At 40.5% G+C, this 285,846-nt stretch overlaps 2 protein-coding genes across 2 annotated transcripts; one reads left to right on the forward strand and one right to left on the reverse strand.

The window, feature by feature from the left end:
• The first annotated feature begins 38,068 nt into the window (after positions 1 to 38,068).
• Positions 38,069 to 116,407, forward strand: LOC126260522 (uncharacterized). Its single transcript, XM_049957854.1, has 3 exons — positions 38,069 to 38,294; positions 41,372 to 41,520; positions 115,829 to 116,407. The coding sequence occupies exons 1-3, from the start codon at positions 38,069 to 38,071 to the stop codon at positions 116,405 to 116,407; spliced, it is 954 nt and encodes a 317-aa protein (XP_049813811.1).
• LOC126259289 (gamma-soluble NSF attachment protein-like) lies at positions 70,467 to 235,976 on the reverse strand. Its single transcript, XM_049955937.1, has 10 exons — positions 235,738 to 235,976; positions 233,538 to 233,605; positions 233,366 to 233,450; positions 232,333 to 232,350; positions 222,561 to 222,768; positions 211,057 to 211,127; positions 181,937 to 182,114; positions 166,617 to 166,853; positions 125,331 to 125,455; positions 70,467 to 72,127 (listed from the first exon to the last, which is right to left on the reverse strand). Exons 1-9 carry the CDS (start codon positions 235,794 to 235,796, stop codon positions 125,375 to 125,377), a joined length of 1,005 nt encoding a protein of 334 aa, XP_049811894.1. The 5' UTR covers positions 235,797 to 235,976; the 3' UTR covers positions 70,467 to 72,127; positions 125,331 to 125,374.
• Positions 235,977 to 285,846: the final 49,870 nt, after the last annotated feature.

Here is a 285,846-nt window from a genome sequence, read left to right on the forward strand (position 1 = left end):
TTAAGTCTTGAAAATCCCCTACTGGGGCATGTATATGGTGAGAAATCCTGCTGGATTGGCTTTGTGAACATGCACAAGCTCAGGTTTGACAATCTTTTTGTATTCCTGACCATACAAGATGGCTAGTTATTATCTTTTCTGTTGCCTCGATGCCGGGATGACATAGGTTGTGTAAGCTTTTGAAAGCATGAAGATACGAAAGAGCAAATTGTACCATTCAGAACCTCACTGTATAGTTTGACATTCATGCCTGGAACATCAGTAATTCTCAGTTCAAGACCAGATGCTGTGTCTTTTAAACATTCCTGTAGCTCCTGATCAGATTACTGCGACTTGGCTAGCTGCGTAAAGTCTACCATCTCCGTGATATCGCTCACTTGGGGAGGGCAGTGTGCCACTACGTAATCCATTCCTGACATGTATTGCACATCTGTGGTAAATTGTGCGACAAACTCCATTTGATTATATTATCTTAGCCAGCTTTTGTCAGTATTTTGCCAAAAGGCATAGATGAGGGGTTCATGGTATGTATAAATTGCACATTCCCTCACTTCCAAATACATACAAAAACATCTTATGGACTCGTAAACAGTGAGTAATTCGCGGTTGTACACACTCCATTTGTGTTGTGCTGGAGAGAGTTTATGTGAGCAAAACTCAAGGGGCTGCCAGACATTGTGTACTTATTGATGTAGCAGAGCACTGATTGTGATTTGGCTGGTATCAACCGCAAGTGTGATAGTTGCTTCTAATTCTGAATGTGCAAGAAGTGCTGCATTTGCTATGCTTTGTTTAGCTAGAGTGAAAGCTGTGTTCATTGTGTATGTCCACTTTATCGGTGTTCTTCCTTTAACTTTAGGACCAGGCAATGCCATGGTAAGCAGCTCTTGAAGTTCTGCTAAATGAAGTAGATGACACCAATAAAGACTGAGAATTCCTAGGAATCTGGACAGTTTTTAGTAGTCTGTGGCAATGGAATATGTAATATGGCTTCAACTTTTCTGGTAATCTCAAAGATCCCACTGGTTATATAAGGTGGGCCTGAAAATACACTTCACAGAGTTCAACATGATGCTGTATTTGTAAACCTCGAGTAAGTCCTGCTAGTGTTTCTCTGCTGTTGCTGAAAAATGAGAAAATCATCAAGATATGCAAAACAATATGACAGCTGTGTAGCACTGATTCTATGAATCTTTGCCGTATCCGGGCAGCATTTCTTAATCCAAATATCATGAACAGGCTTTCGAAGAGGCCAAACAGCATGATGATAGTTACCTTTGAAATATGTTTCTCAGCTACAGGAATTTGAGTATAGGCTTTCGCACACTCTATTGCACTAAATACTGTTGCGCCAAATGCTTAGTTATAGTCTCTCAATAGCGATATGGGGTAATGATCTGGCATTGTCCTAGTATTAAGGGCATGCTAATTCCCGCATGGGCACCATGCGCCACTCTTCTTTGGGACCAGGTGAAGAGGCAATAACCATAAGCTGCTATATGGACGAATGGTGCCTTCTTTCAGCATGGAATTAAATTTGGCTTTTGCAGTGGCATAACAGTTTGGAGCTAAGCATCTGGGTCTGCATGAAATCGGTGGGCTTGCGTTAATATAATATATGGTGCTGTGATATACCTCTTTTGGGGAACATGGAGGATGCATGATACTTGGGAACAGCTCCAGTAGCTCAGCGTATCTACTGACTTTCAGCCAGTTCAGCTTGGCATTGTGCTGCATCAAAACCCATTGGCAGAAAGGCTGTTGATGCTGTCGATGAGGCATGTGTTGGCAGTAGGTGATAGTGCATTAAAAAGTCAGCCCCTGTGATTGGCTCCTTCACATCTGCCACAGTAGAATTCCTCATAAACTCATGATGTAGTTGCAGACATAATGCCATGTGTTTCGTTCCGTAAGTCATGATGGTGGAGTTGTTAGCTGCAGAGAAGTGTAACAAGGTCGGTGGTCGATACTTGTGTAGCAGCCTTTGCTGCAAAATACATAGATCAGAACCAGAGTCCACTAAAATTCATCCTGATTTGCAGTCTGTTATGAAGAGTGGCAGAGATGGCGACAAAGTCAGGTGCGCGCTACTTCAAGCTTGTTTCCAATTAAGGAAAGAGCATGGTGAATTGCACTTGTGCACTTGGTCTCCAAACTTTTGATGATACCAGCAAGTGTCTGGTTGGGTGGTGTCATGTGCTGCTGAGAAGTTTGTGGGGGAACAGCTGCTTGATCATTTCTGAAAATGCCCCCTAGCGTGCTCATGAGGGAGTAGTTCACTGATTTGTTTATACAGTGCATCGACCTGGTTTGTGAGGCTGTTGTAATCTGCATGAATCACTAGCGATATGCTGTACCATGTCATTGTAATGTAGTTACAATGCAGGAGGTCGGCACAGTTACATGCTGAATGCTGTCTGCCACGATGTCTAGTGGCGTTTCCATTTTGGAAGCTATAATGGCTGTGCTGGCTGGTGACTACTACATAATGTGCAAAACAATGTATCTGGCACTGTGCACATGCCCACTTTGCTTCGTAAATGGCAGAGGTACTCAGATGGTTTTCTATCTCCAATGTCCTCCTGCATCAGTACCTGTCTCCCTGATTCTTCTTGTGAAGCTGATTCTCTACAAATTAACTCAACCTTTAGCTTTGTGTATGCTTCTGGTGTTGAGGTTATTACATCTTGCACATCTGCTATGTAATGATGATCTAATTGGCTGACCATCAGTATGAATTTGGTGGAGTCTGTAGTCACTCCAGCACAGAGAAAACTTGCCTCTACCTGTGTGAACCATAATGCTGGGTTGTGTAGCCAAAATGACGGTAGCCACACACTGCAAGTCTGGATACTGCAGGGTCACCAGTGTCGCAGTCTGTTGCTAGTCTTATGAGCTTAGTACTTATACTGCAGCGAGAACAGATACGAAACATGATGGAGTATTCTGAGACAGAGTGATCTGCTGCATATTGCTACATTATTATTTCTTTTTTTTTACACCCTGCCATCCTTTCACTGTCCTTCATATGTTACTGCATTTGTGTCTGTAGAGGTTTCAACACAGCTGAGCTCTCAGGAACAAAGTGATCTTCCTAAATAATGTATACAATAAAGTATGTGAAAACAATAAATTATGAGATGAAATGTGTAAAGAAGAATAAGCTACCATCACTGACATTGAAAGGAATATGTCATTGTACGATACTAATTTATTCTCAATTAATCCCATTGTTATATAGTAACTGGCATTTTTTTTATCTTTGTAGGAATGTGGTACTGTTAAGATTGTGCATGCAGAGGAACTGCCTTAGACTGTGTGTTGGCTAAGTAATTCAAGTAAAAAGAAAGGAGCTATATGAAATCAACAACACAACCCTAAGATGAGATGATGATTGAGCATGTACAGAAGTCTACAATCTAGTCATTGTGAATCCTATGTTACGTATACATGTATAAATGTAATTTTTTACTAGACTGAGTATGGAATTGTAGTATGTAGAAAATACATGATGGTTAGAGGTAACGGGACAGATGGAAAGAAAAATTTAGGGATACTTTTCACAGCAGAAAGCAGAAGTGTTATTTGTGCAGCTTGTTTCTTAATGTATACCTTGACTTGTTCCAAATCCCTGAGCATACTATATTTTTAGATGAATAAATAATTAAACTTGAAACAGACATTTACCAAGAAATTAGGCATTCAGAATACATTGATATCTTTAATTGATTTGTATGATTTACTGGATGCATATATTCTTAAATTATTCTGAGTAGAGTTACATTCTCATTCAGTTGACTTCGTTGCAGTGTTCCATGGTTATATATTCGATGCAATAAAGCTCACCGTATCCGGAGCATTCCTTAACTACACATGACCACTGGGTAAAGCCAAATCAGACCTGTCTTTTCCAGACATGGGCTGGTTGGTGCTACCAGTCTTCAATTAACACATGCTCTGTGCACTTTTAAGCAACCCCCATCGAGCACAGTGACAAAACACTGTGTGTTACAGGAAATGGAGGTCTGTCTTAACTGGCAGGATTACAAGGAAAGAAATGTCTATGAAAAATTGGGTGGGCAAAAAATTGCAGTGGCTCTCACCTTTCTAAGCCACATGTGACCCCGAGCGTGGCTGCTGAGCACTTTACGGAGCTCTTCCAGCAGTGGTTGAATTCAGTTTTGGGTACCCACGGTTCTTGTCCTAGTGATTGTTCAGTTTCAGTAGTTTCCTGCTGTTATAAATTCTGCATGTGTTTGCGTGACCACTCTTGGCTGTTGCAGCAGAATGTTGTGTTTCAGAAACTACAGATATATCATTAACTAAATCGTTCACAAGAGTTGGAGGTCCCTCTTTATGGGAAAAAAACCTTGACCTAAAATTGAGATATTTGTCAGCTATACGGACAGCTTTTGAGGCAATTAGTAGTCAGCAATCTGTGGCTCCTGCCACATCATATTTGTATTAATCCTACCAAGGCCTTTGGGATGTGTTCCTGTGCACTTTATAGTTACTTAGCTTTTTTGATGGAGACTCCTTCAGATTATTCTTCTAAAACTCCTAGTGGGATGGGGGGAATATGTGGAAAAACATACTGAAAACCGACAAGAAAACACAAGTGGTAAGTTCTCCCTATGAAGTCCCATCTGAACAGAAAGTCTGAGAATATTCAAGTTGAACATAGTGAAACCAGTAACCTAAATTTAATGATCTTAATAATGTCCTCAGCATAGATGAAGAGAGGGAAAAAAAATCAGAATCATGGTTTCTCCATCATGCAACACCAACAACTTCAGTGTGTGTAACTCTTATATGGAATTTGTTATATATTCCCAAAACAAACTTTCAGTCCTCCCATGGCTGAAAGTCCCTCTCCATTGATTACAAAGGAGGAATGGAGAACCAAGGCAGTAAATGACTCCCATACCCCAATGGAATCATGTGGAGGACTTCAAGCTTCTGGCACAGAGAAACATTTATGTGTATTTGCAAGAAACACATTTCAAAGAAACTGACATTCCTTTACTAGAAGACCCCAGTATCCAATGGTAGAATGGCCTTGGTGGTAGCAGCAGTGAGATTGGAATGGGACATCTTTTCAGAGACAGGAACCTCAAGCAATTGCTTTAGCAATCCATGTCCTCCTTATGACTATTATGTATTCCATTTATCTCCCTGTCAAGTGTTGAAAGAAAGCTTCTTGTGGACATGATAGAAGGATGAATTTATGCAGTGGTTGTGAATACGTTGTCTTTCCCTGAGTTTCCTTGCAATGTGTCCCACATTCTAGTAAGAACAAATCAATTCATGAGAATAGAGAACTCTTTTTCAAGGTTGGCTCTATCTCTCTCTAATGGTGCGTTCAGTTTTGGCATCACAGCACATAAAGCCCCCAGAGCTGCCCAGATAGCCAAACATGTTGAAGTGCTGCCTCTAGAGTGGGGAGGTGCACCAGCCCTGGTTCGAATCTGCCTTGTGCATTGATGATGGGAGTCATTGTACCAGCCAGCTTGAATGTGTTTTTTAGGCAGTTTCTCATGTCCCATTAGGTGAATACTGGAATGGTACCCAAGTCCCACCTCAGCTACACCTCCATCATCTTTATTTGAACTTACACTATTTTGTTGGAAGAATGATAAAAGATTCTCTTGAAAACTGTACAGGACCTGTATTTATCCATTCTGAGTTGACTGGAAGCTGTATTGAATACCAACAAGGTATTTACATTGTATTGAGCAGTGTACTGTGTTGTGTTTTTTGGTGTTTCCAAATTTTTGCCCTCCTCCTGTACCTGCAGATGCAGCTTCCCTCATTTTCTATTCTGATTGCTTGGTTCAACAAAGGGAAATTTGCTTTTTCATTATTTTCTCCTTGAAAATAGCATGAACAAAGGGGAAATTATGTACAGGCAGTCAGCAGTATAGTGTTCACTGTCAAAAAGGCAATAAGTTACTGCTTCTTTGTGCATCATTTTTCTGTATACTCTTCATCTTCTAGTACTATCACAGTTTTACATGAATTGTAGGTAGCAGTCTGTATGAGATATATGGGTTTAAATTTTCTAATTAGTAATATTGTGTTTATTTTTATTGTCCATTTCACCTTTCATCTTAAAACTGCAAACAGGAGAGATTATTCGTAACTTAAAAATATTTTATGGTTTTTGAGCTCTGATTTTGACAGTAAATTGACCTGGATGCAACACCTCCATAGCTGCTTCAGCAGATGGGGCATAGGGAACTGACAGTGCTTTACATGGCCTTCATGTGGAGCTGACCAGACTAACTGTGCCGTTTGTGGCTCAACAAGGAAACTCTATGTAATATATTTTATGCTGTCCATTGTAAGGGATCATGGCTGGCCACAAGTACTAAACACTGCAAATTGCAGGCAGTTCTCAGTAGCACATAACTGTCTATTGAACAGTTCCAAAGTCTACAGTTTGTAACAAGAACAATCCAAACATGTCTGGCAGTATTAATCTGCACCATGCATTTGTAAAAGAAATATTTAATACTTTCCATTCTTATAAATATATTGGTTACAGTGAACCCAGTAGTAAAATTAAGTGTTTTTTTTTTATCTGAGCTTTGTAATATATTCTATTACTTACAGTGAAATGGGTTTCAACATAAAATGAGCTGTATGTAAAAAGGTGGTAGTGTGTGTTTGTGTGTGTGTGTGTGTGTGTGTGTGTGTGTGTGTGTGGGTGTGGGTGGGGGGGGGGGGGCAGGGGGGATCGACTGTGTGCTGGACTGGGACTTAAATCCAGAACTTTGTCTTACCAGTGGAGATACTGGAATCTGGGCATGACTGACATCTTGCCCTCACAGATTCAATTTTGCCAGTACCTCTACTGTCCAAACTTCACACAGCTCTCTTGCACACCTTGCTGGAGTGGCAGTCCCAGATGAAGGTGTGTCATGGAGAAATGGTTTAGTCACAGCCTTGGGGTGGAACTCAGAGCACTGAACCTTGTCTTTGTGGGCACTGTTCTTACTCAGCAAGATTGATTAATTGTGTGCTTCCAGGTGTTCCGCTAAGTTCTTTCTTGTCACATCATAACCACAAGTTCAAAAGCAGGGTCACGAGCGAAGTATAACGCACAACACTGAAAGCACATTTACTACAGACACAAACATACAAACAGAACAGGAACTGCCTCCTGGAAGGAGACCACTGTTATGTTTTGAATCATTAAATATTTCAGAATAGGCAAACGTAAGAAATTTCAAGAAACTTCCAGAAATAATAAATACTAAATAACAAATATTTGTTGGTGATTGGATTTGAGGTGGCAGCATGCTAAGCTAGTACACTAACCAGTACGCCACACTGCATGTGACATTGCTCCTTCTTCTGGAGAAACAGCTACTCACTGTTCCAGAAGTCCTCATTGAAGCCGATTACAGCTTCCTAAATCTAGATCTCTGTAGTGTTCCTCTGTATGGCAACATTGGAGGGTCTTCTTATTTGCATTGTGTTATCACAGCCTCCTCACTATATCACTGCACTTTTGTCTTCTTGGTGAAGGGTCATAATCCTTGTCGGCATATGTGGTCTCTGGCAAGTGATGTAGGGTATTATACAGCCCAAAGCAATTTTCTTGTATCTTTACCGATTGCTCCACTTTCCATACAGGCATAAAAGTCCATACTAAGTCTTTCAGGCTGTATCTCACTGGCTGGTACTTGGCATTATAGTGCTCAGTCCTTCTCCCGGCCGTCCAAGGACCTTACGCAAGCCAGCTGTCTTCCTTCTTCAGTCCTGGTGATGAGGTATTTCATGCAATCATCCAGAGTATCTCCTGGCTCAAACAGGACCAGTGTATCCATTGTTGTTTCGGCATTGTGACTGTAATGGGAAAAGAACAGCGTGTATTTTCAGCAGGTCCACCAAGACCTTTCATCTATACATGTATTTTTTCATCATTACTAAGTTTTCTACAAGAGCATGTATACAATGTAAATGGCATATTACTATGTACATAACTAGTTCTACTTTGGGTCTCGGGATCTATTCCACAATGCCAGGTCTTGTAGGCGATGACATCTCGATAAGCGAAAGATTCAAGTCCAGGAAGGGAGGCGTGTCTTTCTTCCTTATGCTACAAGCGAGGGTTATGACATGCAGTACTGTATCCCAATCTTTCTGTTTGACATCTGTGTAGATTGGCAACATCTCTCATAATGTATCTTTAAAGTATTTTGTGAAGCCATTCATATGTGGTTGTTATGCAGCTGTCATCCTATGGGTGATGTCACAATGTGAGATTATCTGTGATACTAGTTTCAACTGGAAAACTTCACCACAATCAGGGTTCATCACACAAGGTGCTCCATGCTTCAAATTGACAGCTTCTACTAGGAACCTTGCAGATTCTGGGACTTCAGCAGTCAGTGCAGTTAAAATGACAGCAAGCAGGTGAAGTAGTAAATGTAAACTATTATCCGTTGGATCCCGTTTGTCGACTTTAGGGACCTCCGCGAGAGGTCGATTCCAATTCAGCAGTATGGCACTGCTGCAACTGGAATTGTTATCAGATGTACTAGAGACACTTGCGGCATGTGATTCAATCACTTGGCATTCTTTACAGAGGCTCACACAATGTCAAACAAATCAGCAGAGACTTGGCCTGTGGTACATGCATCATCCTGAATCACAAGTGAGCAGATATTGGAGCACCTCGGGAATAGGTGAGCTGGGATGATGGGCAACCATTTCTACCTCACTGCATCTTAGTTCCTCTTATACAATATTCCATTTAATTGGAATTCTCCTTTGTTGGTTCCTCCTCCTTCAAGGCTTTATGGTTTTTAGCACTGCTGGGTGTTCCCTCTATTCAGCAGCAGTGTCATTTAATACTGTGATAAAAAGAGGTGTGCCGCAGGGCTCCATACTTGGGCCCTTCCTGTTTGTAGTGTATGTTAATGATATGCCACAGTATTTACCCTGTAAAACAGTCCTCTATGTGGATGATACAACTTTTATCAATTCAGGACAGACTCTTGAATCTGTACGAGAAAAAAATAATACAATATTTGAAAAATCGGTTCATTGGTTATTGCAAACTCCCTATACATAAATGAAACAAAAACTGAGGAAATGTTCTTTAATTTGAAGGTATCAAACAAAGAAAATAAGTCTGTTAAACTGTTAGGAATGATGATTGACCAGAAACTTAGCTGGGATAAACATATCACATACGTCTGTTTTAAACTTGCACGTGCTATGTTCCTATTTTATAAGCTTAGGAATAATGTCAGCCAAAACTTCCTGCTGCATTCATATTTTGCTTATATCCACCTCCATCTTTCATATGGTATTCTGCTCTGGGGAAATTCTCTCAATTCAGTATCAATTTTTTAGATGGCAAAAAAAAGCTCTTCGATGCATAGTGGGTTTATCTCCTAGGGATACATGCAGGGAACATTTCAAAAAACTTAACATCATGACAGTTCCTTGTTTGTACATCTATTATTGCTTATTAAACGTAAAAGAAAACATAGCTCAATATCTCCTTAGGTCATTTGTCCACACCCATAATACAAGACAAAACCACACAATTGATCTGCCATACTCTAGATTGTCCAAGATACATAATAGTTATAAATATGTAGGCCTCGAACTGTTTAATATGCTCCCTAAAATTGTACAAACAGAATCTAAAAATAAATTTAAGACAACATTGGGCCAATGGCTCAAAGGTAAAGCATTTTACTCAGTTGATGAATATAAAGATTGTAATATAGCAGATTTGCTGTTTTAACATAGAGAAAGGCACCTCTGCCTGTAGTAGGACCTAAATTTGGAAAAACAATATCTAACATATAGGCATAGACCTATTTTGAGTGCTCTATATTTGTAGCAATATCTTAGGATAATGACATAGTGTTATCAACATGTATGTGATAATGACATAGTGTCAACCTGAATACTCCCCACTTAATATAAATTTGTATAATGTTTTTTTTTATTGTGAAATTAACACTATATAAAATTCCAAATGTTTGCTATTGTACTACGCTAACATTCATATGATTTATATATACATTGTTATGAGAATATAACCATCTTTATACTGTAATTGAAGTTATTGACGAAGCCCATTGTATAAGAAAATACTGAACGGCTAATAAAGATTCTTATTCTTATTCTTATGCTTATTCTTCAAACTTAGCTGGTGTCCTTGTGTTTGTGTTCCCTTTTGTTCCTCACAACGACACTGTACTCCTGAAGTCTCAGTGCCCATCTCACCATTTAGATTACGTTAGATTAGATTCAATACTTGTTCCATGGACCAAAAATGAGATGATTCTCATGGGTATGGAGCATGTCAGTAAGTATAGCATAAAAAACATAGAACATTTCAAAATAATACTCACTTCCCTGATCATTTGTCAGGATATTGTCAAAATTTGTGAATACATTACAGTAAACTGGAACTGCTAATATTTACAGAATTAATACACTGTCAGAATGAAACACAGTTATGCACTTTTAATAAATTTATCACACACAAAATACCTAAGCTTTTGACCAAGTGATGTCAAAACTAAAATGTAACAGATATTCTTACTTAAGTTGGTGTAACAGTCTCTGTTAATACATTCATCTATAGAGTAGAAGGCACTGGCTATCAGAAAGTCTTTCAAACTCTCTGTGCTTTATCTGAAACCAAGTTTTTAATGGTTGCTGGCAATTTGTTGAAAACGTGTTTTCCTGAATATTTGATACCTTTTTGGACCAAGGAAAGTGATTTTAGGTCTTTAGTACTGGTTGGAAATACAGACATATTATTGCAACAAATTTCATTAAGGAATAAATATACTGAGAAGCAGTGGTTAGAATATCGCATTCCTTGAACAGATTTCTATATGATGTTCTTGAATGTACATCACAAATGACTCTTATTGCACTCTTTTGCAGTCTAAAAACTTTTGCTCGGCTGTGTGAGTTACCTCAGAATACGATTCCATACAACATAATAGAATGAAAGTAAGCAAAGTATTAAGTTTTGTTATATTTATTTCTCCTACATATGACATAATTCACATTGCAAATACAGACTTGTTTAGGCACTTCAGCCTATAATTAGCTTATAATCGAGCTGTAATCCCAGAAATGTAACACTATTAACCTCTTCTATATACATGTCTTCATATGTTGTGAACATCCTAGAAGGAAATCTTTTACAGGTTCTGAACTGCATATAGCAGGTCTTTTCAAAGTTTAATGACAATGAATTAGCTTTAAACCATTTGTTGATGCCAGTAAGAATATGTCAAAAATTTATAAAACAGTTGCAATGAGTTTTACATTAATAAATAACAGCACTATAATAAATAATAACACTATAAGGAGATTTCTTGAAATGTGTAACACACTGTATCCAGCTCAAATTTCCAGTTTGTCCTGAATGAATTCATGCACTGAGTAATAACACTTCAGTGTCAGTACCTCTTACAGCTTTCTTTTAAGTGAACCTAAATTCATCTGCATCAGCTTGTTCCCTTTTAATCTATTACAAATTTTCATTCCGTTACCCAAACTGGAGGAAGAAGAAACTTTCATTAAAGAAAAATTTAACTTCGCACCACAAAATAAAGTAGGTCCATTAATAAGAACAAATTGAGTAGTTTTACCAACTCCTCTTACTTCGTTCTTTTTACCCTTCGCAGAAGATGTCGAAGCACCAAGAGTGCCGTCCACATTGACAAGTGATTTGTAAATCAGCATTCGCCGGCGACGACGAAAACAACGTTTATGCATCATTGTAAGAAGCAGTGCCTCAGTGGCTATTCACTCAAACCGAGCGAATGCGCTAGACATGACAGTGTGCTATTTATAGCATCAGTCCTGGTGCACGCAGCGGATGTGGACTCTTATCAGCGCGATAGCGCAACCGGAAGTGATAACAACTTGATTTTCAAGCAACACGATCCTAGTAATACTAGGGACCGTCAACCAATAAGAGATTGTGCTCGACACCTATAGAGCATCCCAGAGCCCCAGAGAGCATCCCAGAGTGCCCCAGGGAGCTACAACACAAAGAAGAATCGCTTCTCGGCTTTTGGCAAGATCAAAGTTTGTAGTAATTGTGGCCCTTAAAAGGGCCGTTTAATGACAACTGCTTTCAATGATTATATAGAGTACAGTCACCCACAATGCGACAATCTTCCAAAGAAGAAGGACCACTCGCCTTCACCCATAAGTGAACGCTACAATCAGAATTTATCTTACAATGTCTTCGACAAGACAAAGACAAACTACCGTGCGGAAGTAGATATGAACCCTCACTAGCAATAATAATCTCAGAAACCAGTATAGTACGGTAAGCTAAGATTTCTCGAGTTTCAAAGGATTCCAAACCGGCTCTTCCTGCATTGTTACAAGCAACGAAAGCTACAGTTAGCCCTGGGCATACAGTCTGAGGTGGTGTGTAGGGAGCATAAAATTTTCTTTGTTTCTAGTATCATGTGAATGGACAAAATGGTTTCCCTCAAATAATCCATGTCTGCTGTACAAAAATATAATAATCTCATTTATATATAAGGTATATCTTAGTTGTTGTGTACAATCTTAATCTGCTCACATTCTGACTGTTTGGTTTTGAAATGCATCACGTGAGTCTTAGATATGTTTAGATTCAACCCATTTAGCTGAAACCAAGTTTCTAAGGTAATGAGGGTACTGATCACAGATTGTGAATTTTTTCCAAATCCTTATCTTCAACTAAGACACAAGTATCATCTGCAAACAAAACTGATGAGGAGCTGACATTTAATGATAAGTCATTAACATAAAAGAGAAATATGACTAGGCCTAATATGGAGCCTGAGCTATTTTTTTCCCCCAGTCAGAAAAATAATATGCACCATTTGAAGAAATGCTAGCTCTTTGCTTTCTGTTGGATAAGTAGGATTTAAGCCCCTAATGCCAAACTTCTCAATTTCGTAAACAAGCAATGCATGGTTTACAGAATCAAACGCCTTTGTGAGGTCGCAGAAAATTCCTGCCACTTTATTTCTCATGTCTAGTGGTGTCGTTATTTTCTCAATGAATCTGTTTACTGCATCTATGGTGAGGACTGGGAGAATCAAGATAGGATGATAGTTTCCCATGATCTCTCTTGATCCCTTCTTGAAGAGTTGTTTGACTTCAGCGTATTTCAGTACCTCTGGGAAACAGCCCTCTTCAGAACATTGATTTATTATTTGAGCTAGTGGGTTTGCAATTCTGTTGTGTACCACTTTAATAACTTTGGTGGGTATTCCATCCCAACCTGCAGATTTTTTAGTTTCTTAAAGTTAGAATAGCATTTTCTACATCCTCCACAGAAACTTTTAAGAATTTTGTAAAGTTTTCAGAGTTTTCACCTAGCCAAAGGGATTTACTTTGTTGTGATAATCTGTTACATCTACATCAGACTTTGCTACATTTATAAAGAATTCATTGAAGTACTCTGGTATTTGAGTTGGATTTACAATAGTATTTCCTTCAATGTCAATTTTTGGAATTTCTTGGATACAGGCTATAACACCTGACTCAGATTTAATGACTGACCACACAGCTTTTGTCTTACTTTTATGATTTAAAATTATCCTGTTATTTGCCAGTTGTTTTGCTGCCCTGACAACTCATTTAAATGTGGTTTTATAGAGGATAATATATTACATGAAATCAATACCTTTATTCTATTTTAGTCGTCTGGGCAGTTGCCTTTTCCTTACACTGGAAATTTTTATGCCCTGGATAATCCACTTTATCTGTTATTTTATTGCTGCAGAGTCTAGGTGCAAACGTTTTATTAAAGACACCAAGAAAACTATTTAGGAATTTCTCAAAGTTTTCGTCACTTGAGTTACAATGATCAAAAGGCCATGTTTTCTCTTTTAGCTTCTCACTAAATGTTAGCAAGTTTCCTTTGCTAAAGTTCTTGTTGATATGGGTTCTCATACGTGAAATGTTCCTGTCTCTGGCAGCTCAATGAACAATGCACAATGATCTGAAATACCTAGATCTAGACAAAATTTATACATATCTTCATGTACATAATTAGTTAGAACATTGTCAATACATGCTGCTGATTGCCCAAGGTCTCTGGTAGATTCAAAGAAATTTTCTGTTAATTAAATAAGAGTCAAACCATATTGCAGCATTGCCAGTGACACCCTAAATTTCTAATTTGCTTAAGAGAACGCTGTGATTCACACAATCAAAGACTTTTGACAGGTCACAGAAATTGCCAGTAGTCTCTAATTTGTTATCTGTAGTGTACACTGTAAGCGTATATAACCTTTTCTATATCAGAACTTGCTGATGGTGGGGAGGCTTGCGTGCCTCAATGATACAGATAGCCGTACCGAAGGTGCAACCACAACGGAGGGGTATCTGTTGAGAGGCCAGACAAATGAGTGGTTCCTGAAGAGGGGCGGCAGCGTTTTCAGTAGTTGCAGGGGCAACAGTCTGGATGATTGACTGATCTGGCCCTGTAACACTAACCAAAACGGCCTTGCTGTTTTGGTACTGCGAACGGCTGAAAGCAAGGGGAAACTACAGCCGTAATTTTTCCCAAGGGCCTGCAGCTTTACTGTATGATTAAATGATGATGGCGTCCTCTTGGGTAAAATATTCCAGAGGTAAAATAGTCCCCCATTCGGATCTCCGGTTGGGGACTACTCAAGAGGACATCGTTATCAGGAGAAAGAAAACTGGCGTTCTATGGATCGGAGTGTGGAATGTCAGATCCCTTAATCGGGCAGGTAGGTTAGAAAATTTAAAAAGGGAAATGGATAGGTTGAAGTTAGATATAGTGGGAATTAGTGAAGTTCGGTGGCAGGAGGAACAAGACTTTTGGTCAGGTGAATACAGGGTTATAAATACAAAATCAAATAGGGGTAATGCAGGAGTAGGTTTAATAATGAATAAAAAAATAGGAGAGTGGGTAAGCTACTACAAACAGCATAGTGAATGCCTTATTGTGGCCAAGATAGACACGAAGTCCATGCCTACTACAGTATAACAACTAGCTCTGCAGATGATGAAGAAGTTGATGAAATGTATGATGAGATAAAACAAATTATTCAGGTAGTGAAGGGAGATGAACATTTAATAGTCATGGGTGACTGGAATTCGACAGTAGGAAAAGGAAGAGAAGGAAACGTAGTAGGTGAATATGGATTGGGGCTAAGAAATGAAAGATGAAGCCGCCTGGTAGAGTTTTGCACAGAGCATAACTTAATCATAGCTAACACTGGGTTCAAGAATCATAAAAGAAGGTTGTATACATGGAAGAAGCCTGGAGATACTGACAGGTTTCAGATAGATTATATAATGGTAAGACAGAGATTTAGGAAACAGATTTTAAATTGTAAGACATTTCCAGGGGCAGATGTGGACTCTGACCACAATCTACTGGTTTTGAACTGTAGATTAAAACTGAAGAAACTGCAAAAAGGTGGGAATTTAAGGAGATGGGACCTGGATAAACTAAAAGAACCAGAGGTTGTACAGAGTTTCAGGGACAGCATAAAGGAACAATTGACAGGAATGGGGGAAAGAAATACAGTAGAAGAAGAATGGGTAGCTTTGAGGAATGAAATAGTGAAGGCAGCAGAGGATCAAGTAGGTAAAAAGACGAGGGCTAGTAGAAATCCTTGGGTAACAGAAGAGATACTGAATTTAATTGATGAAAGGAGAAAATATAAATATACAGTGAATGAAGCAGGCAAAAAGGAATACAAACGTCTCAAAACTGAGATCGACAGGAAGTGCAAAATGGCTAAGCAGAGATGGCTAGAGGACAAATGTAAGGATGTGGAGGCTTATCTCATGAGGGGTAAGATAGATACTGCCTACAGGAAAATTAAAGAGACCTTTGGAGAAAAGAGAACCACTTGCATGAATATCAAGAGACAGATGGAAACCCAGTTCTAAGCAAAGAAGGGAAAGCAGAAAGGTGGAAGGAATATAGAGGGTCTATACAAGGGCGATGTACTTGACGACAATATTATGGAAATGGAAGAGGATGTAGATGAAGATGAAATGGGAGATACGATACTGCTTGAAGAGTTTGACAGAGCACTGAAAGACCTGAGTCGAAACAAGGCCTCGGGAGTAGACAGCATTCCATTAGAACTACTGACAGCCTTGGGAGAGCCAGTCCTGATAAAACTCTACCATCTGGTGAGCAAGATGTATGAGACAGGCGAAATTCCCTCAGACTTCAAGAAGAATATAATAATTACGATCCCAAAGAAAGCAGGTGTCGACAGATGTGAAAGTTACCATACTATCAGTTTAATAAGCCACAGCTGCAAAATACTAACGCAAATTCTTTACAGACGAATGGAAAAACTAGTAGAAGCTGACCTCGGGGAAGATCAGTTTGCATTCCATAGAAATATTGGAACACGTGAGGCAATACTGACCTTACGACTTATCTTAGAAGAAAGATTAAGGAAAGGCAAACCTATGTTTCTAGCATTTGTAGACTTAGAGAAAGCTTTTGACAATGTTGACTGGAATACTCTCTTTCAAATTCTGAAGGTAGCAGGGGTAAAATACAGGGGGCGAAACGCTGTTTACAATTTGTACAGAAAGCAGATGGCAGTTATAAGATTCGAGGGACATGAAAGGGAAGCAGTGGTTGGGAAGGGAATGAGACAGGGTTGTAGCCTCTCCCCGATGCTATTCAATCTGTATATTGAGTAAACAGTAAAGGAAACGAACGAAAAGTTTGGAGTAGGTATTAAAATCCATGGAGAAGAAATAAAAACTTTGAGGTTCGCCGAAGACATTGTAATTCTGTCAGAGACAGCAAAGGACTTGGAAGAGCAGTTGAACGGAATGGACAGTGTCTTGAAAGGAGGGTATAAGATGAACATCAACAAAAGCAAAACGAGGATAATGGAATGTAGTCGAATTAAGTCGGGCGATGCTGAGGGAATTAAATTAGGAAATGAGACACTTAAAGTAGTAAATGAGTTTTGCTGTTTGGGGAGCAAAATAACTGATGATGGTTGAAGTAGAGAGGATATAAAATGTAGACTGGTAATGGCAAGGAAAGCATTTCTGAAGAAGAGAAATTTGTTAACATCAAGCGTAGATTTAAGTGTTAAGAAGTTGTTTCTGAAAGTATTTGTATGGAGTGTAGCCATGTAAGGAAGTGAAACATGGACGATAAATTGTTTAGACAAGAAGAGAATAGAAGCTTTCGAAATGTGGTGCTACAGAAGAATGCTGAAGATTAGATGGGTAGATCACATAACTAATGAGGAGGTAGTGAATAGAATTGGGGAGAAGAGGAGTTTGTGGCACAACTTGACAAGAAGAAGGGATCGGTTGGTACAACATGTTCTGAGGCATCATGGGATCACCAATTTAGTACTGGAGGGCAGCGTGGAGGGTAAAAATCGCAGAGGGAGACCACGAGATGAATACACTAAGCAGATTCAGAAGGATGTAGGCTGCAGTAGGTACTGGGAGATGAAGAGGCTTGCACAGGATAGAGTAGCATGGAGAGCTGCATCAAACCAGTCTCAGGACTGAAGACCACAACAACAACAACAACAAATCAGAACTCTTGGAACCCAAACTGTGACTTGGACAATATACTATCTGCAGTTAGATGCTTAAGAAGATACTTGAACTCAACTCTTTCAAATATTTTTGAAAAATTCGTGGAGGTGTGCTCTGTCTGCAACTAAATGAAAGGCAGTTTACTTTTTATTCCATTTTTATTTTGTTGTGTGATGTAATTATTTTTTTCTGGATTACTTCCTTCAATATTTTGCGGTACTCTTTGTAACACATTACATTGCTAATATTAGAGATGTTTGTTACACATGATATCTTTATTCCTTGTATAATCTATGGTTTATTTTTAGACTTCTGTTTGGTTTGAAGTATCTTTAAAGGAAAATAATTTTCAAACAAGGAGATAACTTTATTAATAAATGCTTTGTATTTTCCATTTGAGTCAGAAGTATTGTAATCATGTTTTGAGCAATCTCCTAAAATTCTCAACTTTGACTTACCTATTAAACTCCTCTACTCTGATTTAATAAATTTTATATCCTGACAAATTTCAACATTTAACATAAGATAGTGCATGTCATGATCAGATAGCCCATTTACTGTAGGTCTTGTGATACGACTTTTTCCCCTAGATTTTCTGACGAAGATATTATTTATTGCAGTCTCACACCATTTACATAAACTATTTGCAAAGTTCACAGTAGGAATTAAATTGAATGACAGTGTTAGTGATTGCAATAATTGTTCACTGACAGAGCTTTTCAATAAATCCACATTAAAACACCAGCAACTATTATTTCCTTGTTTTTTACTGAGAGATGGCACAACAGAGCTTTCCAGTTTTTTATGAAGAGGTTAAATTTTTCTGAAGGTGTTCTGTATATACTTACTAATATAAAGGACTTATTATGAAATACTGCTTCTGTTGCACAAGCTTCTAAGTGCTGCTCTGAGCAAAATTTATTAATATCAGTATTCTTGAAATTAAAACAGTTTCTGACATATGTGGCAACTCTCCTTTCTTCATATTTTCTCTGCAGAAATAAGAGGCTAACTTGAATCCTGAAACATTTAACATATCTGTACCAGTGGTCACATGACATTCGGAGAGGCAGATTATAACAACTGGTTTGCTCAACTGTAATTCTTCACCACAAGTAAGCAACACATTAAGCTGACCCCTCAGTTCTCAGATATTCTGATACAATAAGGATAATTGATTTTGTGCAGTGACTGAATTATAGTTGATGAACCTAATTTTTCTGTCAATTTTTTTAATATTCCAGTTTTAATCAGGGGCTGTTTAGATGAACTGTGTACATTAAAATTTGCTTTCTGACTGCCAGTCACATCAACGTGAATGTCATTTTCAACCTGTCTTTGAACATCTTTTGCTTCTGCCCTCCCTACCCTAAAAAACTGCTGTTCTATAACTTGTATTCACCGGTACTTTACCACATGTGATATTTCCTCCTACCCCACCCCCTTAAGTTATTTGCTATTAGCCCAGACAGTTTTCTCTTCCCTTTCCTGTAGAGATCAAGGCCACACCAAGTATAGTCCTCCTACTGATAGAGTCAGAAGGAACCACACTGACATAAGACTGCATATGTGATTCAAGTGGCCATTTCACCTCTAAATTAACTCTCCTAACAGAAGAGTTTAGAGATGAGGCCTGTCATGACACCTCAGAGCAGACACAAACCCAACACCAGTATGTCTCATTGCTGAAGCTATTTTTACCAGGTCACCCTCAACTGAATAATTAGGGTCCCTGTCTGTGCTGTTGCCTGCCCCACCCACTATTACTATGGTGTTTTCCTTCGTATTGCAAAGTGAACCTACATCCTCTATCACCTGACCCAGATTTACACCAGATTTAAAAAAAAAACTTGTGACTTGATAACCTGAACTTCCCCCTTAATCTTCCCAGATCTTCTTTTGCCTTATCTAGCTCCTCAAAGGGCAGCAGTCTTCTCCTCCTGCTCCACTGTCTTCCTATCTCTACAGCAAATACTACAAACCAATGAACCTTGTTTATTTCCCCAAGCCCCACGTCACTACAGTCACCCACATGAAAGAAACTGCAACAACCCTCTCACCACACCCCGGATGTAACAGTCCTATGACAAGTCATATACTCCTCACTCATGGGAAACAGATTTTAGCTTTAGCCTAAATTAAACAAGAATAACTTTCTAGATGACTCGATTAATATATTAAATTTCTTAGAAAGTTTAGGCCTACAGTTTGGATACTAATCAAAACTTCCAGAGAAATGGAAATGATTAACTCTGCATTGTTTAAATGACAAAACAGAAGTTAGCAAAGAACTGAACCTACAATATACAAACTTTTCACTTATTTCTGAACTTTTTCACTTTGACTACTTACTAGAAGCTTAAGTGGATATTGTGTAAGAATATACCAACAACACAAACTGTGCTATATTCAAATAGTCACATAACTTACAGTATACAATAATTTAAACAAAACCTAGGCCAAAATTCGTGCTTATGAAACGTTTTCTTTTTCAGAGAAATGTACAAATAAAAGTGAAAGCCTCAATAGATGGCTCACACTAGGTACTTATTTATGATATAATATTGCTGTAATTGTTATTACACAATTAAACAATTATCTTTACAAGAGCTCTGAATGTACACAGCTCATCACCAAAGACACTATTACCGGATGACCCTCCAGATGCTCCAGGCAAGTCATCCAACACAGAGAATGGTGGTCTGTCATAATGGTGAATGGTTTGCCAAAAAAAAAAAAAAAACAGCCAGAACTTGATAACACAAACAACTGCAAGGCACTCTTTCTCAGTTGTAAAATACTTCACCTCAGAGTACTCTGGAAGAAACAGCTACCTCCTTTTCAACACCTTGCTGGATTTGCACTAGAACCACACCTATCCCATAACCATTAGTGTCAGTGTGTTCTCTCTTGACTTATAACTGTGCAATGTTAGGACTGGAGTTGATGTTAGCACTTCCTTAAGCACAAGGAAAGGACTTTCTTTGACCTCACTGCAGAAAAATTTGATGTCCTCCTGTTCTTGCATGGGACATACCTTTATACAGAAATCCTTTGTAAATTCATGGTAGTATGGTCATGAATATGGCAGAGACAAAAAATTTGCAACTTCTCTTATTTTCTCTGGATTGGAACAGATTCCACAATTAACTAGGTGCCCCAAGAGCTTTATTTTTTGGGCAATGAAGAAGTGCCTTCTCATAAAGGCTGAGGTCTGCAGTCTGTACACGATTCAACACCATTGTCAAATATCTTTGAAAAAATGACAGTATCATCAGTATAGTAAAATCATGTTATCCATTTATGGTATCAAAGCAGGTTGTTTTGTCATATGTTCAAAGCCAGCTGGAGCATTATGCAGTCCAAAAGGCATAACTTTAAACTCTTAGAGGCCATCAGAAGTTGTGGAGGCAGTCTTTTCCCAATCAGCTTCATCAACTTTCATTTGCCTGTAGCTTTTCTTCATCCTCCTCCTTCTTAAGGACCACAGAAGAGGACTGAAGGTTCAATGATGTCACTCTGCAGCATCGTCTCTCAAATTATCCTGCATTCAGCTGGTGACTCATTATACAAGCACTGCCTAATTGGTGGATGATACCCATTGTTTATTCGGTGTTTTACCATGGGCTCAGTGATCTGCCTTTTCTCTAGTCCAGATCTGAAAGCATCTGAAAATTGGCACAGTTAGGTTAACACTCGCTGACATTGTTCCTCTTTTGGCAAGTCAGTAGTGGTTTCCTCCCCTGCATTGTCTTTAGTGGTAGCGTAGCACAATTCCTCATTGCTGACACTAATCTGCCCTTCCTGGACTGGTTCAGCTGTCCCTATGCATGTTCCTTCAGGGATGACTCATGGCTGCTCATGACAGTTAATGATCCAAAGTTCTCCTTTACCACTTACGGTCCTTACCATCATTGCTGCCATTTAGATTATTTTGTGCATCTAAGTAGCTTTTTACAATTGGCAAAAGCTCCACAGTTTAATTTATCATCTTGATAGACAACTAGAACTCAGCTCATTGAAGAAGGTGGGATAACAATGTCTTCAGTGGTAAACAACCACCTAGAGCAATTTTTATTACGTATTCTTGTTAGAATAGCTGTGTAAATCTGGAGCTCTGATCTTCCACAGTTTGTGACTGCTTGTGATGCTTTCAAGAAGTGCCATCCAAGAATAACATTAAGACTGCATTCTGCTAAAACATCAAATCCTGTGTTCTATCATTCATAGTTAACCTTGAAGTGCATGTTCATGTCAGTTGGATGTATTTCCCACGTGTAACTTTCAGCTGAATTGGACTTGTATCACAGAACATAGGCTTCTTTAGCTGGTGACGATATGCATTCAACAATATAGAAAAAGAAGTCCCAGAATTGACTAGTGCCTGGACAGGTTGGCTGGTGGCCATCAGTTATGACATGAGATTTCCTGACGTCTTGGTAACTGTACTCCATAGAGGAATTTCATCTTTGGTGCCCTGACCTCAACAGATGATTGTGTTGCTTAGTTTTCCTGAATCCAGGGATGGATGAGTGGTCCTTAGCTCGGTACAGTGGTGGGGAATGGCTACAGCTTGTTGGGGAATGACCTCATCCAGGGTACAGTGATTAGCTTAATACTACAGGTCGACTATAAACGTCTGCAGTTGACTGGAATGAATAGGAGTGTTGTGATGATTGACATATTTCAGTGTAGTAGTTGTCAGTCATCTTCTTTCTCTGCAGTGGTGCACAACAGGTCCAGGGTGCCCATAATGGAAACATACCAGTGTATTGTCCTCTTCCCTCCAAATGTCTGTTCTTCTGCAGAGTGGTACACTTGGTGAAGGAGTTGTTCCTACCTGCACTGGTCAGGCGCTGTGCTGTCATTTGATGGCTGTGACGTAAGTCCAAGTCAGTCAAGTCCATTCTTTTCTTGCATTCGATTGCTGGCAGAGACTGATACCAAAGATCTACACCTCTTCCTTAACACTCTCTATTACCCCCAAACATAAGGGGTCAACCTTCATGGCTGCCATCTCTTGTGGGCTCGATCCAACATTTCTGAGAGCTACAAATTTCTGTATCTCTTCTCTTACTACTTGGCGTATGAAAGAGGTGAGGTCATGGCGGTCTTCTACAACTGACATAGGGATCACATTCAGAAGTCTGTTGTATCTCTCTCATCCAGCTCTTTCTTTTTTCTGTTGCATTTCCTCAGTGCCCTGGCACCAACTGATGAATATCTCAATTCTTGTGACATTCTTTACCAGAATAGCTTGGTAGATTTTGTTGGCTTCTGTCATATTCATATTCACGATATAGCCCAGAATTTATCCAAGCTATTGGCCTTCCTTTCATTGTCCTCAAATCACTACTGAGCTTTGCTGTCCAAATCATTCCACCTGTTCTATTTAGTGACTCAGTCAAATCCTTTCAGGCATTTTGTCAGTTACTGCCCAGCGTCTTCAGAAACACTGATGGATGCCTACAACTGACTTACGGCTGTTTTGACATCTGTTGGTCTCCTGAAGTGATGTATTGCTTGTATTCTGGTTCCTGTCCATGTAGGCTTGCCTAATTAGAGCCATTGTGGTGCAGATATTTTGAATACCCTGTTCCTCCACCAAACAATGTCACATAGTAACCACAATAAAGTCCAACTCCAAAAGTAGGGTCAGCAATGAACACTTACACTGATAAGCCAAAATATTACAACTACTGCCCAGCGCAACATTGGTTGCTGCCTGATGGTGTTGTGGGCACATGAAGTGTAACAAAAGTATGTAAGAAGAGCAGACACCAATGGGGGATCACATTAGCGGAGGTGTGGTCTGCAAGTGGGGAAATCCATTGAGATAAGTGACTTTGACAAAGGGCAGAGTATTAGTACACAGTGCCTGTGAATGAATATCTTGAAAATGATGAAGCTGGTTGAATGTTCCATGCTACTGTCATGAGCATCTACGGAAAGAGGTAGAAGGACAGTGAAACTACCACTAGGTGCTAAGTGGTTGGACATCCATTAATCCTTACAGGATGTGGGATTCGGAGGCTTGTCTGCTCTCTAAGATAGATTGTGATCTACAGCATCTCTACCTAAAGAGCGCAATACTGGTGCACTCACAAGTGTTTTAGAGCAGGCCATTCATTTTGCTTTGTTGAACGTGGAGCACTGCAGCAGACCACCCCTACATGTTCACATGTTGACACAATGAGATCTTCACTTACAATTGCAATGGGTATGGGACCATCGGGATTCAGCTGTTGACCAATATAAACGTGTTGGCTCTTCAGGTGAATCACATTTTTGCTACACTAGGTCAATGGACACAGGTTGGTGGAAGCAGTATTATGCTATGGGAGACATTTACTGCACTTACATGGGACCTGTGACAGTAATCAAAGATGCACTGACAGCTGCAAACCACCTGCATCCCTTCATGCTTGATGTCTTCCCCAATGGTGATGTCATCTTTCAGTGGTATAACTGTCTATGTCTCAGAGCTGGAAGCATGCTACAGTGATTTGAGGACCATTATAGTGAACTCACATTGATGCCTCAGTGACCAAATTTATGAATTACATGATGTGTGGATAGACATCTAATGCCACATATCTCCACAAACCTACTGGCAACTGTCAGATCGACTGATGACCACAGATGTTAAGTCCCATAGTGCTCAAAGCCAAACTGTCAGATCCCTGATATGCACAATCAGTGATGTATTTTGTTCCTAAAATGGACAGACAAGCTATTAAGCAAGTGGCTATAATGTTTTTGCTCATCAGTGTCTCACTGAAAGCATGTTTGTTACAGACACTAGCATATAGACAGAAAGAACTGCCTCCTGAATGTAAAGTGCTCCTGTTTATACCAGAACTGAATATTCCAGAATATGTAAACATTACAAACATAAGAATTTTTTAGAACCTTCCAGAAATGATAAATGCTAAATAACAAATATTAGCTGGTGATCGAATGTGAACAGGCGGCCCATGGCACACTAGTTAGCAACACTAACTGCTACTCCACACTGCGTGCTACATGGCTCAGGGCAATATTTCAATGACCAAGGTGAAGAATAGCACTAGGTACACCATCAAAGCATGTGAAGTGGAAACTACAACTCAGCTGAACACTTGTGGGCAAACCATTAAAGGGTAATGCCACTGGAATGGCCTAAAAAAAGTGCTTTCTTGTTCATTTTTTGGGAAGAAGGAAAAGTTACAGAGATATAATACTTGGCATAGTACCTATAATTAAGTATATTACAAAAAATTTAGTTGGAAAATATTACAAAATGGTGACACTGAGCAATTCTCCTGGGGTATGTTGAATTTGAGGCAAACTGTGGTAAACACTATAATTGGTGCCAATTTGAATCTGAAAAAAAAATCTATGTAATCTACATGATTGTAGCTGGTGAACTACATAGGTGATTTGAAAACTACTGATTTTTGTGTAATTGTCAAATGTTTGAATATAGTTGTTTGATTTTCATTTAAAAAAGGACACTCATTTGTTAGTAAATATTGCTTAAATTAACTAACTGAAAATCCCTTATGTGGTTTACTGGTTGTGACCAAATTTTTGAATAAAAATATTGAAAATTGTTGGAGTTATGCTGTGTGCCATTTTGAAAAATCATATTCTGAGGAAAACACATTTGCAGTTATGAACTGTGTTATAGACATGAACAAATGAAAAACTTCTACTTTTAGAAAATTCTTACCATTAATTTGCTATCCCATGACTGTCCTGTCATACTGTTGCCATTGCACTCAAAATCATATCCACTAGTTTATCATAGAACAATTAAAATATTGGTCATGGCAGTTCCATGAATGCACAAAACTTTACAATTACATTTAGTCCCACTCCAATCAGGCACATTGCTAGGAAGATCCAACAGTTGATTTCTTAAGCATTCTGTATAAACTTATTACCTTATATAACAATTTGTGGGCAGTTTGGACAAGCAACGATTATTGTGAAGCCTAAGCCGCAAAGACTTCGCTCTTGCAGTGTGATGTCTGCATGGTGTATTTTACTTTTCAGCTGTTGAGAAATACCAGAGAAAACAGTAAAAAAACGTATAATAGCTCAATGAGTAATTCACATCAAAATCCTGGACATCATCTCTCCATTTATTAGCAGAGATGCTGACTCCTTCCAAATTTCTCTCAGACTCATTTCTGTGTTTGGGCACTTTGATGACAAACTGCATTGCCTCCACATTGGATATGATATTACCACACCTTTTCTGCCTGAATACAGTTTCTTACCACTCATCCCCACTTGAAAGACAAAACTGTATACTTTTTTGGGGGGTCATAAGTCTTCTGACTGGTTTGATGCGGCCTACTACGAATTCCTCTCCTGTGCCAACCTCTTCGACTCAGAGTGCACTTGCAACTTATGCCCTCAATTATTTGCTGGATGTATTCCAGTCTCTATCTTCCTCTGCAGTTTTGATCTCTACAGCTCCCTCTAGCACCATGGAACAGATGTCCTCTCATCCTGTCCCTTCTCCTTGTCAGTGTTTTCCACATATTTCTTTCCTCTCCAATTCTGTGCAGAACCTCCTCATTCCTTACCTTATCAGTCCACCTAATTTTCAATATTCACCTGTAGCACCACATCTCAAATGCTTTGATCATCCTATGTTCTGGTTTTCCCACAGTTCATGTTTCACTACCATACAATGCTGTGCTCCAGATATACATTCTCAGAAATTTCTTCCTCAAATTAAGGTCTATTTTTGATAATAGTAGACTTCTCTTGGCCAGGAATGCCCTTTTTGCCAGGGCTAGTCTGCTTTTGATGTCCTTCTTGCTCAATCTGTCATTTGTTATTTTGCTGCATAGGTAGCAGAATTCCTTAACATCATCTACTCTGTGACCAACAACCCTGATTTTAGATTTCTCGCTTTTCTCATTTCTGCTATTTCTCGTTACTCTCAATCCATATTCTTTACTTATTAGATTGTTCATTCCATTCAGCGTATTGTGTATTTCTTCTTCACTTTCACCCAGGATAGCAATGACATCAGTAAATCGTATCATTGATATCCTTTCACATTGAATTTTAACTCTACTCCTGAACCTTTCTTTTATTTCCATCATTGCTTCTTTGATGTACAGATTGAAGAGTAGGGGGGAAGACTACATCCTTGTCTTACACCCTTTTTAATCTGAGTGTTTCTTTCTTGGCCATCCACTCTTATTATTCCCTCTTGGCTCTTGTACATATTGTATATTACCCATCTCTCCCTATAGGTCACCCTATTTTTCTCAGAATTTCAAACATCTCGCACCATTTTATATTGTTGAACACTTTTTCCAGGTCAACAAAACCTATGAAAGTGTCTTAATTTTTCTTTAGTCTTGCTTCCATTATCAACCGCAATGTCAGAATTGCCTCCTTGATGCCTTTACCTATCCTGAAGCCATATTGATTATCAGCCAACATATCCTCAATTTTCTGTTCCATTCTTCTGTATATCATTCTTGTCAGCATCTCAGATGCATGAGCTGTCAAGCTGATTGTGTGATAACTCTCGCACTTGTCAACCCTTGCAGTCTTTGGAATTGTGTGGATGATATTTTTCTGAAAATCAGATGGTATGTCATCAGACTTATACATTCTACACACCAATGTGAGTAGTCATTTTGTTGCCACTTCCCCCAACGATTTTAGAAATTCTGATGGACAGTTATCTATCCCTTCTCCCTTATTTGATATTAAGTCCTCCAAAGCTCTCTTAAATTCTAATTCTCATACTGGACACCTGTTTCTTCTAAATTGACTCATATTTCTGCTTCTATTACATCACATAAATATTCCCACTCATAGAGGCATTCAATGTACTCTTTCCACCTACCTACTCTCTCTTCTGCATTTAACAGTGGAATTCTCATTGCACTCTTAATGTTACCGCCCTTGGTCCGTCCTTCTGACAACCATTTTTTTTTTATTTCTTCACATTTTTCATGCTGACATTTCATTTTAGCTCCCCTGCATTTCCTATTTATTTCATTCCACAGCGACTTGTTTTTCTATATTCCTGAATTTTTGTGAACATTTTTGTACTTCCTTCTTTCATCAATCAACTGAAGTATTTCTTTAGTTACCTTCTTTGCACATATGTTTTTCTTTCCAGCATCTATGATTGCCATTTTTAAAGATGTCCATCCCTCTTCAACTGTACTGCCTTCTGAGCTATTCCTTATTGCTGCACCTACAGCCTTAGAGAACTTAAATCATGTCTCATCATTCATTAGTTATTCTGTATCCCACTTTTTTGTGTATTGATTCTTCCTGGCTAATGTCTTGAACTTCAGCCCAGTCTTCATCACTTCTAAATTGTGATCTGAGTCTATATCTGCTCCTGGATATGCCTTACAATCCAGTACCTGATTTCTGAATTGCTGTCTGACCATGATATAATCTATCTGAGATCTCCCCATATCACCCAGTCTTTTCCAAGTATAACTCCTCCTCTTGTGATTCTTGAACAGAGTATTCACTGTTAGTAGCTGAAATTTATTACAGAACTCAATTAGTCTTTCTCTTCTCTCATTCCTTGTCCCCAGCCTGTATTCTCCTGTAACCTACCTTCTACTCCTTCCCCTACAACTGCATTCCAGTCCCCCATGATTATTACAAGGGTAAGTCAATTATTATCCACAATGTAGTTATATTTTTGTTTATTTTGAAGTACTGTCACTTTTCATTGATGACACATGCTTTGTTTATTTGTTGTTATATTTTTGCAACTTTCAAGCTGCTAGGTTGATTCGTTATCGCTGCCATGCTGTTAATCATGGCTGCTCTGCTGTCTATTTGCACCAAAGAAGAGCGACGTTCAGTGATCTGTTTTTTGTGGTCGGAAGGCATATCAGGGGCCAAAATTCATCGAAGACTTTCTTTTACAGTATGGGAACAGTGTTTTGCCACAACATCGAAGACTTTCTTTTACAGTATGGGAACAGTGTTTTGCCACAACAGAGTGTCTATGAATGGATTGAAAAATTCAGAAATGGTTGCACAAATGTTAAGCATGATGAAGGAGCCGGATAACCATTTACCACCACAAATGAAGAAATCCTTGAGCATTCATGTGAAATGATTCTCTTAGACAGACAATTAACTATTGACAAAGTGGCACATCATCTGCATAAACAAACACCTTGGACATCTGCAAAAAACATTTGGATCACTATGGTAATGAAGGGGACAACTTCTTAGACAGGATCATTATTGGTGATGAAACATGGATCCATTATAATGAGCAAGAGAGTAAACAGCAGAGTATGGAATGGAAACATCCAAATTCAACATGCAAGAAAAAGTTCAAGACCTAACCATCCACAGCAAAACTGATGCTTATGGTTTTTTGGGATGCACAAGGTCCAGTACTGGAACATTGTGGGGAAAGGGGCACAACAATAAACAGTGTATGTTACAGTGAGATGCTTACTGCCAGGCTAAAGCCTGCAATTCAAAGCAAACGCTGAGGATTACTGTCAAAAGGTGTTGTGCTTTTGCACAACAATGCCTGTCAGATATTGCTGAGCATACTGCTGAAACGTTCCAGAAACTCAAATTTGAAGTACTGGATCATCCTCCATATAGTCCTGATCTTGCCCCTTCTGACTATCACTTTTTTGGTCCACTCAAACAGGCATTAAGGGGCCATTGATTTGCCTCGGATGAAGCAGTGAAAGAAGTGGTGCATTCCTGGCTCGCAGCTCAACTGAGAACTTTCTTTTATGAGGGCATCATGAAGCTTGTACAATTATGGACCAAGTGCATTGAAACGTAAGGAGACTAGAAACTTCCTGACAGATTAAAACTGTGTGCCAGACCGAGACTTGAACTCGGGACCTTTGTCTTTCACGGGCAAGTGCTCTACCAACTGAGCTACCCAAGCACGACTCACGACCTATCCTCACAGCTTCAGTTCTGCCAGTACCTTGCCTCCTACCTTCCATTCTGGCAAGGAGACTATGTCGAAAAACGATGTTCTTGTAAGTTTCCTATTTGATTACAATAAAATTTTATAACAACTTTGTGGATAATAATGACTTACCCTCACGGATTTTCATCTCCCTTTATGTACTGTATTACACTTTCAGTATCCTCATAGATTTTGTCTATCTCTTCGTCTTAAGCAAGCGATGTCAGTGTGTATACCTGAACTATTTGCTGGTGTTGGTTTGCTGTCAGTTCTTACAAGAACAACCCTATCACAGAACTGTTCACTGTAACATATTCTTTGACCTACCTTTCTATTCATAATGAGTCCTTCTCCCATTATACCATTTTCTGCTGTTGTTGATATTACCCTGTACCCATCTGACCCAAAATTCCTGTCCTCTTTCCATTTTGCTTCACTGACCCCTACCATTTCTAGATTGAGCCTTTGCAATTCCCTTTCAGATTTTTCAGCTTCCCTATCACATTCAGGCTTCTGACATTCCATGCCCCAACTCACAGAACATTATGCTGTTGTTGGTTATTCAATCTTTTTCTGATGGTCACCTCCCCCTTTGCAGCCCTGCACAGTGATCCAAAGGGGGGACTATTCTGGAATGGAGAGATCATCATGACACTTTTTCAATTATGGTGCAAGGCTCATGTCCTGTGGATACACATTATGTGTGTTTAATGCAGTGGTTTCCATTGTCTTCTGCATCTTCATGCTATCGATCATTGCTGATTCTTCCACCTTTAGGGGCAGTTTCCCACCCCAAGGACAAGAGAGTGCCCTGAACCTCTGTCTGCTCCTCTGCCCTCTTTGACGAGGCCATTGGCAGAATGAGGGTGACTTCTTATGCTGGAAGTCTTCAGCTACCAATATTGATTATTAATCAAAACTTAAGCTGAAGGGGGTTTTGAACCTGGGACCGAGGATGTTTTGATTACAAATCAGAGATGCTACACGTAGACCACTGGCCATACTATAAGATCACAAACTATCTGAAGTCAATACTGCACACAAAAATCAAGATTCAAAGCAGAAGAAATGTCTTTTTCTTGCTTGTACTGACACTTGCTGATGCCAAGGTAATGTAAAATTATTTTGAAATGCTTATAACTATACTCAGGCACTGCAGGCAGTATCAGATTGGCACAGGTAGACCATTTGGATCATCTGAGGCACTAGAGGAATAACTCGGAATTCCATAACACAATTTTTTTTTCAGGGTTTATGGACTTTTTTGCCTCATATTTTAGAAGGTTCAAGGCATCTTTCAAGACAATCTAAAAACCTGATTTTCTAAAAATTCTACAATGGTGTTACCCTTGAAACTAATTGAACTATCCAAGCATGCTAGTGACCCAGTAATATGGCCTCAGCTCTTCTAATACAGGCTGTGATGGCATATCTTAGTAATTCAGTTAGTAAGAGCATTTTCCTTGAAAGGAAGGTTCTGTGCAAGAGTCCTAATCTAGCACTGTTTTAATCTGTCAGGAAGTTTCTAAACATTGCACACTCCTCTGCAGAATGAAAGATTAATTTTGGAAGCAAGGAATATTTCACACCAAAAATTCTTAAAATGAACAGATACTTCTGTATCACTATTCTTAAAATCCAAAGCCAGCAACCAGTTATTTGGAAAAGTAATATTGTGTTGCACACTTTGTGTGTCCCAATACCCAGTTATAAACATGATCTTAAAAACACTGAAAAGTGGGGTGTAAGCAAATCAAAGTCAAGTGGAAATTTCTATATGAGTCTTCAGCATTGGCTGGTGATGTAATGTTAATGGCTACTGTCACATCACCTTTGGTATATATTGTCACAGTTTTGTTGTTAGTTGGTGAAGCCAACAAACGCGAAAGAAAAAAATTGGTTGTGTTGACAGATCAATCTGTAGCTTTGTCTGAGGTATAGTTTGGATTGGAAGGTGACAGTTTGGTTGTGAGTTGGTGAAACAAATGAATGTGAAACTAAGTAAATATAATTATGGTGACACACTAATCTGTAGCTTTGCCCAAATTTGTTTGTGCATTGCTGAAACCAACATACGTGATACTAAAAAACCTGACTGTGGTGACAGACTGATCTGTAGCTTAGCCTCTTTGAAGAAATAGCCAATAACATCATGTTAAAGAGGCCATATTGTTTATTGCATTTGTCACGGGTTTCCTATGTCACTGGACAAAGCTGATGACTCATATTGAACATTCCTCTATATCAGCAGATTGTTGTAACCTATTACAAAGATTCAGATTGTTATATTGCAAGAATTATTGGTCTTTGTGAGTCTGTGTCTTGGAAAACCTGTATCCAGTCTGCCACTAGTGCTGTAATTGTTGATTTTCTCTCAGATGTCAAAAATTAATATGTTTAGTTTGACAAAGGAGGTAATTAGTAATTAACATTATTTCAATGTCTCCTTTTTCTTTATGACACTTACGTGGTAAGAATTGAATTGAATTGAACTGAATTTTATTTGATCCTGTAAGATTACATTGTATACAGTAAATGTACATGTAATATAGGACATGTCAAAGTAGTAACATTCATTATCACTTATTTTTCTACCCCTTTAGCTTACATTAACATAATTAATAATGAATAACAATATATACAAATTTAATGGCATAAGTATTCTGCCACACTGTAAAACTCTTTTTCAATGACATAGTCTTTAAGTTTCTTTGTAGAGTCATTGTCAAGTACACTATCTTGCAGGTTTTTAGGCAGACTTCTTAGAAGTCTAATACCAGAGTACCGGGGTCCTTTTTCTAGTATTGCCAGTCAGTGCGGTATGCTCCATACTTCATTCTTTCTTCTTGTATTGTGGGTGTGTACACTAGCATTTGTAATCCAGTCCTCACTACCTTTTGTGATGTACATTATTGTTTTGTATGTATACAGTGATGAAAAAGTTAAGATACCTAACTTCTTGGAACAGTTTCTGCATGTTTCAGAGGTCTTTCTTCTTAAAATGGTCCTTATTGCTTTTTTTTTTTGTCATGTGAACACTCGTTTTGTCTCTTGTTTGTTTGAGTTTCCCCACACAGTCACTCCATAGTGTAAGTATGGTTCGAAAAGTCCATGATACACTGTACACAGAAGATTCTTGTCTGAATACTGTGATAGCTGCATCATTAAGAATATGACAGTGCTCTGTTTCTTACAGACATTATTAATATGTTTTTTTCCATTTTAGTTCATTATCCACAAGAATACCTAAGAATCTAGCAGATTCTTCTTCTTCCAGCCTTGTTCCATCAACTTCTAAATCCATGTCTACAGCTGTCTTCTTGTTTTTAAACACTGCATACATAGTCTTTTTTAGATTTATAACCAGTTCATTTTCCAACTGCCACTGAGCTGTGACATTTGCAGATATGTATGCTCTTCTCTCAAGCTGTTCCATATTTTGGTCATTATTTAGTATTACCATGTCATCAGCATACAATATTTTCTTTTCTTCCTCCTCAACATCTATATCATTAACAAACACATTAAATAACAATGGCCCCATTACTGAACCCTGCAGCACTCCATATTTGATGGGTTTGGTTTCTGATTAATATGAGTACATACTGCTTGTGGTTGCACAAGTATGATTTTATCCATTCACCTGGTTGCCCTCGAATGCAATAGTTGACTAATTTTTGTATCAGCATTTTATGGTCAATAGTGTCAAATGCCTTTGAAAGATCCAGAAACATTGCAGAGACAAATTGTTTTTCATCTAAGGACTGTAAAATGTATTCTGTTAGACTGGCAATTGCTGATTCTGTAGATTTACCCTTTCTGAAACCATGTTGTGAGGTCATGAGAATGTTATGTTTGTCCAAATAATTAACTAATCTGGTAGAAATAAGCATTTCTAGGATTTTTGAGAAACCTGAGTGAAACTGGTCTGTAGTTGTTGGAATCGCCCTTATCCCCTTTCTTGTACACTGTGACCACCTTCGTTATCATCAGTTTTTCTGGAAAGTTTCTATCTCTGAAAGAACAGTTTGCTGTGTTCAGCAGTGGTGTTATTATCTGCTCACTTACCAGCTTCATTACATGATCTGATATTTCATCACCACCAGCTGATTCCTTGGACTTCAGTTTCTGTATAGTTTTCCATAGTTCATCTTCCGTGACTGGTCTTAAGAACATAGTACTTCATGATCTTTTTGGTACCTTATGCTCTTCTGTTTTTGACTATTTCTTTCCAATTTTAAGTTTTCTACTACACTGATATAGTTATTATGCAGTGTGTTTGCTATTTCCATACCATCTGTGACCACTGTGTTGTCTATTTTAATTGACCTAATACCTTCTTCTTTGTTTGAGCCATCTTTTTCCTTTCTTTCAGCATTAATTGCATTCCAAGCTGCCTTTGCCTTGTTTTTTGAGTTCATTATGGTGTTGTCAATTGCTCTTGCTTTTGCTTTTCTTATTGTTTTTCTATACTTCTTTTTCAACATTTTATAGTTTTCAGCTTCGCCCATCTGTCTCAGATCCTGCAGCTTCCTTTGCTGTTCTAGTATTTCACTGGTAATCCACTGTGTTTGATCTTGCAGCCTTTCTTGACTCTTTACTTTGGGAAATGCTACATTAAAATGGTATTTAATTGTTGAAATAAATGCATCATATTTTTCATTTACACTCTGGGCCTGTACGGTTTCATTCTAGGTTTCCTTATTTAACATTGTTCTAAAGATGTAGATATTTTGTTCACTGATGATCCTAATTTCTTTGGTTGTTCGTTTTGGTTCTGATACTGTGTCATTACTTCTGCAAAAGCTGATTAGTTGTCGATGATGATCAGATACTTCTGTCTGAACTACATGTGACTCATAGTTACACATATTAGTAATTATGTTGTCAATAACTGTCTCACTTCATGAAGTCACTCTTGTTGGTGCAGTTATTGTATTTTCATGTTATGCTGTATTAACAATTCTTCAAAATCCTGTCTTATTTTTGTGTCTTTTCCCATGTCAATGTTGAAGTCTCCATATATAATAATACTTCTCTTCATATTCATTCTCAATAAGCTAGCAGTTTTTTTCAGAAAGATGCTAATATTGCCACATGGTGATCTGTACACACAAAACACTCTAAAATCCTCTGTCACTACACCAGTAACTTCAAAGTCTTGTTCTCTAGCTATGAAGGCACGTGAAGACAGAGTGTTGAGTACTGCTTGCTTCTGGGCTGGGTGGTGGTGCGAAGTGGCATCTAAATACCCGTTTGTGTTAGTCGGCTTTCTGTACACTCTGTGACCTAGAGAGGTATCAGATCTTCTGTATACCAACACATCTAGGAACAGGAGACCGACCTCACCCTTCTCCAGCAGAAGTGTGGAACAGTGCCTTTCTATCCAATGATGATGACCGCCAATGGTATCCACAGGAGATGAGCCACCAACACTGCAACTTCTGTATTAGCCTATGACTATGACCCACTAATGGTAGTCACATGTATTTTAATCAATACTATCACTCCTCCAGCACGAACGCGTGAAAACTCCCCCTTTATAAGTGGATGCGACACTCATCCTTGACAGTGTTCTGCCAGTAGTGAACACCAAAAGATCCTGAGGAAGATCCCAGCAGAGGGGTCGAAACATCGAACATTTTAGAAGAAACATGACGCGGCCTAATAACCCAGAAGATTTTAACTTCAAGAAGACCGTAGACATGGTGGTCGAATGGCACCAACAAGTGTTTGCCAGTCACGCCATGCAAGCCATAGTGAAAGAACAAGGAGTGTTTATGTATTCTGTGCTATTTTATAACTTTGACCATTGTAGTGGGAAAAAACGAACAGTTGAAATATTGTTAATTATTGTTTGTTGGAACATGGAGAGGATAAGAAGTCTATTGAAGTTCATAGTGAGAAGAGAAATGGTTATTAAACCAACTCTCTCATAAATGTTATTTAGTTAGTTTCTGGCAGTCATATATCTATGTTCTGCAGAAAATTCTGTTTGGTTTTGAGTCAAATACATCATTAATTGATGAGTCCGGTGACACTAAAGTTTGTATGTGAGATCATCAGACTACAAAGACAAGATTTTTTTTTCCCCGCCTCACACTTCGAAAAACATTGGAACTTGGCCACCTGTGTGAAAGGATAGAAGAAAACAGGAATTTTGAGACGAAAAGGAGATAAGAAGATATTAGGTGTTGTCATAGCAACCGAGCATAACAATTCACGGAATTGATTTCTGCCTAAAAATTCAAATGGTGAAAATTAGTAAATGCAAAAAAAGGAAGACATAAGAAAGTAATAACATTAAAAGAATGGAGAGAAGATCTTGATGTATTAGACTCAGAAGAGATACGCTGAGAACAATTCAACTGAGAAGATCTGGTGTAGGGAGTATACAGCTCTCATACATCATGGGTAAGCAGTTGCTGTCCACTGGTGCTGGCTTGCTTCCACATCCAATCACCAATAGCTATGTGGAAACCAACAACTGATGCCACCAGCACCAGTTGCTGTTCACCGGTGGTGGTTACACATCTGCTCGCTGATGCAGCCTCAACTCTTCACTGGGTGAGCGTAAAACAGAACTTTATTGTTTTAGTACAATTTAGTAAGAACTGTTAAGTGAACAATATTACTGTATTTATTATACTCAGGGTTGATTTTTTTTAAAATGATTACTAGGTCTAAAGCTAGTAAGAATATGGATAACTTAAAACAAATGGAAAAAAAAACTAAAGAACCAGCTATGGCCATCAAAGTTAGTAAAGAGAAGCCAGACTGGTCTGAATTGGTAAATTTAATTAAAGCCCAGAGGGCAGATTCAGCGACTTTAAGAAAGGAACTAAATGTAGCTTCTAATGCTCAGAATGAAACTCTAAAGAAAGAACTAGACTCAGTAAATTCTCAATTAAATTTTCTAAATGCAAAGCAAAGAATTTGGTAGTTTATGCAAAAGCGTTGGGGTTTTAAATACTGAATTTGATGATTTAAATAATAAGGTAGAGGGTTTGAAATTAGAATTAAAGAATGAAGTAACTAACTCCATAAACCCCCATGTAAATCAACTGTTCACTGACTTTAGTCAGAAACAGAATGATCATATCCAGGGTTTGACAAAGAAATTAGAATTTGATATTGAGGAAAGATGTAATATGATTGAATCTGAAATTAATGAAAAGTTAGGATCATTTGAAAATGTATGTATTTTTAAGTTTTATGCTGTAAAGCAGGGATTGCATACTTTAAAAGAATGCATTGATAAGCTAGATAAGTTAATGTCGATTAGTCAATTGCAAATTACAGGTGTCAGTACACAAGTTGTCAGTTCACGAGTAGATAATGTAGCACGAAATTTCAAAGAGAATATATCCAACTTTGATATTATAAATGTATGTAGTTTGGAGCAACCATTTGAACAAATTATAGATCGAAAATTACCAGAGAGTAACCTCCAGAAACGTTTCAACTATTGCTTCTTCCAAACTTAATAATATCAGCAAGGTTATAGATGACTTGTGGAAAGGATTTAAACTTATCCAGGATAGAGAAGAACATAGAACAACTTCACCTAATGTGGTTGTGGGAACACACAGATGAATTGTTGCGTGTGCACAGTACAGGGGCAGCGGCAAAGACTCTAGTGTGCACATAATCATTTACTCTTTGCTTTTTGTTTGTTTTGTCTTAGATGTTCCATGTTAATGTCTGGCTTATTGCTTCAGAATAAAGTTGAACATTAAGAATAGAAATGAGTCTATCATTAATAGGATGGAGCTACATAGTGGCTACAAAGTAGTGACCCCAAAGTCAAAAGAACACGTACGGCAAGAGGCAGAGGAGAAGGACAACGAAGGTACACTACAACATACGCCAAATGCCAGAAGCTCTACAGCATGACCAGTACACCGGCAGGGTACGCTGTGCGGTCAGGTTCGGGAGTTATGGAATGACGTTCGACACCACGGAAAGGATTCAGCGGAGTGGGACAATGATATTACCAGGACAAAATCTGCGGCCGGAACACATATACAAGAGGAGGATTTGCTTGGACAATGCATGAAAGTACGCCCACCACCGTTCCTGGCCGATAAACCGGAACTTTGGTTCTCCATGTTAGAACTGGCATTCATACATAATCGGGTAACTGATGACCGGGAAAAGTTCATGATAACAGCAAACAGTCTGGATGCCATGGCAGTGAAATTGGTTGAAGAGATAATTAGACGGCCACCGGAAACGCAGCAATATACAACATTGAAGGGCTTTTTAATAAGCCGGCTTACTGAACCGCTAGATCAAAGAATCTGCCATGTGTTGTAAGGTGACAGAACTCCCTCTGTATATTGGAGTCATTTGCATGGAATCGTGACGGAAAATGAATTTTCGAACACTACGCTTCATTCCGTTTGGGCAGCACAGCTTCCATCTGCAGTAAGAGCAGCTGTGGCAGCGAATGACGGATACGATATACAAGCACTACTCCAACTCGCCGACAGGGTTCATGCGATGGTTGAACGAACAAATTCTCTCAGTATAGCAAAGATGGAGGCGACGACGGAAGAATACGAAGCAGCGGCGATTAATAAGCAGCGGCACGCTGCTACTGGTACACAACTTCAAAAACTCAAGGAGCTGCTAGAGGGGCTGCAGATGCAGATGGAGGCATTGAGAGCTACCATTTCGGAGGTCCTGCTGACACATAAGGAGGAGATGACGGGAAGGAGCAGTTGTGTTGGTATCATCAATGATTCGGGGAGCAAGCCTCAAAGTGCTTTCTACCACTGGCCGGAGTGGCCAAGCGGTTCTAGGCGCTACAGTTTGGAACCATGCGACCGCTACGGTCGCAGGTTCGTATCCTGCCTCAGGCATGGATGTGTGTGATGTCCTTAGGTTAGTTAGGTTTTGCATTCTACCGTGCAGTCACACTCGCCACGTAAATAACATGGAGACTGTAAGTACAGATGTTTCTTTATTAACGGTATCTCGGTGACTTTATGTTCAGGATGTGACGGCTTCATGTTATTATTTGATAGACACGGGGTCTGATGTCAGCACGTGGCCAAAGGGGAAATGTACTTCCCTCAGTGACAGCACATCGTTTTGCCTCAAGGCTGCAAATAAACAGCCCATAATGACGTATGGCAGTTGTGTCAAAGAAGTGAATTTAGGACCTAGTATTATTTGTCATTGGACTTTTGTCATTGCAGATGTGGCAGAGTGCATATTAGGAGCAGATTTTCTATATGCATTTGGCATTGCGGTGGACATTCGGTTATCGCAACTTAGAAGACGCAAAGAAGTGGCGCATGGTCATGTAGGAATAATCACAGAGAATGTACACGGTTCGGTTGGAGTGACAGAAGTATGCTGACTTAGAGAACCGTCAGCGCAGCCGATAGTCAGGGTGGCCCATCATACAGTTCGCCACATAAACACCGTGCCCGGGCCTCCTGTCTCCCTCAGACCGAGAAGGTTGGCCCCAGACATATTTGCAGACACAAAAGCTGAGTTCAAAGAGATGTTGGAAATGGGAGTGATACGAGGGTCTGATAATGCATGGGCCTTGCCTTTACATTTAGTGCGGAAGAAAGATGGAAGTTGGAGACCTTGTGGTGATTATAGGTTGTTGAATGCCCATACGATACCTGATTGTTATCTGGTTCCTAGCATTCGCGACTTTACAAATAAATTGGCTGGAGCTGAATGTTTCAGTGTAGTTGACTGTAAAAAAGCATACCACCAAATACCAGTGGCTGACAGTGACATACCAAAGACAGCAGTCACTACACCTTTCGGTCTTTTTGAGTTTTTACGCATGCCATTTGGTTTAAAAAATGCTGCACAGACATGGCAACGTTTCATCGATGAGGTGCTGCGAGGGCTATATTTCACTTTCGCCTATTTAGACAATATACTGGTGTTCTCAGCGACAGCAGCCCTCCACGAAGAGCACCTCAGGACAGTTTTCGAGAGTCTACGTACTTATGGTGTAGTGGTAAATGACACCAAATGCAGTTTGCGTAAAGATCAGGTGACTTACCTGGGTCACACAGTCTCAGCAGCTGGCATCCGTCGTTTGGAGGAGAAGGTCAAGGTTATACAGCAGATGCCTCGCCCATTAGATTTGCAACAGTTGCGGAGGTTCCTAGTGTTTTAAATTTTTACCACAGACATCTGCCAGGAGCTGCGGCTTTACAAGCACCACCCACGGAGGCTTTGGCGGGCACGAACACCGGGAAAAATCAGAAGCTACAATGGACAGCAAGCATGCAGTGCACATTCGAGTGGATCAAGGAAAGCCTAAAGCAAGGCGTTTTACTAGCTCACCCAGAGGATGATGCGAAGCTAGCTATTGTTGTTGACGCAAGTCAGGTGGTGATTGGGGCAGCGTTGCATCAGTGGACTGCTGGTCACTGGCAGCCTTTAGGATTCTTCTCCAAGAAACTCACAGATCCACAGTGGAATTGGCGTGTGTATGATTGAGAGCTGCTGGCTGCTTACGAAGCCATAAGGTATTTCCGGCCTTACGTGGAAGCCAGACCATTTACATTGTTTACAGATCACAAACCACTCACTTTTGCATTCTGCAAATGTATGGATACTTTGTCACCTAAACAATTCAGGCAACTGGAATATATAAGCCAGTTCACTACTGATTTATGACATATTAACGGGGCAGAGAATATGGTGGCAGATTACTAGTTGCGGCAATGAAATATTCAGTGAACTATGCTACAATGGCGAGAGAGCAGAAGGATGATGCACAACTGCACGTTTTTCGGCAGAGCACTCCCACCGGTTTGAAGTTAAAAACACTGCATCCAGAAGGTGAGACAATACAGTTATGGTGCAATACCTCACAGGGATGGCCTAGACCTTTTGTGCCGGAGAGTTTGCGCTGGGAAGTATTCGACGGGTTACATGGTTTGGCTCACCCGGGACCCCGATTGAGTGTATAATTAATGACAGAGCATTTTGTGTGGCCAGGAATTGAGAGAGACTGTTGGAAGTGGGCGCAGATGTATCTGGATTGTCAGCAATGTAAAGTGGGACGCCATGTGAAGAAGCCAGTGGGTAAAGTTTACGGGCCAACTGGTCATTTCGAACATGTGCATCTGGATATTGTTGGACCATTGCCAATGTCCGAAGGCTATCGGTATCTATTGACAGCAATTGACAGATTTACGAGGTGGGCAGAAGCAATCCCCATTTCAGACATATCAGCAGAGACAGTCAGTCGGGTGTTCTTGACAACGTGGATAGCACGGTTTGGATGTCCGGTACATTTCACGATGGACCAAGGACGTCAGTTCAAATCCTCCTTGTTCCTGGAGCTGGCAAACATGTGTGAGTTCCGCCGTCACCATACCACAGGTTATCATCTGGAAAGCAACGGCATGGTAGAGCGGTGGCACTGAACACTTAAGGCTGCGTTAATGTGCCATGGCAAGAATTGGTCAGCAGCTTTGCCACTAGTGTTACTAGGCTTACACACTGTTTTCAAACCCAACCTCGGAGCATCTACAGCAGAATTAGTATACGGGGAAACCTTACGCCTACCTGGAGAGTTTTTTCAGAAGAGTACAGGCGAGATGGACCTACCGTACTTGTTAACGAGAGCAAGGGCTCAACTGGTCAAGCTTAAGCCACAACCAGTCACACGGCATGGCGTTAGGCCATTGTTCGTACATCGAGAATTGAGCAACTGCTCGCATGTAATGTTGCAAACCGACGCAGTCAGAACTCCATTGCAGCTACCATATACGGGACCTTTTAAAGTACTACACCGTACGGACCAGGCCATGACTATCCTAGTTTGCGATAAGAGTGTTACTGTGTCAATAGACCAGGTGAAGCCGGTTCACTCACTGTTAGAAGATGTAAGACAAGAAGAGGAGGCGGGCCTGCAGCAAGACGAGGGGCCCCTGCAGGATGCAACGGATAGTAGGACAGCGAGCCAGATGAAGCCACGAGAGGATACGACGATGGAGGAAGTACAGCCGGAAATTTGCACAAGAGCCGGCCAAAGGGTACAAGTTTCTGCACATTCCTGGAGCTCCGCTCTTCAGGGAGGGGGCTGTGTGCAAACACACAGACGAATAGTTGGGTGTGCACAGTACAGGGGCAGCAGCAAAGACTCTAGTGTGCACATAATCATTTACTCTTTGCTTTTTGTTTTTTGTTTTTTTTTGTTATGTGTTCCATGTTAATGTCTGGCTCATTGCTTCAGAATAGAGCTGAACATTAAGAATAGGAATGAGTCTATCATTAATAGAATGGAGCTACGTAGTGGCTACATGGTGTTACCTAGTGATGTGGTGATTGTTTGCAATGGGAAAAATGTCCAAAGAAATGTAAAAAGAAGTATTGGTCTGCACTTGCTCAAGTGAAGTTAATATTAGATCCATTGGATCCGGGTGGAGTCCTCTGTCCCCAGGGACATTAACATTCTTAGTTAACAGGCGGAGTGATGACCGTCAGGTCCCGAGTTGTTTTCAGTGTTTCTTCTGTAATAATTTTCCTAAACCTCTTAAACTATTCTATCATCCAACTCTTAGAGGTACTGGAAAAATCCATACCAGTGAGAATTTGTGATTACATCATCTAAAATTGCTCCTGGTAAGAGATTTTCTTGTTCCAGTCAGTTAGACATCCTGAATTTGCTCGGTTGAAGCACGAGGCAGAAATTTGTACACATGTTGTCTCCAATCTCAGTCATTTGGCACAGCCTTGGGACAGGGTAGATTAGGTGCCTGGTCAGTTCTTATCTCCTTCAGTCATGGGAATACTATTCTCAGACTGAGTGTAATATAGTCAAACCAGCATCTGCCTTTTTTGCTCTACACAAGGTTTCCATCCTCTCTGAGCTGGCCTTAGGACAACTGCATTAATCTTTGACAGATCTACTGCCATAGTTGGGCCAGAGTTCAAATTTATATTTCCTAACTCATATTTGTCTTAATGAATGTAAAGTGCCCTCCGCCACACACCGTTGGGTGGCTTGCAGAGTATAAATGTAGATGTAGTGAAGTGAATATTACGTTAGCAGAACATACAATATAATTAAATAATGATGGTACTATAGCATATGATTTTCTACTTTGTACAATCTATTTTATACCTTTTATGAGATGTGATGCAGATGGGAGAGTTTGTATCAGTTTGAAAGGGGTGGGTATTGTGGATAACAGCATGGTTTATGAGAATACATAAATCATGACTAACACAATACACACACGACACCTTTCAAACAACCGTCACAAACAAGTGTGACTGATTCTTCATCACTTGCCATTTCCATAGGGTTACTAAGATTTCCTTCAGGGACCTCATGGCTGAAGATGGGAATGTCCATTCCTCCGGCGAGGTAGGGCTCCTGGGGAAGGGGAATGGGAATGATTTCCTGTCTTTGGGGCTATCTTCTTTTTCTTCTTCTATCTTAACAACCATTTCTATTTATTTCCTTTCTTACTTCTCATTTGAGGATCTATCTATTTTTTCCCTCTTTTCTGTATTCACATACTTCTATTGCAGAAGTCCTTCCTACGTTCCATGGTTTCTAATAACCTACATCTTATCTTTCGATAAGAAGGCAGAAGAATGAGACTACATGAACACATGTCCACATACGTGCAAAAAGAGATGGATATACAAACAATGAAGTAACAGATTAGAAAGATGTGAGAACTGCCAACTGCCAAGTGTTGTAGGGGGAAAGATATGTGTACATCAGGAAACATGCACACATTGTTTTTATTATTATGACGGTTCTACATTGCTTATTAATATAAAAAGATCTATGAGCTATGATAATTATACATCAGGCATACATAAGAATGAAGTATGAGTAATGAAAGAGAACATAAACCAAAGAAGTGTAAGATAGTGGGACTCATATAGCCTAAGTAAACATGTTACCTACTGAATAGTATATAGACATGGAATCTATTAAGAGTACAGAAGTTGAAAAGTAGAGGAGGACTCCAGGGATTATATGAAGTATTAAGAAGCAAATGCAAAGTGTAGAATAGATTTTCTATTTTTACCAGAAAATATTTAATTATAGTTTACATAGGAATGTATACTGGGGGTAATGAACCATGAGGCCTACTCAGAAAGAACAAGGGGGGTGTACCTGGCATTTCCTTAGGGACTCACATCTAGTGAGTACGTGGCTGGTGACCATAGGGCTGCGAGCTGAGTCCTGGCATTGCTTCAACTTACTTATGCAAGGCTCCTCACTTTTAAATTTCCTACCTGGCCACCCTCGGCCAACTCTTGTTCTTTTCTGACCCTGATGCTATTAGGTTTTGAGGGCTAGGGATCTTTCATTTTCCCACCTATACTTCTCATGCAGTTTCTGACCTGGAGTGGGTGGCTGTGAAAGGCACCTGTATCCCATGTTAGGGGTGGCCTCCAGAACTGCAGAAGGCAATGGAATACCACCACAGATTATCTTCCCTGCATACATCAGTCTCCATTTTATGCACAATACTGGCTTCCTCTAATGTTAAATCAGTATCCGGAGGTGAAATAGTCTCCCATTCAGATCTCTGGCGGGGGGGGGGGGGGGGGGGGGGGGGGGGGGACTTGAAAGGAGGCAAAAAATCAAAATGAGAATTGGTACCTGGAATGTTAGAACGCTGCTACAAGCAGGAAAACTAGAAAACCTTAAAAGAGAGATGGAAAAGAATCATATGGACCTCGTAGGAGTTGCTGAGGTAAGATGGTATGGATGTGGAGAGTTACAGTCAGGTGAATATGTATTGTACTACTCAGGAGGAGAAGTAAAATGAATGAATGGAGTAGGAACGATTATGACAAAAGAATTGGGTAAATGTTTGGAATATGTGGACTATGCAAATGACTGGGTTATTGCTGTAAGGCTGAAAGTAGCACAAAAAGATTAACTGATTGTCCAGGTGCATATGCCAACTTCAGAGCAAGATGACCACATTGTAGAGGAAACATACAATGTAATAGAGAGAATAATGGATGAAAACAAAAAAGCTGCAAAATAGTAATGGGAGACTGGAACATCATTGTGGGAAAAGGGAAAGAGGGAAACATGGTAGGCAGTCATGGTCTTGGAAATAGAAGTGATAGAGGTGAATAGCTAATTGACTTCTGCAGGGAAAGGCAGCTGATAGTGACAAATACAGGATTCAAGAACCACAAGAGGGGGCTCTACACTTGGAAATACCAGGGGATAAATACAGAAACCAAATTGATTTTATACTGGTAGAAGAAAGATACAGCAATGGAATCAAGCAGGTGCACACATTACTAGGTGCAGATAATAACAGTAACCACAACTTACTTATGGCAGAAATAGAAATAAGAATGAAAAAACTGAAGAAGGCAACCATGGTGAAGAAGTGGTATCTAGAGAAGATAAGATACAACAAAGAACAAATTACAGAAATGCTGTCATGTGAGTTTCTAAGCACATTATGAGACAAAGAGCCTCCTGATAATGCCAGCGAGTACTGGAATATGCTGAAAGAAGGGATCATTAAAGCAGGACAGCAAAATATAGGATATGTAAAAGGGAAAAGGGCAAAAAAACCGTGGGTCACACAAGAAATGATTTCCAAGATGGAGGAGAGAAGAAAATTTAAAAACAAGAACACTGAAGATGCAAGAAAGATGTACCGAAGGTTAAATAATGAACTGCAAAGAGAAACAGAGCAGGCTAGGAAAAAATGGCTAAAAGAGGAATGTGATGTAATTGAAGAACTGGACAGGAAGGGAAGATGTGACTTACAATACAACAGAGTAGGAAGTGCTGCTATGGAAATTTTGAGTAAAGATGAAGAGGTAGTGTTCAAAGATCATGACGATGTTCTCCAGAGATGGGAAGAATATCTAAAAGATCTATATGACACAGATCACAAACCAGAAACTCTGGAACCTGAATCACTCAACAGTGTAATCTTGGTGAGGAGTAGTTTGGATTTAGATGGAATATGGGCACCAGAGACGCAATAGGGCTCCTACGAATCTTGGGAGAAAGGTTTATTGAGAAAGGAAGAGACCTATATATGTGCTTCATCAATCTAGAAAAGGCATTTGACAATGCAGCTTGGGACACGCTGGCGACTATAATGAGGGAAAAGAGAGTGGACTGGAAAACCAGAAGACTTGTTAACTCATTATATCTTAATCAGAAAGCCTCAGTTAAAGTGAGAGGAGAAAGTACAAACTGGATTGGACTAGGAAAAGGAGTAAGACAGGGATGCTGTCTATCACCTACCCTTCTCAACCTCTACGTGGAAAATATGATTGACCAATGCTCATTAGATGACAAAGGACTAGAAATTGGAGGAAGAAGAGTAGGGTGTTTGAGGTTTGCTGATGACATGGTTCTTCTTGCCACAGGGGAAAAAGAATTACAGGATTTAGTGAACACCATTGAAGCTAAGGGAAAAATTATGGAATGAAAATTAACACAAAGAAGACAAAAGTATTGACACTAGGAGGAAATAAAGAAATAAAAATTATGCTGAATGGAGAAATATTAGAATAAGTGCAAAATTTTAAGTATCTTGGAAGCAGGATAGACACCAACTGGAAGTGCAGCACAGAAATTAAAACAAGGATAGCAATGGCAAAAGAGGCATTTTATAAGAAAAGGAGAATTTTCTGCAGCAGTCTGGACAGAGAACTCAAGAAAATACTCATAAAATGTCTTGTATGGGGTGTTCTTCTGTACGGCACTGAATCATGGTCTTTGAGGAATAAAGACAGAAAAGCTGGAGGCTTTTGAGATGTGGACATGGCGGAGGATGGAAAGAATAAGTTGGATGGACACAGTAAAAAATGAAGAGGTACTGAGAAGAGTGGGAGAGAAAAGACAGTTACTAGATGTAATAAAAAGAAGAAAAATAAATTGGATTGGGCATATATTAAGAAAGAATGATGGTCTGATAAAAACAGTTTTAGAAGGGAAAAGGAAGTGAGGAAGGAAGAGATTTCAGATACTGGATGACGTAATGGACAGTACAACGTAAAGCAGCCCTAAGAAGGAAGCAATGGATTTGCAGAAAATGGAGAGGCAAAGGACCTGCTAACTGATGATGATGGCCCGCTATCTGCTAAATATATAGGGCAGGTATACCTACATGCAGATAGGACAACCTGTGGCCTGAAAAATAGGAATGTTTTATAAAGGGGTGTATCTACCAGAATGTAAAGAGAAAGTGCAGAGATACGGTCTACCCACAAGTAAGGTATAGGTACTGATCCTAGAAGGAGGGGACAGTATCATGACAGAAGTCACACATTTTATAGGGATTATTCTGGTAAGTTTGAATTATATACACAACGAGCATTATTACGTGCTATGACAGTTTACAAGTGGCAAAAGGAACACTTTCATGGTACCCAGAGTTCCTCCGAAGTACATAAAATATTATAAAGAATACATACTTAGGAAAGGGAGTATTAAAGATGAAAACAGAAAATAGATTTCTCAAGTGTCACAAACACCTGTAGTTTACAATTGAAAAAAAAAAAAAAATACTAGTCATAATACTACATAAAAATACGTAAAAATACTAGTCAGGCTTACTGGATCACTAATGAGTACTCAAGTTTAGTTATTAAAGAATCATTCAGCTGAAGAATGTGCTTAAAAAAAGAAGAAAAAGAAAAGAAAGAAAGAAAGAAGAAGAATACTGTTGGTGTGAAAAAGGTATATGGAAACCCATGAAATAAAGAAGGTATAATGTTAAAATGTGAATTGTTGTTATGTATGATATTAATGTACAAGATGATTATGTATATAAATATCGCGTGTCCAATCGGAGGGGGGGGGGGGGGGGGCGATATGTAGTGCTTCGAAAATTAAAGCGTAAATTCTAGAATCACTCAGCCTTCTACCAATATTTTAAATAAAAGTGTGAGAGAGCCTATCTATTATGAGTTGCCTGTCAGTGTGTGCAGGTCTGAAGTGTGTAATAAGAAGACTGTAGACATTGCGGTCGAACGGCACTGACAAGTGTTTTTTAGTTGCGCCATGGAAGCCGTAGTGAAAGAACAAGGAGTGTTTATATATTCTGTACTGTTTTATAACATTGACTATTGCAGTGGAAAAAAAGAACAGTTGAAATATTGTTAATTAATGTTTGATTTGGACATAGAGAGGATAAGATGTGTGTTCAGATTCAGAATGAGAATGGACTTGGGTCTTAAGCCAACCTTTTCTTATGTGTAAATGAACTCTGTTTTTAACCTTTGGACATGCGAAGAGACTTACTTGATAGTGTTTGTTTATGTGGAGAATGAATTTCATAAAAGTTTGATGTTCAAATATACATTGTGAAATGAACCAAAAGAAACTGCATATGTCTCCTTATTTTTATAAGTATAAAGAGTCTTGAGAAATTCCTATTCCTAGCAGATATACTTCAGAGAAGAAGAGAAAAGGAGTTTGCAGCAGCAAGCTAACCAGCACTTCACCACTTAAGTCATCCAAAGCGTTAGAGAACTCCTCGACAGAATAGAAGGAGTGAACCATGAGGAAACTCTTCGGTTTTGATTTGAAAGTGCATGGATTACTGCTAAGAGATTTGAATTATAGTGGTAGCTTATTGAAAATGGATGCAGCAGTATACTGCACACCTTTCTGCACAAGAGTTAAGGAAGTCTGATCCAAATACAGGTTTGATTTCTGCCAAGTATTAACTGAGTGAAAGCTGGTTATTCTTGGGAATAAGCTAATATTGTTAACAATAAATAACAGTAAGCAATATATAAAACAAAGATGCTGTGACTTACCCAACGGGAAAGCGCTGGTAGATAGACACAATAAAAAACACACAAACAAAGACTGAAATTTGTGTGTGTGTTTGTGTGTTTTTTATTGTGTTGATCTAACAATACTTTCCCTTTTGGTATGTCACAGCATCTTTGTTTTTTATATATATATATTATTATTATTATTCTGGATTTACAATGTGAGTACATTTTTCCAGCACCTATTCTAGATTACAGTAAGTCACTAATTATTGTTCTCCACTCTTCTCTATTTGTCCATAAATCTTCAGGAATGTTGTTCTTCCTCATTGCTGACTGAACTCCCTGTATCAGGTGGTCATCCCCTTTTTCTTCTTCCAATTGGTACCCAGTCGATTATGCATTTTGGTAGCCTTTCCTGTTCCATTCGTCTGATGTGTCCATACCATTTAAGTTGTTTGTGCTTGATGAAATCAATAATTGAATTTTTACATTTCATCTTGTCTCTGATTACTTCATTTCTTATTCTTTCTCGTCTTGATATTCTTGCTGAACGTCTCCAGAAATCCATTTCTGTGGCTAATAATTTTGATTTCAGTTGCCATTTTGTTGTCCACACTTCTGAACCATATGTAATAATGCTCCTAACTATTGTTTTAAAAATCCTTATTTTGTTATCAGTTGTTATGTGTTTGTCCCAGAGAATTCCATTCAATAAAGAGATTGTCGTCTTTCCAGAATTTATTCTTGATCTAATTTCTTTGTCCTGTTTCCCATCATTTGTAATTTTCACACCTAAATATTTATATTCCTCAGTAGCTGTTATTGTTCCCATCCCTTCTTCTAATATTAAGTCTCCATTCACTCCACCAATTACCATGTACTTTGTTTTATTCATGTTTAACCTCCTCAGATCCTCTACCCTCTAAATTTAATTTTGCTAAAAAAAATTGCGTTTTATTTGATGTTATGGTTGATATTAGCAAGGAAACATGTTCTTTAAAAAATTTTTTGATTGGTTTTTTGAGAATCTGATGTGTCATATACGACACACTGGTACTGAAGGCAGACAATTATGGAATGAATGTATGTGACTCCGTATATTATAATATAGATTTATTTGGCAAATTTAATAAAGGATCAAATTTCATTGTACAATATCAAAGTGTTAATATTTTTAAATTACATTATTTTAACATCCGCTGATTTTTCTTGGCGAGTTCAGACCGTGTGAAAATATCGAAAACAATTTCTGCCCTTCATGAGGCACAAATGAATCTTGCATTCTGTGCAGAAAACTCGTGCTCTTACACTTTTACATCCTGGTCGTCTACAACGATGAGTCTTTTCATCGTTCGTGACCTCTGGCATGTGAATAGCACTGCTCTTTCGTTTAGCATCACTCTGAATTGGTGCTGGAAGACTTTTTCTTTTCAAGGAGCTGGAAGCAGTATCCACTTCTTTATCTCCATCTGTAGATTCGTCATTAATATCAGGTATATAATTTCCTGAATGGATAAGCCACTCTGATACCTCAATTTTAAATTGTAGGTAGTCCATCATATTTTTCCTCCTTTTCTTCAGTGCATTACAGTCTCTCCTGTACTCTATCCATGCTGCAGCACAAGCAAAATCAAAGAGATGCAGGATAATTCGCACTGTTCACTTTCTTGTTCTTGTACTTTGTCTGTAAACAGCAATGATACGATCCAGCATGTCAACCCCACCCATATTTTCATAATATTTTTCGATAGCAAGAGGCCTGCTGATATTTACGTATTGTTTGTCTTGCTTTGACCAACGCCTGCACCGTCCTAGAGGCAATTTTCCTTCTGCAGATGAGGCAACAATTACAGATTTGTTGTCATACCATTTAATAATGGCAATTTATCCATCACCACGAACAGACTGATCAACTGCACCCCGACCTGCCTTTTTCATTTCTGCATCCGACTGAAGATCGTTCGCTCTTGGAACTTTACAAGACTGTATTGTACCTGTAGCCTGACAGCCTCTGTCTGAGTGTAGACAGTCTAGGAGCTCAACTGACGTAAAGTATCGGTCCATATAAATTATAGACCCTTCAGGTAGCGTAGTTGCCAGTCTCATTACTACCTTTCCGCCAATGTTCAAGTAATCATAGCCTTCCAGTATACTGTCACCTTTCCCTTCATACATGAAAAAGTCAAGTGGTAATCCATCTGGAGATGTGGAAACGAAATTCTTGAGGCCACACGGATTAGGCTTTCCACAACTGTATTGCCGCATCGTTGTCTTGCCCCAGAAAGGAATCATCTGTTCATCAATGGACACCTCCTGTGTCCTAGGATTTTGTAAACAGCCTGCTCTGACGGTGTTTAGCAAAGGACAAATTTTCCGATAATTATCTTTTGCTCTCACATCACTAGCCACATCATTGTCTGTAACTAGTTTCAGTGCACTTCTGATTGCAAAAAGCCGCTTCCTTGACATTTTCCCTGCTACATCAGTCATTCTCGTCCCGAAAGCCCAATACATATTTAATCTGGGGTAGCCAAGGCGTGACATCTTGATTGAGATGCCAAAAAACGTCATAATCTCTTGAGGAGTTGTATTTAGTGATTTCCCTGTGCGTGAAAAAGATGACTGATTGCTACAGGATGACAACAGCTCAAAAACACAATAAGGAATATATTTAAGAAAATATTCTCTTGTCTCACAGTGTTTCCCCTGCCAAACAGTTTCTACAAATGCTGGTGCAGGTGGTAATGGCTCAAAGACGTCTGTATGGCGCCAAGGGGGGACATTTCTGGATTTCTGTCTGCAAAACTGATCAGTCACAGTATCTGAGACAACTTCACACGAATCGTCATCACTTTCCACTTCTGGTGCTAAAACAGTATCTTCATTGCAGTCTTCATCACTGGATAAACATTCAAGTTCTGAGATGTCTCCATCGAACTCCAGAGGTCTCTCCAACTCTTCAAGGATCTGTGCATCTGACACTGAAGAAGTCAAGAAAGTTTTAATTACTTTAAATGAAACAAAAACCCGTAATTATAATTACAGCGACATGTATTCTAGTGTACACAGAAATACACATCCAGTTCCAATGTGTCCTATCCGACACACGTGTACAAAGCCTTTTGTAGTACAGTGAAAAATATTATTTCGTGGTTTTAAAATGCTCACATACCGAGCATTAGTATTTGCGTCAAACATTATGCACGTTAAGGTAACACAAAATGTAAATAACTTTACAAAGATGGGTACTTACAATATCTCGACATCATTTTGTCCGCCTTTTCACGCATGCACTCAGGAAACAAAGCTCACACTCGTCACTTTACGCTCCAGACCGCTAAAACTCACAGGAATCCATGCTGAAATCTCGCAGACGTCTGGGAAACTACTTAGACATGTGTCTCTGGCGTTACATCGGAGCTGTGGCTATAAAAAGTTCACCAATTTGGTGTGTCGTATACGACACGTGGGATCTGAGGAGGTTACATTTAGACCTGATTTTTTATATTCTTGAATCAATTTTCTGGTCATATACTCTATGTCCTCATAGTCTTGGGCTATAATCAGTTGGTCATCTGCAAATTGTAACGAGTATATTGTTCTATCATTTATTGGTATTTCCATAGCGTGACATTTTTTCTTCCAATTCTGTAAAGTTACTTCTGTATATATTTTATACAATGTAGGTGAGATGCTACATCCTTGACGTAATCCTTTTGTGACTTGGAATCCATGTGATAGATATTTATCAATTTTTATTTTTGAAATAGAATTTTTATATAAATTTTGAATTGCTTTAATTATTCTTGGATTTATTCCTATTGATATTAAAGCTTTCCATAAACTGGATAAAGGCACACTATCATAGGCTTTTTCTATATCTATGAATACTAAATGTATAGGTTGTGCCCGAACCATTTTTTTTTTCAATAATTTGTTGTAGGCAAAAGATATGATCAATTGTTGATCTTCCAGCTCTAAAACCTGCTTGTTCTTCAGCCTCCTTTTCTTTGTATTCTTGTTCTAACAAATATTTAATATAATCTACTGAAGGTATTGGTCACTGTTATTCCCCTATAATTTTTACACTCATCTTTCGCCCCTTTTTTATGTATCACTGAAATATATCCTACTTTCAAATCATTTGGGACATCTTCCCCATTTAAACATCTTTCAAAAAGGTTTCTTAACAATTCCATTGATTTCTTTGTTCCTAATTTTAATAATTCTGCAGGAATACCTCCAATGCCTGTAGCCCTTCCATTCTTTAAAGATTTTATTGCAGCTTTTACTGTCTCTATTTCCATATATTTTATATATATATATATTTTTCCCATGTGGAATGTTTCTATATATATATCACTTTCGTTTGGTAAGTCACATCATCTTTTTATATAAACATTCCACGTAGGAAAAATATATCTAAAAACAAAGTGATGTGACTTACCAAATGAAAGTGCTGGCAGGTCGACAGACACACAAACAAACACAAACATACACACAAAATTCAAGCTTTCGCAACAAACTGTTGCCTCATCAAGAAAGAGGGAAGGAGAGGGAAAGACGAAAAGATGTGGGTTTTAAGGGAGAGGGTAAGGAGTCATTCCAATCCCGGGAGCGGAAAGACTTACCTTAGGGGGAAAAAAGGACGGGTATACACTCGCACACACACACATATCCATCCACACATATACAGACACAAGCAGACATATTTAAAGACAAAGAGTTTGGGCAGAGATGTCAATCGAGGCAGAAGTGCAGAGGCAAAGATGTTGTTGAATGACAGGTGAGGTGTGAGTGGCGGCAACTTGAAATTAGCGGAGATTGAGGCCTGGTGGATAACGGGAAGAGAGGATATATTGAAGAGCAAGTTCCCATCTCCGGAGTTCGGATAGGTTGGTGTTAGTGGGAAGTATCCAGATAACCCGGACGGTGTAACACTGTGCCAAGATGTGCTGGCCGTGCACCAAGGCATGTTTAGCCACAGGGTGATCCTCATTACCAACAAACACTGTCTGCCTGTGTCCATTCATGCGAATGGACAGTTTGTTGCTGGTCATTCCCACATAGAATGCGTCACAGTGTAGGCAGGTCAGTTGGTAGATCACGTGGGTGCTTTCACACGTGGCTCTGCCTTTGATCGTGTACACCTTCCGAGTTACAGGACTGGAGTAGGTGGTGGTGGGAGGGTGCATGGGACAGGTTTTACACCGGGGGCAGTTACAAGGGTAGGAGCCAGAGGGTAGGGAAGGTGGTTTGGGGATTTCATAGGGATGAACTAAGAGGTTACGAAGGTTAGGTGGACGGCGGAAAGACACTCTTGGTGGAGTGGGGAGGATTTCATGAAGGATGGATCTCATTTCAGGGCAGGATTTGAGGAAGTCGTATCCCTGCTGGAGAGCCACATTCAGAATCTGATCCAGTCCCGGAAAGTATCCTGTCACAAGTGGGGCACTTTTGTGGTTCTTCTGTAGGAGGTTCTGGGTTTGAGAGGATGAGGAAGTGGCTATGGTTATTTGTTTCTCTACCAGGTCGGGAGGGTAGTTGCGGGATGCGAAAGCTGTTGTCAGGTTGTTGGTGTAATGCTTCAGGGATTCCGGACTGGAGCAGATTCATTTGCCACGAAGACCTAGGCTGTAGGGAAGGGACCGTTTGATGTGGAATGGGTGGCAGCTGTCGTAATGGAGGTACTGTTGCTTGTTGGTGGGTTTGATGTGGACGGACGTGTGAAGCTGGCCATTGGACAGGTGGAGGTCAACATCAAGGAAAGTGGCATGGGATTTGGAGTAGGATCAGGACCAGGACCTCAACTCCTTTGGTTCCATCAGATTCACCTGGTCAGACATATTGAAAATATATTGAAAATATGTCTGCTTGTGTCTGTATATGTGTGGATGGATATGTGTGTGTGTGCGAGTGTATACCCGTCCTTTTTTCCCCCTAAGGTAAGTCTTTCCGCTCCCGGGATTGGAATGACTCCTTACCCTCTCCCTTAAAACCCACATCCTTTCGTCTTTCCCTCTCCTTCCCTCTTTCCTGGTGAGGCAACAGTTTGTTGCGAAAGCTTGAATTTTGTGTGTATGTTTGTGTGTCTATCGACGTGCCAGCGCTTTCGTTTGGTAAGTCACATCATCTTTGTTTTTAGATATATTTTTCCCACGTGGAATGTTTCCCTCTCTCTCTCTCTCTCTCTCTCTCTCTCTCTCTATATATATATATATATATATATATATATATATATATTTTTTTTTTTTTTTTTTTTTTTTGAGAGGCCAGTGTCAAAATACCCATACTCATCAACAGGCAGGGGTCAACAAGAGTTTCAAGAAATTACACCACTTATTGCCCGAACCCCGTGTTTATGAGCCAAAAATATCCTTTCAGAATGGGAAGAGTTACTCCAAAATATAATAACATATGTCATAAGTGAATGAAAATAAGCAAAGTAGACTAATTTTTGTGTTCAATGATCATTCACTTCAGATACCATTCAAATAGTAAAAATGGCAGTATTAAGTCTTTGAACAAGATCCTGAACGTGGGCTTTCCATGACAGTTTACTATCTTTCCAAACACACAGAAATTTGAACTGTTAAGTTTCACTAATCATATGCCCATTCTGCAAAATTAAAACGTCAGGTTTTGTTGAATAGTGTGTTAGAAACTGTAAAAACTGAGTCTTATTGTGACTTAGCGTTAGTTTATTTTCTGCAAGCCATGAACTTGTGTCATGAACTGCACTATTTGAAACTGAGTCAATGTTTCACACAGCATCCTTTACTACCAAGCTAGTGTCATCAGCAAAAAGAAATATTTTAGAGTTACCTTTACCTGTAATACTAGAGGGCATATCCCTGGGGCAGCCCCCACTTGGCCATACCCCATTCAGACCCCACATCACAGCCATTCTGAACACTGTGAATAATAATCTTTTGCTGTCTGTTGCTAAAGTAAGAGGTGAACCAATTGTCAACTACTCCCCCTATTCCATAATGGTCCAACTTCTGGAGCAATGTTTTGTGATCAACACAATCAAATGCCTTAGTTCAATCAAAAAATATGCCTCGCATTCGAAACCTGTTGTTTAACCCATCCAGTACATCACAGAGAAAAGAGAATATAGCATTTTCAGTTGTTAAACGACTTCTAAAGCCGAACTGTACATTTGATATAAGATAGTCTGATATAAAATGATCAATTGTCCTTACATACACAGCCTTTTCAATTACTTTAGCAAACACTGATGGCATAGAAATAGGTCTAAAATTCTCTCTTTTTATAAAGCTGCTTTACTACTGAGTACTTTAATCGTTCAGGAAACTGACTATTTCTGAAGGAAAAATTACAAATATGGCTAAATACAGGGCTAACATGTGCAACAAAGTACTTTAATATTATGCTAGGCACTCCATCATATCCATGAGAGTCCTTAGTCTTCAGTTATTTAATTATTGACTCAATCTCCCCCTTGTCTGTATCACAGAGGAGCATTTCAGACATCAATCACAGAAATGCATCTGCCAAGAGTGTTATATTATTCCCTATAGAAACTAAATTTTCGTTTAATTCACCAGCAATGCTCAGAAAATGATTGTTAAATACTGTACATATATCTGATTTATCAATAACAGAAATATTTTTACTACAAACTGACTTTACATCATTGACCTTGTGCTGATGACCTGACACTTCCTTCACAACTGACCATATGGTTTTAATTTTATCCTGTGAATTAGCTATTATATTTGCATACCACATACTCTTTGCCTTCCTAATAACATTTTTAAGCACCTTACAGCACTGTTTGTAATGGGCTACTGTAGCTTGATTGTGACTACTTCTAACATTTTGATATAATTCCAGCTTTGTTCTACATGACATCCTTATCCCACTAGTCAGCCACCCAGGTTGCCTTTTACTGCTAGTATCCCATTTAGAAGATTCTAATGGAAAGCAACTCTCAAGGAGCATGAGAGATGTGTTAATGAAAGCATTATATTTGGCATCTATGTTATCGGTACTGTAAACATCCTGCCACTCCTTTTTCTTGTACCGTTATAGACAAAATTTGTATCGAAGTCACCACATGTAACTAATTCTGGTAATTCCTATAAATTGAATCAAGAACCCTTTCTAGCTTGAGCAGAAATGCTCTCAAGTCCAGCGAGTGGCAGAGGGGGAGGGGGAGGGGGAGGGGGAGGGGGGGGGGGAGGGTTTTCACTAGTTTACTGTTTTATTTTATAAGAAATGCTGCATGTTTTCTCGGATTGTACAAGTGCATTCTTGTATTTAACATGTTTATTAAAAGCAGTTTTTCACTGGTTTACTGTTTTATTTAATAAGAAGTGCTTTATGTTGTCTCGAGTCCTTGTTTCCTGAGACTAGTATGACTTCCCCCCCCCCCCCCCCCCCCCAGTTCAGATCCTGGTTACACCCTTGGTTAAGGGACCTATAAACAACAACAATTAGAAGTTTAGTTTCACTAAATTCAACTGCCCCTGAGCAACATTCAAATATCTGTTCAGTGCAGTGCCGTGATATGTCTACGGACTCAAATGGAATACTGTTTTTATATACATGGCCACTCCCCCACCCTGCAAGGAACTCCTTGAAAAACAGCCAGATAATCTGTATCCTGGTAAAGGAAGCCTCTGAATTGTCAAATTATTGAAGCGCTGCTCCGATATATACCTCTACCGTGCGAACCATGTGAGGTATTCAGAGAGTTATACTTTGTGTATATGCAGTAAGTTTGACCAACTGTCAGAGTTGAGTGCAGAGGAGCCACTTGTAGCTTTAGATGTAGGAAACATGCAGTAGTCTTCACAGAAGTTAGAAAGCCTAGGTCAGTTGCGAAGTCTAACAGAAAGAAGAGGGTTCTGCTGCTAGGGAGTAGTGACCTCTTCTCCAGCAGGTTGTAGTGGATCAGTTGGCCAATAAACTGACACCACACCTTATAGTAACTCTAAACTACATTTTTCACATGGTAAATACACTTAGCAACCCAGAAAACATACTGCCCTGTTGGTATGGAGAACAGCAAAGACAGACAGGCCTAATCTGTGTAACAGAAAAATCTGAAGGTGTTTTTTTGCATGCTTTCCGCAAAGAGAGCCTTGTTAGTATTTATAGGCACACATTCACATGTACCTTTATCTGTTTCGCTGTATTTGCACTGAAGCAATCTTATTGTGAAAAAGGAAAAATAAATAATATTTTTAAAAATGTTATATTTTCCTGCTCCCTATTTATTTGTGTACTATGAGGGTTGTACCAAAAGTAAGGTTCCCATATTTTTTACAAATAGAAAACATTGTTTATTGTTACTAATTTATACATCGTGGAAAAGCTTACACTTTTGTCTATTTTTCAACATAGTCTCCATTTTTTTTGACACACTTTTGAAGACGGTGCTCCACCTTTTGTATTCCTAAGTCGAAGAAGTCTCATGCCAACCCGTTGACGAAGCATGTGACCACTGCTCGGACCTCATCATCATTCTTGAAGCATTTGCCATGTAAATGTTCCTTTAGCTTGGGGAAGAGGTGATAATTGCTGGGGGCTAAGTTCAGGCTGTACGGGGGATGGGGCATAATAGTCCACCAAAATTTTTTCAAAAGCTCCTGTGTTTGACAAGTGACATGGGGTCCAGCATTGTTGTGAAAAGCACTACTCCCTCCATCGTCATCCTTTCTGGTGATTCTGGATTGCTCGCCGAGGTTGGGCCAATGTTTCACAATATCTGTCTGAATTTATTTTCGTCCCAGGTTGCATGAAATTGATGAGGAATACCCTGTTCCAATCCCAAAACACAATTGCTGTAACCTTTCCTGCTGACTGCGTTTGTTTGAATTTCTTTGGTTGTGGTGAACCGTAGTGATGCCACTGACAAGATTGTTGTTTTGTTTCAGGGATGTAATAAAACACCCACATTTCGTCTCCCGTGATGATAGAGTCCAACAACTTCTCCTTGTTGCTCCTTGTGTCTGTCAGTCATCATCTGGGGGACCCAGTGAGCACACACTTTGTGATAGCCCTACGTTTCTGTTAAAGTCCTTCCAATTGTGCTGTGGGAAGCTTCAGGAATGCATTTAACAAGTTCACAGACAGTGACCCTCTGATCTTTGAGCAGCTTACTGTTGATCTTCTGGATAATCGCATCTGAAACCAGTGGTCTTCCACTCTGTTCCTCAAATACCCTGCACCATTTGCGGATGTGCTGAATGGACATGCAATCTTCACCATAAACCTCAGTCAGCTGCCGATGAATCTCCATGGGCAGTAACTTCCTTGCATGGAGAAACCGGATTATTGTTCGAACCTCACACTTGGTGGGAGTGGTGATCAACACTTCCATTTCTGACAGCTGCCAAGCAAATACTGAGTGATGTAGCAAATCATGGATGGGTGGGATCGAGAGTGGGGGAACCACTGCGCACAGCACTGTTGTCAGATTTAGCCTATCACCTTCCCTCAAGGCTGTAGCTCATTAGGAACCTTACTTTTGGTACAACCCTTGTACATTTGCTCCCACTAATTGCTGGAAATACGAATTTCCTAATGAATAGTTACAGCAGTCAGTAGTCTAATATCATTTCACCTTCCATATTCTGTGAGGCAAATGATAAATACATTTTCCCTTATTACACACACTCTGTGCAGTGTTGCACTGTGTTTAGCAACTTTAAATCTTCATTGATTTATGTGTACTTTTACATTCCATGAGGAGCGAGGTATAAGTGTTAGTTACATTAATTCTTACAAACTCACATTCATGTCTTTGCTGAATTAACCTCACAGGATATAAGTGTGGCAATCAATAATTATACATATTCATTCTGCTCAATACTGCAACTGTTTTGCATGTAAGGCTTCAGGTCTGAGTCAAGTGGGAGGTACAAACAAAACACAAAGGTATTATAAATCATTTTTAAATAGGGAAAATTTAATTATACATACCATTACAAGTCTTACAGCTAGCTTTCTGATAGCAAAATTGTCTTTATTTGTTCTTTTGTTTTTATACAAGATTAATGGGTGATACCAAGGTCTCTCATTGTCTCTTTTATTTATTTGTCCCAAACAGCAACCCATCTGTGCATGAAGGTAGGTGCAGTTACTGGATGCAGTAGGAGACCGATACTATCATTTGGGGTTGTAATCTCTCCCTCTTAAAATTGTTGTTGTCGCTACTATTTTAGATGGTAACGTCTTTTCCAAAAACATGAGAGAAGTATGATTTACAATCAACTTTTTACTTATCTTGTTTTCTCATGTCTAGGGGTCTGATTCTTGAAGCTGAAATTTTCACATTTTAGGTTCCCATGTTCCAATTGATGTAAATAATTTTGATGAATGCCTGTTCAGATTTTTTAAATATTTATTTACTTCTAATTTTACTATATCACACTGTCTTTTGAATTTTCACTTTAACAAAGCCAAAATTACATTGTTCTTCCAAAATACAAAAACACATCCGATCACATTAGGGGCTTGCCCATTACTACCTCCTCACTCTGTGGTAATAACAACAAGAACAACCCTGCGACTGCAGCATCCACAAACACACAAGCAGCTACACAGAACCCAAACAATACCGTGACTGGCTTCTACCAGTAATACACAACTACAGAGACCTTAGTCTTCTAGACAAAGAATTTAATAAGAAACACAACCCCACAACATACTACTCAAAACTCACTGGGGAACACGCCGAACTGTACGTGGCAAACATTTCGTAGCAGAGTATTGACTGTATTAATCTTGTAATATTTTGGGTTGGTCTTAGCACATTTCTGGATGTCTAGCATGTGGTATAAACTGCATGAACTAGAAGTGGATCTGCTATCGATGTAAATGTGGGCTTGTTGACAACATAACTAAAAGACAATAAAAACATTAGTATCGATAAGTGCACATTTAAAATGAAGGAATGAAGCATCCATTTTTGCCCATTAGTACTAGAGATTTACAGGTTTATTTTGTTACCTGAGTTACGTGGACTTTGCAATCGTAAGTATGGATGATGGTTTTCTTCAACGCTGCTTTTAACATCATCTACATAGTACCATTGACTGCAGAGCAATGGGTGGTGAACGAATGCTACACTGAGGTAGATGGGCATTATTTTTGCAGCTTGCTTCACTGAGAGTTAGCGAATAATTTTTTACCACTCTGCCACACTACTACTACATGAACAGAATTCCAGAGAGTGTATTCCAACAGGATAACACTTGCCTGCAAACCGTTTTGTAATACAAGAAGCTCTAGAGAAAGTCGACGTATTGTCTTGGCTTGCAGCTTCACCAGACCTGTTCCAGTCTAGCACGTGTGGAACATAATCAGGCAACCATTCCAGCATCATCCACAGATAGCATTCACCATTCCTCTATTGACTCACCAAGTCCAATAGGCTGGAATTCCATCCAACAAACTGACATTTGGCATCTGTACAATGCGATGCATGCACGTTTGCATGCTTGCATTCAGCATTCTGGTGGTTACACTGGTTGTTAATATAACAGCATTTCACATTTGTAGTGATTATCTTGAGTTTACATTAATCTGTGATCTTGCAATTTTGATCACTTAAATATTTTACCTAGACAAATGTATTAGCGAAATATGATTATCCTACATTAATTATTTTTTTGGTGTTATGATTTTTCCCATTGGTGTATTTATGGACAATGCTGGGTCTAGTTACACCCTAGATTGCTTCGCCTGTCAGTATTATGCTTCTTTACTTTACAATATTTTCTTTCGTTGGGGGGAATTGTGCTAGATAATGATTCCCTTCATTGTTATCTGTTTGATGATTTTCTCTTCATGTATAATCCTCACATTTCTTGTCTGACATACACAAACCTTCGATAAATGTCATCAAGTCATTAACAATTAATCATATTCTACAGCAAATCTTTTACCTTGCATAAAAAAGTAATCCAATTTATTGGATCATCTAAATATTTAGACCTTGTTAAGTGCCACACTAAGTATTTCTTATAAGTTCCCCAACTATTTCTATCATTCTGTGAATCAAGAAGGTCAAGTGGCAATTTTTCTTTAGTACTAGGAGACCGAACTTCTTTTTAAATTTTTCCTGAAAATTTTTATTATGACATGAATTCTTCAGCATGAGCTGTTCTCCATCTTGCAGCATCACTGTCTAAATAACTTAATGTGACATCAATCATCCCATCTCTTGGGTACAGATTTAGTAAAATTACATGGATATCAATAGTCAGGGAAATTTTTTCCAATAGTGGGCACACAAGGGCACTGAAATTAATCAATGATGCAAACTGAAAATTTGTGTCAGACCGGGACTTGAACCTGGATGCTCTAAATTTGTAGAACAGTTGCCTTAACCACTTTGGCCATCCAGATACACTTCTTGGCTGTCACAAATTCCCAACTTGTCATACATCAATGTGGTGCCCCTGTTCATGTAGAAGTAACTTTTCTATAGGCTTGAACAGCCAAACATGATTCCTCTAGTGCGGATGCACACCAAGTTTAGTTTCCTCTTGAGAGAATACAGCTTGCACTGTGAGTGAGTACATGGACAGGGACACTGTGTTGGTGTATGAAAGTTGGGAATTTGGGTTAGCTGACAAGTGTGTCTCGATGGCCATGGTAGTTAAGGCAACGGTTCTAGAGAAGCGGAACATTCAGGTTTGAGTCCTGGTCTGGTACAAATTTTCAACTTGCATCATTGATTAATTTCAATGCCCTAATGTGGCTGTCATTGAAAAAAATTCCTTGAATATTTAGTAAATACTCTTAAGAAATACATGGGATAAAACTCCCCGTCTGGCTTAAATCTTGGGAACTGTCTGGATAGACTAATTCCACTTCCCAGGTGTAATTCCTTAATCAGCTTGGAGTTCACACTCTATTCTACCTGTTTCCACATTGTAATGACATGTATCTAGAGACAGTTCAGTTTTTTCTTGTACTTTATTATCGACGGGGTCAACTACATGCTCCTCCAAACTAGCAAGTGCAGAGCCTGCAATAGTGGCTAGATCTGAATCTTTGCTTTGTTACAAAGCTTGAGAGCATGCAGTTTCATTATGTATTATATTAAATTCCTGCTCAGTTAATTCTTTCAACTGTTTGTGGTACTCGTTCACAACTTTAAATTGATCTTTAACTTCATTTCACACTAAATTGCAGTTTAAATATTTATTTATTTATCTCCTCTGGAATTGTCAAAAGTTTTACCTGTAACTGTGGTATGCTATTTTGTATTTCTTGCTTTCCCCATGTGCCTCATTGATATGCTATTATAGTGTGGTGTTTGATATTTTATTTAATTCTTTAATACAGTTTCAGTATTCTCTAGTGATGTATTTGTTTGTCCAAGTTTCATGTTTGTTGTTTATATACTATCAGTTATCTGCTTTAGGTCAATACTTAATGTGTGCTAAATGTCCTAAACAGTGCTGGGGCACCCTTGCCCATTTTTCTTGTCTCCACGGGCATACACTGTCTACAATAATGTGTGTTTAACAGTTCTCAGCTTAATACTGTAACAAGGCTAGATAAGCTGCTATAGTACACCAACAAGCTCTGGTTGCAAAATCATTTGCAATCTCCCCACATCATAAACACGAGCAGCAAAAGAAAGAAACTATTAGCAACTAATTAACTCAGCTTTTATACAGCTCACCAGAATCTTGCCGCATGTAGATGCTGACAGGAAACTTGATAAATGTACAGATCATAGGACATCATCGAAAATGGGTGTGTCGTTAATGCTTGTCACCACTGTAGGTTGTCAAACTGCAACTGTGACCTGTGACTGCTGTTATGGTTTGGTTGTGGAATTATTACAGTCAAAGCCCCTGATGTTGTAGTCAATCTTATGACTTGTGGACTAGTTAATTTCTTCTCCATCTTAACCATAGTCTAAGTTTTTAATAACTGTTCATCAGCTACCCAAACGTTTTCAGAATTTTTGATTCACAGTGCGTGAAATTGATTTTGCATTGCATTATAATATTGGCTGTTGATCTTTGCAACTACTGACTACAGATATGAACTCCTGAAAATCTGTGTGTACTCAAAATTCACCAACTCTCCTGAAAATTTCAAATTTTTGTTTACTATTCTTGCTCTTTGTAAATTTTACTCACTACCAGCTTTATTTTTTCTGGGTTCTTTCACAATCACCTTATGTGATGGTCCACTGGTTCTTTACCGTCACATCAGGTGGAAAATTAAAGTCTGATCAGGAGCTAAGACTTCCTATTAATCAATCTAGATTATGTTACTACTTCAGCATACTCACCAACCTCTTCTGATCAAACTTCGTTTCTCAAAGTGCTGCTTAAAGTTAAGAGTACAATTTCAACATTTTTTAAAATAATTAATTGTACCGTATATTGTACTCAAGCTTACAACAACCACTAAATACAAAAGTACTTCTTCATTCAGAACATCACAATTATAATTATGTAACTAAGCCCAAAAACAGTCAATTTTATTTAACACATTCCAATTTAGTAAATGTATAACAAGTTTTCTCCTGTCCCTGTGTCATCACAGTCATTGCCACAGCCGCTCTTCCTCTATGTGAGTATTATTCAAATGTTTTATGTTTTTTGTGTTATACTTTGACATGTTCCACACCCACGAGAACCATCTCATTTTTTGGGTCTATTGAATGAAAACTGAATCTAATCTAATCTATGGCTCACATTGTGTCTCCACCCGACAACATGGAGTAAACCACCTGAAAAGCTTGAACAGTGTACATGGGACAAAGTCCAGGCTTGCAGAAATGCTGCATCCATCCATTTCATAGTACAAGCGCATTAATAAAATGTACATACAAACAGTGGATATCTAATTCATTATAAAAATAACCTTTCTATAGTGGCTATATCATTTCTCAGTTCAAAATATCCTTGTGCAACACATCACCCACCAAAGTGATAAGTTCATCTGCTCCGGTATTAGTGTATCACACACCTGCCCGGGCAGCTGCTACTCATCCCTCCCACATTCCTAGCCAGCATACCTGCTGCCTGCCTCTTAAGCCACTAGCTATCCATCCCCAGTCCCTTTTCCTGCTTGCCAACATGTGTGTGAGTGGTCCCCTGTTTTGAGCAGTTGGAACTTTCTTTCAAAATTTCATTCCGTAGACTACAACAGAACTTTTGTTAGGATAGTAAAAAATTAACAATATCATGACTGCACGTACTATAACTTACATGAATGAGAATTATGTTGTTTACTGCGAATATCACTTAGTGAGCATATGTAGTGACAAAAATGTCTATACATCAAGTATCTTAACAGACCTTCCATGATAGTTGATTACTAAGACTAGTTGAGCATACTTGGAGGTCCAAGGCATTGTGGTTAAGTGGTCACAGTGTTGGACTGTAAAGCAGATGAACAATGTTCAAATTCCTTGTGCCAATTTTTTTATTTATTTTTTCAAACAAAAGTATCAACTGTCCTTCCGGTCATTGAAATGTTTGTTCTCTTTCTGCAGTCTTTGCAACTGTCATACTATATATTGGTTATAGAATATGAGTCATGTGGTAAGAATACATTACTTTGCAAGTAAATGTGATGAACAGTGAGAACTGGTGAGATACCATACAGGCATCTCACAGAAATGAAAACAACAAATAAATGGGTGTGAACTATGTTACAACAAAGGGATTCAACAGTCAAAGCTATCAAAACACAATGCCACTCCAAAAACATTAAAAACATTTTTTTTGATAGAGCACAGGGAAAACTGTGTGATTGTGAAACTGTTATGTTGATTTGTTGCAGTTTATGTGACAGACTATTATATTTTCATCATTTCTTTGAGACTGATCACAATTACATTCATATGAACACCTACACCGGGCAAGGAGGCGTATCTCACTCACTCATCAGGCATACAAGTTCGGTGTGTTGATAAGAGATTCCTATCATGTGACACGCATACTGTCACTAATGCCATACCAGATGTGTTTTCTGGTGGAGGATTCGGTTGACTTGTCTCCTTGTCATCAAACATTGGCAGTTTTTCTTCCTTATATCTCCCCGTTGCAAATGGACATTACACCACAACACAGACACAAATTAGAATACAAAGAACAGACCCATCAGTGACTGGACAGACAGTTCATAATTCTGCAACAAAAAAAAAAGACATGATGCAACTTTGATTCAGGCTCATTTGCTCTGTGGTCCATCTCCGTCACCCCTTAACCATGACGCTGTGGCTCTTCATCGGTTCTCGGTGTTGTACTTCTTGAGCGTGGACTGTTCACTGTTTCTATTTTGCTTTTTTTTGTTTCAGAGTTGAGTACATCATCTTCCTGTTTTCATGCCTGATCAGTGCTCAGTTTTTGATGGGCTGTCCACTGGGTGCTCTTACTGCTAAATCTGAGGAGGATGCAGTAGGGAGTTTCCCTCATGAGAATGATAAGGGCCTAAAGCACATAACGGTCAATTGCAAGATTGTAACATTTATTCATGCTCCTGAAATCTGTTGATCTTACGGTGAGTCAGGTGTATCTGTGCTGTAGGTCCACATTGTATATACAAAAATTCATGAAATGCTGTATCACTGGTTTCTCTGATATTCACTTAAATGTGGGATCGACGGTGCTGTGCTTTAGGCCATTATGGATCGCAGTGCCCCATTTGTACTCTACTCAAGTGAGCATGTTGCTAGACATTACTACTAGAGTTTAATAATTTCCACAAATGCCACTTTACGTTTGGAGTTGGTTTTTACTGTGTGCCAACCGGCTTTCACGTACAGCGTAAACATGAACTATGTTGAATCTATTTTAAATGCTAACTGAAAAGTAAAGCTGTGAGGATGGGTTATGAGTCGTGCTTGGCTAGTACAGTTTGTGGTGCACTTGCCCATGAAAGGCGAAGGTTCCAAGTTTGAGTCTCTGTGCGACACACAGTTTTAATCTGCCAGGAAGTTTCATATCAGTGCACACTCCACTGCAGAGTGAAAATCTCACTCCGGGAACAGGAAAGTAAATTAGCAGGAAAAGTTAGCTGCAAAGAAACTAGCGCCTCCCTTTGACTGAGCAAGTGACAAAATCAAATAAGCGTGACTATAAGCGAACATTTAACAAGTAAGTGTACAGTTAGCACAAGTTATTGCATTGATGCAGCGTAAGAACATCTGGGAGTAAATTTGTGAACTAATACATCCGTAAGGGATCTTGTGCTATATGTTTGGATGTAGCTGTATTGCGTTGATGTACTGGTGGATATTGTGTGGTATGACTCCTGTGGTAGTATAATTGGTATAATGTCAACTTTATCCTGATGCCACATGTCCTTGACTTCCTCAGCCAGTTGGATGTATTTTTCAATTTTTTCTCCTGTTTTCTTCTGTATATTTGTTGTATTGGGTATGGATATTTCGATTAGTTGTGTTAATTTCTTCTTTTTATTGGTGAGTATGATGTCAGGTTTGTTATGTGGTGTTGTTTTATGTGTTATAATGGATCTGTTCCAGTATAATTTGTATTCATCATTCTCCAGTACATTTTGTGGTGCATACTTGTATGTGGGAACGTGTTGTTTTATTAGTTTATGTTGTATGGCACGTTGTTGATGTATCATTTTTGCTACATTGTCATGTCTTCTGGGGTATTCTGTATTTGCTAGTATTGTACATCCACTTGTGATGTGATCTACTGTTTCTATTTGTTGTTTACAAAGTCGGCATTTATCCGTTGTGGTATTGGGATCTTTAATACTATGCTTGCTGTAATATCTGGTGTTTATTGTTTGATCCTGTATTGCAATCATGAATCCTTCCGTCTCACTGTATATATTGCCTTTTCTTAGCCATGTGTTGGATGCGTCTTGATCGATGTGTGGCTGTGTTAGATGATACGGGTGCTTGCCATGTAGTGTTTTCTTTTTCCAATTTACTTTCTTCGTATCTGTTGATGTTATGTTATCTATAGGGTTGTAGAAGTGGTTATGAAATTGCAATGGTGCAGCCGATGCATTTATATGAGTGATTGCTTTGTGTATTTTGCTAGTTTCTGCCGATTCTATAAAGAATTTTCGTAAATTGTCTACCTGTCCATAATGTAGGTTTTTTATGTCGATAAATCCCCTTCCTCTTTCCTTTCTGCTTAATGTGAATCTTTCTGTTGCTGAATGTATGTGATGTATTCTATATTTGTGGCATTGTGATCGTGTAAGTGTATTGAGTGCTTCTAGGTCTGTGTTACTCCATTTCACTACTCCAAATGAGTAGGTCAATATTGGTATAGCATAAGTATTTGTAGCTTTTGTCTTGTTTCTTGCTGTCGATTCTGTTTTCGGTATTTTTGTTGGTCTTTGTCTATATTTTTCTTTTAGTTCTTCTTTAATATTTGTATATCTATTCCTATTTTTTGTCTGTATCCTAGATATTTATAGGCATCTGTTTTTTCCATCGCTTCTATGCAGTCGCTGTGGTTATCCAATATGTAATCTTCTTGTTTAGTGTGTTTTCCCTTGACTATGCTATTTTTCTTACATTTGTCTGTTCCAAAAGCCATATTTATATCATTGCTGAATACTTCTGTTATCTTTAGTAATTGGCTGAGTTGTTGATTTGTTGCTGGCAGTAGTTTTAGATCATCCATGTATAGCAAATGTGTGATTTTGTGTGGGTACGTTCCAGTAATATTGTATCCATAATTTGTATTATTTAGCATGTTGGATAGTGGGTTCAGAGCAAGGCAGAACCAGAAAGGACTTATGAGTCTCCTTGGTATATTCCACGCTTAATCTGTATTGGCTGTGATGTGATATTATTTGAATTTGTTTGGATATTAAGTGTGGTTTTACAATTTTTCATTACTATGTTTAGGAACTGTATTAATTTAGGATCTACTTTGTATATTTCCAATATTTGTAGTAACCATGAGTGGGGTACACTATCAAAAGCTTTTTGGTAATCAATGTATGCGTAGTGCAGCGACCTTTGTTTAGTTTTAGCTTGATATGTCACCTCTGTATCTATTATCACTTGCTCTCTACAGCCTCGTGCTCCTTTGCAGCAGCCTATTTGTTCTTCATTTATAATTTTGTTCTGTGTTGTATGTGTCATTAATTTCTGTGTAATGACTGAAGTTAATATTTTGTATATTGTTGGTAGGCATGTTATGGGGCAATATTTTGCTGGGTTTGCTGTGTCTGCTTGATCTTTAGGTTTCAGATAAGTTATTCCTTGTGTAAGTGTATCAGGGACTGTGTATGGGTCTGCAATGTAATTGTTAAATAATTTACTTAGATGTGAATGTGTTGAGGTGAACTTCTTTAGCCAGAAATTTGCTATTTTATCATTTCCATGGGCTTTCCAATTGTGCGTAGAATTAATTGCTTGGGTGACTTCATGTTGCAAAATTATCACTTCAGGCATTTGTGGTATCATCTTGTATGTGTCTGTTTCTGCTTGTATCCACCGTGCATGCCTGTTATGTTGTACTGGGTTTGACCATATGTTGCTCCGGAAGTGTTCCATGTCTGTTATGTTTGGTGGATTGTCTATTTTAATGTGTGAGTTATCTATTGTCTGGTAAAATTTCTTTTGGTTTGTGTTGAATGTTTGATTTTGTTTCCTTCTATTTTCACTTTTTTTGTGTTTGGCCAATGCTTGTAATTTCTGCTTCTTTTCATCTAATTGCTCTATCACTTCTTGTTGTGAGATTTTACCTAACCTTTTTCGTTTTTTTTTTTTTTTTCGTCATCTCATTTCTTATAAATTGTGTTAGCTGTCCGATGTCTTTTCTCAGTTTTTCTATTCTGATCTGTAGCCTGTGTTGCCATGCTGGTTTTGTGGGTTTCTTCTGTGTGTTGGTTGGTTCTGATCTCTGCCTAGTGTGTATACTTAGTGTAGTGAGTGCTCCTATATAAACCAGTAGTTGTAACTCTTCTTCCATAGTTGTGTTTTCATTTATTTTGTTGTGTATGATTGTGTAGATAGTTTTTATTGTTGTTTCGACTTGTGGGTTATTTGGCGGTCTATGCAAGAATGGTCTAATGTCTGTATTTGTGTCTCTGTATTCTATATATATCAGCTGAAATTCTTCTTCTATATCTAACATGTGTGTCACTTCATGTTCTATTTGTGCTTGTTCTGGGGCTGTCTTAAGATTTCGTTTTCCTGTGATTGTTTAATTGATGCATGTTGTTCTTTGTTTGTTTGCTCTGGGATGTTTGAGTCCATTACTGTATTTTCTTCTTCTTCTGATTGCACATTATTTTGTTCCAGTATTTGTTGTACTTGTTTGATGTTTTCTAATTCTGACTGGGGTATCCTATTATTTTTGATTATTACACGGATCTGATCAGCTAGTTGTTGTTCTGTTAAAAATTTTAATTCTGGGTATCTGGTAATAAATGTTGTGTATACTTGTGATCTGTATCCAGTTGTGTTGGTTCCTAGGTTTGTTGCTTGGTAATAAGAGAACATGAGGTGTCGGTTAACTTCATCTGACCATCTCATCCTCTGTCTTTGTTTTCCTTCTAGAGTGGTTGCAAGGAGCATGTTCTGCAAAATACCTCTATTTGGATTTAAATCATTTTCCGTGTGGCTAGCAGTGTCGTTACCATTGTGGACGGACATAGGGTTCAAGCGTCGTCCCCGACCATGACAGCGCTTGTCCGAGGCTTCATTAGTTCTGTCCTGAACCAACTAATCACATTAAAAGGGGGGTTAGCCCTATTAGTGGTTTGTTCTTTTCGTCGCCTTTTACGACTGGCAGAACATACCGAAGGCCTATTCTTTTCCCGAGCCTCCACGGGGTTTATTATTATTATTATTATTATTATTATTATTATTATTATTGTTATTATTCCTGTTGTAGTTGTTATTGGCAGTGACTGTAGTTGTATAAACTATTACACAGCAGAAAATATTTCACTCTCTCATATTTTACTGAATCTAAAAATTTGGGAACACCCAGAATGTATACTCACGAGCCACAACTCTCTCTGGAACATATGTAATCTTCTTCTAGCAAACCTTAAAATTTCCCTGTATCAAAACAGGCCAATAGTTACAAAAAACAAAAATAATTTCTATTTTTAAGTGTAATATAATTGATATGGTAAAGCTCAAGAGATATGTATTGTACAATACAGATTTGTGCAAATGTGAAATGTTTTCATGGGATTACAGGAACTCAAATGAAAATGCCACATATTATTTTATAATGCATGTAATAATGTACATATAAGTTTTCCACTGTTACAATAAGTAAATAGCAACAATTTACAACATATAACAATGTATTATAATAATTAACATGGGCCTCTTTCAAATTTAGCATCTGTAAAATGCTCCATTTCTCACAATCAGAAATCATACAAACAAGCATCAGTAATGCACTGCCGAGCTGAAGGGATCTGATTACCCTTCCTTATTTACAAGAGAAAAAGAAAAGATGCAACAGCAAATAATACATAAACCAAGTTTTCTTGGTGACTGCCTTTCAAAATGTCTGCCTTATCACTATTCCAAAATGTGCTGACGCTGTATTTTGGACATAGCATACATATTAGTATACTGAAGGTTGACAAAACACTTAGCTATTATAATGATGCTCTAGTTAAGAGCTAAAAGTTTTACATAAGCAACATTTTATTTTGCTGAAGTAAAGTTGCAGTTAACTGTGCTTTTGAGTAAATTTATGAGATACTCAGAGAGTGTATTTCCACTGCAGGTTTACTTTCTCTTTGTAGACCAAAGATATGGACAAGAGAATATTTATCATTTAAAAGTCTAAATTTAAAGGGTGATAAAATGGAACTGCACTGTTCAAAGAAAATTAGCCATTAAGGCATTAATAGATAATGTGGAATGCTTTTGAACAGGTAATAAATAGCTTCAGTAATTTTTTAATGTGCAAGCAAACTTCTCATAACTTCCAGTCACAGAGAAAAAAGTCTAACAAAAACACTCATGCTTCCTTAACACCTAATAGGAAAGTTTTTTCCCATAAGACTGTTAAAATAGGAGAACAAGAAGCTTTTTGTGAGGACAGAGATGTCAAAACTTATTGCTACAGACAATCTAAAACCATTAATTAACTACTCTTTTCACACAAAGAGTCAAGTGAAGTTTTTGAGTATTGCCTATATGTTCAGTTACACATTTGAGTAAATGATTTCCACATACAGAGAAGGAAGGTAAAAAATGTGACCAATACATCTGAGATTATATATATCTGATAGAATCATTACTGAAGCTCACAACTCCTTGATGTGGACTGCTGAAGAAATTTAACTCAATCCCAACTCACAGATAAAAAATTGACCTTATCAAATAATCTGCTACTATCTTTGGCATGTCAGCACTTCTTGGAAAATTTGAGTAGAAAAAATATTACTTCTAAAAAATGAACAATTCATAAGAACAAACTGAAGCACCATAGCAATATTGTTATTATGTCAGTTTTTTAAAATTTCCTCTGAATTCTATTAAACCTAAAATTTATTTGCTAATAATAGCAACCTGCATTTAAAATAATGTAAGAATTATTTACAAAGTAAATCATTCTATAATTAAAAATGCACTGATTAACACTTCAGCAGTCCTTCACTTTATTCAATCAGCAAATATAATTGAAAACAATTTATATATTACTTTAACATTATTTTCAGTCATTGCACATTTTAAGACCATTTACACTATGTTCTTAAACACCAGGAAGATTCTGGTATCATAAGTCACTGTTACTATTTTATCCTCTTTTTTTCCTTAACTCATCTCTTCCACTTTCTGCACAATATGAATAAATGCAAATATGTTCTCTCTGCCAAACAGCAGTATTCTGCATGGACTTGTTAGTCTTGCATCTGAAACTGAACAAAGAAAGCTGCAATTAATAATTTCACAAATTACCTATGTTACATTCACAGATGAACACAGTGCTGGTATCAGGATTAGGATCTCAATATGTTTGTAATTTATTAACTGATAAATTACAAGATAAAATAGTGTTAGAGCTATGGAACATTCATTACTCAGATACTAGAAATCTTTTATTACACTAAAATTACTTTTTATTGCTTCTGTATGATAACATTAAGTAATGTTACATTTTAAACTTCAGCAGGCTTGACAAGTCTCTTAGTCTTTGCATAGCTTCTGCAATACACATGCATTTGAGGTTTCTTATTGTAGTCAGGTGTTGGTCTCCCTCTACAATTTTTACCCCTCACACTTACTTCCGTAACAAAATTGATTATTCTTTCATGATCACAATGTGTTCTACGAACCAATCCCTCCTTTTACCCAAGTTATGCCATTCATTTCTCTTCTCTTTAATTTAATTTGGAACCGCATTAGTTGACTCTTCCATCTTCAGAATTCTCCTATAGCACCACATTACAAAAGCTTCTATTCTCTTTTTCTCTGAACTATTAAACATCCATGCTTCACTTCCACATAAGGCTACACTCCAGAAAAATACCTTCAGGAAAGAAAATACTTCCTAGTACTTAAATCCATAGTAAATAACAACTTTTTTTAGAAATGCTTTCCTTGATATTGCTAGTCTGCATTTAATACCCTCAACTTTAGGCACTGTGAGTTATTTTACTGCCCAAATAACAAAACTCCTTTATTTTCAGTGTCTCATTTCCTATTCAGCTGATTTAATTTGATTACATGCCATTATCCTTGTTTTACTTTTGTTGTTGTTCATCTTATAACCTCTTTTCAAGACACTATTTACTGCCTTCAATTGCTCTTCCAAATTCTCCACTTTCTGGCAGAATTACTAGGTCACTGAGAGACCTCAAAGTTTTAATTTCTTGTCCATAAACTTCAATTCCCTTTCCAAATTTCTCCTCTTTTTTCCTTCATAGCTAGCTCAGTGCACAGATTAAACAACATCTGGGATAGGCTACAACACTGTGTTATTCTTTCCAACTATGGCTTATCTTTCATCTTTTTCATCTCCCATTATTGCAGTCTGGTTTCTGTACAAGTCATGGAAACCTTATGCTTCCCATGTTTTATTCCTGCTATCTTCGTACTTTCACAGAGAATATTCCAGTCAACATTGTCAAAAGCTCTCTCTGAATCTACAAATGCAATAAACATATGGTTGTCTTTGGTCAACCGATCTTCCATGGTAAATTGTAGGGGCAGTATTGTCTTGTGTGTTGCTACATTTTTTCAGAACCCAGAACTCTAGTGTTAGTCAATGATTTCTATTGGAACCCTGTCTGCTTATTTGAAACTCAGGTCCCTTCGCTACTTTGTCTTTCTAAAGTTATGAATTTGTTTTCTACCATATTCCTTTCCCCCATTGCAGTCAACTAGTTTCTAACGCTTTGAAACTTTCAACACACTCTGGTCCTTTTAATTTATCCAGTCTCCATCTCCTTAATTTCCTACCTCTCTGCAGTTTCTTCTGTTTTAATCTGTGGATTCATATCTACTCATAGAAACATTTTGCAGTTTAAAATCTGGTTTCAAAATCTAATCAATGTAGTCTATCTGAAAACTTTCGGTGTCTCCAGGTCTCTGGCACATACACAGCTTTCTTGCATGACTCAAACCAAGTGTTAGCAATGATTAAATTTTACTTTTAAATTTCTACCAGACCCCTCCCCCTTTCATTTCTTTACCTGAGTCCATGTTCTAGTATTTTTTCTTCTCTTTCTATGGCCTACTGTCTAATTCCAGTCTCTCAATCACAGTTAAATTTTTGACTCATATAACTGTATGAATAATTTACTTCATTTCATCATACTTACTTTCAGAATCTGGACAAGCTGGCATACAAAGAAGTATACTGCAGTGGGTGTCGACTTTGTAGCTATATTGACTATGATAATGCGTTCAGTATTCTCGGAAGTTTATTGACATTACTATACTCATATTCACTGTTAGATCTAGTACTGCCTTACTCCTATTTGATTTTTTGATTTTGTATTGATAACCTATACTCACCTGTCCAGATATATAGTTCTCTCTGCCACCATACTTCACTAACTCCGACTATATCTAACTTCAGCCTAAATAAACTACGCTTGGGTCAAAAGTACGCATCAAGCCTTCTAATACCTACAGTAGAATTTTACCATTTTCCCAGTGCATAGGTCATCATATCCTCAGTTCTATTCTGGAACCTCCTGGCAGTCAGGTGCTTACAGCTGGAGAAAATGTGGCACATCACTTTTGTACATTTTTGATGTATAATTTTGACTGAGTATTACATGAAAGTAAATCTATTTAAAAGTTAGGTCCTGGAACTGGCAGCTATAAGCTTCCAATATATTCCTTTATTTCCATGACTTCAGTTGTGTGTTATCTCTAGATTGTCGAAAAAGATAGTAGAGGAAAGCAGTAAAGGTACACAGGTCAAATGGAGTAGAAGTTTGTATTGGGTGCTTTTATTCCATCAAGGAACTATTTGCAAACTTTTACCATACTACCTGTACTTTGTCTTCTGTATTCCCTTCTAGTGTATTCAAGCATTTTTATTGGTGTTTAGATGTCATGTTACTCACCTTAGATAACTTGGATTAGTTTTTATTTTCTGTAGTTTTTCTTTAATTGGGTAGTGTTTTTTCAAACCTATCTACCTGTCAAACACTCTTCCAATATAATTATGACTTCCTTAGTGCCATCCCCCCCCCCCCCCCCCTGTAAACTGATTGAGAACATCAACACAGCTGCTCTACCATCAGATCTTGGCCTTATCAAAAATGGGTACTCAATAGGCAAGTATTCAGAGCTATCTGATTTCAGAGGCTGGCTTATGAAAATGTCTTAAAATCAGTAAAGGTAGTGACCACCTTGGCCGATTCACAGAAACTTGTTCATTAGTAAAATGACAAGCAATAGAGCAGCACTGCTTTTCCCTTGATAAACATTTTTTCAGAATTACTCTCAGATCATTACAGTATTTACTTTTCGAATTTGTTGAAAAATAAACAAGTCCTAATTTAATGTAATTGGCAAAAATTATACTGTCAAAAATTGATTATTTCAGTATTCCTAATTAGTTGTTCCATCTCATAATTTGTAATCCTTCCTACTTTCTTCAGTACGCACTCTGTACTCTTACCCCAAGCCCATGTACCCTTACCCCACACCATGGCATAAGACTATGCAAAATTATTTTTTAGCAAAATGTTTATTACTCCTCTAATAATAATTGGATGACAATGATACTTTTACACAATGTTGCCAAGATGTCAAACTTGATGCTGCATGTCTAACTGATCTGATATTGCTGCAAAGATTTGAAAAAAAATTATCAAAACAAAAAATGCGTTCTTTTACCCCACATGCCCTATTACTCTTCTGAAATTATCCATCCTACCTCCTGAATTAAGGAATTTAACATTCCACACTATTGCCCGTAGAAAGCCAGATGTGCTTTTCCTTCCAAGTTTGTCCCTGCCCAAAGATCTGAATTAGGAACTATTTTACTTCATCGAAGAGGAAGCAACCACCAACACCACCATCATAATCAAAAATCCATACAGTTAGTTTTACATCCTCAGGAAATATAATGGCTGTACTTTCCTCTTGCTTTCAGCCAATTTCAATACCAACATGCAAGGCCATGTTAACTAATGTTATAAGGCCAGATCAGGTCATCATCCAGACTGTTGCTCCTGAAACTACCAGAAGGATTGCTGCTCCTTTTCAAAACACATCTGTTACAGTGACTTCTCCTCAGAGAGCCCTTTGATGTGGTTGGACCTACAATATGGCTATTTACATCAGATGATGCACTCAAGCAAGCCTACTATGAGGGTGGTTTGAAAAGTTCTCAGAACAGAATAGTAAAAAAGTACTTACGTCACTGAAACTTTTTTATTTTTCAATGTAGTCTCCTTGTCAGTTAATGCACTTGGTCCAACGATGTTCCGTGCCTTGATCCCATCTCAAAAATGGCTTTCCTCCAGGCCTGCAAAATAGTTGTCAACTCTGGCTATGAATTCTTCGTTTGAAGTGAATCTTCGTTCACCAAGAAAATTTTTTAGTTTTGGGAAGAGATGGAAGTCTGATGGAACCATATCAGGTGAATAAGGTGGGTACGGCAACAATTCATTAGTTTGCGTAATTAATAATGTCCATTCTCTTGTGTTTTTGATCTAGCGTCAAGTCACAGCACCCATCTTGCAGAAATTTTTTCCATTTTTAATTCTTCTGTTAAAATGTGATATACCCTTTCAGACGACATCTGGCAAGCGTGAGCAATTTCACACTTTCAATCGGTAATCCTCCATGACCATTTTGTGCACTTTTGCAATTATTTCTGGCTGACCAGTGCGTGGGTCATCATCTAAGCTCTCCTGACCAAATTTAAATTCATTTGTCCACTTGGCAACAGTTGAATATGAAGGAGCAAGTCCCCCAGTGCATTCTGGAAATCAGCTAGAATGTCCTTTACTTTCATAACTTTCTTTATGAAGTACTTAATCAGTGCTTGAATCTCAATTTTTTCCATCTCCCAAATCACTACGCGGGAACAACAACAGAGCCACGTCACTGCCACAGCTCTCTTCCAAGAGCACTGATGTGGCATGCGTTTAGAGGCAATAGTCCAATGAATATCACATGAGCAACTCATTTTGCTGACCTCTCGTGGCAATTCCGAGAACTTTTCAAACTACCCTCGTACTTCAAGTACCACAGTTTGTTGAAAGGACGTAAGAACAATCATGCAAATATTTTCCCCCACCAGATACTACATCACCTGTGAATTGACTTCATAAGTGGACCTAGGATGGTTACTGGCAATTATTATTTACGGCCACCAAAATTTAAAATTATCTATGGACTTACAACAATTTTTACTGCAAGATGACAAGATGCTTAATGTCTGCTGCAATATGAGTTCAGGAACACCTGTGTAAATTATTTAGATCTAACCATAGATCAGTGACCATGTCATACTTTCATGATTTATAGCAAACCTACCACCACAGGTATGGTAATACTAGCTAATTCTCAACATCCAGTGTCCCATAAACATGCTGCTTTTCGTTCAATCACAAATTGCCTCATATCCATCTCCATGATAGAAGACAACTTCCTAATGGAATTAAATGCAATCAAACAAAGAGCATCAAACAATCACTATCCTCCTACCTTAGTGGACTCCATAATGTACAAAAAGCAGAAACAACAGATGTATTCTTTTCTTTACCCTGTCCTTGGACCACCACCTCAAAAATGCAATAAATGGCGCACAATCCATACTTCGGAAAAGTCTCAATGGAAAGCTTAAATCTAGGAACATAAAACCATAATTTTATGTGCACCACACTGCTGGACGCGGCAAATTCTATGTGGGTCAGTCTGGCGGGACAAAATGTACCTGCTTGAAGAACACCACAGAACTTGGAAACTTAGAAAAGGAGACACTACTTTTCCAAATACCTGGTTACAGGAGGCCATAGTTACACTGCGAAACGTGAAGCATTACATCACATCCATAAGGGAAAAAAGATGAATGATCTTGAAATAATGAAAATTAATCAACACATTTCCATTAACCCAAGCTTAGCACTGAATGACCAGACACAGTTCCCTTACTCGCCGCTTCTAACTGCAGATACTACTCATAATTCCATTCCGGCCATGTTGTAAAATGCATTTCCTTTATTTCAGTTAATATAATTTCTCTCCTAACTTTGCATAATCACAGCTGCTTCACTCACAAGCTTAATATCACTATTATATTTTGTCTGTTTCTAGTTTAGGACCTATTAAGGACAGGATTATTTTGTTCAGCCACATCTTTGGACTATGTCACCCAAGTTTATTGTTCAATTATTTCCTTCTATGTACAATTGTTGTTCATTAGTTAATGTCATCATCATCATCATCATCATCATCATCATCATCATAATTTAAGACTGATTATGCCTTTCAGAGTCCAGTCTGGAGCAAAGCCCACTTACAAAATTCCTCCATGGTCCCCTATTCAGTGCTAACATTGGTGCCTCTTCTGATGTTAAGCCTATTACTTCAAAATCATTCTTAACCGAATCCAGGTACCTTCTCCTTTGTCTACCCCGACTCCTCCTACCCTCTACTGCTGAACCCATGAGTCTCTTGGGTAACCTTGCTTCTCCCATGCGTGTATCATGATCCCACCATCTAAGCCTGTTCGCCCTGCCTGCTACGTCTATAGAGTTCATTCCCAGTTTTTCTTTGATTTCCTCATTGTGCACATCCTCCTGCCATTGTTCCCATCTACTAGTACCTGCAATCATCCCAGATACTTTCATATCCGTAACCTCAACCTTATTGATAAGGTAACCTGAATCCACCCAGCTTTCGCTCCCATACAACAAAGTTGGTCGAAAGATTGAACAGTGCACAGATAACTTAGTCTTGGTACTGACTTCATTCTTGCAGAAAAGAGTAGATCGTAGCTGAGCGCTCACTGCATTAGCTTTTCTATACCTCGCTTCCAGTTCTTTCACTATGTTGCCATCCTAAGTACTTGAAACTGTCTACCTGTTCTAACTTTGTTCCTCCTATTTGGCACTCAATCCGTTTATATTTCTTTCCCACTGACATTACTTTCGTTTTGGAGATGATAATCTTCATACCATAGTCCTTACATTTCTGATCTAGCTATGAAATATTACTTTGCAAACTTTCAATCAAATCTGCCATCACAACTAAGTCATCCGCATATGCGAGACTGCTTATTTTGTGTTCACATATCTTAATCTCACCCAGCCAGTCTATTGTTTTCAACATATGATCCATAAATAATATGAACAAAAGTGGAGAATGGTTGCAGCCTTGTCTTACCCCTGAAACTACTCTGAACTATGAACTCAATTTACTGTCAACTCTAACTGCTGCCTGACTATCTACGTAAAGACCTTTAATTAATTGCAAAAGTTTGCCTCCTATTCCATAATCTCATAGAACAGCAATAACTTCCTCCTAGGAACCCGGTCATATGCCTTTTCTAGATCTATAAAGCATAGATACAATTCCCTGTTCCACTTGTAACACTTCTCCATTATTTGCCGTAAGCTAAAGATCTGGTCCTGGCAACCTCTAAGAGGCCTAAACCCACTCTGATTTTCATCCAATTTGTCCTCAACTAATACTCGCACTTTCCTTTCAACAATACCTGAGAAGATTTTACTCATAACGCAGATTAAAGAGATACCTCTGTAGTTGTTACAATCTTTTCTGTTTCCATATTTAAAGATTGGTGTGATTACTGCTTTCGTCCAGTCTGATGGAACCTGTCCCGACTCCCACGCCATTTCAATTATCCTGTGTAGCCATTTCAGACCTGATATCCCACTGTATTTGATGAGTTCCGACTTAATTTCATTCACCCCAGCCGCTTTATTGCACTGCAATCTATTGACCATTTTCTCCACTTTCTCAAATGTGATCCTATTTGCATCATCATTCCTATACCATTGTACATCAAAATCTAAAACATTACTGATCATATTTTCACCTACATTGAGCAACTCTTCAAAATATTCCCTCCATCTGCCCAAGGAATCCACAGGATTCACCAGCAGTTTTCCTGACCTGTCCAAAACACTTGTCATTTCCTTCTTACCTCCCTTTTGAAGACTGCTAATTACACTCCAGAATGGTTTTCCAGTAGCTTGACCCAAAGTCTCCAACCTGTTTCCAAAGTCTTCCCAAGATTTCTTCTTGGATGCTGCAATTATCTGTTTGGCTTTGTTTCTTTCTTCACCATAACTTTCTCTGTCTACCTGAGTTCTAGTATGTAGCCATTTTTGATACACCTTCTTTTTCCTTTTACAGGCTGCCTTGACTGTGTCATTCCACCCAGCTGTTTGCCTCATCCTACCTTTACACACTACTGATCCAAGACATTCTTTAGCCACTTCTAGTACTGTGTCCCTGTACCTTGTCCATTCCTTTTCCAATGACTGTAATTGACTACATTCAACTAACTGGTACCTTTCTGAGATCACTGTTATGTACCTGTGCCTGATTTCCTTATCCTGAAGTTTCTCCACTCTTATCCTCCTACATATGGACCTGACCTCCTGCACTTTTGACCTCACAATACCAATTTCACTGCAGATTAAGTAGTGATCAGTGTCATCATAGAATCCCCTGAATACACGTGTGTCCATCACAGCCTTCCTGAATTCCTGATCTGTTATTATATAATGACAGATCTGGTTCCCCTGCCTTCCCAAGTACACCGGTAAATGTTCTTATGTTTCAAAAAGAAGTTTGTGATTACTAAGCCCATACTGGCACAGAAATCCAAGAGATGCTTCCCGTTCCTGTTGGCCTCCATATCCTCTCCAAATTTACCCATAACCTTTTCATACCCTTCTGTTCAATTTCCAAACCTGGCATTAAAATCACCCATGAGCAGAACACTGTTCTTGTCCTTTACTCTAACATCTACATCACTGAGTGCATCATAAAAACTATCCATCTTATCTTGATCTGTCCCTTCACAATGCGAATATACTGACACAACCCTAATTTTCTTGCTAGACACTGTCAAATCTATCCAGATCAGTCGTTCGTTTACATACCTTATTGCAACTACGCTGGGTTCCATTTCTTTCCTGATGTAAAGCCCTACACCCCATTGTGCTATTCCTGCTTTGACTCTTGACAGGTAGACCTTGTATTCTCCCACTTCTTCTTCTTTCTCACCCCTTACCCGAATGTCACTAACAGCTAAAACGTCCAACCCCATCTTACTTGCAACCTCTGCCAGCTCTAACTTCTTCCCAGAGTAGCCCCCATTGATATTAATAGCTTCCCATCTCGTTACCATTCGTTTGCCGAGTCATATCTTAGGAGTCCCTGGTTTGTCAATTAGAGGTGGGACTCCGTCACCTCCAAAGGTTCGAGGCATTTTGCTCTGATTGTTGCCAGCATCATATTTAAAGTACCAGGGAAGCAGGTTGCTAGCCTTACTTGCCCCAGGTCCCACTAAGTTTTATCCCTAACGGTTGAGGGACTAACCGATGGATTTGGTAGTCTTTGCCTTCTGAGCACAAAGGTGACCATGACTCAGAATATGTCCGAGATGCCCAGCCTTATTCCAAAGTAACTGGTATCCCGACTGTCAGGACCACTTACTTGGCCACTCATAAGTTGCCCGTGGTTCATGAACTAGGACATGACAACAGCAACCCACACCATAAACATTAGTTGATGTGTCAAAGTTAAATAATCTTACATCACAGTTACATTGAAATAATCCCTTTGTTTTAGTTCTAATTATAGCATTAATACTTTTCTACTCTGTAGATGCACTAGTTTAAAATCTTTCGATCCAATGAAACTTCACTACACCACCTATCTTTGTATCTGATGATGGTGTAACAGCTGAAAATCGATTTGGGTAACAAAAAATAAATATTGAACAATATTACACCAGTGTTGTGTGTGTTTCATTCATATGACACTCAGTTTGGTAATAATGTAAACAGGGCAGATTAGTTTGTGGTTTCTTGTTGGCAACAAAGAAATAAAGTTTTCCTCAGCCTTTGTTACGCTATTTGTATATGACCATCACAGCAAATAAGCAATGGACAAAATCAGAGGCTGCCAATGATGTAGGCCACAGCAATGATTTAAAATTTGTACCAGCACTAAGACTCAAACCCAGGTCATCTGCTTACTAGGTGTATCTGTTATCCAATATACTATACAGGCATTACAGATACCACAGCTGCACAGAATACCCTGTTTCAAATCCTGGTGCTTGTACAAATTTTAAATCAATGCTTTGGCTTGCAACATTATCACAGATAAAGGTGAACAATGTAGGAAAAGACAGACTGCTACGTACCATAAGAAGACACATCAAGTTGCAGACAGGCACGATTAAAAGACACTCACATATAGCTTTCGGCCACAACCTTCAACAGTAAAGAGAGATACACACACAGCATTCACAAGCACACACAGAAGCAAGCACACCTCATGCACACACGAACACCAACTCCAGTACCTTGGGCCGAAATGCAGTATCAGGTGGAATGCAAGCAGCAAACTGGAGAGGGTGGGTAATAGTAAAAAGGGTAAAAAGGGGTGCAAGGGTAAAAAGGGGTGCAAGGGTAAAAAAGGGGTGCAAGGGTAAAAAAGGGGTGCAAGGGTAAAAAAGGGGTGCAAGGGTAAAAAAGGGGTGCAAGGGTAAAAAAGGGGTGCAAGGGTAAAAAAGGGGTGCAAGGGTAAAAAAGGGGTGCAAGGGTAAAAAAGGGGTGCAAGGGTAAAAAAGGGGTGCAAGGGTAAAAAGGGGTGTAAGGGTAAAAAGGGGTGTAAGGTCAGGGTAAGTGTAAGGGTAAGGAGGATAGTAATGTATAGATGGGGAGAGAGATGAATGCTGTCTGGCAGAGTGTGCAGGTACTAGACTGCCAACAGATGCAGCGTCATGAGGTTTTCGGACAGGGATGTGGGAAAAAAAGGAACAAAAAAGGAGAGAAGCTGGGAAAGATGGGCAGATGCATAAGCAAAGACCTACTCTCCTTTTCCCGATCCTTGTAATGGAAGCACTTCTTTGCTGCCAAACTCTCCAACCAAAACCACCATAATTCCAACATTGACACTGAACCTTACCTCTTCCAGTTTGTACCACCATCCAACCGTGATCCTCCCCCTCTCCCACCTAACCACCTGCTGGTCACCTTCCAGAAATTCCTTACCTCCAACTTAGCCTCACCATCATTCCCCAGGTCTCTTCCTCAGAACACACACGTTTCAGGAGAAGAAAGAACAGCCATACACAACCTCAAAATAAATCCTGACCTAATTACCCATCTGCAGACAAAGGTTCCACCACTGTTGTTATCAATCACAATGACCACTTGGCAAAAGGCCTCCGCAAATTGTCTGATTACTTCACCTATAAACTTTGCCAGGGTGATCCCATCACAGAAGTCCAACACAAACTCCAACCCTGCTTAAAGCCTCAGGCCACTGCCAGAACAACACTCTTGAATCCATTTCCCTCCTCACCCCTATGACATCCCAGACATCCAACTTCTACTTTCTCCTCAAAATCCACAAATCCAACAATCCTGGACACCCTATTGTGGTGATTACTGTGCCACCACTGAAAGAATTCGGCACTCATTGACCAACACCTCCAACTAGTTATCCGTAATCTAGTCTCCCACGTCAAAGACATTAACCTCTTCCTTCACCGACTCTCCACCATCCCCATTCCTTTACCCCTGGATCCCTACTCGTCACTGTTGATGCCATTTCCTGAAACAACAATATCCCTCATGCCCATGGTCTTACCGCTATTGAACACTACCTTTTCCAATGTCCTTCAGACTCCAAACCCACTACCTCATTCCTCATACATCTTACTAAATATATTCTAACCCACAACTACTTCTCATGTGAAGGGATGATATATAAGCAAATCTGTGGCACCCTCCTATGCCAATTTATTTATGGGTCACCTAGAGGAGACCTTCCTAGCCTCCCAAAACACCAAACACCTAGTCAGATTCAGATTCATTGATTATATCTTCATGATCTGGACCCAAGGCCAAGACGGCCTATCTTCATTCCTTCACTACCTCAACAACATCTCTCCAATCTGTTTCATGTGGTCCTCCTCAACCCAGCATGCCACCTTCCTAGATGTTGACGCCCACTTTGATGGCTCCATCCGCATCTCTGTCCACATTAAACCCACCAACAGTACCTGTCATCCCTTTCACACAAAAAAATTCCTCCCATATAACTTGGCTACCCAGGAATGACGTATCTGCAGTAACAAATCTCCTTGCTCACTATGCTGAGGGTTTCACCAAGGCCTTCATAAACAGGCACTATCCCCCAGACCTAGACTGCAAACAGATCTCTGGCACCATTCCCCTCACAACCCCAATCCTCCCACCATCTGCAAAAACCAACCAGACAGGACTGTCCCCTTCATCACCCAGAACCACTCTGGAGTGGAACAACTGAGCCACATCCTTTGCCAGGGCTTTGATAATGTATCATCATGCCCTGCAATGAGGGACATCTTATCCAAGATACTTCCCACCACTCCTAAAGTGGTGTTCCTCCACAACATCCTAGTCCACCCCTACGCCACTCCTAATTCCATCCCCTTGCCACAAGGATCATATCCCTGTGGAAGACCCAGGTTCAAAACCTGCTCAATCCACCCACCCAGCACTTTCACTCCTGTCACAGGGAAGAGCAAAGTAGACTGCCCTGTGGCACAACATGGAGCTGAACACAACACACTTTATTTCAACAGCTGCTTCACTACCCTTGCCATCTGGATCCTTTCCTTACAACACATTCTCCACTCCCATAACTATCCTGGGCTCAACCTATGGTAACATACTGTCCCCACAACCTCCATCCAGCAGTTTCCAACCCACTCCATCCTATCATATCATATCTTCCCCCAATCTCATCTGCTACTCTGTTTATTTGCTGTCCTCTGACAATGCATCCGCCCATCTTTCTCCACTCCTATCCTTTTTTGTTCCCTTTTTCCCCACCTCCCTGCCCCAAAATCTCATGACGCTGTGCCTGTTGGCACTCTAGTTCCTGCATACTCCACCAGACAGCTTTCGTCTCTCTCCTCTCTCCACATGTACACTACTATTCCTATTCCTTTCCCTTCCCCTCCCCCTCCAAATTGCTGCTTGCATCCCACATGATGCTGCATTATGGCCCGAGATGCTGGAGTTGGCACTCATGTTGTGCATGAGGTGTCGTGGCTTGTGTGTGTGCACGTGTGAAAATTGTTTGTGTGTCTCTCTTTACTGGCGAAGGCTGTGGCCGAAAGCTCTATCTGAGTGTCTTTTAATCATGTGTCTGCAACTTAACATGTCTTCTTTATGGTAAGTAGCAGTCTATGTTTTCCTACATTGTTGATATTCCTACCTGGAGTTGCCATTGTTTGACAGTTTAAGGTGAAACTCAATATGTCTCAGAAATACCAACTATATATGATTAATATATCAGCGAAAGAGTTTATGTAACAAGTCATCCTGATGTAGTAGTCTGAACATAAATTTTGGCTTCAGTTGCATCTACTACAATACAGGAGATATGTATGTACATATACCCATTAATACTTTAAAGCAAAATTAACACATATGGTAATAAATGTGAAAGGAATTTCTAGGATTTAAACTGAATCATTAATTTGTAGTAGTAGATAGAGTTTTAGCCTAGTTGCTTTCTGTGTCTATGCATTTAATGAAATATCTGTAATTACTGATTTGAGTTACTGAAACAAATCTGCTCAAAGCAGCATATGAACGGGCCAACAGAAGAAAGTGCTAGCCCACAATTTAGCAAGAATTTGTTTGATCACCTTATCTGTTGTATATTCAAATGTTCCACATGTCGGTAACTAATAATTACACATTTTTCTCTTATAGCATTTATGTTTATTTCTTTGTATTTACTCAAACACATAACACACAATATGTCAAAATCCCCTCTTGCAGGTTAGCAATTTCTTATGCTGAATTCTCTTCATATGATATAAAACTCACTACAATATACAACGAGAAACTGCAATGGGCTGTCTTTGCTTCTGCAAAGCCTTTTGCACTATTGATTCAATAATATGTTTCAGTTCCAAAATGGTTTGAATCATACGTTGTGGGTCGTCACATCTCTAATGACTAAAACATGTGTGATTTAAGAAAGACAGAAAACATCATCATATGTCTTTCACATGTTATTACAAAAGCATATGTTATTCTTCACTGTAAATAAGTGATAATATTATTCCCTCTAATTTCAAAGTCTGCATAGATAAGACATTTATGATGTTCAACTACACCCAAATTCAACTGCAGAATGAAGGAAATCATAAATTTATTATTGATCACCAAGCTACCTTTGAATGGCCTTAGAGGCAAAACTGTGTAAATCTTCTGCAAATGATAGTAACACAGAAGCCTCTCTGGACTGAAAATTCGATGTCACACACTGTATATTTGTCATTTTAGAAAAGGGGGGGGGGGGTGAAACTTTATATCTTCTGGAGATATGAAGAAGAAAACTGTGTGTGGGTTTAGTATTACTTACCACTGAGTACTGAAATGATTCTATGCAAATCAGGAACTGTACACTAAAATTTCTTCCACCATGTTCTCCAATAATGTCGTTAGGTGGATTCAGGTAAAATAACTGACTGAGTGAAGAATATGATTAGCAACACATATAATAGGACTGGGTAACACAAAGAGGCAAAACAATGGAAGTATTTGGGAAAAGACTAAGATGTGTAGAGGTCACTGGCCATAGGGTACATACTTTGAATAGCCAGTGATGGATCAGGAAATCAGTCATTACCCTTTCCAAATAATCCGGTTAGTATTGGCATATAGTGAATTATGGAAACAGTGGTTAATAATTCTGATACTGGATGATCTCATAGGACAAGGTGGTGCTGAAGTTCATGATCATCTCCAGACTTTGAAAGGTCTAGTCTGACAGCATGGTATATGTACATTTCCTTTCTCAAACACGCCATGTTTGTAATGAATGAATAGATCCTCTTGTAACAACCTCAGGCAGTGAACTTTCACAATTACACAGTAATACTAAGTGAAGAGAAGCAGTCTTCAGCTATAATATTAATAATTTTCAGTGGTGTTTAAACATTTCGAGCTTAGGTTTTTGAGAACAAATGAAGGTTTTTAGAAACTAATAATCACTCTCTAGCATTCTAGTTATAACAGATGGACACAACTGTGTGTTTTAGCACCAGCTAACATCATATTACTGTGAAAAAGCACTTATTGTGCTTCAAATAAAAATGATGATTTTATAAAAGTATTATTTATTAAATGCAAATCTATGAGTCACAACCTTAATGAAATTCTGTATTCACCAAATTTTAGCATCAGCAAAGAAAAGAGTCTCACTAAATGTTTCCTGCCAAGAAGAAACTGACAATGAGATAAGAGATACAACTTAAATTAATTTCACAGAAGTCTGATTGCTTTCGTGCAGAATAATAATTCAGAGCCCCCAACAATGAGGGACATGATGATTTGACCACTGTGCTCTAGGATGTAGTGTCTTGGCTGCAATCTTCAGACTCGTGAGACGAGATCTCACTATCATGAGGAAAGTATAAATGAATTTCCAATTGTATCTTACAACTAAGCACTGATTTTTCTCATTGTTGCCACCCCGCTAACACCACCGCCACTGCCACCATCACTGCCTCCACATCCCAGCTCTATTTTCCCTGGAGCTGGTGATGAGTCTCTTCCAACTTATTCTATCCTTTTACATCTCTTTCTCATGGATCCAAAGGATGCTGAGCCACCTCCTCTTCCCTGTCCAATATTCTTTTCCTATTTATAGTCATTTCAAGACATTTCTTAGCTATCCTGGTTTCTTCCATTGTTTCACACGACCATATCATCTTAATCTAAATTGTTGTTGTTGTTGTTGTTGGTGGTGGTGGTGGTGGTGGGGGGGGGGGGGGGGGGGGGGGGGAGCGGAGCGGAGTGGAGACTTCCAATACATTGAATTTCATACCTGCATCCATTCTGTTCCTTTCATACATTATCTTATCCTTTTTAAATTCATCTAGCAATTTTCAAAATTTCAACAATCTGGATTTGATTATTCTCTCTGTCAGAGCACAGACCTCTAGTGAGTAAGTCGAAATGAGAAAAGAGTAGGATCCAAATATGATTAATTTTTCCTTATGTGGCATCTGGTTGTCCAAAAGGGGACAGCTTACTTGGTAGTAAAACTGGGCAGCTTTATGCATTCAGTTTAGAACTTCACCCAAGTTTTCACAATCTTTCACACTGCCCAAATATAGTAAACACTGTATATTCTCCTAAGGTCTTCCAATTAGCTGTAGCTCAGGCTGTCCTTATTTACTTACCTTCATGACTCCAGTCTTTAATTCACTGACTGAGACCCAACTTCCCAAAGTCATTGTTCCGCATATGCAGTTTTTCCTGGACTTCATTTGTATCTTCCCATATCATATCAGCAAGCATCAGATCCCTATTGCTTTTTTATCCATTCCATGATATCACCTTTCAAAGTGATGATAATCAGTGGAGACAAAGCGTTCCTCTGCTGGACTCTACACTTGGTCTTAAACCGTATGCTCTCTCTCCGTTTTCTAATCAAACACAGCTAACATCATCTGTTGAGCATCTTCACCTTCTCAGTCAGTGTCTTGGGTACACTTCTCTCTAGGTGTTGCAAATTTGGACATTCATACACTGTCATATGTTTCTTCTATGTCTAGGAAGTCAAGTGTGATGCTTTTATCCTTTTCGATACATTTTCCAAGTAGTATTCATCTTGTGAAGATCAGATCAGTTGTACCCTGTTTTTCCTAAACTCATACATTTCTTCTTCCAGGAGCAGTTGAATTATACCTTGAATCCCCTTTTCTATGTTCTCCGAAAATATTAATCCATGTGAAAGCAATGTTACATCTCTGCAAGTTACCTATTACCTTTTTTGAATAGTGGTATAAATACATGTTTCATCCCGTCATCAGGAATCTTGTTCTCTCTCCCAATTACAAGTAACGTACGGTACAGCCAATGGATTGCATATGTTCAAGCCAACTTGATATATCTGTAGTTGATTCAGCAGCACAGTCATCAACAGTAACTGTTCTTTCGAGAACTAGTTACTGTCTTCGTATATTTAGTTAAAGGCTACCCAGCCATTGACCTTCGTCTGTGCGAATGCGCACAGGTTGCCTAAACTCTTACGGGAATCGCCAAAGCGTGTGCGAGTAATGAGTGGGTGGGCAAATGTCTATAAGGTACAATACATATGTAGAATTGTGTGGACTGTTGGGAATGTGAGTCTCACGGGAAGCGTGCAAAAGATAAGTCCCTGCAGTCGCGCTATTCATCTGTGTCCTCAGTGGCTCAGATGGATAGAGCGTCTTCCATGTTAGCAGGAGATCCCGGGTTCGAGTCCCGGTCGGGGCACACTTTTTCAGCTGTCCACATCAAGGTATAACAACAACACCTATCGGCAGCTGAGGTTGTCAGTCATCATTTATTCCAGGGAAAAGCTGCACGGTCATCAACAGTAACTGTTCTTTCGAGAACTAGTTACTGTCTTTGTATATATACTATAGGGTACTACTTCCAATCGGAATTTCCCTCAGTTTTTGCTGTACCTTCATGCAGAGGCATTGCATAGCTAAGTGTTGCTCTGTAGAGGAGCCTTTCAGTGCTGTTCGCATGACATTTTGTGATTTTTTTCCTCAAAGCTATAGTATAAGGTAAATACTTTTGATTTACCCAAATTTATGAAGGAAAACTTAAAATTGGAATGAGGAAAATTCCAGTTTGAAACAAAAGGAGCCATTTCTGCAGTAAAATGGATTGATAACTGTCCAGTCACTTTCTTGTCCTCAATTCATGACCCATGAGAAACAGCCACAGTGAAAAGGAAAAACAAGGATGGTACTAGTACAGAGATTTCTTGTCTTGAAGTTGTGGCAGAATACAACAAAATAATGGGTGGTGTCGATAAGTTTGATCAATTACGAAGAAAGGTATGCTATTGGCAGACGTTCTGTAAAATGGTGGCACAGAATATTTTATTTCCTGGTGGACGTTGCTGCAGTGAACAGTTTTATCTTGTGGAAAATAAGTAAAAGAGAAAGTGGACAGCACGATCAACTCACATACAGGATCCATCTAGCCAGATAATTGAGCGCTGGCTTCTCATCCCAAAAAAGGCTTGGACAAAAACCTGTCTTTCTGGCAAAAAGGGGTAAAGTACCTGAAGATTTTCGTCATGTGGCTGTAGGGGAGCATCAACCCATTTTAGGAGAAACCTACTGGACGTGCCGTCATTGTAGTATCAAAGCTGCGGAAAAGAGCACTCGCTGTGTTTGTACATATTGTCAAATATCATTTTGAATAGATCCATGTTTCAGAAAATTTCACAGCAAGTAATTGTGAACAATCATTGTAACAAGAGAAGTAAATTTATCAAATAAATATGACACATATTGAAAAAGTTGTTTTTGTCATTTAACTCCAAGGAAGGGCAGTGGGAAGAATAATTCCCACCTTGTTGTGTGACCTCACTTTCACAGTTGGAGCAAATTTGATATTCTGTACGATAAATATACATATCTGTTAACTACTATCTGCTCTCCATTCATTAAAAAAATCTGCTCAATAATTTTGCCCACGAAAGGGTTAAATGGTGTAAAAGTATCACCAGATCAAAAATCAGCAGAAAATGCTATTGAAAAATTCAAAATTGAATCAGAAGCTAATGACCTTGAATTTTTATTAAATGCAGATAAGATGGGCCTTATTTGGAAGACTGCCTGAAACAACTTTAGTGTTTAAAATTGAAACTAGTGCTCCTGGCCATATGGTTGGTTACAGCCATGTTACCATGCTAACTTTACGGGAAACCACAAAATACCCCTTCTGTTGATATCAAACTCTGAAAGCCCTGGTTTTTCAAAAATGTGAAACTTCCCATCTTTTACAAGAATCAGCCAAAGACCTGGATGACTGCTACTTTATTTTGTGAATGTTAGGAGTAAATTTTTATAATTGAAGTAAAAAATACCAAAAGGCAACAGGGAAAGAAGGCAGTAAAGTGATGTTAATTCTGGGCAGTTTACCTGCAGAAAGCCGCCTTCCTGGTAGAAAAGATGGACACTTTAAAACACACTCCCTGCCAAAGAATGTAACGAGTTTGCAGCAGCCAATGGACCAGACGGTTATCGAAGCTATGAAGAAACATTACAGAAGACAACTTTTTGAAAGCTTCTGACAGAACATGAAAATGATGAAGGTTTTGTAGCTCATCACCAAAAACTGAATTTAAAAGACTGCTCTTACATGGTGATAGAAACATGAAATTTGGTGAAGACAACTACATTAAAAAGAGATTGGAATAAATTGAAAGGGATTTCAATCAAAGATGAGGTATGGAAAGACAAAGATGAGAAGAAGTAGTGTGAAAAGGAAGAGGAAGAAATAATCACTTGAGGACATACGAAAATCCTTCTGAAAATTTCTGGACATTCCGACTGCAGAGCAGAAGATATAGGCAAGTGGCTTGTTCACAATTCTTTGGACCCTGGATTCCATATTCTCAGCGATAATGAAATCATTCAAAGTGTAGGGGAAGAAACTTATAGCCAGGAGGATGACATTGTCATTGCACCAGATGCAGGACTGCCACCTGGTGGGGAATTTGCATATCTTGATACTGTGTTAACATGGATGGAGCTGCAGCTTGAGTTTCACAATACACAGCTGCTCACTGTAAGCATATGCGAGACCTGGCTGCAAGAAAAAGATTGAAGACAACAAAACAACTGAATCTGACTGATACGTTCAAGACCTAATACTGTTTATAAGTACAGTACTGCACAAAATTTGAAAGACATTGTTTTGCAGTCTTAAAATTAATATTACAGTAGTATGTATCCACAAATTTAGTTTTTAAATAAATGATCCATTTTAATGATTCTTCCAGTTACCCAGATACTAGAGTGTCCATACTGGGTCCAGTTCCAAGTCATCCAAATAACTGGAGTTCAGAGTTAGGTGTAGACTTATTACAGGGATGCTTTTCCGATGTTTTGAAATACGCCAAAGTGAGACCTCCATCCAAGAATGGGTCAAGGGAATACAATGGAAACTATCACCCTATTTCTATTCTTCCAGTCCTATCAAAAGCGTTACAGAAAGTAGAACGACATTACTATATGTAACCAATTTGAATTTCAACCAGGAAAAAAACATTCTGGATGAAGTGAATAACTTTCTTGGAAAGATAAGCAAATCATTGGATCAAAGAAGTAAAGTTGCATGTATCTTGATTGGCAACACTGCACCGACGCGGACTCTGAGTATTTGCTGCAATAAATAATTATGAAAAGCGTTGTTATTAAGCTATTTTTAAACATTTACAGTTGTTATAAATATAATCTAAGTGTTGATAAATTAGTGAAAGTGTTAGTGAAGTATAAAAGAAGGTTAAACGGGGTAAGAAGCGTATTTTTCTTCTCGCGCCTGTAGCACGAATCCTAGGCCTAATTTCACGCATGCGAATCATAAGTAAGCAATGAATTAAACTTATAGGCAAACGTTTCCAGTTAGTATAAATATAATATAAGTGTTGTTACATTAGTGGAAGTTAGTGAAGTGTTAAAGAAGATTAAACAGGGAAGAAGTTTATTTTCCTTCTCGCATCTATAGCACGGATTTTAGGCTTAATTTCACGCGCGCATATTGGAAGTAAACAGTGACTTAAACTTATATACAATCGCCAGTTTTTTTTATTCAGTACTCTTTCAATTTATTTATATCTGCCTGAATAGTTTCTAGGACCCTTTGTTTATGTTCTAGTCAGTACTTAAATCAGTTTATACGATTTCTGTTTTTACCATGAGTGAGAAGTGTGTGACATGCCATAGGATCGTTAGTTCCGGGGTGTGGTGTGATGGGTGCTGTAGTTTCATCCATTGGGGCGAATGTAGTGGAGTGGGAAATGGGGACATAAATGAGGGTCGCCAGTGGTATTGTAGGATCTGCAGTAGAGATAGGAAAATACAGCAACAGGAAGGGAAAATTGCAGCTCTTCAAGCTGACTTAAACAAGGCAAGGGAGGATCTGGACAGGTTAAAGAGGGAGAAGGGTGAACAGAGGTGGGAAGTGGCAACAGGTAATAGGGGGAACACGCAAAGGAGAGCATCAGACAGCTTTGTCATAAATCTTGAAAAGAGATTTGACCCGTTGCCTCAGACTTGAAAAAGGCAGGGAAATTTGTGAGGAGAAAGAAAGTTCAGTTGTTAGGTAGCTCCCACAGTAGAGGTGTTGGCCAACTACTGCAGGAAAATCTAGGTCCAGAGTATCAGGTCACAAACTTTTTCAAGCCTAGTGCAGATCTGGGTCAGGTAACAGAGGATGTAGGTTCTTTATGCAAGGATTTCACAACGGAGGATGCCGTGGTTATAGTGGGTGGTCCCATCAGCAACGAAGCATACGAGTGTGGAATTTGTGACTGTGTTGAGACAACATGATTGGCCTCATTTGAACTCTTCTGTAGGGAGGGTGAACTTGGAGTTGGAGTGGCTACTTAGGACGGATATAGGGTCCCATATTGGTTTGATTCCTGTGAATGCTATCGATAGGAGGGGCTACACTAGGCATGGCCTTCACCTCAATAAGAAAGGGAAGAGAAAACTGTCTGGGTTGATTATAGAAAACTTAAGGGGGGACACCGCCACAAGTAGTAAAATACCAGTGGTCACAGGTGTCAGAGGGATGCCTTTTTTTAGGATAGGGATAGGGAAAGGGGAAAGAAAACGAGTTTTAAGAGAGATTGGAAGACACACTCAGTTTGAGAAAACAGATGAACAGGAGTCAGATTTTAGCATACAGCCTCCATTTAAACAATGTTTAACAGAAAGTAATCAGAAACTGCCAGTTCATCTTCGCCAAAGTAGTTATAATCCCATTAGTATGCAGTATCAGTTATCTTTAATAAATCACCAGAACATTCCGGGACTCAGAAATAAAGTTGATGAACTACTCATTTGTATTGATAAAATGAATTCATCTAACTAAATTGACATAATCTGCCTCTCTGAACATCAAGTGACCACTGGTATAGATATGTTAGACATTTCAGGATTGAAGCTAGCTTCCTACTTCTGCAGAGTAAATATGGATGGAAAAGGAGTTGCCACATTTATTAAAAACTGCCATAAATTCAAGAACATTAACATTAATAAATTCTGTGTAGAGCAGTATCTAGAAGCATGTGCAACAGAAGTAGAGATCCATAACAGATCCTGTATAATAGTAACTATTTACCGAGCACCTGTGGGAAATTATAATCTATTCATAAATCATCTAGAAGCTCTTTTGGGTTATTTAACAGGAAGAAACAAAGAACTTTTGATTGCTGGTGACTTTAATACAGATTTTCTAATGCAATCTTCCAGTAAACATTTACTGCAGTTAGTAATGTTGTCTTTCAATCTAACTCACACAGTTGAATATGAAGAAGCAGAATCCCCCAGTGCAGGGCTTCCCAACGTGTGGTCCGCGGACCCCTTAGTGGTCTGCCGGCTCTTTCTAGGGGGTCCGCGGCCATCTTTCACCAAATCGTGTAAAATAACGAGTAAAATTATTGAATAAAAATGTGAAAATCAAATACATCACTATTTTTTTCGTGTGAAAAACATGTGTACTTTTACTTCAGCCTTTGTGGTTCCTAAGTGAGAACGCATACACAGTTTAGTGCCAGAGAATGCGGCTTCTCTGATCGACTGTTTCGCAACAATACGGGGGTCGTTAGTGCGCTGGCTCACGGTGCTAGATGTGCTGAAACCTTTTATGCATGCGCGGAGCGAAGTTTGTAGACCAATTACAGTGCTCGCTGGCAAGTATGCAGCCCCAGGCATCATTAAATGTTAAACTTGCTTTGTCAGTGCACTACCTATTTCATAAGTCAATTTTTGACCAGTTTATTACTTCTAACATGGATTGGTGGCTGAAGTCAGGATCACTGAAGAAGGGTGCAGTTTCTCCATCGCCTTCACAACAAGGGAAGTTTCCTGTTGAAATGAATGAGGAGGGAGGACGACCAAAGGAAGAACAATCACAAGAAGCTCCACAGCCGGATTTATTATGTGAAAACGCTGCAAGTACTCCACTGGTTGCAATATCCTGTGGAAGTGGAATAACCAAGAAGCGTAAGTACAACGAAAGCTATTTAGAAATGGGCTTTATAGAGACAAAGGAGGGTAAAGGTCAGTGTGTAATTTGTGCACGAGTCCTTCCGAACAGTTCAATGGTTCCAGTTAAATTGCGCCGCCATTTTGAAGGTACTCACCCGGATTTCCGGGCTAAAGACATCAATTTTTTCAAAAGGAAGAGTGCTGAACTAGCTGCTTCTCAGCATTGCATGAAAACTCATGCAAAAACAATTAATGAAAATTCATTAAAAGCTTCTTTCTTGGTTAGTTATCGAGTGGCAAAAACAGGCAAAGGTCATACCATTGCAGAAAATCTTATAAATCTGTGTTAATGATATTGTTTCTTGCATGCTAGACGAAAGGGCAGTAAAGCTTGTATCTTCGGTGCCATTATCAAACAATACTGTCAAGAGACACATTGTTGACATGTCAAATGATGTGAAAGACACTCTTGTTTCTCGCATCCAACACAATTCATTTTCTCTGCAGGTAGATGAATCCACTGATGCTGCAGGATTAGCGACTTTATTGGCTTTTGTCCGTTATGAATATTCTGGATGTTTTGGGGAGGACTTCTTAATGTGCAGACCACTACCTGCCAACACAACAGGTGCTGAAATATTACGTCTATTGGATGATTTTTTAAGGACTAACGAAGTTTCATGGTCTAATTGCATAGATGTGTGCACAGATGGTGCAAAAAGCTATGATGGGTCCTACAGTTGGAGCAATAACGAAAATAAAAGAAAATAAGAATTGCAACAGTAGTCATTGTGCTCTCCACAGATACGCTTTAGCTACGAAACAAATGCCTGTTTCGTTCAAGAAAGTTTTAGACGAATCCATTCAAATCATTAACTACATAAAATCAAGGCTGTTGAAGTCAAGACTTTTCACAATACTGTGTGAAGATATGGGAAGCCTTCATCGTTCGCTGCTTCTCCACACAGAAGTGAGGTGGCTCTGACATGGGAATGCACTCTCTCAGTTGTACGAATTAAGATTGGAAGTATTAGCTTTCCTTTTGGAGTGTAACACCAAATTAGCAGACCTTATTAATCACGAAAATTGGCAGTGTATACTTGCCTATTTGTCAGATATTTTTTCTGAAATGAAGAAAATGAATATTTCATTCCAAGGGCAGAGTGAAACAAATGTCACTGCTATCGACAAAGTTCGAGCATTCAAGAGTAAACTAAATTTTTGGGCAGAGAGTGTCGAGGAGGGGGAGGTCGAGTGTTTTCCTCTTCTCAACGAGTTTTTGGAAAACAAAACATTGGCACTTGGGAAGAATTTGTTTCATCAAATCCTGGAACATCTCCGAAGCTTGATGTCATTGTTGGAGCATTATTTCCCAACAGCTGAAGATGAGAAGCTGCAGAAATATGAATGGGTGGTCAACCCATTCACTATATCCAAAAAGCCACACATTCTATCATGAAATGAATATGAGTTGTTGACAGAAATTGCCACAGACCCTACCTTGAAATCTAGTTTTGACATTGATGGTTACTCACACTTTTGGATCCGTTTGGATGACAAGAAATACTACCACTTTGTTGAAAAGGCAAAACTTGACTGAGTAGTGGTCCGCCATGAAGAAAGGGTCCGACCAGCTGAAAAGGTTGGGAATCCCTGCCCCAGTGCTTTCATACCTTTCTTTATGAAGTACTTACTCACTGCTCAAAAGCTCGATTTTTCCCATCTTCACAAATCACTACGCAGGAACAGCAACAGAGCTGCGTCACCGCCACAGCTCTCTTCCAAGACCACTGACATGGCTCATGTTTACAGGTAACAGTCTAATGAATATCACATGAACAACTCATTGCACTAGCACTGACCTCTCATGGTGATTCTTAGAACTTTTCAAACCACCCTCATATTTTACAGCCATGACTTATTAAACTGGTAGTTCAGTAATTTTCACACCCGTCAACACCGTCTTTCTTTGGGATTGGAATTATTATATTCTTCTTGTATTCTGAGGGTATTTCACCTGTCTCATACACATTGCTCATCAGATGGTAGAGTTTTGTCATTGCTGGCTCTCCCAAGGCTGTCAGTAGTCCTAATGGAATGTTGTCTACTCCCGGGGCCTTGTTTTGAATTAGGTCTTTCAGTGCTCTGTCAAATTCTTCATGCAGTATCATACCTCCAATTTCATCTTCAGCTAAGTCCTTTTTCATTACCATAACATTTCCCTCAAGTACACTGCCCTTGTACAGACCCTCTATATACTTTTTCCATCTTTCTGCTTTCCTTCTTTGCTTACAACTGGTTTTCCATCTGAGCTCTTGATATTCATGCAGGTGCTTCTCTTTTCTCCAAAGGTCTCTCTAATCTTCCCGTAGGCAGTATCTATCTTACCTCCAGTGATATATGCCTCTACATACTTACATTTGTCCTCTAGTCATCCCTGCTTTGTCATTTTGCACTTCCTGTCAATCTCAATTTTTATACATTTGTACTGCTTTTCACCTGCTTCATTTACTGCATTTTTATATGTTCCCCTTTCATCAATTAAATTCAATATCTCTTCTGTTACGCAAGGATTTCTACTAGCCCTCGCCTTTTTACCTACTTGGTCTTCTGCTGCCTTCACTATTTCACCTCCCAAAGTTACCCATTCTTCTTCTACTGTATTTCTTTCCCCTGTTCTTGTCGTTCATTCCCTAATTCTTTCTCTGAAACCCTCTACAACCTCTGGTTCTTTCAGTTTAGTCAGGTTCCATCTCCTTAAATTCCTACCTTTTTGTAGTTTCTTCAGTTTTAATCTACATCTGTCCCTGGAAATGTCTTACAATTTAAAACCTGGTTCCTAAATCTCTGAATTACTGTTATACAATCTATCTGAAACCTTCCTGTGTCTCTAGGCCTCTTCCAAACATACAACCTTCTTTCATCATTCTTAAACCAAGTGTTAGCTATGTGTATGTTATACTATGTGCCAAATTCTAGCAGGCGGCTTCCTCTTTCATTCCTTACTGCCAATCCATATTCACCTATTATTTTTCCTTCTCTTCCTTTTCCTAGTATCGAATTCCAGTCTCTCTGACTGTTAAATTTTTGTCTCCCTTAACTATCTGAATAATTTCTTTTATCACATCATACATTTTTTCAATCTCTTCATCATCTTCAGAGCTAGTTGGCATATAAACTTGTACTACTGTGGTAGGCGTGGGCTTTGTGTCTATCCTGGCTACAATACTGCATTCACTATGCTGTTTGCAGTAGCTTATTTGTGCTCCAATTTTTTTTTTCATTAATTGTTAAACCTACGCTTCACTATCCCTATTTGATTTTGTATTTATAGCCCTGTATTCACCTGACCAGAAGTCTTGTTCCTCCTGCCACCGAACTTCACTAATTCCCACAAATATCTAATTTTAACCAATCCATTTCCCTTTTTAAGTTTTCTAACCTACCTGCCCGATTAAGGCATCTGACATTCCATGCTCTAATTCGTAGAAAGCCAGTTTTGTTTCTCCTGATAACAACATCCTCCTGAGCAGTCACCACCTGGAGATCCAATTGGGTGATATTTTACCTCCAGAATATTTTACCCAAGAGGACGCCATCATCATTTACCGATACAATAAAGCCGCGTGCCCTCGGGACAAATTATGGCTGTTCGCAGTACCAGCACAGCAAGGCCATTTTGGTTAACATCACAAGGCCAAATCAGTCAATCATCCAGACTGTTGCCCTTGTAACTACTGAAAAGACTGCTGCCCCTCTTCAGGAATCACACATTTGTCTGGCCTCTCAACAGATTCCCCTCAGTTGTGGCTGCACCTATGGTACAGCTATCCGTATCACTAAGACACACAAGCCTCCCCACCAACGACAAGGTCCATGGTTCATACATTTATGAAATTACAATCTTCCTACACGCAGGCAAAAATTATTTGAGCAGAATCATTTTAACCACACATATAACACAAGAAATAAAAATAATTTTATGCTACTCTCACACCAGTTGAAATTATAAGCATGGACTCCACAGTATATGGGGATGACAATAAACAACAAGTTAATGGGCAAAAACACATTTAATAAGAGGTCAGAAATTTTAAAAATGAGGCTGCAGCAAATTCTGTGGGAGAAACGCTACTATTCAATAAAAGAATTCATAGAGGAAGAGAATAGATAGTTTGAGCAAGGGGTAATTAAGTGTTGAATTTTATTGTAGGTATATATAACAAAATTGTATTATTATTATTATTATTATTATTATTATTATACACACAGTAGATCCTTTGTGTATTACATGAAGCTTCTACAGTTCTTCCTGCAGTTTTTTCAGGGGACCTTCATTTTCTCGCTCATGGCTTTCTTTCTTTCATCCGTCCACTTTGTACTGGTCTTTTTGGCTCTTGTCTATGGCTGAACTTCCCACTTGTCTATTCTGCTTCTGTAGATGTTAAGGTCTGCAGTGTACTGAATGGTGAGTTGAGCATCAGTAAGCTCTCTTCGTACTTGTTCAGCCCATGTCATACCTTTAAGGTTTTCAGTGGCTGTGAGTATCTGGCATGTGAGTCTATACTCAGAGAGTCTGTGTATGTGTCCATAGAATTTAAGGCATCTTTTTTCTAATGTCAGCACCAATATTTGAAATTTCCTCTGTAGTTTTGTTGGTTTGCAGTTTATATTCAGCTTCAGTTTTTTGTGGGCCAAGGATTTTCCTAATGATCTTTTGTTCTTATTTTAGTAGATTTTGTAGTAGCACCTTGTTATGGAGTGACAAGGTTTTTGCTGCATATAGCACCTCGGGTTTAATGACAGTGCTGTAGTGCCTGATTTTTGTATGCATGGACATGCACTTTTTGTTGTAAAGTTCGCGTGTTCAACCATAGGCTCTCTATAGTTTCTTTGGTAGAGTTTCTTGAGATTTTTTTTTCTAGTCCAGTGGGTTCCAGGTATTTAAAATGTGGAACTCTGTTTATCCGTCCATATTTTGTGGTGAGATTCTATATTTTTAAGAGTGTACACATAAATTCCATTTTCTCAAAATAAATTTGCAAGTCAACCTTCTCGGCGGATTCCTTGAGTATTTCTATTTGATGTATTGCATTTTGTTCATTGTCTGCCAAAATTGCAAGGTCATCGAAAAAAGCTAGGCAGGTGACTTCAGTTTTCCTTCCAATCTTCATTGGTTTCCATAGGCCATGTTTTCTAATCTCACTCTCCCATTCCCTTATGACCTTGTCCAAAACTATATTGAAAAGAATTGGAGATAGTCTGTCTCTTTGTCTTACTCCAGTTCTGATCTTAAAACATTCCAAGATTTCCCCCATGAATTTTACTTTGGTTGCGTTGGAGTGTGTCTGTTCAATAAGCTTACGTGTTTTCTGGTCGAGTCCAAGTTCTATTACAGTGTTGACAAGGGCTTTATGGACGACTGAGTCATATGCCTTCTTGAAGTCGATGAATATACATATGGTGGGCTTATGCCTAATAGCTCTGTATTTCAATGCTGTTTTTAGATTAAAAATTTGTGCAGAGCAGGAATGTCTGGGTCGGAAACCCACTCCCCAATCTTGTGTTCAATTTGTTCCTGTATTCTCTGCAATAGGCAGGAAGAGAAGATCTTGTAGGTGACTGGTAGTAGTGAAATGCCTCAGTAATTGTTGACATCCGTTCTGTCTCCTTTTTTGTGCAGGGGGTGGATAAGTGCAAATTTCTTTGATAAATTCCGTGAGCTCCTCAAGTGATTTAGCTGCTAAATTTTTCAGTAGTTCTGCTACTATGTTGTCTTCACCAGCCGCTTTGTTGTTTTGGAGATGATATACGTGCTTAAGGATTTCTTCTTTTGAGAGTGGTATTGAGTATTGGTTGGTGTGTGTGCAGATTCTATAAGTGGGAATCTTTCTGTGGGTTCTGGACAATTTAGTAAATTGCCTATGTAAACTGTGAGTTCTTTGTGGTTATCTTCATTAGTAAGTTCTACTTTTCCATTTTGTTTTTTAAAGCAGAGATTCTGTGGTGTGTTTCCTCAAATTCTATTTGCAAATGTCCTGTAGAAATATTCTCATATTGTAATTCTGAAAGTCACTCTCCAGTTGTACATTTAGGTATCTTCTCTTGGTTTGTTTGATTGTTCTGGCTGTTTCTATCTGTACTTTGAAGAACTTTTGTTGTGTTTCTGGCATTTTTTTTTTAACTGTTGTATTTCTGGAAGGCCAATTTGCATGCTTTAAAGGCATTTTCACAATTGTCGTTCCACTATGCATGTTTTTTCTTTTTTCTCAGTTGTAGAAGTTCCTGTGCTTTACATATAATCTTGTTTCTGAACTCTTCTCTTGTGTTTGCTTCCTCTTTCTCCCATTTGTCTTTTATGTTTGTTTTGTGGAGACTGTTTACGTCGAATCTCTGCAGGTGCAATTTCTTGGGATTGTACTTTCGTGGAGTGAATTATTATTTCTTTCCTTTCTCAGACGTTACGTCTGGTCAAAAATGGAAAGTGACGCGGAACTTGATCAAGCATGATTTCCTTTTAACTGTACGGTTTATGTTATATTGCATTTAGGAACTTTCGGGTAATTGAACATGTATCAATAATTACAGATTTCTGTAGTTGTATATATAAGTTTGGATGTAGCTGTATTGCATTGATGTACTGATGGATATTGTGTGGTATGACTCCTGTAGTTGATAGTATAATTGGTATAATGTCAACTTTATCCTGATGCCACATGTCCTTGACTTCCTCAGCCAGTTGGATGTATTTTTCAAATTTCTCCTGTTTTCTTTTGTATATTTGTTGTACTGGGTATGGATATTTCAATTAGTTGTGTTAATTTCTTCTTTTTATTGGTGAGTGTGATGTCAGGTTTGTTATGTGGTGGTGTTTTATCTGTTATAATGGTTCTGTTCCAGTATAATTTGTATTCATCATTCTCCAGTACATTTTGTGGTGCACACTTGTATGTGGGAACGTGTTGTTTTATAAGTTTATGTTGTAAGGCAAGGTGTTGATGTATTATTTTTGTTACATTGTCATGTCTTCTGGGGTATTCTGTATTTGCTAGTATTGTACATCCGCTTGTGATGTGATCTACTGTTTCTATTTGTTGTTTGCAAAGTCGGCATTTATCTGTTGTGGTATTGGGATCTTTAATAATATGCTTGCTGTAGTATCTGGTGTTTACTGTTTGATCCTGTATTGCAATCATGAATCCACCCGTCTCACTGTATATATTGCCTTTTCTTAGCCATGTGTTGGATGCGTCTTGATCGATGTGTGGCTGTGTTAGATGATACGGGTGCTTGCCATGTAGTGTTTTCTTTTTCCAATTTACTTTCTTCGTATCTGTTGTTGTTATGTGATCTAAAGGGTTGTAGAAGTGGTTATAAAATTGCAGTGGTGTAGCCGATGTATTTATGTGAGTGACTGCTTTGTGTATTTTGCTAGTTTCTGCTCGTTCTAGAAAGAATTTTCTTAAATTGTCTACCTGTCCATAATGTAGGTTTTTTATGTCAAAAATCCCCTTCCTCCTTCCTTTCTGCTTAATGTGAATCTTTCTGTTGCTGAAGGTATGTGATGTATTCTATATTTGTGGCATTGTGATCGTGTAAGTGTATTGAGTACTTCTAGGTCTGTGTTACTCCATTTCACTACTCCAAATGAGTAGGTCAATATTGGTATAGCATAAGTATTTATAGCTTTTGTCTTGTTTCTTGCTGTCGATTCTGTTTTCGGTATTTTTGTTGGTCTTTGTCTATATTTTTCTTTTAGTTCCTATTTAATATTTGTATATCTATTCCTATTTTTTGTCTGTATCCTAGATATTTATAGGCATCTGTTTTTTCCATCGCTTCTATGCAGTCGCTGTGGTTATCCAATATGTAATCTTCTTGTTTAGTGTGTTTTCCCTTGACTATGCTATTTTTCTTACATTTGTCTGTTCCAAAAGCCATATTTATATCATTGCTGAATACTTCTGTTATCTTTAGTAATTGGCTGAGTTGTTGATTTGTTGCTGGCAGTAGTTTTAGATCATCCATGTATAGCAAATGTGTGATTTTGTGTGGGTACGTTCCAGTAATATTGTATCCATAATTTGTATTATTTAGCAAGTTGGATAGTGGGTTCAGAGCAAGGCAGAACCAGAAAGGACTTATGAGTCTCCTTGGTATATTCCACGCTTAATCTGTATTGGCTATGATGTGATATTATTTGAATTTGTTTGGATATTAAGTGTGGTTTTACAATTTTTCATTACTATGTTTAGGAACTGTATTAATTTAGGATCTACTTTGTATATTTCCAATATTTGTAGTAACCATGAGTGGGGTACACTATCAAAAGCTTTTTGGTAATCAATGTATGCGTAGTGTAGTGACCTTTGTTAAGTTTTAGCTTGATATGTCACATCTGCATCTATTATCAGTTGCTCTTTACATCTTCGTACTCCTTTGCAACAGCCTCTTTGTTCTTCATTTATAATTTTGTTCTGTGTTGTATGTGTCATTAATTTCTGTGTAATGACTGAAGTTAATATTTTGTATATTGTTGGTAGGCATGTTATGGGGCGATATTTAGCTGGGTTTGCTGTGTCTGCTTGATCTTTAGGTTTCAGATAAGTTATTCCTTGTGTAAGTGTATCAGGGACTGTGTATGGGTCTGCAATGTAATTGTTAAATAATTTACTTAGATGTGAATGTGTTGAGGTGAACTTCTTTAGCCAGAAATTTGCTATTTTATCATTTCCATGGGCTTTCCAATTGTGCGTAGAATTAATTGCTTGGGTGACTTCATGTTGCAAAATTATCACTTCAGGCATTTGTGGTATCATCTTGTATGTGTCTGTTTCTGCTTGTATCCACCGTGCATGCCTGTTATGTTGTACTGGGTTTGACCATATGTTGCTCCGGAAGTGTTCCATGTCTGTTATGTTTGGTGGATTGTCTATTTTAATGTGTGAGTTATCTATTGTCTGGTAAAATTTCTTTTGGTTTGTGTTGAATGTTTGATTTTGTTTCCTTCTATTTTCACTTTTTTTGTGTTTGGCCAATGCTTGTAATTTCTGCTTCTTTTCATCTAATTGCTCTATCACTTCTTGTTGTGAGATTTTACCTAACCTTTTTCGTTTTTTTTTTTTTTTTTTTTCGTCATCTCATTTCTTATAAATTGTGTTAGCTGTCCGATGTCTTTTCTCAGTTTTTCTATTCTGATCTGTAGCCTGTGTTGCCATGCTGGTTTTGTGGGTTTCTTCTGTGTGTTGGTTGGTTCTGATCTCTGCCTAGTGTGTATACTTAGTGTAGTGAGTGCTCCTATATAAACCAGTAGTTGTAACTCTTCTTCCATAGTTGTGTTTTCATTTATTTTGTTGTGTATGATTGTGTAGATAGTTTTTATTGTTGTTTTGACTTGTGGGTTATTTGGCGGTCTATGCAAGAATGATCTAATGTCTGTATTTGTGTCTTTGTATTCTATATATATCAGCTGAAATTCTTCTTCTATATCTAACATGTGTGTCACTTCATGTTCTATTTGTGCTTGTTCTGGGGCTGTCTTAAGATTTCGTTTTCCTGTGATTGTTTAATTGATGCGTGTTGTTCTTTGTTTGTTGGCTCTGGGATGTTTGAGTCCATTACTGTATTTTCTTCTTCTTCTTCTGATTGCACATTATTTGGTTCCAGTATTTGTTGTACTTGTTTGATGTTTTCTAATTCTGACTGGGGTATCCTATTATTTTTGATTATTACACGGATCTGATCAGCTAGTCGTTGTTCTGTTAAAAATTTTAATTCTGGGTATCTGGTAATAAATGTTGTGTATACTTGTGATCTGTATCCAGTTGTGTTGGTTCCTAGGTTTGTTGCTTGGTAATAACAGAACATGAGGTGTCGGTTAACTTCATCTGACCATCTCATCCTCTGTCTTTGTTTTCCTTCTAGGGTGGTTGCAGGCAGCATATCCTGCAAAACACCTCTATTTGGATTTAAATCATTTCCCAGTTGGCTAGCAGTGTCGTTACCATTGTGGGCGGGCATAGGGTTCAAGCGTCGTCCCCGACCATGACGGCGCTTGTCCGAGGCTTCTTTAGTTCTGTCCTGAACCAACTAATCACACTAAAAGGTGGGCTAGCCCTATTAGTGGTTTGTTCTTTTCGTCGCCTTTTACGACTGGCAGAACATACCGGAGGCCTATTCTTTTCCCGGGCCTCCACGGGGTGAATTATTATTATTATTATTATTATTATTATTATTATTATTCTGTTTAACATCAGCTGTTTTACATTTTATTAGAAATTTATCGTGTCTCCTGTACCTGAATCAGATTATTTACATTATGAGATAAATAAACCACATTTCACAATTTACTGCATTCCTGCATTACTGATTGAATATCTGTCATGTGTCAGACTAGACTTCCATCTTTACCTTCCATTTGTTTTATGGTGCCTTGCTGTTTCCTCTTCTTTTTATTACTTTCTTAGTTTCTTGTTACCATTGCAGTCTACTATGAGTTTGTAAGTTCCTTCCAACATTTGTTTTTCTCCTTATGTATTACTTGTTTTCCAATTAGTTTTCACTGTATCTACTCTTGGGTCAGTGTTTTGATGTATTCTTCATTTTTAGAGTCTCTGGTCTTTATTTCTCTTTATCTAATAGTTTCTTGCTTTGGTTTTTCAGATGTATTTCATCCTTTACCCTTTTGTTCCATCATGGTATCATTTTCTCTCTCACTCTGGTGTTTGTCTTCTCTGTTGCTGCTCCAACAAAGACAAGCCAAAACTCTTGGCGTTCTTCTTGTTGTGGTGGTGAGTACACGTCTGTAGAAACATTGCATCATTCTTTTTAATAACACAGGTACTGTTATTTCATATTTATTTGCCAACACCAGGCTCTCGGCTCCCAATAAATAAGTCCTTCCTGCATGGGAATATACATAACATGTGAGTGCAGGCTGTGACACTTCGATGACGACACATGGAAGTTTGGGTCTGCTAATGATTCATGCATGGATAGCCAAAGCGGTTAAGGCGACCATTCCAGTAAAGCGAGAAATCCAGATCCGAGACCCAGCCTAGAAAAAAATTGTAGTCATCATCATTGCAATATACAGATGATGGTTCATATTCACAACTGCAAATACATTTCCTGTAAACTGAAAAATAAGAGTTGAGGTATGGATTGTAAAGGGAAGACTATATCACATTCCATGGAAGAAATGAACACTACCTGCACACAGTGAAATAGATTAACTAGAAAGTAGAATGAATGGCACAGTAAAAAGCAACCATTTTCAATGGATACATGTCCAGGCATCACTCCACAACAAAGAGGTTCGAATTTATTCGTTTGCAGACACAACCATAGCTAACATTATTTCAATCTCCAATATAGGCTGCTGCAGAATAACTTACTTAACACCTTGGTCTCGAACCATGAGTGAGACTTGTGGGAAGAAAGTTAGGCCATAAACAATAAGCATGAGCCTGCCTCGTGGTACCTCCTATGGGCCATGTGTGAACATAATAAGCTTGGACGGTGGCACATCATGTGACACGAGTCAGACTTGTGGTTCAACAGTCGTCCATAATCTCTTCCTTCAGTTATGCATAGCCCTTCATTGCATTCACATGTGTTGGCTGTAATTCCCTAAAAGAATTAAACCACCCATTTGTGGACAGTGATTTGGTTGATCCAGCCAATAATGATAGTGATGGTAATAGTATTGTGTTTTCTGTAAACTAGTGGTGAAGAAGTTCATTCACTGAATGTGACATTGATGATGAAAACTGTAGATTTGGAAAGAAGAACATAACAGGCCAAAAATCTGGGAGTATACGCAGACTCCTGGCATAAAGGCACCAATTTTAGAACAGTTATGTGAAAGTACAAGAAAGTTAGCCTTTTTTTAAACTGTATAATGTTTGACAATGTGTTCTGGGATAGTCCCACGGAAATAAATTGGTATGCAGAACAACAATCAATGAAAATACAAGAAAGAAAACTGATGTGACATGGATCCCTCTCAATTGCAATGAAATTACAATATACTCTACATTATGCACAATAACGTCTCAAGTAAAGAAACCAAAAATTCAGATTTATTAGTCTGTATTTTTTTGTTCCTAAAAGTTTTATTCTTGAATGTTTATTCACTTTTTCTTTGTATTATATTTAAGTTTTGTTAGACTAAATGTTCTTTTTGGAGTAATTTGATTTAATTATCAAGTGATTTTAGATTTACCAATTGATTTATTATCGGCATAATTCGTGCCAGCAGCCGCGGTTACCACAGACACACCGATATTCAGGAAAACTGTGCCTTTGAAAAGATTTTGCAAATCATTAGGCTTTTACATTTTGCAAATAACGATATGACTGATGATGAAAATAATCAATTATTGACAATATAATGTTAATGGATAGATAAAAAAAAATCTAATCACCTCAGAAAGTTAAACCTTTTTATGTGCGGATGGATATGTGTGTGTGTGCGAGTGCATACCTGTCCTTTTTTCCCCCTAAGGTAAGTCTTTCTGCTCCCGGGATTGGAATGACTCCTTACCCTCTCCCTTAAAACCCATATCCTTTCGTCTTTCCCTCTCCTTCGCTCTTTCCTGATGAAGCAACCTTGGGTTGCGAAAGCTTGAAATTTGTGTGTGTGTTTGTGTTTGTTATTGTCTCTATCAACATACCAATGCTTTCGTTTGGTAAGTTACAGCATCTTTGTTTTTAGATACATTTAAATGATATGACTGACAAAATGGATAAACTGAGTGAAGTCACACCTGTGATACAATATTTCAATAAAAAATTCAAAGTAGTACATATAAAGCAAGAGAACATCAGGACTGATGAATCGTAATGAAATTTAAGGGACACACATCTTTTAAACAATTTAATCCCTCGAAGTTGGTGACACTTGGGATAAAACATTATAAACCATGCAGGTCAACATTAGGCTATTGCTATAATTTTAAAATCGATTCAGGAAATAATAAAACAGATCTTGATTACAACGCATCTGAAACTGTTGTGATAGATTCTTCAAAGTCAGTATTAAATAAAAGTACACACTTTGTATATGGATAATTGGCATTCTTCACAGAAACTGTTTCTAACTTTAGTTGAAAACAGAACAGATGATGTTGGGACATTATGTTTTAACAAAAGAAAATACAATGGGATATTCTGTTAAAAAAATGGAAGGATAAATGCAGTGTCCACATTATTTCCACAATGCATGAAAGTGTAGAAATGACTGAACACAATGGAAGTCAGCAGAACCGTACTTTCAAACTAACAATATACTTTTGATCAGAATGGATGAATGACAGGTATTGACTGCCAGGATTACATATCCATGGGTGTCTCTGTTTGAGGAAATATTTGAAAGAGTACAGAAAACTCTTTTTTACATATTTGATATGGCATTTTGTAAATCATATATTCTGTGCAACAAAAACAACATAAAAAACAGAATTAGACTGAATACAGACTTTAAACAGCAGAAGCATTATCTGGGTTGTCACAAGTTTCCCCCCGTGAAATTCCCCGATATTTCCCTGATTTTCAGACAAGATTTAGCATTTATCCCTGACAAATTTTGAGACTGATTGATTAATTGAGAGGATTTATGGGACCAAATGGTGAGCTCATCAGTCCCGCAATTCCAAAGTTACTCACAGAAGAAAGAGGATCCAGTCAGGGGAGTCAAACTATAAAAGAAGAAAGTTGAAACACACACACAGAGGAAAAGGCATAAGAGGTTAGACTAACTCTTAAAACTGGAAAAAAAGAATGGTCTTTCTGTGGGGGAGTGGTCATAGGATCCCAGGCCGAGAAAACGTGAAGAGAGACCCCAACCACAACCACATTGCCTCTGATCCATGAGTAAAGGAAAACCTTATATCTGGAAATAACCACTTTCACAGAGGAAACTGAGGACCAGTTCAACTATCCATGAATTATCTGCTAATATAAAAATTAAGAAAGACTATACTTAGCACAAAGGGCCAAAAGAGGGAAACATTCCACCAATATGTGGGATACTGTCAGTCTGACTCCACAACCATACTGTGGCGATGGTTTGTTACACAAGAGAAAACAATGGATGAGCCTGGTAGGACCAATGCATAGACAGCATAAAGCCTTGGACTCCTTCCAAGAGGAACCGAAGAAAGAGCACCAAAGCATAGTAGTCTCCTTGATTGTGTGGAGTTTATTACTGAGAGCAGTGGTGCACGAGATGTCATTCCACTTTTGGGCAAAGAGAGATTTGACATAGGTCTGCATATCCACAGCTGGAGTCATGAAAGGAAATGGAGGTTGAGTATCAGCTTATCTAACCAAACAGTCAGCCAGTTCATTCCCTGATACCCATATGAGTTGGGACCCAGAGAAAGACAACTGAGCAGGTGGCACACCAAAGGGAGGAGAGAAGGTCATGGATAGCAGAGACCAAAGGATGACGAAAGTAGCAGGCTGCTCAATGAGTCGGTATATATTAAAACACAGTGGAGAGAGGCATGAGGAACAAAATGGAGGGCCTTGGTAATGGCTAGCAGCTATACTGTGAACACACTAAATGATTGTGACAATAAATGGTGTTTTAAGCAAGTAGTAAGGACATGAAAGCATATTCCTTCTTTATCTATCAACCATCAGTGTAGAAGATGGTAGCACCCTGGAACTCTGCAAGGATGGAATGTACAAGATGCCAGAAGACATAAGGGTGACAGAGACCTCGGGACCCTGGAATAGGTCAGTCCTAATCCACGGTCTAGGCACCATCCAAGGGGGGGGGGGGGGTATGAGGGGAAATACACAGGGCGCATTTCAGTGAACGGAGATCCTGACAGAGGGATGTGAGACGCATTACAACCAGCAATCCCAATGATGGGTGGTGATCAGGAGGGAGATGTCCCTCACTTGCAAAGAGGACAGAGTACATGGGATGGGCAGGGAATCTGCAAATGGTGATTGCGTAACAAACCAGGAGTTTGCTTCATCGTATCTGTAGAGGAGGAATCCCTGCTTCTGTGAGGGGACTGTTAATGGAACTAGTGCAAAAGGCACCAATAGCCAGACACACCCCACAATGGTGAACAGGATCAAGTATTTTCAGAGTGGAAGGAGCTGCTGAGCTATAAACCTGACTTCCATAATCTAGTCTGGACAAGACCAGAACACAGTAAAGACAGAGAAGAATAGCATGGTCTGCACCCTTACATGTGTGGGCCAGGAGACAGAAAGCACTAAGCTTTTGCATGCATTTAGTCCTCAGGTGGCGAATATGGGGCTACCACGTCAGCTTTTCATTAAAAAAAAAAAAAATAATAATAATAATAATAATAATAAAGGCCCATGAAACGGTACTGTGCTGCAACATCTAGGAGCTGGTCACCTAAATAAAGTTCTGGATGATGACCAAAATGCAAAAGTCACATTTTGGAGGGAGAAAATTGGAAGCCATGGAAGACAGCACTCAGCAGATGCTACCATGTGGGAGCTGCACCAGATGGAAAAATCATAGACATACAATGCCAGGGTAACCTGAGGGCCAACAGAGGTTACAAGCCCATTGATGGCTATGAGGAAGAGTGTGACAATACAGAACCGTGTGGGACACTGTTCTCCTGAATCCGAGGGGTGCTAAGTGAAGTGCCAACTGCAACCGGAAGAGCCGGTGGGATAAAAATTCGTGAATAAAAATTGGAAGGGGGCCATGAAAGCCCCAGTCATGGAGGGTAACTAAAATGTGATGGTGGCAAGCCGTGTTGTACACCTTATGTAGGTCAAAGAAGACCGTGAAAAGCTAACAGTTAGTAAAAGCCTGTTGGATTGCAGTTTCCAGTGTGAGTAAATGGTAAGTTAGAGACAGTCCTTCCCGGAAGCCACACTGCTATAGGGACAAAAGACCCTGAGATTCAAGTACCCAACATAATTGGAAGCTAACCATCCTTTCAAGCAGTTTACAAAGTACATTCATCAGGCTAATTGGGTTCTTCCCATAGGCTTGAGGACGGGGATAACTACTGTCTCACCATTGTGAGGGGAAGGCATCCGTGAGCCAAACATGGTTGAAGACCCTGAGTAGATATTGCCTCTGCGTAACGTCCAAGTGTTTGATCATCTGGTTGTGGATGGAATCTGGGCCTGGGACTGTGTCATGTGAAGAGGTAAGAGCCTGCAAGGATTCCTATTCGGTGAAGTTTTCAGCTTGGTGATGGCTGAAACAGAATGAGGGTCTGTTCAACTCTGTGTTTCTGCTGGAGAAAGATGGCAGGATAGGAATAGGACATTGATGCTGTCGCAAAGCGTGACGCGAGGTGTTCTGCAAGGACCAATGGATCATCAGCAGACAGAGCACTTTGGAGGATAAGCGCCAGGGCGGTTGACTGTCGCTGGCAGCCCAGATGGCTACAGAGCTTGGACCAAACCTGCGATGAAGAACTATACATCCACAGGGAGGGAACATAGCACTCCCAGCATCCCTTTTTACACCTCTTAATAAGGTAACGAGCCTTAGTAAGAAGATGCTTAGAAGTGAGAAAGTTGGTCTGTGAAGGGTGGTGTTTAAATGACTGCAGCATCTGTCGGCAGTCCTGGAAAGCGACTGCTACATCCTTGGTCCACCACGGTACTGGTAGATGATGGGGGAGACCTGTGGATAGGGTGACAGCAGTGCCAGCAGCATGAAGAATAGTGGCAGAGATGTACTGCACGAGCGCATGATATAATTATCATTACAAGGTGACCAATGTAGGCAAGCCATGAGAGCAGGAGAGGAGACTGTGAGATCGATAGCAGTAAAGGTACTATGAGTGGCACTGAAGTGGGTAGCAGGACCGTCATTGAGGAGACAAATCAATGTCTGCAGTAAGTTGGTCAAGTAGGGGACCCCTACCCGATGAAGTGGCACTCCCCTACATGGGGTGGTGTGCACTGAAGTCCCCAAGGACAAAATACAGGAGCAGGAGATGCTGTGTTAAGGTAGACAGTTCAACATTAGGAAGTGGCCTACCTGGAGGGAGATAGACATTGCAAATGGTGATTTCCAGAGCCATCTGCACTCTAACCACCATCGCTTCCACATTGCTATGAAGGGGGATCCAGTCACTAATGAAATTGAAGCAAACTAAAGTGCAGACCCCTACAGGTGCTATCCCGGAGCCTGCATGGTTCCAACTGAATGTCCAATAACATGAAACGTTAGAGAGTGGTCATCACGAAAGTAAGTTTCTTGAAGAGCAAGACAGACTGAAGAATAAAAGGAAACAACGTGTTGTATTTCTGGGAGGTGGAGCAATATCCATTGCAGTTAAACTGGATTATCATGTGGTGAGGATCCAGGTGAGGCAAAGAAGCCAAGGGGAGATCACGTCACTTGGTCGGTGGTCATCACCAATCAGAAAGTGGTGACATCCATAAAAATTGGGTCCAATTCAGGAGGACATGGAGGGCAAAGCCCTCTGGGAAGATGGGGAAGTCTCGTCCTTTGACTTGCACTGCTTCTCCTTCTACCTCAGAGGGAGGAAGAGGTGTTATCAGTAAGGGAATAGGTGGCAGTGATGTCAGGATCAGACAGAAAGCAAGTGGATTTGGGGCCCTCAGAGTGTGGGTCCCTCCTCCAACCCAAGGGTGCAAGCTTCCTGCCCTGAGAACACCATGGAGGGGTGTTCCAAGACAGACCCCCACCCCAACAGGAACCAGAGAAGAGGACATTTTCCCTGGTGGTGAGGAGGAGGAGGAGGAGGAGGAGGAGGAGTTCCTGAAGGGGAAGGGGTGGGAGCCACTGAGACTGAGGAAAGAGAAGGACAGCAGGACGGGGATAAGGGGGATGGATGAGGACGGGAAGGCATAACTGAGGCATAGGTAGGGGGAGAGATTTACAGTGTGAAGTCTGTCACATTTCTTCTGGGCCTCAAAGTAGCTGAGAGACAGTCAAGAGTCTTCATTTCCTGAATACGTTTTTCCTTCACGTACACTGGACTTCCAGTTAGTAGTAGTAGTAGAGGGGTTTTGTGGGCGCACAACAGCAAGGTCTTCAGCGCTTCCAGTTAGTGGGGAGAATGGCAACCAGAGCAGTTTACACAGTTAGGCAGTGGGGTGCAAGGGTTCCCCACATGAAGAGGGTGGCCACCAGTCACAACAGATGGGATCGGCATCGCACTGCGAGGATATGTGCCCGAACTTGAGGCAACGGAAGCATTACCTTGACCTACTCTGGCAGGGTATCCCCCTCAAATGCCACGATGAAAGTGCCTGTGTCCACATGATGGCTGTTAGGGCCTTTCTAGACACACTGGATGAAATGAACACCATGTCATTCCAGATTAGCATTAAGTTCATCATCGAACTCGAGGAGAAGATCCCTATGGAAAATTACCTCCTGTGTCATACAGAGTGACTTGTGAGGAGCGATAACCAAGGGGTTGTCTCCTAAGTGTTGCATGCACAGAGGGAAGCTGGCTGACTGGCAGAAGTTGTCTTTAGAAGGAGAGAGCCAGATCTCATCATGCTTAATAGCTCAACTTCACTGAAATTGTCCTCGGTATGTTACACAAAGAAAACAGTTTTGATGGCAGTAAAAGTCGTCCTGTCGGTCCTGTTACAGACCAAGAACCGTGGAAAGGGTTTCGCCCAAGGCGGCATGTCTGGCCCTCCTCCCAGGGTATATCCAAGGAGGGTAAGGCTGGAAAGCCAGAAACAGGAACTGAGACAGAACTATGTCAAGGAAGAGATGTAGCCATAGTAGAGCGGCCACAGTGTTTAACACATTCCACGCGCCAAACATCCACCCTGGTACAACCCAATCCGAACAGGGCTCACCTCGTGGGCACCACCCAGCCACAGCAGGACGGTTGTTGCTGGGAGTTCCAATGGCCCAAAAAGATGGCTAACCACTTCTAGGCTTGCACACAGCATTCACACCAGAGTCATCCCTCTGGTATCAGGGGGCTAAGCCAGATGAGCACATAACAGCCCCATCACAATGGCTGGCTACCGAGTTGATGACTATCAAGAAAGTGAAAGGGCTTTGGTGGATAGAGGAGGGAAAGAGGAGGGTAGGAGAGGGAAAGAGGGGGCCAGAGAAAGAAACATGGGGGTGAGAGAGGGAAACGGGGTGGGAGAGGGTCAAGAGGGTGGCGGGAGAGGGTGGCGGGAGAGGGTGGAGGGGGTGGCGGGAGAGGGTGGAGGGGGTGGCGGGAGAGGGTGGAGGGGGTGGCGCGAGAGGGTGGAGGGAGAGGGTGGAGGGGGTGGCGCGAGAGGGTGGAGGGAGAGGGTGGAGGGGGTGGCGCGAGAGGGTGGAGGGAGAGGGTGGAGAGGGTGGCGGGAGAGGGTGGAGGGAGAGGGTGGAGAGGGTGGCGGGAGAGGGTGGAGAGGGTGGCTGGAGTCGGTGAAGAGGGTGGCGGGAGTCGGTGAAGACGGTGGCGGGAGAGGGTGAAGAGGGTGGCGGGAGTCGGTGAAGACGGTGGCGGGAGAGGGTGAAGAGGGTGGCGGGAGCGGGTGAAGAGGGTGGCGGGAGCGGGTGAAGAGGGTGACGGGAGAGGGTGAAGAGGGTGACGGGAGAGGGTGAAGAGGGTGACGGGAGAGGGTGAAGGGGTGACGGGAGAGGGTGAAGGGGTGACGGGAGAGGGTGAAGGGGTGACGGGAGAGGGTGAAGAGGGTGACGGGAGAGGGTGAAGAGGGTGACGGGAGAGGGTGAAGAGGGTGACGGGAGAGGGTGAAGAGGGTGACGGGAGAGGGTGAAGAGGGTGACGGGAGAGGGTGAAGAGGGTGACGGGAGAGGGTGAAGAGGGTGACGGGAGAGGGTGAAGAGGGTGACGGGAGAGGGTGAAGAGGGTGACGGGAGAGGGTGAAGAGGGTGACGGGAGAGGGTGACGGGAGAGGGTGAAGAGGGTGACGGGAGAGGGTGACGGGAGAGGGTGAAGGGAAGGAGGGGGACGGGAGAGGGTGAAGGGAAGGAGGGGGACGGGAGAGGGTGAAGGGAAGGAGGGGGACGGGAGAGGGTGAAGGGAAGGAGGGGGACGGGAGAGGGTGAAGGGAAGGAGGGGGACGGGAGAGGGTGAAGGGAAGGAGGGGGACGGGAGAGGGTGAAGGGAAGGAGGGGGACGGGAGAGGGTGAAGGGAAGGAGGGGGACGGGAGAGGGTGAAGGGAAGGAGGGGGACGGGAGAGGGTGAAGGGAAGGAGGGGGACGGGAGAGGGTGAAGGGAAGGGGGGACGGGAGAGGGTGAAGGGAAGGAGGGGGACGGGAGCGGGTGAAGAGGGGAACGGGAGAGGGACGGGAGAGGGTGAAGGGAAGGAGGGGGACGAGACAGGGTGAAGGGAAGGAGGGGGACGAGACAGGGTGAAGGGAAGGAGGGGGACGAGACAGGGTGAAGGGAAGGAGGGGGACGAGACAGGGTGAAGGGAAGGAGGGGGACGAGACAGGGTGAACGGAAGGAGGGGGACGAGACAGGGTGAAGGGAAGGAGGGGGACGAGACAGGGTGAAGGGAAGGAGGGGGACGAGACAGGGTGAAGGGAAGGAGGGGGAAGGGGGAGGGTGAAGAGGGGGACGAGAGAGGGTGAAGGGAAGAAGGGGGACGTGAGAGGGTGAAGGGAAGGAGGGGGACGGGAGAGGGTGAAGAGGGGGGACGGGAGAGGGTGAAGAGGGGGACGGGAGAGGGTGAAGAGGGGGACGGGAGAGGGTGAAGAGGGGGACGGGAGAGGGTGAAGAGGGGGACGGGAGACAGTAAAGAGAAGGAGGGGGAAGAGGGTGAAAGGAAGGAGGGGGAAGAGGGTGAAGGGAAGGAGGGGGAAGGGAAGGAGGGGGAAGAGGGTGAAGGGAAGGAGGGGGAAGAGGGTGAAGGGAAGAGGGTGAAGGGAAGGAGGGGGAAGAGGGTGAAGGGAAGGAGGGGGAAGAGGGGGAAGGGAAGGAGGGGGAAGAGGGTGAAGGGAAGGAGGGGGAAGAGGGTGAAGGGAAGGAGGGGGAAGAGGGTGAAGGGAAGGAGGGGGAAGAGGGTGAAGGGAAGGAGGGGGAAGAGGGTGAAGGGAAGGAGGGGGAAGAGGGTGAAGGGAAGGAGGGGGAAGAGGGTGAAGGGAAGGAGGGGGAAGAGGGTGAAAGGAAGGATGGGGAAGAGGGTGAAAGGAAGGATGGGGAAGAGGGTGAAAGGAAGAATGGGGAAGAGGGTGAAAGGAAGGATGGGGAAGAGGGTGAAAGGAAGGATGGGGAAGAGGGTGAAAGGAAGGATGGGGAAGAGGGTGAAACGAAGGATGGGGAAGAGGGTGAAACGAAGGATGGGGAAGAGGGTGAAAGGAAGGATGGGGAAGAGGGTGAAAGGAAGGATGGGGAAGAGGGTGAAAGGAAGGATGGGGTAGAGGGTGAAAGGAAGGATGGGAAAGAGGGTGAAAGGATGGATGGGGAAGAGGGTGAAAGGAAGGAGGGGAAAGAGGGTAAGGGAAGAGGGTGAAAGGAAGGAGGGGAAAGAGGGTAAGGGAAGAGGGTGAAAGGAAGGAGGGGAAATAGGGTGAAGGGAAGAGGCTGAAAGGAAGGAGGGGAAAGATGGTGAAGGGAAGAGGGTGAAAGGAAGGAGGGGAAAGATGGTGAAGGGAAGAGGGTGAAAGGAAGGAGGGGAAAGAGGGTGAAGGGAAGAGGGTGAAAGGAAGGAGGGGAAAGAGGGTGAAGGGAAGAGAGTGAAAGGAAGGAGGGGAAAGTGGGTGAAGGGAAGAGGGTGAAGGGAAGAGGGTGAAAAGAAGGAGGGGAAAGAGGGTGAAGTGAAGAGGGTGAAAGGAAGGAGGGGAAAGAGGGTGAAGTGAAGAGGGTGAAAGGAAGGAGGGGAAAGAGGGTGAAAGGGAAGAGGGTGAAAGGGAGGAGGGGAAAGAGGGTGAAAGGGAAGAGGGTGAAAGGGAGGAGGGGAAAGAGGGTGAAAGGGAAGAGGGGGAAGAGGGCGAAGTGAGGAGGGGAAAGAGGGTGAAAGGGAAGAGGGCGAAGTGAGGAGGGGAAAGAGGGTGAAAGGGAAGAGGGGGAAGAGGGCGAAGTGAGGAGGGGAAAGAGGGGGAAAGGGAAGAGGGGGAAGAGGGCGAAGTGAGGAGGGGAAAGAGGGTGAAAGGGAAGAGGGAGAAGAGGGTGAAAGGGAAGAGGGAGAAGAGGGCAAAGTGAAGAGGGAGAAGAGGGCAAAGTGAAGAGGGAGAAGAGGGCAAAGTGAAGAGGGCAAAGTGAAGAGGGAGAAGGGAAGAGGGAGAAGGGAAGAGGGAGAAGGGAAGAGGGAGAAGGGAAGAGGGAGAAGGGAAGAGGGAGAAGGGAAGAGGGAGAAGGGAAGAGGGAGAAGGGAAGAGGGAGAAGGGAAGAGGGAGAAGGGAAGAGGGAGAAGGGAAGAGGGAGAAGAGGGAGAAGGGAAGAGGGAGAAGGGAAGAGGGGGAAGAGGGAGAAGAGGGCGAAGGGATGAGGGGGAAGAGGGAGAAGAGGGCGAAGGGAAGAGGGGGAAGAGGGCGAAGGGAAGAGGGAGAAGAGGGCGAAGGGAAGAGGGGGAAGACGGCGAAGGGAGAGGGAGAAGAGGGCGAAGGGAAGAGGGAGAAGAGGGCGATGGGAAGAGGAAGAAGAGGGCGAAGGGAAGAGGGAGAAGAGGGCGAAGGGAAGAGGGAGAAGAGGGAGAAGAGGGCGAAGGGAAGAGGGAGAAGAGGGCGAAGGGAAGAGGGAGAAGAGGGCGAAGGGAAGAGGGAGAAGAGGGCGATGGGAAGAGGGAGAAGAGGGCGAAGGGAAGAGGGAGAAGAGGGCGAAGGGAAGAGGGAGAAGAGGGCGAAGGGAAGAGGGAGAAGAGGGCGAAGGGAAGAGGGAGAAGGAAAGAGGGAGAAGGGAAGAGGGAGAGGAGGGCGAAGGGAAGAGGGAGAGGAGGGCGAAGGGAAGAGGGAGAGGAGGGCGAAGGGAAGAGGGAGAGGAGGGCGAAGGGAAGAGGGAGAGGAGGGCGAAGGGAAGAGGGAGAAGGGAAGAGGGAGAACGGACGAGGGTGAAGAAGGAGAAGGGAAGAGGGAGAAGGGACAAGGGTGAAGAAGGAGAAGGGAAGAGGGAGAAGGGACGAGGGTGAAGAAGGAGAAGGGAAGAGGGAGAAAAGGGCAAAGGGAAGAGGGAGAAAAGGGAAGAGGGAAGAGGGCGAAGGGAAGAGGGAGAAGAGGGCGAAGGGAAGAGGGAGAAGAGGGCGAAGGGAAGAGGGAGAAGAGGGCGAAGGGAAGAGGGAGAAGAGGGCGAAGGGATGAGGGAGAGAGGGCGAAGGGATGAGGGAGTGGGGAGGGGAGTGGGGAGGGGAGGGGATGGGAGGGGAGGGAAGGTGAGGGGGGAGATGAGGGGAGATGAGGGGGGATGGGATGGGGTGGGATGGGAGGGGAGAGGAGGGCAGGGGAGGGGTGGAGAGGGGTGGGGAGGCGTTGGGAGGATAGCGGTGGGGAGGGGCGTTGAGGGGAGGGGAGGAGAGTTGAGGGGAGGGGAGGATAGTTGAGGGGAGGGGAGAAGAGTTGAGGGGAGGGGAGAAGAGTTGAGGTGTGGGGAGGGGAGAAGAGTTGAGGTGTGGGGAGGGGAGAAGAATTGAGGGGAGTTAAGGCGAGTTGAGGGGAGGGGAGTTAAGGAGAGTTGAGGGGAGGGGATTGTTGAGGGGGGAGGAGAGTTGAGGGGAGGGGAGAAGAGTTGAGGGGAGGGGAGAAGAGTTGAGGGGAGGGGAGAAGAGTTGAGGGGAGGGGAGAAGAGTTGAGGGGAGGGGAGAAGAGTTGAGGGGAGGGGAGAAGAGTTGAGGGGAGGGGAGAAGAGTTGAGGGGAGGGGAGAAGAGTTGAGGGGAGGGGAGAAGAGTTGAGGGGAGGGGAGAAGAGTTGAGGGGAGGGGAGAAGAGTTGAGGGGAGGGGAGAAGAGTTGAGGGGAGGGGAGAAGAGATGAGTTGAGGGGAGGGGAGAAGAGATGAGTTGAGGGGAGGGGAGAAGAGATGAGTTGAGGGGAGGGGAGAAGAGATGAGTTGAGGGGAGGGGAGAAGAGATGAGTTGAGGGGAGGGGAGAAGAGATGAGTTGAGGGGAGGGGAGAAGAGATGAGTTGAGGGGAGGGGAGAAGAGATGAGTTGAGGGGAGGGGAGAAGAGATGAGTTGAGGGGAGGGGAGAAGAGATGAGTTGAGGGGAGGGGAGAAGAGATGAGTTGAGGGGAGGGGAGAAGAGATGAGTTGAGGGGAGGGGAGAAGAGATGAGTTGAGGGGAGGGGAGAAGAGATGAGTTGAGGGGAGGGGAGAAGAGATGAGTTGAGGGGAGGGGAGAAGATATGAGGTGATGGGAGGGGAGAAGATATGAGGTGATGGGAGGGGAGAAGATATGAGGTGATGGGAGGGGAGGGGAGTTGAGAGGAGGGGAGGATAGTTGAGAGGGGAGGGGAGTTGAAGGAGGGGAGGGTAGTTGAAGGATAGTTGAGGGGAGGGGAGGGGACTTGAGGGGAGGGGAGGATAGTTGAGGGGAGGGGAGGATAGTTGAGGGGAGGGGAGGATAGTTGAGGGGAGGGGAGGATAGTTGAGGGGTGGGGAGGATAGTTGAGTGGAGGGGGGATAGTTGAGGGGAGGGGAGGATAGTTGAGGGGAGGATAGTTGAGGGGAGGATAGTTGAGGGGAGGGGAGGATAGTGGAGTGGAGGATAGTTGAGGAGAGGGGAGGATAGTTGAGGAGAGGATAGTTGAGTGGGAGGATAGTTGAGGGGAGGGGAGTCGAGGGGAGGGGAGTCGAGGGGAGGGGAGTCGAGGGGGGGGGTCGCGGGGAGGGGAGTCGAGGGGAGGGGAGTCGAGGGGAGGGGAGTCGAGGGGAGGGGAGTCGAGGGGAGGGGAGTCGAGGGGAGGGGAGTCGAGGGGAGGGGAGTCGAGGGGAGGGGAGTCGAGGGGAGGGGAGTCGAGGGGAGGGGAGTCGAGGGGAGGGGAGTCGAGGGGAGGGGAGTCGAGGGGAGGGGAGTCGAGGGGAGGGGAGTCGAGGGGAGGGGAGTCGAGGGGAGGGGAGGGGAGTCGAGGGGAGGGGAGGGGAGTCGAGGGGAGGGGAGGGGAGTCGAGGGGAGGGGAGGGGAGTCGAGGGGAGGGGAGGGGAGTCGAGGGGAGGGGAGGGGAGTCGAGGGGTGGGGAGGGGAGTCGAGGGGAGGGGAGGGGAGTCGAGGGGAGGGGATGGGAGTCGAGGGGAGGGGAGTCGAGGGGAGGGGGCGAGTCGAGGGGAGGGGAGGGGAGTCGAGGGGAGTGGAGGTGAGGGGAGGGGAGTTGAGGGGAGGGTAGTCAAGGGGAGGAAAGGGGATGGGAGGGGAGGGGAGCGGAAGTTGGGGAAGGTAGTGGGGGAGGGAGGAGGGTGTGTTGGAGGTGGTAAAGGTGGGGGGATGAAGAGGAGGACGAGAGGGAGCTGGGGGTGGTGGGGGGTAAAGGAAGGGAGGATGAAGAGGAGAAAGGAAGGGAGGAGGAGGAGGAATCCACACCAAAGATGCGACGGAGGGAGTTCTTCCCCATCTGCCTTATGTTACATATTTCAAATTTGGAGGTAGAGGTCAAACCTGTGACGGGGACTGAAAAAGAGAAAGGCAAAATGGAGGTTGAAAGGCAACCAACCAAAACCACATGATGAAACAAAGTCATGAGGATAGCCAGGCTAAAATAACAAAGAAGCCCATGAAAAGGATAGGAAGGAGCACAGGGAAATGATGGACAGGGATGGAGAAGGAAGGGAAGGGTAAGCATCCAGGAAAAGAATAAAGGTTGCAATAGCTCAGCGATCTGTGTGCGCCACACACATACCCACAAAAGAGCTGTTGGCCCCCTGGAGGGACAAATTTTGAGATCTCAAAGGTAAGTAAAGACATAAGGTGACAAAAAAATGTACAAAGTAATTACTTCTGTATTTTTAAAGACGTGAGCAAAAATCTTACGTACTAACATCAACATCTTTTGCAATGGACTGTTTTTAGATGGAGAAAGCAAGCCAAATGGTATATTAGCATTTCAGTAAGACCACTGATGTTATTTTATTTCAATAAAACAGGACACATATAGTAACAAATACATATTTCATTGGAGTTGCAAGACAGATTTAAAATATCTTCATTGATTACAGAAATAACATCAGAAAAAAGTACGCCTCTTGAAAGAAGTATATAAGGCACGGAAGAGCTGTGTAAACCAACACTAAAGGTGACCGCCAATAAAATGTTGGTGCTACTGTGTTTATTATTGTTGGTTATTGCCCACTGTGTTATGTCTGTTATTTTATAGGTATTGTGTGGTTTTTCACTCATGAAATACAGAATACATAGTACACAAACAGTGAGTGACTGCCACGATTTTCTTCCTCTTATCATCCATACTTTCTAATACGTAAAATATTTTCAAAGGCCAACATATACTAGAATAAATAAAATGTCTATAAAATGCTGCACTGTACAATGTTCTTGTTGTGAGACACTTGCAATTCCTGAAATACATTGCCAGTGGCCTCTGGTCTGTCGAGGAGTACCAGTCCTGAGTCCAGTGATAAAACACGAAAATCTGCCGCATTACGCCACACACAAACAGACATGGCCTGCAGGCAGATCGGCGAGACTAGATCCGACGGGCAGGGTCTGCACATTACTGGAAATGATGGGCTTCACATTGGCAGGCTTGATCCGGTAGAGATACCCACAGAAATGGCCTGCAGTTTTGGCCCATCATGGAAACCCACTGGTGTGGCCAGCTATTTACATGAGACAGACACCATATTGACAAATGGGTCCATGGTGATCAATCCTTGCACAGATAACTTGCGTGAATACTCCGAAAATCAATACTAATGAGGATAGATAGCAACTCACCGTCAAGATGACCACTAAGCTGCAGAGAGTCACATAGAGAAGACAGTCAAGCTCTCATGTCTAAATTTTTGGCCATAGCCTTTGCCAGAAAATGAGAGCATACACACATTCACACAATCATTCGCACACAACTCATGCACACATGGCAGCTGTGTCCAGCCACTGTGTCAACAGTCTCTGAGAATCAGATCCAAACAAATCACTCCTCATGCCTCCATGCCTCTGCCACTGCCATTGCCTTTCACAAGAAAGAAATGAAAACATTATTCTGTACTCAGCAATGGGGAGACAGGTGAAGAAAAGGTGCATACATTTGATGAACCAGGCGTAAGGAAGAGCAGATGGACAGTGAGCAAGTGCTTAGTATTCACACATGGTACAGAAGCACAAAAACTCAGTGTGTACCAACAAAATAATGACAGTTATAAAAATGCAAGTATTTGCATGTGCCCAGCATGAATAATGGAATTAAAACATAGACAAATGACCAACCAATTGAGAAATAGCAAAAGATTCTTCCTTGAATAAAATAAACAACATGAATTTGTGTATACAACTAATGAACTGTAAATATGTTGTGTATAGGAAGTTATTTATTTACATACTTATTAGGCAGCTGTAAGATGTGTTATGTAACACAGAGGATTTAAAAATAATTTTTGCTTTACCATGTGCATCACTAATCCTTTTCATCACAGGAAACTACATTAAGTGTATTAGTACAATATTCATACACTTGTGGATTATGTTTGATGATTTAATTGAGCAGTTGCTGCTGATGACTATATGGTGAAAGAGCGTGTGTTGCCATCTCCACCACTTAACATCACAATCACTACCAACACCATGAGCTCTACCAATACACCAACATCGGCTGACTCTGTCCTGTGATAAAGTGCTGTGAACTATGGGGTTTATATCTTGCTGGTGCTAGTTTTCCCATCCGGTCCTTTTCCAGCACCTAGCAGCACAATCGAGAAGGAAGAATTTTGGGATTGGATAACTTGTCACCTACCATAACAACTGCCACCAGCTTAAACACTTATTAGCAGTAACACAGAAGTGCCAGCACCTAGCAGCACAATCGAGAAGGAAGAATTTCGGGATTGGATAACTTGTCACCTACCATAACAACTGCCACCAGCTTAAACACTTATTAGCAGTAACACAGAAGTGCCGGCTGACAAAAGAAAATTTTGTCCCACCGCTGCTTGGGTCAGTGTAACACCCCCATGTGGCGAACAGTGATCTTAAGCAAATACATGAGTGAAGCAGTCCTATATAATTAATAATTTGTTATATTTAGTAATATTCTATTAATAATTTTCAACGCTGTGTGAAAATTTCAAACTTTTTTTTATTATTTTCGACAAATAAAGATTTTTACAGACTAATATCACTCCTCTGGCATTCTGGTGGTTGTAGTACGTGGACACACTAGTGCTAGGTGACTATTATTATTATTATTATTATTATTATTATTATTATTATTAAGAAGCACTTACTGTACTTCATAGGAGGCGACTGTATAAAAGTTTTATTTATTAATTACAAATACACACCATCACCTCATTGAAATTCTGTAGTTCTAAAGATTTAGCACCACCAAATAGCAGAGCCTGACCAGACATTTTAACTAGACGTTTTCTGTCATGAAGAAAGGGATGGGAATGAGACAAGCAGTGAAACTTTAATCTAATTTCTATCAAAGTCTGATTGTCTTCAGGCAGAATAGGAATCCAGAACCCCCAACAATAAGGAACATGACACACTGCACAATGCATATCAACTCTAAAATGACTGCATTTAAAAATGACAATAAGGCTGTTAGAACAAAATGACAGTCTTATCAAAACAAACACACACTTGTCTTCCCACACTACAGGAGGAATTTAGAAACTGTAACAAGAATTTAGCAATTGAAAACATTCACTTCTTGGGGTATTTTCCATAAGTAAATTCAAACTATTACAAAAACATTTTATGGTTCATGCACCACCTTTTATTTCATTCATAAAATGTTTTTTTCCATTGCAACCCAATGCCAGGCAATGAACTGATGAATCTATATGGGAATCAACTGTTTAAAATGTTTGATAATTAAGAACAGATTAATGTATATGGAAACAAACTGTTTAAGGTGTTCAATAATTAAGAAGGTAGCCATTGCAAGGGGGGGGGGGGTTAAGAATTGTTATTGTCAGGGTTGGGAAATTAATCTGAAGGGGGAAAGCACTGTAAAAAGATGTATACTGTGAAATACCAAATATATTGTTCCATATAATGATTCCAGATGCATGTATGACACACAACATAACAAAGATTAGTACAACATGTAAACATTGGATTTGTCACCAATGTCTCAATAAATGCTTGGGAATTTTTCTCCCAGATGAGAAGACTGGAAAAAGAAGTACTGTGGGAACATAAAGACTGGGGAGATATGACAGTGGAGCAATATCAAATAGAAAAGAAACACTTTTCTAATATTGTGAAAACAATTTTTGTTAACTTACTAACCAAACTGTTTTGTTTCTCATGCCCTCATCAAGTAAGGGCCTAATGTGGTAACTTTAGATAAAGTAACTTGGAGCATATACAGGTAATAATGTAATTCCAAAACAAAATTCATGTGTTGTAAGATACAGAATGCTAACTTAGTTTGAAATGATGAAAGATGTTCATGGAAACCTTAAACATTGTTTAGGTATTGTTAAGTGTGGAACACTCCACTGTGTGCACTCTGGTTGCCATATGTGCAGACTGGGTGCAAAAGATGTCAGCTCGAAACACTGACAAGGTACAACAGGAATGTGAGTGCACCTCTCGCCCTGCTCTGAATGCCTGCACTTATGGTTTGGCATCGCAGCTTGGCAGTACCGTGGAAGACACGGAGCAAAGGGTGTGGGCTACCATGTCAACACCAGAATTTTGAAGATATAAAAGCTGTCCTTCTCTAATGTCAAATCAGTACATGAACACACGTTGTGATCTATGTTGAGCTGCCAGTTTAGAGATCTGTTTAACACTCACCTGTAAATGAAGTCTTACATTGGAAATATTATGCATATAACACAGATGAGTTACTGCAAAAATGACTACATCATTGTAGTAGCTTCAATAGATGGGAGCTCTCTTTCAGCATCTGCCCACTGCAAAGAGCGAATAATTCTAGTGACTGCACAGCAGGTCCACTAGGGTGAATAACTCCAAGAATGGCGACCACACAGCACTTGTAATGTAAAAGTTGGCATACACATCAAATTGGTAACAGATCGTTCATGGAGTGGAACATATAATACTAAAACAACACCTGTGCCACTTCAAATTCACAATCATATTCATCTGATAATGTCCTAAGAAGCAAAAAAATCATTTGTAAGTAAACTAATTTTTTTTCACAATAAAAAAAATGTTTCTCTTTTTTGTTCTTAGTGGCATGCTCAGTTAAGGAAAGTCTTTGTTCTTGAAGCTAATGCAAATTCTTAAATTCTCTGTTTTGATCGCTGTAACACAAAACTGATGATAATTTGTTATTTGCTTATCAAACTCTGCATAACTTACAATATCTTCTGCAGTGCAAGGTGAATTATTTTCTTTTGCCTAATTCAGCAAAGACCGCCTGCATATTCATCATCCTCATCCTCTTTGTCTCCACTACCAGAAACTGGTTTTCCAGCAGGTGATGCCTGGAAGAAACAATCTGTGATGTAATCAAAAATTCTGATGTGTCAACAACAAATAAATAAAGGAAAAACTTTCACACAAATATTCTACATTTACTCATGAAGAGGTACAGAGACAGCTACTTTGAATAATCTGTTGTTTCTCATGCTGTAAAGCAAACACCACTCATAGACTGGTGACTGCTGCCTACAAAGCAGTACAAGTGATCTATGATTGTGGGACATGGGATTGATGTGTCGCCAACCCCTCCAGCTGTTATTGGCAGTAGATGAATCATGATTCATCTACTGTTTTTTTTTTTGGTTAAAGCCAAAGTCCAGACAGACAACAATCAAGATAAATAGAATAAAAGAAACTTCATGTACAGTAAATAGGGGCAAAGCTAAGTGCAGTATCAACTTACTTCATCAAAATAGCAGTGGAATAAAAGATAAAGTACGTGAGGTATTAGTGTGTTTAGATGATCTCAAAAATAAGAATGAGTTTGATATACTGTGTCTTTCTGAACACCATGTAAATGTGGGGATGGATAGTGTCAGTATAAATGGGTATAATTTAGCATCTTACACTTTTAGATCCAGGATGGATAAAGGATGAGTTGCCATTTTCACAAAACAGGGGTGTAAATACAAAACTGTAGAAGTAAGTAAATTTTGTGTTGATCAGCACTTTGAGGTCGGTGCATGTGAACTTCACCTACATTATGTAGTATTGATATTAGCAAAAGTGTACAGGTCTCCATTAGGGGACTGGGAGCTATTCATAAAAAAGTTTGACTCCCTATTATGCTGTCTGTCAGACAAAAAGATGTAGTTATTAATCTGTGGTAATTTCAATGTAAACTTTCTAACTAATTCTGATAGGAAAAGTGAACTAGAAGTGTTATTAACAACATATAACTTAGAATCAATGGTCAATTTCCCTACACATATAACTCGAGACAGCAGTACTCTAACAGATAATGTATTTGTACAGAAAGAGGATATAAAACAAACACGTGCTTTCCCTGTGGTAAATGGATTGTCAGACCATGATGCACAACTGATTAACTTACAAAACCTAACAGGGTGTACACTTCAGAAACCATCAAGTAAAAGTGTGAGGTTGCTCAACCCGTAATCTGTAGAGCACTTCAGAGAAAGTTAAGAAAAGTTAATTGGGGAGATGTATATAATGAGCCAAATGCTAATAATAAATGCAACATATTTCTTGATAAATGTACATCCCTTTATGAACATTGTTTCCCAAAGAAAATTACTAACTGTAACACCAAACACTTTTCAAAGAAACCTTGGATTGCTACAGGTATTAAACTGTTGGTTGGTTGGTTTAAAGGTGGGAGAAGGGACCAAACTACGGGGTCATCGGTCCCTTGTTCCTAATAAAACAATGCCACAAGTGAGAGGAGAAAACGGACGAAACATATAACACAAAATGGAAAGAAAGGAAAAGCCACAAGAACAAAGGGAAGGCAATGAACACTAAAAGGAACAAAAGAGGACAAGAAAACAACAGAGAGACGCTAGAAACAGAAGCAAGTAAAATGTGAAAGCAGATTACAGTGGCTGGCCAACCACGAGAATAAAAAGGGAAAGCTAGGCACTCTGCAACACAGTAAAACCACCACCCTAACACTAGAGTGGAGGACACAGAGGGACAAAGGACATGCGCTAAAACTTACATAGAAGTATAAAACCCACTCTCACAGATAAAATGTAAAACTAAAGCTGCAGTGGAGGCATTGTCGCCCAACACCGAAGGCAGTGTGCTGAGAAAGTTACAAGTCTGCTGTAGAGTGGCTAAAAGTGGGCAGTCCAGCAAGAGGTGGACGACTGTCATTTGGGAGCCACAGCAACACTGAGGTGGGTCCTGGCGACAGAGTACCATATTTACTCGAATCTAAGCCGCACTCGAATCTAAGCCGCACCTGAAAAATGAGACTCGAAATCAAGGAAAAAAAAATTTCCCGAATCTAAGCCGCACCTGAAATTTGAGTCTCGAAATTCAAGGGGAGGGAAAAGTTTTAGGCCGCATCTCCAAATCGAAACAAAGTTGGTCCATTGTAAAATGAGACACAATTTAGGTCGAATGAATGACGATACAGCTACAGTAGTTTGGTTCGAGTCGTAAGCTTAGCAGTTGAGCTTTACCAGGTAGCCACTGCTATGCGTCAGGCGCTCCGTCCGTATTTATACGGGTACCCTTCCTTTTTCACGTGCTTTGTCTGGTTTGAATTGATTGCTTATTTTTCTTTGATCTGATAAGCGCAGTTTTCTTTGTTATAGGTGTTTACATCACTTTAAGCTGAAAATGCATTACTGTACTGTGTCATGCATTGTTTGTCGCATTCTGATAGTGCGTGTTTACGGCCTGTCGCCGCTCGCAGCATGGCTTGCTTTTGAGCACGCGACCGCTGCTTAAAAAAGAGAGAGAGAGAGAGAGAGAGAGAGAGAGAGAGAGAGAGAGAATCGTCTCATTAGCGAAACAATGGCAAGAGACTTCTATTCGTTGTTACTTACACTGCTGCTTTCTTTGATAATGATCAACAAGAACCAAATAATAGACTGCGTATGATAGAATATGTTCTGAACGAGAGTTTAGCGAAAATTTTTCTTCGTTTGAAAATCTTCGCAGGCGCCTCTTTAGTACATTACATTCTGCACAGAAATTAGAGTCATCTCAGATTTAAAAATCTAGTCAATTGCTGTGCTTCATTTCTGACTGTATCACTGTTAAGCATAAGAATAATATGAATATAAACATGACATGATATGTATATTCTTCCGCGTTTGCTGTTGTCTCACTCTAGTTTTGTGGTTTATTAGGCAGACAGGATTTAAATGAGATAGCAGCAAACACGAAACAATACATGGCAAAATGTTTATATTCGTATTATTCTTATGGTGACGAGAATACTGCATCTGATTCACAATTTATAAAAGTTCCTATTAGCAACCATCTCTTCTCACAGGTAGGAAAAATCCAGGACGTAGAGTTGGTCATATTGACAAACATCCCAAACAGTCTTGCCAGTCGGGTTTTCGTAGTACATTGAAATGCTGCTACATTCGAAGATGAACAATACGGAATTTTGTATTTACTTCATTGGATAATGTATGAAAATGCAACGGTCGAAACTCGGGGCGGAAAAAAAGCTCGCCTTCCATTTTTTTTTTTTTTTTTTTTTTTTTTTTTATAGAATTTATTTACTGATGCAGCGGTTTTGGCGCCGGTATTTATCTTTGTGCCTACAAAGCATGCCTGTGTAGCGCTACATATATTTGACGGCAGAAGTAAGTTGTGGCGGCACCCACCAACACTTTTCAGAACTTCCGCTTGCTTTGCACTCAATTCTAAGCCACAGGTGGTTTTTTGAATTACAAAAACTGGAAAAAAAGTGCGGCTTAGATTCGAGTAAATACGGTAGGTAACCGTGCGTTAGCCAAGTAAGGCCAATGCGGAGCCGGCAGAGGACAAATGATTCCCTGCGAGAGGCCTGCATGGAAGACTTCCACACATTCATAGTCTCCTTAACGACACGCAGTTTGTTGTGCGTGCTGTTATGCCATTCCATCTCCCAAATCCAGAAAACCCTGCGGTGTAAGACAGAACGCTGATCAGCTTCGGAGGTGCCTCTCTCCAGAAGCGGTTTCCGCGTTGCCTGTTTGACCAGCCTGTTGGCAAGTTCGTTGCGGGGGATTCTGATGTGTCCTGGGGTCCCCACAAACACCACGGAATGGCGGGACTGTTCCAGGGCATAGATGAACTCCTGAAAGGATGCTACCAGAGTGTGGCGAGGGTAGCACTGGTCAATAGCTTGTAGGCTGCTCAGTGAGTCAGTACAAAGGAGAAATGACTCACCAGGGCATGAGCGGATGTACTCAAGAGCACAAGATATGGCCGCCAGCTCTACAGTGAAAACACTGCAGCCAACTGACAAGGAATGCTGCTCAATATGTTGTCCATGAACATATGCGAAGCCTATGTGACCATCAGCCATTGAGCCATCGGTGTAAACCACTTCAGAGCCCCGGAACACATCAAGAATCGAGAGGAAGTGACAGCGGAGAGCGGCGGGGTTAACGGAGTCCTTAGGGCCATGCAAAAGGTCCAGACGAAGCTGCGGCCGAGGTGTACACCATGGAGGCGAAGGTGAACAGACCGCAAGTAGAGGAGGTAAAGGGAAGGACTCCAATTTGGAGAGAAGGAACCGCACGCAAACTGCAATCGTTAGTCTCGATCTGGGCCGCCGATGCAGGAGATGGACTGCCGCGGTCGGGAAAAGGAGACGGTAATTCGGATGCTCAGGGGAACTATGAATGTGTGCTGCGTAACTGGCAAGCAGTTGCACACGTCTGATCTGCAGTGGAGGGACACCAGCCTCCACCAGTACGCTGGTCACCGGACTCGTCCTAAAAGCTCCTGTCGCTAATCGAACCCCACAGTGGTGCACAGTGTCGAGTAAATGCAATGCTGAAGGTGCTGCCGAACCATAAACCACACTCCCATAGTCAATTTGGGATTGGACAAGGGCTCTGTAGAGCTGCAGCGGTGTACAGCGATCTGCACCCCAATTGGTGTTGCTAAGGCAATGGAGGGCATTGGGGTGCTGACAGCACTTCCGCTTAAGCTGACGAAGATGAGGGAGCCAAATCAATCAAGCGTCGAAAACCAGTCCTAGGAATTGATATGTCTCCACTACAGTGAGTGGATCATCATTAAGGTAAAGTGCGGGTTCCAGATGAACAGTACAACGCCGACAGTAGTGCACGACACATGACTTTGCGGCTGAAAACTGGAAGCCGTGGGCTACAGCCCTTGACTGCGCCTTGTGGATGGCTCCCTAGAGGCTCCACTCAGCAACAATAGTACTGGAGCAGCAGTACGAAATGCAGAAGTCATCTGCATACAGAGAAGGTGACACGGAGGGCCAGACTGCTGCTGCTAGACCGTTACTGGCCACTAAAAACAGAGACACACTCAATACAGAGCCCTGCTGGACTCCATTCTCCTGGATATGAATGGAATTATGTGAGTCACCAACTTGGACATGGAAAGTATTGAGCAACAGGAAGTTTTGGATAAAAATCAGGAGTGGTCCCCAGGGACCCCACTCATACAATGGGGCAAGGATATGATATCGCCAGGTCGTGTCGTATGCTTTGCGCAAGTCAAAAAAGACAGCAATCAGGTGTTGCTGTCTGGAAAAGGCTGTTCAAATGGCAGACTTGATGGACACAAGATTATCAGTGGTAGAGTGACCCAGGTGGAAGCCGCCCTGACATGAAGCCAGCAAGCCACGTGACTCCAGTACCCAACCCAACCGTCAACATACCATACGTTTGAGCAGCTTACAAAGAATGTTGGTGAGGCTGATGGGCCGATAGCTATCCACATCAAGCAGGTTTTTACTGGGTTTGAGCACCGAAATGATGGTGCTCTCCCGCCATTGCGATGGAAAGACGCCATCGCACCAGATCCAGTTGAAGATGACAAGAAGATGTCACTTGTAGTCAGATGAGAGATGTTTAATCATCTGGCTGTGGATGTTATCAGGACAAGGAGCTGTGTCATGGCAATGTGCAAGGGCACTGAGGAGCTCCCACTCTGTACATGGGGCATTACAGGATTCACTGCAGTGTGTAGTGAATGAGAGGACGTTCCCTTCCAGCCACCGTTTGAGTGTGCGAAAGGCTGGGGGGTAATTCTCTGATGCAGAGGCTCGAGCAAAGTGCCTGGCAATCGCGTTTGTGTTGGTATATAACTTGCCATTTATGGTAACACCGGGGCCTGGTACCCGAAAAGATGTTGATCTTTGCCCATACTTGGGAAGGTTATGTGTGGCACCCAATGGTGGAGACGTATCTCTCCCAACACTCCTTCTTCCTTTGTTTGATAAGGTAGTGAACACGGGCACAGAGCTGTTTAAAGGCTATGAGGTGCTCCAGGGAAGGGTGCCACTTATGCCACTGTAGAGCACGCTGATGCTCCTTAATTGCTTCAGTGACTTCCGGCAACCACCAAGGGACAGCCTTACCCCTCGTGCACACTAAAGAGCAAGGGATCGCATTTTCTGCTGCTGAAACAATTGTGCTAGTCATCCCGCTCAGCTATCACATCGATGTTCCCATGTGGGGGAGCTTTAGTGGTGACAGCAGAGGTGAAAGTTCCTCATCCCGCCTTGTTCAAAGCTCATCTGGGCAGGCATCCGTGTGTCTGACGCTGGGGCAGCGAAAGGAAGATGGGGAAGTGGTCACTACCACACAGGTTGTCATGTGCTCTCCAGTGGATAAATGGGAGAAGTCCTGGGCTGCAAGTTGATAAATTAATGGCCGAGTAACTACCATGAGCCACACTGAAATGAGTGGCAGCCCCAGTATTTAAGAGACAGAGGTCGAGTTGTGAAAGTAAAGTTTTGACATTTCTGCCCCACAAGGGGTTATGGGCATTAAAATCTCCCAGAAGTAGAAAAGGTTTAGGAAGCTGAGCAATCACTTCAGCTAATAAATTCAGGGTTACTGCACCCTCTGGAGGAAGATATACATTGCAGACAGTTATTTCCTGTGTTGTCCTTATTCTGACAGCCACAGCTTCAAGAGGAGTTTGAAGGGGCACATGTTCACTACAGACCGTGTTTAGGACATATACACAAACTCCACCTGACACTCGATTACAGTCACTACCGTTCTTGTAATATCCCTTATAGCCACGGAGGGCAATGCAGAAAGCAGATATAAAGCTTAACAGTTGCCGTAGCTCAGCCAGGTGGTGGAAAAACTGCTGCAATTCCACTGGAGGATGACATCATGAGAATGGGGAGGCATGCAATATTTAATGAGGCAGTTTACACCTCAGAGTCACCTGCTACCACTGATTTATTGCCTGAGCAGTCTATATACATTGTGTCTGAGGGTCTGGCGAGATCTAGGTCCTCAGCGGATGGCAAAATCTCCACCCCATCCTCAGCCTAAGAGTTTGTAGGTAGTGGTGGTATAGGTGCCACCACAATTTCCTTGGTCTTACCGGATTTCTTTTTGGATTTCTCCCGCTGTTCCTTGGGTTTCCCTGGCTGGGCGGACTTCACTGACTCAGTCTCCGTGACAGAACGAGCATGAAGCCCTACGACCAGCTGCTTTTGGGCTCTTCAGCCACTGACGGGTGTCGTCTTTCCCACTAGAAGAAACCTGGGAAGGGAGTGACCCAAGGGACCCTTTCCTAGGTAGAGAAACCGAAGACGATTTACGCTTCTCTGGCTTAGCAGTGGGGACGGATGTCCCCAATGATTGGTGGGGAGGGGGGGGGGGGAGGGGGGGCTGTTGCTCCCGAAGTAGGTGGAGCAAGAGTAACAGGGAGGGGAGTGCCCCCACCATAAAGGGGGCAGGTATAGTCTTCTGGCTCTGAGAGGTGACCTGGGTTGGTGGAGCTGATGATGCTAGAACTGATGTAGTGGCGGCTTAGGGCAATGTCATACGCACAGGATGCAGGCGTTCAAATTTTCTCTTAGTTTCAGTGTAGGTCAGTCTGTGCAGGGTCTTGTACTCCATGATTTTCCTTTCTTTCTGGAGAATCCTGCAGTCAGGCAAGCAAGACAAATGGTGCTCACCGCAGTTGACAGAGACAGGAGGCGGGGCACATGGAGTATTGGGATGTGATGGGCATCTGCAATCTCGGCATGTGACGCTGGAAGTACAGTGGGAAGACATATGCCCTAACTTCCAACACTTAAAGCACCGCATCGGGGGAGAGATTAGGGCTTTACATCACACCAGTAGACCAACACCTTGACCTTCTCGGGCAATGCATCACCCTCAAAGGCCAATATGAAGGCACTGGTGGCAACCTGATTATCCCTCGGACCCCAGTGGACACACCAGATGAAATGTACACCTTGCTGCTGTAAACTGGCAGCTCATCGTCGGACTGCAAAAGAAGGTCTCTGTGAAATATGATACCCTGGACCATATTTAAGCTCTTATGGGGCGTGATAGTTACAGAAACATGCCCCAGCTTGTCACAAGCAAGTAACTCCTGTGACTGGGCAGAGGAAGCTGTTTTGATCAAGATCTCAATTTGGACAAGCCCTGCACCTCACCGAACTTGTCCTCTAAATGCTCAACCAAAAACTGAGGCTTTATCGTCATGAAAGATTCCCCATCAGCTCTTGAACATACAAGGTACCGGGGTGAATAAGATCCGCTGCCATCCTTAGCCTGACATTCCTCCCATGCTGTGGCCAGGGAGGGGAACGATTTGGGGTCGTACTTCTGTGTGTTGAATTGAGCTCGTGATCACTTTGAGACTGCTGGCGTTTCAACACCAGCAAGAGATGATGGACTATGCTTCATCGCCTGTCACGCACCCTGATGCCACCCACTCTGACCAGGGGACCTCCCCATGGGCGCCACCCCGCCGCAGCAAAGGCCATCCGATGCCCCAGAGGGATGGGCATCTACCCCATGGCATACGTGGGGAGTTAACAGCGCAGGCATCAGCAGAGCGATCCCTGTGTGGTCAGGGGGCTACAACCAACAGGGTACATCGCGGCCCCACCACGCACCACAATGGACTGGCTACAGTGCTGGATATCAGGTGTAAAGAAGTCAATGGTCATCGTCGGCACCGCATAGTGCATGGTGGGAAATGCACGCAGCAAGGTGTCCTCGCCCGAGAGATGGAGAATGGGCAGGACTGCAATGCGACGACGAGAAAGTGGGCTAAAGATCTCAATGCACGATGGACGCGATGCACCTTGTAAGGCGCCCTTCCCCAATTAGCTCACTCTTTGGGAAATTTTTGAAGAATGGAGGTCAAACCCTACAAGGGACCATCACATAAAGGCCGAAACATGTGAAACTCCTTTTAGTCACCTCATATGACAGGCAGGAATACCTCGGGCCTAATCTAACCCATGGACCCGCAGGGGGCTATTAAACTGTCTTCAGAAAGAAAAAGAAAACTGTATGAGATGGCATGAACTAGTAAAGATACAGAAGTAGTTTTACACTATAAAAATTATATTAACACACTGAGAAAAGTTGTAAGGAAATCAAGAAATATATATGTTAGAGAAGAAATTAACAACTCCGGCAATAAAATCAAAACAATATGGAATGTTGTTAGAAGGTAGACGGGAAAAGTAATGACTGACGTAGGCAGTATTACTATTAAAGAGAATGGCCAAACCAACAGTACAGAAGTAGCTGATGTATTTAACAACAATTTCTTAAGTGTAGGATAAAAAATTAGTGAGAATAGTTCAAAAGAAAAAGCCAGGCAGTATAATGAAGAGTCAGTTTTGAAAAATTTTAGTCAGATTAACCTCTTGTGAAATAATTAAAATTATTAAATCTTTGAAAAATAAATGTTCTGTTGGAGTAGAGCACATCTCTAATAAGATATTAAAAAATGTGGAGCAATTACAACTGATGTTCCAAGTCACATACGTAATGCATCACTAACTCAAGATATTTTTCCAGACAGGTTAAAATATGTCATTGTCAGGCCGCTCTACAAAATGGGGGACACCACAGATGTCAGTAATTATTGGCCAGTATCCTTGCTTACAGCATTTTCAAAAATCTTTGAGAAAATAATGTATTCAAGAGTGGTTAGCCATCTCAACAGTAATGGGATACTTAGTAAATCACAGTTCGGACTTCAAAAATGCTGTTCCCCTGAGACAGCAATATACAATTTCACTGTCCACATAACAGAGTCTTTAAATAGTAATACGTCACCAATAGGAATTTTCTGTGACTTGTCTAAAGCATCTGATCGTGTGAACCATGACATTATGGTACAGAAATTACAATTCTATGGTATAAATGGAATAGCATATGGGTGGTTTAAGTCATACCCACAGAACAGGAATCAAAAAGTTTCTTTATATGGATCAAGTGATTAAAATAAGGTTGCCACTTCATCTAACTGGGATGAAATTACATTAGGTGTTCCACAGGGTTCAATCATGGGTCCCCTTCTGTTCTTGATATATGTGAACAACCTCCCTTCTTATCTGAAACAAGAAGTTGAACTGACACTGTTTGCTGATGATACAGGCATCATTATTAATCCAGTAAAAGAAACTCCAATTGAAAATGATACAAATAAGGTCTTTGGAAAAGTCACTAATTGGTTTTCTGCAAATGGGCTTGGTCTAAACTTGGAAAAAAAACACAGTACACCCAATTTTCTGCTGCAAAAAGTGCAGTCCCTTCAATAAATATAACACATCAACAGAAGTCAGTAGACTTGGTAGAGGAGACTAAGTTTTTGGGTGTACACATAGATGAGAATCTTAACTGGAAAATTCATATTTTGGACCTTCTAAAGCGACTAGGTTCAGCAACTTTTTGAATCAGAATTACTGCCAATTTTGAGGATATAGAAATTAGTAAGATATCATACTTTCACTCTCTGATGTCATACGGAATAATATTTTGGGGTAACTCAACACTTAGACAAAAAGTATTCACTGCTCAAAAGAAAGCGGTTAGAATAATGTGTGGGGTTCATAGCTGCACATCTTTTCAAAAGATTCAGAATTCTTACAACAGCCTCACAGTACATTTACTCACTAATGAAATTTGTTCTCAACAACATGGACCAGTTTAAAAACAACCGTGAAATTCATGATCATAATACCAGAAAAAAGAAAGACTTACCTTATCCTTTACTCAACCCATATTTGGCACAGAAAGGGGTAAAATACGCCGCTATAAAAATTTTTGACAAATTGCCAGAGGAAATAAAATGTCTGACCAACCGCAGCAATAGCTACAAAAATAAACTGAAATCATATCTCTTTGACAACTCCTTCTATAACATAGATGAATTCTTGAATAGGAATAAATAAATCTATAAATAAAGTATTATCTATAAAGTATTATCTATAAAGTATTATTAATCTTTAACACCCAAACTCTTTGCCTTTACATATGTCTGCCTGTGTCTGTATATGTGCGGATGGATATGTGTGTGTGTGTGTGTGTGTGTGTGTGTGTGTGTGTGTGTGTGTGTGTGTGTGCGCGCGCGCGCGTGCGAGAGAGTGTATACCTGTCCCTTTTTCCCCCCTAAGGTAGGTCTTCCCACTCCCGGGATGGGAATGACCCCTTATCCTTACCATCTCCCTTAAAATCCACATCCTTTCATATTTCCCTCTCCTTCCCTCTTTCCTGATGAAGCAACTGTGGGTTGCAAAGGTTGAAATTTGTGTGTGTGTGTGTGTGTGTGTGTGTGTGAAGATGATGTGACTTACCAAATGAAAGTGCTGGCAGGTCGACAGACACACAAACAAACACAAACATACACACAAAATTCAAGCTTTCGCAACAACAAAGATGATGTGACTTACCAAATGAAAGTGCTGGCAGGTATATATATATAATAGAGGGAAACATGCATCACAGTGTAGGCAGGTCAGTTGGTAAATCACGTGGGTGCTTTCACACGTGGCTCTGCCGTTGATCATGTACACCTTCCGGGTTACAGGACTGGAGTAGGTGGTGGTGGGAGGGTGCATGGGACAGGTTTTACACCGGGGGCGGTTACAAGGATAGGAGCCAGAGGGTAGGGAAGGTGGTTTGGGGATTTCATAGGGATGAACTAACAGGTTACGAAGGTTAGGTGGACGGCAGAAAGACACTCTTGGTGGAGTGGGGAGGATTTCATGAAGGATGGATCTCATTTCAGGGCAGGATTTGAGGAAGTCGCATCCCAGCTGGAGAGCCCCGTTCAGTCTGGTCCAGTCCCGGAAAGTATCCTGTCACAAGTGGGGCACTTTTGTGGTTCTTCTGTGGGAGGTTCTGGGTTTGAGGGGATGAGGAAGTGGCTCTGGTTATTTGCTTCTGTACCAAGTCGGGAGGGTAGTTGCGGGATGCGAAAGCTGTTGTCAGGTGGTTCAGGGATTCCAGACTGGAGCAGATTCGTTTGCCACGAAGACCTAGGCTGTAGGGAAGGGACCGTTTGATGTGGAATGGGTGGCAGCTGTCATAATGGAGGTACTGTTGCTTGTTGGTGGGTTTGATGTGGACGGATGTGTGAAGCTGGCCATTGGACAGATGGAGGTCAACGTCAAGGAAAGTGGCGTGGGATTTGGAGTAGGACCAGGTGAATCTGATGGAACCAAAGGAGTTGAGGTTGGAGAGGAAATTCTGGAGTTCTTCTCCACTGTGAGTCTAGATCATGAAGATGTCATCAATAAATCTGTACCAAACTTTGGGTTGGCAGGACTGGGTAACCAAGAAGGCTTCCTCTAAGCGACCCATGAATAGGTTGGCGTACGAGGGGGCCATCCTGGTACCCATGGCTGTTCCCTTTAATTGTTGGTATGTCTGGCCTTCAAAAGTGAAGAAGTTGTGCGTCAGGATGAAGCTGGCTAAGGTAATGAGGAAAGAGGTTTTAGGTAGGGTGGCAGGTGATCGGCGTGAAAGGAAATGCTCCATCGCAGCGAGGCCCTGGACATGCAGAATATTTGTGTATAAGAAGTGGCATCAATGGTTACAAGGATGGTTTCCGGGGGTAACAGACTGGGTAAGGATTACAGGTGTTTGAGAAAGTGGTTGGTGTCTTTGATAAAGGATGGGAGACTGCATGTAATGGGTTGAAGGTGTTGATCTACGTAGGCAGAGATACCAAACTTTGGGTTGGCAGGACTGGGTAACCAAGAAGGCTTCCTCTAAGCGACCCATGAATAGGTTGGCGTACGAGGGGGCCATCCTGGTACCCATGGCTGTTCCCTTTAATTGTTGGTATGTCTGGCCTTCAAAAGTGAAGAAGTTGTGCGTCAGGATGAAGCTGGCTAAGGTAATGAGGAAAGAGGTTTTAGGTAGGGTGGCAGGTGATCGGCGTGAAAGGAAATGCTCCATCGCAGCGAGGCCCTGGACATGCAGAATATTTGTGTACAAGGAAGTGGCATCAATGGTTACAAGGATGGTTTCCGGGGGTAACAGATTGGGTAAGGATTACAGGTGTTTGAGAAAGTGGTTGGTGTCTTTGATAAAGGATGGGAGACTGCATGTAATGGGTTGAAGGTGTTGATCTACGTAGGCAGAGATACCAAACTTTGGGTTGGCAGGACTGGGTAACCAAGAAGGCTTCCTCTAAGCGACCCATGAATAGGTTGGCGTACGAGGGGGCCATCCTGGTACCCATGGCTGTTCCCTTTAATTGTTGGTATGTCTGGCCTTCAAAAGTGAAGAAGTTGTGCGTCAGGATGAAGCTGGCTAAGGTAATGAGGAAAGAGGTTTTAGGTAGGGTGGCAGGTGATCGGCGTGAAAGGAAATGCTCCATCGCAGCGAGGCCCTGGACATGCAGAATATTTGTGTATAAGGAAGTGGCATCAATGGTTACAAGGATGGTTTCCGGGGGTAACAGATTGGGTAAGGATTACAGGTGTTTGAGAAAGTGGTTGGTGTCTTTGATAAAGGATGGGAGACTGCATGTAATGGGTTGAAGGTGTTGATCTACGTAGGCAGAGATACGTTCTGTGGGGGCTTGGTAACCAGCTACAATGGGGCGGCCGGGATGATTGGGTTTGTGAATTTTAGGAAGAAGGTAGAAGGTAGGGGTGCGGGGTGTCGGTGGGGTAAGGAGGTTGATGGAGTCAGGTGAAAGGTTTTGCAGCGGGCCTAAGGTTCTGAGGATTCCTTGAAGCTCCGCCTGGACATCGTGAATGGGGTTACCTTGGCAAACTTTGTATGTGGTGTTGTCTGAAAGCTGACGCAGTCCCTCAGCCACATACTCTCGACGATCAAGTACCACGGTCGTGGAACCCTTGTCCGCCGGAAGAGTGACGATGGATTGGTCAGCCTTCAGATCACGGATAGCTTGGGCTTCAGCAGTGGTGATGTTGGGAGTAGGATTAAGGTTTTTTAACAAGGATTGAGAAGCAAGGCTGGAAGTCAGAAATTCCTGGAAGGTTTGGAGAGGGTGATTTTGAGGAAGAGGAGGTGGGTCCTGCTGTGATGGAGGACGGAACTGTTCCAGGCAGGGTTCAATTTGGATAGTGTCTTGGGGAGTTGGATCATTAGGAGTAGGATTAGGATCATTTTTCTTCATGGCAAAGTGATATTTCCAGCAGAGAGTACGAGTGCAGGACAGTAAATCTTTGACGAGGGCTGTTTGGTTGAATCTGGGAGTGGGGCTGAAGGTGAGGCCTTTGGATAGGACAGAGGTTTCGGATTGGGAGAGAGGTTTGGAGGACAGGTTAACTACTGAATTGGGGTGTTGTGGTTCCAGATTGCGTTGATTGGAATTTTGAGGTTTTGGAGGGAGTGGAGCTGGAAGTGGGAGATTGAGTAGATGGGAGAGACTGGGTTTGTGTGCAATGAGAGGAGGTTGAGGTTTGCTGGAAAGGTTGTGAAGGGTGAGTGAGTTGCCTTTCCGGAGGTGGGAAACCAGGAGATTGGATAATTTTTTGAGGTGGAGGGTGGCATGCTGTTCTAATTTGCGGTTGGCCTGTAGGAGGATGCTTTGAACAGCCGGTGTGGATGCGGGAGAGGAAAGATTGAGGACTTTTATTAAGGATAGGAGTTGACGTGTGTGTTCATTGGCTGAGTTGATGTGTAGGTGAAGGATTAGGTGGGTGAGGGCAATGGATTGTTCAGTTTGGAACTGGTATAGGGACTGATGGAAAGAAGGGTTGCAGCCAGAGATGGGAACTTTAAGTGTGAGGCCTTTGGGGGTAATGCCAAATGTCAGACAAGCCTGAGAAAATAAAATATGGGAGCGTAATCTGGCTAGGGCGAAGGCATGTTTGCGGAGGGAATGTAAATAAAACTTAATGGGGTCATTGTGGGGGTGTTGTGAGGGTGACATGGTATTAGAAGGTGGAAAGTGTAACATAAGGCTGAAATGAAAAGGAAAAATATGTATATATATGTTGTTGTTGTTGTTGTGGTCTTCAGTCCTCAGACTGGTTTGATGCAGCTCTCCATGCTACTCTATCCTGTGCAAGCTTCTTCATCTCCCAGTACCTACTGCAACCTACATCCTTCTGAATCTGCTTAGTGTATTGATCTCTTGGTCTCCCTCTACGATTTTTACCCTCCACGCTACCCTCCAATGCTAAATTTGTGATCCCTTGATGCCTCAAAACATGTCCTACCAACCGATCCCTTCTTCTAGTCAAGTTGTGCCACAAACTTCTCTTCTCCCCAATTCTATTCAATACCTCCTCATTAGTTACGTGATCTACCCACCTTATCTTCAGCATTCTTCTGTAGCACCACATTTCGAAAGCTTCTATTCTCTTCTTGTCCAAACTATTTATCGTCCATGTTTCACTTCCATACATGGCTACACTCCATACAAATACTTTCAGAAACGACTTCCTGACACTTAAATCTATACTCGATGTTAACAAATTTCTCTTCTTCAGAAACGATTTCCTTGCCATTGCCAGTCTACATTTTATATCCTCTCTACTTCGACCATCATCAGTTATTTTGCTCCCCAAACAGCAACACTCCTTTACTACTTTAAGTGTCTCATTTCCTAATCTAATCCCCTCAGCATCACCCGATTTAATTTGACTACATTCCATTATCCTCGTTTTGCTTTTGTTGATGTTCATCTTATATCCTCCTTTCAAGTATATATATGGGGAGAGATAAGTGTAAGGTTAGGTGGTTGTGTTGCCGCCAAAACACGTTAAAGGGTGGAGAAATTCGGGAAAATTTAGAAAAAACTACGTGTAAATGTATTAAAAGGAGTGGTTTTGTGGTGGCAGATTATGAGAATGAGGCTAACAATTGTCTGACGAAGAAATAATGACGTTAAAACCTGTGGGAAGCGGCTAAATATGATCAATGATTTGTAAAAAAACCGAAATGGAAATAAAGCAAAAGGTATTAGAACTAGCCGAAATGGTTGTTTAATAGGTGAAAGGAACTGTTTGTGAACTAGAAACGGTGGATTTTATAGCGTCAGTAGTGTTGAAAGCGGATTTTTTTTTTCCAACAACCCGGAACGTGTACACGATCAAAGGCAGAGCCACGTGTGAAAGCACCCACGTGATTTACCAACTGACCTGCCTACACTGTGATGCATTCTATGTGGGAATGACCAGCAACAAACTGTCCATTCACATGAATGGACACAGGCAGACAGTGTTTGTTGGTAATGAGGATCACCCTGTGGTTAAACATGCCTTGGTGCACAGCCAGCACATCTTGGCACAGTGTTACACCGTCCGGGTTATCTGGATACTTCCCACCAACAACAACCTATCCGAACTCCAGAGATGGGAACTTGCTCTTCACCAGGCCTCAATCTCCGCTAATTTCAAGTTGCCGCCACTCATACCTCACCTGTCATTCAACAACATCTTTGCCTCTGCACTTCCGCCTCGACTGACATCTCTGCCCAAACTCTTAGTCTTTAAATATGTCTGCTAGTGTCAATATATGTGTGGATGGATGTGTGTGTGTGTGTGTGCGCGCGCGAGTGTATACCTGTCCTTTTTTCCCCCTAAGGTAAGTCTTTCCGCTCCCGGGATTGGAATGACTCCTTACCCTCTCCCTTAAAACCCACATCCTTTCGTCTTTCCCTCTCCTTCCCTCTTTCCTGATGAGGCTACAGTTTGTTGCGAAAGCTTGAATTTTGTGTGTGTGTATGTATGTGTTTGTTTGTGTTTCTATCGACCTGCCAGCGCATTCGTATGGTAAGTCACATCATCTTTGTTTTTAAATACATTTTTCCCAGATGATGTGACATACCAAATGAAAGTGTTGGCAGGTCGACAGACACACAAACAAACACAAACATACACACAAAATTCAAGCTTTCACAACAAACTGTAGCCTCATCAGGAAAGAGGGAAGGAGAGGGAAAGACGAAAGGATGTGGGTTTTAAGGGAGAGTGTAAGGAGTCATTCCAATACCGGGAGCGGAAAGACTTACCTTAGGGGGAAAAAAGGACGGGTATACACTCGCACACACACACATATCCATCCACACATATACAGACACAGGCAGACATATGTAAATGTCTGTGTCTGTGTGTGTGTATATGTGTGGATGGATATGTGTGTGTGTGCGCGAGTGTATACCCGTCCTTTTTTCCCCCTAAGGTAAGCCTTTCCGCTCCCGGGATTGGAATGACTCCATACCCTCTCCCTTAAAACCCACATCCTTTCGTCTTTCCGTCTCCTTCCCTCTTTCCCGATGAATCAACCGTGGGTTGCGAAAGCTTGAATTTTGTGTGTGTGTGTTTGTTTGTGTCTGTATCAACATACCAATGCTTCCGTTTCGTAAGTTACATCATCTTTGTATATATGTCTGCTTGTTTCTGTGTATGTGCAGATGGATATGTGTGTGTGTGTGCGCGAGTGTATACCTGTCCTTTTTTCCCCCTGAGGCAAGTCTTTCCGCTCCCGGGATTGGAATGACTCCTTACCCTCTCCCTTAAAACCCACATCCTTTCGTCTTTCCCTCTCCTTCCCTCTTTCCTGATGAAGCAACCGTTGGTTGCGAAAGCTTGAATTTTGTGTGTATGTTTATGTTTGTTTGTGTGTCTATCGACCTGCCAGAACTTTTATTGGTAAATCACATCATCTTTGTTTTATATATATATATATATATATATATAGGGAAACATTCCACGTGGGAAAAATATATCTAAAAACAAAGATGATGTGACTAACCAAATGAAAGTGCTGGCAGGTCGACAGACACACAAACAAACACAAACATACATACAAAATTCAAGCTTTCGCAACAAACTGTTGCCTCATCAGGAAAGAGGGAAGGAGAGGGAAAGAAGAAAGGATGTGGGTTTTAAGGGAGAGGGTAAGGAGTCATTCCAATCCCGGGAGTGGAAAGACTTACCTTAGGGGGAAAAAGGACGCGTATACACTCGCACACACACACACATATCCATCCACACATATACAGACACAAGCAGACATATTTAAAGACAAAGAGTTTGGGCAGAGATGTCAATCGAGGCAGAAGTGCAGAGGCAAAGATGATGTTGAATGACAGGTGAGGTATGAGTGGTGGCAACTTGAAATTAGCGGAGATTGAGTCCTGGTGGATAACGGGAAGAGAGGATATATTGAAGAGCAAGTTCCCATCTCCGGAGTTCGGATAGGTTGGTGTTGGTGGGAAGTATCCAGATAATCCGGACGGTGTAACACTGTGCCAAGATGTGTTGGCCGTGCACCAAGGCATGTTTAGCCACAGGGTGATCCTCATTACCAACAAACACTGTCTGCCTGTGTCCATTCATGCGAATGGACAGTTTGTTGCTGGTCATTCCCACATAGAATGCATCACAGTGTAGGCAGGTCAGTTGGTAGATCACGTGGGTGCTTTCACACGTGGCTCTGCCTTTGATCGTGTACACCTTCCGGGTTACAGGACTGGAGTAGGTGGTGGTGGGAGGGTGCATGGGACAGGTTTTACACCGGGGGCAGTTACAAGGGTAGGAGCCAGAGGGTAGGGAAGGTGGTTTGGGGATTTCATAGGGATGAACTAACAGGTTACGAAGGTTAGGTGGACAGCGGAAAGACACTCTTGGTGGAGTGGGGAGGATTTCATAAAGGATGGATCTCATTTCAGGGCAGGATTTGAGGAAGTCATATCCCTGCTGGAGAGCCACATTCAGAATCTGATCCAGTCCCGGAAAGTATCCTGTCACAAGTGGGGCACTTTTGTGGTTCTTCTGTGGGAGGTTCTGGGTGGTCACCAAGCCCCCACAGAACGTATCTCTGCCTACGTAGATCAACACATTCAACCCATTACATGCGGTCTCCCATCCTTCATCAAAGACACCAACCACTTTCTCGAACGCCTGGAATCCTTACCCAATCCGTTACCCCCAGAAACCATCCTTGTAACTATTGATGCCACTTCCTTATACACAAATATCCCGCACGTCCAGGGCCTCGCTGCGATGGAACACTTCCTTTCACGCCGATCACCTGCCACCCTACCTAAAACCTCTTTCCTCATTACCTTAGCCAGCTTCATCCTGACCCACAACTTCTTCACTTTTGAAGACCAGACATACCAACAATTAAAGGGAACAGCCATGGGTACCAGGATGGCCCCTTCGTACGCCAACCTATGCATGGGTCGCTTAGAGGAAGCCTTCTTGGTTACCCAGTCCTGCCAACCCAAAGTTTGGTACAGATTTATTGATGACATCTTCATGATCTGGACTCACAGTGAAGAAGAACTCCAGAATTTCCTCTCCAATCTCTACTCCTTTGGTTCCATCAGATTCACCTGGTCCTACTCCAAATCCCATGCCACTTTCCTTGATGTTGACCTCCACCTGTCCAATGGCCAGCTTCACACGTCCGTCCACATCAAACCCACCAACAAGCAACAGTACCTCCATTACGACAACTGCCACCCATTCCACATCAAACGGTCCCTTCCCTACAGCCTAGGTCTTCGTGGCAAACGAATCTGCTCCAGTCCGGAATCCCTGAACCACCTGACAACAGCTTTCGCATCCCGCAACTACCCTCCCGACCTGGTACAGAAGCAAATAACCAGAGCCACTTCCTCATCCCCTCAAACCCAGAACCTCCCACAGAAGAACCACAAAAGTGCCCCACTTGTGACAGGATACTTTCCGGGACTGGACCAGACTGAACGGGGCTCTCCAGCAGGGATACGACTTCCTCAAATCCTGCCCTGAAATGAGATCCATCCTTCATGAAATCCTCCCCACTCCACCAAGAGTGTCTTTCTGCCATCCACCTAACCTTCGTAACCTGTTAGTTCATCCCTATGAAATCCCCAAACCACATTCCCTACCCTCTGGCTCCTATCCTTGTAACCGGCCCCGGTGTAAAACCTGTCCCATGCACCCTCCCACCACCACCTACTCCAGTCCAATAACCCGGAAGGTGTACACGATCAAAGGCAGAGCCACGTGTGAAAGCACCCACGTGATCTACCAACTGACCTGCCTACACTGTGACGCATTCTATGTGGAATGACCAGCAACAAACTGTCCATTCGCATGAATGGACACAGACAGACAGTGTTTGTTTGTAATGCGGATCACCCTGTGGCTAAACATGCCTTGGTGCACGGCCAGCACATCTTGGCACAGTGTTACACCGTCCGGGTTATCTGGATACTTCCCACTAACACCAACCTATCCGAACTCCGGAGATGGGAACTTGCTCTTCAATATATCCTCTCTTCCCGTTATCCACCAGGACTCAATCTCCGCTAATTTCAAGTTGCCGCCACTCATACCTCACCTGTCATTCAACATCATCTTTGCCTCTGCACTTCTGCCTCGATTGACATCTCTGCCCAAACTCTTTGTCTTTAAATATGTCTGCTTGTGTCTGTATATGTGTGGATGGATATGTGTGTGTGTGTGTGTGCGCGCGCGAGTGTATACCCGTCCTTTTTTTCCCCGAAGGTAAGTCTTTCCGCTCCCGGGATTGGAATGACTCCTTACCCTCTCCCTTAAAACCCACATCCTTTCGTCTTTCCCTCTCCTTCCCTCTTTCCTGATGAGGCAACAGTTTGTTGCGAAAGCTTGAATTTTGTATGTATGTTTGTGTTTGTTTGTGTGTCTGTCGACCTGCCAGCACTTTCATTTGGTAAGTCACATCATCTTTGTTTATATATATATGCTGTAACTCACCAAACGAAAGTGTTGGTATGTTGATAGGAGACAATAAAAAACACACAAACACACTCACAAATTTTGAGCTTTCACAACCAAATGGTTAGTGTTACTGCTTTTGGTGTAGAAGTTCTCTGATTCACGATACTTCCTTGGATTTTTTCTGAGGTGGGGACGTCTGGTATAGGGTGAGACCACATGAGGAGCTGTAGGGATGTAGCATTATCTATTAGTTGGTTGGTTGGTTGGTTGGTTGGTTGGTTGGTTGGTTGCGCGTTCCATTGATCAATCGCATGGTACGGTAGCCGTTATGATGTGAAACGAGTTAAGTGCACAAGAAATGCACACACACACACACACACACACACACACACACACACACACACACACACACACACACATCCATCCGCACATATACAGACACAGGCAGACATATGTAAATGTCTGTGTGTGTGTGTGTGTGTGTGTGTGTGTGTGTGTGTGTGTGTGTGTGTGTGTGTGCATTTCTTGTGCACTTAACTCGTTTCACATCATAACGGCTACCGTACCATGCGATTGATCAATGGAACGCGCAACCAACCAACCAACCAACCAACCAACCAACCAACCAACTAATAGATAATGCTACATCCCTACAGCTCCTCATGTGGTCTCACCCTATACCAGACGTCCCCACCTCAGAAAAAATCCAAGGAAGTATCGTGAATCAGAGAACTTCTACACCAAAAGCAGTAACACTAACCATTTGGTTACGGAGGTGGTCATGAGAGAAAACCCTATTGGTAAAAAAAAATGTTTACCCAAATACGAGGGCGGTTCAGAAAGTAATCTCCGATTGGTCACAGTGCGGGTTGTGGGGGGAGTAGCGACGCCATCTGTGCGTTCACGCACTCAACAGGTCAGTCGGCATCAAGCCGTGGTCGAGTGAACGTCGTACCTGCGCTAGTTTAGTTTTTGTGGCAGTTTGAAATGTGTGCTGCAATAGAAAACCCTGCCAAATGTGAAGTCCGTGCTGTCATAAGGTTTTTTACAGCCAAAGGATATTCTGCAGCAGCTATTCATCGTGAGCTTTGTGCCGTGTACGGACCAAGAGTTATGAGTGAAGGAGTTGTCCGTGAATGGGTACGTTTATTTAAAAGTGGACAAGAAAACGTTCATGATGAAGAGAGGAGTGGTAGACCATCATTGGTGACTGACGAACTCGTTCAGACAGTTGATGCAAAAGTTCGTGAAAATCGATGTTTCTCAATGTCGGAGTTGTCTACTGGTTTTCCACAGATTTCTAAGACACTCTTGTACGAGATAGTGACAGCAAGATTGGGTTACCGTAAGTTCTGTGCACGATGGGTGCCCAAAATTCTTACCGACCACCACAAAACGCAAAGAATGGCCTCTGCATTAGACTTTCTGTCACGTTATGAGGACAAAGGAGAACCATTGTTAAACAGAATCGTGACCGGTGACGAAACCTGGATTAAGTACGTGAACCCTGAGACAAAAGAACAATCAAAGATGTGGGCACATTCAAATTCGCCTACCAAACCAAGAAAAGCCTCGCAAGATTTTTCTGCCAGAAAACTGATGGCAACGGTGTTTTGGGATGCCAAAGGGGTGTTGTTGGTTGAATTCATGGAACGTGGTACGACCATTAATCAAGACGTGTACTGTGAAACAATAAAAAAGTTACAACGGGCTATACAGAACAAACGCCGTGGTATGCTGACTTCCGGTATCGTTTTTTTGCACGATAACCCCCGTCCTCACTCTGCTCGCAGAACAACGGCCCTTCTTGAGTCCTTCAAGTGGGACGTTATCAACCATACACCTTACAGCCCAGACCTGGCGCCAAGTGATTATCACCTCTTCATGCATTTGAAGAAATGGCTCGGGTCACAGCGGTTTGATGACGATGAAGAGCTCAAAGATGTGGTCACAGGCTGGCTCCAGGCACAAGCGGGTGATTTTTATGCAGAAGGAATTTCAAAGCTTGTGAAGAGATACGATAAGTGCCTCAATCGCTATGGAGACTATGTAGAAAAATAGTGCAAAGATGTAGTTGTAAGATGTATATATTAAAATATTTTTATGTAACTTGGTGTAGTTTTTTAAATCAACCGGAGGTTACTTTCTGAACGGCCCTCGTATATACATACTGTGTAAATGAATATTTAAATCTAACTAAATGTTGTGAAAAATACACACATAGGACTGCATGAGAGAAGAAGAACGTGAAAGACGCCAAGGAAATATAGGTGACGTCATGAAAACTATGATGAGAATTTTTAAGAAAATTCTAAATTCAGTAAATACACTGCCATCATTACCAGTCCCCTTTTTTAAAATTAATGTGAAAAGAGGAAAATACAGGGTGGAATAATGACATTATTATGGAAAGGATACACTGCTATTCATCATATAGACAAGATTCTGAGCCGCAGAGAGGCACAACAAAAAGACTGCTGTACATTAAAGCTTTTGGCCCAATGGCATTCTTTTAAAGTATAAAGCACACACATGCATTCAAAACTCACACATACATGAGCACTGTGTCTGGCCATGAAGGCAGACTTGAGGAACTGCACCTGATGGGAGAAGCAATCTATGGACAGGAGTGTGGGTGGGGTTGGGGAGCAAGGGGTGAAGGTGGAAGTAGGTAGGAGGCTGGGGTTGGAGGGAAAGGGATAGCAGGGTAGGGGTGGATGAAGGTGTAGTGCTGCTTGTGGGAATATGCAGGGATGTGGCGGGACAGCGTAGGGCTGCTAGGTGCAGTTGAGAGGTTTAGGGAGTGGAGCGGATAGGGAGAGAAGTAGAGGGGAAACACACTAGTGGGTGTGTTGGTGAAATAAAAGGCTGTGTAATGCCGGAGTGGGAGCAGAGAAGGCAACAGGGGGTAAAAGACAGCCACTAGTGAAGGCTGCAGCCCCAGAGGTTACAGAAATGTAGGCTATGTTGCAGGGTGAGTTCCTACCTGTGTAATTGAGAAAAAGTTGTAGGAAGGAACAAGATAGCACAGGCTTTGAAGCAGTCATTGATGTGAAACACACAGTATTGGGCAGCACTTATAGCATACATGTGACCAGACTGGAGTAGGTGATGGTGGTGGGAAGGTATATGGAGCAGGTATTGCATCTAGGTCTGATGCAGGGATATGAGCCTTGAGCAAATGGTTGGGAGCAGGGTTGGAGTAGGGATGGATGAGTATGTTGTGTAGGTTCAGTGGGTGGCGGAATACCACTGAGAGAGGTGGAGAGGATAGTGGATAGAATATTATTCATTTCAGGGCACAACGAAAGATAGTCGAAATCATGGTGGAGAATGAGATTCAGCTGTTCCAGCTCTGGGTGGTTCTGAGCCACTAGGGTTGTGTTCCTGTGTGGCCGGATGGTGGAAATGTGTGAGGTTGTAGGTGACTGTAGAGATCTGTTTCTGTTCAAATTTGGGAGGGTAATTGTGGTCTGGGAACCCTTGGTGTATTTGAAGATAGACTGCTCGTCACTGCAGAAGTGACGGCCATTGGCAGCTAGGCTGTATGTAAGTTATTCTTGGTATGAAATGGGTGGCAGTTGAAGTGGACGTATTGCAGGTGGTTGGTATGCCTGAGATGGACAGAGCTCCTGATATAGCTGTATTTGAGATGGAGGCCAACATCGAGGAAGGTGGCTTGTTGGGCTGAGAATGGCCATGTGAAATGAATGGGGGAGAAGATGTGAGGTTCTGGAGGAATGTGGATAGGATGTCCTCATCCTCAGTTCAGATCACAAAGATGTCAAAAATGAACCTCAACCAGGTGAGAGGTTTGGGATTCTGGATGGTAAGCTAGGATGGTCGATGAATAGGTAGGCATAGGATTGTGCCATGTGGGTGCTCATTTCTGTGCCATGGATTTGTTTGTAGGTGATGCCTTCAAAGGGGAAGTGATTACAAGTGAGGATATAATTGGCCATGGTGACCAGGAACGAGGTTTTAGTTTGCAGTCAGTCAGGCATTGGTACAGCTAGTGTTCAATGGCAACAAGGCCGTTGGCACTAGGGATGTCAGTGGAGAGGGAGCTGGCATCAACAGTGGCAAGCAGGGAACCATGTGATAAAGGTACAAGAACTGTGGAGAGCCTGAGGAGGAAATGGTTGGTGTCTTATATAGGAGGGTACATTACTGTTAATAGGTCAAAGGTGATGGTCCATGAGAGCAGACATTCTCTCACTGGGGACACAGTAACTGGCAACAATGGGGCATCCTGGGTGAGAGGGCTTATGGACTTATGGACGCGTGTAAAAGACAGGAGTGTGGGGAGTTGTAGGGGTGAGGAGAGAGATGAATTCTGGGGAGAGGTTCTGGGATGGGCCTACAGATTTGAGGAGAGGCTGGAGATCATGTTGGATTTCTGGAATGGGGTCACTGTGACAGGGTCTGTAGGTTGACAAATCTGACAGCTGCTGTTCAAAACCACAGTAGTGGAGCATTTCTTGGTATGTAGGATCATAAGGTCAGGATCAGTTTGTAGGTGGTGGATAGTGGTTCTATCTGGGGTATAAGGTTAGTTTCCATTTGAGGGATTTGGGGAATGATGGTGAGGCAAGATTTGAGGTTAAGAAGTTCCAAAACATTAACAGAGGATGATTTGGGGGCTGTGGGGGGGGGGGGGGGGGGGGGGATAAAGGCTGGATGGAGGAGTGAACCTTGTCAGGCAGGGTTCAATATAGGCTTCAAGTCGAGTGTGATTGGTAGGGTTGGTGGTGAAAAAGTATTTCCAGTGTATCAATCAGGAGAAGGCGACAAGGCCTTTGACAAGTTGAGCACAATTGAATAAGGGAGAAGGGTGTAAGGCAACCCCTTAGAAAGCACTGACCCTTCTGTTGGACTAAGGCTTTTGGAGGAAATGTTCATCACTGTTTTTCTGATCTGTTTAGGTTCTGGACTCTGTATAGTGGTGGGAGGAACTTGCTGTGGGTGTGGTAAATGTAGTAGGTCTGCAAGGCACAGTTTGGCTATGAAGAGATGTGGGGGAGACTTGGAAGCTGTTGTAGAGTTGGCAGATAGTGGTCTGTTTCCATCCAGATGCTAAATGTGCTGTCAAACAGAATATGCTTCACTTCAGTGACTGCTTCACAGCCTGCGCCATCTGTATCCTTCCTACCAACACCAGTGTTTCTGAATTGTGCAGGTGGGAACTCACCCTGGAACAATGACCCAGCCCCTGTTTCTCCAGATCAAATTATTTCTGAATGGTAAGACTAAAGTAGTAGAGGGGTTTTGTGGGCGCACGACAGCAAGGTCTTCAGCGCCCGTTCAGTATCCGAGTGAGACGGGTGTCAAGAAAAAAAAAAAAAAAAAAAAAGCTCAGAACATTTACATAAAACGGAACATAAAACACGGGGAACAATCATTGGAAAATATGTGCTCACCCACACCGAAGCGTGGGATGAAGCAGGGTGTCAGCAGTAAAACATGGACAACACAGGAAGAAAATGAGAGAGGGAGCTAAAACAATGTAGCAGACGGAAGTGGCTGGCTGACCGCAAGGAAAAAAAGGGAGGAGTCAGCCACTCTGCAATACACTAAAACCTCCAGCCTAAAAGTTTAGGCCAGAGTCCAGACACATCACAAAACTTAAAAACCCTAGACACACACGTCTCATCGTTAGCTAAAACACAAGGCAGATCCCCATCAACTTGTGCTGCTGCCCTTGCATCATGGTATAAAATGCAGTCTGTTAAAATGTGCCGGACAGAGATGTGCACACCACAGGCATCACAAAACGGAGGATCCTCCCGCCGTAATAAATAGCTATGCGTCAGAGGACAGTGCCCGATCCGAAGACGGGTGAGGGCCACCTCTTCCCGCCTGAGCAACCGGCAGGAGGAACGCCACGGCCGAGTGGTTGACTTTACCGACCGCAGTTTATTGGCCGTCACCGCCAGCCATTCGTCCTCCCACAACTCCATGCTCTTCCTGTGGAGTGCAGCGATGACTGACTGCAAGGGGATAGGACACTGGACCACATCCTGCTCTCTGCAGGCCGCCTTGGCAGCCCGATCAGCCTGTTCATTGCCCCATATGCAGACATGACCAGGCACCCAGCAGAAGGATACCTCTTTACCCCGCCGTTGGAGCAAGTACAGTTGGTCATGTATCAGCTGGACCATTTCCTCAATCGGGTATAGGTTCTGCAGTGATTGTAAGGCACTAAGAGAATCAGAGCAGAGAAGAAATCGATCGCCCCGAACACGATTCATCTGCTCCAGTGCCTTCAGGATCGCGTGGAGCTCCGCTGCGAAAATGGTATATTCAGCAGGGAGGCGAATCCAGGTAACATGATCAGGGAACACCACAGAACAGCCAAGGGAAGTCTCCTGTTTGGAGCCATCAGTATAAACGACAGTGAAACCGTGATGCACATCTAAAATGTTAAAAAACAGTGACTGGAATGTAAAACCTGGCGTGCCATCCTTCTTAAAACGAGTCAAATCTAAAATAAGTTTGGGTCTTCGGAGGAGCCAAGGTGGAGATCTGCTCCAACCGCAACGTAAAACACGAAGACCAGCCATAGACATTGCAGCGAGGCAATCCTGTGCACGAATCCCATAGGGCTGCGTCGCACGTTGCCGGTTATGAAATAACCGTGCCAGAGGAGGCTGAGCAACGGTATGGTATGCAGGGGTGTATGGTGTGGACAAAGTTTTATACGCCTGGCGGACCGTAAGTAGCTGTCACCGCATATGAAGTGGCGGTTCACCAGCCTCTGCACAGAGGCTTGGTATGGGGCTAGTTCGGAATGCCCCAGTCGCCAACCGAAGCCCTTCATGGTGCACAACGTCCAAAATCTGTAAGTAATAAGGCCTCGCGGACCCATACACCGTGCACCCATAATCGAGCCGAGATCGCACAAACGCCCTGTAAAACTGGAGCAGACAAGTCCTGTCAGCTCCCCATGTACTGTGGCTAAGACATTTTAAAATACTTAAAGCCTGAAGCGACCGCCGTTTCAGGTCTTTAAGATGAGGTAACCACGTGAGCCTCGAGTCAAAAATGAGCCCCAGAAATCTCACCGTGTCTTTAAAAGACAGAATAGTGTCCCTCAAGCGCAACTCAGGAAAGGTGAAAATCGAACGAGAACGGTTAAAAAGAACACATACAGACTTCTCGGTGGAAAACTTAAATCCACTCTTCAGCGCCCAGTCATCCAAACGCCTAATCGTAAGTTGCAACTGACGAGTTGTCGTTGCAAGGCTTGAAGAAGAGCAGAACAAAGAGAAATCATCCACAAACAAAGAACACTGGACAGGACTTTTCACTATGGACGTAATGCTATTAATAGCGATGGCAAAGAGAGTCACACTTAAAACGCTACCCTGAGGGACACCATTCTCCTGCTCAAAGCGATCAGACAGGACGTCACCAATTCGGTATCTAAAATATCGTGGCGAGAGGAAAGACTGAATAAAAAGAGGAAGACAACCACGAAAACCCCATTCGTGAAGCTGCTCCAGGATGAGACGCCTCCAAGTGGTATCGCAGGCCTTCTCGATGTCGAAAAATACACCTATAAGGTGATGACGGCGTAGGAAAGCTTGTTGTATAGCCGCCTCCAGGAGGGCAAGGTTATCGAAGGTGGAACGAAACCTCCTGAACCCACACTGAAAGCGACTAAGGAGTTGCCGGGATTCTAACATCCAGACAAGGCGGCGGTTGACCATCCGTCATAGGTCTTCCCTATGCAACTAGTGAGGGCAATACTACGGTAGCTACTTGGGCTCGTGCGGTCTTTCCCAGGTTTTAAAAAAGGGAATAAAACTGCCTCACGCCACGCGTCAGGAAAGTGACCCGACGCCCAAATGGCATTAAAAAGTGCGAGGAGGATTTCTTTGTTGCGCATTGTGAGGTGCCATAGCATACTGTAATGGATCCTGTCGTGACTAGGGGAAGTGTCACGAGCTCCAGACAATGCAGAATCCAGTTCCCACATAGAAAAAGGGCAGTTGTAAACTTCATGAGAGGTGGGCTGGAAGTTCAGACTACACCTCTCAGCAACCGCTCTATGGCGCTGGAAACCTGGATCCTGACTGGTTGTGGCAGTAACTGTCGCAAAATATGCTGCCATAGTCTGGGCAATGTCTCGCGGATCTGTGTGGAGAGTGCCGTTATTCATTACAGCAGCTATGGGGCACCTCCCTCCTCTGCCAGAAATTCTCCTAATGGTCTCCCACACAATGGAACTTTTGGTGGAACGATTAATGGTGTTCAGGAACTTTTGCCACGACCTCTTCTTGCTCTCACGAATAATGCGGCGACATCTCGCCCTCGCCACCCGAAAGGCTGCAAGATTCTCAGCAGTCGGCCGACACTTGAACCGCCGCAGGGCCGCACGCCTGGTCCTGATTGCAGAGCGGCATTCCTCACTCCACCAAGGCACAGGTGGCCTTTTCCGGTGGCCTGTGGACTGTGGAATGGATGCTGCAGCGGCGTGGTGGACCGTTTTGGTAATATGATCCACCCACACCTCAACATTCGCACAGTGTTCGAATTGGGCCAACTGGCTATAGAGTGTCCAGTCAGCTCCACTGAGCACCCATCGTGGTGGTCTCCTTTCGGGGCCCACGCCATCTGGCAGGTGAATCCAGATTGGGAAATGATCACTGCCGTGCAAGTCAGCGACCACTTCCCAGTGAGCACTAGCGGCAAGAGCTGGAGAGCAAAACGAGAGATCTATGGCAGAGAACGACCCAGTCGCCGTGCAGAAATGAGTACTCTGTCCTCCATTGAGCAAGTAGGCACAGGATGACAGGAGAAGCCTCTCAATTGCTCTACCCCTGGGGCAGGTAATTGCAGAGCCCCAAAGCACATTGAGGGCATTAAAATCACCACAAATAATGAATGGCTGGGGGAGCTGTGTAAGAAGGTCGGTGAGGGCCGCTTCATCAAGAGCATCATGTGGGGGCAAGTAAAGTGAGCATACAGTCAATGGATGACGCACGTGCACGGACACAGCGACGGCCTGTAGAGTCGTCGTAAGTGAGAGAGGCGAGGAATGGTAGTCCATCCTGACGAAAATACCTACGCCTCCTCTAGCTCTCTCTCCACTCAGGTCGTACTTTTTGTGGAGTGTATAGCCTCGTATCTCAGGGGAGTATGATGGATGGAAATACGTCTCCTGGAGACAGAGACACAGTGGTCTACCCTGAGAAAGTAGACGAAGTTCCTCCACATGCGTCCTGAACCCCTGCAAGTTCCACTGGAGTATGGGAGCCACCTATGTTGGGGGTAGTACCTTCATCCTGTCTCTCCGACGGGGTGGGGAGACCGCAGCAGGTGGAGGGGGCAGGCGTGGGACGAGATGATTGCCCCACACATACATCGTACTCCATCAACTCTGGGGAAGAGTCAGATGAAGGCTCGCGTAAAACAACATCCGCATGGTCAGATGGTTTACCACGGGATTTGACCCGCTGTTGCTGTTGCACAGTAGCTTTCTGTGGCTTGGTGGACTTTGGGGGAGCGGATGTGGGAGTGGTAATTGGCGCACTGGGCTTGGGGACAACCTCAGCTGTTGGAGGCGCGAGGGGCTGGACCAAGTCCGCCACTGTACCTTTGTCTGCCGTGCGAGGAGGGGCTACTGGCTCTGGAACACTGGCTGCGTTGCAAGTGCACTGACAGCTACAGGTGTTAGTGCCAACACTCACCACCTCAGTCTGCATTGAGGCATCGACTTTTGGAGTAGGCTTCTGTACCAGGGATGCAAAAGATGTAGCAAATGTGGGAGGTTGCATCGACTTATAAATCTTCTTGGCCTCACCATAGGGGATACGCTTGGTTGTTTTTATTTCCTGGACCTTGCGTTCCTCTAAAAATATGCGGCAGTCCCTACTCCAAACAGGGTGGTTCCCAGAGCAATTAATACATTTAGCCGGAGACGAGCAACCAACTCCTTCATGAGCAGCCTGACCACAGTTTCCACAAGTCGCTTCGCCTTTACAGCCTAAGGTGGTATGCCCAAAACGCTGGCATTTGAAACAGCGCATTGGGGCCGGGAAATAAGGCCTCACACTAAGGCGAAGGAAGCCAGCTTTAACATGTTCGGGAAGTTTCGTGCTACTGAAGGTCAGAATAAAGGAGTCGGATTTGACAAGAGTGCCATCAACCCTCTTCATGATGTGTTGGACATCAACGATACCTTCCGGAGCCCACTCACGTTGCAGTTCTTCCTTGGGAATATCAGCTAGATCCCGGCATGTCACAACACCTTTGCTATAGTTCAAGGTGCTGTGCAGTTCAGTGTCTATGGCATACTCTCCAAGGCATTTAGCAGATTGGAGGTTAGTGGCTTGCTGAGAAGTGGAAGTCTCCACTAGCAAGGTCCCATTACGTAAGCGCTTCACCGATTTTAAGGAGCCACAGATTCCCTCCAATCTCTTTTGAATATAGAAGGGCGAAACCTTCTCGAAACTACCCTCCTTCCGTTTCACAATGAGAAACACATTCGGATTACCAGAATGCATTCTGTTACCTAAGACTGGACTTTTCAAAGAAGCGCCGGAGTCAGGGGGACTGACTGCACGGGCCCTCTTAAGAGACTGGGTGTTAGAACCTTCCAGCGGCCCACCCATTCCGCTGGGAGGAAGAAAAGAGGATGTCGAAGGATCCATCTCGGTCCCACGAGCAGCTAGGGAACTAGAAGTCCACCTAGACAGAGCCCCGCGTGCCTAGGTAAGCCTTATACAACTGAGGTGCGGCAGGTTCCCCAGAGGTTGCCCGCTATCGACTGTTCCACCTCAACAGCCATGCATCTCATCGGTGCGCAGCACACCTTGAGATTGAGGGGTTTTTTATAGAGGTTTATTCCATCCTCGCGATCCGGGCGGTCAAGCCAAGATCCCCATTCCCTGAGACACACAACGTTCCACGGCCGCGCCGCACGGTGGTCGTTGAAGTATGCCCAGAGGTTACGGTGACAGGGGACTGGCGGCGCTTACCAGTCCCCAGCTCAGGAACCCCGGGGTCGCCAAGCCCGTACCCAGCAAATGAATGCTGAGCCCCTGGGGGCGGTAAGACTAAAGCAAGATTTGAAAACTCCTACTGAGAAGGACTACCTTGGCACCTCTTTCACCTTAAAAGAACTGGATATAGTTTTCAAATATATCAAGAACAATACAGATGCAGGGTCTACATCAGTGATCATCAAACTCTTTTGCTCACAAGCCAGTACTGACATTGTGCTATGGTACCTCAGACTGCATATGCCCTGTTATTACCATTAATTGGTATCCTACACAAATTAGTATGTTATGGGCCCCCAGTAGACTAGCTATAGTAAGGGTGTGATAAGTTGGCCACCACCCCACAACAACACCAACATTTTAATATGTAGGCAACATTCATAACACTTCATGTCTACTGTTCTGTTCCAGATCGGCCACCCTCAATGACCCACAAGGTTGTGACATTGTGATTGCCTGATGAAGTGTTGTGTTTTTGTGTGAGCGGATGATTAATTGAACAATAACAGTAATGGTATTTATATTTAAATGTATTATGCAACATGAGACATAACCGTTAATGTTTACTAAATGTTTTGCATGTCATTTTTCGTCTGCTCATTGTGTTGTATTACAATAGCCTTAATTTAATTTCACATTTACAGCTACAAATACATAACACACGCTCATTCATTAATCCATGTTACTTTCGTTTGACACTTATACCATAGCAGCTGATCGGTATGATGCGAACATGCCCAACACGCAAAAAATAAAACGTTCCTCCTCTCATATCCTGTACTCCCACAGTGGCTACCCGAATTCACAGACAATTAAAATAAAGCAAAATCTTAAAAAATTACTACCTCTATAAGCAATTTTGTTTGTTACTATGAAGGAACCCTACACACTAAGAAGTTATTAACATTAGTTGATGGTTTTGGATTCAACTGTGACTTGTTAGATTCATATATTATACAATACAGCTGAGAACCAAGGGCCAACGAAGAGCTGATTAGTGCTGCATGTGGCCTGTGAGCCACAGTTTGATGGTTGGTGGTCTAGATTAACAAATTAAAATGTTTGATCTGCTACAAAGCAGTGGCCATTAAAAATTATGAACACTTGCTTTTTAAAACAGCAAATTCCCAAATTTTATCAAAAAGCCAAAGCAATAGGACTTATAAAGTCTGGGGGTTGGGGGGTGGAGTTCCAGTTTTACTTCTTTGTCATTTGTATGTGATGGAAAGACGGATTCTAAATACAGTATCTGACCACAGACAAACGTCTTGTAAAACAGCAATCGAGCTTTTGCTCAGTAAGGTCTTCCTGTTGACGGGTCCTGAACTCTTTCACTGCTACAGACATGTTCTTTGCATTTCGTGCTGAGGTGCCTTTTGTTAAGGCTGTACTACTTGCCAATTGCTGGTGCCTGTGCTGAGGGACAGTGTTCCAACTGATATGGAGTTGTTGTTGCTTTTGTTCTGGTCTTCAGTCCGAAGATTAGTTTGATACAGCACTCCATGCTACTCTATCCTGCACAATCCTCTTCATTTCTGAATAACTACCGCAACTTACATCCTCATGAATCTGCTTACTAAATTCCAGGGTGGCTATTCAAGATTGGAAAAAAAAATCCCTGAGAAATGCAGGTGCAAGCATGAGGGGCAAGATGGTGTCAAGAAGCTCCTGATAAGTTAATGGTGAGTGGGGAGTGGCAGCACATCACAATAATGTATTTTCTTTCCTTTCAGCTAAACTACATACCAACAATAAGCAGTAATTTAAACACAGTTTTTAAACATTGATAATTTATGTGGAATAATATAGATATAAATAACACACTTTGAAATCTTAAATATTTTAAAACTTGTGATTTATGAACTTAATAAAATTCAATTTCAAGGAAAGATTAAAAATGCAGAATTCTGAGATTTTATGAAATTCCCCAAGATTTTCCTTCCTCCCCCCCCCACCACCAAGTAAAATGTAATCCCCTGAGAATTGAGAATTCCACACTTTCAAGAAAAATCACCAACATGTATTCATCTCCTGGTCTCCCTCCACAATTTTTACCCCCAACATTTCCCACCAGTAATAAACTGCTGATCATTTGATGTCTCAGAATGTGTCCTACCATCCAATCCCTTCTTCTAAACACATTGTGCCACAAATTCCTGTTCTCCCCAGTTCTATTCAGTACCTCCTCATCAGTTACGCCATCTATCCATTTTATCTTCAGCTGTCTTCTGTAGGACCACATCTCAAAAAATTCTATTCTCTTCTTGTCCAAACTGTTTATCGTCCATGTTTCATTCCCATGCATGGCTACGCTCCAGATAAATACTTTCCGAAAAGACTTCCCAACACTCAAATCTATATTTAATGTCGACAAATTTCTCTTCTTCAAAAACACTTTTCTTGCTATTACCTGTCTACATTTTATATGGAAAGATCAGAAACTAATGCACAATAATTTTATTACCAAGAAGTTTAATATGTAATAAAACAAAAAAACTCACAAATGAACTTTTATCTATTAGCTACTTTTCTACATAGACACCAACATTCTCAGCACATTTCCCTCACTGTGATACCAGTTTCAATATGCCCATTTGGTTAGAGTGTAGCCAACCACGGTCTGCTGATTTCACTTCCACATCTGTTGTAAAGTGTTGGCTAGCCAGGAATTTTTTCAAAGGAACAAATAGATGAAAGTCCGACAGTGCAAGGTCCAGACTGTATGGTAAATGCTGGAGCACCTTACACTCAAATTTGGTGATTTTCTCACGAACAAGAGCAGTAACATGGGGTTGAGCACTGTCATGAAGTTTGACACTGCCAGCATTAATATTGTGACATTTGTCATAAAGTTTTTAATGTACGCTACAGCATTCACAGTGGACCCATGTTCAGCAAAGTCCATCAATAACACATCATGCATATCCCAGAACACTGTCACAAGAACTTTCTTAACAGATGTAGTCACTTAATTTTTTTTGTACAGGGGAACCAGCAGGTGTCCACTCCATAGTGGCCTGCCTGGCTTCAGGCACGCAGTGATATGCACGACTCATCATCAGTGACGTTTGGTTTCAGAAAGTCATTCCCGTCTGCAGCGTAACACATTAAATGACCCAAGCTTGTCATCATTCACTGGCCCTTGTAGTTGTCCGTCAGGTTCTTAGGCATCCAGTAAGCACCAACTTTATTAAATTTCAATGTGTCATAAACAATATTGTACATTGCACTGCAGGAAATGTTTAACTGTTACAGTAAGGACCACAGTTGCATGTGCCGATCACTCAAAATTGCTGCCTAAATGGCTCCAACTTTCCACAGGTTGTGCTGTTACCGGCCACCCAGAGTGTGGCAAATCACTAAGGTTCACATGGCTCTCTTGGAAGAATGCACACCACATGGAGACATTGCTACAGTCTGTACAGTTGTCCCCATACACGTCATTCATGTCCCTGTGAATTTCACTTGGCTTATGCCCTTTGGCCTAAAATTATCAAACAACACTTTGTTGCTCTTCACAAGTTGATGACAGTAACATGCATGCCATGCTTGTTTCGTAATTCAGGCTTCTCTTGCTAGAGTTGCACATAAATACAAAATACCTTCTGTGGCACAAACTTCAAACAATATAATAATGAAATTTCAACATTCCAGCTACAATACCATGGGATGAAAATAAATATTCTGTGTGACTTTTCGATCCTCCACCACATATCCTCTCTACCTCAACCATCGTCAGTTGTTTTACTGCCCAAATAGCAAAACTCATCTACTACTTTTCATGTCTCATTTCCTATAGCAATTCCCTCCCCATCACCTTAATTAAATCTACTATATTCCAAAACACTTGTTCTTCTTTTGTTAATGTTCTCTTATATCCTTAGTTCAAAACATTGCCCATTCCATTCAAATGAATTTCCAAGTCTTTTGCTCTCTCTGATAATTACAATGTCATCAGCAAACCTTAAAATTTTCATTTCTTCTCGTTGGACTTTAATTCCTACTCCAAATTTTTCTTTTGTTTCCTTTACTGCTTCCTCAATACACAGATTGAATAATATCAGTGATACACTAAAACCTTGTCTCACTCCCTTCTCAACCACTGCTTCCCTTTCGCCCCTCGACTCTTACAACTGCCGTCTGGTCTCTGTACAAGTTGTAAATACCCTTTTGCCCCCTGTATTTTACCCTTGCTATCTTCAGGATTCCAAAGAGTGTATGCCAGTCAAAATTGTCAAAAGCTTTCTCTAAGTTTATGAATGCTATAAACACAGCACACAGGTTTGCCTTTTCTTAACCTATCTTCTAAGTCCAGTTGTAGGGTCAGTGTTGCCTACGTGTTCCTATATGTCCCAAAATCCCAACTGATCTCTGATATCAGCTTCTACCAGTTTTCCCATTCTTCTGTAAAGAATGTATGTTAGTATTTTGCAATCCTGACTTATTAAACTGGTAGTTCAATAATATTCACATCTCTCAGCATCTGTTTGCTTTGGAATTGGAATTATTATATTCTGCTTGAAGTCTGATGGAATTTTACCTACTCCCTACACAGCCCTTCAGAGCTCTGTCAAATTATTCTTGCAGCATCAAGTCTCCCTTCATCTATGTCCTCTTCCACTTCTATAATACTGCCTTCAACTTCATCTCCTTTTTATAGACTCTTTATATAGGCCTTCCATCTTTCAGCTTTCCACTCTTTGCTTTGGACTTTTCATCTGTGCTTTTGATATTCACACAGTTGCTTGTCTTTTCTCCAAATACCTCTTTAATTTTTCTGTAGGCAGTATTTATCTTTCCCCTAGTGATATATGCTTATACTCCCTTACATTTGTCCTCCAGCAACTCATGCTTAGTCAGTTTGCACTTCTTATCAATTTCATTTTTTAGACATTAGTATTCCCTTTCACCTACTTCATTTGCTGCATTTTTGTATTTTTCTGTGATCAATTAAATTCAATATCTCTTGTGTTATCCAATAATTTCTACTAAGCCTTGTCTTTTTCCCCTATTTGATCCTCTGCTGCCTTCACTACTTCATCTCTCAAAGATACCAATCTGCCTTCTACTGTATTCCTTTCACCTCTTCTAACTAACTATTGCCTTATGCTCCCTCAAACTCTTAACCACCTCTGGTTCTCTCAACTTATACAGGTCCCATCTCCTACATTTCCTATCTTTTTGAAATTTCTTCAGTTTAAACCTACAGTTCACAACGAATAAAATTTGATCAGAGTCTACATCTGCCCAGGAAAGGTCCTACAATTTAAAATCTGGTTCCGAGCTCTGTCTTACCATTATATAATGAATCTGAAACCTTCATATGTTTCCAAGTCTCTTCCACGCATATAACTTTCTTTCATGATTCTTAGGCCAAGTGTTAACGATCATTAAGTTATACTCTGTGCAGAATGCTACCATGCTGCTTCCTCTTCCATTCCTTTCGCTTCATTCCATACTCTCCTACTACTTTTCCTTCTTTTTCTATAATCGAATTCCAGTCCATCACCATAAATTTTCATCTCCCTTAACTATCTGAATAATTTCTTTTATCTCATCATACACTTCTTCAATTTCTTCATCTGTAGAGCCAGATGTGGTGGGTGTGGGCTTCGTGTCTATCTTGGTAATGATACGTCCTTGTCCATCACAAATCATGGTCATAAAAATATCATCATGTCAGGAATGATTCAAGATACCGAAAAGAGGTATTCAGCAAGTGATAGTACACAATGAGGCATATATGTTGCATGATAAATACTCAATTTTTTTTTTATTCATCAAGATATGGAAGTAACTCATATGCAGCAATGAGAGGTCAGTGGCTGAGGATTCATTCAGACATCCACAGCATTGTAGGAAAGCCCAAGTGGCGCCCACGCACACATCTACAACACCTGCGGTATGGCGTAGTAGGACACACACACACACACACACACACACACACACACACACAAAACAGCAATACGGTTAGTTTGGCCCATCATATTGAGGATGGATGTTAAAGAGGTCAACTTATAGGTGTTGCTTTCATTGACCTTACAGCAGCTTATGATATGGCTAACCACAGAAAGCTGGTTAGAAATGTGTTCAGTCACAAAGGATTACCACTTAACACAATTCATCCAATATTTGCTGCAAGATAGGAGATACTTTGCCACCCAGTAGTACCAAAAAAAAAAAAAAGAGTCAATGGAGGGTTCAGAAAAATGGCCTCTCTCATGGAACTGTGTGTATAATGTCTACATGAAGAGCAACAAACTATGTCTGGAGCTAAAACATTTCATTATGCTGGTTGTACAGTGATTGGTGCCAAAGGTAAAATCTTTGCGAAAGTAAAATTGAAGCTGGAAAGAGCTGTCAAAGACCTGATGATAAACATTTGAAACCATGTTCTGGAAATACGGAAGCTGAAAGGAAACTGAATATCAGCTGGAGAGGAGAACAACTATTTCGTTGTAATACTCCCAAATACTTTGGCATAAAGGTGGACCATTCCCTTACATTCAAATCAAAAAAATAAATCTTAAAGTACTTGCAAGGAACAGAAACAATCCACTAACCTACAAGAATAGCCTGTGGTGCTCAACAGAAAGTGCTTTGGACATCTGGCACTATGATTCTCCCCATCAGAATATCCTGCAACGATCTGGGAGAATTCTACACATGCCAAACAGGTTGATACAGTTTCAAAAAAGTCTGGATACAGTGACAGGCTGTATATAACCAACTCCTTTCAGTAAACTGGACCAAATTATGGGTGTAGTTTTCTGATTATGATGTAAGCAGTGTTTGAATAACAACTGTGCAGTTAGTAGCGTGTCACAGTCGGGAATCATAAGGGAGTTCAATTCCCACTGCTATCCATATATTTTATTCGTTGTATTTTATTCCTCGCAATGTTAAAGTATCAATTATAAAATTTAAATATAGTTTAATAGCCCAATTTATATACACAAAATTAATATATACAATTTACAATTTGTTAAGATTATTTTGATCTGAATGATGAATATAGTTAAACTGTTCATTTTCATAACTAGATGAAGTTTTGAATAAAAGCAATATTTTCAAAAATTCTAGTAAGGAATTATCTGCATTCTGTTTATTACAGGTTGTGAACAATATACATGTTTTAAATGTTTCTTTGACAATTATCACCCAAGAAAAGTAATGTTACAGAGCATAACACTACATTTTTTGGGTGACAGGAGTCAAAGAAACATTTAAAACATAAATATTGCTCACACCAAGCACATTTTGTGAATGCATTTTTTTGGGTAAGACCATTTTTTTTCAAAATATGCTTGAGTGGAAAGCATACTTCATTCACGTTTATGGGAGTCTTTCCTCTGTCAGTGCACTACCGGCCATTAAAATTGCTACACCATGAAGATGACATGCTGCAGACGCAAAATTTAACCGACAGGAAGAAGATGCTGTGATATGCAAATGATTAGCTTTTCAGAGCATTCACACAAGGTTGGCGCCGGTGGCGACACCTACAACGTGCTGACATGATGAAAGTTTCCAAGCGATTTCGCATACACAAACAGCAGTTGACCGGCGTTGCCTGGTGAAACGTTGTTGTGATGCCTCGTGTAAGGGGGAGAAATGCGTACCATGACGTTTCCGACTTTGATAAAGGTCGGATTGTAGCCTACCGCGATTGCGGTTTATTGTATCGCGACATTGCCGCTTGCATTGGTCGAGATCCAATGACTGTTAGCAGAATATGGAATCGGTGGGTTCAGGAGGGTTACACGGAACACCGTGCTGGATCCCAACAGCCTCGTATCACAAGCAATCGAGATGACAGGCATCTTATCCGCATGAATGTAACGGATCGTGCAGCCACGTCTCGATCCCTGAGTCAACAGATGGGGAGGTTTGCAAGACAACAACCATCTGCACGAACAGTTCGACGACGTTTGCAGCAGCATGGACTATCAGCTCGGAGACCATGGCTGCGGTTACCCTTGACGCTGCATCACAGACAGGAGCGCCTGTGATGGTGTACTCAACGATGAACCTGGGTGCACGAATGACAAAACGTCACTTTTTCGGATGAATACAGGTTCTGTTTACAGCATCATGATGGTCGTATCCGTGTTTGGCGACATCACGGTGAACGCACACTGGAAACGTGTATTCGTCATCGCCATACTGGCGTATCACCCGGCGTTACGGTATGGGGTGCCATTGGTTGCACGTCTCAGTCACCTCTTGTTTGCATTGAACAGTGGACGTTACATTTCAGATGTGTTACGACCCATGGTTCTACCCTTCATTCGATCCCTGCAAAACCCTACATTTCTGCAGGATAATGCACGACCGCATATTGCAGGACCTGTCCGGGCCTTTCTGGATACAGAAAATGTTCAACTGCTGCCCTGGCCCACATTCTCCAGATCTCTCACCAACTGAAAACGTCTGGTCAATGGTGGCAGGGCAACTGGCTCATCACAATATGCCAGTCACTACTCTTGATGAACTGTGGTATCGTGTTGAAGCTGCATGGGCAGCTGTACCTGTACACGCCATCCAAGCTCTGTTTGACTCAATGCCCAGGCTTATCAAGGCCGTTATTACAGCCAGAGGTGGTTGTTCTGGGTACTGATTTCTCAGGATCTATGCATCCAAACTGCGTGAAAATGTAATCACATGTCAGTTCTAGTGTAATATATTTGTCCAATGAATACCTGTTTATCATCTGTGTTTCTTCTTGGTGTAGCAATTTTAATGGCCAGTAGCGTATTTTAATTGCATCTTCCCTTGACAATAATTCTCACTGTTGTTGCAGCAAATCAAGGGCACTTTGTAATCTTTTAATTACATTTTTGACTTGGGGATAAGAATAGTCATCACAGGATTAGTAAAAGGAGTAAATTTGGGTAGAACAATCTTCACAGTAAACGTTAGTTTGCCTTCCTCATTGCTGAATGTCTCACAATACACCGTCAAAACTGCTGTGCCATTCCATGAAGTATAATATTGAAAATAAATAAAATAAAATAAAATGTAACAGTGGGAATCTAACTAAAGCTGCCGAACCATAGCTCTTACACTTACCGACTGTGCCACACCACTGACTGTACAATTGTTATTCAAACTTTGCTCACAAAGTAATCGAATAACTTTCAAGAGTGTTTTCTGTTTTCCAAGGCCCACTCAGACAAAATATTTCACAAACTTCAAAGGGTCATACACTTGCTTCTACTCAAACACTTTGAGCCAAATTTGTTACATCCATCCTGTGCCATCCACTCGCTATAGTGTGCAGTACCCATACACCCAATAAGTAAAAACAGAATTAATATATATGCCAATCAATTTATACATGACTTTATGATGAGCTTCAGATATAGAAAATATAAGACCAGTACATAATGTTCATTCAGTTCATGAAAATGGCATGTCTAACAAATGCAGATTACAGCTAAAAGAACTGCATTATCAAGTCACTGTTTTTCACACATGTAATACTGGTTCGGTTAGCTATGACACCATTAGATATATAGATGCATCTCTATTCAAACTGTTTAAATGACACGAAGTAACATGTACCTCAGGAGCACCAGCAGTTGTGGCAGCAGGAGGAGCATTGGGAGAAACATATGATGGGGCAGCATTCTCACGAACAGCAGCACGGGGAACAGCAACACCCTCTGGTAGACGCAAATCACGTGCAAGCCTCGAGTATTCCACATCCATGTGTTTAATGAAAGGACTGTTGAGTGCTGCACGGGCATTTTCAGCATCTTCTTCATCATAGGCTTGTAACAACATCTCCAACGTCTGAACCTATAGTAAGAAATGGTAGAGGGAAGCCATGAATAATTATTTAATTTATAATGCAACAGCATTTGATTTTTAGAGCTTTTTAAAACATCTTAACTATGAAGATAGCTCTAGCAAGCCTATGTAATATGACCATTACAAATCTTCCTTTTTATTCTTTATGTTTACAAAATAGAGAACTGATGCGAACATTACAGATTTTCATAATTTTCCTTTACTGATGGAAACAAAAAGACAAGGACAATATTTGCATACAAAAGAGAAGGGGGATAAGGTGTAGGCCAAATATTCAGGAGCCCACCCTCCCCCCTTATATAAATAGCACAAATGACCCATACACAATTTAACTTTACTGACAATTTTTATCAAATTTAAAGTACATTATTTACTACAGTGATTCAGAAAAGAGCTAAGCTACTGGGAACAGCAAAGCTGGCTATTGGTGTCCTTCTGGAGACAAAATTTATCAAACTTGAACCAGAAAATACTATCTCAGCTTTCAAAACTTATGTGCCTTCTTCAGGGAGGAAAGAGGGATTGGTTGCAAAGGTGAGATAGGTCACACAGACAACAGGTTAAAGGTACACACCCATTGTGGGGGCAAGGGAAAATAATGATTAAAGAGAAGATGTGAGAGTAGGCTATCAAAGATAATACACTTGTCTCAGGTTCAATGTGGAGACAACAGAAGAGATAGCAGTAAACATAAAACTTAAAAAGAGCAAGTGGGAAGTGGAGAGAATAATGCAGTTAAAAAAACATGTTAATATAACCCCACACCCCTTCCAGATATTCACTGTGTTTGCCAATTTTTTTAAATTTATTCTTCACCTGCATAAATGCTCACTATGCCTTCCCCTCCCCCCTTCCCCTTCCCCCCCTCTCCCCCCCCCTTTTTCCCATGTACTTCTCACTCTACTTCTCTTTTCTGTCATAACTGAAGAATACTGGCACAATGCTTACTAATCTTTCCCACTCCTTTTCCTTCACCATTGTTTCTCTCCTTTCGATACATGGTGAGCCCTCTTAGCCAATTCTCCACCACATCTTCCTTGCCCCATCATCTCCACCTCCAACCAATTAATCTTTGTAACCTAAGCTAAGAGTGTTGTCTTAAGGACGTAAGCTTTTGTGGCCATTGTCAGTGATATTAAAAGTCCTTTAGTATTAGTTTAGCATCATTCTTGCAGAACCTTTCAATCCAAAGAATCAGCCTTCATCTGACAACTGGGAATGTGTAATGAGTAGTTAGTAGAACACGTGGATAAGAATATCAACACATCAGATTGGAAGATTCTGCAAGAATGACGAGGTGCTAGTACTCAAAAACATTGAACTTTTTTTTCCAGCAGTATGGTCAATTGTCCCTGTTAAATGCAGTAGCTGCCACCCCGTCTGTCTCTGTTAATTTAATAATTTTTCCAATTGACATTTTTTGATTGAAGTCTTGTTGAATTTGCTTCAAAACAGCAATTATTTGCATGTGCAATATATCCAGCATGTCTAAGTACGTTACACTTCACAATCTTTCCCTGGTCCCATGGAAATAATTCTAATAGTATTTGGTCATACATTCACGCAAAAAGACAAATTCTCCCAATCTTCTGGTTCTTATATGTGATGTTCGGATGTAGTTATACTAATATGAGTATGGTCGACTGTCTAAGGTGTCACCTAGCTGTGAGGGTAAATCCTCGAATTACAATTCTGAATGTAATTCCGAAAGGTGATGATGAAGGATGAAAGACGACAACATGAAATTGTGAAGACGGAAAAAATACAAGGGGTCTGACACTTCGAGAATTGAAGAAATTGGCTGAACAAAGACAAGGGCCATTAAAGGCATGAAAATGAAAGACACTCTAGGCCTCCATACGTAATACAATCAGGGTCAGTAAAGAACAAGGGCTCACCAAGAGAGGTCAGATAAGACAGATGAAAGTGAGGGGCCAGGCACAAGCAAGTGGAAGCAACACCAGGCCCAGCTTGGGGACCCGTGATCGCCACAGACATCACGCAAGATGCATGATGGCCCTCGATGACACCATGACAATCTGGCAAAAAGAAAATCGATGTAAAATCAAAACTGGAGGAAAACCGGCAATAAGAGCAAACTTCCTTGGGTTTTCTGACAATTTAGCTCTCTTAGCCCTTGACATGGAAGAAATTCGTGCTCAGATCACAAGCCTCCAGAAAATTGCTTCAAAAATAGGATTACAAATATCTTTTGAGAAAACTGAAATCACATCCATGAAACCTCTCTGCATTGATAAAAATCTTCTTAAATGATCAAGCAATTAACATAGTTCTACAATTTAAATATCTTGGAGAAATAATTTTGCACAACTTGGGTGAGAAAGCAACATGATAAATAGAACCAACAAAATGAAAAAAGCACAACTTGGGGTGTAACCTGGTCAACATATAATAGGAAATGCCAGTCAATAGACGCTAAGATCCAACATTATAAAACTGTAACCCTCCCAAAAGCAACTTATGCTTGTGAAACTCCGTTCCAAATTAAAAATGAAAGAAGAACCGATCAACTCCTTAAGACTGAACGAAGAATTATCAGGACATGCATCAATAAAAAAATACCAGTTTGATGGAGTCTGGAGAATCCTCCTTAATCAAACTGTCTATTGTAAGACCCAACCACCAGAACAATGAAGAAGAAAAGAATCTCGTATTTCTTTCATGTCTTACGACTGCCTGACAACAGGATTTTGAAACAACTAGTGATGAGAAGTCTTGGAAAGAAGACAAGACAGTGGGTCAAAGAAATTCAGCAAGCTCTTGAAGCAGTCGGACTTAGAATTAATGATGCAGAGAACAAAATCAAAATTAACACTCTCCTTATGACTCATGAATTTTCAGCAGAAATGATGCACAGAATACCGGTAGAGATTTCAGACGAGTTAGGAAAATTGTGTTCAGAACAAATGAAAAAGTACTGGGCTGAGCGCAAGAAGCAAGCAGTCCAATCTTTAAAGAGAAAGTGAACATGGACTGACTCAAGGGGTCAAATGTGGCCAATCAAGTTTAGTAATAATAATAATAATAATAATAATAATAACAATAATAATAATGAGTATGAAAAAAATCATGCAAACATCTATAATTTTATACATTAGGCTATGTTTATAATTAGAGCTATGACAACTGCTAAATATTTGAAATTAGCAAGGTGTGAGGAATGAATGGTATCTGAGCTACTACTGACTCAGAGAAAAAAAAAAAACACACACAATTAAAGGAGGGACTGTTTGTTATGTTTCCAGAACATATGTTTCTGCCCCACATGAAATGATAAATTAATTCATATGTTTATACACTCCTGGAAATGGAAAAAAGAACACATTGACACCGGTGTGTCAGACCCACCATACTTGCTCCGGACACTGCGAAAGGGCTGTACAAGCAATGATCACACGCACGGCACAGCGGACACACCAGGAACCGCGGTGTTGGCCGTCGAATGGCGCTAGCTGCGCAGCATTTGTGCACCGCCGCCGTCAGTGTCAGCCAGTTTGCCGTGGCATACGGAGCTCCATCGCAGTCTTTAACACTGGTAGCATGCCGCGACAGCGTGGACGTGAACCATATGTGCAGTTGACGGACTTTGAGCGAGGGCGTATAGTGGGCATGCGGGAGGCCGGGTGGACGTACCGCCGAATTGCTCAACACGTGGGGCGTGAGGTCTCCGCAGTACATTGATGTTGTCGCCAGTGGTCGGCGGAAGGTGCACGTGCCCGTCGACCTGGGACCGGACCGCAGCGACGCACGGATGCACGCCAAGACCGTAGGATCCTACGCAGTGCCGTAGGGGACCGCACCGCCACTTCCCAGCAAATTACGGACACTGTTGCTCCTGGGGTATCGGCGAGGACCATTCGCAACTGTCTCCATGAAGCTGGGCTACGGTCCCGCACACCGTTAGGCCGTCTTCCGCTCACGCCCCAACATCGTGCAGCCCGCCTCCAGTGGTGTCGCGACAGGCGTGAATGGAGGGACGAATGGAGACGTGTCGTCTTCAGCGATGAGAGTCGCTTCTGCCTTGGTGCCAATGATGGTCGTATGCGTGTTTGGCGCCGTGCAGGTGAGCGCCACAATCAGGACTGCATACGACCGAGGCACACAGGGCCAACACCCGGCATCATGGTGTGGGGAGCGATCTCCTACACTGGCCGTACACCACTGGTGATCGTTGAGGGGACACTAAATAGTGCACGGTACATCCAAACCGTCATCGAACCCATCGTTCTACCATTCCTGGACCGGCAAGGGAACTTGCTGTTCCAACAGGACAATGCACGTCCGCATGTATCCCGTGCCACCCAACGTGCTCTAGAAGGTGTAAGTCAACTACCCTGGCCGCAAGATCTCCGGATCTGTCCCCCATTGAGCATGTTTGGGACTGGATGAAGCGTCGTCTCATGCGGTCTGCACGTCCAGCACGAACGCTGGTCCAACTGAGGCGCCAGGCAGAAATGGCACGGCAAGCCGTTCCACAGGACTACATCCAGCATCTCTACGATCGTCTCCATGGGAGAATAGCAGCCTGCATTGCTGCGAAAGGTGGATATACACTGTACTAGTGCCGACATTGTGCATGCTCTGTTGCCTGTGTCTATGTGCCTGTGGTTCTGTCAGTGTGATCATGTGATGTATCTGACCCCAGGAATGTGTTAATAAAGTTTCCCCTTCCTGGGACAATGAATTCACGGTGTTCTTATTTCAATTTCCAGGAGTGTATTTTTCAAATGTGACAATCTCTGAGGCAGCTACAGTCAAATTACATGATTAAGTGAGACAGATATCTGCCCTGTGTCCAATAGAGCTGAAGGTGTGATTTACATCTGGCTGACATAACAACTGAAATACAATATCCACTGAATGCTGTGAATATATGACAGAAACAAGCACAAATTGTTTCCTAGTGTATGAATCTTAGCTGCAACTATAGCAGAGGGGTATCTGTGTGGAGGCCAGACTAATTCATGATTCCTTAAGAGGAGCTGCAGCCTTTTCAGCATCTTCAGGTGCATCAATCTGGATGGTTGGATCATCTGGCCTCGTAAGAACAGCCAACATGACTCTGCTGTTCTAGTACAGCAAGCAGCTGAAAGCAAGGGTAAACTACAACAATAAACCCTCCACTCACCCTAAAGGCATGTAGCTACACAGAATGACTTAATGATGTTCACATCCTCTCGAGTAAAATATCCCAGGGATAAAATAGTCCCCCTTTCAGATCTCCAAGCAGGTCACTACTAAGGATGATATTGCCATCAGGAAAAACAAGAGTGGCATTCTACAGGTCAGAGCATGTAGTGTTAGGCCCCTTAATTGGGTAGATGTGGTAAAGAATTTAAAAACAGTAACGGATAGGCTGAAGTGAGAAATAGTGGGAATTAGCGAAGTGCGGTGACAGGAAGAACAGGACTTTTGGTCATGTCAGTACAGGTTTACCGACACAAAATTTGATAATAGTAAAGCAGGAGTAGGCCTAACAATGAATAAGAAAATAGAAATGCGGGTAAACTATTAACTGCACAGTGAACACACTGTCATAGCCAAGATGGATGTGAAATGGACACCCACCACAGTAGTAAAAGTTATTTGCCAACTACCTCTGCAGATGAAGAGAGTAAAAGGTTGGTTGGTTTGGGGGAGGGGACCAAACAGTGAGGTCATTGGTCCCATCGGATTAGGGAAGGTTGGGGAAGGAAATCGGCCATGCCCTTTAAAGGAACCATCCCGCCATTTGTCTGGAGTGATTTAGGGAAATCACAGAAAACCTAAATCAGGATGGCTGAATGCAGGTTTGAACCATGGTCCTCCCGAATGCAACGCCAGTGTGCTAACCGCTGCACACCTCACTCAGTGAAGAGATTAAAAGAATGTGTGATAAGATAAAGGAAAGTATTGAGACAGTTATAGACGATGAAAATCTATTTGTGACGAGACTCTGCAATTGGCTAGTGGGGAAAAAATAACATAAAAAAAGTAGGAAAACATGGGCTGGTGGAAAGGAATGAGAGAGGAAGCTATCTGGCAAAATTATGCAGCGGATACTTTCATCGTTCTTAATACTTGGTTTAAGAATCATGAAAGGCAGTTGTACACATGGAAGAGAGCTGAAGATGCTGGAATGTTTCAGACACATTATGTAATGGTATGACAGATATCAAAACCAGTTTTTAAACTGTAAGCCATTTCCAGGGGGGCAAATATGAAATGAAATGAAATGAAATGAATATAATTTATTGGTTTTCCACAGCACACAACAAATTAAAAAATTGCAAAAAGGTAGGAAAATAAAGAGATGGAGCCTGGATAAATTGAAGGAACCAGGGTCATGATAGTTTCAGAAGTATCATTAGGAAACAGGGAAAAGGAATACAACAGGAAACATATGGGTAGCTTTGAGAGATGAAATAGGGAACACAGAAAATCAAATAGCTCAGAAGTCAAGGCCTAGTAGAAATCCCTAGATAACACAGAAGATATTGAATTTAATTGACAAATGGAGAAAAATATGAAAATGTGACAAAAGAAGCTCGCAAAAGGGAATACAGGCCTGCAAAAAATGAGGTCGACACAAAGTGGAAAATGGTTACGCAGAAAACGATGAAGGACGAATGCAAGGCTGTAGAGGCATGTGTAACTAGGATTATGATAGCTGCTGTCTATAGGAAAATTAGAGACACCTTTGGAGATAGAAGCAGCTCTATGAAAATCAAGAGCTCAAATAACAAGCCAGTACTAAACAAAGAAGGGAAAACTGAAATGTGGAAGGAATATACAGGTGGGACTGAAGATGAAGATGAGATGGAGATACGATACTGCAAGCAGAATTTGATAGAGCACTAAAAGACCTACGTGAAAACAAGATCCCTGGAGTACATGACTTTCCCCACAGAATTACTGAGATCTTTGGGAGAGCTAGTCGTGGCAAAACTATCTCACCTGAACAGCCTCTGAAAGTTTGCTGGTGGAGTGTCCGCCTGCTTAGGTGGGTGGTAACATGCTCGCCTCCCATGCAAGTGGGTCCGGGTTCAATTCCCGGCTGAGTTGGAGATTTTCTCCGCCCAGGGACTGGGTGTTAAGTTGTCATCATCATTTCGTCATCATCGACGTGCACGTTGCCCAATGTGGTGTCGAATGAAATAAGGCTTGCACTTGGTGGCTGAACTTTCCCGAATAGGGGCCTCCCGGCCAATGATGCCATACTCATTTCTGTTTTTATTGGTGGAGTTCTGTTTCACCCTGTATGTGAAACACGTGAAATACTCTCCAACTTTGGGAAACAGCAAGAATTACAACTGCAAAGAAGGAAGGTGCCAAAAGTTGTAAATACCGCCAAACCATCAGTTTAATAAATCAAGTTTGCAAAATACTGACCCAAATTATTTACAGAATAATGGAAGACCAGGTAGAGGTTGACCTTGGGAAAGATGGGTTTGGAGTCTGGAGAAATGTTGGCAGACACAAGGTAATATTGATCGTATGACTTGTCTTAGAAGATAGCTTGAAGAATCATACACCTACATTTACAGCATTTGTAGATGCAGGTAAAACTTTTAACAATACTGACTGGACTACACTTTATGAAATTTGAAAGCAGCCGTGATAAAATACAGGAAGCAAAATGTTATTTACAACTTGTGCAGAAACCAAATTGTAGTTAGGAGTCGAAGCACATGAAAGGGACATAGTTGTACCCTATCACTGATGTTATTAGGCTGTACCAAGGAGAAATCTGGAAACGGAATTAATGTTATTGGATAAGAAATAAAATATTTGCAGTTTGAATGTGAAATTTTAATTCTGTCAGAGATGGCAAAGGACTTGGAAAAGCAGTTCAATGGAACAGATAGTGTCTTCAAGATATTACAAGATGAACAACAATAGCAAAACAAGGGTAACGGAATGTAGTTGAAGTAAACCAGGCTGAAGGAATTAGATCAGGAAATGAGACATGAGACACTAAAAGTCGTAGATGGAAGTTGTTATTTGGGAAGCAAAGTATCTTGTGATGGCCAATGCTGAGTTGATATAAAATGCAGACTGACAACAGAAAAAAATGAAAATGAAAAAGAGGAATTTGTTAACGTTTGATATAAATTTACAAGGTAGGATGTCTTTTCTGAAAGTAGCCTTGTATGGAAGCTCAAACAACAATACAACAGAAGCCTTGAAATGTGATGCTATACAATAATGTTGAAGATTAGACAGGTAGATAGAATAACAAATAGGAAGTACTGAAATCCATTGGTGAAAAAAAATTATGATGCTATTTAACTGAAAGAAGGGATTGGTTGATACACACACCTTGAGGCGTATCATTTTGATAATGAAAGGAAGTGTGGGGCTAAAAAACTGTATAGGGAGACCAAGGTTTGAATACAGTAAGCTAGTCCAAATGCATGTACGCTGGGTAGTTATGCAAGGATAAAAAGGCTTACACAATACAGACTTGCATGGACAGCTGCTTCAAACCAGTCTTCAGACTGAAGAAAAACAACAAGTGTATTACAATCCACCTCATGAAGGAAGATGTCCGAATATTCAGCCATTCTGCACATTCCCCTCTATTAACGTCTGGCAGTCAATAAGATTCATTCTCTTTTCAAGTGGCTAGCCGTGAATTATGAAAATCTCCCTCCTGCAGGCTGCACTCTTGCCACATTTTGTGACAAAGCAATTTCATTCCCAGAGTGACAAAATTATTCATTCAATTGTCAACATTATTTTCTTGCTGCAGTATAGCTATGAACGCATATCTGTAAATGTGTTACTGTGGTTTCCAAATAAATTGACTGCAATAAAGGAAGTACTTCACAAGTAGCCAATGGGGATTGTTTGCCATGTTCACATCTTCTTCAAACGTGAAATGAAAGTGGGACGCTTACTGTTGACATTTTGAAGACACAAGAACATACTGCACAACCCTGCATTGTCAGCAAGAAAACTGTGCAGCCAGTTCCAATTGAAAGTGTCAGACCTATAGAAACATCAAGAAGAGTTTATTTTGTGTCACATGGAAAGCATCAAAATTGCAAGAAGCCTATAACACCAATGGAGGTTCTGACATGGATGTTTTAAACAGTGAATATCCAACTTCACTTACACTTGTTAAAGATATGCATGAGAAAAACTTGTATTTAGGTGTAAGAAAAACTGCAGTGACTACCATTTGGAAATGAATGCTGTCACTTTCAAGAAGTAGTTCACAGTGCTGTTTTTGCCATGCCTTGCTTTGCTTTAAAGTCAGTCATTGTAAATGGATAATACCAGTTATCATTCAGCTGTTACAGAGAAAACACTGAGTACCAACAAAAGGAAAGCGGATATTGTGCTCCGGCTTAAAAATAACAAGACCCCACACAGTGTAAGCCAGGCTCCTGTTGAACTCACGCAGCTCATTAATTTAAACAAGTCATGTGAGAAGACGTATGAACTTGATTTATTTGCATGTGAGTGTGGTCACACAGTTTTGTGTTCACCACCATACCACTGTCTTATAATCCAATTGGATTATAACAGAACAAAATGTTCAAGATAGCAGACACTGGATCGCCTTGCGTATGAAGCACTAGACAACATCTCCTATTCAAAATGGGCAAACTGTGTATTGCACACTGAAAAGTTTCAGGAAGAGGACTTTGATAGAGAGGTGAAGCTGGATACAAGCATCTAACCTATAGTGATAAATTTACAATCAGATTGTTTGGACAAAGTCTCAGATACCAGTGACTGTGATACTACAATGTAGACCATGGAGCGAAGTAGAGTGATAATAGTTCTTAGTTTTAAAGACACTCTACTTAAAAAAATGTTTTTGTTTGCCAGAATATCAATTGCATATACAGTAACTTCTATGAAAATGTCGTACCCTTTATTGAATGGGAATTTGTATCCTAAGTAGTATGCAGACATTCAATTGTTATGTGTGGCATGATTATAATTTGTGATTTATTGCTCAAGGAGAAGCAGCTAGTTAGTTTTGAACTTTAAGCTTTTGCCACCGTTTACTATGCTCTAATAATTGCGAGAATGAGGCCAGATAAATTTGTCGAGAACTCCAATATTCTGACAGGTAACAACCAGTCATTTTCAAGGTATGAAGTGGAAAAGTCTTAAAATGGCAGGGAGGGGTACCTGTTGAAGTATCAATGGTTTTCGATGTACAGGGTGGTTATAGTTTAACTTTCACTACTTGAGCCAGCACAGATAGATAACTGTATACTTAACAGATATCCAGCTTTATAGGGATGATTTTCAGGCTGTGCACTGCAGGATTTGCATTGTTAGTAGTGTTAGTGTTAAGACTTGCCATTAGGCACCAATCCTGATATGACAACACAGTTTTGAAGCACGCACATAAGTGTGCATTACAGCTGCAGACATTATACACGGGCCTAGACAAGGAGAGCAGGGATTTACTCGTAAAACTGTTTGATTGAAACAACAACAATAGTGCTGCTGCTCTTCATGAGAATTGACACTTCAAGGCAATATGCACTGAGGCTGGTGAACATGATCTGGAAGTTCACTGCCGAGTAGGGAATTGCTCCTGGGAGAGGCCAACAGCCAACTGCACCAAAAAATTGTTGAAGTAGTTACTGCTACCATGGCTGAGAATGCTGGACACAATGTGTTATCTTCAAGCAGTCCATAAGCTGTGTCACCACAGCTGACCATTCCATACTTCACTATCGTTTTGAGCAGTAGTAGAGCAACCTCTAGTGTGGTTGCAGGCTGTCATGCTTGCAGACAGTTATCACTTTGAGCAACATTTGTAACCAAGAATGTAAGCATGGTATGCAATTAAGAAATATTACCCTCTCATGTGGAAATTAAAATGCATCTCTTTGAACATTTTATTCATTATTGTTCTTCCTCAAATCCTTACAAATGTTTCCACAAAGTTTCATTGTCTATTATCACTGGTTTTTCATGGTAAGGCCCTCTCAAGTAGCAAAAATTTATAATAATCACCCTGTACTTACCAGTAGCATTCTCTTGAGTTATTTAAAAACTATGATAAGTTGTTGGCTTGTTCCACTGATAATAAATGTATTCTCTCACTGTAATATGGAATGTGTTAGTTTACACTCCTCGTGCTCTTTGTCAGCAAACACTATGACATTTTGACTATTTACACAGTAGTCTTTTGCATTGATCTTTGCTAGCAGTAACACTTTCTTGCGCATGAGATGTGATTTATATTTAACTACACACACACACACACACACACACTTAGTGATTGTGGCTGAATATCTCAGCCATTACTGTGCCCAGCTGTGCATGACTGATGATCAGTCTTAAGAATTTCTCTACCTATTAATGTAATGATGAATGTTCATGTTGTTTTTGAATTGCTATTGGTCACCGAAAACAAATTACATACAAACATGTTACAAACAGTGAGGCTGTTGACATTACATCTTAATGTTTAAGGAGCTTTCTTCACAAGATTCTACAGTGGACATAACGTATTATCCTTATCACATACTTCTGTGTGACAAACATTTTCTGCCTCTAAGAAAACAAAGAATATGATGCCATAACAAATTAGCAGACAAAAGCAGAAAAAGTAAGTCAGCTTGTTGACATTTTCATCTACAAAGTCTGCTGTTAACCATAATGTAAAATATGTAGAATTAGATGCTCAGATCTGTAAAAAATGGATTCCAACACATGTTCTTATTAATAGGCAATTGCGTATTACATTTTTACTTACAATAAAGTCCAAATCACACCACAATACAAATATGGTAACCGGTTTCAATGGCTTTATCTTTAGACAGTCCTCCTTTTTAATAAAAACTGTACTCGATGCTTTCACAAAGCTGTGCCCGACACGATATGGACTGAGGCTACTCTCACAGTGGCACTGATAATGGTCATCAGATGCCGTCACAAGAGGTTGCCTGATAACATTGCCGACAGCTTTGTCATAGTGCATCCCATGTCTGTCAGTTTTAAGCAGTGTCAAAGAGGTTAGGTTAGGTTAGAAACAACTCTATGTATGAAGTAGTTTAGACTTTAACCTCCTAGGGTGGGATGGATACACGACACCTCTGTGCTTCGACAGAAGTGTTGCATCACAGCTTTTGTTATTAAAAAGATGCTGAATGCAAGTGAATGAGCTATATCTGTCTCCAAAAGAACATGACAAGTACCATACACTCTTTCCTCATTTACTGGGATAACCAGACAGTTTTAAGAACATATGAGGTGAAGGAAGAGATGTTATATTACACATACATATTTGAGATGGTTCGCGATGAAATTGAAAAGCAAGATTACAAACACACTCCACAACTTCAAATAAATGCTGCAAAACAGACAAGTCAACTAACCTTCAAAGACTGTCATTCAGCATAAGTCTAAAGGGCAAACAAATTATTCAATGAGATATTCTGAACACACAGTACTGAAAAGGGGAAAAAAGATACATTTGCAAACCTCCTAATATAACAGAAACTCTACCCTACTGGCATAAAAACACCAATTGGTGGTGGTGGTGGTGGTGGTGGTGGTAGTAGTAGCAATTTGTAGACAGCTAATGTCCACTTACCACAACCCAAAAAGATCCACTACAGTAACTTTAAACATAATATACACCATGCTTCTCACGGTAAAATATTAATTTTTGTAGGTTACAATTTCCATCTAAAATTTCTGATGAAGGTTGTGCCTACTTGTGGTTTCTATTAACACCACGATTTCAGTCCACAGATTCCGATCTATATCTCTATTATGCTGCTTTTCATCCTCAGGATTCCACTACTTCTCTTTTGAATTAAACTTCTCTGTTTCTCACAGTCCATATTTTATCTGTGGGAATGTCAGTTGATTCTACAAAAGAAAACAATCTCCTTTGAATTTCACCAATTGTATTACTAAGTCTGTACATTTGAATGGTGAGGTCAGCTGTATTTTGACCGCACATGTACTGTCATACTGATTTGAAACCCTTGGTCCTCTTCAGTGATGTCTGTCGTCTTCAAAATTTACTGAAGTTGATGACACTGTGACTGCAATCTTAAGCTGTGTATAAGTTGACTCAGCATCGTCAATACTGAAGTAAGATTTCTCACACACAGAAGGTTGATCAAACTCATTTTTAAAATTTTTTCCAATGTACTGTAAGCAAATTAAACTGATTGTTGGCCACAGCAACACTGTCCAGCAACATAGCTTTTCTTTGCCCACACTATGCCTCAATGCTTACGAAATCCTTATCCCATCGATGCTTCCCTATTGCGCCACCTCTATGCATGGAAGTGCCTTCCCACATGACACAGCTGTAACATCCTATGAAGCAATGCATGAATGAGTATCATTCAAAATTTCGTTGTTATTGACATGCTGACACCTGTTTTCTGGGTTCTGTCAGGCAGAAGTGCAGCTCAGGTAGTGTGATGACTGTAGATCAGCAAGACAGGTTTGGTGGTTACAAGTCATCAACAGGCAGATTTCATAGAGACTATTTGGTCACAGTAAACTGTGGCATCCAAGCTGGAACAAACTTAATAGGTTGGACAGTTTTTTTTATGTGGCACTGAGGGTGTTCATCTAGTTGCAGGGCAAGGATTCTGGACTAGAGGATAGAAATTTAAGACCGCAGAGCTGGTGTGTATTACAAACAGACAAGAGATGTACTTTGACGGTGCCATTTGTTGGACTAGGCAAGTAAAGGTCCAGGACTTCTGAAACCCAGACATAATTGTGGAAGAAAGGTTTGCAATCATAAAGGGGATTTTGAGGGTGACAATGGGGTGGAGAAATCCTGTAGGTTAGACACTAATATATAGCAATGAGTATTCATGCTGTGGCCAGAAATAAGACTACAGGAAGATATCATTCCTTATAAATCTGTCAAATGCACAACTCACAAACCTGATTTTTTTTTCCTACTGAGCCTGATATGATGTCAAGACTATCCCAAGACACTACTGGGTCAAACACATAAGAAGTATTCAGCTTACATTTCTGGAACACAATGACTTAAGAAAGAAAAATATTGTTTTATTTACATAAATGTAATATACTCTGTTTTAGTATAACTATTTTGGAACTGGCACATGAAAACTTTTTTGTATGTCCATAAGGGACGGTATGAAATTCTGTACAATATATTCCTGTTACACATTTATCGGTCTGTTGTGTATCAGTTTCATTACATTTATCTTTTGTTTTTCATTACCTTTATGCAATTTGCAATCCAGGTCTGTATCTTCACATTTTATGATCTCTGTAATATGTGCATTGTGCACTTCCACAGATCTTTGCAGAAGTTGCAATCGTAGAAAAATGGCATTTTCACTTCCATGTATATTCCGAGCTTTTGTATTTTATTACCTTAGATCTCTAAGCAATCTTTTCCACACAAGAGAGTAGTATCTTCTTCTTCTTCTTCTTCTTCTTCTTCTTCTTCTTCTTCTTCTTCTTCCATTCATTCATAACAACTCATTGCAGCTTACTTAACATCTCTGTAAAAATCATATCAACCAAACACAACTCCAGAAATCATATAGCTGCTCTTTTCTTCAAGTCGGTCTTAAACAGATTTCAAACACTGACAGCTAAAAATGTGCATTTACTGACAAGAGTAGCCAGAAACAAGGATGTGCTGTTTGTTAATTTTGTATTTTTATTACAATCACACAAAGGTGTAAGAAGACACAATTATTCGTTAATTAACATGCATCCAATTTGATATTTGAGGTTAATGACACTTAAGGGAAATGATCAGAGCCTAATTTAAGTACTAAAAAGTGACAAAATATTAATATACTGATTATTTCTAATTAAATATTCAAGTACCAATTTCATATAAACAGAGATATGATATGTAATTCCATACACTGATTATTTTTATGCAGTCATACATAAGGCTCAGATTTAATTTAAAGTAAATTCAAGGAATGTGGTGGCAACAACAAATAAAATTCCAATTTCAGTTCAGCTCTTACTTTACCATAAACACTATCTCCCAAGTTCCACAACCACAATGAAGCTCATTTTCTTTATTAGCAATACCTTAAATGCTTCAGCAATGAATTTACCTCTGCTGGATCACAGCAATTTCCCCACTCCTTAAATGCTTTTTCTGCTGCTACTGTGTCTCCTCGAGCTAGCTGAACAAGTACAAGTGCAACAGCAAGCCTTCCAATTGCTGGTATGTTGTCCGACTGCTGGTGCAAGCCGATTTCTCGCCGAATAGCATCTGCTGCCTGATCAAACCTTTAATCATGAAACAACAACTGAAGTTATTTAAGAAACAATATATGATAGTTCTTAACTACAGTTTTCTCATTTTATTATAAAGCACAAAATTAAAAAATGAAACCTGCACAATGCAGAACTATGAATTACAAACTACTTCTATGGTGAAAGACTGTCAGTGATGTCATAGGAGACTAACTCATATGTGGATGTTTACAGAGCAATCTCACACACAAAACTCATACAGGCAAGTAAAGCACACTCTTTATCTCGTATTTGTTTTTTGAAAGCTACATGTCAGTGAGTTGTGGAATATTGCTGAACACTGAAGTACATTTACAAAATCTTTGTTATTGAATTATTATGTAAGAGGATTTATTACAGAGCAAGTCTTGTTTCATATGTTCTATTATTTGTTTGAGGTATTCCATATGGGCTCCAAGCTGTTCCAGGAGCATTAAAGCTTTACTTGGTGTCATGACATGTAAAGTAATCCAAAGTCTTCTACGCAAAAGATTATAACAATAATGTGTATACTGATGTATTGAAACATTTTTTCTGGAAGTTTGGAATTTGTTCAAACGAACTGTAGCTAGACTATTAACCTCTGATCGCATTTTGTAATTAAAGACACAACAAAAGTCCTCCTATAAATTAGAGTTAATGAGTCCTGGCTTTGGCAGAAGTTGAGCTCTCCTACAGACATAAGAATTATCAATCTTCTCAGATCTGAAGACCAGCTACAAGGTAATTTATAAATTAACTGAACTATTGCATGTGGCGGCCCTAGTGTGAGACAAACTGGAGGATGATTAAGCTATACTGGTACATGAAACTGAAAATTAAATAGCAAGATTCAGCATCAATAAGGAAGAATTTGGAATGAAAGGAACAGTACTGTTATAACAAGCACCCATTAACTGGGTAAGACTGAAATACCTGAGGTATGCATTGTTCTTTCCAGAAATAATGATCTTAAAGGGTAACTGGCACAAAACTGACATTACTATCTAGCGTCGAAGACAAACGACTGCACAATGCTGTAATACCACAAAGCAGAGCAGACAAAGCCACAAAAAGTGAAATACAACAGATCTGAATAATACATGCTTTCACACTGACTTTTTCATACACTGGAATGAATAATGAATGAATAAATAAATTTATTAATAAAGCTGCTTATAGTAACATGATTGGAATTCAGTTACTAAGCAGTTAAACGACCACGGATATACAAGATTACACTGTACAACCAGCGATAATTTATCAAATGTGAAGACAGGATTTGAACTGCAACAAGTAATACATTTTTGGAGTGGTTATATTGATAATTTCAAACAAGTTACCAAGCAACAATGAAGAATTTCTGATACATCTACCAAGATACAGACAACCAAAACATATGCAACAAACAGCCCTATGTCTCGTTCAGAGTATAGAAGGTTGGCAGCTGTCTGCGAGGTTGCAGTTTGATGAACCACGATGAGACAGAATGCAGCATCAGTACCAACAACAGCAGACAACGCTGACAGCAAGCAGCTTTGCAGTCATTTACCATGAGAAGCAAAATGTTTTACCTCAGTGAGTTCAGATTTTTTCTTCTTCACTGCAGTCTGGTGATCACATGAATGCAAAGATTAAAGTGAAGTATAGCTGAGTAAGATCAGGTCACTGTGACATTTAAATGTTCTTTTATTACAGTGAATGCTGTCACATATAGTAAATAACAACTACACCATTACAACAAATACAACTAAACCCATCCCACTATTATGACAACTGACATTGAATACAGTTCACTGAAGCTACACTATTATGATATGTAGATATAAATTTTAGTTTGGGAATAAAATGTGGCCAGCAGAGACCACAGCATGACCATGGAAGAGTTAATGCAGTCAGTTTTATAGCAGTTGGCTCACTTACACAATGCAATTATGCATATGTACAACAAGTTCATGCAAGTTGAAAACAGAATGACAAATTGAGACCAGACTCATGAATTTAGAAACATTGCTTAATGAATTCACTATCCAACTTAATGACAAAATAGATACATTGGAAACAAGATTGTACATGGGCCTCAGTCATGTTTCCAAAATAGATATGTGATTAGAGATATCGGAAACTAAACAAGATGGTACCTTAGAGTACATACATTTTATCAAGACAGAAAGTTGCAAATTGGTACGAAAAAATGAGATGTTAGGAAAAGAAACAATAGATATGAGAGCAGTGTTGCGAACTTATACTAACAAAAAAAAAGATGTTTTCTCAGTAATAACCAAGATTACAAAAAACTTAAATTTACTAAATATGTGCATTGTACAGGAGTACATACAAAAATTACACAATTCGTAGACAACAAATCTACATCTACAATGACAACATGTGCATTGTCAGGAACACCAACAGTGCACAGTAGCATTAGTTTTAGTGCAAATACAAAAGCACTTGTGATGAAGCAAGCTGGAATCTCTATCTGCATTTCCATAAAAGAGAAAGGATGGCCCTCAGTCTTAAGGAATAATAGCAACACGTCTAATTTTGTGCTTGGTTTTGTGTATGTAATTAATTTCCTAATTTATTTTGACTATTCCTACTTAATATATTTTGCTATAGGGTGAAATCAGTAAATGTTTCGTGACTTAAGTGCTATTGTTGGCTTATATACAAATATAAATTCTGTACTAATTGCAAACATTTGGAAGAAGAACTATTAAGATTCTTAAAGCATTTATTTGGCTCTACTTGAAAACATATTAGCAAAGCCAGCCCTTAATTAATTTCAAAATAATTACCAGGTTTGTCAAAAGTATTGTTTATATAACTATAGCTGTTAATTTCATTATTTAAACAAATGATTCGCCTAACTTTTGTGATAGAATGAACTGTTAAATGGGAGGAATTTTTCTATGTATTCAGACAAATTGAATGAGTTACGTTTTAATTCTAATTTCTTTAATTTAAGCATCAAACAATGTATAGTTTTAGTGCCTATTATAGTGAGGATATATAAAGGACCGATTTTTGGTCCCAAGGCAGTCAATACATGGCCAATTTTCAGACGGGAATTATGTATTGGTTAAATTAACAACAATGCATCAACTTAAAAATGGAATAAGTGTAACACAAATAGGCCATGTGTTAGGACAATTAATGACAATGTCTGTTTAATTTATTTGAGAAATAGTGTCACACGTACCGTATTATTCTGCAAGAACTGTGAAATGTGTGGTTAGTTTTTTACTGCTCATAGATGTTCAACAGCAAACTATTGTAGCAGTATGCTGCTGTTGCCTGCACCGTTTTAATGAGGCTCATCAACATTTACCAATAGTGAACTGGCCATACAATTGTGTAATATTGGGGGGGGGGGGGGGGGTGTGTGTGTGTGTGTGAACAGTGAAAGTAAAGAACTGTGAAACACAATTGTTCAATTGTCGGCTTCATCATTTACAATAGTCAGTGTTGAACTTCCAACCCCATTTTTCAGCCAGTATAACAATGCAGTATATCAACACCGAGGACTACCAAGGAAGAAATAAAGCAGGCGAACGTCACTCATTAACACAAAATAACACCGAGCTTACAGGAGACAATGAAAGAATTAAGAAAAGAGAAGACCCATAATTAAACAACAGGATAGTACCTAATAACTGCAATGACTTTATCACAACACTAACCAAAGGAATAAATCAGAAATTCCCCAAATTTTCACCTTCAGGTGACATTCCACCTATTATTATTTCTCAAGTCATTTAAAAGGCACATTGCACAATAACTGGTTACATTCCAATAAGATGCAACTGGCTACAAACAGTCAATGCTGCACAGTGGGGTTTATTACAGCTAGAATAATTCACAACTTACATTGCTTTTGAAATTGCGTTTAAGAGAACATTTAGTGGAAGTTATCATTAGCCAATTATCATTGCATGTAAGGGACAAATTGTTAGGAAAGGACTGGGAAAAAGTGAACAACTTATTGGAATATCTGGAACAGGTGGACACAGTGGAAAGGCAAGCAGAAAGACAGCACACAGGCAACACTACCAATAACAATGACCAACAGAGTAATGTTAAGAAAGGATCTCGCCCTACTAGAGAGGATGCTACAAATGCTGGAAACAGGGTACACAACGAACATTATAATAATCATTCACAGAATAGATACAGAAATGGGAACAGTAACAGAAATTATCACAACAGATTTAACAGTACTGTTAACAAATCTCTTCTAGTTTAATTAGCAATTATTACAACCACAGTTTAACAGCTCTCTTACTGCATAAAGATAACACACAAACAGAAGAATATATGAAACCAAAACTGACATGCATTGCAAGTAACTTAACTGTGGTAGTTGTTTTTGATTCTGGTAGTGACACAAGGAGATCCCTACAGCAAAATAATTCACTGGATATCATTTGCTCGGTTACCTGGCACAGGAATAAGGATAAAAGGAGTGACAGGTGCAATAGGTAAATCAGTGCATGCAGAATTGTTCATTGAATTTACATTAAAGACACACATTTCAAAAAATAATGTTTGTAGTGGAAGGTTTAAGTGTATCTATGATTTTAGGCATAGTTTGGTTGTCAGACAATAATGTATCATTTAACTCCCAAGACGGAAAAGCAACATTCACATATGGTCAACAAGAGTACTTTGCTGGTGTACACGTGTGCAAAGCAACCCAGCCAGACTAGGTTACACTTTAATGAAAGAAGCAATGCTCGAATAGAATGACAGGCCCAAATTAGGTGCAGACATGGTACAAGAGAATGAAACAGACATAACTGATAACACTAACAGATCAAAGAACCTAGGCATTAATGAAAAGGAGAAGACGATTTCCTTATTATGTAGATATGTAAAAGTATTTTCAACATGCCCAGACATTATTAAAGACTTTGTTTGCGGATTGAAAATTAAACCACACAATCCACTTCATGTCAGACTCTACACCGCATCAGTATCAATGAAGCCATTAGTACAAAAATAAATCACAATAATGTTACAATGGAATATTATAGAAACATCCAATAGCTGTTATAATAACCCATTAGTAGTTGTTAGAAAACTGGAAGGCAATGTACATATAGTGCTGGATGCATTAACTGCAAATAGGATACAAGATCCAGAGAGGGATAGGCCCCCTGTTATAGAAGAACTGCACATGAAAGTTGATGGGGTGCATTATATCAGCACAATGGATCTGAAGAAGGTTAATGGCAGATTGCCCTAATGAAAATTCACATGAGTATATGGCATTCTTGTTTGAAGGAAGGTCATATCAATGCCAAGTGCTACCATTCAGCCTAAACATATAAGTCTCAGTTTTCTTAAGAATGTTGGATAAAACAGTAGGCAAAAAGCTAAGAAGTAAAGTGTTGCTATACACTGACAATACAGCAGTAATATCCCCAATGTGGGAGAAGACCTGCAAACATTGGGTGAATATTTCATCAGATTACGTTCTCAAAACGTCATCATTAAACTGTCAAAATCTCAATTTGGGAGAAATAAGGTTAAGTACTTAGGACATTTAGCCTGGTTCCCACAGACTGAATGCTATCATGCAGTGCCTGCATCCTTCTAACAATAAACAAATCATTTTTCAGGATGGTGGGATTCTACGGGAAATTTCTTGCCAATTCAGTGTTTAATTCACCGTGTTTGATGAGGTTACTAAAACAAAGCACAGTATGGAGCTGGGATATAAACTGTCATGAAGAATTTTCAAAACTAAAAGAAGCACTGGTTCACCTGAATTTTGCTATTCCTTTCCATGTGGCAGTGGGTGCATTGGATTATGAGTGAGGCTGATACATATTCCAGAAGTATGTGATGATCACACATCAGAGAAAAAGCCAATAGCTTTCTCTAGCAGAATGCACATGCAACATGAACAAAATTGGAGCATTACGGAAAAGATTTGTCGATTGGTTAGTTTAATGATAAAAGGAACCCAACTACGATGTTATCAGACCCTCCTACGAACAGACCAGTCTTGTACACCAAGGAAGGGCCTAATGTGCAAAACCCCAAGAATTACTGAAGGTCAGCAAAGCCTAGAAAAAGAAACAGTGAAGCAAAGGGAGGAAAGGAAGAAAGGTGGGCTAGGTGCCCCATCCAGTTAGCACCCAGAAGCTCCCAAAGGCAGAAAGTGCAACAATGGACATACCCCACGCCACATACCAGAGGTACCCCACCCAACAATTCCCAGCACAGAATAGCAACACGGACAGGTTAAGAGAAACACGTGAAGAACACTGAGTCAACTAGGAGGAAGAAGAGCAAACGAGTGGGAAGGGCAAGGGTTGAGGTGCATCACACACCAAGCCCAGAGAGCTGCTGCCCATTCAGTGCAGAAGAGGCAACAGGGCACCCAGTCAACCCCTTAATTGGCCGACAAAGCTATGGCGGCCTCTATTTTTTTCATAAGTATTTCAGTCTTGTGACTGGTTTGATGCGGCCCGCCACGAATTCCTCTCCTGTGCTATCCTCTTCATCTCATCTCAGAGTAGCACTTGCAACATACGTTTCCATTATTCACTGGATGTATTCCAATCTTTGTCTTCCTCTACAGTTTTTGCCCTCCACAGCTCCCTCTAGTACCATGGAAGTCATTCCCTCATGTCTTAACAGATGTCCTATTATCGTGCCCCTTCTCCTTAGCAGTGTTTTCCACATATTCCTTTCCTCCCTAATTCTGCGCAGAACCTCTTCATTCCTTACCTTATCAGTCCATCTAATTTTAAACATTGTCTGTAGCACCACATCTAAAATGCTTAAATTCTCTTCTGGTTTTCCCATAGTCCATGTTTCACTACCATACAATGCTGTACTCCAGATGCACATTTTCACAAATTTCTTCCTCAAATTAATGCTGATATTTGATATTAGAAGACTTCTCTTAGGCAGGAATGCCCTTTTTGCCATTGCTGGTCTGCTTTTGATGTCATCCTTGCTCTGTCCATCATTGGTTACTTTACTACCTAGGTAGCAGAATTCCTTAACTTCATCTACTTTGTGATCATCAATCCTGATGTTAAGTTTCTCACTGTTCTCATTTCTACTACTTCTCATTACCTTCATCTTTCTTCAGTTTACTCTCAATCCATATTCTGTACTCATCAGACTGTTCATTCCATTCAGCAGATCATTCAATTCTTCTTCACTTTCACTCAGGATAGCAATGTCATCAGCAAATCTTATCACTGACATCCTTTCACCTTGAATTTTAATTCCATTCCTGAACCTTTCTTTTATTTCCATCATTGCTTCCTCGATGTACAGATTGAACAGTGGGGGCAAAAGATTACATCCTTGTCTTACACCCTTTTTAATACGAGCACTTCGTTCTTGGTTGTCCACTCTTATTATTCCCTCTTGGCTGTTGTACAGATTGTATATGACCTGTCTCTCCCTATAGCTTACTACTTTTTGCAGAATTTCGAAAATCTTGCACCATTTTACACTGTCAAATGCTTTTTCCAGGTTGACAAATCCTATGAACATGTCTTAATTTTTCTTTAGTCTTGTTTCCATTATTAACCGCAGCGTCAGTATTGCCTCTCTTGTGCCTTTACCTTTCCTAAAGCCAAACTGATCATCATCTAGCACATCCTCAATTTTCTTTTCCATTCTTTGGTATATTAGTCTTGTCAGCAACTTGGATGCATGAGCTGTTAAGCTGATTGTGCGGTAATTCTCGCACTTGTCAGCTCTTGCCATCTTTGGAATTGTGTGGATGATACTTTTCCAAAAGTTGGACAGTATGTTGCCAGAGTCATACATTCTGCACACCAACATGAATAGTCGTTTTGTTGCCACTTCCCCCAATGATTTTCAAAATTGTGATGGAATGTTATCTATTCCTACTGCTTTATTTGATCTTAAGCCCTCGAAAGCTCTGTTACATTCTGATTCTAGTACTGGATCCCCTATCTCTTCTAAATCGACTCCTGTTTCTTCTTCTATCACATCGGACAAATCTTCCCCCTCATAGAGACTTTCAATGTATTCTTTCCACCTATCAGCTCTCTCCTCTGCATTTAACACTGGAATTCCCATTGCACTCTTAATGTTACCACACTTGCTTTTAATGTCACCAAAAGCTGTTTTGACTTTCCTGTATCCTGAGACTGTCCTCCTGACAATCATTTCTTTTTCGGTGTCTTCACATTTTTCCTGTACCCATTTCGTCTTGGTTTCCTTGCACTTCCTATTTATTTCATTCCTCAGCGACTTGTATTTCTCTATTCCTGAGTTTCCCGGAACATTTTTGTACTTCCTCCTTTCATCAATCAATTGAAGTATTTCATGTGTTACCAACGGTTTCTTCACAGTTACCTTCTTTATACCTATGTTTTCCTTCCCAACTTCTGTGATGGCCCTTTTCAGAGATGTCCATTCCTCTTCAACTGCACTGCCTACTGAGCTATTCCTTATTGCTGTATCTATAGCCCTCCTTTGTGCTTCCATAACCCACTTCTTTGTGTATTGATTCTTCCTGCCTATTGTCTTAAACTTCAGCCTACTCTTCATCACTACTATATTGTGATCTGAGTCTATGTCTGCTCTTGGGTACGCCTTACAATCCAGTCTCTAATTTCGGAATCTCTGTCTGACCGTGATGTAATCTAACTGAAATCTTCCCGTATCACCTGGCCTTTTCCAAGTATACCTCCTCCTCTTGTGATTCTTGAACAGAGTATTTGCTATTACTAGCTGAAATTTGAAACAGAACTCAATTAGCCTTTCTCCTCTCTCATTCCTTGTCCCAAGCTCATATTCTCCTGTAACCTTTTCTTCTACTCCTTCCCCTACAACTGCATTCCAGTCTCCCATGACTATTAGATTTTCATCTCCCTTTACACACTGTATTACCCTTTCAATATCCTCATACACTTTCTCTATCTGTTCACCTTCAGCTTGCAATGTCGGCATGTATACATGAACTATCATTGTCAGTGTTGGTTTGTTGTTGATTCTGATAAGAACAACCCTATTGCTGAATGTTCACTGTAACACACTCTCTGCCGTACCTTCCTGTTCATAAAGAATCCTACTCACGTTATTCCATTTTCTACTGCTGTTGATATTGCCCTACACTCGTCTGACCAGAGATCCTTGTCTTCTTTCCACTTCACTTCACTGAGCCCAACTACATCTAGATTGAACCTTTGCATTTCCCTTTTCAGATTTTCCAGTTTCCCTACCATGTTCAAGGTTCTAACATTCCACGCCCTGACTTCTAGAATGTTATCCTTCCATTGAGTATTCAATCTCTTTCTCATGGTTAACCTCCCCTTGGCAGTGCCCTCTCGGAGATCTGAATGGGGGACTATTCCGGAATCTTTTGCTAAAAAACGAACATCATGACACTTTTTCAATTACAGGCCACATGTGCTGTGAATACACGTTACATGTCTTTAATGCGGTGGTTTCCATTGCCTTCTGCATCCTCATGCCGTTGATCATTGCTGATTCTTCCATCCTTAGGGACAGTTTCCTACCCCAAGTACAAGAGAGTGCCCTGAACCTCTGTCCGCTCCTCTGCCCTCTTTGACAAGACCGTTGGCAGAAAGAAGGGTGACTTCCTATGCCAGAAGTCTTCGGTCGCCAATGCTGATTATTAATCAAAATTTAAGCAGCAGCGGGATTCAAACCCGGGACCAAAGGCGTTTTGATTATGATTCAAAGACACTACCTCTAGACTACGGGTGCAAACCCTCCCTTAGAGAGAATGACAAAAACCCACTTCACAAATAAGCATAAAACCAAGTCAGCCATTGAGGCATCATCCGCTAACACCATGGGTAATGAGACAGGAAGATTAAGTGTGTGCTGTAGGGCTGCTAGGTTACGACAGTCCAGCAAAATGTGGACCACTGTCAAATGGGCACCACAATGACAGAGCCTCATGATAGGGGGAATGACCATGAGTCAGCTAAGTATGGACAATGCAGAGCTGACAAAAGATGGAGTCCTTGCAAGAGGCCAGCATGGTGGGCCTCCACAGATTCGTGGCCTTCTTTATCGGTCATAGTTTGTTTGGCAAAGTCAAAGTATACCATTCCATATTCCACACCCTTGCAACATGATGGCATACTATTGATCAAAGGTCCAATTCTGGAATACCAATCTTAAAAGGTAGCTTGACAGTAGCCAATTTTGTCAGCCTTTAAGTTGTGTGATACAGGATCCATACAAAGCCTACAAGCATCCACACTGTTCGGGGCAAAAAGTGAATCCTGGATAGTCAGGACCAAGAGACAGCAAGGGTAGCACTGGTCAAGAGCTTGTAAACTGGTCTAAGAGTCACTACAGATGAAGCACTCACTGGTGTATGGACGGATATCCTCGAGAGCGTGAGAAATGGCTAACAACTCTGCACTGAAAACAGTGCAGCCATCGAGCAAGTAGCAGAGTTCATTACATCCCACATGAACATAAGCAAAGCCAGTGTGACCGGCAACCATTGAGCCATCAATACAGACTACTTCTGAAGCCCAAAACGCACTGAGAATGGAGATGAATTGGTGGGGGAGGGTTTCAGGATGAGCTGCATCTTTTGGACCTTGTGATAGATCACAAGAGTGTTGTGGATGAGGGATGCATCATGGACGTAAATGAGCAGGACTGGAGAAGAGGTGGTGGAAGGGACAGCTTGTGTTCAGAAAAAAAAGAGGGACTGGATGGGGATGGCAATCATAACCCCAGACCTCGGCCGCCATTGCAGAAGGTATCTGGAAAGAGGAGATGGTAGTTGGGTGATCTGGGGCACAATGGGTGCATAATGCAAAAGCTACCAACTGTTGTGGCACAGAATCAGCAATGGTGTAACCCTTGTCTCCACTTGGTGTGTTCACCACAGGGCTAGTCTGAAAGGCACCAGATGCCAATCGTATCCCAGGATGGTGTATCAGATCCAGCATTTGTGACACTAAAGGTGATGCAAGCTGTGTGTGGGACTCCAGTAATCTAGATGGGACTGCATCAATGTTGTGTAGAGCCAATCAGAGTAGAGTGGTCCATGTCCCCATTGGCGTTGCTGAGGCATCAAAGAGCACTGAGGATCGATCACCATGTCCTCTTTAGTTGCCGATGATGGGGAAGACGTGTCAACTGGACATCAAAGGCCAGTCCCAAAAAACAATGAGAGTAAATCACTAAGGGGTGTGCCATCAAGGTACAGATCTAGATGGAGAAGGACTGTATGTCGATGACAGAAATGTATAATGCACGTCTTGGCAGCCAAAAAATGGAAGCCATGAGTAAGAGCCCAAGATTACGCTCAGTGTGTTGCTCTCTGCAGTCTGTGTTCCACAATGCCCATTGTGGATGAACAAAAATAAGTACAAAAGTCATAAGCATACAAAGAGGGAGCGAGCCACAGATGCCCCACTTGTATAAGGTGGCAAGGATTTGGTGGCATCATGTAGTGTCATAAGCTTTATGTAGATCAAAGAAATCTGCAACAAGGTGTTGATGTCAGACAAACACCATTCAGATAACAGACTCTGTGAAAACCACCTCGGTTGAAGCCAAGAAATCCCTGAAATCAAGGCTCCAACCAGCAATTGACTCAACATACATTCAAGTAACTTGCAGTGGACACTGGTTAAACTGACAGACAATAGTTGTCCATCTAAAGAGGTGATTTACCTAATTTCAAAATTGGTATAATGGCACTTTCTCATCATTGTGAAGGGAATTCCCCCTCACTCCAGAGGTAGTTAAAAAGGGCACGTACAAGACGCTGGCTAGTCACAGAGAGGTGTTGAAGCATTTGCTTGTGCACCCGTTCCGGTCCAAGAGCCGTATCAGCACAGAGAGCAAGGGTGCTGGAAAATTCCCACCTGATAAACAGGATGTTATAAGGATCCAGGTCATGAGGAACAAAAGACAAAGGGAGTCTTTCCAGATGGTGTTTGAGAAGATGGAATGCAGGCAGGTAGTGGACCAACACTAATGCCGTGGCGAAATGCCGAACAAAATGCTCAGCAATAGAGTCCGGGCTGGTAAGGATAATACCATTCACAGACATTCCCGGGACACCTATGAAAGGATGGCGAGCAAAAGTAAGCCTGATCTTTGCCCATACCTAGGAAGGGGGAGTACGCACTCCTGTGGCAGCGACATATTATTCCCAACAAATCCATCTCGGGCCTTTAAGAAGATAACAGACCTGAGCACAAAGCTGCCTAAAAGCTAGGAGGTGGCCAAAAGATGGATACCATTTTAAGAATTGGAGAGCATGACAGCAATATTTAATAGCTGCAGCAATTTCAGGGGTCCACCAATGGATAGTCTTCCTTCGGGCGGGCAACCAGATAATAATAGAATTGCCAAAGAGGCTGCTGAAAGGGCAGCATCACCCAAACTCCATACAGAATCTTCAGTGTCATCGTGTAGTGGAACAGTTGGGACAGCAGCCGAGGAAAACACATCCCAATCTTCATTAGTAATGATCCACGTGTAAGGGCAACCAGGCGAGTGATGGAGAAAAGATAAGACAGTCATAAAATGGTCACTGTCATACAAATTGTCATGAACTCCCCATTGAATTGAGGAGAGGAATCCAGGGCTACAAATGGAAAGAGCGATGGCTGAAAAAGTGTTGTGTGCTGCACTACAGTGTGTGGGGCTACAGTGTTGAGGAGGCAAAGGTCAAGCCCTGCCAGTAGGTCACCCCAGTTGGTGGTTGCAGTACCACCACGCAGAGGGTGGAGGAGGAAGGAGAGGAGGGAGCTGTCGAAGGAGAGCAAGAAGTGTAAGAAGCTGATCTGGGAGGAGATAAAGATTGTGGATTTCAGAGTCTAAATAGATCAAAATGGCCATCACTTCTAGTGCCGTATGAAGAGAAACCTAGAAACTACCAATGCCCATGTGGACTGTAATGTAATTAACTGTCAGAGATAAACTTTACCTCATGCGAAAAGTACGATGCCCACAGTAGAGAGTTAAGGTAACTTCATTATGTTGCCATACAATGTGTTTAATTTATTTATTTATGAATATTTTCTTTTATGATAAATAATGGATCTGTTTGAGATGATAAATGTTGTATATTTATATGTATTTATTTATATGTGTCTTTGGAGTGTATTAAGGTCAGAAGACCAAAGAATCTGGAATGCAGGAATGTCTGCAACTTCCGGGCACATGTTGGCTTGCCCGCCACTTCTTTGTCGATATTGGAGGGAGATGGACGTGTATATGTGACCAGTACAGTATAATGCATTTTTAGGGTATCACTGTTCGAAGTGAAAATATTGTAGTTACCAAATAAAAAGTACGAATAAATATTATTTTTAGCCGAAAGTAATTCGAATCCGGTAGTGTTTATTTCAAACAAGAAGAAAACCCAGGCCATGCTTGTTTTGCAGACAAAACCCCTAGACAAACGAGATCTGCAGTGTGTAATCTTTCAGCAGCTACTAATAAATAAGCCTTGCTGAAATTGTGCTGGAACTACTCGCATTATTATCAATTACAAACACGTGGTGCGAATGTGGTCCTACCACAATATACCGCGTAAGATTCCACTTCATTCAGTTATCAAGAAACGAGATAGGTAACAACCAGTACAATATGGTGGCGTCGTCCGGGATTATTGAAAATGTTACCGAAATAAACTACCACCGAGATTGCGAAAGAAACGACAGAATTCGTACATCCTGGATGAAAATGTTCAAGGAAGTCGTATGCTGATACCTTCAAGACAAAGGAAATCGTATGCTGGTACCTTCAAGACATCGGAATGCAGTTACTGGAGCAAGAATAACGGCGCAATAAGTCAACAAAGAAGAAAAAAGTGTAAAGTGTTGTGCAACAAAAAAAAAGCAATATTCATATACGTGTAGTGTTTCAGTGTTGTGAATTCCATCACGCACCAATCAACAAAGAAGACGTTATAAGATAAGAAAACCAGTAAACTGTGAGTAAGATAGTTTAGTATCCTTTAGAAAAGATAAATTTGTTGTGTTTTGTTTATTCCTGTGTAAAAAGATGACTATTGTAAAAGAGGAAGGTATTGACGACGGTGTCGCCAACGCTAGTACAGATGTAAATTTATCATACGAAAGTGAATGCAATAGTAATAGTCCGAATCCTGTAGACAAAGTTGAAACTCATACGGAAAGACAGAATGAAGTTAAAGACATGCTATCAAAAATAATGAATTATATGGAGGGAAAATTTAAGGCAATTGATGACACTAACAGACAAAACAGACAGTGGTTAGGAAATATTAAAGACAGACTCGATGCTAATGAGATTCGTTTGGATCAAATGGAGCAAAACAACGCTGCTCAGTTAGACCAGACCCTTAAGCTCACGAGTGATAAATTTGAAAAACAGTTCAAAGAATATGAAAAGAAAAATGACGATCACTTTCATAAAGTAGAAGCAAAAATTTCCAGTTTGAGTCGTAATATGGTTAAGATCACGGGTAAGGTCAATTATGTCGGGAGAAAAGTTAAAAATGTAGATGCAAAGGTAAAAAATCTGAAAACTGAAGTTACTACAGGTAGAGAGAAAATCCATAATGCGTTTAAAGTTGTGCATTCAGATATCAAACATGTAGAAGAAACAGTATCTGATCGTATTTCTGTTGTAGACGATAAAATTGTTAAAGTAGAAAGCAAATTTGAACAAAAGATAGGAATTATTACTGAAAAAATAGATGTAAATAATCAGATAAACAAAAATGAAGTCAAGAGTTTAGAAAGTAGTATTAATGACATCACTAAGAAACTTGAAAGTGTTAGTAGCAATATGGTCACCAATAGTTTGCCGAACAATATTGGCACTTTGTGGTACAATATTCCAGTAAAAAACTTTTCAGATGAGAGCAGTATGCATCCGGTAGATTTCCTGCAGCATTGCAAAGATAACTTTTTTCCAAATATGAATGATAATTTGAAAATTAAATTTGTGAAAAGATTTCTAGAAGGTGAAGCATTGTCATGGACTAATCATTATTGTACAGAGGGAATATCTTTTGCAGAGTTTGAGGAGAGGTTCTTAAGTAAATTCTGGTCAGAGACAGAACAAGCAAGAATAAAAAGCGAATTCTTGAATGGACCTGTTTATAAACATGAATTTGGTAGCATGAAGCAATTTTGCAGAAATCAGTTAAGGAAACTCACTCACCTAAGCAAACCTTTTGATGAACTTACTCAAATTGATGCACTTAAAAGGAGGCTACCATGTGAACTACAGTGGGAGTTAGCTTATGGTCCAGATGACACAATAGATCAGTTTTTGAAATATGTTGACAAACTAGACAGAATTATTGAGAAAACGGGTAAACCACCACACCATAGTCAAAACCATTTTCAAAAGACAGGGCATACAGATTGGGGAAACACACAACATGATAAAAAGGAAACACACAATTTTGGAAGTAGTGATTCTCATCAGAGAAATCACCAATACAACTTCAAGGGATCACAAGGACACAATTTCCATTACAGAGGTCAGTATGGAAATAATCATAATCAATTTGGTAACAGACACTTTGGAAATAAACCAAAGGAGTGGAATAGTCATAATGGTATGGGGAGAACTGAACAGGAGTCAAAAAACTGAATGAGGCTCCATTGGCGGTCCGCAAGGTAGGAGCTACTTATACGCAAATGGAAAGGGCCAACCCAAAATGTCTAACTAAACAGAAAGATACCTGTGACATAATGAGTAATTATTTTAAAGAGAAGTGTTATCCCATTAATGTAGTATCTGTTACAAATAATATACGTCATACAAATAAACCAGAAACAAAAGGTAAGTTATTTAAAGACACTGATTGCTTAGAAAACTGTGAAGAATTAAACTTAGATTCATTCTATGAGTGGGCTGAGAGGAGCACCTTGCTGGAAAATAGTTGTTCAAATGATCAAAGTGTATTAGGAATTAGAGAACTTATGGAAGAGTCTGGTGGGCTAGGAATGAAAAGAGCACCTAGTAAGGATGATTTAAATGTGTATCTGCATACTGAAGGTAAGAGTGCAGAGGATAAAGATGATAATTTTTGTGATGTTGATTGGGCAGAAAAGGAGATTGAGGATAGTAGTGAAGATAGATGTTTTATTGGTGTAAGTGAGGAGTTGGAAGCTTTAGGGATTACTAATATAAAAGAGGATAGTAATGAAATTAGCGAGGTACACATGAACACAGTTGACAATTTCAATGATAAGGATGCTAGAATTTCAGCCAATGAGTTATTTGATCTTAATACATGGAAGAAAGATGAGAAGGAATTGACAGCAGGTAATCTTAACAGCATTAGGGGAGTAGATGATGAAATGTCAGATAGTGAGCAATTTTTGTTTAACTTATGGATTAACAGTAGTGCCATTAAGGATGATGGAAATTTCAGAAAGGTAACACTTGATATATGTGAAACTTTGTATCCAGACTGGTGGCATAGAATTAAGTATCACATTGCACAAATGTTAAGAGAGAAATATAAAGGAGAGACACACAATAGCACAAATGAATGTAGTTGGATTAATGAAATATTCAGGAATAGTAATCAGGCCAAAGAAAATGCAATTAGGGTAATAACAGCATATAACTCTGGTAGTAACGATACAGGTAAGGATACTGGAAAGGGATATGGATTCAGTGAAATTGAAGATGACTTATTAGATGAGAATATTAACAAAAAATTTGACTTTGATGTAAGCAGTCCGTTTATTGATGTGCAGATAGGACCATGGAAAGGAAAGTGTTTAGTGGACACAGGAAGTCAAGTATCTGGAATATCAGAATCATTAAGTAAAAAACTGAAAACTAATAAGGATTATGTCGAGTTACCTGTGGTAGGAATTAAAATAAGAGGTGCTACCGGGAAGCACAGTAAATCAATAAGGAGTCAGGCTTTTATTACTTTTGAAATTGAAGGAGTATCATGGTCACATGGGTGTCTTGTCATTCCTGACCTCACAGAGGATTTTATCCTAGGCATGTCTTGGATAACAAAAGTAAGTGCAGCATTTGATTGGGCAGGGCAGAAATTAATGATGACTCTACCAAGTGGTGAAGTCATCACTACGAAACTTCTTCAATCAAATGCGCTTTGTATGAATAAGACTGTGAACAGTATTGAATTTACAAAAGAAGGTAAGTACATTGAAAGCCATGTCACAGATTTCGATACAGATGAGATAGAGTTTGAAAAGTTAGTAAATGAAAAAGTAGTCGAGGCTAGAGAACTAACTGAGAACCAAAAACAAGATTTGAAATTATTTTTGTGGGAATATAGTGATGTATTTAGCAATATACCAGGTAAAGTAATTGGATACCAATGTACTTTACAGTTGAAGCCACATGAACCTTTCTTTACAAAACCATACAGTATTCCAATCTCAAAAAGGGTAGCAGTGGAGAAAGAATTGCAAAAGATGGAAGTGTGTGAAATCATTGAGAGGAGTATAAGCCCTTATAATAATCCCTTAGTCACTGTAAATAAACCTAATGGACAAGTCAGACTAGTACTAGATTCCAGACAGTTAAACAAATGTTTATACAGAGAAACTGACCACCCAGAGAACATTGATGAGTTGTTATATAAATTTAAAAATATCCAAATTATGTCAAGCCTTGACCTAACTTCAGGTTTTCATCAAGTACCTCTTGCAATTAGCTCTAGAAAGTACACTGCTTTCTTATACAATGGGAGATGTTACCAGTATTGTGTAGTGCCTTTCGGATTAAACTCATCAGTCGCCGAATTTATAAGGGCACTAGACTATGTACTTGGCCAAGAAGTTGTGTCAGAATTAACAATTTATGTAGACGATATATTAGTTTCAAATCAAAGTTGGGAGGATCATTTGAAGTTATTGAAAAAGGTGTGTGAGAAACTCAGAAGAGGTGGTATGACATTAAAACTGGAAAAATGTAAATTTGGTGTGTCAGAACTCAAATTTTTAGGTCATGTCATTACTAAGGAAGGGATAAGTGCAGATCCGGAGAAAATAAAATCTATCGTAAACTTTCCATCACCTAGAAACCGGAAACAATTAAAGTCTTTCTACAGACTCTGTGGATTCTATCGAAAATATGTAAATGGACAATGCCTTAATGTAACATGTTTAAGCAACTTACTTAGAAAAAATACTCCATGGAATTGGTCTGAAGAGTGCCAGAAAGCATTCGATAAAATTAAGAATGAACTTTGTAAGAACAGTCTTTTACACAGACCAGATTTTAGTTTGCCATTTTGTCTTCACACTGACAGTAGTGATTATGGACTAGGAGCAGAACTATTTCAGGAGAAAGTTGTGAATGAAAAAAATCTCCATTGTACCATTGCATTTGCCAGCAGAATGTTACTTAAACATGAGAGAACATACACTGTCACAGAAAAAGAATTACTTGCAGTACACTGGGCGTTTACAAAATTTAAAACATACCTGTTGGGACACAAGATAAAAGTCTATTCAGACCACAAAGCTTTAAGTTACTTGCAGGAGTGTAGACTATATCACAGTAGATTAACCAGGTGGGCAATGTTCATGCAACAGTTTGATTACGAAATTGTGTATATTAAGGGATCAGAAAATGTAGTAGCTGATGCTTTATCCAGGTTACCAGTAGGAGGAGATCAGGAAATGTTTGATCAAGAGGAAGAAAAGGAATTTAAAATAAGATACATGAAGGGAATCCAAGATGAAAAGCTCATAAAGACACTTTGCAATAACATCAGGAGGGGACAGAATAACGATCCTAATTGGAAATTGGTTAAGGACTGTTTAGGCAAAAGAGGGTATGATAAACTTGACAAGTACTATAAGGTCTTTAAGGGAACACTCTTTAGAAGAACAGATGTGGACTCTGACAATTGGAAGCTATGTTGGCCAGAGTGCGAGGCAGACAAATTAATAAAGTACACCCATGAGAGTTATGGTCACTGTGGAATACAGAAATGTGTAAAAAAGTTACAAGAAAATATCTACTTTTATAACATGGTAAAGAAGGTGAGGAACGAAATATCAACATGTGACAAATGTCAAAGAGTAAAAGTAAGCAACAGAACATGTCAGGGAGAAATGCAGAACATCATTCCAGATAAGCCATTAGATTTAGTAGCTGTAGACTTTTATGGACCTTTACCTAAAAGCAAAGGTGGCCATTGTTTTATATTTGTCATGGTTGATGTATTTTCCAAACTAATTAAACTTTATTCTGTGCGAAAAGCTACAAGTAAAGAGATCATTACAAAAATTGAGAGAGATTACTTCAAGAGTGTAGGGAAACCTAAAGCATTACTATCGGATAATGGTTCACAATTTGTTTCAAAAAACTGGAAAGCATTCATGGAAAAAACTAACACAAAACATATCTTGATATCCGTGTACAACCCATCTTCAAACCCAGCAGAAAGGTACATGAGAGAAATAGGGAGACTTTGTAGGATGTATTGTAGTCACAAACACCCTAGTTGGTCCGACCATGTAAACAACTTCGAGGACATCATGAACAGCTTGCAGCATAGCTCTACTGGGTTTTCACCATATGAAATTATGTTTCACCTCAGACCAGCAAATCTTATTTCTGAATTAATAGACTTTCCACAATGTAGCTTAATATCAATGAAAGAACGTGAAGAGATTGTAAAGAAAACCATGCAGAAACTAGGTGAAGCTAGGAAAAACAGACATAATAGGAAAATAAAGGCTACCACATTCAGAGTAGGTGACCATGTCCTAGTGAAATCCCACGAACGATCAAAGTTACTAACAGCAGAACTCAAGAAGTTCTTTGACATTTACATTGGGCCATTTGAGATTATTGAGAACCCCCATCCAAATGCGTACCGATTAGTATATCCCAAGTCGAGAAAGCTGTTTGGTCTTAGGAATGTTGTTTCTTTGAAGCCGTATATTGAGAAAAGAGCAAACTGAGCCTAAAAACATGCCTTTATCTGGAAAGAATTTTACTGGAAGTAAAGAAAGAAAGAAAAAAAAATGCAGTCACCATACTATGCCATGTAACACATCTCAGGCAAAACGATGTTGTATCTAGACTGATTGTCACATAATTCTATTATAAGATTAGATTTCATGATTCCTATGTGTTTGTTTTAAGTAATTTTACAGTATTTAATGAATTGCAAAATATGTAAACTTGATAAATAAGGGATTTTATTTTACTGATGATGCTAGGAGACAAGACATGGCACCCACCCTCACAGTTTGAGAATAGCAAATCTCCTAAATTTTGAAATCTTGTTCATTCTCTTAAATAGACCATAATGCTTAAAAAAATTGTATAGTTAATAGAATATATTTTCTTGTATATGCAAGTGTGCTTTTGTTTTACATCATGCTCACCATAACTGTTTTTATTCAGCTCTGTTTATAACACAACACAGATAATTTGTTGGCTTATTTTGTCTCTTAATTTTGATATCATAATTTACAAGGCTCATGAGAGAATAGTGTTGTTGAATTGAAATACTTTTGCAACCTCACTGATGATATAGGAGTTGGTCCTATGTTTGTTCTAATATGAGAAAATGTTTTAACTTTAGTATTATTTTATAGTAAATTTCTGGGCAACAAATTGACATATGTATGAATGTAATCTATGTTGTGAGACAAAGGAGGAAGTCAAGGGTTGATGAAAGAATAAACAGTTTACTACAGTTGTGATAAAAAGTTGTATACAAGACAATGATGCAATTTCTGTATCGGACTGACAAGTGGACCAAGGTACACTTGTAAGTCCTGGTGGGCTATTGTAATGTAATTAACTGTCAGAGATAAACTTTACCTCATGCGAAAAGTACGATGCCCACAGTAGAGAGTTAAGGTAACTTCATTATGTTGCCATACAATGTGTTTAATTTATTTATTTATGAATATTTTCTTTTATGATAAATAATGGATCTGTTTGAGATGATAAATGTTGTATATTTATATGTATTTATTTATATGTGTCTTTGGAGTGTATTAAGGTCAGAAGACCAAAGAATCTGGAATGCAGGAATGTCTGCAACTTCCGGGCACATGTTGGCTTGCCCGCCACTTCTTTGTCGATATTGGAGGGAGATGGACGTGTATATGTGACCAGTACAGTATAATGCATTTTTAGGGTATCACTGTTCGAAGTGAAAATATTGTAGTTACCAAATAAAAAGTACGAATAAATATTATTTTTAGCCGAAAGTAATTCGAATCCGGTAGTGTTTATTTCAAACAAGAAGAAAACCCAGGCCATGCTTGTTTTGCAGACAAAACCCCTAGACAAACGAGATCTGCAGTGTGTAATCTTTCAGCAGCTACTAATAAATAAGCCTTGCTGAAATTGTGCTGGAACTACTCGCATTATTATCAATTACAAACACGTGGTGCGAATGTGGTCCTACCACAATATACCGCGTAAGATTCCGCTTCATTCAGTTATCAAGAAACGAGATAGGTAACAACCAGTACAGGACCAACATACAAACACCACCACAGGCTTGCAAAGGGCAGACGCTGTTTCAGCAGAAGGGTTGGAAACCACAAAGAGATGACGAATGAGTATCCACAAAATAATATTCCTGCAATATAAGACAAGCTACAGTGTAAAGAGATAGACAAGATTGCAATTCCAGGAGGTGATGATAATAACCATTATAGTTCCACTGAAAGAGACTGGATTGACATTGAACTCTGTCATTGTGGCGAGTCAGTGTCCACCACCAGTAAGGATGGAGCGACATCCACGAATGTAATATCGGACCCTGATTGAGAGGAAGTGGGCAACACCCCCAGGTATGTCACAAAAGAGGAGGAGGGAGGAGGGCAGGGGTGCGGGTGGTGGAGGAGAGTGCTCATCTCGGAAGACTTACGCATCTCCTCCTCCTCCTCCTCCTGTCTGGAGGGTAAGAGGTGTGGTTGGGATGAGACCAAGTCACTGCAATATCAGGATCTGAAAGGGAACAAGTAGCCCTGAGGCCCACCAAGCAGGGGTCCTGTGTGTGACTCAAAGAAACAGGCTTCTGGTCCTCAATTTACGGGACAGGAGAGTTCTTATAGGGAGTCCCATCCTCAGCGGGTGTTAGAGAAGAGGTTTTCTTCTCTGGCCAGGGAGAAGGAGTGGTTCCATGAGGTGATAGAATGGAAACCACCAGAAATGAGGAAAGGGATGAGAGACAAGAAGGAGCTAAAGAGGAAGGATGAGGAGGAGGAAAGGCTGCAGCAGAAGCAAGGCTAGATGTTAAAGATAATGGGTGGAGATGGATGAATTTCTGTCTGTCCTCACAGTAGGATTGATCTAGAGTTTTTCCTTTTTATAGATCAGGCAATCCATTGAGCAAGGAGAATTTGGTCAGGAACAGTTCACGCATTTTGGGCGGTGGGGTGCAAGAACTCTCCACATGGAGAGAGTCAGTGAGTGGTGCAGCAAATAGGATTCGCCTCACATTGTGAAGACATGTACCAAAACAGAGACATCAAAAATAGCACACTGGAGGTGGGATACAGGGCTTCACGTTGCTACAGTTAACCATAACTGCATTTTTCCGGTAGAGTATCTCCCTCAAAAGCCAGGATGAAAACACTGATATTACTGCAATTGTCCTTAAGACCTATTGGGACTCGCTGGACAAAATAGTACCCCATGGCCTGCCAAATTAGTCCTGAGTTCCTCGTATTTAAAGGGGGGGGGGGGGGGGGCTGTGGAAGATAATGTTCTAGGTAATATTTGAGGACTGGTGAAGATTGATGCTCAATGGGATGTCTTCTAAGTGGTCACAAGCTCAAAGGGAAGCTAACTGACTGGCAGAAGAGGTTCTAATCAGCAGGGAACCAGAGCGCATCTTATTAAGTGAGTCAAATTCAACTAAGTTATATCCAATATGTTCTACAAAAAAAGAGCAATTTGGCAGCAGTGAAAGTATCCTTATCTGTCATGGAACAAACCCAATAATGGGAAAAGGATTTCACTCCAACCTGGCTGGCCTGGCCCTCCTCCCACAGGCTGGGCAGGGAGGGGAAAGTGGAGGAAGCAAAAGTAGGAGCAGAGAGAGAACTATTCCTGTCTGAAGAGGCGGCTGCAGAAGAGCAGCCTAAAGTATGGAGCTTCATGAGCAGAGCATCCACCCTGCCACCCATTCTGATTAGGGGCTCACCCTGTGGGCCCCACCCAGTCATGGCAAGAGCTGCTTGGCATAGCGGTCATTGCAGGCAGTTCCAATTCCCTGAAAAGATGAACAACCACTCTTAGGCATACACGAGGCAGTGGCAGCTTACGTACGATAAGTGTGACCCCTGTGTTGTCAGGGGGCTCAGCCTGATGGTTACAAAACAGGAAATGTCAATGTGCTATGTGACCCATGGACTAGCTATGTGTACTGGTGACCTCTGGTGACCTAACAAGGGGTTGGCACCATGGCGGGCAAGGAAGGGAGGAGGAGGGTAGTAAGAGGAACCCACACCAGAGATACCAGGGAGAGAGTTCTTCCCATGTGGTTAACACTGTCAAAACAATTTCATAATGGTTAAATCCCAAGCGGGGTAGAGTGAGTGACAACATGAGACATGACCAAAAAGGAAAAGCAGAACCAAGGGAACACCTGGGTTGTCATAAATGGAAGCACTGAGGGAGAAAGGAGTGGGGGGGGGGGGGGGGGGAGGAGTGGATGTGGGGAAGGGAATGCAGCCCGGGGAGAAGAAAGGCTGCAATACCTCGGGGTCCATGCGCACCACAAATATACCACAAAAGAGCAGTGGGTCCCCTGGGGCGATTTGGGGTGATTACAGAAAAGGAAACATTATCAGTAGTGTGGGTTTCAAGAAATTTAAATACCAACTAGCGGGATATGAGATATTAATATATGCAGACATTTCTATTAAAGAACAAACTTTTTCAACACATCAGGCTAACACAGTGAGCTCTCTTTCTACAGAAATTGTGCTTTACTATTACTATATAAAGCAGTAAGATAATACAAACCCAATGCACTGTCTCAAATACCTGTAGATTTTCAATTGAACCAAATATAAAAAAAAAGAGAAAGAAATCTGCTACTTATTTTCTGAAGGTAAATATGTACAAAAAAGACAAATAATTTTTGTAGAAACTTAGAACATGAACAAAACAAAGTCACTTATATTTAAACAGAGATGCCTTGCACCAAAGTCATACTGATACTACTGAAAATTCAAAACTGCAAATTTTACGACATTAAGAATATGAATCACCTAGTCAGAAAAATCCAGAGAACCTGTTAGATGTGTCAGAAAGTTTAGGTACAAACTATTGGTGTTCACACTACATTGTATCCCATAGCTCCATGTAATTTGTGGGGTGTATCAGCCATGGGCTCTTACGGTCCACTGTCTCTTGAGCTGGGGAGGAATGATGTGTAACTTATGGTATTTGAATACTGGGCCAAACTAGTAAAGTTATACCCTTTAAGGAAGGCAACATCTCACAATGTTATAATGAAATTAACATTTTTAAAATGTGTGTAAACTGAAAAATTTGCTGTAGGATAATGGGACACAATTTCTAGACAAAGAGTTTAAAGAATTTTTGACATGGGAAGGTGTGAACAAGATCTTAATTTCTAAATTTTATTCCCAAAGTAATCCAGTAGAAGGAGTCATGTGCAAATTGGTCATGTTTTGTCAGACAATTGCACAGGCAGGCATTCAAAATGGACAGATGCGGTGATAGAATTTGAAAAGGTATTAAATGTGATGCTTCATTCAGTTACGAAGGTTTTCTCAATGGAAATAGGAGAGCAAACTGAAGGAGAATCACTGCTGAAGTGGGTTGAATGGCTACGGTGGGATGCTGGTGCACATAAATTACTCATCAATGATGTGAATAATTTGCTAATGAGAGGGGCTGACAGGAGGAAAACGAGATAGGTGAAAGATACACCCGTACAGTACAAGGTAGGGGATTTAGTTTTAATTAAGAGTAATAAAAAGAGTCAAAAAAGTTAAAAAATCGTAAATGACGCACCGTTTATGTGAGGGGTCATTCTTAATAACTAAGAGGTCAGTTGTAGTTGTATTAACTGAACAGGAGGCAGGAAAAGATAAAAGTATGTATAGCATTCAAGACTAAAGATCATGCATTAGTGAATAAGAGATGAGCAATAATAATCCACATAGTTTCAAAACTGTCTAGTAAATCAGTACATCGCAAAACCTAAGAAATTTATTAATTATGGGAGAATGTATTTACTATTCAGCCAAGTCATAAGATTGTGTGAGATTATAAATATTCTCATGATGTACAGTATGGAAGTATAAGAGGAAAGATAGCCATACAGATGAGACAATCTGTAATATCGTTACTGTTTTAGGGCTGTGAAGGAGTATGTTTCGAAAGGAGGCCGTGGGAAAGGTATGGCATTTGGTGTATGCTTATAGGATTAGAGGTGATAATGTAGTTGTTTGTAGGCAACTTTCGATTCTTACTTTCTTTTGGAGAGTCAACTAATCAAGTTTACTTTGCAGCTCAGTTTTAAAAAGTTGGTGTAGCCAAAAAGTAATGATTGGATATATGCTGAATTGTACAGGGAGAAAGCAACATATGGAAAGAGGCTGTATGTGGTGTTGAAAATGTCTATACTTGTGTGAAGAATACTACAGGTGCGGATAGTGGTGTGGAATGGAGATGTAAACAATAAAGAACACTGGTAACAAGAAATACCAGAGCAGCCTTAAGAACTGTGAACAATGAAAATGGATGAAACTTCAATCTTTACACAGTCTCTTATCTATGGAGGTCTTGCCCTAAATGGCCAGATGTTATGCTAGACCTACAATGGGTATCAGAAAAGATAAATTCTTTTGTAACATTTTAGTTAGTAAAACTGTAATTGAAAGAGTTTGTTTTACTCTTTCTTGAACACATGAGAAGTGTTTGCATTTCTTCTATGCAGAGGTAATTTTAATTTGAAACCACTTTATAGTGGAAAGTTTAGTACTTTGTTCTTATTTGTACAACACTGGCCAAACTGACTTCTCTTTTAAGGAAGAGGAATAGTAATAGTGAAACATTCAAGACCATATGTGGTAACATGTCTTCTGATGTAGTATGGAACTACTACAGTACACTGGACAAAAGAGACTACATGTTTGTAACTGTTGCATTAGTGATTTACCTGTTTCATTTGGTCGTGCTAGACAATAATAAAACCACTTACAGTTGTACATGATTTTGTATATGCTGAAGACAGACTTTTGATTGGTCTGAAAAGGAAAAGAATGAGACACAAGCTGAAGAGCAATTTATAGAGTGTAATATAATTAATGAACGCTATTTTCACGGTGGAAGTTGTTTAGCAATCAAACACTTGTTTATTTACAAGGAGGTGGCAGGTGTGAGGTATGAGATTTTCCAGATGTTTAGTAGCCAAAGTTTTGGAAATACATCATTTCATCGACTGACGATGAAATCTTTTACTAATTCTGAATATAAATGAACAAGCTTTATTAGTAGATCTGTTCATTTGTTATCCCAAAAAATTACTGAGAACTTAAAAGGTTTAATTATTATGTAAGCATGGAACAGATCTTGTTTCATATTATTTGTATGACGCACTGCATGTGGGCTCCATGCTGTCCCAGGAGTGTTAAAGCTTATATACTGAAACTTTATTTTCCAGAAGTTTGGAGTTTGTTCAAATGAGTTGTAGCTAGACAACTAACTTCTAATTACATTTTGAAATTAGAGACATGATAAAAGCCTCCCTGTAAATCAGAGTTACTACTCACCAAACAGCAGTAGTACTGAGTCATTGATAGGCGCATACAAAAGAGAAAGAAAACTTGCTGGCTTTCAGAATAACTTTACACACACACACACACACACACACACACACACACACGGACACTTCACCACAATTACAACATTACACTACCATACACAAAACAAGCACATGTGACAGACATTGACACAGCACATCCGCACATCAGAGAAGCAAATATCTGAAATGGTGCCCATCAGGAAAAACTTGCACCAGACAGTGAGCTACACACAAAGGAATTACACAACAGCACCTCTGAAACCAATCATGCAGAAAAATACTTTGAATAGTTCCAACAACTCAATGAGATCAATAGTGGACATTTGTAAGGACATAGTACTCCAGTGATGAATGATTTGATTTCTCTGATATGTCAATTCCAGTTTCACATTGTAAAAATTGACATCTAGACTGCAGTATACCAGCCAAGCATTATGGATCCAGAGCTCTTTGCTAAAACATGAACTTATCAATTTCATTAAGTACTCTGCTGAATGACCATGAACTTATGGAATGTTATTTCCAGCAAAATCTAACATCTCTTAGCACATCTGTGTGTGATAACGAAGACTTCTTTCATGGAAACAAGGGCATTCTCTGTTTTGTGCACTTAATTCTGAGTGTTCATAACTAAAGTGCAGTTATTCACTGAGGTCCAGTGTGGGCTATAATTATTGCATGGGAGCAAAAGTTTGTAGATGTTCTAATGCATTACTGCAGAACCAATTTACACTGGAAAAAATTAGTTCCAAGATGGAATGCAAGAATGAGGTACAGAAATGTTCCCATATGTATTTGATTAGGAACAGAACATAAGCAGAAAAGTTCAAACAAGTGAGAAGAGCATAATGTTGATAATACGAGGGTTGTCCAGAAAGTAAGTTCCAGTCGGTTGTGAAATGGAAACCACAGTGAAAACCAGAAACATTTTATTTGCAACAGTTAGGTACACCTTCTATCTACTTCTCTACATAGTCACCACTCCAACTTCGAGTGTTGTTGCAGTGTTGTACCAACTTCCCAATATCCTTGTCATAGAAATCAGCCACCTGTGCTTTCGGCCAGTCATCTGCACTGGTCTGCAGCTCATTGTCTGTGGAAAAATTCTGTCTGCATAGCCAGCGGTTCTTGTGAGCAGAGATGACACTCAGGGGAAGACAATTACAGACTGTATTGTGGGTGATCAAACACTTCTCATCGGAAACACTGCAGGAGTGTCAGTGTGCGGCCGAGAATTGGCATGAAGAAGGAACTTCTGGACAGTTGTGTTATGTGGGCTGCATGACACAGGCGAAATCTCTAACTAGGCCCTCATACTTGGCAGGAGACTATTCCCTATGCATCTTTACATGCCCACTGTTCACTCAAAACTGAAAAGCGCGACGCGACACTATCGACAGGCATACTAGAGACACTGCCCAACACATCTGTGTAAAGCTTTATCATATTTTCCCAGTGGTTTCCATTTCACGACTGACTGGGACTTACTTTCTGGACAACCCTCATATCAACAGCTGCTTACACAATTTGTTCCATATGAGCACTGAAGACATTTATGAGATGCTGTACAATCCCAGATTTACACCTGTTTGCCAAAATCTAAACCAGTATGAAACAGTTCCACATTAACACATTTACACACCAAGTGTCACTGCCATCTGATAACAACAGCCCACATCAGTCCTCTTTGAGTAGCTGCACTTTAATTATAGCCCCCGACACCTTCTTGTAACTAACATAATATTTCTGAGAGTTTCCATTTGGAACGTGTCATTTCTGACCATTTATGGAATGAATCAGCTGCCTAATGTAAACAAAATATACTTGTTCTAAAGGGGTCAAAACCCATACATAATCATGAGCTGAATTTGGTTGAATGCCATAAATTCTACAATTCTATCAACAAGATTCTGTCAAATGTATTATAAACTAAGCATTCGTGTTATGTAGCACATGTGAATTACACATCAAGGATAGTAACAATCTTGGCATCACATTTACTAAAAGAATTTAACATGCAAGTGCTAAAAAAATTTACTACCAAGTATTTTTTTTACTCGATTCCTGTCAGTGTTTGATAGATAATTATGCCAGTAATTTTCATTTGCTGTCCATCAAAAGACGTGTTCTCAAATTATCACTCAATAATGCTTCAGCAGAATTATTCTTTCTACTTACATCTGAAGTTTCACCATGATGCGAGCCACTTTGCTGACAAATTCAGCGCCTTGCCTGGGACTATCTTCTATCTGGAAATTTCATAACATTGTATGAAAAATTATTAATACTTGGGTATAAAAACTGACAGCATTCTTGTCTAACACAAGATTTTCCACAAATTATTGTCTTCCTTTCTTAAGGAATGTATGTAAATCTAGACCAAGCACTAATAGAGTGGCTGTCTGATGGAATTCAACAGTAAATCTTATTGTATGAATTTAGTGTCTTAATATTAGCTTTAGAGAAGATTGCTTTTTTTAGTTAAGACTACAAATGTAAAGAATAATTGCACATATTCACATCTACATGTAAGTGAGTACTCCAAAAGGCAAGTGGTGCAGAGTAGTTCTGATGTCACTATGACTTACACCCCTTCCTGCTCCAATTAATAATGGTGGATGAGAACAACGTTCGTAAGCCCCTGAATGAGCTCAAATTTCTCCAGTTTTCCCATTATGGTCCTTTTGCAAGATGTGCATAGGAGGAAGTAATGTGTTGCCCAACTCGTGAAATAAACATTCGGGAAACCTCAGTGCTGCACAACGTTCTCTTTTAGCATCTGCAACTAGAATTTGATGGACATCTCCAACACCTTCATGCTTACTAAATGAACCAATGATGAAATGGGCTGTTCTTACTTTGTTTCTCTCTCTCTCTCTCTCTCTCTCTCTCTCTCTCTCTCTCTGTGTCTCAACCCCGCCCCCCTCCCCCACGCCCCACTAATCATGCCTGATATGAGTCACAGACTGGTACCCAATACTCAAGAATAAGATGGTTGAATTACATTTCCTTTGGATTCTTCTAATGAATCTTTCTGCCATCTCCTTTTATTTGGTCATCCTACTTTAAGTTACAAAATATAGTTACTCCCACATATTCCATGTTTGTTACAATCTCCAGTGATTTACTGTCTATAGTGTAGTTGAACAGCAATGAGTCTACTATTCCATTTAAGCACAGTGTGTTACATTTAGCCACGTTCTGTGTCAGCTGCCAATCTCTGTGCAAACTGTTGATCCTCTACACATCTTCCTGCATTTCACTGCAGTTTTCTGGTGTTTTAACTTTTCTGTTTATGACAGCTTGAAAGGGCTGATGTTATCCAAAATATAAATTGCATGGAGTGTATATTGGTTGAGTATCCACAATCCTTAGAAGATGGTTGGAATATTTTTATTAGAGAGAAATTTCTACCAGAAAAAACTGTGGGGAAGTGTAAAAAGATTCATAGATGCTATCAGAATTTGAGAAATATTATACTTAAGCATCCTACATGAGAAGAAGAAAAAGTGCCGTACTAGGCCTTTTTTCTCTTGAAATTAGAAGAAAAGATATCAATTTTTAGAATACAGTCCTCTGATCAGGAAAATCCACCAAATTTCAGTAAATTGTTACTGGTTGGGCAGTGTCTTACAAAATGCATTCAGATGTTGAACGGTAATGTTCAAGAGTGATAAATGAGACTTCACTACACTAGAGCCAAAATGAGACTTCACTACGCGGGAGCCCTCCCATTCTATGTTTCTTGTCATGGTCACCACATTCTGTACCATGGGAAGACTGTTACTGCAGATCTGTTCAGAGAGGCCAAATTAACATTGACAATCTACAGGACACGGCTTGAAACTAGTCTTACAATCTCATGAACTATTCAGAACATAATGTAATGAATAGTAACGTACATAACTACAACATACAGGGGGAGAGAAAACTTTCACAGAAATACAAGTAATAAAAAAGCTGCAGACTGCAGTAACATAAAATATGGACATTTTTTACAACAGACTACTATTTGATTTTAAGACATAATTTACAAACCTTAAAGAATAAACTGTAGCACTTTTTAAGAGAGAAACACTGTTATTCAACTTACTACGAGGTGTGACTATAAAATAATGGGACTGACCATGTCACAGAGTAAGCACACATGCATCAAAGATGAACAACCAATAGCTGTTAAGCTTTCTCAGTCGAATGCAGCATCTCTGGAGTCTGTTTACAAATTAGTGTGGTTGTGGCCTCCATATGTGTAAGAGCTGCTATTTTGCTTTGATGGAAAAATGATCAGTGTAAGAATTGGGTAATGAATGGATATGCTTTTACTGAAAGAAGTTTATGACAAAGACTGTTTATCATATATGCGAATTTATGAATGATTCAAGCATTTCCAAGAGCACTGAGAAGACACTGAAGATGACACACATGGGACATCCTTCAAAACATATTGAAAAAGTAGGTAATCTGATTCAATCTGATAATCGGCTGAGTATTTGATCGATTGCTGAAACTGTAGGAATTGACAAAGAATGCATAAGACAAATTTTACACAACCAGTTTACCACCAGTAAAGTGTGAGCAAAATTGGTGCCAAAAATTTTCACGATCAAACAAAAAGAAGCTCATGAAAATTTATGTATTGACACTTTGAATACCACTGAAAATGATACTAATGTTTTGGAAAGAGTAATAACATGCGATGAATTATGGTTTTTCACTTATGCATCAGAAACTAAATGCCAATTAATGTAATGGAAGGGTACATTTTCACTTGGTTTCTGAAGGTCAAACTATTAATCAAGATTACTACCTTGAGTTTCTTGCTCAACTCTTGAGAGAAAACGAGAAAATGCCACCCGAACTGTGAAAGCACAAGTCATTGGTTCTGCATCACGACAATGCATCGAATCATACCGCATTTCTGTTAAGAGATTTCTAGCAAAGTACAGCATTCCATAGTTACACCAACCACTTTATTCACCTGACCTGGCACCATGTGGCTTATTTATACCCCAAAGTCAAGTCTGCATTGAAATGAACAAGACTTCAGTACACTGAAGCAGTGAAAGAAAGAGCAGCATGCATCAAGCTCACAGAGGAAGACTCCCTCCATGGTTTCAAATGGAAAATTCACATGGAGTATTGTAAGGACAAAGGAGGGAAGTATATTGGGGGAGACAATAATTAAATAAATAAATAAATAGGTTTCTTAAACAAAAAGTTTTACAGCAATAGTTCCACCGAGATCTTGGGTTGTCGGGTGTTCTGTCGGTTATCAGCATCATATTTGCATGTTATTTCGGTAACATAACTCTTAACCTTCATCAGGTGCGACCTGGTCCAGGTCCACTTCACGAGCAGTCTCAGGTCACACTTGATAAGGATTACAAACTGCATTACTGAAATATTGTGTAAGTATGATGCTGATTGGTTGGTTGGTTTGTTTAGGGTGTAAAGGAACCAAACTACAGGGTTATCAGTACCTTTTTCCTGATGCAAGTATGGTCAAGGTACAAAACACCCAACACCACACCTAAAAAGAAAACAAATGGAATGAATAAAAAATGGGGAAAACATACGCCACAAGAAATAGTAGAAGAGGGTATTAAAACCATAGAGCATATGGTCTGGGCTGGCTGATCACAATAAAAGAGAGGAAGAGCCAGCCACTTGCAACACATTAAAATGTCTACCCCAAAAAGACAAGGTGAGATGAAAGCATGTAGGGAAAAGACAACCATCAAGACAAACAAAAGCAAAGAAAGTGCAACAGAGTTAAAATGGAGGGAAGGTGGTGACCTCAGAGAGAAGGCTAAATGCTCACTCTTAGATGGTACGATAAAACCCCCCCTCACGAATAAAACATAAACTAAATCTGCCATTGAGGCATTGTCGCCCAACACCGAAGGTAGGGTACTGGGAAGGTTAAAAGTCCGCTGCAGAGCGACAAAGTGGGCAGTCCAGCAAGATGTGGACGACATTCATATGTGAGCCACAGTGACACTATGGTGGGTCCTCCCAACGGAGGAGGTAGCCATGTGTTAGCTATGGATGCCCAATGCGGAACCGGCAGAGAACCACATAGTCCCTGCAAGAGGCCCGCATGGAGATCTTTCACACATTCGTAGCCTCCTTAAGGACAAGCAGTTTGTTGTGTGTGCTGAGATTATGCCATTTTGTCTCCCATAGCTGAAAAACCTAGCAGTGTAATAATAATCGCAGGTCAGTTACAGGGATGACGATCTCCTGAAGCAGTTTCCATGTAGCCTGTTTGGCCAGCCTGTCAGCAAGTTCATTTTCTGGGATTCCGACGTGGACTGGGGTCAATATAAACACCACGGAATGTCTGGACCGTTCCAGGGCATAGATGGACTCATGGATGGTCACTAACAAAGGATGGCGGGGGTAGCACTGGTCAATAACTTGTAGGCTGCTCAAGGAGTCAGTACACAGAAGAAACAATTCACCAGGGCATGAGCGGATGTGCTCAAGAGCACGAAAAATGGCCACCAGCTCTGCAGTGAAAGCACCGCAGCCATCTGGCAAGGAGTGCTGTTCAATATGTCCTCCAGGAACATACGCGAAACCAAAGTGACCATCAGCCATCAAGCCATCAGTGTAAACCACTTCATAGTCCCGGTACATGTCAAGAATCAAGAGGAAGTGACAGCAGGGGGCTGCAGGGTTAACCGAGTCCTTAGGACCATGTGAAAGGTCCAGGCAAAGCTTCGGCCTGGGTGTACACCAAGGAGGTGTACGTGAATGGATCTTGGGTAGAGGTAGTAAAGGCAAGGACTCCACTTCAGACAGAAGAGATCGAATGCAAACAGCAAACTTAAGCCCTGGCCTGGGCCTCCTATGTGGGAGATGAACCGCTGTGGGTGGGAAAAGGAGACGGTAATTCGGATGCTCAGGAGAACTATGAATGTGTGCAACATAAATGGTGAGCAGTTGTGCACACCTAACCTTCAATGGAGGGACTCCGGTCTACTCCTAAAAGCTCCTTTTGCCAGTCGAACCTCACAGTGGTGCACTGGGTCGAGTAAATGCAACACTGAGGATGCTGCTGAACACTAAACCACACTCCCATAGTCAAGGCCGGATTGAACAAGGGCTCCACAAAGCTGCAGCAGCATAGAGCGATCTGCACCCCAGTTGGTGTTGCTCAGGCAGCGGAGGGCATCGAGGTGCTGCCAGCACTTCCACTTCAGCTGACGAAGATGAGGAACCCACATCAATTGGGCAGCGAAAACCAGTCCTAAGAATCGATATGTCTCCACTACAGTGAGTGGATCGTCATTAAGGTAAAGTTCTGGTTCCGGATGAGCGGTACGATGCTGACAGAAGTGCATGACACATGACTTCGCAGATGAGAACTGGAACCCGTGGGCTAGAGGCCTTGACTGCACCTTGTGGATGGCTCCCTATAGGCGCCGCTTGGCAACACCAGTACTGGAGGAGCAGTATGAAATGCAGAAGTTGTCTGCATACAGAGAAGGTGACCCCAATGGCCCGACAGCTGCTGCTAGACCGTTAATGGCCACTAAAAATAGAGATACACTCAATACAGAGCCCTGCGGGACCCCATTCTCCTGGATATGGGGGGAACTATGGGAGGTACCAACTTAGGCACGGAAAGTAGAAGTGACAGGAAATTTTCGATAAAAATCGGGAACAGGTCTCGGAGACCCCACTCGTATAATGTGGCAAGGATATGTCGCCAGGTCATGTCATACGCTTTTCGTAAATCAAAACAGACAACAACCATGTGTTGGCATCTGAAAAAGGCTGTTCAGATGGCAGACTCGAGGGACACAAGATTATCAGTGGTAGAGTGACTCTTGCTGAAGCCACGCTGACATGGAGCCAGTAGGCCACATGACTTCAGGATCCAACCTAACCACCGACACACCATACGTTCCAGCAGCTTACAAAGAACATTGGTGAGGCTGATGGGCTGATAGCTATCCACATCAAGAGGGTTTTTACCAGGTTTGAGTACCAGAATGATGATGCTCTCCTGCCATTGTCATGGAAAGATGCCATTGCACCACATCCGGTTGAAGATGACGAGGAGATGTCGTTTGTAGTCAGATGAGAGATTTTTGATCATCTGACTGTCGTTCCAATCTGGCTCAGGAGCTGTCGGGGCAATGTGCATGAATACTGAGGAGCTCCCACTCTGTAAATGGGGCATTATAGGGTTCACTGTGACATTCAGTGAACTAGAGGGCTTTCCTTTCCATCCGCCGCTTGAGGGTGCAAAATGTTGGGGGATAATGCTCTGACAGGGAGGCTCGAACATAGTGCTCAGCAAAGTGCTCAGCAATTGCATTTGCATCAATAGATAACACGCCATCAATTTTAATGCCAGTGCTCTAGGGAAGGATGCCGCTTATGTCGCTGTAGAGCTCACAGCGCTCTTTAATGACCTCAGCGATTTCCAGCGACCACCAAGATATTGATTTTGGCCAGGGGCACCCTAAAGAACAAGGGATTGTGTTTTCCGCCACAGAAACAATCGTTCTTGTGACCTGCTCAACTACCATAGCGATGGTACTATGTGGGGGAGATTCAACAGTAAAAGCAGAGGTGAAAGCTTTCCAGTCTGCCTTGTTTAAAGCCCATCTCAGTAGACGTCCAGGGGAATGGCACTGGAGGAGTGACAAGAAGATGGGAAAGTGGTCACTACCATCGTGGGTACTCCAATGGAAAGATTGGAAAAGTCCTGGGCTGCAGAGCGATAAATCAATGGCCAATTAAGTGCCATGAGCCACACTGAATGTGTAGGGGCCCCAGTATTTAAGAGGCACAGGTCAAGTTGAGACAGGAAAGTTGCGACATCTCTACCTCCGCCAATAAGCACAGTGCCACCCCACAAGGGGTTCATCATCATCATCATCATCATCATCATCATCATCATCATCATCTAGGACAGTTTCCAGCCTCTGACCAGGTCTGCATGGAACATAGGTCTCTCCATCATCTTCTGTCTTGCCACCATCTTTCTGTCTTCACTTTGGTCCGGTCTTCTCCTTTCTGCCATCTGTCTCTCAGTCTTCCTCTTGGTCTCTTTCCTTCCAGTTTCATCTCGTGTATCCTCCTGGGTATCCTCTTCTCCTCTATTCTTTTAACGTTTCTAAACCATCTCAGCCTTGATTTCTCTATCTCCTCCTATAATGGTTCCACCTTCATTAACTCTCTGATCCTTTCATTTCTTAACGTGTCTATCTTTGTCACCCCAATACTGTTTCTCAAGAATTTCATCTCACTAGGTTGTACTTTGCTTTTCTCTCTTCCTTTTGTAACCCAGGTTTCTGATGCATATGTCAGGATTGGGACACAGTATGACCGGTATATAACCTTTTTGCTGATTTGCGGTACATCCTTGCTCCATATCAGGCTTCTGACACTCTTCCGAAATGCTTCTGCTTTTCTCCCCTGCTCGTTTATTTCTATATTGTTTTTTCAATCTTCCTGTATCAGGCTTCCTAGACACTAGAAACTCTCCATTCTCCTTAATCGTTCCCTGCGAATTGTTATTCCAGTTGTTCCTCTCTCCTTCTTTCTTGTTGTGATAATCATCTCACTCCTACTTATACTACATTCCATCCCATATTCTTGTACTGTACATTCCCATACATCCAACTGCTCTTGTACTTCCTCCTCCTTATTCCCCTAAATCATCAGATCATCTGCAAACACCATAGCTTTCATCTTCCTTTCACCAATTACTTGCGCTACTGTACTCATTATATGATCCATCACTACAATGAAGACTAATGGTGAAAGTGCACTTCGCTGCCTCAAGCCATTCTTCTTTTCAATCCAAGCTAATCTCTCCCCTCCGACTTTCACACAGCTCACTCTTCCTTGGCACATTTCCCTTATCCTCCAAATAATCCGTTTTGCTACTACTCTGTTCTCCAAGACTTTCCACACTTTGCTTCTACGTACACTATCATATGCTTTTCAATGGCCAGGAAGGTCATTAGTAGATCTATTCCATGTTCATAGTGCTGTTCCTGCAGTTGTCGTACAGCAAAAACTAGATCCACTGTGGACCATCCTGTTCTGAAGCCATGTTGCTCTTCTCTCATTCGTCCTTTTAATTTTGCCCGAATGTGTGCTTCCAAAATTTTGTCAAAAATCTTTGCACAATGACTCATCAATGCTATCCCCTGATAGTTCTTGCACTCTTTTCTATTTCCCTTCTTAAAGATCGGGACAATTATTCCCTTCCTCCAGTCTTCTGGGATCACCTTCTGTCTGCACACAATTTTCATTACACGATATAGCCATTGTATTCTCACCTCTCCTGCTGCTCTCACTATCTCTACACTTAGCTCCTCCAGACCTGGTGACTTCCCTCCCTTCATCTAGCCCAATGCCTCTTCCACTTCTCCCTATGCAAGGTCTTTTTCTATTTGGTGTTCCTCCTCTTTTTTTCTTCTCCGTTTGTTCCTCCTCATCCAGTTCTCCATTCAGGTTCAGGAGTTCTTCAAAATACTCCTTCCACATATTCTTGAGTTCCTCCTTATTCTCTATATCTTGTTGACTTTTGTTCACCATTCGAGCATAATCTGCCGTACCGTGCTTCCTCTTACTTTTAATCATCCCATATAAAACCTTTTTTGAACCTTCACTATACTCCTCCATCATTATGGTCCACTGTTCAATCCACTTTCTTCTTTGCTCCGCTACCACTCTTTTTGCTTCTTTGTTTCTTGCCTGATACTCTTCTCTTGTCTCTACTGTTCTCTTCTGGAACCATACCCTAAAGGCTCTATTCTTCTTCTGTACTATATCCTTTATTTTATAATTCCACCAGGGTGTTTCTTTCCATCTCTTTTTGTTGCTTGTCCTCCCACAAATTGCTTCCGTCACACTTACTAATGTTCCCTTGAATCTACCCCATTGCTCTTCTACCGTTTTTGGTTCATCCTTTGGGATGCTTCCCTTTACTGCTTGTAGGTACTGTAGCCTGCTTTCTTCCTCCTTCAACTTCCATACCCTTACACGTTTTTCCTGGTTTTCTGTCCCTTTTTTATCCTTAGTCCCTCTTAGGTACATTACCAGCAAACGGTGGTCACTATCCACAGGGGGTTATGGGGGTTAGGGGCGTTAAAATCTCCCAAAAGTAGGAAAGGTTTAGGGCATTGATGAATAAGTGCAGCCAATGCGTTCAGAGGTACTGCACCATCTGGAGGAAGATATATGTTGCAGACAGTTATTTTCTACATCATCCTTATCCTGACAGTCACAGCTTCAAGATGGGTTTGAAGGGGCACGGGTTCACTGCATACTGAGTTCAGGACATAGACACAAACTCCACCTGAAACTCTAGTATAGTCACTATGGTTCTTGTAATATCCCTGATATTCACAAAGGCCAGGGATCCGCATTGCCAGGAACCAGGTTTCCTGGAGGGCACTGCAGAAAGCAGGTGTAAAGCTTAACAGTTGCCATAGCTCAGTCAGGTGGTGGAAAAAAAAATCCAACAATTCCACTGGGGATGACGTTATCGTGAGGCTGGGAAGGCATGAAGCATGCAAGGAGGCAGGTTACACCTCAGGGTCACCTGCTACCACTGACTGAATATTTGTATCCACTCCTATTCTGGATGAGGCATCAGTGAGATCCAGGCCCTCAGGAGGCACTAAGATCTCCACCTCATCCACAGGTGCAGAATTGGTAGGGAGTGGTGGCGTGGGGGCCACCAGAAGGTCCTTTTACTTAGCACACGTCTTTGTTTGCTTGCCCTCTCGCTTCTCTTTAGGAGCTTGCTGGGAGGACTGGCGCCGTACAGTCACCAGCACGAAATGACTTAGTCCACTTCATTGCGGGTCATCCGCCCTGATACCACCCACTCCAATCAGGGGCTCTCCCCATGGGGGCGCCACCCAGCCACAGCAAAGGCCATCTGGCATGATGGCCATTGCAGGGAGTCCTGATGCCCCAGGAAGACAGGCAGCTACTCCTTGACATATGTGGGGAGGTTACAACTCAGGCATCATCATCAGCAATGTGATCCCTGTGTTGTCAGGGGGCTACCACCCCATGGGTTCATGACAGCCCCACCACAACGGACTGGCTACCATGCTGGATATTGGGCGCAGAGAAATCCAAGACTGTAATGGGGTGAAAGAGGACAGGAGACAACGGAAGAAGATGACATACCCCAGAAAGTGTCCTCTCCCAAATAGTTGAATTGCAAGTGGAGATGCAAAGCCACGACAAGAGGTTTACGAGATCAAATCTAAGGGCACTATGGATAACTCATGCACCAAGTAAGGTGTCCTCCCGCATTTGGTCCACATTTCTGTAGAATTTGGAAATTGGCAGGTCAAACCATAAAATGGGACCTGAACTTATAGGGCCAAAAAGTGTGCGACTCCTTTTAGTCACCTCTTATGACAGGCAGGGATACCTTGGGTCTATTCTAACCCCCGGACCTGCAGGGGGATACGATGCTGATATCCGGCAGAGCACCCGACAACCCAAAATGTCATTAGATTGTCGGTAAAGTCTGAAGAGTTGCAATAGTGTTGTTATTTTATAGCCACTTGTCGTATTTCAAATTGTAGTGTCTCCTTGTAGAACTGTTAGTTTATACAGCCATGACCTCATTTTTTGTAACAGAAAACTGATAATTTCTGATCTTCACTATTTATATCAATATATACATATATCTTTCAGTGGTAAGATAAGTACAATTAATACAACCTTGTATCTCAAGTTATATGTGAACTAAAACTAAGACAATTTTTGAAAATTGATGTATATGGACAGAAAATAAATAAAAAAATCACTCATTTAATAAATTCTTTCCACATCATAATTATGTAGCAGCATACCAAGCAAATGCACACAGTCCTAATTATGCCATATTTTGACATACAATTAGTGGCGCCATCACCAAATTCTTCAAAACACAATATTTCCTTGGAATGACTTGGCCTATATAATGGAAAGTGTTTAATGACAGAAATTATTTTTCTCCTTCAATGTAGGATCAGCAGAAAACAATTCTGAAGCCCATTTAGGAAGATAAGTTCAAATGGCTCTGAGCACTATGGGACTCAACTGCTGAGGTCATTAGTCCCCTAGAACTTAGAACTAGTTAAACCTAACTAACCTAAGGACATCACAAACATCCATGCCCGAGGCAGGATTCGAACCTGCGACCGTAGCGGTCTTGCGGTTCCAGACTGCAGCGCCTTTAACCGCTAGGAAGATAAGTCAGTCACATAAACAAATGTTGTGGCACCTGGGACAATAAAGTACGGAAACGTTGAATTGATATACTACTTTGATGCAATACAAATTGTATGATATTGATCACTTAATTAAATATTGTATTATAATGTAATGTGACCTGTCACTGTTGGTCTTTACCCATTAATAACACAGCATGAGGCCTGAGAATGATAAAATCTAATCTCAGAATCATTAAGATTTTAACCACAAGCTGGAAATCTACATTTGACAATCATAATTGATTTATCAGTAACTGCAAGTTTATAATGAAACTGGTGGTGTCCTTTGATCAGAACACGTAAAGTTCTTAATAGAAGTTACCAAATTAATGAAAACAGAGGACTCTTCTATGCAGTGAGAGGCCGCCAAGAAATGAATTTTCAGTGCAAGTAAGAAAAAAATTATTGCACAAAAATATTCCATACCATCACAACATCTGCTGCTTGCTGATACAAACGCAGTGCCTGATCTGGCTGAGTTGCTTCTAACATCTTTGCAGCCTTATCAAGGGCAGCAGCCCCAGAATCTGGTGACCCGTGCTGCTGGTAAAGACTGCAGGCACGTTGTGCCAGTTGTGACACTTCTCGCAAATCTCCCAGTTCTTTGCAGATGAGGATTGCTTGTTCCATGCATCTATTTATAAAATAAAATTATTCAATAATATAGTCCATCTGTGCTTATGTTACATCAATTTTCATAATTTTTGAGATCATATTCATTAGTTTTGTAACCAACTCATACAGCAATAGAATTTTTCTATGCATAGTACAAATACAAATCTGAGATCAATACGTAAATCCAATCTTTTTAATGAAATGAAACAAACGAGAAAGTTCGCAAAACATAAGTGAGCATGAAATAGTTAGCAGCTACAATGACATACCAAACATGTGATTTTAATATTGACTACAGTCTAGAACAAGATATATGACAAAATGCATATGAAACTGATTCTGTCTCAATAGAATTCACAGCATGTAATTCACTTTTCTAATTGTGGAGATTACTGATAAACAAAGCAGGGTGTTGACAACTCTGAGCCTCCTGTATAAATCTCGAAGCACTTGTGTGATGCATTGTGCTAAGTTGGCTAGTGCTTAATATTTGGGTGTCACCCTCAAGTGTTTGTAATAGATGCTTCTTAACTGTTTTTTCATTACCATCCCACAACTACTTCACAAACTATCTGCATGAATAATGCAAAAACACACCATTTGTACACACATTCAGTGTGAACAGCAGTGACATCTTTGAATTCCAGCATTCCTATGTGAATCTTTGTGTGTATCTGTAGGTGATAGTCATCACTAATCATTACTGGTGGTTTATTAGCAATTCTAGACTATATATACGAGGGTCACTCCAAAAGCAATGCACACCAATTTTTCTAATCCATCTTTTATTCTACATGTTTGAAAGTTTCACAGTGTGTAGATACATCCTTTAGAAACAATATTTTCATTTCTCCACATAATTTCCATCCCTCTCAACTGCCTTACGCCATCTTGGAACCAGTGCCTGTATACCCGCACGGTAAAATTCTGGACCAACCTGTTGGAGCCACTGTTTGGCAGTGTGCACAAGGGAGTCATCATCTTCAAACCATTGCCCACCTATGAGCAGTACAGAAACACTGATGTGTGTCATTGGCCCTGATCCAGACTCTAGTTAATTAGGGCTCTTGCAGTTATTATAGTTCTAAGAGGTGCCATAGGTTACTGAAAATGTTGAGGAGGGTGGAAAGAAATCTGCAACATGTTCTGTCTCTTCACATGCACATGAATTAGTCACTTCATTAGAAAGAGCAGCAGCAGTGGTGGCATTTAAAAATATTACACCTTTCATCTAGCTGGAAAATCAGGAATGACAGCTGACATACACTACTTGTGGGGAATAATGAAATATTTACTCTCTTAATTATGATACCCACTTCACACAACTGTATTTAATGTTATGATTCTTCAACTTCTCCTAGCATAATTCATGATGAAACAGTTTATAGATGAATGGTCAGATATCAGTGTCCAATGGGCACAATATTTCACCTAGCGACCAAACTGCCATTATCGGATGCACTGATGAACTGAATGCCTAGCAGAACTGTCAGAGCAGGTCATGTATCTTATCCCTCCCTCCTCCTTCTGCTACCAAGTAGTTCCATCTGACATTTGCACTGGCAGCCTCTCTGCTGTTCTGTTTGCCCCTGAAGACAGTTGCGTGTTATTTCCTTCCCTTTACCAAGGACGTAACTACTACCACGACTGATCAGCACTTCCCTTACTTGAATCTTGACAGATTCTTTAACAACACTGTCCTAGAAGTTAGATGTCTGTATCAGGACCTTAGCATGGCTGTAACCCATTCTGTATAATTCTGATAGGCAATGTCAAATTAAAGGAAGATATTAAATCAATTGAAGCAGGCTGCTAGATTTGTTTCTGGTACATTCAAACAGCTCACAAGTATTACGGGAACACTTTGGGAATCAAATACGAATCCCTGGAGGACTTGCAGAGTACGAATTTAGACGTAGACATTCTACAAGTGCTGACTTATTAGGCTGTTGCAATCTTGATGATCTTCAACAGTATGTACAGTCTGACCCATATAGGTAGTACCATATTGGCAGGGAATCAGATAGATCCTAGATTTCCGTAGTCTGACATCCTTGGCACTACCAAACAATGCCTGTGTTCCGACTGGTGGGCAGAAGACAGTCTCTGATATATTTTTCAAAAGAATTTGAGCTATCTTTCCCTGTAACATACCACAAAATGGAATACATGCAACGGCCTCATTCTACTGAGGCTCCTGTTCCGTTTGCACCACTTCGACAGTCAGTGTAGGACGCAGAGCTCTCCAGATCTGCCACTCTGTGCAGCTGTTTTTCCAGAACACTGATGTTCAAGTTCTTGGTTAAGCCCACCATTGTTGGAGAGGGTGCGAGCCCTATGTACCAATATTTTGCACATGCCATTCATCTGCGCTGGGTGGTAGTTGGTACTAGCTGTCCACACATAAATTTAGGACAGTGTGCATCTTCCTATACTACATGCTGTGGCCCAACATGCTGCTGCTTCTTGTTTTACCAGGATATCCATAAAGGTGACCACTGCATCTGCTTCAACTTCCATGATAAAATCAACATTCTAGTGTATGAAATTCAGATGTAAGAGGTTATCCATCCACTTGTCTCTTCCATGTGGCCATATAATGAAGGTGTCATCAACAATCTGGAAAAAACAAGTATGTTTCCGTTCAGCTGATTCAGGGCTTCCTCCGCAAAATGTTCCATATACAAGTTGGTGGAAACTGATGAAAGTGTACTCCTCAGGGCTACTCCTGTCATCTGCCCACAGTAATCACCAAGCAAATAAAATAATCTAGGTCAGGTCATGCCTGAAAAGGTTGGTGGCATCAGTGTCAAATTTCTGGCCAATAAGTTTCAAATACTTTTGTAAAGGCACTCTGGTGTAAAGAGAGACAACGCTGATGCTAAAAAGGATGACCTGCTGGATGTACGCCCATACCTTTTTATTCATTTATTTACATTTTCTTTGTGTGGAGCTATCGTAATGATGGATTTTGCAAACGTCGTAATTAATACTATGGTTATATTTACATTTATAAAATACAATATATTCTGTAGCTGTTGCTTCTTGTCTATTTTTTACATTTATCACATTACAACTGATATGCTAATGCTTCGTGTAACAATCACTATCTTAAAATTCGTTGAAAGAATATAAACATTTTTCTATTAGAAAAGATTTTAATTTTGTTTTAAAAACATTTCCCGTGTACGTTCTTAGAGAGTTTGGTCGCTTGTTATACCACATCAAACCACTGATATATGGACTATCAGTCATTTTTTATGTTGTTTTGTTACGGAAATAGGTACACTTTGTCCTAGTGTTGTGATCATGTACATCACTGCCCTTGATAGTTGGTTGACTTATAAAAAAGACAACTATTTTGAAGATGTACAGAGAATCCCATGTAAATGTCTTATTGCTCTTTTCTGTAGTAGTAGTAGTAGTAGTAGTAGTAGTAGTATTATTATTTCTAAATGTACATCAGCTGCACAGTCCCATTGTTCAATTCTGTAATTGAGAAAGGAGTAAAGTGTTCCATAATATACTAATTTCAGTGCTTGGCTAGGAACTATCTTTGCGAGCTGGCTGAGGAGATATATGGCACTACTGACTTTTCCGCATACGAAATTAATGTGGTACATCCACCGCAAATTTTCCTCAACATACACACCCAGGAATTTACAGTTACCATTTTCTGTTGCAGAGATATTACACACACTATTCATATTGTTGTGGTGAGACCTGCCTATTTTAAACGTCAGTAGTTGAGATTTGGTGACATTCACCTTGAGTCCCTGATTATTGAATTATTTTGTTACTTCTGTTACACCACTAGTAGCAAGAGATTCTAGCTCATTAGATTCACTCCCATAGAATAAGATTGATGTGTCATCTGCATAGCTTACAATATCGGAGTTAATGGGTTGTGCAATGTCGTTATAAAAGGAAGACAAAGAGTCCAAGGATTGAGCCCTGTGGTACACCTTGCAATACAGGTTCACTGGTGGACTGGGAGTTCATGATTTTATTATGAAGTTTGTACGACAATTTAGTGCTTTGCTTATGATTCAGCAGGTATGTGGCTTGATCCCCAATACTATAAGATTTTAGCCTTTTAAGAAGTACCCTATGGTTTACCGTATCAAATGCTCTTCTCAGGTCCAAAAATATACCTGCAGTCTGCATCTTCTGGTCCAACAGACAATAAACTTCATGGATGAACTGTGTAACTGCTGTGGTTGTACTTAGCTCTTTTCTGAAGCCACGCTGCGAATCTACAAGCAGTTTATGTTTTGCGAAAAAGGCACTTACAGGGTGTTTCAAAAATGACCGGTATATTTGAAACGGCAATAAAAACTAAATGAGCAGCGATAGAAATACACCGTTTGTTGCAATATGCTTGGGACAACAGTACATTTTCAGGCGGACAAACTTTCGAAATTACAGTAGTTACAATTTTCAACAACAGATGGCGCTGCAAGTGATGTGAAAGATATAGAAGACAACGCAGTCTGTGGGTGCGCCATTCTGTACGTCATCTTTCTGCTGTAAGCGTGTGCTGTTCACAACATGCAAGTGTGCTGTAGACAACATGGTTTATTCCTTAGAACAGAGGATTTTTCTGGTGTTGGAATTCCACCGCCTAGAACACAGTGTTGTTGCAACAAGACGAAGTTTTCAACGGAGGTTTAATGTAACCAAAGGACCGAAAAGCGATACAATAAAGGATCTGTTTGAAAAATTTCAACAGACTGGGAACGTGATGGATGAACGTGCTGGAAAGGTAGGGCGACCGCGTATGGCAACCACAGAGGGCAACGCGCAGCTAGTGCAGCAGGTGATCCAACAGCGGCCTCGGGTTTCTGTTCGCCGTGTTGCAGCTGCGGTCCAAATGACGCCAACGTCCACGTATCGTCTCATGCGCCAGAGTTTACACCTCTATCCATACAAAATTCAAACGCGGCAACCCCTCAGCGCCGCTACCATTGCTGCACGAGAGACATTCGCTAACGATATAGTGCACAGGATTGATGACGGCGATATGCATGTGGGCAGCATTTGGTTTACTGACGAAGCTTATTTTTACCTGGATGGCTTCGTCAATAAACAGATCTGGCGCATATGGGGACCGAAAAGCCCCATGTTGCAGTCCCATCGTCCCTGCATCCTCAAAAAGTACTGGTCTGGGCCGCCATTTCTTCCAAAGGAATCATTGGCCCATTTTTCAGATCCGAAATGATTACTGCATCACGCTATCTGGACATTGTTCGTGAATTTGTGGCGGTACAAACTGCCTTAGACGACACTGCGAACACCTCGTGGTTTATGCAAGATGGTGCCCGGCCACATCGCACGGCCGACGTCTTTACTTTCCTGAATGAATATTTCGATGATCGTGTGATTGCTTTGGGCTATCCGAAACATACAGGAGGCGGCGTGGATTGGCCTCCCTATTCGCCAGACATGAACCCCTGTGACTTCTTTCTGTGGGGACACTTGAAAGACCAGGTGTACCGCCTGAATCCAGAAACAATTGAACAGCTGAAGCAGTACATCTCATCTGCATGTGAAGCCATTTTGCCAGACACGTTGTCAAAGGTTTCGGGTAATTTCATTCAGAGACTACGCCATATTATTGCTACGCATGGTGGATATGTGGAAAATATCGTACTATAGAGTGTCCCAGACCGCAGCACCATCTGTTGTTGAAAATTGTAACTACTGTAATTTCGAAAGTTTGTCTGCCTGAAAATGTAATGTTGTCCCAAGCATATTGCAACAAACGGTGTATTTCTATCGCTGCTCGTTTAGTTTTTATTGCCGTTTCAAATATACCGGTCATTTTTGAAACACCCTGTAGCTGAGAAAGGATAATGCTTTCGAATATCTTGCTAAAAGTGGGAATTAATGATATTGGTCTATAGTTGGAGACATCTTCCTTACTTCCTTTTTTATACACTGGTTTCACTACACTCATTTTTAGAATCGTTGGATACATGTAGTCTCTAATGCTGTAATTAATCAGGCGAGTAAGAGATTTAGAGATTTCTTTTAAGCACGCTTTAGTAATAGCACTGGATACGCCATCCCATCCAGATGAAATTTTTTTCTTTAGCATGTATATTGCCCTGCGAACCTCCTGCTTATTCACTTCCACAAATTCAAATTTGGTACACTGGGTGAGATGGCATTGGGTCTCTACCTGTGAATCTATAATATGGGTTGATTGTTCACCAGAAATGTAGTAATTATTAAAAATATTACATAGAGTTTATGGGGTTTTTTTATAATGTTACCATCATGTCGTTGTTTACCAGAAATGTAGTAATTATTAAAAATATTACATAGAGTTTATGGGTTTTTTTATAATGTTACCATCATGTCATATGCTGTGGTTCCATGTTCATCTTGTTGGGACCTTTTCGGTATTTGTCAATCAGCTTCCTAGATGCTTTGCTTATGTTCTCAGACTGTTCTATTGTTTTGCTGTTAATCTGCTTCCTTAGGTTAACAATTTCAGTTTTAAAAGTTTGCTTGGCCCTATTGTATTTTTCCTTCAAAACCTGCATAGTAGTAGCTTTATAAAGCTGGTTTAGATCATGAACTTGCTGCCTGAGCCTAATCAGATTTGTTGGGAGTTTTAGTCTAGGATTACATCCATTTTGACAGGGTTTAACTACCGTCTGGATTTCTCTGACTGGACAACTATATTCATAATGATGCAGTAGGGTTGAGTAGAATTCAATCCATTTCTCATCCAACCCTTTTACCTGGTACACAGAATCCCATTTCTCATTCGCTAGTTTGTCTTTAAGAGCATCAATATTTGAGGTATTCAGCATTCGTTTCTGTGGAACAATTTTTGTTATTTTAGGCACAACTGAATTTTTGTATTCTATCACCTGACAGAAGTGGTCAGAATAAAGAAAATCTAAGTTATTGTAATTTACCTTATCTATAACACCTTTGTTGATTATAGCATAATCTATTCTAGTGGAACATGTGTCCATCACTCTGGTGTCAGAGTTCACTATATTTACAAGATTGTATGAGGTCAGCACATCACTGAGTTTCAAGTTTACTATACTATTTGAGTTTGCATCAATCACCTAATATAGTAAGGCCATTAGAACCGGCCTGACCAACAATACTACTAAGTTTATCCATAAACAGCATTAGATCAGCATTTGGTGGCCTATATACTCCCATCACTTTATGCTTTGGTAACTTAAAATCATTACTGTGGAGTACAATACCTGTCATTTCAATTGATCCTTCTTTGGTGTGGTGTTCGAGAAAGAAATTTTTTTTTAGCTTCTATATCCTTGAAACTTCCTGGCAAATTAAAACTGTGTGCCGGACCGAGACTCGAACTCGGGACCTTTGCATTTCGCGGGCAAATGCTGTATCAACTGAGCTACCCAAGCACAACTCACGCCCCGTCCTCACAGCTTTACTTCTGCCAGTACCTCGTCTCCTACCTTCCAAACTTTACAGAAGCTCTCCTACGAACCTTGCAGAAATAGCACTCCTGAAAGAAAGGATATTGCGCAGACATGGCTTAGCCATGGCCTGGGGGATGTTTCTAGAATGAAATTTTCACTCTAGAGCAGAGTGTGCGCTGATATGAAACTTCCTGGCAGATCAAAACTGTGTGCCGGACCGAAACTCAAACTCGGGACCTTTGCATTTCATGGGCATGTGCTCTCTATCAGTTGATAGAGCACTTGTCCGTGAAATGCAAAGACCCTAAGTTCAAGTCTCTGTCCAGCACACAGTTTTAATCTGCCAGGAAGTTTCATATCAGCGCACACTTTGCTGTAGAGTGAAAATTTCATTCTTCTATATCCTTATGAACATAAACTGCCATACCACCACCTTTATTGTTTTGCCTACAGTAACTATTTGCTAGTATGTAACCTTCTAATCTATATTATTTTACTGCATTTTAGCCAATGTTCCGTTATTACTAGTACATGTGACAAGTGCTCCTCTATGAATATTTGTAGAATGTCTAGTTTGTTTCTGAGATATTGCTCATTTAAGTGCACTGACTTTAAGGGTGTTATCCCTTCTTGTTTATTTACCATCTTAAATGAATCAAAACTGTTTGAGTTACACTTTTTATGACATTTTGCATACACTGGCTTTTTAGAACTGACCTGCAATGACTGATCACTTATTTCACAGCCTGGCTTTTCTTTGCATGAACGGGACTCAGTCATATCCGAAATACATCCCTGAAAACTATTATTATGGTCCTTTATTCTAAAAAAGTCTCGTGGTTGTAGCCCAGAGTAATTGGAGCTTTCCCCTTACCGTCTTTCTCACACAGTTTGCTTATGTGGGAAACTAGCTTGGCCTTCCCTTTCCTGTTTAAGTAGAATCCATGTTGTGTGTGTTCATCACTACTCATCTTACTTAAGTCTATCAAATGTACATTGCTAAATTTATCACACAGTTTCTTTAGCTCGGAATTGTAGTGTCAAATCCCTTTGTTTACACATGACCACAGTGGTAAATCATGTCACACTGGCACGTTTGTGATGACAATGTTCATTTGAAATAGTTTTGGTAATATGTTACGGAAACATCACAGGGCTGTCTTGCTTTCTTTTTTGTATACATCGTTGCTGCCGTCAATAATCACAACATGAGCGCCTTTGTTCAATTGGCTTGTTTCTGTTCTAATACTCTCCACCACTGCATATAACATTGCACCAGGCTTGATTTTCGCGAAAACTGAATGCTTTGAAGGCATACATTTGGATAGATCTTTTCCATGACTGTCAGCATACAGAAGGATCCCTTCGGTGCATCTTAAGGTTGGCAAGTCCTTTTTTGGTTCTTTAGTGGGAGTTTTGTGATTAATTTCTGGTTTGTTTATGTCTGTTGTGTTACCACAATCCGCTACTAGTGTTGAGAATTTGTTTGATAATGGTATCACTGGGGCTGTACGTGTACCACACACCGAATACTAGGTTGGTGGGTGGTGGAAGAGATATGCTCCAGCTTCAGGGCAATCTGCTCATCAGTACACCTGATGAAGGCAACATGGTCACTTGACCAAATATTATGCCTGTTAGACACTGCCATGAAGCCATACACGCATGGACTATTTTGTCTTCAATTTTGTATATTAAACACTACTGATTTTTATGTGTTCAAGCCTTCATGAGGCACAAATGGTGTTTGAATTGACATTGTAGCTGCTGTTTCCAATTATGGTACAGCCACACTTAATAATAATCCACAACCATGGAATCTAAATACCTTGCAGCAACACTGTATGTAGTTGGTCACCACGTGTTCTTACTGATGAAAAACTGAGCACTCAGAAATCTTATAGCAATTAATAAACAACATTACATACAGCTGTAGGAAGTGAGTATTACAGTAAACAGAATAAACAAATAATTCATTATTTCCTCAACAAGTAATATTTGACACTTTTCATTGGTAATCACATTAGATTATATTTTCCAATGGCCTAATAAAAGAAAGCTAGATTAAAATTTCACTTATTGAAGCCATAATAACTTAACCATTACATACTAAGCCTATTTAGAATTACATAAAGTAGAAGTAAGATCATACTCACTTGGCAGAATGGAAAAGCCTTATCTGAAGTTAAGGAAATTATCAGCTTACAACACAGAATACAAAGAATATGTACTATTTTGTGTAATGTTGGTATTTTGTGAATATTAATGGATTCATGATGTTATCAAACACAACAAAATCACTAACAAAATTAAAAAAATTGATTTCGTCATTTGTGCTGAATGCACAATTGAATAATGATAATCCTGAAAATTACCCATAACCTCACAATTGCACCACAAATAACAATTCTCTATATGAAAATCAGTTCAATGAGAATATCCAAATTTACAAACGAAATACAAGAATATATATATTAAAAAAATTATGTGTTTGAAACTCATGAAACAAATAGGAAGGAGAAATACTGTTCTGCATTCCTTCTGTAATCATTAACACAGCAAATTAACAGCCCTTCTCACCGAGAGTCTCAGAATAAATATTTACCAGCTGCATATGCATTAACAATTAAGCATATGGTAATTTGCAATATCTGTTAACATAATTCACATTGATGCATACATATAGTTTGAATATTATTCTGTACTTCAGCGTCTATTTTTATCACAAATAAATTCCTTTGCAGAGTTTCATAATGCAGTTATCAGAACTATCATCAAATTTTAATATTTGTGTAAGTATAGACCTACAAAAAGTGGCTACTGCAAGTACCAACTGCTTTCTAATTTAAAGTGGATTTTTCTAAACATGGTACAATTAATTTTATCGCATAATGGTACTGATAAAATATTGCAGTTAACTTGTCTTAATTATCTTCTGATAGAATAATTACATTTTATTTCATTAATGTTTTTAATACTGCACAGCTAAATTTAATGATGTGCAATCTCTGCATTAACATTAAACTTTTTAAAGGAATCATAATTTATTTTGGAATAAACTTTTATTACACAAAATTATTTGTTACAGGTTGCACCTCGACTGAAACACTTAGGATAACTTTATTACTACATTACATTACATTGTATGTTTCACTGCAGTAAGAAAACTGAAAGGCATTTAAAGGATACGCTCTATTTTGCCGATGACAGTCTGCAGCCTTCATTAAACAATCCTTGCATTGCTCATATGATTTAGCATTTTTGAAACACGTTGCTGGAAAAAAAAAGTCATTAATTCACAACTCTCTGAACTTTTACAATGAGTCGAACACTACGGTAACTGAAAAAATATTTTTTTAACCTGCTTTTTGGTATTCATCTGCTGCTGAATCATAATCTGGCCTCCACTTCAATAGTGATGTCTTCAGACTGAAAAAAGATTAAAGATTAGCAGCCAGTCAGATAACTTTGTTTATTCTTGTTTGATAGTGACAGCCACGATCATTATCCAGAGACTGGAAGAAGGAAATGTACTGTCTACAACGAAGTCATTAGAGGCAGTGCACAAACTGTCGAAGGAAAGAGAAATAAACCAGCCATCGTCACTTCAGAGAAACCAGGCAGGCAGCCTCATACTTGTGTTAAGTGATTTGTAAAAACCACAAAAACTAGATAGTTAGATGAGGACTTTAGGCACTATCCTCTGAATGTTAGTCCATTGTCACTTTGCTCAGGGAGTGACTGAACGATTTCATAACAATGACACCTGCAGAAAATCAACTATTTTATGGATTCAACTCAGTGCAGCACTACAACTAAAGATCAGTGGCCTATAAGCCATGAATACAACACTTTAATCAATGAAGTTAGTCATATTTCACATTAGCTTTGTGTAAACAAAGGTTGCCAACACTGCAGAACAGAAAGAGGTCACTTTCTACAATAGATCAGCGACATCTAAATTACTTAATCACTTAATAGTGATCAGAAAAGTATGACTTAATGTCATGGAGATTGTCAGATCACCCAAAACTAATATTCAGACTGAAAAACAATTTATCACCTGACTAAAAACAGTCTTAGCTGTTGTAAACTTGAACGGTACCAGTGGCCAACTAATTATGATAAGCACAGTTTTAGAGAATAAAATGACATGTATTTGTAGTTTATCAAACTACATGGAAAGGAAGATGGGAACACAAACATAAAAAAATTTATGAATGCATAAGCAATTTGCAGGATGGATAAAAGAGTTTAACTATACCCATTTGACATAAAAATATTTTAGAGGTACATATTGACAGATGTAATGCAGTATGTTCACTACACGTGAAACTGAAACGGTATCACAGAATAAAATTAAAAATGGTAGCCAAACAAATTCGTAATGACTGAGCACTGAAACTACCGTACATACCTAAATACTTCACAAAGAATACAAAGTCGTCCGACAAAGAAGAAAAAAACAAGAAAAGAAAAACTTTACTAGATTAACTCTTAAGAAAGTAAAGAGGCCATATCATTTTACCATTTTACTGCTAATTGTTGGCAGCATGGGAAGTGAACTGCACAAGTTAATGTAACATATGTTCATAGAAGTTCGTCAGTAAATAACGCTTGGAATGAATAACGCGTAAAAAAGGTAATAAAACAGTATACAGCAAGTGATTTTGCTATTGGTGGATAAATATCTTAACAATCGACAATTCTTTGGGAACTCTAAGAGGGCAAGGGATGCTTTCATTCAGACTAAAGTACACACTCGTTACCTCTGGAAGAAACTGGTAAGTTACGCGCTATCCTAAACCATTCTGCTACTGACAACTGAACCAACCACAAAAATCGACATCTACGATCGGGAACAACATTCAGTTTGATGAGCACTATACCACGAATGCGATTATTGTGGGTTTGATACTTGAAGTCGTCTCTTGCTACCTGTCACTATGCAGTTACGTTGTTATTATTTGACAAGAAACTAAAATAAATCCACCAGATTACCCGTACTTTGGAGAATTATTTGAACATCTACGTATTATCTTTTAAGCTATCCAACAACTGTGCACCCTTGTATTTGTAGGATACTGTACATCCTTTTATGTGCATGTGTGGATGTGTGTATATACTCTTAGTTTATTTTTGTACATCATGTATTTTTTTAACAAAATGCTATGTAAATTGTCTCTGGATGAATAAACTACTGCAAGAATGGAAATCGTAAAAGCGAATACTATCTCGTTCGCCTTCCTTATAATCTAATATGGTATTCATAAGAACTGCTTAATAGTATAAGAACGTTGTGGCAAAGTATGGTAAATATAACCACACAACTTTTTTCTGCGGTTTATATTCAATATAAATCGCACTAGATAAAATTTTGCGTTGCACATTGCATGAAATACAGTATAGCATTACATAGCACGCACAAATTCATTGCACACCTAGCAATCCGCTACTATACAACCCGAAATAAAAAATTCAATTAGAATTAGGTGCCGTTTCACTGTTTCGTATTTCTTGATACCTGTATAAATTACATTGCTAACGGTTATTTAACTGACCTTTTTTCCGCACATTTAATATGATCCAACCCTTCCTCTATTTTCTTGCTGCTTGTCATTGCTGTAGTGTGACAGCTGGCAAGAAACAAACTGACGAATTAAGAAGAAAAGTTACGTAGAACCAGGAAGACAACAAAATCAAATTCTTTATTAATACTAAGTCGCACAACTATAAACATAAATAATATCAAATTCAATGCAGACGACACTGACAACTGTGAAGCAGTGACAATTGCCTGTCAAACATATTCGCACAAAGATTTTCCTGTGACTTTCCACAGGAAGTAGACTGTGATCGATAACTATTTTCGTAATTTCTATCAATACCTTTTATTATCATTACAGACCTTAATCCCCATTTTGAAATCTTATTCACATTATTAGTTCTGGTAAAAGATACTCAATGGATCCAGCTTGTATTTTTCGTAGTTTATTTGCTCTAAATGTTCAAAGTATGTGTCAGAACACTTGTCAGAGACGTGCACATTCTCTAATATATGAATCTATCTTGCAGTTTTAGTTACTATCCTGAAAAACCATTAAATGTGCTAGCCTATAGTGAGTGTAAATAAGAATCGAAAGTAAATATTAGGCTACGCTATAGTCAATCTGTTATCACAACAATTATTTGGCATAAACATTCATCGGTTCACCTTTCAACCTAAGCTAGATGTTAGACTTCGTTACAGATCAGCTTACCAGCGCAACCAACATTTTATGTGCCAAATAACATATATTTTATTGCATTACCTTTCGAACATGCTTTCGGTATAAAAGGACAATCATTCTTTCTTCCGATATTTCGGCTGACAACTATACAGCCATATTCAAAGTGAATTGGTGACAGAATAAAAATTGCATGACACATATGGTGTAAGTGTATGCACATTTGCACCACAGTACTGTGTCATTTGGTTTCGATTATGTCACCGGGTCAGCTTCAAGATGGCTGTGCATTTGTCAGCCGAAATACTGAAGAAGAAGTAGTACTGTCTTGGATGCATGCCTGAAAGGTGATAGTAATATGTGTGTGTGTGTGTATGTGTGTACGATTATATTATATAACGCAATGCTTCACATTGACAGCCTTCCTTAACGTTATCAGGTGATTTCTGAAGTATACTGCTCCTCACAAGAATAATCTGTTAGCATCAGACTATGGCAGTCCTAGGAAACGCTTAGTATCCCCTTGCCTGATGATGGTTTAGTTTTTGCTTCTTTCGGCAGTGATGAATCCATATGTTTTCAAAACTTCCTTCATTCCTTTGTTTCAGGATGTAGTGACGCATTCAGCACTCTGGGCTGGTCTAACACAGCTGTTGCTACCTTAATTCGATGTCCTTTTTAAATGACTGTCTGTAGTCGCGGAAACTAGCAAGTGGCGATCTTTCACGTCTTCAAAATGTCAAGCAGCATGTCAAAAACCGTTTTTTACTTTTTCCGCTTGCACCTTGCTAGTGATACGCCAGTCTTCGAGAATAAGTGGCATTCTGTCACCCGAGAAACACCTAAGAGTATCCAATAACGAAGTTTGTGATACTGATATAAATTTCATTCAGACAGAGTTTACGCAGAGTGTCCCAGGAGAAATGGTCAGTATTCAGAAACCTGACACGAACGATCATTTGAAGCGTGAAATTTCATTTGAACATACGCCCTTTTCTGAATGATATCCAAGATGGAATACATTCAATTAATATTTTTCTTTATTTTCTGTATGATTTGATACATTGTCAGTTTTACACATGTACAATAGTAAGTAAATGTTGCAACAAGTGTTTTACAAGATGGTAACTGTAAAATATGTATCGTTGTCACATTTACCTCTAAGTGTTACTGTACACATCACATTACAGCTGTTGTACAGTGCACAATAAATACGCTAATGACCTCGATGTTGACCGTCCATAAGCCGCAACACACCACAATAAATATTTGGATATCCCAAAAACCAACTATACCACATATCTGCCCTCTTGAGATAATATGTTGCATTGCTAATCTGAGAGTCTCTGCATGTTCCCTAATGAGGGCAGCACCGTCCATCATGCGAGCAAGCTGTTCATTTCGCTTATTCACCTTTCATTTGTACATTTCAGACTTCATCCAAACCATTGATGTAAGGTCTGGTGATCTTGGAGGCCGTTTAATTGTACCTCAATGGCCTCTATTCCTTTCGGTATAAAAGCTGACGTTTCATAGCATAGACTATATTAAAAGCTGAATTTTATATGAGACAGGAAGTGTTTTTCTTTAATGTGGCACTGCAGACGTAAGAGACAGGCTCATTCGAAGACTCTTGATAAAGCCAGAAGAAACCTTATGAATCATTAAAAGGAAGTGGCAATTAGTCCATCCCTGCTATGGGAATGGCAATAACTTCCATTCTGCTCGATATTGCATTCATCTCAATATGTTGTTAAGTGCTTCTGACTAGGTGGTCATCTACATTACCATTTCACAGATCACAATATTTTCCAGCTGGACTGTTAGTAAAGCATTTATTCATGTTTATATAATTAAGATTTCTGTTGGAATTCTGTCTAGATTGGGGAAGTATCAGTCAGTGTGAGTTTTTATGATACATGCATATGTAATTTATGAAATACAACGTAGAATATGTAATGTTGTGTCTGTACTGGATGCACCTGGTGGCTATATCTACAGACACGAGTCTCTCAGAGGGATGTTGGTGGGGTGAGCTGTGGAGTTGGACAGCTATCCAGTGGGCAGCTGCTGTGAGAAAGTTAGTAGGTCATAAACGTACACCACTGTAAAAAAAATATCCGCCTACCTAGCACACTGCAAGTCAGTACTGCTGACATAGTTGAGCAGCCATAGGTGCCGAAAATTGCCAGAAATACATGTCCAAGAAACTACAGAACTAATAGCAGTAGACAAAATCCAGACTCAGTCCAATTCAATTAAATCTCTTTACTCATCCATTACTTACTTACTCATCCATTCATTATATACACTGTATGGATGTGTCAATTCACATCCAGAGCTAGCTCCAATAAAATTTCTTATATTTTTGTTGTTTACAAACTTATGTGTAAATACAATCGCATTTTATCAGTACATGTAAATAATTTTACTTTTTGAAATTCAGATATTCTTCAGTTACATAAAAGCTATGTGTTACACATACATCGTTGAAAGGGTAATTTAACACTATAGCTACTGACATAAATGCCTCCTCTGAATATCTGATACTTCCTAAGTTTTTTTTCTGCATTGTTTTCATTCTGTAAGTTATGAAGGATAATATAATTCTATAGGCTTCCTCTATCAGCCAGTTGACATAAAAGTTTTCTGGGTATTATTCAATATCATATGGTAAAAAACCATTAAGGTTAGAGTTTTCTAATTAAGGAATCTAAATAACACAAAAACTGGCAAATGATGTCTGACAGTACAGTGTTGTGCACATTACAACATAGGTTGAAAATTATTTGAATAGTGATATTTTGTATGGCAGTTATACATAATAATTAGAAAGTTTTCTTTGTAGCATTTGTTTGGATCAGGAAGTACTACCCATTCACTATATTCAGAAACTGGTCATTAACTTTTAATTATCGCCTTGAAAATATCAGGTTATAGTCACCAATATTGGTGACTGTGAATGACTCCACACAGACCTTGGTTGCAACAGTCTGCATTTTGCTGTTAGTGAGTAGTTCCATGCTGAAAGTCATATTGCCATCATTTTGGAAATGACTATCGTACAGTGATTAGTTCAAATGAGGAAAGAGGAAGAAGTCTTAGGTGACACATCAGAATAGTAATGGCGATGAAGCAAAAACTGGTACTCCAGACAAACAGCATCTGTAACTGTGTCATATGGAGCAAAAACAGCCTGTTAGACAGCTTCCTGCAATGCTTCATATTGACAGACTATCGTAACGTTATCAGATGCTTTCTGAAGTATGCTCCTGTGGTGATTTGCTCATCACAAGAATAATCTGTTAGCATCAAACGATGGCAATCCCAGAAAACACTCCAGTATCTCCTTGTCTGATAATGGTTAGGCTTTACTTCTTTCGGAAGTGGTGAATCTATATGTTTTCAAAGCTTGCTTCATTCCTTTGTCTCAGGGATGTAGTGACACATTCAGGACTTTGGACTGGCCTGACACAGCTGCTGCTACCTCAGTTTGGTGTTCGTTTTGAATGGATGTCTGAAGTCGCAGAAACTAGTGACTGTCAACTTTCACATGTTGAAAATATCAAGCAGCATCTCGAAAACTGTTTTTCACTTTCAGGACTTTGGACTGGCCTGACACAGCTGCTGCTACCTCAGTTTGGTGTTCGTTTTGAATGGATGTCTGCAGTCGCAGAAATTAGTGACTGTCAACTTTCACATGTTGAAAATATCAAGCAGCATCTCGAAAACTGTTTTTCACTTTTCCTCTTTCACATTGTATGTGGTACGCTGTTCTTTGAGCATCAGGGTATCCACTTCTATTGGCATTATGCGTTCTTCCCAGAGATGATGTGTCACTTTGTTCATCATCATTCGGACTTCGCTGACTTTACTGGAAGCATTTGTGCCAACTAACCACTATACCATGTGATGTCGCACTGTTGTGTATACTTTCACCAGTTCAACATGGACTGTTGCAATGTTGATCCTCTTCAAATACAGAAACGAATTACTACATAATAATCAACTTTATCAATGGACCTCTACATTTTATTTTGGCTTCTCTAGTGCGTTCTTGTGATAGTGTTGCGTGCTATGGTACTGAAGACTTGAATCGGCAAACAAAGAAAAGTAATGCAATAATTTTATTTTTTTCTGTTTAATAATTAACACTTTATGAGTACACATTGTGTATCCCATGAATCATTAGTAATAACTATGGCATCTAAGCTTGATTGTAAATGGAGCAAATTAATGCACATTTCCATGTATAGATGAACAACATAGCTTCAAAAAGTACTGCAATTACGTATTTCAGAATCAATTTTCGGTAGTTCATGGCAATGACCCTGTAAAGTAGAAAATGCTGGCCAACATATAACCCAGTCAGTGAGCGAATTTTGTAGTATTATTTTCGACATTAAAAGGAGCAGAACCTGTGGTGGTTTAAGATGTGTCTCAGTGTAAACGTTTATAGACTTATAATTCTTTTCACCATACAGGCTGCAGTATTATAATATCCTGGCTAAACATTAATTTGAACTCGAAAGTTTTTCACTGTGTAGTCATGAAGCTATTAAAAGAATTGTGGTAGTATTTGGTAGACTGTTCGTGCCAGTCCATTGGAACTTTGAATTTTATCATTACCAGCAACTGCATTGTTATATTATTATATTATATATATTATATATAGTAATATTATTATATTGCATGGAGGGTTAAGGAATTATTCATGTTTGTAAAAGTATGTGAAGACTTTCAATGAATTTCAGTGAACACACACTAATTTGGAATTCTGACTGAATTTAGTCATGTTGGATAAAATTCTGCGATTATTCTATCTATACAGTTCCTGATAGTGACATACTGCATATTTCTTTGCTTGCTCCTATAACTTATATAGATGCGACAGCCTCCTGTCTGCTTACTGAACCACTGGACATGGCTTGACATTTAACTGTTAATTCATATGCCAGTCAACTGTTTATGTTGATGACATAGGATTTCCTATGTCTCATTGGCTGGAGCCTTGTCTGTTGTTGAATGAAGTCCTGATCACCATGGTAACTTGTAGCCTGATATTTAAATTAATTAACATTGAAGATGACACAAAGTTAGTTCATTTCCATGATCGCCTGAGTGGTGAGAAAGGTGAAGTTCCAATCTCTGTAAAGTTGAGAGCCATTCAAGAATTTACTAGTCCAAAGAATGAAAAGGAGTTACAGGGCATGTTTCCTCAATTTGGAATTTTCCGCTGAGTTGTTTGGATCTAAACTGTCATTGTACTGTGCTTCATTCAGTTATGGAGTCACGAATCTGAACAAGCTTCTGAAGCTAATGCAGATAACACTCAAAACGTCAAATCCAACCAAATATTGAAGCAAAATACGACATAAATTGAGAAAACTGGTTTTAAGTCTTTGTCTCTCTTGTATTGCGTACTTCTGGAAACAGAACTGTAGTTTCCAAAAATCTCAAAACTTTCTCAATATTCATATTAAGATTTTTCGTATGTCACTACAATCAAAAAATCTTATTTGATACACATGATCTCTTTTACTGATACGTGTATGTTGTACAGACATATGTGTTGATTTGCAGGTGCACTTAGCTCTCCATTTAAACAGGCCTCTCAAGGTCAACCACCATGTCATCATCAGCCAACAGGTGTCACTGGTTTCATATATGAAGGGGCTCTCTCGGTCGTTGTCAGCTCTCGTGCTTGGAGCCATTACTTCTCAGTCAACTAGCTCCTCAAGTGGCCCCACAAGAGCTGAGTGCATCCCATTTGCCAACAGTGCTCAGCAGACCCAAATGGTCACCTATCCAAGTGCTAGGCAAGCCCGATAGAGCTTAACTTCAGTGATCTGATGGGGAATGGTGTAACCACTGCAGCAAGACCATTGGCTTTTATATATAAGGGAACGTACCAAACAAAGTGTAATATATAATTTTTCATGAGAAATAAAATCACAAAAGTCACATAAAAGGCATAAATCGTATTAAAAACCTTTCTAGTGTAACACTGTTTCAGTTCTGTTAAATAATATACGGAAATCTAATGATAATTTTTTATATAGTCAAACACTCTGTTGCCAAAATGTATATTCACCCTAGATCAGACTAAACAGTGATTTAATATATCATAGAGGATTAGAAGTGTGTTTTGTCAGCTCTCGAATCTGAGGCTTTTCTGGGCAAGTGCTCCATCAACTGAGTTATCGAAACACTACTAAGGAACTAGATGAATACTCACTCTCGCAACGATCTCCAAGTGTTTAAATAATACATTCCTCCAGTATATCATTTTTCTGGTTGGTAGAACTTCTGTGAAGTTATATAGTTAGAAGAGAAGTAAAGTTATGGAAATTGGTCGTCAGTTGTACTTGGAGAGCCTAGTCAGTAGAGCACTAGCTTGTGAAACGCAAAGGGTGATCCAGCTCACAGTTTCATTTTGGCTATAAATTGTTTCTGGAATATTGCATTGCAGTAGCAAACTTTCATATTCTGCAATTATTTGTTATAATTTCCTTATTTCTATGCATGCAGATAACTGATCCCTATAATACTTTGTGAGATTACATTTGACTAAAACTATTTAGTTTATGGTGATAAATTGTGTCTGTATTTATATATATTTATTTTATTGCTGGACTAGTGTCAGGTGCATATCTACGTTCAGCACTTTCTGTATTACAAAGATAAAATACTTTTTACAAAGCATTTTATCTCTAGTGCACAGTGTTTCATGTGACCTAATCATAAAAATTGGATTGATGAACACATGCAGCACTTCTAAAAAAAGAAGATTGCATAATTCACACTTGTTCTTACCACATAAAAGCATTTAAAGAACCATATTTTCTGAACCGCATAGCGAGACTAGTACAATATTCACTACCATACCTGAAAGAAACATAACATTCACACTACAAACCTCAGAAAAACAGCTAAAAAGAATGTTTGCATATGACAACAAACCTGCATTAGTCGACAAAATGAATACTTAAAAGATAAACATCAATGAAAACAAAATAAAAGAGAGCATTGTCCTTGTGGATACACATCACAGTGCAGACATACGATAATAAATGTTTAGCACTCTGTTATACCACACTGAGGAAAAATATCAGGTAACATTAGGGTTACAGTTCAAGACATCAACCTGAGGATAAGTTTCAGACCACACAACACAATTCAATCAAATATAAGTAATTCTCTAAAAGATTCAGTAAGTTTGTCCATTCAGGTGTTTAAAATTTAAACTGTGTGACCATATACATAGGACAGACACGAAGAAATTTCAAAAAAAGATTCAGAGAACATTTCAGTTCCACTTACATGAACCAATGGTCCTTTAGTTCACAGCTAGAAGAACAAAAACCCACAGCAACTGACATAATACAATGGCTGTCAAGCGCACACACCATTGAAATATTTGAGATGTAATAGAAATTTTCACATATGTGATGAAATAACCTGATATTATCTAAAGGAATGGATCAACTTAAAAAAAGTTAAAAAAACTGTGATATATCTCACCGGTATTCTTGCAAGCATTTTGCCATGAAGAACATTCGTTTGTTTCTGTTATTGTGATAACACAAATAAAACATATTAGAAAGGTAATTACACAGCAATCTATGGTATTAACAATTCATTCATAAACTACAGGTCTAAAGCGCATCATAATTGCCAAGTGTGTAACATTCTGTTTTGTATGCTGGCTATCATGATCATATAACTGGGTAATCACAATAACAGTATCAGCAGAAGTCTCTGGCATCTGCTAAAAAATCACCACATATTAGCCAAGTAAAAAAAATTATATGTGAAAAAATAGCACTCACTTTACGTCATGTTAGAAATAAACATACTGGTAAAAGTGTTTTGTGTTCTCTGATATTGTTACAGATATATGAACATTATGTTTTGTGTGTGTGTGTGTGGGGGGGGGGGGGCAGGAAATGTGGACTGTATGGAGTGTAGTAGACATCTATGAGTGTACTTTGCATACTCTGTGGCATTATCTTAAGTACGCACTATAATACACTGTTCTGTGTAATTAAGGATGTTAAAATATACGTAGCTTGTTTTATTCCTGAATTTTTGATATTAAGAATTACTTATTTCGCTCTTCTAGTTCCAACAGGCTATGGGCCCAGGACCCACTATAAGTATTTTTACATATAGAAGGAAATATGATCGGAATAGTCTTCGAAGTGTGGAGCGAAAGCTTTCGGAATGACCCCATTGCTGTGTAATTACGATTTAGGGGACATAGTGAATGGTACACTGAAGCCCACTCAGCAAAATTAAGCAAATAAGGACTGGAATGCAAGGTCAAAGCTGATATTATTGATTGATCCAGTGAACTATGTACACATAGAGAAAGGTGTGATGGCAAAATAAGTTTGGAACAAGTTGTGCAGCACATTTGAGGATGGTGGCCATACCAGAAAAGTCGGATTACTCCATGAACTTATAGCCACGCGACTGGATAACTCCAAGAACGAGGACAAGTATGTCAAAAAGATAATATTCACATCAGATCGACTAAGGAACATAGTGTTCGAGATTGCCAATGAATGGGAAGGTACATTATTGCTAGAAGGACTGTCCAAAAAATATGCAACCATGATTGTGAGGTTAAAAATCTCAGGTATACCGATTTTGGGAGACAGTGTAAAAGTGAAGATCCTGCAGGACGTGAAAAGTATGTCAATGTACCTTAATTCGGAGAAGAAAACAGCTGCAGCACTTTATTCTAAGAAGAAAAGAAAGAAAGCACTCAATTGCTACAACCGCCAGAAGAGGGGTTACACTGCATCCAATTGCCGTCAAAGGCCAAGTACAAACGGAAAAACGTTTAATGCCAATCGTCCAGAGAGGAGCACTGGTGATCATAGTAAGACACTCTTCATTTACTACTCTTTTACAGTGTCGAGTAAGAGAGAACCAGAGTGGATATTAGATTCAAGACTTTAGTGTATACTATTATAGACAAAACAGCTCTTTTTGATGCTACTAGTGAAACGCATGTAGGTATATCTACGGTGGATGGTTCCAAGTTTCAGTATGAGCTTCCTGGGGAAGTTGATTTTACGATAACTGTAAAAGGAGACAAGAAAATATTATGGCACATGGTGTTTACTGTGTAAAAGATGTCGCAACTAATTTGTTATTTGTGAGTGAAATAGTCAGAAGGGAAACAGATTAACTTTCGATATAAATGAAGTAAAAATAGTTAAACAATATGGGGAATTATAGCTAGGCAACAAATGAAAGGGGCTTTCATGTTAAAGATGTAAGTGAAGATATAAACAATTCTGTGTATTCTGCAGAAGGTTTCTTATAGCATAGAAGACTTGGGCATCTAAACAGAAAAGGCATGTCATTATTAAAGTATATGGTGACAGGAATGGAAGACTGCCGTAAATACACACATCAAAAAAATTTTGCATTACCTCGGCTCTGAGAGTTCCGGAATCTGTACAGAAAATTGGGAAAGAGATCACCATAAACATCATTTCCACCATTTTTATTGCTCATGAAAATCACACACTGGATGTTGTACCACCATACAGCGAGACCTTCAGAGGTGGTGGTCCAGACTGCTGTACACACCAATACCTCTGATACCCAGTAAATGTCCCCTTGCATTGATGCATGCCTTTATTCTTCGTGGAATACTATCCACAAGTTCATCAAGTCACTGTCGGCCATATTTTCCCACTCCTTAACAGCGATTCGGCATAGATCCCTCAGAGTGATTGGTGGGTGACATCGCCCATAAAAAGCCCTTTTCAATCTATCTCCAGCATGTTCGATAGGTTTCTAGTCTGGAGAACATGCTAGCCACTCTAGTCGAGCGATGTTGTTATCCTGAAGGAAGTCATTCACAAGATGTGCATGATGGGACCGAGAGTTGTCATCCACGAAGAAGAATGCCTCGGCAATAGACTGCCAATATGGTTATTCTGTCGTTCGGGGGATGGCATTCACGTATTGTACAGCCATTATGGCGCCTTCCCTGACCACCTACGTCGGCCCCACATATTGCTATCCCAAAACAGCAAGGAATCTCAACCTTGCTGCACTCGCTGACTGGGTTGCCTCCAAACATGCCTCTGACGATTGTCTGGTTGAAGTCATATGCGATACTCATCGGTGAAGAGAATATGCTGCCAGTCCAGAGCGGTCCATTGGGACCATCTGTACCTTGCTGCATGGTGTTGTAGTTGCATAGATGGTCCTCGCCATGGACGCCAGGAGTGAAGTCGCGCATCAAGCAGACTATTGCGCACAGTTTGCCTAATAACACGACGTCCTGTGGCTGCACAAAAATCATTATTCAACATAGTGGTGTTGGTGTCAGGGTTCCTCCAAGCCATAATTCGTAGGTGGCGGTCATCCACTGCAGTTGTAGCCCTTGGGTGGGCTGAGCGAAGCATGTCATCGACAGCTCCTGCCTGTCTGTATCTCCTGCATGTCTGAACAACATCGCTTTGGTTCACTTCGAGACGCCTGGATACTTCCCTTGTTGAGAACCCTTCCTGGCACATAGTAGCAATGCGGACGCCATCGAAGCGCGGTATTGACTGTCTAAGAATGGTTGAACTACAGACAACATGAGCTGTGTACCTCCTTCCTGGTGGAATGACTGGAACTGATCGGCTGCCGGACTCCCTCTGTGTAATAGTCGCTGCTCATTCATGGTTGTTTATATCTTTAGGTGGGTTTAGTGACATCTCTGAACAGTCCAAGGGACTGTGTATGTAATACAATATCCACTGTCAACAACTATCTTCAGGAGTTCTGGGAACAGGGGTGATGCAAAACTTTTTTATGTGTGTATAAAGAAACTTGTGAAATATGTATGCAAGGGAAACACACTAGATTATCCTTTAAGCCTAGCAAAAGCGGCAATACAAACGTCTTGCAGTTAATACAAATTGACATATGTGAGCCAATGGAGGAGCCATTATTTAGGAGGAAGCCATTATTTTGTTACCTTTACAAACGACTATTCAACATAAAACTATGTTTTTTTAGTTCTAAAGATCAAGTGAGTGATATTTTTGAGAACTTTCATGATATGGTAGAAAAAGAAATGGAAAAGAAGATTAAAATTATCAGATATGATAATGGGACAGTGCATACCAATAAAAAATTCGAGGAACGTTTGAAGGAAGTAGTCATTAGACACCAAAGCACCATCAGATACAGTCCAGCCAAGAATTAAATAGCAGAGAGAGCAAATGGGAATGTTGTTGAAAAAGCAAGAAGTGTGTAAACTGATGCTGGGTTACATAAATGTTTTGGGCAGAGGTGGTGTCGACAGCTGTGTATTTGATCAATCGATCGCCTACCAATGCGGTAAATAATAGTAGCCTCTATGAAGTTTGGACATGGAAGAAGCCAAATCTGAGCAACTTAAAAGTTTTTGCATGCAAGGCTGAGGTACATATCCTGAAACAACTGAGGCGTAAATAGGACCCAAAGTGTAAGAAATATATTTTAGTAGGTTATTGTGAAGACTCAAAGGGTTACCAACTCATGAATCATACAAAGAAGAAGACAAAGACTAGTAGAGATGTACTCCTTGAGAATAATAAAAATGAAATAAATGATGATCATCAAGAGAGTACAAGCGCTTCATTAACGTCGTAAAGTTCAAGAAATACTAACTCCGGAAATGAAACATAAAATGAAGAACAAGAAGAAACAGGAGAAGGTGGCAAGGAACACATAAATCATAAATATGTTCTATGAAGATGAAGTTCGAGAACATAAATATTTTCAAACGTTCTTCTTGTGTACCTAAACCTAAAAAATGCCCTGATTATGAAATGCCACATAGAAGAAGGTGTATTACATGAATGACGAACACTAACTTCACTTAACGAAGGTTTATTCAGCACTTGCACATACAAGAGTGCAGAGCAAACAGCCTCCAACCAGAACACAAACAGTATATATACAGCTTCAGAACATTCCAGTACAGTTATTCTTGACATTTGTGGATACTTATAGAATGTACTCGAACCGAATATAGACATTAAAATTGTGAAGCCCAGGTAAGTTTTGAACACACATCCCCCCATGCAATAGTTTTGTATCATATCCACTACACCACAGTGCTAATCAAGTTCTGCTGCGACATTGCCCCCTCCTTAAGAGACCAGTGTATCGGTGTTACGTCGTCCTAGTCTGGGAACGAGTCATTGGTCCTGATGACGAATTCTCGTCCTGGCGGTGATTTTCTTGGAACTTCTTTTGTCGCTACGCTCTTCGTCACCTTTCCGCTTGTTGCCTGTCAGTGGAGCTTCGAATTTTTCCTGGGTTGCAGGATCCTTATAGGGCTTCATTCGAAGGACGTGGACCGAATCTCTGATCTTTCTTCGTCTTGTGTCGGAGTCGAAATCTTCAACTTCTTAAATAACATCAGACAACTGTCTTACAACCTTGTAAGGTCCACAGTAGCGCCTGAGGAGCTTCTCAGAGAGACCAACCTTCCGAACAGGAGTAAAGAACCAGACGAGGCCACCAGGCTGGTAGACAACAGGGCGGTGGCTCGTGTCATACCTTCGGCGATCGTTTTCTTGAGCCTGCAGCGTGCGGAGTCGAGCTAACTGTCGAGCTTCCTCAGCTCTGATTAACACCTGGCGGATGTAGTCGTCGTCCACGTCATCAGGATGTAACGGAAACACAGTGTCCATCGTCGTAGTCGCCTCACGCCCATGCACCAGGAAAAATGGCGTAAATCCTGTGGTGTCTTGTTTGGCGGTGTGGTAGGCAAAAGTCACGAAAGGTAGCACCTCATCCCAGTTGCTCTGCTCAACATTGACGAATATTGATAGCATGTCTGCCGAGGTCCTACTAAGGCATTCAGTAAGCCCTTTAGCTTGCGGGCGGTAGGCAGTCGTCATGCGATCATGTGATGGGTAATGATGCACCGATGGTTTATCTCTGTCAGAAGATTCGACTGAAAAACTTTCCCTCGATCCGTAATTAGCGACCTTGGGGCACTATCTATTAATATAATGTCCTACACGATGGATTTGGCTTCCTCTTATGCTTCGGTTGTTTTCACGGCTTTTGTAATAGCATAGCGTGACAGATAGTCAGCGGAAACAAAAATCCATCTATTGCCACTAGCAGACATTGGAAATCGTCAGAGGAGGTCAATCCCATCACGCTGGAAAAGCATTTCGGCTGGTGGAATTGGTATGAGTTGGCCAGGTGGTTTCTGAGGAACTGCCTTTCTCGTCTGGCACTCTCGACAGTGCGACACATAGTGACAGACACTCTTAAATAAACCTGGCCAGAAAAATCTCTTGCGGATTCTTAATAAATCCTAAATGTCCAGTCTCAGGTGTGTCATGGAATTTCTGTAGAACATCAACGTGCATGTGTTTAAGAATCACTGTTAGCCACTTCTTTGCAAACGGATCAAAGTTTTTTTTTTGCAAAGTAATCCATTAACTACCTTAAATTGTCCTTCCACATCCTTCAACCGATTTAAAGCAAGCATAATTTAAGATATCTTGGCGTCCTTCTGCTCAGGAAAGAGATCCTGGAGTGCAGCGAGACAGTCACTATCTTCATCAAAGTCTTGATGGTCTTGCACAGGGTTTCTTGAGAGACAGTCGGCATCTTGGTGTTTTCTTCCACTTTTGTACACTATGGTAATGTCATACTCTTGAAGGCGTAGTGCCCACCTGGCGAGTCATCCTGTTGGAACCTTAAGACCTGTCAACTAACAAAACGAATGATGGTCTGTAACAACTTAAATGGCCTTCTATAGAGATACTGTCGAAATTTGCACATGGCCCAGATTACAGCAAGACATTCTCTTTCTGTAGTTGAGTAGTTTCTCTCGGGTTTGGTAGTGTCCTAGAAGCATAGGCTATAACCTTCTCTTTTCCATCCGAAATTTGCACCAGAACAGCACAGATCCAATACACGCTGGCATCTGTGTGTAGTTCTGTAGGTGTCCTCTCATCATACAGACCAACTACAGGGTCAGTCGTCAGAGCTTTTCGCAGCACATCAAAAGTATCTTGTTGAGCACCACCCCAGTTAAATTTAGTATCAGCTTTTAACAACTCTTCGAGTTTCCTGGCTTTGATAATAAAGTCTTTGATATAACGACAGTAATAAGAACATAATCTGAGGAAGATTCTCACATCTCTAATACTTTTAGGAATAAGGAATTCCGTTATAGGTCTCACTTTTTCTGGGTCTGGCCGCACACCTTTGTTTGACACAAAGTGTCCAAGGATTTTGATTTCTTTTGCTCCAAAACGACACTTTCTTGGATTATGTTTCAGTCCGCCTTGTTGGAGACACTTAAGAACGGCCCTCAGTCTTCTTATATGTTCATCAAATGTCTCTGAGAACACTATAATGTCATCTAAATAACAAAGACACATCGTCCACTTCAGGTGACTGAGAAGATTATCCATCATCCGTTTAAAAGTTGCTGGTGCATTACACAAACCAAACGGCATTACCTTAAACTCATACAGGCTCTCAGGGGTGATGAATATAATTTTCTCACGATTAACCTAAATTACTTAAATTTGCCAGTATCCCGAGAACATGTCCGTCGTTGAGAAAAACTTAGCCCCCTTCAGACAATCTAGTGTATCGTCAATTCGTGGAAGAGGGTAAACGTCCTTTTTAGTTAACTTATTAAGCTTCCTATAATCAACACAAAGGGCCAACTGCCATTCTTCTGCCTGACAAGGACCATTGGTGACAACCATAGGCTCTGCAAAGGCTGAATGATGTCATTCTACATCATTTTCTCTACCTCGTCGCGAATTATTCGACGTTCCATTGCTGACACACGGTATGCTCTCTGGGTTATTGGTTGATGGTCTCCAGTGCTAATCCAGTGCTTCACCGTTGATTTGTCCAATTTGCTCTTCACCTGTGGAATTCTTGAAGAATGGCAAGTAGCTTCTTCTGTTGCTCGTTAGTGAGATCTGGTGATAGTTGAGCTAGAAGATCTTGTTTCGTAGTAGTTGTGCTAATTTCGACCACTTGGCATGGAAGGTTTCTATGATGCTCACCTGTTCTGTAATTAACTTCTCAGCGTTTGATACACACATGCATCTTGGAAGGATCTGCAGTTCTCGGTGACAGTTAACTATCCACAATTCACCAAATCCATTCTTAAACTAGACGACAGAGGCTGGGATGGCCAAGTTATTCTTCAGTGGTATGCTTCTCTTACATTCCACTACAAGATCCACGGGTTGGTGCATGGCATGATACATGACAGTTACCTTTCTAGTGCTGACTACAGGAATAATCACTTCATCCAGCACACATAGTCTCCACACACTTGGATGCACATCTTCCTTTTCATAGTATCTCATCTCGTCTAGCATAATCTTCAAGTGACCTCAGTCTATAATGGCCTGAGAGGCTTTCAAAAACTCCCATCCAATAATGACATATTGACTACACTCTTGTAAGGTGATGAATTCTAATTATGGATATTAAAATATAGCTTGCTTTAAAACTGCATTTTTCATATTCGGAATTACTTGTTCCACTGCCCTAGTTCCAGTAGATATAGATCCATTACAGACAGGCATATGCCTGATACTAGTCCAGCAATAAAATTAATAATAAGTGATGTATTCTGTTAGGCAACTACAAGGGTTGCCCAGAAAGTAATGCACCACATTTTTTTCTTCAACAATTCTTTATTGAACATCATAAGAATTTTACACACAAAGGAAAGGCGTTTTATCTACAAACCCTATTTTTCCAGGTAATCTACATCTCGTTCTATGGCCTTCCTCCAACGTGAAACAAGTTTGTGTATGCCCTGTCTTCCACGAATGGCATGCTTGAATGGTCCAAAAAACACCTTGTTGCAACATGTCAAGAGCGACAGCCATTGATTGTCTCCCCAACTGCTGCAAATCGTGGAGCTCTGTCAAACCGCTTTCTAATGTCCTCACCCTCCATGCACAGCGACTACCTTTACTTCTGGCGACAGCAGATGCTCCACAGACTTTGCACAAGTGTTTGTGAATATTTCCCACAGTTTCTTTCCTTGCAGTGAGAAATTCAATGACAGCACATTGCTTGTAACGTCCATCACACCTACAGACGTCATGTCGTAACTGTTCGGCAACTACGCTACCTGGTTGGCGCGCTCACTCAGGAAACTTCAATTAATACATATGTAACGTTTTGCATCGACAGCATTGTTTTCGGTTGAGAAAAAAAATGCAGTGCATTACTTTCTGGACAACCCTTGTATATGTATATAAAGGGTGGAAAAAAATTGTATCACGAAATTTTAGCCCTGGATAGCTGAAGCCAGTAGGAACCAAAATTACTAATGTTGTGTAGGTCGACAATGCACCATTTTTAAACTACGGAAGCCTGGTGCCACATTCTCCGATTGGTTGTGAGATTGCCCTGTTGCCATTCGTTAGTTGACAGACAGCACTATGGTTGTCGGTTCTGGCAACAGGGCAAGCCTGTGGCCAATCGGAGCATGTGTAGCCAAGTTTCCATGGTTCAAAAACTGTGTGTTGTCGACCTATGGAACATGACATATTTTCAATATTTGCATGCTGCCGACTACAGACAAGCTTAATTTCTGATAAATAAAATTATAGTTATTCAGCATTTATTATCCTGCAATTCCGAAATGATAGTTCAAGCACTTGCTTATTTGAGCACACATTACATTAAATCAGACACATAGAAGTATTACTTACCTTCAAAATGATGATGGTTGGGTGGGCACTATTGTTATATTGGGCACTTTTCCAATTGATGCAATTGATTATTCATGGTCAAGGCATTTATGACAAAAATACTGTAGACAAACATCCTGACACTAAAGCTAAGATCCAAAGACAGACCACACATAGTAAAAAAAAATTCTATCGATTCTATAAGTTTCCAGCATTAATACATTTCACCAGTTCATTATAAAATCAGTTACAGATAATTTTATTAACAGTTTTCTGAAACTTCTTATAGAGTATATCATTTAGTATTTCCTCTAATTTTTAAGAAAATTATAGTCATTTGTGCAATTTATACTAACACAGGTATATAAATTTTTAACATAAGGCTCTCTCTATATAAGAGCATCCATATCAAAGGTGGACATATGATCAGATGATGGAAATTGAGTCATTAGGTGATTCCTGCAGAAACTTACATGCTGAATGAAATGACACTAGTTATTTGCGTCAAATCTGGATATAAATATAAATAAATGAATGTTAATCTTCAGTAGTTCAAACAAAATGTGGACATATGACAGTATAGCTTCAACCAAAAGCGGACACTTGATTATAAACCTATCAAATATCTGGATTTCATCACATGACTGGCTAAAAAGTTTGTAGGAGTTTCTGTTATAGTTCCTTTTAATGTGTATGGGCCTAGTAGATTTTCTTAGCTTCTTTCTGTGTTAACATTCTGTTCAAATGATTCAGTTCTAGTACCATTTCATCAAAACTGGAATCTTCAATAGAAGAAGCAGCTCCAGATAAGACATGGATTTCCACGTTGGACCTAGTGAACTGTAAATGCAATATTCAAAAGAAGCAAATGTAAGCTATTACCGACCGTCTTCCTCTACAGCTTACAACGTAGTGCACAGAATTATTGTACTTTTGTTTAGTATATTTACACTAAACATTAGTTGGTAATGCATTTTTGTCCTTTCTGCAGGCATTCAGCTAATGGTACACCTTTTTATCCCACAAACAGCCACTAAAGCCGATTGCAATGAAGGTTGTTGCTCACAATGAAGAATATTAAAGAGTTTCGCGATTCCTTCTGCCCATTCTCTGATACAGGTAAGCATGATACATTATACTGAAGTATGTGAGAGCTCACGTTCCTAGGAAGGTGAATACAGGATGTATTCGGAAACCTAAGGGCTTTACGTATGAGCATACTATTCAAAACCATGCTCATAACTAAATGTCTGTCTGTCGAGGTAGTTTTCTAAAAGCCCTCACAGTTACTGAGCATAGAGTAATAGGTGTGTTTAGAAGATTCAAAAGTGCTCAAGTGTCTGTTGAAACTCGTGGAGGAGATCACAAGGAAAAAAGTAAGCAGGAAAGCGAGAAGCTGTAAAATTATTTTTAAGAGTCTGAAAGGCTGTGTATGTCGTTACAGTAGGGAAAAGTGTTCTGGGATCTATCTTTCATCTGATCGAAGTATTGGAAAACTTCTCAAAGCCTACCTTGAAGAGAAAGTTTCAGAAGGGCGATCAGACTTACAGGTTAAGAAGTCTTTCCTTTACAGAAATTTTAGCAGTAAATTGAAAATAGGATTTTCCACATCTACTGTAAATGAATGTAACACATAATGAGATTTTCACTCTGCAGCGGAGTGTGCGCTGATATGAAACTTCCTGGCAGATTAAAACTGTGTGCCTGACCGAGACTCGAACTCGGGACCTTTGCCTTTCACGGGCAAGTGCTCTACTATCTGAGCTACCGAAGCACGACTCACGCCCGGTACTCACAGCTTTACTTCTGCTCCCGAGTTCGAGTCTCGGTCGGGCACACAGTTTTATCCGCCAGAAGTTTGAATATAATACATGCTTGGAACTTTATATCTAGATAGAGGAGGCTAGAAAAACATTGATAGGAAGAAACAACTGCAGACTCTGGAAACAATTACTAAAAAAACGAGCACAGCTTTTTCGACACTTGAAAACTAAAAACGACATTTGTTTCTTGATCTCTTATGACTGTCAAAAGAACCTTGTTCTTCCAAAACTTAGTCACCAATCTGCATACTATAGTAGGCAGCTGTATTGCTACAATTTGTTTGTTATGAAAGGTGTGTAAAGTAATTCCCTGAACCCTAATAACGTTACAGTATACACTTGACGTGAAGATCAGTGCAAGAAATTTTCTAAGTTGTTGTATCAGTTGTTTTTAATAAGTTGAATTGTTTCAATCTGACAGATTATAAGAGTGTACAACTTACTGCTGATGCTGATAGCTGCACCAGCCAAAACAAGAACATCATCGTTCTTACTATATGCAGAACGTGGTTAAGTGATCATGCACCCACTGGTACCACACAAATGGAACTATTCTTTCCCATTACTGGTCACTCCTTCTTGTGTGCTGATCACGTTTTTGGAATGATTGAGGAAAGGTTGAAAAAGAAGAAAACCATTTTAAATGTTGCGAAATACTGCACTGTTTTTATTGAACATGGGAAAGTGAAGGTGGTAGTGTGGAACCAGAAACAATTAAACTTGAAACTTGCAGCTTAAGAGTCAGTCAGTTCAGCTGCACAATCACATTCCAAGATTTCTCAGTGGAAGAAAATCATTCTTCATAAAACAATAAAAGGGAACATTCTTTTCCTAGTTGAACTCACATATAAACTGAAAACAAGTACAGCAAAGTCAATAAAAAAGAAAGGAAAAAAACCTCCACGACATGCAACCTTGTAAGATTGGTCTTGGCATCACTGTGATAGAAGACAAACTGCAGGATGTGAATAAACTGCTCCAAAAGCATTTTAGTACAGATTGGCGAGATGTAGAAATGCTTAAGTGGAGCACAGAAGTACTTACCAGCAACGAGAGACCGAGCGAGGTGGCGCAGTGGTTAGACACTGGACTCGCATTCGGGAGGAAGACGGTTCAATCCCGCGTCCAGCCATACTGATTTAGGTTTTCCGTGATTTCCCTAAATCGCTCCAGGCAAATGCTGGGATGTTTCCTTTGAAAGGGCATGGCTGACTTCCTTCCCCATCCTTCCCTAATCCAATGAGACCGATGACCTCGCTGTCTGGTCTCCTTCCCCAAACAACCCCAAACCAGCAACGAGAAAACCTACTGCAGCGACGAAAATTGTGATGAGTGTGAGTGTCTCAGTGATTCATGGTTTGCGGACCAAGTGGAAAGTGTGCAATGGCTATTAATTATTAATTAATTGTTAAAAATTAAACCTATTTTATCAATTGTTCTGTAGTTTTCAGGTTTGATTTTATGGAGACACCTCTTGAATATTTTTACATTGCACATCAAACTAACTTCCATTTTATGTATTATTATATATGCCTATTCATTAAAACCTAATAACAAATTTAGTTATATTCATTTGTATTCTTAAGAGCATGCATTCTGTATGAAGTATAACATTGTCTTATCAGCCCTTGTAATTGTAATTCAGCAGTAATGATCAAATTGTATGATAATGTTCATCTGTGTATAAAACACTCTAAACATGTTTGTTCCAAAAACAGACTTCTGTTGCTATTTTCCAATCAACAATGGACAAACAGCAAACTCCCAATCTTAATTTTCAACAATAACACTGAAACATGTAATGTGAAGTAAAATTGATAGCAGGTTTTTGAAAGTGATTCTCATGGGTAAAGCTAACTTAAGTGTAAAAGGTTCTGAAAAATGTTTACAGCATGTATACGAAACAATAAATTGGCTCTCCAGAAAAATTATATTTGAGGCAGATATCCATCTCTGAAATGGAAAATTTACTTGTGAATAAAAATTTTCCGCTAGTTCTCCCATATTCATTTACTTTCTGTTACATTCTGTTGTGTACAATCTACTCTTCTTCAGATAAGATTGATTTCAGGTATTATGCATTCTCTTACACACTACTGAACTATGAAATGTGCAGTACCTACACATTTTTACCTTACATTATTAACTTGCCCATGTACTTGAAGGAAATGCAAAAACTCATAGATTTTATATCCAAAAATTTTATCCAACTGCCTACCACACATTGAACTATCGAACTTTCGAACAGACAAATTTTGATTGTGAAATATGTAGTCATCAAATATGAAGTCTTCAGGGAGTGGCAGCCGAGTAGCGTTGTCGTCTTGTAGCTTCGCCTGAAGATGATGGAGATACATTCCATCGAAACGTTGCTATGAGACAACGACACTACTCAGCTGACAACCTGTGAAGATTTCATGTATGAAATTCGCCGAGAAAGCCTGCACTCACATGAAGTTATCATGTATTTCACTAGCCCAAAATATTATACTTTATATTAGTCCCTAGTTGAACTGGTTATGTTTCAGCATCCCACCCATAAGACTTTCATGCAAGATTCTTTGTAGGATTATAATTGAATCAAGATGCAATTTCTAACAACTGAATATGTGAATATTGATATTTTAGCAAGCAATTCATGAAAATAATCTGATATCAGTGATGTTATTGGCATTCTGTGGTACGTGACAAATAACAATTTTTTTAAAATTCTCATGTAACATATAATTTATAGAAGAGGAATAATAACGAAATACAGTCAACCCTAAACATTGGAATACACCAGTAAAACGAGAGAAAAGCCACTGAAAATGTGGCTGAAATGTTGTTTTTACTCAGTGACGATTTTTTTACAATATGATGTGGCATGATATGCAGAAAACATATACACTCCTGGAAATTGAAATAAGAACACCGTGAATTCATTGTCCCAGGAAGGGGAAACTTTATTGACACATTCCTGGGGTCAGATACATCACATGATCACACTGACAGAACCACAGGCACATAGACACAGGCAACAGAGCATGCACAATGTCGGCACTAGTACAGTGTATATCCACCTTTCGCAGCAATGCAGGCTGCTATTCTCCCATGGAGACGATCGTAGAGATGCTGGATGTAGTCCTGTGGAACGGCTTGCCGTGCCATTTCCGCCTGGCGCCTCAGTTGGACCAGCGTTCGTGCTGGACGTGCAGACCGCATGAGACGACGCTTCATCCAGTCCCAAACATGCTCAATGGGGGACAGATCCGGAGATCTTGCTGGCCAGGGTAGTTGACTTACACCTTCTAGAGCACGTTGGGTGGCACGGGATACATGCGGACGTGCATTGTCCTGTAGGAACAGCAAGTTCCCTTGCCGGTCCAGGAATGGTAGAACGATGGGTTCGATGACGGTTTGGATGTACCGTGCACTATTTAGTGTCCCCTCGACGATCACCAGTGGTGTACGGCCAGTGTAGGAGATCGCTCCCCACACCATGATGCCGGGTGTTGGCCCTGTGTGCCTCGGTCGTATGCAGTCCTGATTGTGGCGCTCACCTGCACGGCGCCAAACACGCATACGACCATCATTGGCACCAAGGCAGAAGCGACTCTCATCGCTGAAGACGACACGTCTCCATTCGTCCCTCCATTCACGCCTGTCGCGACACCACTGGAGGCGGGCTGCACGATGTTGGGGCGTGAGCGGAAGACGGCCTAACGGTGTGCGGGACCGTAGCCCAGCTTCATGGAGACGGTTGCGAATGGTCCTCGCCGATACCCCAGGAGCAACAGTGTCCGTAATTTGCTGGGAAGTGGCGGTGCGGTCCCCTACGGCACTGCGTAGGATCCTACGGTCTTGGCGTGCATCCGTGCGTCGCTGCTGTCCGGTCCCAGGTCGACGGGCGCGTGCACCTTCCGCCGACCACTGGCGACAACATCGATGTACTGTGGAGGCCTCACGCCCCACGTGTTGAGCAATTCGGCGGTACGTCCACCCGGCCTCCCGCATGCCCACTATACGCCCTCGCTCAAAGTCCGTCAACTGCACATACGGTTCACGTCCACGCTGTCGCGGCATGCTACCAGTGTTAAAGACTGCGATGGAGCTCCGTATGCCACGGCAAACTGGCTGACACTGACGGCGGCGGTGCACAAATGCTGCGCAGCTAGCGCCATTCGACGGCCAACACCGCGGTTCCTGGTGTGTCCGCTGTGCCGTGCGTGTGATCATTGCTTGTACAGCCCTCTCGCAGTGTCCGGAGCAAGTATGGTGGGTCTGACACACCGGTGTCAATGTGTTCTTTTTTCCATTTCCAGGAGTGTATGTCAATTTTAAATATGTCTCACGTTTTTTATAGTTCAGATTAGAACTATTATACAGCAGTCTTCTATAATATTATGTAGTTTTATTGCATTGCACCTGAATCACATAAAAGTTCCTTTCATACAGAGTCCACTCACCATGGAATCCATTGAATATGACTAATGTAATACAATGTAAGACAACAGTAAATACCATGCACTATACTCACATATAAATTAACTCCCTTTTTAACAATGCAGACAACGCCCTCGAAAGGAGCCAACCTCATTAAGTTTGAAAGGCTGCCAAATTATAAATAAAGAACGTAATTTCACAAATTTGTCAAAAAAATTATAAAATGTGAATTTAATTTATGTAGCTAAATAATGGCTTATAGGCTATGAAATTTCTAAATCACATGAAAAATGTACTGTATTATTGGTACGTTCTACAGTAACAGAGATGATCAATTTAAATATATGAAACATCGTAATTTTTAAATGACGATTTTCTTCTTGCAACAAAAGTAACACCTCCCATTGCTCCAATTTCTATTACTGCTGTGTAAAAAGAGCATAATTGTTTTGGCTGAAAGACATTAATCAATGTAAATATAAATGAGTCTCTGCAAACGAGCATAAAGCTTGAGACGAAATTTCATCTATAGGTGTGTGCAAGAAGAACAATCTTGTGTCACTGAAGCAAAAGCCTTGGACAAGTTCTGACAGTTGGTAACCATCCATGACCAGTTTTGAGTCGCTGCTTGAACAACTTACTGTTGGTCTGGATTTAATGGAAGTAGTCAGTAGCATTGTTCAAATGCTATTTTTGTTCTGCACATTCATGTGTCTGTTTCGAATTACTTCTCAGACCCAACCAATGTTCATCAAGAAATGGTGCTTGAAACAATACTGTTTATAATATTTGTAAATTACCCTACCAAGTACATGTAATGTAAATATGTGTGTTATGCAGATGACATATTTTCATTAATCATGGAAAGGGAATCGTCCTAAAAACTCATATCTGCAGAACATGATGAAGAAAGAACTGTGTGTCAAAACACAAAGAACTGTTTTGGCTAAGTAGGGGTGTGGAGAGCTGTCATTTGCATTGAAAGCTGTACTGGGAGTTCCTTATTTCTTGAAAACGAATGTAATTGCTGAATTGAATGCTTACAGCCACAATTGAGTTTTTGCTGCCTTCCTCTGTTTTAATGTTGCAATTTGGTCATTTTGATAGTCACGTCTATAAATCTTACTGGTGGCATCTCAGCAACATCTCACACATGCTATATTTGATTTACATATGTGCTGATATAAAACATGTTCAACACTGTAAATATTCTCTGATGACACACAGAGCATGATTGTGAATTGGAAAGAGATTGGACTCATATTCTGGAGGACATCGATTCAAATCCCTGTCTAGCAATCCTAAACTGAGATTTACATTATTTCTCTTAATTGCAGAAAGCAAGTGCTGAGATGGCACCTAACAGAGGGCACAACTGATTCTCTTGCCTCCTCTTCCTCAATCTGAGCTTCTGATCACTTTCTAATGAACTCATCATCCATAGAAGCAAGAGTGGATTACCAGTCAGAGACGTGGCAGCGGTATATCATCTCACGGCATTCGCCCATATCAGAGGTAATAAGCTGATATGTTAAAACAATTATGCATAGAAGAAATCAATTGGAAATTTATGTAAATGGATGCAAAATTCCATTAAAGTCAGATTGGTGAAAAGTGTATCATGATCAGAGCTACAAATCATGAGATATTATAATTTTAATTGAGCCAAATTATTCGAATTCAGGATAGCCAGTGGCAGATGCAGACAGCAATTGTCGACCAGGAAGGCATAGATGCTTACAAAAAACGCGTCAGCATGGTAGGAATTCATACTGTTGCATCTGGGAATGGGGAAGGTGGTATAAGGACACTAATAGTGACCAAAAATAAAAATGTGGCATGGTTTTCAGGGTTGAACACCACCCGCTATGACCAGGTGAAACAATCAAAGGGAAGGAAAAAGGGGAAAAAAAGGCCCTCATAAAATTACAGATTCTCAGTGTTAGGAGGTAGGAGAAATTATGTCATTCCGAGAGTCTCTCCACTGGAGACCTCAATTTACCATTGTAATATGAGGAATGATAAATCAGTGGACTATTGACTAATTGGCTAACAGCTGTCTGGACTCCATACTATCCAGCCTACTTAATCTGGCCCACTTAAATCACATCATAATAATACTTCTCCATGATAAAATGAGAATTAATTAATTGTGTGTACTGTACTTTTCCAAAGCTTCAGGAAGTGGGTGCCAGCTGCAATGCTGTGAGGTCTTTCAAAACGCATTAGGCGTCTATTGTGCCTCTAGCGCATCTGGACTCGCAGTTACAAGGAACGTAATGTATTTTTGATAGTGAATAAACTACCAATACCACACTTCAAGAAACGATACTTGAAAGCCCTCATCCAGTGCTCAGAAACAACAATAAACACATGTTGAGAGCAGCTCTGTTAGCAACTCTGTGCTCTATGTTCGTTCAGCAGCATATAAGGTGTCCAAAATTGTTGTTAAATTGTTGTTTTGGGTGGTGTTTTGTGATTTAATTAAGGAGTCCGAAATTTGTGATAAGCGAAAAGAACTTGTAGTGACTGTGGGTCACAAACAAAGTGCTGTAATGCCACTGGTTTCTGGTATAGCACTAAAAATTAATTCTTTGGAGTTTGGGTTAAGGGAAAATTGCTGTTGGAGACTGGAAGAAAAAATCGAGGAGAAATTGAAAACTGATGTGCTTCCAAAGCTACTGAAAGAGGAGAAAAATAAGGAAGACAATGTTGAAAGAAAAGCATAAATAAGCTGAGGGAGCTTTATTTTTGTGGCATGAACATATAATAGGAAAAGGTTTGCCTGCTACTGGGCCAATAGTGCAGGAAAAATAATTACAATTTCAGCGGCAGATGGAGCGAGAAGATCCACAATTTGCTGCTAGTGACAGGTGGCTTGATAAGCGCTAAAACGATGTAGTATACACCAGATTACCATTAGTGGAGATGGTTTATCCACTGACAAAGAGGCTGCACCACCACTGAAAGACTAGCTTTCGAAGTTAATTAGCGGGGAGAGAATTTCTGGAGAACAGTGGCACAATTGTGATGAGAGTGACTTTAATTACAAGATAATGCCAAAGAAAACGTTTGCTCCAGAGAAAGGAGTGCGTCATCCACATACAAGAAAAGTGAGGAACGAGTTACCATACTGGTTTGCAGTAATGCAATTGGTAACTACAAGCTTGGGCTTAGATTAATAGGGAAATCACGGAAAACTGGAACTTTCAAAAACCTGAAAAATCAGGAACCACAGTCCCAACGTTACACTCCTGAAAGGAAACCATGGATGAATTCAGAACCCCTCAAAATCTGGTTCCGAAATCAATTCATACAGGTTGTAGACAAATATTTGACAGTTTGCTGAGCAAAGTCTTGCTGCTTTTCACAACACACTTTCGCATCCTGTCACATATTAACCCACAAATGGAGATATCAAAGCATTACTTTTACTACCAAACGTGACTCCCCTCTGTCAGCCAATGGACCAGGACATCCTTGAAATGCTATAGGAAAAGTAATGTCGCCATCTTCTCAGTGTGTTGATATCAGCTGTTGATAATAATGAAGACTGTGTAATCATTCTGAAGAGGATTGACTTGCTTAATGTCGTAAGGTGGTTGGCTGAAGTGTGAGACGAGATTTCGAGCATACCACATGAATAATCCAGAAAGTGTACATTTTAACTTTGAATCCAAGTCAAAGATGGAAACAATGAGGTCGTTTTATCCCTCAGAAATGTACGAGGCTATGAGGATGTATATGCAGAGGACGCCGCAGAATGGATGGCAAATGATAAAGTTATTGAACAAACTGACTATGATATAGAAATGGTGTGCAGGGAGAAGTAACACCAGAGAAGGAGACAAACTTAGACGACAGGAGAAATCTCATCCCACAGTCAGAGGTGTTCAAGACGACTGAGACAGCTCTGAAGTATGTTGGCGAGCAGGAGGAAGCATGCCAGGTGATATCATCTGTTTATACATGTAAGTGGAGGGATGCTGCAGCACGGAAGAGGGCTAAAGGAGAAAAATAGTCATCTACCAAATACGTTTATAAAATTTCATCCACAGTTCATACCTTACAATGAAGATCGTTGTACGTTCCTCACAATAATTTGTGAAATGCGCCATATCCATATAACAAACACTTATAACTAGGCTTGTATTACATAAGACGTCAGAAAATCTTAATAAAATTGGGTTCTGGTATAAAAAAATGGCGTTTTGAATGGCACAGCCGGGGACAGGAGATCTGGCTTTTTTGTTAACTTGGGTTGTTCTTCCATCACATTAGGCCAAATAGTGGAGAGTGTACTGTATTCCAGTAGTGAATGGTCTGACGTCATGGCAGCCCAGAAAGATTAGCAGTGGGGGCGTCAGACCATTGTTCAGAAAGAATGCTGTTGTTGTTGTAAGAGGTCGGACATGCAGTGAATGTTAGCTCCAACTCTTTGGCATGAGAAGTTTTGTTTTTGCTCATGTTGAGTTAGCAATGCCTAATCAACTATAATCGTGTAGGCAATGAATTCGATTGATGCTGATAAAGTAAATTTTGATTTGTAATAATCTAAGCAGACTAATAAGGTGGTTTTAATGAACAACACTGATGTCAGCTATATGCCATCACTCCAACACATATCGTGATGCTCTGCCTATCCCAGTGTTTCTGCATCAGTGTTGTGTATATATCATCACTGATGATCACATGGTCGCAATGGTGAGCTTAGATTATTTTCGTGTCTCTCGGAGAACATCGAGTTCTTAATTGCCAGTAGATCCTAAACTATTCTGTCTGTCTGGTTTGAAGTTCTGCATGGCAGAGTGTATAAGTCGTAGGCAGCAAAGCATAGCTGAGATATGGCAGTTTAGAATTGTAAATTCATATGTGACTAACTTTCTCTTTTGTGTCTATAGTATGAAATTGATCGAAACTATTTATGGTCAGGTGTGCTCCATCGATTATGGTAAACATACTTGTAACTTTGTGCAACTGGTCTTACAAATGTACACCTACAAAATTGGAGCACACTGGGCCTCAACAACAAAATTAGATTTTACTAGAGTTATTTGCTATTATAGAGGGCTGTAACCTTGGCCTCTACAGTCATCAGTATAGCATCACCCAACATGCAGTACTGAGGATCTGTCCAACGCCCAAAAGCATTAGGGAAACATTAATATTGGTTTATACATTTATTAACAAGTATAGCACTGTCTTCCTTAGATCACTGGCAGCCAGGCCAGCCAGCAGAGCGTTAAGCAGATGGCATTTGCTGGCGTTGACATGTTCCTTTGTTGCCATAACAGTGGAGCAGCTCAAGCAGTAGCTGCTATGTCAGGGATGGTCATCATCCCAGTAGTACCACAAACACAGCCAGCGTTGTTCAGTGAGAAGCAGCACTTCTCACTGGATTCCAAGAGCACTGTCATTTATATTGCAAGCTGCACCTAGGAAAGGCAGCTTGTAGCTCTGCACAAGACAGAGTTGTGGAGAATTACATCACTGTATCTCTGAGAGAGACCAGCCTTTAGTGCTGGAGTTGTCCATAGCTGTGAGTTGGGAGGTAGCAATTTCTGTGCTCCCCCAACATGATGGTGGTTGATCATCTCACCAAGGCCCATAATCCAAGTGAGGCCTGTAGAGGCCCTGGTATTGTTAGGGGCCAATGTGTTCCTATCAGCCACTGCAAGCATGAGGCAGCAACATCTCTCAGCAGTAGAATTCGCCGATCCAATTGGCGATACATTGTAGCTTGTCTTCCTCTCAGTGGGCTGCAGATGAAACATCACGGGTTCCACCTCAGTCCTGGTTGCTGCAACACAGAAACATAACTGACAACAATTGATAGTTAAGCTGTGGAAGGAAGGAATCGACATTGAGGTCATTAGAGATGGAGAACAAGCTCAGATTGTGTCAAGCATGGGGAAGGAAGTCGACCATATAATTTCAAGGAACCATCCTTGCATTCGCTGGAGCGATTCAGGAAATCAAGGAAAACTAAAATCTGGATGGCTGGATGTAGGTTTGAACCATCATCCTCCCAAATGCGAGTCTAGTGTGCTAACCACTGTGCCACCTCGTTTGCTGCTAAACTGTGGAAGTCAGTAAGTATTTGTTGATCGATGTTGATGATGTTACTCTTTGATGGGGATGATGGAATGTGCCCTAGTTTTCAGAGCTTGTCAATACTATAGATACTTCAGGATGTTGCAGCTTCACCTTTCAGACACACTTTTATGCTGTGTCAGTAACTGAATAGGTACTCTCATGTTATATCTGAGCTTTTTTATTTATTTTGACCCTCTGAATCATTGTACAGAAATGCACATCATGGTATAAGACAGGTCATTTGATACATATTAGGCATGTATAACAAGAGGTACATGTCTATGAATCTATAAAATGATTACATATTTATATCACATGTGCAATGTACTTAGGTCTTATATTTATTCTGTACCAGAATTTAGTATTTGTACCAATAAAACTTACAATCAGTTATGTTACATAAGGTCAATAGTTTGGGATCCATTATCTGATATTTTTGCTGAACAGTTCCTTAGAGCAGGTTGTTTTCTAGGAATTCCTGTATGCTGTAGAGGCAGTGTTTAATTATGAGTGAATGTAGTTTTACTTTAAAATCCTTCAGTTGTGTAATGTTCTTCATTGCTTTTGGGAGATGATTGTAGAGTTTTATACCCATATATTTGACACCTTTACTGTATAGTTTTGTTTGCAGAATTACTCATATAGAATTCTTTGACCTTGTATCATGTTGGTGCCAGTTTGAGTTTATATCTAAATTGCTAATATTTTTCTTGGTGAAACATAGTAGGTCCAGTATATACTGACATGGGAGGAGTAATATGTTCAGATTCTGGAACAGTGGTTTACAGGATTCTTCCTGCTGTTTGAATAATAATATTTTAACTACCTTTTTTTGAAGCTTAAACAGCCTCACTGCTTCTGCACTGTGGCCCCAAAAGATAATACCATAGTTAGTATATAGTGTAAAAGAGCATAGTTCATTGATGTGAGGGTGCTGGTATTAACAATATTCCTTATTTGTCTAATCATGAAACATACGTTACTCAATATGGTGCAGATTATATCAATATGACTTTTCCATGTAAGTGTGTCAGTAATGGTTGTTGTTGTTGTTGTGGTCTTCAGTCCTGAGACTGGTTTGATGCAGCTCTCCATGCTACTCTATCCTGTGCAAGCTTCTTCATCTCCCAGTATCTACTGCAGCCTACATCCTTCTGAATCTACTTACTGTACTGATCTCTTGGTCTCCCTCTACGATTTTTACCCTCCACTCTGCCCTCCAGTACTAAACTGGTGATCCCTTGATGCCTCAGAACATGTCCTACCAACCGATCCCTTCTTCTAGTCAAGTTGTGCCACAAACTCCTCTTCTCCGCAATTCCATTGAATACCTCCTCATTAGTTATGTGATCTACCCATCTAATCTTCAGCATTCTTCTGTAGCACCACATTTCAAAAGCTTCTATTCTCTTCTTGTCTAAACTATTTATCGTCCACGTTTCACTTTCATACATGGCTACACTCCATACAAATACTTTCAGAAACAACTTCCTGACACTTAAATCAATACTCGATGTTAACAAATTTCTCTTCTTCAGAAACGCTTTCCTTGCCATTGCCAGTCTACATTTCATATCCTCGCTACTTCGACCATCATCAGTTATTTTGCTCCCCAAATAGCAAAACTCCTTTACTACTTTAAGTGTCTCATTTTCTAATCTAATTCCCTCTGCATCACCCGACTTAATTCGAATACATTCCATTATCCTCGTTTTGCTTTTGTTGATGTTCATCTTATACCCTCCTTTCAGGACACTGTCCATTCTGTTCAACTGCTCTTCCAAGTCCTTTGCTGTTTCTGACAGAATTACAATGTCATCAGCGAACCTCAAAGTTTTTATTTCTTCTCCATGGATTTTAATACCTACTCCGAACTTTTCTTTTGTTTCCTTTACTGCTTGCTCAATATACAGATTGAATAACATCGGGGAGAGGCTACAACCCTGTCTCACTCCCTTCCACACCACTGCTACCCTTTCATGTCCCTCGACTCTTATAACTGCCATCTGGTTTCTGTACAAATTGTAAATAGCCTTTCGTTACCTGTATTTTACCCCTCCCACCTTCAGAATTTGAAAGAGAGTATTCCAGTCAACATTGTCAAAAGCTTTCTCTAAGTCTACAAATGCTAGAAACGTAGGTTTGCCTTTCCTTAATCTATTTTCTAAGATAAGTCGTAGGGTCAGTATTGCCTCACATGTTCCAACATTTCTACGGAATCCAAACTGATCTTTCCTGAGGTCTGCTTCTACCAGTTTTTCCATTCATCTGTAAAGAATTCGGGTTACTATTTTGCAGCTGTGACTTATTAACTGATAGTTCAGTAATTTTCACATCTGTCAACACCTGCTTTCTTTGGGATTGGTAACCCCCAGAAATGTGGTTTCCTTTACATTGTTGACTTCATCATCACTCAGTGATATATTTCGTACTGGTGGGTTTTTATTTTGGACTGTGTGGAAACTAATACGAGCTGTCTTTTTTATTTTTAGGAGTAATATGTTTGAATTAAGCCATGAGTTTACTTGTGCTGTGCTCCTGTTCATTGCATCTTGAAGATGTTCATTTGAGTCGGTTATCATAATTGTGGCATCATCAGCAAAGAGGAAGGTTTTGTTATTGTGTAAATTTAAGGGGAGGTCATTTACATAAAGTAATAATATTAAGGGTCCCAACACTGAGCCATGGGAAACTTCATGTTCTGTGATTCTGGTAGATGACTGTACAGTATTAACGATTCCTGGTCGATTGGTTACATTCATTTGGACGTATTGGTTTCTGTCTTTGAGGTAACTTTTAAATTAGTCATGGCCAATGCTCCTTATTCCATGGGAATACATTTTTTGCAGCAGTATAATGTGATTGACCATATCGAATGCCTTTGTTATGTCAAGAAAAATGCCTATGGCTGGAAGCTTCTTGTCAACTGGTGTAAAGGTGTAATCTAGGAGTTGCTGTATTGCATCAGATGTGGTTTTTTCTCTTTGGAAACCAAACTGAGCAGGTGATATGACATTTTTTTCAGAAATGAATTTAGTGTGTCTGCCATTGTGTATTGAAATATTTTGCTGAATACTGAAAGTACTGCTATTGGCCTGTAATTGCTGGTATCATCTTTACTTCCTTTTTTATGAATGGGTATGATTTTTGCGGTCTTGAGTTTATTAGGAACTATACCGTTGAGGAATGAAGAGTTTATTATGCGGGACAATGGTTTACTTATGACGTTGCTGCAGTTATAGAGAAGAAAGCAGGGGATCTGATCTTGTCATGCAGAGAACTTTTTCTTGATTTTTGTATGAATATTTTTTCTATTTCTGCCTCTGTTGTTGGTAATAAGAGCACAGTGTTGGTGCAGTTGTGTTGTTCCAAGTTTGTGAGGTGATTATTTTTAAGGTTGTAAGTGGGACGTTCAACATTTTAAATAAAATATAAGTTAAATTCATCTATTATTTCTTTTTCGTTTGTGATTGATTTCCACTTTATTTTTAGGTTCATATTACTTGTCAGCTGTTGATTTCTGCCATTCTGTGTATTAATGACTTTCCGCATGCATTTACTTTTGTTAGCTGATAATTTGAACAGGTTATCATTCTGCATTTTTGGCTGCATTAACTACATTTCTAAAGTTTTTTTTTTTTGTATTTGCTAAAGAAATTCTCAAATTCTTCAGTATTGCCGAATTAGGTCCTGGTGAGGTTAAAGAGTTCTCTTTTTCTTTTTGCTGAGGTGATAATATGTGGGGTTATCCACTTTGGGGATTTATTGTTACTGGAAATATTTTTTTGTTTTTAAGGGAAAGTGCTGGTTGAAATAATAACTAAAAGTGTTTAGAAAAGTCTCAAATTTGTTATCTAGATTTTGAGACTGATATATATCCTGCCAGTTTTCTGTTTGTATGTGGGACAGGAAGGTGTGGATATTGCTTTGACAGAAATTTCTAATTTGTGTTGTAAAAGTTTTTTGCGGGGGCTTACTTACTTACTTACTGGTATCTGTATAATTAGGGCATTGTGGTCAGAGAATCCTAACTTTACAGAGTATACTGTTCATTCTGTGTCAGTAGCTACTTGGTTAAGACAAGATTCACTGTGGTTGGTTATTCTGGTTGGGGGGTTAAGACAGGATTCACTGTGGTTGGTTATTCTGGTTGGGGATTTAACCTTTAGTTCCAGATTGTAGAGATTGATAAAGTTTTTGAAGTTTACATGATCGCTATCTTCTACTAGGAAATCTATGTTAAAATCTCCACAGATTACAATTCTGTAGGATTTTCGCTTTGTTAGTTTTTCTTATACCAAGGACAAGTTCTTATAGAAACAGCTTAGGTTGCTTGCCTGAGGGTGATCGGTATACTGATATAACTAAATAATATGTTCAGTGAGTTCTATGCCCGTTAATTCTATGTCTTTTTCAGTGCTGTGGGAGTTGCAATATCCAGTGGTATAGCAATAGTATTGCTTTTTACAAATATGGAGCTCCCTCCACCCCTGAATTTTTTTCCTTGAGAAATGATTTATCAGTTTGAACTGTGGTATCATAACACATTCAATTTCAGAACAGCTTATAAAGTGCTCAGTAATACATAGTATTTGCATATTTGGTAATCCACTGTTACTATTTAATAAAATTTCTATTTCACTCAGTTTGATTCTGAGTCCTTGTACATTGTGGAAGTAAATTTGCTGATTGTAAGAGTCAGAAATTATTGAACACTGCTGAGAGATTTTTGGTTCTACCTTACATGCTGCAGCTGACTGGGTTGTGGATTTTTCCTCTTCAGTCCTATCAATAAAAAAATCATTGAATCTGGGAGGAGGAACAACAGTTCTTCTGTTGACCACCATTGCTTTATTGCCACGCTTTGTGCAGTCAACTTTATGACGTTATCCCTCTGTCGCCGTGATGTAATTTTCTATGTTTGCTTGCATGAGAACTCAGATTGTACAAATTATTGCAATAACGACTGTGTCTGCAGCAACTCCATCAGCATTTGTCCGTTGCTAGTTTTCTGCCTGGACGTTGACCCACTCTGCTTGGCATCTGGTGTTGTCAAGGAAGAATTTTAACATTTTTTAAAATATGACTAGAATATCATTCTGAGGTGCAGTTACACGTGTACCAGCCTTTCCCAGAGTTCTGTTGTCTTAGAGTACTCTGTTGTCGATTTTCATATGTTGGAGGGCAATATACTGGTAGCTACACTGCAGGTAAACCAGGTTAAGTTTAATAGGTCAAGGATACGAAGCTGGACTTTGAAGATACAGTATGAGCAGGTAGGTCAGCAATCCAATTGAGTCACGCACCCCAGTTATGCTTCGGCCTCCTGGTACAGTCAGTTCATTCATTGTACAATACATTGTTGGTTTGTTGGTTAGGGTTTGGGCTGTTATTTTCTCTAGATGTAAACCAATATGTTTGTTCAAATTATCGATTGAAAGGCTAATTGAAATTAATTTCAAATATGAGAGGTAGCAAATGAAATGTTTCAAAGTGGTGTACTGTGTTGCCGGAAAACTGTATGGAATACTGCTATGTCATTAATACTCCAACAACAGCTATATCGAATATCCTCCAAGAGTAAGTTTTTTTTTTAACACAACACTGAGCAGTATCAGCTGGAGGCCGGAGACTGAAAGGCGTCCTGCTTGCAGCAAGAAGCGAGAGTGTGATAACAGGCTGGGCAATTTAGTGAACGCTGTTAACATCGCCTAATCGGTCATAAAAACGAGGCAATGGGAGGTCCAGTAGCAGCTGTCAGAAGGGCGAGGTAATACTGGGCATGTGTCGAGCTGAACAGCGGAATGGCCATTCACTTCAGCAGAAGAGGCGGCATCTGGAGCCGTTATTTTCTCTCGAAGTAAACTACTATGTCTCGTTTCGATTATCAGCAAAAAAGCTAAACCAAATTAACTTCAAACACAAGAGGAAGTAAAAAAGTTTAAAGGCTGTCCTTCTCACAGTTCCGAAAAAGGTCCATTTGACTTGTAAATACTGATTTTATCTTTGTATTGTAATCACATGTGTCTTTATTATTCAGTATCTGTTAATGACACTCCAACAAGCAACAAATATTTGCACGTTGATCCCTCCATCAACTCTTTCAGAAGCCAGAAAGTGTCTACACAACAACGAATTTCTTCTATGGCAGTTTTAAGGATGGTCTCAGCTAAAGCAGTTTGTACAAATGTATGTGAAGGAACTTACATAAATTTAAATCTAAATGAAAGTAATGCACCCAAATAGAGGATGAGAAAGTATATTTCACTTGGAATTAATTTTTCAGGAGCAAAGACACTGCTGTCATGCCAAATGCCAGCAGCACAACCGACTTTAGAGTAGGTCACGACAAGAGCATAGCCTACTCTACACAAGCCACAGCCTTCAGTATGACAACATTGTACAGCAGTCAAATATGTTAATGGTATAATGTTAATGTTGCTTTAAGGTGGCAACACTGTTTTTGGTCTATATTAACTACCATTTTCGAGTGATTTTGTTATTTTTAGCCTCTGTGTGAGTCATTGGTGTCCACCACTGAGTTGTACACTACTATATACATTCAAAGTCAAAACAAAAAAAGAAACGACGCACTACAAATGAGTTATACGAATAGGACGGAAACTGGCATATGTGATGTTCATGTACAGACAAACAAATGATAATAATTTCATAAAAACTGTATGATTTTCTCAGGAGAAAGAGATTCACAAGTAGAGTTAGTCAACAATGCATTGGTCGACCTCTGGGCCTTATTCGAGCTGTTATTGGGCTTGGCACTGGTTGATAGAGTCGTTGGATGTCCTATGGATGAATATCATGCCAGATTCTGTGCAACTGGCACATTCTGTCCAATTTGTGCGTTAAACAGTCAAAATGCTGAGCAGGTTGGAGAGTCCTGCCCATAATGCTCCAAACGTTCTCAGATGGGGAGAGATCTGGCTTCCGTGCTGGCCAAGGTAGGGTTTGACAAGTATGAAGACAAGCAGTAGAAGCTCTCGCCATGTGATCGAGCATTATTTTGCTGAAACGTACACCGAGGATGGCTTGTCTTGAAAGACAACAGATTGGGGCCTGTTGGCATTCATGGCAAGCCATAATAGGCTTTCATTTCAGCAATATAATGCCCACATGCACATGGTGAGAGTTTCTACTGCCTGTCTTCATCCTTCCTGACCCTACCTTGGCCAGCAAGGCAGACAAATCTTTCCCCAACTGATAATTTCTGTAGCATTACGGGCAGGGCCCTCCAGCCAGCTCAAAATTTTGAGCACACAACACCCCAATTGGACAGAATTTGACATGATATCCCTTAGGAGAACATACAACAACTCTATCAATCAATGTGAAGCCTAATAACTGCTTACATACTGGCCAGAGGTGAACCAGTGCGTTATTGACTTGCTCAATTTGTGAAGCTTTTTGTGTTGAATAAAACATTCATTTTTTTCTGAAATTATAATCATTTGTTTGTATGTACATGTAGATCACAACTACCGATTTCCACCCCACTCAGATATTTCTTCTGTGGTGCCCTGTTTTGTTTCTTGTCTTCGTGTTTTTTACTACATTTACTACCCCAAATATAGATCGTGGGCCTATGTGCATTACTTTGTTTTTCAGGTAGTGGCAGTGTTCTTTGTTGATACCACTAGCAACAGCACATTTAACGTTACCGACGTAGTGTTGGCTTTGCATGATGAAACAGTCGCTGCACCAGTGCTTGTAGTTTTCTAGAGGGGACAATTCAGTTGTGAGGAAATGTCAAGTGGCTGTGCTATTCAGAGGAAAAGTCTCTTTAGATATTGTCAATGGTATAGATATTAAACCTCTAAATAACAAACACCCTGGGAAAATAGCATCCCTGGAAAAGTTCACGAAACCACAAGAACTTATTGTGACATGGATGAAGGTTGTGCCATTCCCTCACCAACTGTCATGTATGACATAAGCTGGCGTGTTGGCTAAACTGAAGATCGTGAATGAGAAAGAGACCATGGTAAGCATTCAGCACCTTCAGCAAAAGTTTTTCTCACTCCAGTTTGGTGATGACTCAATGGTTAGTTATATCGAGAATAGAAAAAAATTAACACCAAACTGAAGCAAGTGGGTGAGCCATTTCCAGAAAAAATGATAATAAGCAAGTTGTTGATGTCTTTGTCAGAGAGACATTAACACTTCCGTTCAGCATGGGAGTCAATCCCTTTCAACAAGCAAACATTTAACGAACTAATTTCAAAATTTCTCATTGAAGAACCGAGTAACAATCAGTCCGATCATCCAAAGATAGTTTTGGCCAGTGTAAGCAGACAGCAAAAATTTACTTGTTATGCTTGTGATAAAGGGGACCACTTTACAAAAAACTGTAAAAAAGAAGCGACCAGAAAACCGAGAAGCTGCGATTATTGTAAGAAAAAAGGCCATTTGAAGTCAGATTGCAGATTGTTGAAGTCCAAGGAAGGCTAAAAAGCTCAGGTTGTAATTGCCTAAATGTGTATTAGTCAAAGAGTTGACCTAGAAGGTTATTTGTTCATAGATACAGATGCTAGTGAACATATGTGGTGTAAGAGAGAATTGTTTAAGAAACTGGATAGTGTGTGAAGCTCAATGAAAGTTACTGAGATCAATGGTAAACTTCTTGATGTGACTGGGCGCAGTTTTGTGAACTATATATATGCGATGGAGTGAAGTTTATCAAATTAGTACTTGAGGAGTGCTTTTTGATAGCAACAGTGTTGATCAGATGCATGTGTTTAGTGTCAAACGTGGAACAATGTGAATTCATGAACGATAAAGAAGAATTTCGTTCATTATGCAAACATGTCAATAAAATGTATCGAATGTTGTTTCCCTTAAATGGAAAGCAATGAAAAATCACAATTGTTATATTGACATAGGAAGATCAAACGCACTCTATGAGTGATGGTAATGACACTAGAGACTTTTTATTGGTCAATACTGTAACTGAGTGTGAGTTAACGAACTTTGGTCTGTGACATTGGTCTAGGCGGCTTGAAAACATGAGTGTGTGGCAGTAAAAAGTTGTGCCATCAGATCATTACACATCTGAGGGAGTTATTGTAGTGTAAAGGAGTGGATTGCATTGATGAATTGTCTCTTGCAAAGAGAGTTTGGTGCGTAAACAACATCACCTACCTTTCCTCATCAGTTCGACAAGAGCTAATGTCCAATTTGAATTGGTTAATGCAGACATCTATGGATCTATGGGGCTGCCTTCGCTTGGAGGAGCGAGATAGTTTTTGCTTTTGAAAGATGACTAATGAGTTTATAGCAAAGTATTCTTTATGAAACAAAATAATGAAGTCACAGGTTTCATCAAGAATTTTATTGCAAAAGCTGAGAGAGAAACAACTAGAAAAGTTCTAAGGATGGATAATGGAGTTTATTAATACTCATTAAGATACAGTTATGAGTGGAAATCGCACCATGTATACACCACAGCAAAATGGAAGAGAAATGCACACCTTTGTTGAAGACGTTCAATCAGTGATTTCAGGAACGACCAAACATTGCTGACCTGAAGCAGTTAACACAACGGTGTATGTACTAAATGGAAGTGTCCATGTCTTTTCAGAGGCAGAACTCCATTTGAAGCTTCTTACAGTAGAAAATTACCCTTAAAAAATTTAATAATATTTGGCGTTTATGTGTGCATCCTTGTACCTAAGGAAAAGACACCAAAACAAGATGCCATGAACAGGATAGGTTTATTTATTGGTTATGATAATGAAGTGAAGAGATACAGAATATTTATAACTCCCACAAAGAAAATTGCTCTGCATCTAGACGTAGCTTTCTTTTGACTAGTAGTGTCTGAAAGGAAGAAGACAACTGGTGTCCCTGTAATATAATCAGATACTATTTGTTGTGATGGAGAGAACATGGAAAAAAATTTAGAGTTAGAAGGCCTGGAAGAAGTAGAAACGGGGATTGAGGATGCAGGAAAAAAATAGAAGTCAACTTAGAGCAGGACAAGAAACCAGTGAAGACAGAGAAAACAGAGGAGCTTCTTTTGAGAGAGCAGAGGGATATTTAGGTGATGAGAATGAGACTCTGTACAGTCAGAGATCCAGGAGGAATATTCAAAATTCGAATTACTTATAGAGTTATGAATTGGGCCTGTTGACAGCAGTGATTAATGATGATCCCAGAATCTACATTGCGAATATATGGGATTATGTATGTAAGCCAAACGATAGAAATGTTATTCACACAAACTAGGTTTTTAGATGAAAAAGAGATGGGAAAATTAATTTTTTTATTACAAAACTTGTCTTGCAGCTAAAGATTTCTCACAAAGATTGACTTATTCATAAATATGCAGTCCATTAACTTCAGTGGGCCGTTTTCAGTTTTTTTTTCTATGAGAATTTCTTTCCCATCCATCAATTGCATCCAGAACGAGATTTTCACTCTGCAGCAGAGTGTGTGCTGATATGAAGCCCACTGGCAGATTAAAACTTCGTGCTGGACTGAGACTCGAAGTTGGGACCTTTGTGTTTTGGAGGCAAGTACCCTACTGACTGAGTTTCACATGCACAACTCATGCCCCTCCTTGATCTTTTCTTCCTCCAGTAACTCATCTCCTGCCTTCCACATTTCAGAGAAGCTCTATTGCGGAGCTTGCAAGACTAGCGCTTGTGGAAGAAAGGATACTGTGAAGATATGGCTTAGCCACAGTCTGCGGAGTGTTCCCAGAATGAGATTTTCTCTCTGTGGTGCGTGTTGCACTGATACGAAACTTCGTGGCAGGTAAAACTGTGGACTGGACCAAGTCTAGTTCGATGTGGCTACGTCATGTCTACACAGTATCCTTTCTCCTAGGAATGCTCGACTTGCAAGTTTCAAATGTGAGCTTATGTGAAGTTTCGAAGGTAGGAGATAAGGTTCTGATGGAAGTAAATATATGGGGAGGAGTCGTTAGTCGAGCTCGGTAGGTCAGTCGCTAGAGCACAGGCCAGTGAAAGCCAAAGCTCCTGAGTTCGAATCTCGGTCTGGTATACATTTTTAATCTGCCAGAAAGTTTCATATTAACTTATAATCCATTTGAGAGTGAAAATCTCAATCTGAAAACATATCACAGGCCATGGCTAAGACGTTTCTCCACAATATCCTATCTTCGAGGAGTGCTAGTCTTGCAGGTTTCACGGAAGAGCTTCTGTGAAGTTTGTAAAATAGGAGATGTGTTATTGGCGGGAGCAAAGCTGTGACAACAGGACGTTAGCTGTGCTTGGATGGCTCAGTCGGTAGAGCACTTTTCCATGAAATGCATAGATCCTGAGTTTGAGTCTTGGTCTGGCACATGGTGTTAATCTGCCAAATAGTTTCCTGTCTACTGTATCTTTGTAGCGTTTTCCTCTATGGAGAGATAGTTGCAGACTTCTGTGTTAAATTACCTACTGGGAATTATAATAAAATGGATAGTTAAGTTTGCAGACTTTAATGACCATGAATATTAAATTCCAAGCAGTATTAACTAGCTTAGGATCTGTAAGAAGTAATTTTGAGTATGTCTTATATATAAAGACAGAAAATAGCAATAAAACATACTTGTATACATTGATGATACGCTGATAGTTTCAAGTACATAGCAGAAAGTACGTCCACAGGTGGTTATCTTTTTGAAGTCTTGTGTTGTAGTCTTTCATGAGCATCTAAGAAGCATTCCTTAGTTTCTCTGTTGTCATCAAAATCAGAATCTGTAGCCTTCAAAAATGTCTACTAGCCTGTTGGCTCAGTAATTTGTATTATAGTCTTTTAGACTATCAAGAAGCTGTTGTACATTATGAAGATAACAAACAAGTAATAACCCTTCGCAAAAATCGACAGTTCCATCATAAACTTAAGCATATAGATATCAAAATTTTATATGTTAGGGGGATAATTTCTGTTAAGAAATTTGTGTTAAAACATTAAGCACAAATGAGCAAGCAGTGATGCTCTGATGAATCCACTGGGTAAAACAAAATTTGAAAAACTTGCAGCATCACTAGGAGTTATTTAAATCTTATAATAATTTTTTAAATGAGTAAATCCTCATTTGACTGTGTATTTTTACATTTATCTTTTGTATTATCCAGATTTCGGCTTCTATGCCATTATCAAGTACAATGCTTTGGACTGCCTTAACAAATATGACTTAATAATGATGTAACAACTTTTAGTATTATACTTTAGAGTGCATGAAAGTGAAAATTTGGATAGTAAAAAAGATAAATATAATAATAGGTGGTTTACTCTTTTAAAAAGTATTGGATAACTGTGGCTCAACTCCACCGAAAACTTTTTTCTTGTAATTTAGTTTTTGTAATTGTTATAAAATAATGTTGTTTTAAGATAGTAATACTGTATTTTTTGTTTAGTTTAACTTCCATTTTTGGAAATTTTTGTTTTTTAGCCTCTGTGTGTGTTATTGTTGTCTCCCACTGAGTTGTATGCTATTGTATATTGAAATAAATTCTGCATAGACATTTTCAAGCTTCATTATAATGCCACGATTACAAAATAGATGCCTGAACTTCCAGATCAGACATCTACCGGAATCTTAGTAATAAAAACAAAGCCATCTTACTCTCTAATATGTGCAGTTGTACATTCAGCCAGTGCACACAGGAACAAATCAGGGGTGTGTTCCCATTTAAATAGACAAAAAAATAATTTTAATAAGTAACAGAACATAAGATACACGAAAATTAAACGTTGTTGTGGCTATAAAGTATTAAAAATACGTATATGCACACACATAACAGATTAAAAACAGAATTTCCATTTTAAAAAATGCAAGAGAAGATGAAAAATTGCCATCATGTATTACATATGAGGTGCATCAACTGGCTTTTAATTGTATTATCAATCACTTAAGTCAAAGGCATTTCATTGTCATTTTCCTCAGTGCAAACAATAAGACACATAGAGATATGCATGATTGTGTTTAATTTCATAATCTACAAGTCAGTAAATAGTTCTTCTTTGTGATGACTTAATTTGTCTTTGAAAACAAGTGATAGTTATCTTTGTAACAAATGTAAATTTCCAAATAATATTTTTGAATTTAAAATGCTGTTTCTTGTTTAAGTGTACATCAGGATCAACAAATGGAGACCCCAACATGATTTAGACAGCAAACAAATATAGTGGAAGATAAAGTGAACAGTAATATCCCAGACAGTGACACTAAAATTGAAGTGTACAAAGTTAGTGTGAAATTACCTGTTCCAGACTGAAAAACCTGACATTTTTCTGACAGGCTGAAGAACAACTGCAAGTTAGTACAGTTAGAGCCCCAATTTGTCAAAAACATATGGGATTTTACGAACAATGGTGAAAGCAACAAATATTCATTAACTAAAGAAATACAGTTACTGACCTTAAAGAAAATTCAAGAACATCAAATTAGGAAACTAGTTAGAAATTGGTGATATGAAATCCAGTAACTTGCTTCAGAAAATGAAAGATTATGGGGGAACGAACGTTTCAGATAAATCATCAATAAACACTTCCGGGCTAAGTTGCCGTGGTCGATCTGTAAAACTTCTTCTCCCTAACGTTTCGTTCTCAACTACGGAGAACATCTTCGGAGGTGAGTCAACGACTGGCTGCTAGGAGCTGTGGCCGCCGCTTATATGGATATCGTAGAGGGCGCCACCGCACGTCGCGTGGCGTCGATGTGCAGCTATCTCTGGCTATCGTCTGTTCTCTCGATTGCAGGCAATCGATTGTCACGTGATTGATGCAACGTCGACCGCCATATCTTATCCAATTTTAATCCTTCTTCTTTACGATTAAAATTGTATTGATGTTTGTGGATTTCAATTGCCTCTCTACACATACGTGTATAATAATGCGACGTCCTCGCTAGCACGCTGGTTTCACCAAATTTTATTTCGTGATCTCCATCCTTAAAAACATGTTCCGCTACTGCCGATTTGTCGATATGTCCCAAGCGACAGTTTCTTTTGTGCTCTGTCAACCGTGTATTGATGCTTCTTTTTGTAGTTCCTATGTAACTGCCACAACTGCACGGAATTTTATATACCCCTGGGGTGGCTAGGGGGTGACGAGCATCTTTTGTTGATCTTAGGCAATCACTAATTTTCTTAGTAGGTCTGAAAATGGTCTCTACGTGAAACTTGGCTAGTACTTTCCCAATGCGATCCGTGATATTATGGATGAACGGAAGAAATACTTTTCCAGCTGATGGTTGTTGCTCTCTCCTATTTTTAGGCATTTTTCTATTTGGGTGAAGTGCTCGGTTAATCTCGTTTTTCGTATAACCATTTTTTGCAAAGGCTGTTCGTAAATGATTTAGTTCTTCTTGTAAGTAGCCTGGTTCACAAATATTATTGGCCCTATCCACTAATGTGGCACCAAGGCAGAAGCGACTCTCATCGCTGAAGACGACACGTCTCCATTCGTCCCTCCATTCACGCCTGTCGCGACACCACTGGAGGCGGGCTGCACAATGTTGGGGCGTGAGCGGAAGACGGCCTAACGGTGTGCGGGACCGTAGCCCAGCTTCATGGAGACGGTTGCGAATGGTCCTCGCCGATACCCCAGGAGCAACAGTGTCCCTAATTTGCTGGGAAGTGGCGGTGCGGTCCCCTACGGCACTGCGTAGGATCCTACGGTCTTGGCGTGCATCCGTGCGTCGCTGCGGTCCGGTCCCAGGTCGACGGGCACGTGCACCTTCCGCCGACCACTGGCGACAACATCGATGTACTGTGGAGACCTCACGCCCCACGTGTTGAGCAATTCGGCGGTACGTCCACCTGGCCTCCCGCATGCCCACTATACGCCCTCGCTCAAAGTCCGTCAACTGCACATACGGTTCACGTCCACGCTGTCGCGGCATGCTACCAGTGTTAAAGACTGCGATGGAGCTCCGTATGCCACGGCAAACTGGCTGACACTGACGGCGGCGGTGCACAAATGCTGCGCAGCTAGCGCCATTCGACGGCCAACACCGCGGTTCCTGGTGTGTCCGCTGTGCCGTGCGTGTGATCATTGCTTGTACAGCCCTCTCGCAGTGTCCGGAGCAAGTATGGTGGGTCTGACACACCGGTGTCAATGTGTTCTTTTTTCCATTTCCAGGAGTGTATTTTAATATTTTCTGAAGAAAATGTGGACAAATTAGTGCAAATGGCTGATCAGAAATGGCAATGTGAAGCACTCAGGGAACTCATCAAACTTCAATGGAAGTGTCCCACATGGTCTGTGATTCCTCTGTATCAGTGAAAGATCTTCTGCAAAAATCGAAGAGCTTGAAAATGAAGCCCAAAAATCCAGTCTAGGGAGCAATAGTACCAATCGTGATTATATTCTCATATCAGAGACAGCACCAAGCCATGATACAATTCTTCAGGGAAGTACTGCTAATTTCATTTTCTTTAGGGCTCAAACTGCAGACTGGAGAAGTTTGTAAAACCTTGCCAATGGAAAAGTGTGGGAAACTCTAATCCGCAGACACCTTAGTAGCTGAGTGTTCTGTCACAAAGTTTATAACAGGCTGCTTACATCGATTGTTTGTTGGAGGTACGACTTCAGGATTACGATTCCCAGTTGACAGTTGGGCTGATGTTTCCATTATACCAGCATGTTCCAAGGATAAAGTTAAATAGATAGACAACGAATTTCAAACCACAAATAGATCTGGGTTTAAAAATTTCAGATTAAACTTATCGAATCTTGATTTATGTTTCAAGTGCAGTTCTGAGTAGACTTTCTTCATCAATTTGGTTTATTAACAGACCTGAAAAGAGAATTATAAGTTTACAGTACTACTCAGTTACATATGGCTGCATTACAGTGTACATTTGATCTGTGTGATTCTGTGAGTTCGCCCCTTGCTAATCGTAAATACTCTGAACTTCATGAACTGACAAAACTCACCCTTATGGTGATGATGATGATGATGATGATTGGTTTGTGGCATGCTCAACTGCGCAGTTATCAGCACCTTTACAGATTTCCAACCTTTGCTCAGTCCAATATGCCACATTTGTGAATGATGGTGAAATGATGGGGACAACACAAACACCCAGTCATCTCGAGGCTCACCCTTATGGCAGGAGATACTACACATATTTTTAATCATTATGTTGGAGCCAGCAGTGGCCCTGGAGTGTACTCAAAAACCTGCAGGTTAGATCCACATTAACTAAATTTGACTAAACTGTTAAAAGAAAAGAAAAAAATTCCTTGAGGTCTATGTTTATGTGCTGCTCCATGACTCTGCTATCAATATCTTTATTCTTTGCTTTTGTGTAACTTCTGTGTTTTTTCGTATCCAGGGTGTAATTATAAAGTTAATAAAATGTTTTCTTGCCTTTAAAATAATATTTTTCATCAGATTATGGGCCCAGTACACATGTAAAGCCAAACAGCATAGTATAATTAAAACAATATCAGAAATGAGCCTATGTCTGTAAAGAAACATGATTGCTAGCGGCGATTATAAGGTCAGCATTGATAAGCTTGATGGACCTGAGGACTGGGCCAAATGGAAATGGCATATTTCTATGGTGCTGCGTTCATATGGACTAGAAGATATTATTAACGGTACGCGTGAACATGTAGAGTTGCCGCAAGATGCGATACTTGCACAAAAAGAAGCGTATGTGGAATGGCACAAGGACGCCGCAAAGGTAGCAAGTCTTATAGCAAGTGCGCTAAGTAAACCTGTTGCAGAACTTGTCTTAACGTGCAAGAATGCTAAAGAAATCTGGGACAAATTACGTCTCGGATTTGAACGTACTAGTACTCAGCGTTTTAATATGTTGAATGAAACATTTTTCCGAGTTAAACGTGATGAAACGGAAGATATTAGTGCACATGTTGCCAAACTGCAAAAGTTATTTGTGGACCTGAACGATGAATTAGCAAAACGTGAAGAAAATACGCTATCTGAAAGAATCTTAAATGGTCGAATTTTGTCTACACTGGGAAAAGACTACGACAATTTTAAGGATCTCTGGGATACGATACCGACAGGAAAGCAAAGCTTGCATTTAGTAATTGAAAAACAACTTTACTATTGAACTGCGTGAGCAAGACATTAATGGAAGTGCAGCTTTCGTCGTTTCTAAACCAAGAAAACGACAAACAAGTAATCAGCAAGTAAAGATGACGATGTCACAATCAAAACAGAAGTTTCCGTGTAATATATGCAAACAATTAGGTCACTAGACAGCAGAGTGTCCACAGAACACTCGTGACAGCAATAAAAGAAAAGAGAAGAAGCGAGAAAGTGAACACACTGCATTTACTTCATATGCTATGGATGTGTGCCAGTAATCACAGTGACCCAAATAAATGGTATTGCGACAGTGGCGCTACAAATCATATCACTCCCAATGAACAGTATTTTGTTTCGTACAGTGAATTTGATGCCCCTCAAGTAATTTCATTGGGAAAACATGATGTCAAAATGTGAGCGTACGGTCAAGGAACTGTTTACATCCAAATTCGATGAAACAATAAATGGTACAATGCTAGAATGAACAATGATTTGTACATCCCTGATGCTAATCTGTTCTCTGTGAGGGCCATTGCCTGCAGAGGCTACAGTACTAATTTTAGTTATAATAATGTCTGTGTTCGAAAACAAGTCAATGGCAATATTGTTATGACAGGTTATGTGAAAAATGGACTTTATGTGTTAAACATGCGTGTTGTTAGAAATGCAAAAATTAATCATGTGAACCTGATGTCTTCATCCGAAACATTGAAAGTGTACCATGAAAGGTTTGATCATCAAAATAAACAACATGTGAAGAATATTTTAAAAGGAATGAACATTAATGTGGAAAATGCCAAGAGCGAATTTCGTGACGGCTGTGCGGTTGGAAAGATGCATAGGCTGCCATTCAAAACACAAACAATACGCTCTACCAGTACTGGTGAATTAATCCACGTGGATGTTAATGGACCAATGAGCACGAAATTTTTTGGAGGTAAGCATTATTATGTACATTTCAAAGACGATTTTAGTAAATTTCGTCGAATTTTCTTTTTAAGACACAAAAGTGAAGTGTGTACTGCGCTTAAGCAGTTTTTAAATGAAGCATGAACTAATGTACATGTTGTCAAATAATTTAGATGTGATGGTGGCAAAGAATTTAACAATAAGAATGTCAGTGAACTGCTTGCAGACAGGGGGATAGAGCTTCTGATTCCTCCTCGGTACACTCCTGAACAAAATGTTGTGGCTGAACAGGAAAATAGGACCATTGTTGAAGCTGCCCGGTCAATGCTAAATCCGAGTAAATTACCTAAAGTGTTGTGGGCAGAGGCATGTAACACAGCAGTCTACCTAATAAATCGTACTGGAAAATCTTCAGTTGCAAATAAAGCCCCTTATGAACTGTGGTTTAATCGACCAGTAGGACGACTTTATAATCTCAGAATTTTTGGCACAGGCTGCTATGTTCACATTAACAAACCATTCCGTTCCAAGTTTGCTGATAAGGCAGTTTTTGGACGACTTGTTGGATATGTTAATGAGAAGGATGGGTTTAGAGTTTGGATTCCATCTAAAAGAAAAGTGGTGTTGAGTCACAATGTGAAATTTAAGCCAGAAATTGTTTGTGATTTACATAGTGATCATGTTTAATTTGAAGTCCGTCAGGTAGAATTTAATGATCCGAATTCATCTACAGATGACCAATGTAAATCTCCTATGCTTCACACTTCTGGAGGAAGTCAAACTCAAGAAAAAATTGGCACTCTCGATTCTAGAGAAAGTCAAGAGTCAAGTGAATCTGATCAAAATAAAGAATTAACAGGATTTATAAAAGCAGAAGCCGCTGAATCTTCTGATGAAGAGAAACAGAAGGATAAAAGACAACAAAGAAAACCAACCTGGATGGAAAGTGGTGAATTTTGTATGGCAACAAATGTTGATGCACTTGAATACAAAGATCCAAACTGTTTTTCAGAAAGATTGCAGTCACACGAGAAGGAAGAATGGATGCAAGCTATCAGCGAAGAACTTCAATCACTAAAGAAAAACAATACCTGGGTGCTGGTTGACTGTCCAAAGTATTGCAAAACCGCTGGGTTCCACGGCGAAGGATCGCAGTCAATGGAGGTACTCACTTTAAAGCCAGATTGGTTGAAAAAGGCTGTATTCAGAAAGCAGGAGTTGATTATGACGACGCCTTTAGTCCTGTGGCACGTTATGACACCATACGAACTCTGTTGGCTGTAGCTACTTCAAAGAAAATGCTGCTAGAACAATTCGATGTAAAGACAGCTTTTTTGAATGGAATTCTTGAAGATGAAGTATATATGGAACAACCAGAAGGTTTCGAAGATGGTACAGGTCGAGTGTGTTTCTTAAAAAAGAGTCTTTATGGGTTGAATCAAGCACCACGTTGCTGGAACAAAGGTTTTGTTGAGTTCATTAACAAAGCTGGTTTTTTAAACAGTGATGAAGATCCATGCCTATTTTATAGTACATAAAATGGAAATAGCCTTTATGTGCCAATCTACGTTGATGATGGCCTGATTGTCAGCAGTAACAAGAAAGAAATTGCTGTTTTTATGGATTCCAAATAACAACAGGCAGTCTTGACAATTTTCTTGGCATAAAAATAAAGCAATATGAAGATGGAGCATTAGTGATAAGTCAAGAGAAACACACAGAAGAAATTCTGCAAAGATTTCGGATGGCAGAATGCAATACAGTCTCAACTCCTATTGGACGTGAGGACAATAATCAAAACGAAGAAGTTTCGTCATATGTACCCTACTGTGTAGCAATTGGTTGTATCATGTACCTTTCAACAGTATCTCGTCGAGACATCACTTTTGCAGTCAATAAAGATGCTCGAGGTATGGAGAAACCAACCACTGAAGACTGGAATAGAGTAAAGCGCATTTTCAGGTATTTGAAAGGGACCTTAAATTTTGGAATTGTATATAATAAAAAGAAGAGTTAAAGATTTACGCTGATGCAGATTTCGCAGTTGTTAACCGGACAAGGCGCTCAACAAGTGGAATTCTTGCAAAGTACTCAGGTGCTGCAGTGTCATGGACAAGTCAGTTGCAGAAAGTAGTGGCCACATCCACAACTGAGGCGGAACTAATTGCAGCTAGTGAAGGAGCGAAAGAGTTAGTTTGGTTACATCGTCTGCTATCAGAATTAGTGGAAAATGTCAGGGCAGCCTCCAGTTCTTTAGACTGACAATGCTAGTGCATTGAAGTTATCAAAAAATCCGGAATATCATCGACGTTCTAAACATATAGAGGTCCGACATTTCTATGTTCGCGAAAGATATCTGAATGGTGAGATTTTCTTGGAACACATTGATGGACACAACCAGTTGGCAGATATTTTGAACGAGTTCGACTTAATTTTC

Source organism: Schistocerca nitens, chromosome 5, assembly GCF_023898315.1.
Source record: "Schistocerca nitens isolate TAMUIC-IGC-003100 chromosome 5, iqSchNite1.1, whole genome shotgun sequence".
Classification (NCBI taxonomy): Eukaryota; Metazoa; Arthropoda; class Insecta; order Orthoptera; family Acrididae; genus Schistocerca; species Schistocerca nitens.

Excerpts from the sequence above, each read along its gene's own strand:
- LOC126260522 (XM_049957854.1), top strand. The coding sequence starts at position 38,069 with ATGGAGGCGACGACGGAAGAATACGAAGCAGCGGCGATTAATAAGCAG. Across the intron at positions 38,295-41,371 it reads TTCGGGGAGCAAGCCTCAAA|ACCAGGTGAAGCCGGTTCAC; the intron begins GTGCTTTCTACC and ends CTGTGTCAATAG. Across the intron at positions 41,521-115,828 it reads AGGATACGACGATGGAGGAA|GGGGAAGAGGGTGAAGGGAA; the intron begins GTACAGCCGGAA and ends GAAGGGAAGGAG.
- LOC126259289 (XM_049955937.1), bottom strand. The coding sequence starts at position 235,796 with ATGACAAGCAGCAAGAAAATAGAGGAAGGGTTGGATCATATTAAATGT. Across the intron at positions 233,451-233,537 it reads AGATGAATACCAAAAAGCAG|CAACGTGTTTCAAAAATGCT; the intron begins GTTAAAAAAATA and ends TTTTTTTTCCAG. Across the intron at positions 125,456-166,616 it reads CAACTGCTGGTGCTCCTGAG|GCATCACCTGCTGGAAAACC; the intron begins GTACATGTTACT and ends TGTTTCTTCCAG.